General features: G+C 44.5%; 15 protein-coding genes across 53 annotated transcripts; 10 read left to right on the top strand and 5 right to left on the bottom strand.

Annotated features, from left to right (window-relative positions):
* The first annotated feature begins 1,703 nt into the window (after positions 1-1,703).
* LOC117963206 (14-3-3 protein eta) lies at positions 1,704-7,686 on the top strand. 2 transcript variants are annotated; one of them, XM_058994263.1, is made up of 2 exons: positions 1,704-2,262; positions 6,056-7,686. In XM_058994263.1, the coding sequence occupies exons 1-2, from the start codon at positions 2,176-2,178 to the stop codon at positions 6,713-6,715; spliced, it is 747 nt and encodes a 248-aa protein (XP_058850246.1). In that variant the 5' UTR covers positions 1,704-2,175; the 3' UTR covers positions 6,716-7,686. The 2 variants fall into 2 exon arrangements, with proteins under 2 accessions (XP_058850246.1, XP_058850247.1); XM_058994264.1 differs by having other exon boundaries at positions 1,708-2,262; positions 6,059-7,686.
* Positions 7,687-19,612: 11,926 nt separating this feature from the next.
* Positions 19,613-32,394, top strand: LOC117428224 (sodium/glucose cotransporter 1-like). Its single transcript, XM_058994251.1, has 15 exons — positions 19,613-19,814; positions 21,157-21,228; positions 22,836-22,940; positions 23,559-23,618; positions 23,729-23,833; positions 24,771-24,876; positions 26,327-26,407; positions 26,736-26,956; positions 27,526-27,661; positions 28,179-28,286; positions 28,565-28,715; positions 29,565-29,733; positions 29,916-30,131; positions 30,832-30,937; positions 31,443-32,394. Exons 1-15 carry the CDS (start codon positions 19,680-19,682, stop codon positions 31,655-31,657), a joined length of 1,986 nt encoding a protein of 661 aa, XP_058850234.1. The 5' UTR covers positions 19,613-19,679; the 3' UTR covers positions 31,658-32,394.
* A 1,493-nt stretch (positions 32,395-33,887) lies between these two features.
* Positions 33,888-43,755, top strand: LOC131699013 (uncharacterized). Of its 2 annotated transcripts, none has more exons than XM_058994243.1 (9): positions 33,888-34,117; positions 34,806-35,215; positions 35,510-35,582; positions 36,171-40,233; positions 40,782-40,862; positions 41,052-41,295; positions 42,409-42,539; positions 42,687-42,758; positions 43,358-43,755. In XM_058994243.1, exons 2-9 carry the CDS (start codon positions 34,823-34,825, stop codon positions 43,620-43,622), a joined length of 5,322 nt encoding a protein of 1,773 aa, XP_058850226.1. In that variant the 5' UTR covers positions 33,888-34,117; positions 34,806-34,822; the 3' UTR covers positions 43,623-43,755. The 2 variants fall into 2 exon arrangements, with proteins under 2 accessions (XP_058850226.1, XP_058850225.1); XM_058994242.1 differs by having other exon boundaries at positions 42,406-42,539.
* Positions 43,756-45,669: 1,914 nt separating this feature from the next.
* LOC117426743 (melanotransferrin-like) lies at positions 45,670-57,387 on the bottom strand. 5 transcript variants are annotated; one of them, XM_034925282.2, is made up of 18 exons: positions 56,832-57,387; positions 55,740-55,842; positions 54,845-55,008; positions 53,787-53,886; positions 53,380-53,556; positions 52,945-53,107; positions 52,547-52,611; positions 51,931-52,088; positions 51,641-51,827; positions 51,249-51,397; positions 51,007-51,097; positions 50,490-50,549; positions 50,050-50,232; positions 49,181-49,340; positions 48,800-48,882; positions 48,100-48,284; positions 47,602-47,788; positions 45,670-46,422 (listed from the first exon to the last, which is right to left on the bottom strand). In XM_034925282.2, exons 2-18 carry the CDS (start codon positions 55,792-55,794, stop codon positions 46,379-46,381), a joined length of 2,211 nt encoding a protein of 736 aa, XP_034781173.2. In that variant the 5' UTR covers positions 55,795-55,842; positions 56,832-57,387; the 3' UTR covers positions 45,670-46,378. The 5 variants fall into 5 exon arrangements, with proteins under 5 accessions (XP_034781173.2, XP_033900570.3, XP_034781174.2 ...); XM_034925283.2 differs by lacking the exon at positions 45,670-46,422 and having other exon boundaries at positions 47,616-47,788; positions 47,988-48,284; XM_034044679.3 differs by lacking the exons at positions 54,845-55,008; positions 56,832-57,387 and having other exon boundaries at positions 55,740-56,615.
* An 81-nt stretch (positions 57,388-57,468) lies between these two features.
* LOC117428179 (phosphatidylserine decarboxylase proenzyme, mitochondrial-like) lies at positions 57,469-77,780 on the top strand. Of its 10 annotated transcripts, none has more exons than XM_058994257.1 (8): positions 57,469-57,569; positions 58,462-58,508; positions 59,004-59,179; positions 72,982-73,218; positions 74,010-74,145; positions 74,534-74,683; positions 76,021-76,181; positions 76,469-77,780. In XM_058994257.1, the coding sequence occupies exons 1-8, from the start codon at positions 57,505-57,507 to the stop codon at positions 76,736-76,738; spliced, it is 1,242 nt and encodes a 413-aa protein (XP_058850240.1). In that variant the 5' UTR covers positions 57,469-57,504; the 3' UTR covers positions 76,739-77,780. The 10 variants fall into 10 exon arrangements, with proteins under 10 accessions (XP_058850240.1, XP_058850242.1, XP_058850238.1 ...); XM_058994259.1 differs by lacking the exon at positions 57,469-57,569 and adding an exon at positions 57,604-57,684; XM_058994255.1 differs by lacking the exon at positions 57,469-57,569 and adding an exon at positions 58,078-58,187.
* A 159-nt stretch (positions 77,781-77,939) lies between these two features.
* Positions 77,940-93,943, bottom strand: LOC117963115 (protein SFI1 homolog). 5 transcript variants are annotated; one of them, XM_058994247.1, is made up of 33 exons: positions 93,804-93,943; positions 93,413-93,535; positions 92,456-92,629; positions 92,157-92,228; positions 91,565-91,675; positions 91,308-91,402; positions 90,903-91,020; positions 90,521-90,623; positions 90,031-90,187; positions 89,715-89,876; positions 89,395-89,465; positions 88,980-89,072; positions 88,530-88,627; positions 88,139-88,205; positions 87,612-87,742; positions 87,299-87,380; positions 86,817-86,995; positions 86,168-86,243; positions 85,449-85,544; positions 84,942-85,018; positions 84,652-84,754; positions 84,261-84,357; positions 84,018-84,178; positions 83,667-83,741; positions 83,079-83,153; positions 82,661-82,837; positions 82,090-82,397; positions 81,904-81,999; positions 81,135-81,480; positions 80,443-80,608; positions 79,234-79,351; positions 78,679-78,781; positions 77,940-78,228 (listed from the first exon to the last, which is right to left on the bottom strand). In XM_058994247.1, the coding sequence occupies exons 2-33, from the start codon at positions 93,529-93,531 to the stop codon at positions 78,121-78,123; spliced, it is 4,014 nt and encodes a 1,337-aa protein (XP_058850230.1). In that variant the 5' UTR covers positions 93,532-93,535; positions 93,804-93,943; the 3' UTR covers positions 77,940-78,120. The 5 variants fall into 5 exon arrangements, with proteins under 5 accessions (XP_058850230.1, XP_058850227.1, XP_058850228.1 ...); XM_058994244.1 differs by having other exon boundaries at positions 93,809-93,943; XM_058994245.1 differs by having other exon boundaries at positions 79,234-79,348; positions 93,809-93,943.
* A 965-nt stretch (positions 93,944-94,908) lies between these two features.
* Positions 94,909-109,755, top strand: LOC117428522 (eukaryotic translation initiation factor 4E transporter-like). 3 transcript variants are annotated; one of them, XM_058994239.1, is made up of 19 exons: positions 94,910-95,399; positions 96,719-96,819; positions 97,380-97,453; positions 98,055-98,179; positions 98,786-99,111; positions 99,644-99,842; positions 100,115-100,287; positions 101,734-101,872; positions 102,603-102,782; positions 103,285-103,496; positions 104,236-104,310; positions 104,430-104,607; positions 105,105-105,187; positions 105,648-105,793; positions 105,898-105,979; positions 106,348-106,477; positions 106,931-107,287; positions 107,659-107,826; positions 108,085-109,755. In XM_058994239.1, exons 2-19 carry the CDS (start codon positions 96,721-96,723, stop codon positions 108,339-108,341), a joined length of 3,003 nt encoding a protein of 1,000 aa, XP_058850222.1. In that variant the 5' UTR covers positions 94,910-95,399; positions 96,719-96,720; the 3' UTR covers positions 108,342-109,755. The 3 variants fall into 3 exon arrangements, with proteins under 3 accessions (XP_058850224.1, XP_058850222.1, XP_058850221.1); XM_058994238.1 differs by having other exon boundaries at positions 96,691-96,819; XM_058994241.1 differs by lacking the exons at positions 101,734-101,872; positions 102,603-102,782; positions 103,285-103,496 and having other exon boundaries at positions 94,909-95,399; positions 96,691-96,819.
* A 1,677-nt stretch (positions 109,756-111,432) lies between these two features.
* On the bottom strand, positions 111,433-116,166 carry LOC117427902 (developmentally-regulated GTP-binding protein 1). The gene is made up of 9 exons (XM_034046282.3): positions 115,982-116,166; positions 115,222-115,345; positions 114,916-115,091; positions 114,411-114,480; positions 113,955-114,124; positions 113,493-113,623; positions 113,088-113,255; positions 112,815-112,937; positions 111,433-112,394 (listed from the first exon to the last, which is right to left on the bottom strand). The coding sequence occupies exons 1-9, from the start codon at positions 116,018-116,020 to the stop codon at positions 112,295-112,297; spliced, it is 1,101 nt and encodes a 366-aa protein (XP_033902173.1). The 5' UTR covers positions 116,021-116,166; the 3' UTR covers positions 111,433-112,294.
* A 1,934-nt stretch (positions 116,167-118,100) lies between these two features.
* LOC117427826 (POZ-, AT hook-, and zinc finger-containing protein 1-like) lies at positions 118,101-126,713 on the top strand. 6 transcript variants are annotated; one of them, XM_034046150.3, is made up of 6 exons: positions 118,101-119,450; positions 120,098-120,161; positions 120,881-121,115; positions 121,725-121,871; positions 124,800-124,997; positions 125,972-126,713. In XM_034046150.3, exons 1-6 carry the CDS (start codon positions 118,267-118,269, stop codon positions 126,409-126,411), a joined length of 2,268 nt encoding a protein of 755 aa, XP_033902041.2. In that variant the 5' UTR covers positions 118,101-118,266; the 3' UTR covers positions 126,412-126,713. The 6 variants fall into 6 exon arrangements, with proteins under 6 accessions (XP_033902041.2, XP_033902042.2, XP_058850220.1 ...); XM_034046151.3 differs by having other exon boundaries at positions 120,944-121,115; positions 125,972-126,712; XM_058994237.1 differs by lacking the exon at positions 121,725-121,871.
* Positions 126,714-134,221: 7,508 nt separating this feature from the next.
* On the bottom strand, positions 134,222-138,817 carry LOC117973280 (immunoglobulin superfamily member 6-like). 3 transcript variants are annotated; one of them, XM_058994232.1, is made up of 6 exons: positions 138,015-138,817; positions 137,489-137,851; positions 136,588-136,686; positions 136,298-136,353; positions 135,674-135,826; positions 134,222-134,376 (listed from the first exon to the last, which is right to left on the bottom strand). In XM_058994232.1, exons 1-6 carry the CDS (start codon positions 138,064-138,066, stop codon positions 134,266-134,268), a joined length of 834 nt encoding a protein of 277 aa, XP_058850215.1. In that variant the 5' UTR covers positions 138,067-138,817; the 3' UTR covers positions 134,222-134,265. The 3 variants fall into 3 exon arrangements, with proteins under 3 accessions (XP_058850215.1, XP_058850216.1, XP_058850217.1); XM_058994233.1 differs by having other exon boundaries at positions 135,674-135,823; XM_058994234.1 differs by lacking the exon at positions 135,674-135,826.
* LOC117428020 (transmembrane protein 233) lies at positions 138,818-145,481 on the top strand. Its single transcript, XM_058994235.1, has 3 exons — positions 138,818-139,242; positions 142,604-142,738; positions 143,938-145,481. Exons 1-3 carry the CDS (start codon positions 139,063-139,065, stop codon positions 143,947-143,949), a joined length of 327 nt encoding a protein of 108 aa, XP_058850218.1. The 5' UTR covers positions 138,818-139,062; the 3' UTR covers positions 143,950-145,481.
* Positions 145,482-147,579: 2,098 nt separating this feature from the next.
* LOC117427901 (5'-AMP-activated protein kinase subunit beta-1-like) lies at positions 147,580-154,455 on the top strand. Its single transcript, XM_058994231.1, has 8 exons — positions 147,580-147,721; positions 148,380-148,569; positions 150,373-150,542; positions 150,795-150,888; positions 151,489-151,603; positions 152,484-152,617; positions 153,001-153,069; positions 153,576-154,455. The coding sequence occupies exons 2-8, from the start codon at positions 148,423-148,425 to the stop codon at positions 153,651-153,653; spliced, it is 807 nt and encodes a 268-aa protein (XP_058850214.1). The 5' UTR covers positions 147,580-147,721; positions 148,380-148,422; the 3' UTR covers positions 153,654-154,455.
* Positions 154,456-155,068: 613 nt separating this feature from the next.
* On the bottom strand, positions 155,069-201,417 carry LOC131699012 (citron Rho-interacting kinase-like). 9 transcript variants are annotated; one of them, XM_058994223.1, is made up of 50 exons: positions 201,203-201,417; positions 200,600-200,703; positions 199,947-200,097; positions 199,386-199,561; positions 198,812-198,913; positions 195,544-195,686; positions 194,905-194,998; positions 194,232-194,435; positions 193,049-193,202; positions 191,470-191,653; positions 185,767-185,872; positions 184,757-184,900; positions 184,411-184,530; positions 181,004-181,174; positions 180,588-180,641; positions 180,373-180,426; positions 180,071-180,211; positions 179,103-179,228; positions 178,678-178,773; positions 178,410-178,526; positions 177,899-178,008; positions 177,458-177,632; positions 175,041-175,238; positions 174,880-174,933; positions 172,677-172,874; positions 171,269-171,462; positions 170,844-170,979; positions 169,960-170,064; positions 169,693-169,833; positions 168,524-168,631; positions 168,177-168,327; positions 166,869-167,033; positions 166,146-166,169; positions 165,419-165,556; positions 164,896-165,076; positions 164,487-164,578; positions 163,584-163,688; positions 163,324-163,493; positions 162,955-162,999; positions 161,989-162,069; positions 161,513-161,648; positions 160,957-161,096; positions 160,180-160,272; positions 159,490-159,598; positions 158,887-159,015; positions 158,375-158,455; positions 158,069-158,147; positions 157,453-157,632; positions 156,800-157,085; positions 155,069-156,485 (listed from the first exon to the last, which is right to left on the bottom strand). In XM_058994223.1, the coding sequence occupies exons 2-50, from the start codon at positions 200,687-200,689 to the stop codon at positions 156,462-156,464; spliced, it is 6,255 nt and encodes a 2,084-aa protein (XP_058850206.1). In that variant the 5' UTR covers positions 200,690-200,703; positions 201,203-201,417; the 3' UTR covers positions 155,069-156,461. The 9 variants fall into 9 exon arrangements, with proteins under 9 accessions (XP_058850206.1, XP_058850212.1, XP_058850205.1 ...); XM_058994229.1 differs by having other exon boundaries at positions 156,800-157,088; positions 168,524-168,556; XM_058994222.1 differs by having other exon boundaries at positions 156,800-157,088; positions 201,203-201,416.
* A 2,132-nt stretch (positions 201,418-203,549) lies between these two features.
* LOC117426657 (BICD family-like cargo adapter 1) lies at positions 203,550-234,947 on the top strand. 3 transcript variants are annotated; one of them, XR_009307992.1, is made up of 12 exons: positions 203,550-204,509; positions 208,042-208,257; positions 220,349-220,465; positions 220,960-220,971; positions 223,003-223,149; positions 224,207-224,386; positions 225,146-225,364; positions 225,503-225,646; positions 226,076-226,206; positions 231,110-231,230; positions 231,869-231,977; positions 232,741-232,879. XR_009307992.1 is itself a non-coding variant. In XM_058994220.1 (11 exons), exons 1-11 carry the CDS (start codon positions 204,093-204,095, stop codon positions 232,924-232,926), a joined length of 1,890 nt encoding a protein of 629 aa, XP_058850203.1. In that variant the 5' UTR covers positions 203,550-204,092; the 3' UTR covers positions 232,927-234,947. The 3 variants fall into 3 exon arrangements, 2 of the variants coding, with proteins under 2 accessions (XP_058850203.1, XP_058850204.1); XM_058994220.1 differs by lacking the exon at positions 231,869-231,977 and having other exon boundaries at positions 232,741-234,947; XM_058994221.1 differs by lacking the exons at positions 220,960-220,971; positions 231,869-231,977 and having other exon boundaries at positions 232,741-234,947.
* LOC117427641 (uncharacterized) lies at positions 212,774-218,580 on the top strand. Its single transcript, XM_034045810.3, has 2 exons — positions 212,774-216,970; positions 217,399-218,580. The coding sequence occupies exons 1-2, from the start codon at positions 216,502-216,504 to the stop codon at positions 218,193-218,195; spliced, it is 1,266 nt and encodes a 421-aa protein (XP_033901701.3). The 5' UTR covers positions 212,774-216,501; the 3' UTR covers positions 218,196-218,580.
* Positions 234,948-235,325: the final 378 nt, after the last annotated feature.

Raw genomic sequence — 235,325 nt, 5'->3', positions numbered from 1 at the left:
TCGCATTGATCCACAGACTGGACAGATGGGGCTGGTATGCAGAATATCTTTTGATCCTGGACAGATGGAAGTGTGTCAATAGGAAGGGGTGGGGGGTGTAAATGCAGAATGCTCATAATGAAGATGACTAACAGCACTGTGTCAAAAGCCATGTGGGGACTCAGCATGGCAGCACGTTAAAAGATGTTTTGAACACGGAAACTGCTGGTAAAGGAGCACTAGCCAAGCCTGGAGGTGCAGAGCAAATTGTTATCACAAGAGCACCTTTTAACACAGGTGTAGCTCTATATGCACGAATGCAGACGAGCCTGGCTCTTTCGCACAGCGGTTAAGATGCGTGCTTGGGATGTGCAGGGCAGACGGTTCGCCCCCAGCCTCTTGGGAGCAGGTCTGTGCGAATTTAAACAGTGCTCAGCAGCACAGTGAGCCCCCTTGCAGCCCCTCTGTGGTTTACTGAAGCAGAACTGATAACAGATTAAGTTGGCCAGATTGCCGAAGCGGCAAAATCTGTGGCTAGGAGAAATAGCATCTTACCAGCCGCTGGCTAATGACTTTACACACTTAACAGCATGTTGCATTTGAATGTAACACACAACCTCGCACGTTGCAAGCGAGTGCCTTAACCGCTATGCCAAAGAGCCAGGCTCATCTGCATTCATGGAGCTTTTATACTCATTGCATCAACACTGACAAGCATTTAAAAAAAACTGAAACCTTCCAGAAGTACTGCATTGCAGCCTGGGAGGCGCGTGATTGGATACTGGAACAGACTGGGAGTCGCGTGATTGGATACTGGAACAGACTGGGAGTCGCGCAGTTTTCCAGCCCAGGTTCACAGTGGAGATGGAAACACAGCATCACACTTTTACACCCATGCCAGCTGTGCCCCTCATTAGGTGACCAATCACCTTGATTTAACATTGAGGAGCAGGGAGGCTGGCTAATCTGTAATAGGAATCTGAACACCAGGGAGCTTTTGATAAACCATCATCTGGGAAGTACAGATGAACAGCTCAGCGTTAGCGTCACGGCCCTGATTAGCGCTGATTCCAGTAACTGCCTTCATGTTAATGCGGTCCAAGATTAGTGCTAATCGGGGTCTGTGAGATCAGACAGAAAGAGTTTGAAACTATTATCAAAGGGCTCCTACAGGCATAAAACCTGCAGTCCTGCAGAACCCGTCTGAATCTGTTCCCTGTGCTGATTCTTTCCAGTGTTGGGCTGGTCCTTGGCTCTTAGTAATATTAGTGCATATCGTACTTGCTGCCCAGTCAATGCCACAGAAGGCTTTGTTAAGAGTCTCTCGATTCAGTTTTGCACTGCCGGTCAATATCAGCGGGTGAAAGCATGACAGAGAGAGGTTTGGGAGGGGGTGGGGGGTATTGATCCTGCAATAGCAAGACACGACCGATCTACTACTAGCAGCGCCAACATGGACAAAGTAAAAAAAATTAAAAAGTGCATCCTCCACCAAGTGCCCATATTAATCTAGCAATAAATTGCACTGGATGCATTGTAAGCACCACGCCAGTTAACGTGTGCGTGACTCCAATGCACCACCTCTTCTGCAGCACCACAATGCAGCATTCCCATTGCGCAGGTGTCGGGCTGCCTGGTCTGCGATTCTATTTATAGCTGGTGACGTCAACCTCAAATACACCCCCCCCCCCCCCCCCCCCCCCCCCCCCCTCCTCCTACTGGGGACCTTCAGCGCGCCTGCGCGACTGCGGCAAAGTGCGCGAGTCACCGTGGGAAGCGGCAGCGCGAGAAGAGCAGAAGAGAGGAGAGAGAGAGCGCGAGCGAGCGAGGGAAGAGAGAGAGAGAGAGAGAGAGAGAGAGAGAGAGTGTGAGAGAGAAAGAGAAAGAGAGAAAGAGCGAATGTGGGAGTCTCATAGTACTAGCTGAGCAGCTCCAGCGAAATAAAGAGGGCAGTAGATAGATTCATAACAAATCTTACGTTATAAAGATTTGGAAACGTTTTTGAAAGAGATCTGAACCTCTTCTGTTTCTCCCCTGTTCTGGCCAGCTTAAGGGAAACAGCACAAGAAGGGTTCAGAACAGTTGGCTTTCGTTAAAAAATAATTTGACAGGTTAAACAAAAAAAAAAGGGAGAATTCATATTTACCCGTTTTTTGTGTGTGTGTTCGTGTACCCTTACAATATAATAATCTCATAATGGTTGACCGAGACCAGCTGGTACAGAGAGCCCGGCTCGCCGAGCAGGCTGAGAGATACGATGACATGGCTTCTGCGATGAAATCGGTAAGTACCGAGCCGTTCATTTTGAATACGAAAATAATAAATACAGAAATATGACGGAGTTCAAGAAATAGGTTTGAATTCCGCAAGATTCCAATCTGTCGAGTATCACCGAGAATACCGGCATGTCTTACATCCAGGACCGTTTATGATACTCTGTCTAGATGATTTATATATATTTATTATGGATAATAATAATAATAATAATAATAATAATAATAATAATAATAATAATAATAATAACAAACTATATGGATTGTATTTCAAGACACTTAACGGAATGGTGTGTGGGGTTTCTTTTTTTTTATGAATGGTGCAAATATTTCGGCACTCGTTTTAAAAATGGATTATTAATTTTAGTGGAGTTGCGTGCGTCGATGAATTTAGAATTGCCTGAAAACGGATATGTAGCAGCGAGCAGGGGAGGTGTCGGGCAGATTATAAATGGGACTGTAAAAATAGCGAGCTGGCGTCAGGGTGTGCGGATCTGGCGTCAGGGTGTGCGGATCTGGCGTCAGGGCGTGCGGGTCTGGCGTCAGGGCGTGCGGCTCTGGCGTCAGGGCGTGCGGCTCTGGCGTCAGGGCGTGCGGCTCTGGCGTCAGGGTGTGCGGATCTGGCGTCAGGGCGTGCGGCTCTGGCGTCAGGGAGTGCGGCTCTGGCGTCAGGGAGTGCGGGTCTGGCGTCAGGGCGTGCGGCTCTGGCGTCAGGTTGTACGGGTCTGGCGTCAGGGCGTGCGGCTCTGGCGTTAACCCGCACAGTGCAGAATCTAAAACTGTGTTTGAAGATGAAATACGCACGCGTGGACACGTAGAGACGGTGCATGAAAGGGTTTGCATGGTTCGGGTAGATGCTGTGCGATGGGTGCGGTAGCCACAGCAGGCTACGTGCAGTGCAAGGTTAGCTATCTGGGTTATCGTTGCTGAACAAAAGAAAAGAAAATCGATTGATTCGTGGAAAGGATGTTACGCCACTGTGCCATGCGTAGAGCGTGCGTGTATTTCTAATAACCTTACTAATAATAAATAATACGTTTCATCGAAGCATTCGCATTAAGGTTTAGGGATTAGTCTAATATAATATTTAAAACAATTGTCATCACATCATTCTCCGGATGCTTTTTTATTTTGTAAAATTACAAATGATAAAGATAATACAGTAAAAATCAATGCACAGCTCTTTAATATTATGAATGATGTTTGCTGTAAAAAAAAACAAAAAAAACAACATGGGCGTGACAGTGTAGTCGGGATATCTCAGAGACGGGTTCATTGTGTCGATGATGAGCGATTAACACCGTCACATATGAAAAGACAAAGAAGCGAGCGGACTGAACTCTAAATTCAGTTTCTGTGGGAGAGCAGCGCTGCATTCAGGAGCTGCATAATATTGTATTGATTTCAGAGACTGGGCGTTAACTGCAGCAAGTGGCGAGGGAAGGGAGCGTGCATCTTACTGTATTCTGCAACGGAAGCCGATTAAAAACACATGCGCTGTCTATTTAAAATGGCACGATTAAATAAAATACTCGACGCTGTTCTATTTTAATTTAATACCCCTGGACTGTGTGCACAGGAGAAGCAGATGATGATGTCGTGTTTGCAAAGGAACCATTTGTTCAAACTCGGCCGTGTAATAATCCGCCGCCGGTGCATTCAGTGTGCATCTGGTATGGCAATGGCGAATCAATGGTGTGTTGGAACAGGCCATGCAGGGGTATTGATGTTCACAATCAAGTTACCACTATTTTATTTTTCCCAATTCAATTTAGCACAGCATACATATATAATGACATGCTGTACCCATTGCAAACAGAACCGTGTTTTCTGTGGCCCACGGTCTCTGGGTCAGTGGTTCCTTCTGTTTGCTCCAGAACCCTTGTAGTGTTAAAGTTCTGAACAGGACCACCCCTATGCACCGAGCAGCACTGAATCATTTGAATACACTAGAACCCTACCCAGGGGCTCCAGATGTGAAGCACTGTGTAAACGCACTGTAATGTCCTATACAGTATGCTTTGCAAGGGCAGAGTTCTTTTTACTGTTGTAAATAATTAACCATGTATTGGGTTAAATGCACTGTCATTTGAAAAATATAAAATCGAGGGCATGATACACGCTGGTTCTCAATCAGTGTGTTTCACATGGACTTCAAAATAAATGGATGTTTATGAGGTTCTGATGAAATCAAATGGTCATGTACTGTTTGTAAAGCTGAATTTGTCTGCTAGGGCTACTTATGGTAACAGCATTACTGGGGTTTAAAGGGGCTCCTCAAGGTAAACGCAGAGCAAAGTGGAGCACAGTACTGGAAAGCATGGGGCAGACAGGGCTGCCTGCAGAATGACTGAAACTAGATATGTTGTACATTGTAGTGCTGTTGTAGCAGTTTGCTGTCTTATTCAGCAGCTGCATTTGCATGAGGATATGTATGTGCACATGCAGATACAAATACTGTCATAATATAATGCATATTTCAGTAGATTTTCTATTTCTGTGTTTTATTATACTCTAGTTTATTATTGTCTTGCAGGTTTAGGAAAATTACATACATATCCACCCACTGAGCATACAAATATAATTATATTGCAACAGATCAATTACATACAATTACATTGACTACAATAGCATTTATCTATGGCATATGTTTGTTTTTTTCTTTCTAAAAACTGAAATCTCCAGTATGCGGAACAGCATCCCATAAGAAACGGGCCTGGATTCAGAACAGAGCCTATAGCTTTCTACAGCTCAGCCAGTCAGGTGTCAGTCAGTCAAAGCAGGCAGTGATGTCGCTGCATTGTGATGTCATCTCATTCTACTCATTGCTCCCCTGCATCCCGTGGGTATGAGAGCAGGCCACTCTGCTGCAGTTGCTGTCTGCTGCCAGTGATTCTCAGCACTAAACTAGACTAGTTGGCTGAGCCCTTGGGTAGCAGTATTCTTTCAAGTCAGTCCATGGCAGTGCTTCAAAGCTGCAGCTGAAAGAAATGGATTTCTATAGATGCCACTGCAGAAGGGGATACAGATGCATAATGTTCAGCTAACTGCAATCACTTAATAAAAACAGTTGGATTAATAACACAATGTCTCCCCTGCTATGTGAGCTCATTGTGCTGAAGTTTCCTTTGTGCCCAAATGAGTACGTACAGCAAAGCAGGACAGATGTGACACATGCAGGGAATCCCCCCCCCCCTACTGCTTGATCTAGGAAAAAAGCCCACTCTGCATAATAAAGAACTTGCTAGCAGAGTGATTTTCTATAGCCGCTCATACCAACAAGTGCCCCTATCGTCATCCCTGCCCATCAGTCTGGCGATACCGCACGAGTCAGGTGGGGAACCAAGGTCCCAGAACCCTATTGAAGAGCAGTTGGATTGCAAGTCTCTAAAGGTGCTTCCCTTCACCTCTTCTACTCTACCAGCTCAGCCTACAAGAGCAAAAGAGAGGAGGTCTCCAATGCAATGTCATCTGGTCAGTTGCCATGGTGCTGTCTACCAGTCATGTTGCAGCCCCAGCTCAGACCGGTTATAAGGGTTAGAGCTCTGCTGGTAGAGGCAAAGGCTTACACCCGAGTTGGATAAAATCCATGATGATGTTACAACATTATCTTAAGTACATTATCACTTTGTTTTTTAAATAGTAGAAAGTCAAATCAAACCAGAGCTTGAAAAGCAGTGGCATTCCTCACATTTCTAAGTAGGTCAGCTGTTTTCCTTGAAATGATTTGTGATCCTCCTCACAGGGAACAGCACTGGTGTTCAATCTTGTTTCGTTTGCTTTTTTTCTCTTCTCCACCCGAGCAGGTGACGGAGCTGAACGAGGCTCTGTCCAACGAGGACCGGAACCTGCTGTCGGTGGCCTACAAGAACGTGGTCGGGGCGCGGCGCTCCTCCTGGAGGGTGATCAGCAGCATCGAGCAGAAGACCTCCGCCGACGGCAACGAGAAGAAGCTGGAGATGGTGCGAGCCTACCGGGAGAAGATCGAGAAGGAGCTGGAGACGGTGTGCAACGACGTGCTGTCCCTCCTGGACAAGTTCCTCATCAAGAACTGCAACGACTCGCAGTTCGAGAGCAAGGTCTTCTACCTGAAGATGAAGGGAGATTACTACCGCTACCTGGCGGAGGTGGCCACCGGCGAGAAGAAGACAGCCGTGGTGGAGTCTTCTGAGGCTTCGTACAAGGAGGCCTTCGAGATCAGCAAGGAGCACATGCAGCCCACCCACCCCATCAGGCTGGGGCTGGCGCTCAACTTCTCCGTCTTCTACTACGAGATCCAGAACGCACCCGAGCAGGCGTGCCACCTCGCCAAGCAAGCCTTTGACGACGCCATCGCGGAGCTGGACACTTTAAACGAGGACTCCTACAAGGACTCCACCCTCATCATGCAGTTACTACGAGACAACCTGACCCTCTGGACAAGCGACCAGCAGGACGACGAAGCTGGAGAGGCCAACAACTGAAGAGCTTCAACCCCCTTCCCCCTTCCCAGCCTCCCCTCCTCCCCCTCCCCACCACCTACACTACCCCCTACCCTCCGTGCTGCGTACCCTGGCGCTAACTGTATCTACTGTCGACACAGCTGGTTCCATCAGCTGTCCACCCCCTGTCACAGTATTACAAGAAACATTTATCTCAAAAATAATAACGTCTTCGTTGGCAATGTTGGGTTTGTGTTGGCAATTTAAAGAGACCTTTTTTTTTTTTTTCCTCGCTGTAGTCGCAAAATGAATTGTGCGCAAAAGAATTATAATAATATTAAAGTTTGCAAAGTCAGTTGGCATATCATCATGTCAGTCAATTAAAAAAAAAAAAAGAACAAAAAATAAATGGTGAGAATATTTAATATATTGATCATTTGTTAAGTATTAGTGACAGTAGAATTATTTAATGGGGCGAAAAATCAATACATAAATAAAGTTCCAAAATGATTTGGTGATTGAACTCTCCGAGAGATGTGATGGTTTATCTGGTATAATGCCTTGTGCATGCAAAGTGAAAATGCTCATGTTTAAGCGACCTGTTGGAACAGGAAGATGACTGTTGTAGGAATTACACTGCTGTGTCTCTTGAGTTAACAGACTTGAATCCATGCCGTTTCAGGACAGTTCTCTTCTTTGCCATGTTTGTAATTTATGTGAAGTTATGTGATGTACACTTATTTAGGTTCCTAATGCATTACGTGTGCTTAAAATGTTTTGATACGTGTATAAGATACACATTTTATCAAGTTTCTGTTGTTTAACTAAAACAGTGTTGAGCGTGTTTTATTTCATATTTTTTTTTGTGATTTGTGTTTTTATTTTAAACCGTTTGCCTCTCAGTCAGATTGTATTAAGACTACATTGAAATGGACATGGATGGAATGCCAAACTTAAAATGAAATGTTTTGGATTGAATGGATTCAAATAAATGCTGCTTCAGGTGTATTATCTCCACGTGGCCAGACGCGTCTTTCCTTGGGTCGGGGGTTTGGTCATGTCTTGCTTGTTGGTCTGTTCTGTATTTCTTGCAGGTTTTCAGTCCTCCCATTGTGAGAAAATACATTGGAATCCTGTTCAGATAAAGTGATTTCACCTCCACTGATCTCAGGCACACACTGATGAACAGATTCAGCCTGGCAATTTCTTTAAAAACATCACAGATGCATTTTCAAACACATTTTGCTAGAGTACACGTAGCCCATGAAATCTGACTGAAACAAACATGAAATATTCTTTTAGGGAGTGGGAGGGGGAGAGGCGTCATTTCTAAAGGTTTTGTTGTGCACACACAGCTGGACATCAGCTTGTCATTTTATTAAATTAGCATGGGCAGATGTTAGACTCCTTCCTTCAGGGGGATTCTCCAATGCTAAGTGAATGAACTCGGACAGCTGCTCCCTTGTGTGTCCAGCACAAGATTCCTGCGTTATTCTGAATTGAGTGATAATCCCGGGAAAGGGTTTTGCTGTAGGAGTCGACCAGCAGCTCTCGTGTGCTGCTCTGTTCTCGTGTGCTGCTCTGTTCCTGTGATTGTTGGAGATGTGTGAACCAGATCCTTGTATCCCGTTTAATCAATGAATATATTTGCAGTCATCTTATTCATTTGATAAGTAATTCAGTACCTGCATATGCCTGTACTGGTGTCGTCGTTAGCAGACTGATGCAGAATGCTATCATAGCCTCATAGAAATTTTTACCAAATAAGGCTAAGATAACAGCCTGGATAACATGCAGCTGTTTTTGTGTTAGGCATGCGAGACAGAGACACTTTTTATGTATGTAGTATATTGTAATACATCAGTAGTGTGTGAGTCTTGTTCAGCAGACAGCTCCCTGGTGAATGTGTGTGTGTGTGAGTGTTCTCTTGAGGAAATTGTCTTACATTAATCTGTGATCTAAAAAAAAACTAAAAAAAACAAACATGGTGTTCAATCAACAGCTCTGCATGGAGACCGTTCACCCATAAGTTCCAGCTTGATTATAACGAAAACTAGTGAATTCATTCATATTTACAACCAAGAGATGCAAGGATGAAATAAAGCATTCATTAAGCCTCTGCATCATTTTACAAGCAAAACGTAATGTGAGACCTGTAGACCAGCACTTTGGTGTGGTTGTACTAGCTGCTAGGCAATGCAATCGCCTCCTCCCTATCTGCACTCCTTTCTCTCTCACGCTGCCTCTTTCTCTTGCCCCCTCCCGGATGCAGACAGCAGGGTGGCGTCAGGTCTGCTTGCAGCGTGGCTCAGTTTGAAAGCCCTCCTCTGCTGACTGTGCAGACTGGCTGGTGTAGCTACTAAAAGACCAGCCTGCGGTAACTGCGGGCACATTTAATATTACTTGGTGATAAAAGAAAAAAGAAAGAAACAATTTTCCGTTGCTTGTTTCAGTACACGCTAGGCTTCCAAACCCGCCTGGAAGTTTTGACTTCTTTCAAACCGTAGGCTGACCAACACAAATTGGTTTACAATGAGGGTTATTATACCACATAGCTGGTGACTTGTTTACTAGTCTGGTACAAGACGTTCTGTATTAACTCCCACGCTCTCTGTGGTGTGTGCTGGGGTTACAGTACAGTAGAAGTTGAAGCGTTTGCTAGCTGAGGTGTATTGAACTTTGAGTGCAGTTTGGAGACATGAAAGTGCTAGTAAACCATTGCATGATTGTCTGTGCTCGCTCTTTCTAAACAAACACTGAGCAGCTCCCTCACGGTCCCTTCTGATCCAATACACAGAACACAAGCAGCTCCCTCACAGTCCCTTCTGATCCAATACACAGAACACAAGCAGCTCCCTCACAGTCTCTTCTGATCCAATACACAGAACACAAGCAGCTCCCTCACAGTCTCTTCTGATCCAATACACAGAACACAAGCAGCTCCCTCACAGTCTCTTCTGATCCAATACACAGAACACAAGCAGCTCCCTCACAGTCCCTTCTGATCCAATACACAGAACACAAGCAGCTCCCTCACAGTCCCATCTGATCCAATACACAGAACACAAGCAGCTCCCTCACAGTCCCTTCTGATCCAATACACAGAACACAAGCAGCTCCCTCACAGTCCCTTCTGATCCAATACACAGAACACAAGCAGCTCCCTCACAGTCCCTTCTGATCCAATACACAGAACACAAGCAGCTCCCTCACAGTCCCATCTGATCCAATACACAGAACACAAGCAGCTCCCTCACAGTCCCTTCTGATCCAATACACAGAACACAAGCAGCTCCCTCACAGTCCCTTCTGATCCAATACACAGAACACAAGCAGCTCCCTCACAGTCCCTTCTGATCCAATACACAGAACACAAGCAGCTCCCTCACAGTCCCTTCTGATCCAATACACAGAACACAAGCAGCTCCCTCACAGTCCCATCTGATCCAATACACAGAACACAAGCAGCTCCCTCACAGTCCCTTCTGATCCAATACACAGAACACAAGCAGCTCCCTCACAGTCCCATCTGATCCAATACACAGAACACTGAGCAGCTCCCTCACAGTCCCATCTGATCCAATACACAGAACACAAGCAGCTCCCTCACAGTCCCTTCTGATCCAATACACAGAACACAAGCAGCTCCCTCACAGTCCCTTCTGATCCAATACACAGAACACAAGCAGCTCCCTCACAGTCCCATCTGATCCAATACACAGAACACAAGCAGCTCCCTCACAGTCCCTTCTGATCCAATACACAGAACACAAGCAGCTCCCTCACAGTCCCTTCTGATCCAATACACAGAACACAAGCAGCTCCCTCAGTCCCATCTGATCCAATACACAGAACACAAGCAGCTCCCTCACAGTCCCTTCTGATCCAATACACAGAACACAAGCAGCTCCCTCACAGTCCCATCTGATCCAATACACAGAACACAAGCAGCTCCCTCACAGTCCCTTCTGATCCAATACACAGAACACAAGCAGCTCCCTCACAGTCCCTTCTGATCCAATACACAGAACACAAGCAGCTCCCTCACAGTCCCATCTGATCCAATGCACAGAACACAAGCAGGTCTGTTTTGCACTGAAGTTCAATACTGTGTGTACTCTTAACATTTTTTAATTATTATTATTATTATTTTTTAATGCGACTGTAATAACAGCTTTTATAATTTTGTAAGGAGTGCTTTTCTCCATTGAACTGCACCCAGCTTTACCCTCTGATGTCAGTACACAGGGGACTGTTGCCGAGGTAACTGGATGATGTCATTACAAAGAGAGCTGTTTCTATGGATATAGAATGACATGTCAGGAGGCAGTTGCTATAGACACAGGCCTTTGGCACACATTTAGGAATGTGAGAGAGAGACTGGGCATACTGAAACTTCACTGTGTTTTCATGCCACATTTACTACACACTTGCTTTATAGAGCCTGTGCTGTGTAACATACTGTAAGATACCTATTCTAACTGTATTCTGCATACAATGAAAATTCATTCAGTTACACCCTTTTTACAAGCCAACACGACCCTCCCAATATGTGTCCTATAACCTACTGGCCACTGCACCCTGGGGTCTGGTCTGGCAGGCAGGCGGGCTGGTTCATGCAACGTGTTTAGTGTGTCTGCAGGGATTAATTACAGTGTAACAGCTGAGTCCTGGGATTGGATACTCACATTACTGAGAGAGCCCCTCAGGGTGCAGGCACTCTCTGTCCCTTCACTTCTCATCAGCACAGACCCTCAGAGAGCCAGGATCCCTTTATATATAGACAGGCTTCCTTAGCAACTACAGGGAGACGAGGAGCTTTCCATCTCTTCACAGTTCACTGAAGACCTTCTCCCTTTCTGAGATCTGCTAATAGCAGTCTCTCCGTGTGTGTATATATACTGCAGGACCAAAATGCTTTGTATCTACAGGCTATCTGAAATGTGGTGTGGTACGTTTGTGTTCTCAGGACAGTGCCCTCTTCAGCGAGTCAATGAGCAGGGCAGTCCTTTTGGTAATCCCATACTGACCTCTACTGGCAGTTCTCAGTATTACAGATATCTTACCTGATGATGAAGCAAATTGCCAATATTGCTGTTGTCTATGATTATTGATGATATTTTCCACTCTGGGCAAATTGTGGAAAATCAACAACAGAGATGAATTACACTGTTAGTTATTTCTGTGGAAACCACTCCTGTATATTACTTCTAGGGAATCATACACCAATGGCTGACTACGCACGTCTCTCAGCAGGACAGCAGCGGTATATACAAGTGGAGTTAATAATTATGAGAGAGCCGTGAGTCCTGCTTGTGAAGGAGCTGTCTGAGACGTGCGAACGTCTTGGATACCTGTGTTTACTGTCTACGTCAGATCTGCTAATCACACACTCACTGTTCCCAGAACCTGGAGAGCAAAGTTTAATCTTTTTTTTTTTTTTTTTAACGCTAATGTAGTACACGCATGGTAAAGTGTAGTACACGCATGGTAAAGTGTAGATAAGGATGGAAAAGCAGGGTCAATAGTTTGTGCAGATTGTGGGAAAGAGCGAATCTCCCAGGATGGGTTTCAAGGACAAGGCCAGGGCAAACTGACTCGATCAATCGAGTATTTTACTGATGATAAAGTAGTACAGATAAGATGCACTTGACGACCTGATTGTAATGAGCAATCTGACACCAGACCAGCTCACTCTGTCCCATTCTGATGAGTAATCTGACACCAGACCAACTCACTCTGTCCCATTCTGATGAGTAATCTGACACCAGACCAGCTCACTCTGTCCCATTCTGATGAGTAATCTGACACCAGACCAGCTCACTCTGTCCCATTCTGATGAGTAATCTGACACCAGACCAGCTCACTCTGTCCCATTCTGATGAGTAATCTGACACCAGACCAGCTCACTCTGTCCCATTCTGATGAGTAATCTGACACCAGACCAGCTCACTCTGTCCCATTCTGATGAGTAATCTGACACCAGACCAGCCCACTCTGTCCCATTCTGATGAGTAATCTGACACCAGACCAGCTCACTCTGTCCCATTCTGATGAGTAATCTGACACCAGACCAGCTCACTCTGTCCCATTCTGATGAGTAATCTGACACCAGACCAGACCACTCTGTCCCATTCTGATGAGTAATCTGACACCAGACCAGCTCACTCTGTCCCATTCTGATGAGTAATCTGACACCAGACCAGCCCACTCTGTCCCATTCTGATGAGTAATCTGACACCAGACCTGCCCACTCTGTCGCATTCTGATGTAGCAGACCTCAATTACCAGCAATTAGCAGAACGATGTGTTTGCATTACACTGCCTGGCCAAGTATATCCTATATTATATCCAGAAAGCCTGGTCGAGTATACCCTATATCATATCCATAAAGCATGGTCGAGTATATCCTATATCATATCCAGAAAGCCTGGTCGAGTATATCCTATATCATATCCAGAAAGCCTGGCCGAGTATATCCTATATCATATCCAGAAAGCATGGCTGAGTATATCCTATATCATATCCAGAAAGCCTGGTCGAGTATATCCTATATCATATCCAGAAAGCCTGGCCGAGTATATCCTATATCATACCCAGAAAGCATGGCTGAGTATATCCTATATCATATCCAGAAAGCCTGGCCGAGTATATCCTATATCATACCCAGAAAGCATGGCTGAGTATATCCTATATCATATCCAGAAAGCCTGGTCGAGTATATCCTATATCATATCCAGAAAGCATGGCTGAGTATATCCTATATCATATCCAGAAAGCATGGCTGAGTATATCCTATATCATATCCAGAAAGCCTGGTCGAGTATATCCTATATCATATCCAGAAAGCCTGGCTGAGTATATCCTATATCATATCCAGAAAGCATGGCCGAGTATATCCTATATCATATCCAGAAAGCCTGGCTGAGTATATCCTATATCATATCCAGAAAGCATGGCTGAGTATATCCTATATCATACCCAGAAAGCATGGCTGAGTATATCCTATATCATATCCAGAAAGCCTGGCTGAGTATATCCTATATCATATCCAGAAAGCCTGGCTGAGTATATCCTATATCATATCCAGAAAGCCTGGCTGAGTATATCCTATATCATACCCAGAAAGCCTGGCTGAGTATATCCTATATCATATCCAGAAAGCATGGCTGAGTATATCCTATATCATATCCAGAAAGCCTGGTCGAGTATATCCTATATCATATCCAGAAAGCCTGGTCGAGTATATCCTATATCATATCCAGAAAGCCTGGTCGAGTATATCCTATATCATATCCAGAAAGCCTGGTCGAGTATATCCTATATCATATCCAGAAAGCATGGCTGAGTATATCCTATATCATATCCAGAAAGCCTGGTCGAGTATATCCTATATCATATCCAGAAAGCCTGGCTGAGTATATCCTATATCATATCCAGAAAGCCTGGCTGAGTATATCCTATATCATATCCAGAAAGCATGGCTGAGTATATCCTATATCATATCCAGAAAGCCTGGTCGAGTATATCCTATATCATATCCAGAAAGCCTGGCTGAGTATATCCTATATCATATCCAGAAAGCCTGGCCGAGTATATCCTATATCATACCCAGAAAGCATGGCTGAGTATATCCTATATCATATCCAGAAAGCCTGGCCGAGTATATCCTATATCATACCCAGAAAGCATGGCTGAGTATATCCTATATCATATCCAGAAAGCCTGGTCGAGTATATCCTATATCATATCCAGAAAGCATGGCTGAGTATATCCTATATCATATCCAGAAAGCATGGCTGAGTATATCCTATATCATATCCAGAAAGCCTGGTCGAGTATATCCTATATCATATCCAGAAAGCCTGGCTGAGTATATCCTATATCATATCCAGAAAGCATGGCCGAGTATATCCTATATCATATCCAGAAAGCCTGGCTGAGTATATCCTATATCATATCCAGAAAGCATGGCTGAGTATATCCTATATCATACCCAGAAAGCATGGCTGAGTATATCCTATATCATATCCAGAAAGCCTGGCTGAGTATATCCTATATCATATCCAGAAAGCCTGGCTGAGTATATCCTATATCATATCCAGAAAGCCTGGCTGAGTATATCCTATATCATACCCAGAAAGCCTGGCTGAGTATATCCTATATCATATCCAGAAAGCATGGCTGAGTATATCCTATATCATATCCAGAAAGCCTGGTCGAGTATATCCTATATCATATCCAGAAAGCCTGGTCGAGTATATCCTATATCATATCCAGAAAGCCTGGTCGAGTATATCCTATATCATATCCAGAAAGCCTGGTCGAGTATATCCTATATCATATCCAGAAAGCATGGCTGAGTATATCCTATATCATATCCAGAAAGCCTGGTCGAGTATATCCTATATCATATCCAGAAAGCCTGGCTGAGTATATCCTATATCATATCCAGAAAGCATGGCCGAGTATATCCTATATCATATCCAGAAAGCCTGGCTGAGTATATCCTATATCATATCCAGAAAGCATGGCTGAGTATATCCTATATCATACCCAGAAAGCATGGCTGAGTATATCCTATATCATATCCAGAAAGCCTGGCTGAGTATATCCTATATCATATCCAGAAAGCCTGGCTGAGTATATCCTATATCATATCCAGAAAGCCTGGCTGAGTATATCCTATATCATACCCAGAAAGCCTGGCTGAGTATATCCTATATCATATCCAGAAAGCATGGCTGAGTATATCCTATATCATATCCAGAAAGCCTGGTCGAGTATATCCTATATCATATCCAGAAAGCCTGGTCGAGTATATCCTATATCATATCCAGAAAGCCTGGTCGAGTATATCCTATATCATATCCAGAAAGCCTGGTCGAGTATATCCTATATCATATCCAGAAAGCATGGCTGAGTATATCCTATATCATATCCAGAAAGCCTGGTCGAGTATATCCTATATCATATCCAGAAAGCCTGGTCGAGTATATCCTATATCATATCCAGAAAGCCTGGTCGAGTATATCCTATATCATATCCAGAAAGCATGGCTGAGTATATCCTATATCATATCCAGAAAGCCTGGTCGAGTATATCCTATATCATACCCAGAAAGCCTGGCTGAGTATATCCTATATCATATCCAGAAAGCATGGCTGAGTATATCCTATATCATATCCAGAAAGCCTGGCTGAGTATATCCTATATCATATCCAGAAAGCCTGGTCGAGTATATCCTATATCATATCCAGAAAGCATGGTCGAGTATATCCTATATCATATCCAGAAAGCCTGGCTGAGTATATCCTATATCATATCCAGAAAGCATGGCTGAGTATATCCTATATCATATCCAGAAAGCATGGCTGAGTATATCCTATATCATATCCAGAAAGCATGGCTGAGTATATCCTATATCATACCCAGAAAGCATGGCTGAGTATATCCTATATCATTTCCAGAAAGCATGGCTGAGTATATCCTATATCATTTCCAGAAAGCCTGGTCGAGTATATCCTATATCATACCCAGAAAGCATGGCTGAGTATATCCTATATCATATCCAGAAAGCATGGCTGAGTATATCCTATATCATACCCAGAAAGCCTGGTCGAGTATATCCTATATCATACCCAGAAAGCCTGGCTGAGTATATCCTATATCATATCCAGAAAGCATGGCTGAGTATATCCTATATCATACCCAGAAAGCATGGCTGAGTATATCCTATATCATACCCAGAAAGCCTGGTCGAGTATATCCTATATCATACCCAGAAAGCATGGCTGAGTATATCCTATATCATATCCAGAAAGCCTGGCTGAGTATATCCTATATCATATCCAGAAAGCCTGGTCGAGTATATCCTATATCATATCCAGAAAGCATGGTCGAGTATATCCTATATCATATCCAGAAAGCCTGGCTGAGTATATCCTATATCATATCCAGAAAGCATGGCTGAGTATATCCTATATCATATCCAGAAAGCATGGCTGAGTATATCCTATATCATATCCAGAAAGCATGGCTGAGTATATCCTATATCATACCCAGAAAGCATGGCTGAGTATATCCTATATCATATCCAGAAAGCATGGCTGAGTATATCCTATATCATATCCAGAAAGCCTGGTCGAGTATATCCTATATCATACCCAGAAAGCATGGCTGAGTATATCCTATATCATATCCAGAAAGCCTGGCTGAGTATATCCTATATCATATCCAGAAAGCATGGTCGAGTATATCCTATATCATATCCAGAAAGCATGGCTGAGTATATCCTATATCATATCCAGAAAGCCTGGCTGAGTATATCCTATATCATATCCAGAAAGCATGGTCGAGTATATCCTATATCATATCCAGAAAGCATGGCTGAGTATATCCTATATCATACCCAGAAAGCCTGGTCGAGTATATCCTATATCATACCCAGAAAGCATGGCTGAGTATATCCTATATCATACCCAGAAAGCCTGGCTGAGTATATCCTATATCATATCCAGAAAGCATGGCTGAGTATATCCTATATCATATCCAGAAAGCATGGCTGAGTATATCCTATATCATACCCAGAAAGCCTGGCTGAGTATATCCTATATCATATCCAGAAAGCATGGCTGAGTATATCCTATATCATACCCAGAAAGCCTGGCTGAGTATATCCTATATCATATCCAGAAAGCCTGGCTGAGTATATCCTATATCATATCCAGAAAGCATGGCTGAGTATATCCTATATCATATCCAGAAAGCATGGCTGAGTATATCCTATATCATACCCAGAAAGCCTGGCTGAGTATATCCTATATCATATCCAGAAAGCATGGCTGAGTATATCCTATATCATACCCAGAAAGCCTGGCTGAGTATATCCTATATCATATCCAGAAAGCCTGGCTGAGTATATCCTATATCATACCCAGAAAGCATGGCTGAGTATATCCTATATCATATCCAGAAAGCATGGCCGAGTATATCCTATATCATATCCAGAAAGCATGGCTGAGTATACCCTATATCATACCCAGAAAGCCTGGCTGAGTATATCCTATATCATATCCAGAAAGCATGGCTGAGTATATCCTATATCATACCCAGAAAGCATGGCTGAGTATATCCTATATCATACCCAGAAAGCATGGCTGAGTATATCCTATATCATTTCCAGAAAGCCTGGCTGAGTATATCCTATATCATATCCAGAAAGCCTGGCTGAGTATATCCTATATCATATCCAGAAAGCATGGCTGAGTATATCCTATATCATATCCAGAAAGCCTGGCTGAGTATATCCTATATCATATCCAGAAAGCATGGCCGAGTATATCCTATATCATATCCAGAAAGCATGGCTGAGTATATCCTATATCATACCCAGAAAGCATGGCTGAGTATATCCTATATCATACCCAGAAAGCATGGCTGAGTATATCCTATATCATTTCCAGAAAGCCTGGCTGAGTATATCCTATATCATATCCAGAAAGCCTGGCTGAGTATATCCTATATCATACCCAGAAAGCATGGCTGAGTATATCCTATATCATATCCAGAAAGCATGGCTGAGTATATCCTATATCATATCCAGAAAGCCTGGCTGAGTATATCCTATATCATACCCAGAAAGCATGGCTGAGTATATCCTATATCATATCCAGAAAGCATGGCTGAGTATATCCTATATCATATCCAGAAAGCCTGGCCGAGTATATCCTATATCATATCCAGAAAGCCTGGCTGAGTATATCCTATATCATACCCAGAAAGCATGGCTGAGTATATCCTATATCATATCCAGAAAGCCTGGCTGAGTATATCCTATATCATATCCAGAAAGCATGGCCGAGTATATCCTATATCATTTCCAGCAGCAGCTCTAATCATTTACCTGTCCAGTTTTGAAAGCAGAGCTCATCCTGGACTTTGACACCAAACTATTCTTTAAGAGCCTTTATGAAATGCTAAAAGTGAGGAAAGAGCAGGGAGCAGTCATGGACCGACACCCCCTGAACGCAATGAGCCATAGCCTGGCCCCTGACTGAGCATGCTGGGAGAGGACTGTTGGTACATGATGACTGGGGCTTTGTATTACAAGAAAGATCAGACGCAGCCAGAGACAGGGTGGGGCGTGACATAAGGAAGTGTGCATGCTGCTGACTGGGCATTCCCCTAGCAGACACAATGTACCCCTCGCTATACCCTTAGCTACGAGTGCTGGCTACTGCTGCATAACCCCAGGTCAAATATGGGGCTAGCTCAGCTCAGTGCAGGTGACTGAGGGATGCCAGGGGGCTCTTAGTAAGTGTGCAGCAGCAGGGAGGATGAGAGGGCTGCTGCTCTGCCCTCCTGATGTGTTAGGAAGGGGTCTGAACTGTGCGGTCATGCGAGGCACATTTGACACATCACTGTCACGTATACATAAACCCGGGCTGGCGCTCCCTTCTGAACCGGAGGCTTTTGCATTGGTATTGTTTTGTGTTTGAGGGTTTTAAAGGCTTGGTACCTTTACCCCAGACTCAGTTTGCAGTTGAACACCCTGCAGCTCTTAAACAATCTTTCTTGGCTTTTTCTTTTTCTGAACAGGTTGTTCCTACAGTACAACTCCCCTTCTGTTTTTCAATCAGGCTGTGTTTTCCAGGCTGTAAAAAAGCCATCGAAAGCACTGCACAATAATGTGTTTCACTGGGCACGAGTGATTTCCAGTGATACGTTCATGAGAGAGAGAGAGAGAGAGAGAGAGAGAGAGAGAGAGAGAGAGAGAGAGAGAGAGAGAGAGAGAGTGAGTGAGTGAGTGAGTACAAAATAAAACAAATTGCTTTGCCACTTTCCTGATCAGTTTATGATTAACCTAAAATCCAAAGACTGAGTTGAACACACCCTGTGTCAGGTTGCTTGATAAAAGCGAGGCGAGAGTGAGGACGCCTCTTTATTTCAGGACAGAATTGGCAGGTTCTTGGACCCACACTTCAAGAAAGACTCCAGCGTCCCAATGAGCGTCACAGCCCGCTATGGAGTCGTCCGGACCGATAATGAAACTGGTTCGGACTACATGGCGGTCAACAATCCAGCCGATATTGCGGTCATCGTGATTTACTTCCTTGTGGTTTTGGCTGTCGGAATCGGGGTGAGTAGGGTTGCATCTGGAATCGCGGTTATTAGCTGTGAGATTGCTGCTTCTTTTTCACTTTATTGTTTCTGAACATTTTTAAAATGCTTGATCAAATGTTTTCATCAAAAGGGATGCTATTGGAAACATCTGGACTTTAGTTCAGGGTCTCTGAATTGGGCAAAGTAGTTGATTTTCTGTGACTGTGTATGAATGACAAGATCATGCTGATGAGAGTGATGCTGACCAATGGATGAACTTCCATTATCCCAACTAATTAGGATCAGGGGCTGTTCAGATAATCAAATTGTTCAGATAATCGAATTGTTCAGATAATCGAATTGTTCAGATAATTGAATTGTTCAGATAATCGAATTGTTCAGATAATCGAATTGTTCAGATAATCGAATTGTTCAGATAATCGAATTGTTCTGATAATCGAATTGTTCAGATAATCAAATTGTTCTGATAATTGAATTGTTCTGATAATTGAATTGTTCAGATAATCGGATTATGACAGTAATTAATCAAGAAGCCTCCTGAAAAGATGTAACTCACCCCTTTACCTGTAAGTATATAACCTACAGTATTGCACTGTTCTGTAGATGCCAGAAATGAAGTGCTGCTCAGCGCATTTTCTTTGCAAACAGGGCAGAGGAGCACAGCACAAGCAACAAGGTGCTGTTTGGATAACAGAGAGGTTCGGATAATCAAAGTTTTACTGTATTTATAAAATCAAAGGATCGTCTCGATCTGGAATATTGTTATTGGGATTTTGTTGATTTCTCGATTTCTCGATGCAAAATCTCCACAGAAACTGATGTCATCTTTGATGGAGCGCCTTGCAATGCATTTGTATCACTGTCTTTGCACAGTATTGGAAAGAGACTCTCAAACAGGGCTGAGCTCCAGTGTTAGGATCTGGTACTCCTCGGTTACATAACCTTTGATTCAGCTCTGCCCTTGGAATTGGTCGTGTGACAAATCAATGTGATTGAAAGATAAGATTAATATGATTTTATCCTGTGAACTTTTGTGTCCTTTCAAAAGAGCACTGCAGCCTGTAGGACACAGTAACTGCAGTTCCCTTATCACGGTTTACCAGAGTAAAATCACAGCAAAGTGTAATAAAGCACAGTGAAAGCATGGTAAAGCATAGGCAGGCACTGCATAGAATCGCAAGGTATGGTAAAGGCTGTGTATAAACATGGCAAACCAGGGTAAACTAAGGTAAGTGCATAGAATAACCATGTGAAAATGCATGGTAAGACTGCAAAAATAGCGTGCAGAAATAGCGGGGTAAACGTTTCTAAGGGTTGGCAATTTCCCATTCATGGAGCCCTGCTTGTTTCATCCACAGGCCATGCTGAAGACCAGCCGCGGGACGGTGGGGGGGTTCTTCCTGGCTGGACGAAGCATGGTGTGGTGGCCGGTGAGTGCGTGGAGAAATATCATTCACACAATTTGGTAACTGCGTTTGCGTGTGAAAGCTGCGATGATCTGGAGACGGGTTTTGATGTCAGTAGATAAGAAGGATTTGCCTTACCTGTCCTAATGCCCAGCAGTTTGTAATGTTATGTACCACGGTTCTGCCTGTGCTAATCACAAGCTCGCTGCCTCCCAGCTAAAAGCAGGCTTGAGTTAAAGTTTGATAAGTTAATCATTACATTGTGCTGCTCCTGTACAACATTTAGGCTTAATAATCTCTAGCAGGGTGTTAATTATCCTTAAAAAAAGGTTTTGAAATACACACGCTCTCCTGCAAATACCACAGCTCAGCATGACATGGTCTTTAAAATGAGAACTTCAGAGTAGCTTGCCCCCTAACCTGGCAATTAGAAACCCTCTCCACAATTAACCTGCATCATCGGGTCTGTGTAAATCTGCAGGGAACCAGAGAGAGTGCTGGGGCAGTGTGGGTGGTTTTGCAGATCACTGCAAATCTTTTGACAATACATTAGGAGGTGTTAGATAGCACAGCTTCACAGTAACCAGGCAGCGTCTAGCAGTAATCACCAGTGCTGTAAGACGTTGCCAAGTCATTTCATACCATTTCCTTCTATTACTGAAACTCTAGCCTCCACCAGAACCTAATCAGCCATTACTGGGTAACAGGTAGAATCACACAGGCCATTACCTCATTAATTACTCTGCAACCACGCTCACCATTCTATAAAAGGCAGCCTGTTAGTTGAACTTTATTTAATCCATCGAAACAAGACCTTCTTCAAACGTTCTTTACATACAGAAGACGGAATCAGCGTCTATTAATTGTCCCCTATATGGATGATCATGAAAGCAAACGGCTTCATTGCCACATGTGTGACAGGTGCAATTATACAAGGGCAAGGATTCTCTACCTATTCATTTCAATAGGCTACTGTGTGTGACTTCATAGTCGTGGAGCTAGCTCAGGGTGTTCTGCTCGTCTTGTGTGGGTTCTATAAAGAACCATTCACATACACAGAGGATTCTATACTGGGTTCCGGGTAGAACTATTAGATTTCATAGCTGGGGTTCTAATGCTTCTAGAATGAGCCATCCACTACACAGAGACATATTCCTAGCATAGCTCTTCCGTTGAAGAACACAATGTTCCCAGATATCTTTTTTTTTATCAACTAGCAAAAGATACAGAATTTCATTTCTGTATCTTTACAGCCCTTCAATAAAACTGGATCAAGAGGTCGAAGCCTTTTTATTCCCAAGTGTAATGTACATTTTAAGAATCCAGTCAAACCTGTGTTAAAATAATAAGATACAAGCAGAGTGTCGCATCCCCAGTGTGCAAAATAAATATTTCACAAAAGAAACGATAGACCCTGGAATAGTGGTGCTGCCCTCAGAGAAACTCTCTTAACTGAACTCTGAAGAAGGCACTGCATGTTTGTCAAACAAGATCGATTGGGTGAATGCTGGTGTAAGATTCAGCTAAAGTCATGTCTATTTGAGCAGACAGACAGGCGTCCGTGTTTGTAGACAGACTGTCGGGCTCACCTCTCCTGTGTTGAAAGCTGCTCTGTTTGTCACTGATTCCAGATCGGAGCCTCTCTGTTTGCCAGCAACATCGGCAGCGGACATTTTGTGGGACTGGCGGGGACGGGAGCAGCCGCTGGGATCGCGATCGGAGGGTTTGAGTGGAACGTGAGTGCTGTGACCTTCAGTGAGCCCAATCAGAGACCAGTATCTCACCAGAGAAAGGGGAATCATATTCAACAGCACACTGCTGACTCACAGCATTCTGGACTATCACACTATAGAAATATAAAACTATTGTGAAAGCGAGGTAAAGCACAGAGGAGCCTGGTGTAAACCATTGTAAAGACATGGAAATACTTCAAGAAAGGTAACAAGTAATGTGTTTAGTAGTCATGGATGACTTTAAAACATGGTTTCATGGTGCAGTGCTGCAAATGTATGCAAATGTCTGTGCCCCACAGCATTCCCCTCTGAATGAGCCTGTCTTTGTGTATCTGTGCCCCACAGCATTCCCCTCTGAATGAGCCTGTCTTTGTGTGTCTGTGTCCCACAGCATTCCCCTCTGAATGAGCCTGTCTTTGTGTATCTGTGTCCCACAGCATTCCCCTCTGAATGAGCCTGTCTTTGTGTGTCTGTGTCCCACAGCATTCCCCTCTGAATGAGCCTGTCTTTCTGTATCTGTGCCCCACCGCATTCCCCTCTGAATGAGCCTGTCTTTGTGTATCTGTGCCCCACAACATTCCCCTCTGAATGAGCCTGTCTTTGTGTATCTGTGTCCCACAGGCCCTGGTGGCTGTCGTTGTTCTGGGCTGGCTCTTTGTTCCGATCTACATCAAAGCCGGGGTAAATATTTCATTCAGCAGGTTAAAAAAAAGTTTTCAAAGTTTAGTAAAAGTTTTTAGGTCCAACAAATGTATGTGTGCGTGTGCGTGTGCGTGTGTGTTGCCCTGCAGGTGGTGACCATGCCAGAGTACCTGAAGAAGAGGTTTGGAGGCCAGAGGATCCGTATCTACCTCTCAGTCCTGTCCCTCATCCTGTACATCTTCACCAAGATCTCTGTGAGTCCTGGATTTCCCTTCAGCTTTCAGGGTTCTGAATCTCTCTAATCAGTGAGCTCAACCAATCGGTAATCCATTAATCAGATCACCCGCTTGGTCTTTATTCGATTATTATTCACGTCATGAATCGGATGACTGTTTAATCAGAGCGCATGGCGATGGATTAGTCTCGTAAATCCTGTGCGAAACTGAGCTCTAGCAACAATCAGCCTCCATTCCGTAAATTAACATCAAGCACCAAGGCAGACAGTTGCTTTTGAAAGTGACTTTGATTGTGAGGTGTGATCTAAGTGCAGGCACGTCCTGCCTGGCCGCCTCACGTTGACACTCGCTTGTTTGCAGACTCTGGTTAATCAGTAGAAGAGACCAAGGATTGCAGTCACGTTGACAGAAAATATTTGCAAGATATGCCTTTTAAATTGAGACTATGAAATACATCACTAGTCGTATTAATAAAGTGTTGCACTCGAGAGCAAGGGTCAATACGTGTGTGTGTGTGGTAACCTCTCACGCGAGGCTCTCCCGTTGAGTCCCACCTTGTGAATCGGGGTTTATCATTACCAAGGTGGACTCTGATGCGACATTCTAAAGGGACACCCTTTGCTCGCTCGCTTAGGATTTTCTGATAAGGATTAGCGGACATTCAATTAGACATTCTCCGAGGAACATTATCAGCACCGCTGGAAATGCCAACTAGGGGGATTTTGAATGAAAAACACAATTGTTTCATAGAGCTATTGAATCAAACACACCGCAAACACACTGCTGCATTAGCTTAATAAGCCTGGGAAGTCTGATTGAGTGGATAGCGTGCTGTGTGCTTTTTTTGAATCCCCTTTTAGTGACACAGTATTATCAGAGTATGTAGTCCACGAGTGCACTGTTTCTTTGTATGAACGGAAACACTGCACATGTTACAAAGGTTCCTCCCTTGCAGGCGGACATGTTCTCCGGAGCCATCTTCATCCAGCAGGCTCTTGGTTTGAATATATACCTTGCTGTGGTGATGCTGCTGGCGATCACAGCTCTCTACACTGTCACAGGTGAGTCTGGAGCAGGTAACAACGCGCAGTAATGCACAGAGCGGTGGAGCCCGGATTCAAGGGGCTGCTATATTATATTATATTATATTCCACATGGTAACTCACTTGGATATTAAATATCACCCTTCTATATCTTTATAACCCACTTTGGACACTCATCATGTGCTGGTCTGACAATGTGGGCGGATATATTGCTAGACAGCCGAGCTCAGCCACTCATGCACAATGAATTAATTGAGCAGAAAGACCTCGCTGCATTTGATAAGAAAATGTTTACAGAAAGCGCTTGAGCGCTTGGTTTTCATGCCATGGTACAGTGGAGGAGACCCACAGTTCAGTCACGAGACTCATGCTTATTTATTAAAGCTTAGATTACATTATACATATTTTCACACTGCATTCTTTGGCCTCGCCTTTCGAGGTACCCCTGCCCATAAATGAGCTTGCTGATAAGTGAAGAGGCTGACTGCAGGGGGGGCAGGATAGCTGCCCTCCCCAGTTAGATGAAGCCAAAAAGCAGGTGGAGGCTGGGGAGGAGGAGGCTGTGGAGGAGGAAGAGGTGAACAGCAGGGACAGAACGCATTGAGGAGAGATATAAATCCCTTCTTTGATGATCATTGGACCTATCGTTTATCGGAAGACCAGTAAGATACTAGCTCTTCCACTGAACAGTTGGAAGCTCCTAGAATATGCTTGATGTTTACGTGACTCGATCTAAGGTTAAGTGAGTTCCCTGCCTGAACCACCACTTTGCTTCATTCATTCCCCTGGGGTGATACTCAAAGGAGAAAGTCCACCCTTTCAGCCAGGAGCAATCACTGTTATCTAAACAAAATAAAAGAAGCTATTTCAATCTTTATCAGGTTACAACCTTCTTGTTGTTATCGTAATAAACTTGATATTGCTGCAAAACACACAATCAACTTTAGTCAGGCGAGAAACTAGAGCCTTGACCCACTGCCAAGTCAAACACACTGCCAAGTCAAACACAGAAACCGACTCCAGTCTTTTGATTCTTTCACAAATCATAAAAGAGGAGGGTTTTAAACGAGGGAAGTTGTTTACCAGGTGAAGTAGTAACATGTAAAACACTAGGAACTTTAAACCAGCAGTTTGATTCTGGAATGACATGATGCTGGAATGACATGATGCTGCAATGACATCACGCTGGAATGACATGATGCTGGAATGACATGATTCTGGAATGACATGATGCTGCAATGACATCACGCTGGAATGACATGAAGCTGGAATGACATGATGCTAGGATGACATCATGCTGGAATGGGCATGTCATCTCACCGACAGAGGGCAGTGTCAGGAAGGGCAGTGTCTCCCCCCACAGCGCCCGTCACCCCGGGGATGACGAGCTTCTTATTCCAGCATGTCTCGTTCCGTGGCTGGGTGAGAGGTGTGATGCTCCTGTGCTGTTCTTTCTCTCTCCTGTCAGGCGGCTTGGCGGCAGTGATTTACACAGACACCCTGCAGACCATCATCATGGTGGTGGGATCCTTCATCCTCATGGGGTTCTGTGAGTCCACACTTCTTCTGTTCTTTTGCTCTTTGCCTTTTGGCCTGAAGTAAGTTTCACGTGTATTTTAAAATGTAGGTTCACTATTTAACGTGAAGCCACATATTTATAATGTGTGCCCCAGTAAGGACTGGCCATCATAGTCAGGTCTCCATGCCACCACTTACTCACTGTATCGAATCCATAATAACTTTAAAGGGGGTTGTGGATCAGTTACCTTGTAAAATTCACTTTTCTTCTAACACTTTAGCGTTTCAGCTGACTTTCATGCAGTCTTGGTCGAGGAAGTTAAGAGTGCCAGGAACTGTTATTTTTTTATCTCTTCCAGGTTTTAATACGGTTGGAGGGTACGACTCCTTTGTGGAGAAGTACATGAACGCCAAGCCCTCCATCATCACAGAGGTGGGGCTGAACATCAGCGCGGCCTGCTACACCCCCCGCCCCGACTCCTTCCACATCTTCAGGGACCCCATCACAGGAGACCTGCCCTGGCCGGGCCTGATCTTCGGACTGTCCATCCTGGGGACCTGGTACTGGTGCACTGACCAGGTGAGGGGAGAGCAGGGAGGGGGAGAGAGTGGGGGCGTGGGGGGGAAGGAACAGGTGAGGGGAGAGCAGGGAGGGGAGAGAGTGGGGCGTGGGGGGAAGGAACAGGTGAGGGGAGAGCAGGGAGGGGGAGAGAGTGGGGCGTGGGGGGAAGGAACAGGTGAGGGGAGAGCAGGGAGGTAGAGAGAGTGGGGGCGCGGGGGGAAGGAACAGGTGAGGGCAGGGAGGGAGAGAGAGTGGGGGCGTGGGGGGGAAGGAACAGGTGAGGGGTAAGAGGATGATCAAGGGCTGGTGAAGGGGAGAACATGGAAGAAAAGGGAGCAAGGTAGCAGGGGAGGGGAAGAGGCTGGGGAGAGAGCAGGGGTGACGGAGCAGGAGGTGAGCCGTAGTCGGCAACTTTCTCGATATTTCCTGCTGTAAATTTGTGTTCCTTAAAGGGTCTTAAATAAACACGCTGGTGTTGGTGAGAGGATTGCCTTGTTTAAGAAGCTCCCAGTTAAGTTGCCCCCCCCCCCCCCCCCTCTCTCTCTCTCTCTCTCTCTCTCTCTCTCTCTCCTCCCCCGTTTCACCAGGTGATTGTGCAGCGGTGCCTCTCTGCTAAAAACATGTCCCATGTGAAGGCTGGCTGCATCCTGTGTGGCTACCTGAAGCTGCTGCCCATGTTCCTCATGGTCTTCCCAGGCATGATGAGCAGGATTCTGTACCCAGGTGAGAGCCTGCTTATGTGTCCGTCCACATGTGCAATACTGCAAACCAGCAGGACTGCAAATAAACCCAGAGCTCTGGTTGTAAAATGAGAGCCATGTCTTTGTTCTGCAGTTTGTTAATTGTTACCCCCCTGCTGACCCTGGCTCACCATTTTAAATGTGTAACCCCAGGGGTGCATCCCATACCTTCCCAAACCCTATTAGAGAATTAGATTTGAAAGAGGCTTCAATTGTACGACTGTAGGATGGGTTCAAGATAGCCTTATAGATGTTAACCATGGTCCACCTGCACAGTAATTTTGCAGTACACACTATGCATTTATCAGGGATTACCATAGTTTTACTGCATGTGTATGCGATTTACCATGCTTTGCCATGTATTCACTTTGCTTGCTTTTACCGTGGAATACCGCAGAATAATCACCACCCCAGATTCAGGTGCTTTTGATTTCCAGAAGGCTTGATTTAAAAGGCACAGTTTGACTGATTTTGGTTGCTTATTTTGCTGTTGTTTTCAGATGTGGTGGCATGTGTGACCCCCAGTGAATGTCAAAAATACTGCGGAGCGACGGTGGGCTGCTCCAACATCGCATATCCAAAGCTGGTGGTGGAGCTGATGCCGAATGGTGAGTAACAAGCTGCCCGCCATGCAGAGACCAGTCCAGAGAGCCATGCTGGTCAAGCGCCCTGGGGAAAAGATTCACATCTCAATGGAACCTCGTGATCAAACATAGGTCAGATCTGTTAATAATGAGTACCAGCGAAAGGAACCAAGCTGATTCAGATAAACCCTCAATTCATTATTCAAGCCTGTTAAACGACTTGTTCCTCCCTAGAACTGCATGAATACTTCTGAACCTCCAAACTCAGGGGAGCGTGTGCTCTCTGTGTCGTGTCTCGACAGGTCTGCGGGGGCTGATGCTGTCGGTCATGCTGGCTTCCCTCATGAGCTCCCTGACCTCCATCTTCAACAGCGCCAGCACGCTCTTCACCATGGACATCTACACCAAGATCCGCAAGCAGGCGTCCGAGCAGGAACTCATGCTGGCAGGAAGGTACGCTGTGATCTCACGCTGGCATGAAGGTGCGCTGTGATCTCACACTGGCAGGAAGGTGCGCTGTGATCTCATGCTGGCATGAAGGTACGCTGTGCTCTCACGCTGGCATGAAGGTACGCTGTGATCTCACGCTGGCATGAAGGTGCGCTGTGATCTCACGCTGGCATGAAGGTACGCTGTGATCTCACGCTGGCATGAAGGTGCGCTGTGATCTCACGCTGGCATGAAGGTGCGCTGTGATCTCACGCTGGCATGAAGGTGCGCTGTGATCTCACACTGGCATGAAGGTACGCTGTGATCTCACGCTGGCATGAAGGTGCGCTGTGATCTCACGCTGGCATGAAGGTACGCTGTGATCTCACACTGGCATGAAGGTGCGCTGTGATCTCACGCTGGCATGAAGGTGCGCTGTGATCTCACGTTGGCATGAAGGTGCGCTGTGCTCTCATGCTGGCATGAAGGTACGCTGTGATCTCACGCTGGCATGAAGGTGCGCTGTGATCTCACGCTGGCATGAAGGTGCAGTGTGGGGTCCTCCTCTTAAAGGATTTTCCTTTCACAGGGCTGAGAGTCTCCGGCACGGTTTGTGCGAGACCTGTACAGTACCAATCAAAGAGCATGTTAGGATCAAGCAAATGCAAGTTTAAAGTAAGAATTGTGCACGTCTGACACACGGATCAGGAAGGGTTCTGTGCATTTCACGCATGGTTCTTGTTTCATGGCCCTGCATGTTTTTCTCTTATCATAATCCTTGTGTTTTTTTGTTTGTTATGGGCTACTACCTGAAACCAGCAGGACCCAGCACTTCTGTACATTGGTCATCCAGTTTCCTCCTGTTTTTTGCAGAGTCTTCATCCTGGCTCTGATTGGTGTCAGCATCGCATGGATCCCCATCGTGCAGTCTGCACAGAGCGGACAGCTCTTTGACTACATCCAATCGATCACCAGCTACCTGGGCCCGCCCATCGCCGCTGTCTTCCTATTGGCTATCTTCTGCAAACGAGTCAACGAGCAGGTACGTGGCTGCTTCAGAGGGTTGAGTGAAAGAGACACATCAGTGTCACCAGTAGTTGTCGGATAAGACTACCATGCAAGATGTTTTAAAAGTGAACACGCTACATGAATAGCTAAGATCCAGTATTCCGTCCTCGCTGGTGTGAGTTCACCCCTGTGCCTGTCCTGCTGATCTGTTTGCAGGGTGCTTTCTATGGGCTGGTCGTGGGGCTGTTGCTAGGACTGGCGCGGATGATCACAGAGTTTGCCTATGGCACGGGCAGCTGTGTGACCCCCAGCCAGTGCCCCAAGATCATCTGCGGCGTCCACTACCTCTACTTTGCACTCATTCTCTTCGGCATCTCCTGCGTCATCATCCTGGGGGTGTCCCTGATGACCACGCCCATCGAGGACAAACATGTGAGCAACCGGGCTGCCTGCAGGGGTCCAACCCCACAGCTGCAGTCAAAGACATTGACATCTGACATCAAATTCACAAGCCGTTCAGAAAACAAACACATTGACATCTGATATCAAATTCACAAGCTGTTCAGAAAAAAAAACACATTCACATCTGACATCAAATTCACAAGCCGTTCAGAAAACAAACACATTGACATCTGACATCAAATTCACAAGCCGTTCAGAAAACAAACACATTGACATCTGATATCAAATTCACAAGCCGTTCAGAAAAAAAACACATTGACATCTGACATCAAATTCACAAGCCGTCCAGAAAAAAACACATTGACATCTGACATCAAATTCACAAGCCGTTCAGAAAACAAACACATTGACATCTGATATCAAATACACAAGCCGTTCAGAAAACAAACACATTGACATCTGATATCAAATTCACAAGCCGTTCAGAAAAAAAACACATTGACATCTGACATCAAATTCACAAGCCGTTCAGAAAATAAAGCAAACGCTAAACGATAATAATATTATCTGAAGCTCTGTGATGCAAATGCTCTAATAACTGTTATTCGTTGTCAGTGATGCTCAGACGCTCCTCTCTGTGTTCTCTAAATGGATCTGTAAACCCCACGTTGGGTTGTTCCTGTTGCATGCTTTTGAAAGCGTTCCTCCCTGTCCCCTCTGTCCCTTGCAGCTGTACCGGCTGTGCTGGAGTCTGCGCAACTCCACCGAGGAGAGGATTGATCTGGAATCTGACAACTGGACAAGCCCCAAGGAGGAGCCCCCCAGCGAGGACCCCGGTAACCAAGAGCGCCTTCCTTACTCTGCCCTCGTCTTTATTTTCATTTGTGTTGAACCTTTGGGGAAAGAAATGATCTGTTTAATTGTTGTAGTTGATGCAACTTGTATAATGTTCAATAGTTATTGCATTGCTGTCTGAAAAGTAAGCTTTTGCAGTCTCTTGCTCATGTGTTGAAATGAGCTGCTGTTTTTTCAGTACCATATACATTATTGTTGGAGAACATGGGCTGTCTTCACAAAGCTTTAACGCATCACTCGGGTTTGTTTAAAGTCTGTCTTGATATTCACGAGACTGAACAGTTTCCTGATTAACAAACTTGATTTCATACCACCTGATGATTTTACAAAACTACATTTCAAGTCCTCTTCAGCCCAGGTGCTGCGGTTCACCTTTTATAACGTTAATACGTAAGCTTTTGAAAATATGTCCCCGTCTGGAAAGCAGTCAGTCCAGGCAGCAGCCACACTCACAGTGCATTTCCTCGCTCCCTGTTTTAATTCCAGAACCCCCTCAGGAGGTGGGCTGCTTTCGCAAGGCCTATAACTGGTTCTGCGGGTTCGAGCAGAAGTCAGCTCTGCGGCTCAGCCCCGAGGAGCAGGCGGCGCTGGACAAGAAACTGACCGACACCTCGGAGCACCCGCTCTGGAAGAACGTGGTCAACGCCAACGCCATCATCCTGCTGGCCGTGGCAGTCTTCTTACACGGCTTCTTCGGATAAGCAGCAGCGCTGTGAAGAGACCTCGCCTCCGTTCTGACAGCCAGGTCTCGCTGTGCTGTTACTGCAACAGGGCTGTGAGCAACCTGCTGTAGACGAGCACGCTTGGACCTGTCCCTTTTTAATTCAAAATCGATTCTACAGAAGCAAAACAAATGTATATAGAATGGGGTCATTTTTATTTTTTCTATATTTTCCCCCTGTATTAAGTGTTTCCCCCCCTATGATTCCCCTGACTGAGTAAATGTCTTGCTTTTTTCATGCTACCTTTAAACACCTTACAGAATGATGCATGTAACCCAAAGTGGCAAATCACTGTACTGTACAGCAACCCTTTCATGCACATGCTACCTCAAATAACATTACAAGATGTACTTCAGAGTTCCTTCTGCACACAACATCCTGGAGCATTTCAGTGCGATTCCTATAGCAAAGCTGCATATCCTAGTGATCATAGTAGCACACTAGAATTCCCTAGTGTGATTGCTAACAATCTGCCTTTAATATAAAACCCAATCTGTTCTTAATAAATCCAATTCATTCATAGGAGGAGTCTGTGAGCCTCCCACCTCGCACCAGTGTAACAGAAACCCCACAAGTGTCGCACACAATGAAGTAAACGCATGTGTTTACACAGCCTGCTGTTTTACATGCAGATCCGGTGTAAGTGAATAATAAACTTCCTTGCTCCTGGTTTATTCAGTCTTTGTTTTTATGAGTCATGTTGTCATGGTTAATAAATATTTACACAGCCTTTAGACTTCATTTCCTCAGCCGCAACAGAGCATGACCAAACTCCAGGTGAGCAAAACACCTCAGCAATGTAGCGCCATCTAGAGTCAAACACTGCTTACTGCATTGATCAGAATACAGTGGAGGCACACGTCCAGTAACTGCATTCAATGCCATTTGGCACGAAGGTCAAAGTGGTGCAGGGGGTCAAATTCATGACATAATAAAGTCGATGTATTCAGGAAACAAGTGCGGAATAAAATTTGGCAACAAAAGAACAGAATTCTACAAACGGGCGTGGAGTGAAGCAGGGCTGCAGCGCTGTTCAACATCTATATCAACGACTTAGCAACGGCGTTGGAACACTCTGCAGTCCCTGGACTCACTTTACAGGACAAAAAAATGAAATTCCTGCTCTACGCAGATGACCTGGTCCTGCTGTCCTCCACAGAGCAGGGGCTGCAGCAGAGCCTGGCACTGTTAGAGCAGTACTGTCACACCTGCTATCCAGCCCATTGTACTGTATGGAAGTGAAGTATGGGGTCCAGTCAGTCAACAAGATTATATCAAATGGGATAAACATCCAGTAGAAACCCTGCATGCTGAATTCTGTAAAAGCATATTACAGGTACAGCAGAAAACACCAAACCATGCATGCAGGGCTGAATTAGGCAGCTACCCACTGCTCACCAGCATGCAAAAAAGAGCACTCAAATTCTGGATGCATCTAAACAGAAGTGAGCCAGACTCCCTCCAGTACAAGACCCTGCAAACCCAAGAGCTCAGCCCAGAAAAGAGTCTCCTCAGCCAGCTGGTCCTGAAGCTCACTACACTAACCCGCACTAACACTGACCAGCTTCAGGACAGCTCTGCTACAGCACTGCTAATCAGAGTCAACCAAGCTGTAACACGAATCAAAAACTCCTATCTGGAACATTAGGACAAAACCCAAAATAAACTGGATTGCTAAATATGTTTATAATGTGTATCTTTACTTTGTAAATGCTTTGGCAATACTGCTGATGTTAGTCATGCAAATAAAGCTGTCCTGTGGTTTATAGAAACGACTGTTTTCAGCCACTTCCTGTGGTGTGACACTCTCTGAAGATCTTTTTTTTTCAAAATAATGTAAAAACAAAATACCCGAATCCACCAGCTTAAACCACATCAACAACGTCAATAAATACCCATGAAATCGCCTCTATGTAAATGGTTGAATTAGTCTTATCGATTATTTAACAATGTGTCCCGGTTTTGAAAATCTGCTCACCCTAACTACTGCACATGCAAGTAACGACTTAATAATGAATGCATGCACGCGTTTAGTAAGTAACATGTTGATCTATGATGTCACTCACGTGACTTTACACCTTCACGGCTCGCCGTGCAAAGCAATCACCTGCGCTCAAAAACAAACTTTTTTTTCGCCAAAACGTGTCAGATGGTCTGTCACGTGTTGATGACCGAAATTACGTATCCATTGCTTCTGTCTAAGTATTGGGTGCTAAAGAGCCGCTGAGCCAATCGGCTCCCTGCCTGCGTCCGCGTGGCGGAGTAGTGAGGTTTGTGCCGGAAGCTGTGGATGTAACGATTCTCTGTGTGTTCCTGGGTTCAGCTACAGTGTAGTCAGGATGGGGCGGAAAATGTAGCGCGGATTGGAGCAGAGCGAACCGTGCCGTGCCGTGCTGAGCTGAGCGCGAGTAGCGTGGGTGAGAAGCAGTTTTGGAAGAGGTAAGTGGGGGGCTGCATCATTTTCTTACAGAAGTCACACAGACCCGTGGTATTGGATTTGAACTGTGCACGGCTAATCAGAATATAAGACGGTGCGGTCGGTGTTTTCCGCAATGGTTGGTATGAAAGATAAGCAGTTTTCTTCTCAGTCTGTTGCGCTAAGGGTGTGTGTTTTTTTGGTTTGCGCTTGTTCCCTTTATTTTCACTGCAATAGTACATAGTCTCTGTAGTGTTTGAATACAAAACGACAGACCTGTACTTCATTAATCTGCATTTCAACCTGTAGCCCTGGACCTAAACACAATGTTTGTTTAAATTATATACTAATTCTTAACAACGGGGGGAAAAAAATAGTTCATTTGAATTGTACTTCCGGAGCAAATTTATGGTCTGGTCGAGCGGTTTAAGTAATTTTATTTTCATTTGAAAGCTAGGCTGAAGCATGTCGTGCTGCGCGTTATTAAGAGAAGACGCGCAGGTGAGAACACTGCGTGATACCCGTCTCCTTCAAAGAGGCGCCGTGTCGACAGCGGACAGTAACCCAATTCAACGAAGTAGCTATTAAACAACAGCACCCTGTGCAGAGTGAGGAGATTGGCCCTACCCTGGGGCTACAGCCTGGTTAAATGGTTCTGTGGATCAGTAGGACACAGGTGGTCTGACGCTGTCTGGTCAATCTTTTTTGCAGGGCTGCACCGTCAGGTCATGATGCTGTCGACGGTCACTGCCGATCTGGAGAGCGCTCAGCGGTTATCTTTAGGATCCGATTCCCCTGCCCTCTCCGACCTGCCCCGGGATGTATATGCTGAGCTGCAGCACAGGGAAGCACCTCTAACCCCTGACAGACCTGCTGGGGCAGCTGGGGGTGTTGAATCCAGCCTGCCAGAGCCCCAGGGCTGCTTCGAGGGGGCGTCGGCCAGTTCCCCTGCTTTGAAGTGCGAGGTGTCCCAAGACGAAACTGGTGAAATGCACGCCGAGGTGAACTGCAAAGAACTGGGCTCTGTTGCAACTGGTGAAGGCGATGGGGAAGGAGGAGTGAGAACAGACCGCAGGACTGAGCCACCTTTGAGTCCCATGCAAGGGGACGGCATGAATCCGGTGAGGAACAGGGAGTGTGGATCTTTTGGAATCTTGCTTCACAATGAGAGAAAGTTAACAGCAATAATTTGAAAAAAAAAAAAAAAGTCTTTAAGTAGTCTGCATACCATTTTCGAACGTATTTTAGTAAGATCTCTTTCTATGAAGTTTCATTTAACAGATTCACGTGGGGAAGGTTCAGAACTGTCTGGTTTAATTAAGAACCGTTCTGCAGTTCAGTGGCACATTTTCAGGGAAACCTCATTATCCGGGTTAGTTTTTAATGAAGTTGTGTGGTTTTTTGTTTTATTTCAGGCACAGGCAAATGAAATCACAGTCGCAGAGTGCAGCGCTGTAGAAAAGGCACGGTCCATTGACCTTGAAGCAGGTAGGTTTTCCTCAGCATTGGCATGTGAAAGTCTTAATCCCCAGTGTGGGGACAACAAGGACGTGTGGGGACTGTTTAGAGAAGGAGTGTCTCCCGCTTAGTGGTCTGTGTTTTTTATCAGATAAAATGTAATCGCATCCGCATCCATACTGTTAATTCTCCATTGCAAACATATTCCTGATTTACTTTGTACCAAGAACAAGCTGTCAGGTGAAAGACATTGAGAAGTCAAATTGGTTTGCTGTCCTGCCTAAATTCTAGTGTGGAGGATTTAAAACCTGTGTACTGTGAAGCTGTGTATTAAAGAGTGATTTAATGAAAACATTTAATTGAATTGGAGGCTGCTAATAATGGGATGCACCAACAGATGCACACAGGAGCAGGGATGGATATATGACTCCTAATGCGTAGCAGTTTCACCCATTCCAGGTTTTACTACGTCTTGTCTTATTAAACTCCTAGTAAAACCAGGAATGGACCAAACTGCTATGCAGTGGGAGTCTTATTTCCATCCCTGAGGAGGCTGTTCAGGCCAAGAAGAGTTACCTTTCTCTCCACTCTTTCCTCCTTATTCCTTTTTCTTTTTAGACATTACAGACATGGATGTTGATGCTGGACGTGATGAAGGGTTGGAAGCGAGTGCAGCGGGGACCTGCGGGAGAGAACTGACCGAATCAGAGAGCTCATGTTCCCCAATAAAGAAATCTGAAGTGCCGGAAGCCAAAAACAAAACAGGCCTGGTCACGGCTGATTCAAACGATGCTGTATCTGCAGCAGCTTGGGCCCTTGAAGTAGTTTCCATGGAAACAAAGACTCAGAACTCCCCTTGCATTGGTGATGGAAATGAGGAACCTAACACAAACAATAATAGTGCTGATAATCATCCCTGTGGAGGGTCTGCACATGAAGCTGGTGAACCTCTGCCCTGCGGTAACCTCTTAGAGAACAAGCTTTCACAAGCAGAGCTTAAAGATGTGTCTGTTGCAAAGGTGGAGAGTCCAGGACAAAATGTTGAAGCTGCCCAGAGTACTGGGGTAGGACGGGATCTAATGGATAACCACTGGGTGCACTCCAGGTTCGACGAACTCGCACCTTACATCAGGCCGCACGATGAAGATGAGATCTTGGGCGTCTGCGCTGAGAACGAATTCGTGCTCGGAGTCGATTGCAGCCGTTCGGAACAGAAGGACGCTGAGGATTCTGTCCGTGGAGAAGGGGAAGAAAGGCTCCCAGCTGAACTCTCCTCCGAAAGTCAGTCGGAAGTGATTTCGGAAGCAGAACCAGTGGCGGGTCTCCCGGGTGAGGGATGCGATGTTCCTGTCCTGACCCGTTCAGAAGTGCACCAGGCAGAGCGTGCCGTGCCTTGTGAGTGTGTGACTCGGATCCAGGAGGGGGGCTCTGCAAAGGGCAGCACCCCGTGTTCCGCAGGGCTCGGCAGCCCGGCACATGTGCACTGTGGCTCTGACCGCAATTATTGTTCACAATGCAATAGGAATATCGAGGTGCCTGCTGACTGTAAAATCGCAAGCAGCGTCCCAGCGAAACACCTGAATAAAAGTGGCTGCTGTCCCCTGGGTTACAATGTGCCAGCTGGAGCTCCTTTGGTAACCACCAGGGGCCAGAGTGTGACGCCTCAGGCTTGTGATGCACTGGAAACCGAGAGCCAGGGTGCAGCTCAGACTCCGGAAAGCGATTTCTCTGTGCGGTTATCGGGGGAGGAAGATCCTGTGGAGCTGCTGCAAGGTGAAACGGACCTCTCCAGGCAGGCAGCTCATGGCGAACAGGCCCTAACTGTTCAGAAGTGTGAAGTGCGATTGGAAAACAATGAAGCGACTTCGGTAGCAAAGCAAAAGACTAAAGACGTGCTGCACCCAGAAGATAAGCTGGAGCAGAGGGCATCCTCTGAAGCTGCCGCAGATATTGGGACAATGGTTTCAGCAGACCGAACTGGAAGTACTGGCACGCTCGGGGAAAGAGACCCCGATAGGGGGACGGAGTCTGGGGGAGACGGAGTGAAGCTTGGGGTTTCAGAGTGTCGGACGGATCGCGGATCCCAGTTAAACTCTGAAGGTGAAAAAGACACTCTAGGTACCCCTGCATCTTCAATAGGAAATCCATCGGCACTCGAAAACAGGTCAGCCACTGATATAACTCTGCACGGTGCAGGAGCAGCGGCTGTTGCTGATGGTGCTGGAGTGAACGGCTTGTGTGGGACGTTGGAGCAGGAAAAGCCGAGCAGTCTGATTGATGTGGAAAGACCTTTAACAGAATCTGAAAGTGGACAAGTTTCGGGAAGCGTTGAGATCCCACTGCAACCCAGGGAAGGTTGCAAAACAGCTGCCGTTAGTGACGGCACTACAGAAAGCGTGTGTGGAGCTGCTGAGCTGGAGTCGGGAGGTCGGAGTACTTTGAATGATAAGGACAAATCTGTAAAAGAAACCGAAGGCATTGAGACAAGCTGGCAGCCCAGTGAGGATTGCAGGCTGCCCTGTGAAGGTGAACTGGACTGCATCGAAACATCACAAAGCCAAGGTAGCTGTAAAGCAATTCCGAACTGTCATGCAGAAGAATCCGAAATCCACGAGGATCCAGTGGACCCTGCCACTCCTTTACAAACCGGTTGTGATGTTTCCGGAGACTGGGAAAGATCTAGTGCAGAAAGTTCAGAACCACGTGAGAATCGATTGGACCCCCCTGGTCATTTCAGAACTGGTTGTGATGATGAGGCCACACCTGAAAAACGGCAGCCTTGCAAAGGAGCAGAAGAAGATGCTGAAAGACTGCGTGCCTCCGATGAAGAATTGGACTGCACCGAAGGGCGTTCAGACAGCCAAGGCAAAAACCTGACCTCAATAGACAAGGTGGAAGCTTCAGCTGAGGGTGGGGCTGCATTAAAAAACAGCCTGGTTATTAAACAGCAACCTGCTGACCCGGAAACAGTCAGCTCTGAACTTGGTGGCAGGAGCGAGGAGATTGCAGAGGTTCCATTGGAAAGAATGGAGCACCAGCCAGCTGTGTGCAACAAGAGCACCTCCCCCCTGCATGCAGCAAGCAGTGTGGCATGCAGCCAGAGCAACCAGGCTTTGCTTGTGGAGCTTGTGGAAGAAACGAGCCTCTCTGAAGGGGAGAGAACCACAGAGTGCACTTTGCAAGACCCCAGTGCTCCCCACACTTCTGAGTGCTGTAATCAAAAACATACATCTCCAACTGAAATTGACAACAGCTCAAAAACAAGCAGCTGTGACCCGCCTTGCACAAGCCACACACACAGTGTTCCCGTTGAGCCAGGAAAAGCACCCGTTGGGAAGTGCGCTGCGGTTGAAGGGGAGTTCGGAAAGCCGCCTAGAAAGAAGAGGGTAGTGGAGTTACGGAAACAGCCAGAAAGGAGTTGCAAGGCAGGGACCAAGGTGCCAGAGCTATTGCAGGATCTGAGAAGAATGAGGGATTCAAACGCTCAAGTGTTTATCAGGACCCAGGTAGTGAACATTGCAGAGCTAGGCCATGGGACTAGTGAAACCATGAACCACGCAGTTCATAGCGGCGCAGTTCTGAATGCAAACCTGCCCAAGGAGGAAAGGACTTTCCCTTCTCTAAGAAACGAGACGTCCAAGCCACACAAGCCTTGCCTTAATGTGCTGCGCAGTGTAAAGTGTCAGAAAAATATCCAGGAACCCCTGCTGTTGAAGTTATCGAACGTGGCCAGTAGCCTGGTGCCGGTTAGGAGTCCTCAAAAGTTCAGACCTTTTTATAGGTCGTCCAAAGCCTTGCCGTACAGATTAGAGAGGGGGCTGAAAGCCGGAGCAGCTGACGTCTCTGTGTGCATGAAGACAAAATTAAAACCTTACTGGTACAACAGTTTTTGTTGCAGGCTTCCCCATTTAAAGGGCCACTCTTTGAAGAATGTAACATTTCAGTCTCTTGCACTTTCCTGCAATGCAGACCTATCCAAGGTTTCCTTGTACCGAACGGATCGCTGGAAACCCTCGGTGACCTTTACTACCCCCGTCTTTCCAGTTTCTTTCCATGTTAGATTGGGGTCCATGTCGTCTTTACCGTCTGGTGATGATGATGATGATGATGATAAGAAGTCTTGTTCTTCAAAACTCATGTTGCATGAAGCATCTATCCAGCCTCCTTCATCTTCCTCCTCCTCTCTCTCTTCAGCATGGACTTGTTCCTCCTTCTCTCCAGATGTTTCCGCAGGTTACCGCAGCGTTGTCCAGAACACCACGCTCACAGGCTTCAGTGGTGAATTGCACCCCGTTGTGTTTACATGCTCTGGGAGCAGCGAGCCCCGCTGCCGAAGCTGCTGTTTCAGTGAATGCCAGGAGCTTGTGTGCCGGACGGCCTCCTCTTCCTCCTCTCCGTTCTCCAGGTTCGGGCTGCACACTGTTTTAGCCCTTTCCTCTCCGGCTTGTTATCGGGTCTGGACTCGCCGGCGCTGCCTGGGCGGAAGGGTCCCTGCGGTCCAGAAGAGGTTCCTGTCCCAGTTTGAGGAGGGGCTGAAGGTGTCTTCCTCGACCCTGAAGGAGAACCTCTTTCCCTCGTTGCACTACTCTCTGGGAAGGATCGTGGCAGCCTGGAGCAGTCGTGGGCCAGCGGCCTGCCTGCCTGACTTCACTACCTTCTCCTGCCTTGCCACGGATCACAGGTACAAAAACGAACAAACGTCAACTGGAAGTGCTCTGATACAAAAAGAAGTATGCATGTTTTGCAAACATACAATAGACTAAACTACTATAATCCTCTGCTAATATAAACTCTGGTTGTCTGAAATGAGCTGTAACCTGAAACATGCCATCATAATGAAACGCAGTCCTGTCGGATTGCAGAAACCACATTTCAATATCACAGTTCTGTGATGAGTGCGCAAAACATTTCTATCAGTCTCTGTCCCTTTTCATTCAAAGGGTTACTGCTGATTCTGGATTCAATTGAAGTATCAAAACACAGAACAGACAAGACCGATCCAAAATAAATGTGCAGTGTTAAACATTGTTAGTTTCAGTACCGTTTTAACTCATGTGATCTGTTTTAGCACTGCAGACTGGTAGAAATGTAGCTAAAAAAAAAAAAGCTTTGCAAAGTTAGCATTGGGGGGGGGGGGGGGAAAGAGCTGTGGTCAAGGTCACTCAGAATGACTCAGATTTATTTCAGTGTGTGTTTTTTTTTTTTTTTCATGTGTATTCTCAATTGCAGCTATGCAAGGCAGTTGCTGGGGTGCTTTGTAACCAGCTCGTTTGCTGAAGACCGTGCAGCCGCAGGTGTTGCTAATGAAAGGTAAGGGATTGCATGCTTCACTGCCTGGGGAATAGCTGAGGTTTGTCCCACGCTGAAAATATCCACGCATTCCGCCTCCTTCAAGGAGTGCCTATAGAAACTAGCGGGAATGCTGTTAAACACAGCTTGACCCCCGTGTGTAGAAGCACAGTTACCCACAGTACAGTCAGTCTCCTGTTTCCATTGCAGTGACCTCAATCAACCGGACTGCACTTTACAGAGAGAGCCATGCCTGATGCCGTTGTCGCCTGTGTCTGACCGACTGGTCTTTGCACTACTCGACCAGACTGCTGCACAGATCAGACCAAAGTCCCTCATGGCCTGGTCCAGCCTGCCGGCAGCCTCCTGTATGGAATGTCGTGCGAGTGACTCCGCCCAGCGCTCCGCAGCACTGCCTGAGATCCTGGGTGTGAGCTATCCAGAGATGAAAGAGGTAGGCACTCGTAACCACAGAGCTCTTCTTGAGAACGGGGGAAGACCTAATGCTGGATCACCCTGTATTAAACATTCAAACCCTCCGTGTGTGTGTGTGACCAGTCGCTTATCTAATCTAATATGCGTTTTCCGTTAAGAAGTGGACTTGACTTGGTCTCATCACATACATTTTAATGCACAGTGACTTGCAAGGTATCCATGTACTATAAACGATGACACTAATCCATGAAGAAAGTGTGTCGTCTTCATAACTAGTACGTTTTCTGTTAAATGTTAAGGGTCATTTCAGCTCAAGTGGACCCAGTTTTGCATAAGCAGGTAGGTGTGTGCATGCGAGCGAAGACTCTGTAACCCATACAGCCCTACTTGGGGGGTTGGGGGGGGGGGGGGGGGCTTTACCTTTGTCCCCCCCCCCCCCCCCCCCTCGTGGAATAAGCCGTTTCTTTTGTGGTGTGGACGGCCCCAGAGATCACTGGAACGCGTTGTAAATGTCATGCAGGGGGTCTCTTTGTTTGAACTGGTGCCACAGTTGTGATTCTTTTGTTCATCTGTAGTATAGAGTAGGTTTTTTTTTTATCTTTTTGTTTGTTACAGCAGATTGTCATTGACATGAGACGCATGCAGTACCTTCGTATAGAAGAAAACAAGTGTGTGGAGGTACTGTTGCAGCGCTCGCTGGTTTGCTGTGCGTCGCTGCCTGTGTTTCACGCACTCATGTGTCGTGTGTTTCCTCGCTGGTTTGCTGTGCGTCGCTGCCTGTTTTTCGCGCACTCGTGTCGTGTGTTTCCTCGCTGGTTTGCTGTGCGTCGCTGCCTGTTTTTCGCGCACTCGTGTCGTGTGTTTCCTCGCTGGTTTGCTGTGCGTCGCTGCCTGTGTTTCGCGCACTCGTGTCGTGTGTTTCCTCGCTGGTTTGCTGTGCGTCGCTGCCTGTGTTTCGCGCACTCGTGTCGTGTGTTTCCTCGCTGGTTTGCTGTGCGTCGCTGCCTGTGTTTCGCGCACTCGTGTCGTGTGTTTCCTCGCTGGTTTGCTGTGCGTCGCTGCCCGTGTTTCGCGCACTCATGTGTCGTGTGTTTCATCACCCCCCCCCCCCCCCCCCCCCCCCCGACAGCAGAGTGTTCTTGAGAAGAGTCTGGTGAGCGAGCCGGGGCAGAGGACGAAGAGGGTTTCCCAAATCCGCATTCGGAAAACCGTCCCCAAACCGGACAACAATCTAACCCCTATGGGGCTACCGAAACCAAAGAGGTGAGCTTACCAGGAGCATGATAGTGTGTGTGTGTGGGGCTAACTAAAAAACAGCTAACTGGTCTAGGTCTTATATAAGGCACATTCAAGTCTATTTCTGTCCTCGTAGCCACTCCGTGAATTCACCACCTTTTTGTTTTTCTTCAGATTAAAGAAGAAGGAATTCAGCTTGGAGGAGATCTACACCAACAAAAACTACAAGTCTCCGCCTTCCAACAGGTCTTGTTATCTCCCTGGAAACTTAGCCCTTCCTAATTCCCACATCCTGTTTGTCAGGACCTTCCTGCTTGTTTAATAATATTGTACAGCCAAGACCCATGCTACCCCGATCACATGTGTGCTGGTGGTATTGGCAGGAATACACTGTTCTGCTTTCTGGTCGTTTAGAAGATCCTGCTATCTACAGATCCTCTTTCTTTTTAGTTTTCTTTTTTTCTTTCTATCTTGTCATTAAATGAATTGTATTCCTCTTTGAATATTAGCCTGCAACCTTTTACAGTCAGTCTCAAGTAGTGCTGCGTGAACCGATTGTTCGAATCAAGATCTCCGCACGTGAGGGCCGTTTCCCATTGGGCTGATTTCCCATTCCTAGTGAAGAAACAGCTGCTTGGGTTTGAGCGTGTGGATCGCTGCTCTCCACGGAGTGTAAGAAAAGCAGCAATCGTCACAAACCCAGGCAGCCGCTTCTTCACTGGCTTCACTTGGATTGGTAAATCAGCCCGATCAATGCCCACGACCCTCACCTGATTGGCAGCAGCTGATTTCTGCTCAACCCCAGTAATCGACTCTAGTCTCAAGCTTCGTCTTCTTCTGTGCAGGAGCCTGGAAACCATCTTCGAGGAGCCGAAGGAGAAGAACGGCGCGCTGGTGTGCATCGGGCAGCAGAAGCGCAAGCGGGTCCTGGAGTTCCAGGACTTCACCGTGCCCCGCAAGCGACGCGCCAGGACCGGGGTGAAGCTGAAGAGCAGCCGCACGCGGGGCAGGAAGGCAGCGAAGCAGGGCTGTGCAGAGCTGGACGTGCTGCTCATCGAGAAGCTGAGCGCGCTGGAGCACTTCTTCAACACCGAGCACATCACCATCTGAGCCCTGTGCGGAGCTGCGACACAGAGATCTGAGCCCTGTGCGGAGCTGCGGCACAGAGATCCGAGCTGCTGTTTAAAATCACTGGCTTCACTAATCCCATCTTGATTCCTGCTTTTCTTCTTCTCTGCCTCCAGTGTCTCCACACTCCTGTATGAGTGGCTCCAATTCCTGGTGGGACTTCAGTATTTATTTCCAAACCTGCACTGCTTTCCAGTGCAAGTGGATAAACCGCGCTGTCCCCCTGCCTCTTGAGACAGCACGCTGTTTTGTTTTGGACCTGGGATGAAACGAAACCATGGTGGAGCAGCGGTAAGGGCAGCCACTGCTCTGTGTAACTCTGTGCTGAATCGGGTACTTCCGCAGTGTGAAGTTATAACTGCAGTATTATTTTTGACTCTCTTATTATTAAAACAGGGGAGGGAAAGACATGCGCCTGCGTGCACTGGATTTATTAAAACACCTGTCGTGAACCGAGCACTTTTCCAAACTAAAAAGCAACAGCAAGGATCGGGTTCTCATTCTCCCATCAAAATGTTTTTTCTTTCTATCGTACTTTGTTACTGTAACGTCTGTTCCATTTGCACCTTCCAAACAAAATAACGCGCTGCGATATTCAGTCTTGCCAAAGTAATGGGAAACAGTGATGTAAATCTGAGTGTAGCTCTTTCTCAAAGTACCGTACACGTTGTTAGATCGCTTTTAAAGAAACACGACTTTTCTTCACATTTCCTTTCACCTGTACGCTTATCTACAGTAGGGTGTCGTCAGAACTACAGTATTTTTAGAAGAGTCACTATCAAAAATAATTCTTGCTGTGTTTTATAATGAAAGAAAAATAATTGCATTTGTTAGCATCGAAATGTAAAATGCAAATGTAGCAACTAGCTTCCTTGGTATTATTTATTCATCCTTTTTTTTTTCTAATATTTCTTGGGGAGGAAAAGACTGATTTTGTAGCCTAACATTACCTCATGTAGTTAGTTTACAAATATTTAGATCTCATTAGCCAGTTCTATCAGCCAAACGATGGATTCCGTTCAGTTGTCGAATGTGAACAGTAAGGGGTTATTGCACAAACACAAGCTGATTTTTAAAAAAAATCTTTCTCTAAAACGCTAGCTCCTCTTCAGAAAAATCTAAATTGCCCCAAATTTGTGTTTTTTAAAAAAGTGAAATACGAACAAAAAAAAACCATAGCCTGATGGTAAAAAAATAAATGAAACCGCAGCAGCTCCATTCCATGCTGATCTCAGATAAAAACACTGCTGTGTGACGTGTCTGACTTGGGTAGCGTTCTGACGCGTGTGCCACTGGAAATGCAACAGAAATGGGCTCCTGCACAGGGACGGACACGGATCACCAGCACTTCTTATGAGCAGTTCAGTGGAGATTGTGGTCTCTCCGATTTTAAATTTAAGAGAGAACAACTTCTGAAGTTGAGATGTGCTTTTACACATTGATAATCTAGATTAACATGGAATGAAGAAGGACTGTTGATCATCTGCACTCTGCGTTTTTATATGCTTTTCCTGTTTCACATCCCCTATTGGTTCAGGTCATTTACTTTTATTAAATGAAACCAAAAAGAAAAAAGCCAATTCCATTCTCCCAATATTTTTTATTTTAACTTCCCCCCTCCATATCAAACAGAACTTTGTGTTTGCGGGAGTACTTGCCTCCAATCCCCTGCGGATTTCGTTTTTAGGTAGTGGATTCATTTGTTTGCTGTCCTGGTTTTTGAAGAAATACGTTGGCTTGGCAATTGATGTACGTATTAGCTGGTAAATTTTATAAAGCATTGTCTAAGTGTGAATGCAGCACACAGAAAATATCCATGTATGTTTTATCATACACTGTATTACACTGGGGTTTGGTGAATCGTCTCTCTCGCTCGCTCGCTCGGTGTGTGTGTGTGTGTGTGTGTATAATATATATATATATATATGAAGCTTCACATTTCATAATCTTTTTTCTTTGTATGATCAGGAACAGCATGCCTGTTACAAAAACACTACAGTTTACTATTAATCATTGTGACCTTTTTTTTTTGTTTTGTTTTTATTTATAAAATAAAGTGACATTTGTTTTAAACGGAGTTGCCTTGAATGCACTTATCTGATACATTTTTTTTTAAAATAACGTTTGGGCGCAGGGGTGGTGCTTTCAGAAGTTGGTTTACTACAGTAATGTCATTAATGATAAGATCTCCAAGACATTCCACGCAAGTATAACTGAAAACGTGTGGAAATGCAGGCTTGAGAAGTAAAACACAAGCGGCTTCACTCTCAACACCGAAAAAGGGTTTCATTATGTAGATGCGTGTTTTTAATGTGGTATACAGTTACAATGAAATAAATATGTACACAAAAAACAATTCTAACAAAATGGAATAAAGAGTCTAGAATCAACATCGTGATTTATAGTTTACTTTTACATTGAAATCTGTTTAGTCAAAGCGTCTTAACCTTTCTTCTGTTTAATACTGAAAACGTTCCCAAGATCCATTGAAACAAGCAGAAGCACCCAATACTGAGAGCCCTTTACAATCTCATTTATACAGAATGGTTCCTGCACAACGAACGTGACGATTTACCAGTCTTCCCAAACGCCTCTGCCACGTGTAGCTGCCTTGGACACCCTGGTCTGCTCTCTCCGGAGAATGCATTAGTAAAACCAGTTTGATTACAAAGTTTGTATTGCTGAGCGATAGGATTTGACTCTTTAGTGATGCAGAGCCTCTTCATGCTGCAAGGAGGTCAGTAGATGCTGCAGACATCCTGTTTGCAGAACTGCAGAATATCTAGACAAACAAAAAGAAGATGTTTATTAATAATACAAATGTATTGCATGCTGTTATTCCAAGCGTTTCACAAAACCAAGAGAAACGCTGCAGTAAAATAACCGGTTGTGTGATAAATATATATTAAAAAACAAACAAACAAATGTTGCTGTGGTGCTTATTATTATTATTATTATTATTATTATTATTATTATGATTGATCATTTTATTTTTTCTCCAACCTCACTTTTTTTTTTTTTTTTTTATTTGTATCGGGCTGTTTTTCAAGCAGTTTTAAGTTTATTCTTTTATTTTTTTTTTAGTTCATGGTATTTCAAATGGCATCTGAGCAGAATCTGTTATTTGTTCCATTACTCATAGTTACTCGTGTTTCCCTACGTCTAGTAAACAGATGAATGTGGAATTGTGAAATTGAAGTGAATGTCAGTCTCTGGAGCCTCCTCACACAGGCAGCAAGTTGCTTGCAATGGCTAAAGTAATTGACTAAAAATGGTCTGGAATGAATGGGTCACAGAAATGAACTTGTAAAAGTCACACGCCAGAAAGAAAGTAGAAACAGTAAATTAGAAAATAATGGGTAAATAAAAATGCATTGCTAAGAAAACAACTAGAAATAAAATATGGAAGCATTTCTGTGCCACAAAGTTATCTCATCCTTTTGAATCTTTTCCCAAAAATACATAGTCCCAGAGACGTGCTGATTGGGGTCTGCTTGTTTGGGACTGGGATGTAAGCCATGGCAGAACTCCATACAGGCGCCCCTTAAATCTCCTGGGAGTTTGGGGGTGACAGCGTAGCGGGCAGTGTTGTGGGATGTGGATTCTGTCCTGTGTCTGAGATGAGGTTCTATAATCATGAATGCAGCTGAGCCCAGCTCCTTTGCAGTGGTTAAGACACTCTGTTGCGGTGTGCAGGGTCGCAGGTTCGAGCCCAGCCTCTGAGGACGGATCATTAGTCCCCCCGCAGTGCTTTTGCAGTGCTGGCCCCAGCCGCCTCTTGGCTTCAGTTCTTTATTTTCCATTCTGCTCTTTTTCCTCCTTGTTTCCTGTGAACTCAATGTTTCAGTGTGGTCCACAAGGGAGCAAGTGTGTTTTTGAAAACAAACCGCGCAGGTCAGGTATGTGTGGGCTGTCTCCTCACCGGGTTTGTTTAACGGTCCTGTTTTACATTTTCAACTACCTGCTTGTGTGGAGTTGAAGGCTGCCTCAACTAACTGGTAGAACTCCTCTCCCAGTATAGCCCGATGGTCCAGGTGACTGGTGTGGACCAAGCACTCCGTCAGGTCTTTGAAAAGCAAGTCACTCTCTCCGTACTTCTGGGACTCAAACAACTGGAAGTCTGAGTCTGGGTTTGCTTCCAAGGTTTCCTGTGGAAAAACAGCATGGCTTCAGTTCATTATCAAAGAAGACAAACAGAAACACACAGGAATGTGATAGATTTGTGTGTGTTTTTAAAAAAACAAAAGCGCTTTGGTCCTGTGGGCTGTTAAATAGATTGAGGTAGTCCAGCGTTCGTCCTAACTAGACAAAAGTCAAACTGCTATTCTCTGGATGTTTACAAAATACCTAAACTTTCTACAGAAAACGTCCGCTCCACAGCGCAGGCGGACAGTCCTGTATAAGTGCGTCCGTGCAGTTCTGAAGTTGAGGTGTGCTCTGGCTCTGTCTGCTCCCTGACCTGGGACTTCATGAGGAAGTCGTAGATCTTGGTGGTGAGGACGGGGCGTGTCATCACCACGCTGGGGGGCACAGCGCCGAGGTGACACTCCCGCCACTGTGCCAGGGGGACGCGATGACCGCCGGGGCACAGCAGCTCCAAGTCCTGGGCCGTCCAGCCACTCGACCAGCCGCTCCGCTCCAGATCTGTGGAGATTCACACAGGTGAGATACAGCGCTGAGGGAACAGGCACTGCACACTGTGCCCTGACCGCATTAGCTAGCTCTCAGCCTTCACCACGAACACACTTCCATGTACAGAATGTTCTGCATATAGCTAGTGAAGCGAAACCTGCCAAGGGCGTTGTTGAATGCATTGTAACCTTAGGGTGGGTCTGTCTGTCTGTAGGGCATTTACATTCTTGCATACAGCTGCTGCTTGTCAAATTCTGATGAAACTGGCCAAGGGATTTTTTTAGCACAAGTTAGTACAGTGACCCATTCTTTAGCACAAGTTAGTACAGTGAACCGTTCTTTCACATGTTGTTGTTACAGTAGAAGACCTGTGCTCTGGATTTCATTTCTTGTAGGTTCTAACCCCTATTGAGATTGTTAGGACCGGTGTTTTTCGTTGTCTGTCCCCTATCCCCCGTTCCACCTTTGCAGACAGGCCGAGCCACACATGCACGTGCAGCCTGTCTCCCTCTCCTGCTGCCACTTACTCTCAATGTTCTCCAGCAGGCTGTGCTGTTCCAGGAAGGCCACGTCTCCAAAACTCTTCCCGCTTGGATCCCCAACTAAACACCTGCAAGTCAGAGGGGAGGGATGGGATACGTGACGCGGGGACAGGAAAGCAAGCCCAGTTCTTCTTGTCCCGCTGCCCAGCGCTTTACATCAGGAATGTCGCTTGACCTGAATTTCAAAATCTTAAATTGAAACCTAAAAAAATGATCTGCAGATGTTTTCTTCTGCAGCCCATGATTACTGGACTGCTTCATTCGGTTTTCATGTAGTTTTATTGAATTGTTTTCAACAATGTCAATACCAACAGGCATTAGGTAATGCACTTCCCTCCTCCGCGATGGTTAACACAAGGAGCTTACCTCAAGGACCCCATGTTGCCGTAGTAACGCTCATTATGGTTGGCTGCACATCTCTGATTGGACGGTTTGGCTCCCAGGTCCTCGTCTCCACCAATACAAACCTTGCAGAGACTCCCACGCGCTCCAGGCATGCACCCCTTCCAGAAATACTCCCTGTACGCTGGAGGGGAGGGGAGGGGAGGGGAGGGGAGGGGGTCAACGAACGAGAAGTGCCACGTGAAACTCTGCTGCTGACTCGACTGAGAAATAACAGCCAGCCAGCCAGCCGGTCCCCTGGAAATACACTGCCATTGCTTTTTAATACCAGAATGATATCCTGCATTAGTTGTGAAACCCTAATGTAGGGACCAGAGACAAAACAGAAAGAAACTAATTGAAGCAGGCAAGCTTACAGCCGAGAGTGCGACTAACGAGAATCCTAGTTTCATTATCAAACGTTTCTTCAATTTAAAACAAAACTGACAGCCACTACCAGGCTCCCCTTTTATACTGCTGGAGTCGGGAGCCACAGGTAAGAGACCCTGCTTTTCCCTTGGTTCTACTGTGCATGTACCAGAGTCTGCCGTGTCTATTAATATGCTTTACCTTACCTCGCTATTCTTTACAATGCTTACCTAATACTTTACCCTGCTTTCACTGTGCTTGATCACACGTTGCTGTGCTTTCACTGTGCTTGATCACACGTTGCTGTGCTTTCACTGTGGTGCACTTTTCTAAGGGCTGTGTGTCTCTTTCTAAGGAGAATACATGCGTTGGAGGAATGGTGTTCTAGAGTGAATGAAAGCCATAGCCATGCGGCCTCATAAAGGACCCCCTTCTAGCACAGGAGCCGTGTGTCTGGTCTCCGCGTTGCCCGGTGCTGCACTCACCTGTGTTGAAGTCGCGGTGGGAGCTCTGGTTGCCGTTGGCTCGGATGGTGTGGTTGGCGGGGAGCAGCCAGCCCGCGGGGCTGTAGATCTGGCTGTGGCAGGACCGGCGCCCGGAGAGATTGCCGAAGTACACGTTCCCGGACGACTTCTTCACCACAGCCACCGCGTAGACAGGGGGCAGCACTGAGCAGAAACGACATCAAAGAAACGCATTCACAGGAGGCTCTCGCTCACCCTGACCACGCTGTCATAACGAAACACGTGCTCCAGAAACCACACTTCAATAGCAGAATCCGTGACGAGCGAGCGCAGCACTTACAGCCCTGCCTGTGTATTGTTTTAAAGGGTTATAGATTAAATATGTATCAGAAACATACAACAAGTATTTTTCAGTACGGTTCAGATTACAGGACATAACTGAACCCTGAACCTCACTGTACCTTCGGTTTCGTAATGAGCAGATCCTTTCGTCCCACCAGCTGCTGGTACACACGTTTCCCCTGGAGTGGAAACACAAACAGATGCACCTTACAAACCAGCCAGCGCTGCACAGCACTGGGTGACAGCATTCGCACTACAAACACTAAACACTACAGACCCAGCTTCATTAGCTTTTTAGTTTGGAGGAAGCATAGCGACATATACTCCCTGTTGTATGTATTTTTGTGGCTTTCAGAATTGCAAATTAAAAAATTATATATTTACAGCACTGAAGTGACTTTTCTTCTAACTAGACCTCCCTATAATATTAATGTTTAACAGATTAAACAAAATGACATGATGCAAAAGTGGTTTTAGATGCAGTTGTTGTATCATCACTTTAAGGCACTGATGTGCTAATTATTTAGGCACATAATCCTTTCCTGAATGAAAACGTTCCCTAGATTCCATGGGTGCTCGATCAGTGACACTTGACCTATCCTCTCATTTCAACACTGTGCTGCTGAAGACTCTTACCGTAATACTCTGCTGCCACTGGGACCAGACCACACTTCCCAGCGATGTAGACATGACTGGCATCCAGAGAGACCGCGTCCACCTCATCTCTCTTAAAAGAAGACACACACAAAATGATAAACAGTGTCCCTTGGAAGAGGCACGCAGTACCATGGTAACAGCACAGCCAAACGCAGTGAAAGCATGTTAAACCACAAGCAGATCCTTCCCACACTAAAGGGCTGCCCTGCCAGCGTCCTCACCTTGATCTTCTCAATGCAGTCGCTCATGGAAACGGCTCTGACGCACACCAGGGGGTCGGATTTGATGTTCAGAGCCCACTCCTCGCACTTCTTCTGCTCGCCGACGCTGATGCAGCACCAGCGGACCACGCTGTTGTCCATGGAGCTCCCTGCAGACAGACGCAAAGGTGTTTAGAGTGCAGTACACAGCAGGGCTGGCAAGCGTGTGGCTCTCTCCATTTAGAGGTAAAGGACCCCAATCAAAGCAGGGTTCCTGGCTTTTAAAAGACTGCACGGACTGTCAGCATGGCTGGTTTAGATAAAAAGATGGAAGAGTTCTGGGACAGAATACAAGCTAACAAGGACGGCGTCAGTCACACTGCTGGCGGCTCATTCGTGTATTATGGCTCTACCTTCGTGTCCGAGTCCTTTCAGCAGGGCCACATAGTCCAGCCCCAGGATCTGGTTGATGTCCACCTCGTCGGAGAGGATCAGCAGCTTCTCCGTTACGTCCCGGAACATCAGGTTCCTCCCTCCCAGTGCCGACGACTCAAACAGCTGGAACCGCTGGCCCTTGCGCCCCCGGCGCCCGAACAGCCGCTGAAACAAACCGCACGGGTTACACGTTCCTAAAACCATTCTCATAGGCATGTTGTGTTTCAACGGCCCCCTGTCCCCAGCTCAGGGTTCGAGCGTGCTGCACCTGTGCGACGGTCAGGAACTTGCGTGCGATCTTCCTGTAGTTGTGTCTCGTCACCACGGCTCTTCCAGGACCCCGGCCCAGGTTGCACCTCCTGAAGTCTGCCAGCTCTGCTCTGGACCCGTCAGCACAGAGCAGCCTGTAGCTCTCCCTCTCCGACTCTGCAAGAAGAGACAGCTGCAGTGCTGCTGGGTGCTCAGCTCCGATACCCCTTTGGAAAGTTCATGTGCAACGGGGCAGCGCTGTGTGATGCACAGCTGTTATGAAACGAGGTTCAAAGCTTAAAACCATGAGTGCAGACGAGCCCGGCTCTTTTGCATTGTGATTAAGACGTTTGCTTGCAGTGGGTGAGGTCACCTATTTGATAAATGTGTATCCTCTGTCTGCCTATCTCTGACCTATCAACCACTGTCAGTCAGTTTGTAGTCTTACCTTCTTGAGCAATCAACTCCATCCATCAGTTATCAAGTGAGAAGTAAATGATGCATAATACAGCATTCTGTACTTTGGTATATTTATTTTGACTTCATAGACCTACCGTACGATTTGATAGTGTGAAATAAATAAAACAGATGTTTTGCAAGGTGTCTGCTCAGTAAATACATACTCAACTACTTACCATCAATATGGAGTATAGCTGTGTGGTCTAAAAAGGCAACGTCAGCCTTGCCCCTTTTCAAACATCTAGAAAAGAAATTGGATATTAACAGTCAGGTGCTGAATGGATGGCTCTGTCAATTCTAGTTAGTTATTGGACACGCTCAGGTGTGTAATGGTCTTCTGCAGTGGTGATGTATAGTACAGTGATGGCTGCAGTGTGCATTTGAGCTTGGTACTGTGTTACTGGTATCGTACAGCAAGTCAGTATGTCCAGGCTATCCTGTCGCTAGGACAGTGAAGGTCAATACTCTTTCCTCTCTCCCTGAGAAAGCTGCTCCATGCCCTCAGTCAGGGTCACCTGGTATATCCAGTCCTGCAGCTCTCATTACAGAGTGCCAGTGAAAGTAACCCAGCTACCTGAAGGCCCCCTCCGAGTCGTAGAAGGGCTCGTTCTCGCTGGCCTCGCAGAAGTAGTTCTTGTCCCGGGTGTAGGACTTCTGTCCCTGGCAGAGCGTGCACAGCTCGGGGGCCAGCGAGGCAGCTCCAGGGATACAGCTAGCACTGAAGAAGGAGCTGATCGCTGGGGAGGGGAGGAGAGGCGATGGGGACAGAGAGGGAGAGGGGTGGAAGGAGGAAAGGGGCTCATCAGTAGCATTCTCAAACATTTTCATCAACGTGGCAGGATGGAGAGACAGCAAGGTAAGAATGCTTTTCTTCTTGCCAGTGGCCAGCCTTGACTGCTGACTAACTGATCTGCGATGTGTGTGTGTGTGTGTGTGTAAATCACGCCTTCATCTTCCTACGCTAATTGAACTCGATGTCAAGCTGTTCCTCGTGGTGGTGTTTGCTCACCTTCGCTCAGGGGCTGCTCCTCGTACCACTGCAGGTAGTTTTTGGACAGCAGGAAGCCCATGGGCAGGTTCCAGCCGGCAGTGGAGCGGGCCCCGCTGTGGCAGCTCCTGGTCTTGTGCAGGCTGCGGATATCCAGGCTCTGATTGCGGACCACCGCCACGGCAAACACACAGCCCCCTGCGGACCCCACAGAGACAGAGACAGAGTCGGGGCACGCATGCTTTAATACAGAGCCCCCTGCGGACCCCACAGAGACAGAGACAGAGTCGGGGCACGCACGCTTTAATACAGAGCCCCCTGCGGACCCCACAGAGACAGAGACAGAGACGGGGCGCGCACGCTTTAACACACAGCCCCCTGCGGACACTGTAGATCTGTGTCTTGGTTCTTTGCAGCCACACACTCACCGTCTGGGTAGAGCTCCTTTGCCACCATGACCAGGTTGAACTGCTTGACTGCGGTGTACACGTCTCCAGCATCCAGGGTGATCGCGTCGGCTTGGTTAGCCTGAAGGACAAGACAACCAGGGCAACTGTGACACACTTCAAACAGCTGGAATATGAAACACAACGGCCAGGTGACATTACAGACTCAACAGGTGACCCAGGGGGTGCAAGACAGCCTGCAAGCTTAGCCTCCAAACAGAGATTTCTTCGCCCGATATCGGAGCACATTCACGAAGCTTTAGCATGCCAGCATTGTACTGAAGTCCTGTGCATTTCAAATGAAAATACATGTTTGCAGAAGTGCGGATTTGAGACCTACTATGTGCAATGAATGGAGGTGCAAGGCAGAGAATGTTTGTGGAACTATTTTGCTCGTTATAAATACTTTAAGGACTGTGTGTGTGTGTGTTTTTTTTAAAAGCCCGTTTGGAGTAATTAAAGTGTGCAGTTCAGGAAACCCTGTATGATTTTAGAAAGGGTTAGTGAGTTTTTTTTTCTCCAAGACCTCCGGTATGTGCTGCTAAGACTTCTTTATTGAAGTCATAAAATTCAACAGGTTTTTTTTCTCCCTTAACAAGAAACTGGTAGTGAGTATTCAGTGCAGCAACACTTTAATAGAGCTGGTATGAAGCACTGTCAATACTGCAGCAGAACAAACTGTAATCACTGCAGCAAACCAGTGAATCAGGACAGAGTAACTTAGTGTAGGAGTCTCAATGTGTTTGTGCCGTGGCCAGGACACTCATACACCTCCAAATCAAAAGCAAGTCATTTCATTTTTACACCTGAATCTTAATGATTGGATACTGATACTACTGATGACGGATTTACTTATGTGGGTTACCAAATGATCCATCCCTGTCCATTACTGCTCCATCCTGCAGTCAGTCTGCCTGCTGAAACTTTCCCCTTTCAGAAGAAAGTGCTGGTCTTTGGATTCCTGCATGCAGTAGCATGGCACAGCTCCCTCACCCTTATCTTGGACTCCTGCATGCAGTAGCGTGGCACAGCTCCCTCACCCTTATCTTGCCGATGCAGTCGGCCGTGCTGTGTGCCTTTATGCAGGAGAGCCTGGCGAACGCATTGATGGCTGCGGGAGGGAGCACTGCTACCAGGGCCTTGGACAGCTCAGCACACTTCCTCTGCTCTCTCTCGGACACGGTGCACCACCTGAACTTCTTCCCTGCAACCCAAAGGTAAGAGCACCTCTTTCAGTGGAGTTGAACTCACCGGGATTGCAAGTCTAGTGTGCAGGGAGGTCAACCCTCATAACGTGTCCCACAGTGAAAGCATAGCAAAGTGGAATAAGCCATTGTGAAAAAGCATGGCAAAGCATAGGTTTGCATTGTAAAGAATAGTGAGGCATGATGCAGCGTATTAACAAACATGGCCAACCAGGCTAAACTATGGTAAATGCATAGAGTATAGCCATGGGGAAAGCATAGGAAAACTGCAAAAATACCGTGGGAAGCGGCAGCGACTCAGAATATAAATGAATAATAACATGCATTGTAAATATGCGCTTTCATGTGTATCTGCGTGTTTTTATTAACTTGCATTAATAAACGTTGCTATGTTTTTTCACGGTGCATCAGAGCACCCTTTTTAAAAGCTAAAAAGGAATGTCTAGTTTGATCTACACAGTCTGTAACTGTGTGGTTTACAAAGGGGCAAGTGAGACCTGCAGGTAACTATGACTATAAATTGTTTACATAATATTAAAAAAAAAAAATCACTTGCTTAGTGTCTATTGTGAATGATCTGGGTCGCTTTGCTGTGTAGAGTGAGAGTCTGCTGTTCGCACACCTTTTCCATTGAAAACAACTAGAAACTGAAACGGAGAGAATAAACAAACCACAAGTTTTCAAACTTTTAAAAAAGTGCCACTCCAAGTAAAAGGCCGGTGGTTCTTACCCCATGAGGAATCTGAAAGGGAGACGAGAAGCAGCAGAAGAAAGAACCCTCTCATCCTGAATTTCCTTTCGCAGTCCTGACTGCCAGCTGTATGTTCTGTGGACTGGAGAGCACACGACGTGAACGGTTTAAAGCGTGTCCCGTTTAGACTACAGTACAGACACCCCCGCAGCTGTGCAGGGAGGCGCTGTTAACATGGCACTAAGGTGTATAGCTAGAGCATTTCTCCTCTCTTATTTTACAGATGGAAAACATTCGCAACACTCCTTCATTGCAACCAGATGCACATCTGTCATGAAGCTGAGGGCTCTTTTCTGACAGTTTAACGCTCTCTGTAATCGTTGCCAGGCACGGAAACCTTAACGTTGCATCATGATCCTTTCATGAGGCGGGAGCTGCAAACGGCTGCCAAAACCCTTCTCTCAAAAACATACTGTAAGCGTCTTGAGAGAGATCATCCATGAGCGAGCACCGATATCAGCCAATAAACGCATTAAATTGAAATTAGCTGGCAATCTCCAAGACAGAAGGTTACGCACAGATCTGTAATGTAAATATAGCAGACCCTGACATTGGCAATCATATCTGTAGAATGCAATGGCATAGAAAACAACCACTTGACAGAACAATAACAAGAATTTAAAGGAACTGTTTGTTTTTCTTGAACCAGTTTGACCAGCTCTTGAACTGGGATGAGCTGTACGACCAGTTGGAAACCGATACTCCCAGTCGTGCTGGTAATATTCGGTCTATTACTTGGTTCTTTCATACGTGCAAAGGCCTATTGTAAATATTCACATTCTTGAAAAGCAAAACTAATGAGTCATCCGGGAATAAGATGACATACTATTGGGAGAGAAAAACAACAGAAATCTGCAATAAGCAAACACGCAAGGAAATGACAAGCGTGTCTGATTCATGCCACATTGAATAGGGTTTAACATCACTTTTCATTTTAGAACTACAGAGGATGTTAAATCATTATTTTTACCCTGAGGATCAAACAACTAGTCACATATAAAAGCATGTGACATCCACACCACCAGTGGCCCCATGCAAAGCTCGATTCAGGGGCCCCTTCCCTGTTCTTACCAGTAATACTGCGCCACGATACCATAGCTTTCAAACAGTGCAACAACGACACTATTATGGTATTGCATTTTACCGCAGCAATCACAAAAAAAAAAGCCTGCAATTGAAGCTGAATAATCCCGTTTTTGGCCAATCTGGTGCCTGATCGGTATCTGTCCTAGTCTAGTCAAACGCTCCTGCAGCATTGTAGGAACGTAACTCTTTTCTGATTAATTTCATGTTCCAGCAAGACCAGCTTCTCTCGCCTGACGCTACTATGACAGGCACAGTCAAAAGCAAACGCAAGGCAGTACTGAGGTTAGGATACATGACAGGTCCAGCATGTTCCCTCTGTAGTCGAGCACCGGCTGGAAACGCATTTATTTCCATTTGTTTCCAGGTTCATTTACACTCGCAGCCCTACGCGTGTGAGACACTGTACGGGGTTGCCCCCCCCCCTTGCTTGTGGAGTGTCGAAATGAGTTCATTTTTAAATGTCTTAACGTTTTTAAACTCAAATCGTGGGCTACATCATGTGTCACACAATGACATGAACAGGTGGGCGGATCTGAGTGTTAAAGGTCCACCTCAAATAAATCACTTATTGGATAAGCGCCACTGTTCCATGTGTCGTCATGCTCAGAGTAGTCGTTGATTGGCTGTTTCCGCACTGCCGCTCTCTCTCACGAAGAAGATGGCTGCGTCCGTGTTGAAGGTGTGCGTGGTTCGGTTCGGGGTTGCAGCGGGCTGCCGTGGGAGGTAACTCGGTTTAATTCGAGCGTTTTATCGACAGGTACACGCTCTGGTACTGTCTACCAGCCCGGGTTCGAAAACGTGAACCCAGCACCGCTCGGGTCCGGCTTGCGCTGCATATGTACGTGCAAGTGTTACGCAACATTACTGCAACGTTTCCATAAGGGTACAAAGCACGGGTCTACGATTAGCACTCACTGATATTAATATTGAATTGTTTTCACAAGACGGCAGGTGCCAAACAACTACATTATCCTTTCAAGCGACACACACGAGATTCTGTAAAAATACAAAAATAAGTATTTTTGTCTTTGTGTGACTATAAATAGCTATATAACCTTGCCATTGCTTCCTGTTGTCAGGCGTTTGCAGTTCCGGTGCTTACAGCTGGTAATTACTGCAGAATAGACAAACAAACCGTGCTCTGAACTAGGAGTCAGAGGTTACCTTAGACCTGCCAATTAATCACGCAGGACTTCACAGTGTAAACTCCTGAGCTGTCCCCATATTCATTATAAAAACACCATGCATGTTTTTCAAAGTTGTGTGCTTATCAGTTGAATTGGCCTGCGTAACTGATGTATTGATTACTATAATTGCACAAAACCGTCCATATTATTTAAGGTTCACTTTGTTTTAAATATAAAAACATGTAATATGTGTGTGTATTAATATATAACACCAGCACGCAAAACTACAGTTGTTCTGCATTGCTGTTGTACGTTCTCTGTGAGCGTTTCTTCGAGGTTTGCAGATGTTCTGCCTTAACTTTTTTCTTTATGCACAGTTGTGTATAATAAAGGATGTCCTCCAAAAAATGACTGTATTTACTTGGCAGCGACTGTTTAACACGATCTAGTTTTGTTCCTCTTTCATCCGCTCTCTGTCTGTCTTGTAGGTTGTTTGGGGAGAATCTGGGACAACCCTGTCGAAGATTTTCTAGTGGTAAGTATCCCGTTCAACTTGTTTTCTTAGAAGGTGCTTTTAAAAGTGTTCTTCATACAAGTCTAAGAATGGTGTCATCACCCGTCACTTGGCCATTTTAAGAAAGCAGTGCAACATTTTCAATGTGAGCGAACTTGTTGAGAACATGCTGGGTATTATTATCAAATGAATGGGCACTACAGGGAAAAATGTGCTCTTTGCTCTTGGAGAAATGTAGTGACCCTGCATGGGCTGTAGGTGTCAGTATAGCTCTTCCAACAGAAAATACAACAACTTCCAGAAGGAAGGAAAAAAAATAGTGCCTGTAAAGCAAGATTAACATGGATCGTCCAGCACCGGATTATTTAATAGACTCAACTCTTTTGTACAGGAGCTGGAACGATAATAAATAACTCTGTTCTCCCTCGTGTCATTTTCAAGTTTTCTTTGTTCATGCTTTGTGTTCTGCTCATGAGAATGAAGCGCCTCACAGTTGGGTCTGTGTTCTTGTTTCAGGTCGGAGGGCTCTGCATGCTGCCTCTGTGGGAGTGGTGGCCCGCCTGCGGCCCCTACACGTGCTGTTAGCCACTGGCAGCGGCTACCTGGGCTACTCCCAGTATGGACGGTACAAGGACAGGGAGCTGGAGAGACAGGGGATCGAGGTTCCGCCACGTGTGGCTCATGAAGTGCAGGTTGGGGAAACGGTTTAGTGGTTTTTGCTGCCAAGTGCTGGGGGGTGCGGTCTCTTCCATGTAAAAACAAGCCCTCACACAGGCTTCACAGAAACAGGCGGTTACATACCTGCTGTAGAAAGTCACTGGCAGGTCAACACATGCCTTCTGCAGAGTGCGGGAGGGATACTGCGGCAGTGTGGAGCACAATGTGCAGCTCCACTGCAGCTTAGTCCTTGGACATGCAACATGCGCAACCGGCAAACAACATTACTGCCCCTGATGCAGAAACTGCTGCACTTGTGCAAGGATAAATTGCTTGCCAGTACCCCAACTTTACAATATTGCAATTCTCACATTTGATTTTGTACTAGCCTTAGTGTAATTGCCTGATGCAAACAGCGATTTTATTAGACTGTACCCAGGCAATATATCACTCCAAGCATAACATAACCACTATATCCTTTATACCATTCAAAACAAATATTCAAGAGCTTTAGGGAGCAGTTCCAAAAATGGTCCTTAACTGCAACACATGTAGCTTCCTTCTAAAGCACTTGTAATGTATTTTAAAAGCATTCCCAATGTGTTGGTGAAGCAGATCCGCTGGGGTGCCTGTGAAAGGAGGTTTGTTTGAATGGAGAGGCTGCAGCTCTGTAGACATTGAAAATGCTTTGTGTGATGCCTTTTGAAGGCGTGTTTTTTATTTTGTGGTGTTGTTCCCCTGGGCGGATATTGACTGGGCAAGCTGTTAAAGCATGTTTTGGATGCTGGGGTACAGTGTGCTGACACAGACAGCAGTGCTTTCATTGTATCTATACCCTGTTCATATCCCGTTCAGTAAATCCATACTGTGAATGTCCAGTATCTGAACTCAAGTGTGAGAGGATGAGTGATGTGCAGAGGGCTTTGATTGACATGCTTTCGGGGGGGTGTTTCAAAAGCTGCATTTCCACAATGCACAAAAAGTACCATCATGAATCACCCGGTCTGTGATGCCCCATCTTACTGTACTCTGGTCTGCTGCATATGCAAAGAGATCACAGCGAAACGACACAAGCATCTGAGAGAAATGAAGGTCTAGCTGGCAGAGCCTCTTAGAACTGGAGTTGTCTGCACGGTTCTGCTGTATTACAATGGACTTCCTGCTTCTGTTGTTGAATTGCTGTGCTTTTAAAACTTGGCAATGAAACAGAGGGAGTGCTTTGTTTAAGAGTGGAAAGACCTAGAACAGTGGCTCCACAATGCGTGGTTTGAAGTGGAAGATCACGCTATGCTGTTATTGCACAAGCCCAAGGCAAACTGGTTTGTATTCTTCAAGCAGCAGAGAGCCAGCAGCACATGCATGGTGATCCTGTGTGTCTCCTGGGTCACGAGAATGCAGCCCTCTGTTTAAAGTGCTGTTTGTTCTTGTCGCTGAAAAAGCAGCTTTACAAACACAGTGGCACTGCTGGCTCTTGCTGTGTTTGTTTAAGTTGTTTGTTTGTATCAGAAGGATGCACTTTGTGCTCCATGGTTTGTGCAACCTTTGTTTTTATCAAGCAAAACATTTTCTGAAGTGTCGGTGATATTTCAGGATTGGACAGTGAGTTCTGGAAGGTCACATTAACAGAGGCGGTGGTGTGTGCATGCTGCCCCGAGTGAGCAACACATCGGCATGTCTGATTGATACCAACACCAGGTCTAACAATGACACTTGACAGATCTGGCAGGCAGGCAGGCAGGCAGGGGGGCGAGGCGTGCGGTGGTGGTGTGTTCGGTCGATTTCCTGCAAATTCAAGCTGTTCTAGATCAATCCCAGCCTTTCCCAAAAAAAAAAAAAAAAGACATTATTCCCACTTTCTTCAGACAAACGCATCACTGCTCCTGAATTGAAGAAGTTGGGTTATTTTTTTTTCTTTGGGTTTTTTTGAAGGTGACGTGATGTTAGTGACGGTGAATCAGAAGTGGTTTTTAAGTTACCAAATCCTGCATCAGCGTGTCTGAGAGTGATTTTACTGGCTGTCTGCAAGTTACAGGAACTTAGCGACGTGAAGATTTCCTGCCGCGTCCCTGACGTAGTTTCTGTATAGCGGTAGCTCTGGACTCCGCTGTTGTGGGCTCCTTGGGGATTGAGTCAAATAGACCCAGTTCCTCTTTTCATATTTAATTGTGATACATTGCATCAGATCGATGGAGTCCCTGCTGGGACAGTATTGTGTAATAAAATACTAAAGTTTAATCTTACAGAATGTTAGGATTCAAAGGGTCATTTGTGCTTTCTACCTCCTGGAGCTGTAAATATCAAGGCTGTTTCTGTCGTTTGGCAAGAAGGCTTTCTTCTATCATTCTTGTGTAATTGTTTTATTACCTGGGTTTTTCTTTAAATACCTTTTTTAATAAGATATGTGTGTAACCGTGTATTAGCCAAATAAAAAGATTCAGATTTGCTATTAGGCTGAACACACACAGGCACATAGAAAAATTGTGCAGTGGTCTATTCCAGCAACTTGATTGCCAACCGAAAATGTGTTTGAACTCAAGTTGTCAATTTGAGATGCCAAGAAACAAAAAACTGCTTAGATTGCTTGTGTGTCTCTGGCCTTAGACCTGTGCTATGTGGAAGATCTATATATTAAAAAAAAAAAAAAAAGTGTGTTTTTTCCTTCCTCTAAACATTTCCCAACAGTACAGAAATGTGCCGTAGGGGAGGGCTGAACTTGTTATCCTCGAGTTCCAACTCATCCCCTCTCCACAGCACAGCTCGCCCCTGCAGCTCTGCTCTGCACCCTCTGACCCCTTCAAGGGGAAGTGGATTTGCTCGTCATGCAGTGGGAAGGGCAGGGCTTGTATAAATACCGCTTCCTCCAGTACACCACAGCTCGAGTCACTGAGTGAGAGAGTGAGTGTTTGGGAGTCCGTTAGTCAGCCACAACAGCTGCTAGAAGTTTCTGCTCTTTCTTAACCGGGCTGAAGTTTGGAAAGGAGTCGGGAGAACTTTCTCTGTGGAGCTTCCTAAGCACCCAGAACCCTTTGCCTTGTGTGTGTGTTGTGACTTTAATATTTCAAGCTTTAGAGATCTTTTGGATCAGTTTGCTAAACCATCAGAAAGGTTAGTGGTGTATTTTTTTTGTTGTTTGTTTTATACTCTACCCAGTTTTTTTTTTTTTTTTAAAGCTGAAATGTCTTTTTTAGTAATACAGACACGTGTGTGTAATGTATAGTATTTGACTTTGAAACACAGCATAATAACACTGAAACAACAGAGGCATGTGATCATTTTAGTCCAGTCTTTGATCCGTGATAATGAAGTTTTGAGATGGATCCTCTTAGCGGTTTAGAGATTCTGAAGTCTTGGGTATTGCTTGTTTTTCTACTAACAGCTTTCAGTTTCTCTTTTTATTATTTGTTTTAGTCTGTGCTAACCAGTCGTTTTGTTGAATTTGTGCCTTTATTTGGTGACGTACTTTTTCAGTTTAGTGAAGAAATGACTGTTGAATGTGAAGTGATGCACAAGGCTAGCTGTTCATGTGATCTTTTACAACTTCCTTCGGACGAGACCTCAAACCGAGGTCCTATTGTAAGTGACTCTGCAGCAGTGGTGGATGCATAGCTCACCCCCCCTAGTCTGTGTAAGTCGCTTTGGATAGAAGCGTCTGCTAAATGACTGATTAATAATAATAATAATAATAATAATAATAATAATAATAATAATAATAATAGTGCGAGTCGTTGGGTGGGTAATGATTCAGACGTAGAGGTGTGTGATCCGGTTGCTTTGAAATCGGATCCCCGGCTCCTGCTTTGGAACCGACGATCCAGATACAAATAGGGATCCGGTTCCACGGAGTACTGTTATGTTTTTAATAAAACTGATTATTAAAAACATTCATTTCATTTGATAACTAGAATTGACACGTTCGAGGAGGTCTGGGATTTATTTATTACAGCATTAACAGGTTGTTGTTTTTTTAAGTGTTTTTTTTTTGTATTCTATTTATTTCCCTGGAGAATAATTCAGTCTCATTTGTATATGAAGATTATAAAACTGGGACGGGTAATTCAAACTAGTGTCACTTTGACATGAAGGGATGATCGGATCTTCTTCAGATCGGCTTTGGGTAAAGTGAATGTTCTGCACCTCGATGGGATCATTCGCAAGACGACCCCAAGCAGAACACGACAAGATTTGGGTTGCATTTCCACTTGGGACCCTAACATACACTGACCTGTTTGCACATGTGGGGAAAGACTTTTTAAGTTGTAAGCTTTGTGAATTTGCAATTAACAAGGTTCATATAAAAGCACACAATGGCATTCACTGTTGTAATAAAACTGTTATTGTGCAAATTGAAGATTATTGATTATTTTGTAAACGTTAATTATACAGGGCGATTTCATAGATTGCACAGTACTGTCGGAGCATCGCAAAAGCTGCATCGTTTAAGTATCCTATCTTATATGTACAGTCTCTGGCAAATATGTTTCCTTTGCAGAACATGTTTTATGTATCCTCCAGTTAACGCAATCTGTATTTACCCCCCCACACATTGACATGTTTTTCAAAATAGTTTTGGAATCGGAATCGGAATGCCCGGTTCTGAACGGATTCCAGAAATCTCCTCAAATACACATCACTCTTTAAAAGTAGGCGCTCTGTGTGCCCTTCCAGTTGCTCGAGTTAGCTCAGACTGGTTTGTTCTCACACACTAAGGGGAGGTGTATAGGGGTCTTCATCCTTTGTATCATTTCTGAATAATATAGATCTTATTTCTGAATAATATCAAATAAAAAAAAACCTCATGTTTTAGTTCTATTAGTTCCAGTCTAAGCTACAGGCTTCAGAGGACTGAAATCTTACTCAAACACATGAGCTGTGTAGTTACCCCCCCTGTCCCCAATCATTCGTATAGCAGATTGAGAGACATTTAAAAGGGTAAGAGAAATGCTTAGCGTTTCCTGATTTTAATTAAAGATAGTGTGGTATGGGTTGTGTGTTGGTGCCTTTCTTGTTTTTAATTAATTGCATAGAATCGAACAATAATTAAAAACAGAGAGACGACACCGGTTTCGGTTTTGTAAGTCTCTAGAATGCCCTTTTGTCAGCCCTGTTGGGATGTCTTGGTGTACTTGATGCAAGAGAAGGAGGCAGGGTGCCAGGACAGTTTGTACAGATGTCTTGCAGCAAACAAAAGAAACAGAAAGCTATTGTTGGACTCGTGCCATTTGAAAAAGGAACCGTTGGTGACTCAGCTCCAAGAAGAGGCTCATCAAAGTCCCGTGCAAAAGTTCTGCTTTAGCCTTAAAAGGTAATTTAAGAGTTCTGTTAAAATCCCAACGATTCAATGAACTATGAAGCCTGCGTTAGATCAAGACAGCTCCAGTTACAGGGCGTGCACTGCAGCCTCAGCAGTGCATTGGGGCGTCCAGATTGCTTTCATGAACGGCACCAGTTGGAACTGCAGGGCTGTAATTAAACTTTGCATTTATTTCTTAGCATTGCATTGCAGCAATGGGATGAGAAGTATCTGTTATCAGTGCTGCTAGAAAGGAAGGATTACTTCCTCATAGTGCCACCTGTTTTCAGTGGCTCAGGGGAAGTGGAAAGTGGGGGAAAGGAGCAGAGAGTGAGAGGATCCGATCTGGTGATGTGCCAGCCCCCAGGGAAACCCTTTGCTGGGGAGTCCCTCAGAATAGAATGCAGAGAGGAAAGATTAAATATAGATCATTTTTTAATGGCTCACTTATAAAGCTATCCAGGATGCTTATCTTGTTACTTGTGGAATGGTTATATCAGTGTATTTAAAAAAATAATAAAATAAAATAAAATGCATTCATGTCTGATAAAATGAGAAATCTAGAAAGTTGGGAGGATTTTTGTAAATTTCATTTGTAGGTTTTAAAAAAAAAAAAAAAAAAAAAAAAAACACAAACCTTGCTGTCAGAGATTTGACTCCTCAGGGGGTTATAATCTCACTGAGCGAAGCAGATTGTAGTGTTAAATATGAAGCTGCTTTTACCGTGGCATTATCCCCTGTGTCGGCTTGCAGTGATCAATCAATCTCTCACTCATTCATTCATTCACTCATTCACAACTGCAGGGACTGTTAGGAGTTCAAACACAGGTAATGGTTTTCATTGCTAAGCAAAAAAACAAAAAGTAGTTTAAGAAGAAAATGTTGTAGTTGAGATTATCTATCTATCTATCTATCTATCTATCTATCTATCTATCTATCTATCTATCTATCTATCTATCAGGGCTGTGAGCGAGTGCAGGGTTGCCTTCTATCGAGGGAGGCTCTCGCTGCCACACAGAACCACAGAGAGGGAAGAGTTTACAGGAATGTCTGTGCTGTGTGAGTTCATTGTAGGTTCATTCTGAGACTCTAATGGACAGTTTTACACAGCCTCTTATTGCTGTGTAAATATTTCAATGTGTATATATTCGTGGTAGACCCTGATGTAGATATGACGCAGCCATCTGAAATGTTTTTGTATCAAATGGCTTGTATCAGATGGAAATGATATTGCGTTAAAATGAGCTAGTTGAAATGAGCTAGCTAGTTATACTTTTAACATTATAACAATATATCATAAGAAATGTAGTACAGGGCTCTGTAATTGCAACCTGTTCCAGTTCAGAGTGGCCAGCAAGCACACTCGTGGGCAGCCGCTGTGACCCCCCCGGGGAGTGGACCCCCCCGTGCAGTTTGCATCGTACAGCACCCTGTACGATATTCTAGGCAATGTGCATTGTGATTGAGTCAGCACCCACACTGGGCTGAGGGGGGTGAGACAGCCCCAACTCACACCACCGCTAAGCAGTCCTAGCCAATTAGGAGCAGGCCAATCCCTTTAGTGGACACATCAACCTTGTGCTGGGCACACGATTCAGACACGGACAGACAGAGAGGATTATTGTGAGCGGTTTGGATCAGGGAGGGGGAATGAGACTCCTATTGCAGAGCCGTTGCACCCGTTCCAGGTTTTAATACGAGCTTGATTAGCCACAGTGCCTAGGAAACAAGCACAGGTGTGTCTTCTTATTGTCTCGGCCGAGTTCCGTCACAGAATTCCAGACTATTGCAGGGGTCCCTCGAACCCATGGCCGGGGGGGGTCAGTGAGGGGAGTTAGTCGGATCAATTTTCAGTGTGTCGACAGCCCTTTAGATCACTTCATTGGGTTATTGACTGGTAATGTAGCAGGTTTCTCTTGCATCGGAATACTGTCTCAATGAACTGCTGGATAAGATTGGCATTTTAAACTTGAGTTCTCATTAGTTTAGCACACATTGGCAAGGTGTAAATAAATAAATAAATATAATGCTTAAAATGGGTTTTTCAAAACCCCTGTCCAAAGGTTGTTTTAAAATGAAAAAATGTGAAATAAGAAGTTTGTTTACTATTTTGTGTTGTCCAGTAGTGAATATAACAAGCTCTTCAATGCCAGCCTGGCTGCACCGAGCACTAGAGCAAGGAGACCGTATTGACGGCTTCTTACCAGCTCGTAGTGAACACGTGGAGAGACTGCAGGGTTAAATCTTGGTCATCCATCTGGAAGAATTGAAAAAGCAATGGTCACCCAGCTAATGATTCCCATGAGCTCATCTCTGGCACGGTGATTTGGGTAGATTGGTTTTCAGTTGTGGACAAACAGGATGAACAGGCTTAAAACACTGATGGCAGTGGGGATTAAATAAAAAAATAAGATGATACAGGCTCTTTCCAGTAAGACCCAGTCTGTGTTAGGAGGCCAGCGTCAGACAGTGTGGGCTCTTTCCAGTAAGTTCCCAGTCTGTGTTAGGAGGCCAGCGTCAGACAGTGTGGGCTCTTTCCAGTAAGACCCAGTCTGTGTTAGGAGGCCAGCGTCAGACAGTTCAGCTGCTGGGTACAGTGCAAGGCTCACATAGTAGAAAGCGAGCAGAGTAACAATCTGCATGACATCATTTACATGCATTCAGATACACGGAAATAGTAACTCCCTGCCGTCGAGGATCTATAAATGCTGTTTGTTTTCAAACACATGGTCCCTTGAGAGAAGCATGCAGGAGACGTTGGACAGCTGGCTGCTGTCGTAGAAAAGCTCATCTATATTTATATTGTTTTAAATTGCGCTGACGTTCATGGGAACGTCTTCCTAATGGAAACCGCCTGATATGTTGATAAGAAAGTGTCTTGAAATCCATCTGGCCCATCTGGAGTAATGGATTTGGAGTACTCTGGAGGATTCTGCTTTTACTAACCCCTGGACTGTGTAGTTCTCACTGTCAGTTTCATATAACAGCATATACCCAAGCACTATAGGCAGAACACATCTTTAAAATCTTTGAAATCTTAAGCAATCTACTGTAGGTGATTATTATTATTAATATTATTATTATGTCCTATTCTCTTGTTCTTTTGTAATGAGTACTTTTCTTATAGAGATCATTTCTTTTTTTTGCAAAGCCCGTCTGTCTGCTGTAGGAATTTGAAGTCTATTGAGGCTGCACTCTGTTCTGAGCCGGCCCAGGACAAAGCAGGGGAAGCAAATTACTGTAGTCAGCAGAAGCCTCCGGAGAAGCTGGGACCCAGGACTACGTCACACGCTTGTGCTTGCGTGTTGGAGACTGAGCGAGGCTGAGCTTGCGGGGGAGAGAGCGAGGGAGAGGGAGAGAGAGAGAGAGAGAGAGAGGGGATCGGCTTAAGTCTTTGATCATGTGTCAATCGAGCCTGCAGCGTCCACCGCTGAACCCAGGGAAATGGTGAGATGCCACAGATCTGTAAATAGTCCTCCTTCTTGCTGCTACAACCTCCGCAAAGTTAAAATTCATGTCCGACGGCCTCGGCCCGACAGCTCCAGCCAGGCAGGGGAGGAGCAGGACCTGCAGGACAGAGAGGGGGGAGGCCAGGCAGAGGGGCCTGCCTCGAGCCGGAGAGCCCGCTTCAGGTATCGTAGCTGTGCAGAGTCCGTCTCCATGCCTCCACAGGATTACTCAGCAGCAGCAGAAGCAGCAGGGAAAAGCTTGTGCTTGCCCTAATTACTGTAATGTGTGTGTTTGGATTTGAACAGGGCTGGGTGGAGGGGGGCAGGTTGGTAAGTAGAAAGATAAGTTAGTTAAGGGAACACCCGGGTGTATTATTTGAGAGATTGCATTTTCTGGTGCTACAGGACTTTTCCTGTTCGTGGGATTGTAAAAACCTTGTTTTTGTGTTTAGGATGCGTGTGTGTGTGTTTGAAAGAGGATGGATTGAGATACAGGGATGCTATAGTACACTGATTGGCCAGGCTGTGTCTGCAGAGAAAGGGAGGGGGAGGGCCGTGGAAAGAGGGCAGTAGGGAAAGAGGAGAACGATCCCCCCCCCCCCCTCTCTCACTCGCTCTACATTGTGCACAGCACCAGGGCTTTAAGAAAACATTCTGAGATGTATGTGGGAAATACAGCAGAAATGCACTGGGGTAGGATGCTGCTGTGGTGAGTAACGTGGGTTTGGGGGAGGCAGGAAAGTAAACATTTTGTGCAACGCTAGTGCCTGCTCACTGGATTGTAGTGTGTGTGTGTGTGTGTTCGTGTGTGTGTGTTTCCTGGCATTGTGATAGCAGCTGTTTTCAGGATTCCTGGTCGTTGTTTGACAGAAGGAAAGCTGTGATTTGGATGTAAACACAAGCTGACCAGAATGCTTTCTCTTCAAGAGGAGAATAGGAGCTCGGCTAGGCTGGCTCTTGTCTCCTCTAGTGCTAGTCTGTTGTTTTCCAATCTGTTTGTGCGCTCAGGAATCAGAGAGTCAAACTGTTTTAAAGGCTGGGTGAGCAGAATTAATACAGTCGCTTCTGCAGGATTTATCTTCGGGTGTTTTGTTTCTTTTGTATGCAACAGCTGTGCAAAGAGACACGCACAAAAAAAAACAAAAAAAAGATTTGAACCGCTTTACCTAGCAATTGTAAACAAGGCTCTTGCTGCTTCCATTTTAACTGTGCTGGGACACCGACATGCCTTCAAAGAAAGAATCAGATTGAGTCTCAGGCACAGCTGTGTCTTTGTTGTCCATCTGTTAGGGTTTCTGAAACGCAGAGCAGGCAGGCAGGCAGGCAGGCTTGTATTTTCAGGCCTGCTGTTAGGCAGCGTAATTAATTCCTCTTTGGAGGCAGAGTTGAGGCCCAGTTCGATTAAGAGGGGGGACGAGGGGAGGGGGGGGGGGGGTGTACAAAATGCCCCTCAGAGCCTGGATTAACCTGCTGAGGTGTAATCCAGCTCAGTGTGGGACATGCAGAGCTCATCACTTTCAACAGAACATGACCTCGTTCACCGACACATACTGTCAAATACAAGCCCGATCCAATGCCTGCCTTCTTTATTGGTTCATTCATTCAGTCACTTATTTATTTAGCCTGATTCCTTCATTTAAAGTTTGAAGATAGTAAACGTGCTTTTAGAACACAGCAACAGTTTCGGTTTTTATATATATATTTTTTTCAATGCCAAAACCAAGGTGGAGCGGCCTCTTCCTGTTTCTGTGTCGCACTTCCACAAATGTGGGACTCTGTCTTCAAACTCCGTGCAGAGAGAGAGAGAGAGAGAGAGAGAGAGAGGCAGAGGCAGAGGCAGAGGCAGAGGCAGAGGCAGGCAGAGAGACAGAGAGAGAGAAAAACACACAGATGGTTGCTATAGTCCCTTGCAGTTGCTATAGTCCCAAGCTGATTTTGGCTCTCAAACTCTACCCAGGCAGTACAATAAAATGTCTAATCTGATACCACTTCACCCAGAGTACAGTTACTATGGAGATGCATTGAGTTTCCTGTAAACTCCAGGAAACTGCTGCCTGCTCTTCTTACTTACTGGCCAGGATGGGGTGGGGGTGGATTTCTTAAAATGGGATGCTTTAAATGAAACCATGCGGTCTACTGCACAGATACTGCTGACATGCTAATAACCAGTCTACATGTTTTGCTATTGTGTGCACTGTGTTTATTAATCACTCTTACTGGCTTGTTTGCAGGAGCTCCTCCCTGCACACATCTGCACATGCTGCTTCAGTTCACAGGGATGTGCACACATCTGCACATGCTGCTTCAGTTCACAGGGATGTGCACACATCTGCACACGCTGCTTCAGTTCACAGGGATGTGCACACATCTGCACATGCTGCTTCAGTTCACAGGGATGTCCCCATGCAGGGAAACCTGGGTGGCGGTGTGTGCTTCATTTCTGTTGTATTTTGTGCAGCAGGTCAAGATTATCCCATCTGCGTGCTTGTTACTTGTCTCATTGCTACACAAAAATGAACCAAGGGAGACGACAGGTCAGCAACACAAAGCCTTTTTTTTTTTTTAATTATTTGAATAGTAAATAGTTTCAAGAAGTACCTGGACTGCTCTGCTGCTATTCAGGCTTTCACGCCCCAGGCCGTAAGAAGTGGGGCTGTAGGAATGCACCGTGCACAGCAGCAGGGCTCCTCATAGCTAGCAAATCTGAGTGTTCCAGAGCGCTGAAGCGTGCAGGGCATTTCAAACTACAATCACACACACAGACACCTGGGTTTACACTTGGGTCAATCACACTTGTAACCTGCACTTTTCCATGTCCTAAGAGCATGGGGTCGGATCTCTCCTCTGTCTATAAATCGCATCTGTAGCGCGCAAGCACCACAATTTCAAAAAGAAAAGAAATCATTTTGTTAATATTTCAAAACTGGGTAGTGAACTCCTCCCAATTTTATATGAAGAGCTGCTGCATGAACCAAAGTTGTTTTTTTAAATAGTTTTCTGTTGCATTAATATTCCTTTTTTTGGGTAGGAAATAAATGCATTGATAAATGATAAATGCGTTGATAAATTGAGTGGTGCAAAAGCTGTTTTTTAAATGGTGGCTACCTCTCAGTGCTCTACTCTAGCCTGTATTATTTCAACAAGGCTGCATCTGTCACTCATCCTAAGGCCTCTGTCTACAGTAAACCGCTCTTTCTGTTGTCATTAATCATCACCTTCGCAGTCTAGACTGCCGTCGGGTAGACAGCGCGCAGTACTGCGCTGTAAATACACGTCCGAATGTTCTGACCACGAAAGCGAATCAGATTCGTATTGAGCGTTCTGTACGGGAGCTCTGCTCTGTGATGCACAGAAACAATGCAGAATGTTCAGTGTGCCAGCGTCTGACACGCTCGCTCTGCCGAGATGAGACTGGGCTGGTTTATTTACTAGCGGAGAGGCGTGGTTCAGGTGGTTGATCACAGGGACTTGTCTGGCTGGCAGTTTAGCAGGGCTCCTCTTAAGACACCTGTCTCCATGCGCTGGTGTTGCTGAGCTTTTCGTCTGGCTTGTAGAGCTGGCTGTGGAAACTGGGCAGCCCCTGATTCAGTGAAATAGCAGATCACTGCAGTAGGTCTACTGACCCGAGTCACGGAGCTCCTATGAGGTTGTAGTCAGACAGTGAGTCGCGATGTTCAGCTGGGATAATCTTGAGCCTGCTCTTGCACTGATCGGCATGAAGACGTTGGGAGTAAGTTGGTGCGAGTGGGAACTGAGTCTCTCCCTTATAAAACGTTTTGCTGCAGTATACCGTTGCGAAAGCATCTAGCAAAATGTAGCGAAGCATGGTGCAGAACCATGCTATACCGAGGAGTAAATGCATAGCATACACATAGGAAAATACTGTGAAATAATCGGTGTGCAATCTCAAGCGATCTGATCTGATGTGTGTGTGTGTGTGTGCGTGTGTGTGATCCCACAGGTTACACTTCCCCCAGCTGGCTCTGAGACGCAGGCTGGGTCAGCTGAGCTGTATGTCCAAGCCTGCCCTGAAGCTGCGCTCCTGGCCTCTCTCCTTCCTCTATTACTTCCTGCCCTTCGGTGCTCTTAAACCCCTCTCCAAAGTGGGATGGAGACCGAGCAGCAGGGTAAGTGTTCTCCTCCGCGGGACGCCTCTGTGTTTACTGTACGCGCGAGTATCGATGCACTGCCTCTGTGTCTGCCTCTGTTACCCCAGCATCCAAAACTCTCACACAAACCTGAACAAATAATTCATCTGCTTTTTTACTTCCTTAGTGTGCCTTGTTTCCACTGGCCCTCCAAAAAATAAAAAAAGTGTTCTGAAGTTGTAAAGTTTAGGTTGCTGAACCTGCAGTTCCGGAGCAATGCTTTTTTTGTTTTTTTTTGTTTTTTTTCCTAGGTTCTAGACCTCTGTTTTGTACTGCTGTAAAACATGAGCAAGAAATGTTCCTACTAAGTAAGCCCCTACATTTAAGTGACTTGCTGCAGCTGAATTTCTCACCAGGTTTAAACCAGGTTAAGCTGTATATGGCTGATTCTTCAGCCCACCCCCATGAAATACAAATCACATCTATTAGAAAATGAAGCACTCAGACTGCCTAGCAGTGCATCCCTATTTCCTTGTTGCTGTGCAGCAGTAGTTCATTGTAGTTCTTAAATGCCATACAGTGCAAGATTCACAGGACCATTGTCTTAGCCCTAAGCACAGATGTTCTGCATGACAGACATTCTGAGTTGTGTAAACATGCTGTTACATTATCCCCAGAACGTTTGCACAGCAGGAAACCCTGGAACTGAGAACAGTGGGATGCATTCTCCACTTGCCCTTCTTCGTTTGTGTTGGAAGTGGTCCTTGGTTCATTTAAGTCTGCATATGCTCTGAACTCAGTTTCAAACACTCTGAAATGTAACCGGCTGCAAGTTCATAGTCGTAAGTTGTTTCCTTTAAACACTTGTGACAGAGACACTCTTTCTAGTTAATAAGTGTACACTTAGTCAAACAAACGAAGGCTATTTCTAGCATGGCTTGCTGTGTGTGTGTTGTGCTCTTGTCTCTTGTTTGGGTGCTTGTTGACCGCAGTGTCACGCTGTGTTCCAGGTTGCCCTTTACAAGTCCATCCCCACACGCTTGCTGTCCCGGGCGTGGGGCCGGCTCAATCAGGTGGAGCTGCCGACCTGGCTGCGGAAACCAGTCTACAGCCTGTACATCTGGACCTTCGGGGTGAACATGAAGGAGGCGGCTGTGGAGGAGCTGCACCACTACAGGAACCTCAGCGAGTTCTTCAGGAGGAAGCTGAAGCCACAGGCCCGCCCCGTCTGCGACTCGCACTGTGTGGTGAGACGCTTCATCTTTTTCTTGCTAAATGTACCAGTGGGAAGATCCTGCTGGCAATGCTGCAAATCTATTGTGGGATTTTACATTACGCGCTTTTTTTATATGCGGTTTTTTGGTTAATAATAATTTGATAAAATAAAATACTTCTATGTGCATGCAAAATATATTTGAGAATTCGGGTGACTTTTTTTCACAGGTCACAAATATCAATTGGTCTTTTTTTATTTATGCAATTTAAACTTCAGTCTGTCAACTCCCGAATGCATTTAGCTAGAACTCTGCGTGATCACAAACCTGCTGAGAGAATTCACTGCCTTACTGCGGTCGTTAGACCCGTCAGATTACAGACCTGTCGAGCTCGTTCACTTAACCTAATGCGAGAAACAGTACAAGTGTTCCACCTTCAAAGTAATCCTGCTAATCGCTCCTGGCTTTCCGAAGTTTGTCCCTGCAATGTGAGTCACTCAGACCCAACAAACTTCATTGCAGAGCCCCTACATCTGCACTGGTGAAGACCGTACTGGGGCCAACCTGTATTTCTCCTAACATTTCTCAGTATATTCTGGAGTATCTATCTTGACGTGTGTAGCACTCTGATGTAAACCTCCATGCGCTCCTTTAGAACCGGTGCAGTGTGGTCTGCATTAACCCTTCCCTCCAGGAAAGCATGCATGGTCAGATATAGTGGGTAGGCAGGCTGGCATGTGCTGTGCTAGAGTGTGTGGCTCTGACTGCAGGTTTGAAGTGACGGAGGCCGGATTTTATTTCTTTTATCGTCTTCTCTCTTCTAGATCAGCCCCTCGGACGGCAAGATCCTCCATTTCGGGCGGGTGAAGAACTGTGAGGTGGAGCAGGTGAAAGGAGTCACCTATTCACTGGAAACCTTCCTCGGCCCACACACCTGGACAGACCTGAACATTAAGAAGAGTAAGCATGTGTGCACAGCGGTGTGTGGAGCAACCACAGAGCTGCAGGAACGCTCGATGCATGGAAAAAGAGAACCTGAATTCAGGGATGGAAACAAGGCTCCTATTGCAGTGTGATCCATTCCTGGTTTTACTAGGAGTTTAATAACACACCCTGGGGCTAATCAAGCTCTTATTACAATCTGGAGTGGGGGGGAAACTGCTATGCAAGGGGAGTCTTATTTCCATCCCTGAAATGAAATGGTTGAATTAGTAGAAATATATATATACAATAATTTTCACAGGAATAAAAATGTTATAGATTAGTTTTATTTAAAAAGTAATGTGAATGCCTCTTTTAGGCTGCGTTCCTGGTTTTCAGTGTGTATTCTGGTGTATTGGCTCCGCAGGTGAAGACGACACAGGCTCGTTCCAGGATCTTCTGGTAACGAAGGAGGGTAACGAGCTGTTCCACTGTGTGATCTACCTGGCACCGGGGGACTATCACTGCTTCCACTCCCCCGCAGACTGGCGCGTGGCACACCGGCGCCACTTCCCTGGTGAGCAGAGTCCTGCACATTCCCTGCTCTCAACAACACCTCATCTCTTACTTTACACAATGACCTGGCTTTATAAAGTATCTTCCATTAATAATAATAATAGAAATAACATGAAATTAGAAATTTTAGCTACACATTTCACATGAATGCTGCATGGTACTGTTTAAATAAACTGCCGTGTTGGTTTGATAGACAGCTTCAGGCAATCGAACCCAAGCCCACCTTTACCAAACAAACCCAAGATCTTTAGTGTCTGAGCTGCAGAAGCAGTTTCACTTGCCCTGGCGAAGGCTCTGTCAGCGGCACTCCGTAACTGTGTTCTCTCTTAAAATCACTAATCCAGACAGCCACGCTGTACTGCCCTAAAACAATGGCACTCAAATGAAAGTGATGACAGGTGTGGTGATGCAGGCTTTTCCTTGGATTGATCCCGCAGTAACTGAACGGATCATTGCACTGAAAGTCAGGCATGTGCGGATCTCATGCCAGTGCAGTTAAAGCATATTCATGTACGATTTCACAGTGTCGGTACTTTTTTAAACAAGTTAAAGAAGTGGATGGATGTGAGATGTGAGAGCCAGCGCTGCTGCAGTAATGACAGGGAGATTAAAATTGCCTGTTGATGCAATGCAGGACCTTGGCAGCAAACCCCACCGGCTTGAGCCCAGAGCCCCGCGAGCAGAAAAGAAATGTCGTGCAACAGCTGATGGGACCCCAGCAGGGAATGCCATCGTCAGCAGAAAGATGCTGAATGATGTTGTGTTTAATTGCAGCTGAGAGAGCCAATTCATTAATTCCCGCAGGATTACACAGGAATGAATAACTGCTGTTTCAACAAAGGGCTTCGTTGTGTGTGTTTTTTAAATGTCATTTGCCTCTTGTCTGCTGAATCTTGGCTTTCCCTGGGCAACGGTTAAAATATTCTTTGTGCAACAGGATTTAACAAAAAAAGGAATGCAGATTATTTATAGAATTTAATGTCTATAAAATATATATTTATACATTGAAACCAGCAGTCACTGGACTGTTAGCACTGTTGAATACCCCTGCTGTTCATTTACATTGAAAATAATAATAATAATAATAATAATAATGATGATGATGAAATAAAATCTGTTATCTGGTCTGTTCCTGCAGGGTTTACTGTGCCTGTCTGTCTGCATGTGTAATAATAAGTCTAAGTATTATAAAATATACATTATTGAAAGTAGCTGCTGAAAGTTTGACACAATCAATATATTTTTCATTGAAAAAAAAAAATCATTGCTTCTTTTTTTTCTCTCTTTCCCTCTCTCTCTCTGCAATGATCTTCTCCTCTTGTGCTCCGCTCGCTGCAGGATCCCTCATGTCGGTGAACCCTGGCGTTGCACGCTGGATAAAGGAGCTGTTCTGTCACAACGAGCGCGTGGTCCTCAGCGGAGAGTGGACACACGGCTTCTTCTCGCTCACCGCGGTCGGGGCCACTAACGTAGGATCCATCCGCATCTACTTTGACAGGGTGAGTAGCAATATGACACCTAAAAACATCTAGAGTGCACTGAAGCTGTATTATGACCGCCATCCAGCACCTAATGCCACAGGTATATTTTCCAATAAGACCGTCACTCCACTGTCCTCTCCTCCCTCCACCTCTTCTGTTCTGTTGTCGTTTAGTCTGGAAGAGCGGAAGAGGTCTTCTATTACGTTTGATCTAGATTGTCGTTTTTCGACCTGCACAAACCTCTGCTTGAATGTGCGTGAGTTTATGTGTGAGTTAACCACTTGTAACCACTTGTGTTTTCCTAGGAGTTGCACACAAACAGCCCCCGCTACAGCAAAGGTTCCTTTAATGACTTTAGCTACATCTCCAACAACAACAAAGATGGGGTGACCATGCGGAAAGGGGAGCACCTGGGGGAGTTCAACCTGGGGTCCACCATCGTCCTCCTCTTCGAAGCCCCCAAAGACTTTACCTTTAACATCAGCGCTGGGCAGAAGATCCGCTTTGGAGAAGCCCTCGGGACCATGAGAGGGACTGTAACGGATGCGGAAAAGGACTCCGAAGGGAACGTGTGAACTGGAGCAAAGAGGAGCGAGACGCCAGACTACTGGAAGATTTGTTATCTTCTGCCCAGGACCGGCATGAATGTACTTGAGAGACAACATGCTTCTATTTACACTTCTCTCTCTCTCTCTCTCTCTCTCTCTCTCTCTCTCTCTCTCTCTCTCTCTCTCTCTCTCTCTCTCACACACTCCTCATCGCTTGCTATGATGAGAACAGTGCCAGTTGCTTCTATCAAAGGGAAGTTGTTGATTCTTAGTCACACTGAGATTATTCTTTTTTCCCCGTTTTTTAAAATCTCCACAAAGTTGCATATACTGTAAGCAGCACCTTTTACCGTTTTTAATACAAAAAACCACAGAAACACACACGCAGGGGAAAAAAAAACAAAAAAAACATTGTTATGTAAATCAAGTTTGAAGCCACAATCTTCTCGCAGCTTTCTTCACACAGCTTTTTACTAATGCGTCGAAGGGTCTTGGCTGGAGCCCCAGTGGCGGCCAACAATCCACTAGTTTAAACGCCTGGTGCTGAACTCTACTTGATCTGTTTCGTTTCGTTGTAGTGCCAAAAAGGTTGTACGTTTCTGTTCGTGGGGTGGGGTTTGGTTGTTATTTTTTATAAGGGGCTGTTAATCTAAAGATGCCTACAGTATAGGCTTTTGTTTTGCTGTTCCATCAAGGAAGCTATGTGATGACACGGCTTGGCAGTCTGTCCTGCTTGCTCTGTCACACTGAAGAACCTGGCTGGCCACCAGACGCACACACACACACACACACACACACACACACAGAACTCGAACCCTCACAGAACTCGAACCCTCACAGAACTCGACTCATGACCAGTGTCTCCTGGCTTAATCACGCAAAAAACTACAAAAACAAGGGGCAGGTTGATGCCAAGAACCTTCTAGGCTGAGTAGCTCCGATAAGAGAACCCACTGGGGGATTTCAAGTTAGTTATACAGTATTTTTTATATGTAATGTAAAATACTTGAATCATTTACTCATTTAACACTGCATACATTTTAAATAATAAAAAAGTCATTAATACAAATTTTAAAATGCCTATTCTTAACTGGGTTTTGTAAATTTTCATTTAGATTGTTTTCATTTGCATTTTTTTTGGGGGGTTCTCAGAAGAATTTGCCTTTACTTAAAAAAAATAATAGTAATACTAATCTTACCTTATAAAGACTCGGGGGGACAAAAATGCTATGTGACAATGTGCAACTATGTATTTTTTATTTAAACAGTTCTAAATTAGGTAACAAATAATTTAGCATATCAGATTTACAAAAGCAGAATTTCCGTTGTAACGTCCATTCACAGATTGCATCCCCAGCTCAGTCCTGGAAGTGCTTGCTTGTTGTTTGTGATGGAGCAAGGCCGTGGGGTCACGCTGCCAGCATGCTGCGAATCTCTTTAATCCGAGCAGCGTGCTGCTCAATCTGAGCTCTTTCCTGCTTCAGTCTCTCTCTGAGAATCTCTGTCTTCAGCTCCAGCTGCAGAAGGGAAAGTGGAGATAATGATCGCAGGGTCTGGAACTGAAGCAGCTGTCGAACTAACTAACTCTCCTTTTTATTTAGAGAGATGGGCACAGCAGAGCCATTAACAAAATTAAAAAGAAATGTTGATTAGCTGCAGGAGGAACATCCTAGAGTGTTGGGTTAGTGCTGTTATATTAACATGCATAGAAAAAATAAAATATATATACACACACACAGAATCAGGGATAGAATTAAGACTCCTATTGCATAACAGTTTCACCCATTATTATGAGAGTGATCAGCCAAGTCTATAGGTAACAAGCTCAGGTGTGTCTCTTAGTAAAAGCATGAATGGATCAAACTGCAATGGGAGTCATATTCTGCAGGGATGGAAATAAACTAGTCTTGATTGCCTTTGCACAGAACGCATTGTGCATCTCTCGGATTCCCCGGTCCTGCTCTTACCTCCTCCAGGTCCTGCTGTATTTGCTGGGCTTCCTCTCCCTCCTCCTCCTCCTCGTTTCCCTGCAGCCAGGCTCTCAGCACGCCAGCCTGCTTGTGCCAGGTCCTGCACAGCAGAAGAAAGTGTAGGAACACACATACCAGGTGATACACTGCTGAAGCATTGCCTGCTGAAGATTGTTTATTTGTAAACCCTGTGCTGCGGGGGAGGTGCAGGCAAGCATGCCCTCAGTGTTTGATTGATTGATTTTAATACATTGTAATATAAAGCTTGTATAAAAAGCTAGATTAAGTTTAAATGAAGTTGATACTGAAGGCACTCGAAGAAATAATGTCAGTGTGCTCTGTGATGCGTACCATTTGCTCAAACTGTTTAGACGCCCAATACGGGGTAAAGCTAGAAAATGAAAGGTAATCTGATCTAATGACTCGGGCAGCCCATTGTGGAATTTTACAAAGCAGTCCACTTCTCAGTGGCTCTGCTTTCGTTTTAATTACATTCATTCACGGATCACATAACATGTTAACAGCCTGCTGAGAGAGAGATGCTTTCCTTACTTCAGGTTTAGCTTGTCGTCATGGAAACGCTGCATGTCCTGTCGGATCTGTCGCAGTTCCGCTTCTAGCTGCAGCTGCCGGTCGCAGTGCTCGCTGTGATCCCCACCCCCTTCCTCTGCTTATTACAGAAACAAACACAACGTCAGCTCCAGGAACACTGGCCTAGTCTTTAACTACGCACTCAGATCAGACTGGATAAACAGAACGCCAAGCTGTCTGGACATGGCATTGTTACCTGTGCATTGTGAAGCTCCCAGCAACACCTGGAGTGGCTCAAATTGCTATGTAATGGGTCCCCTGCCTATGCCGCACTTCAGTGAATGGCATGTTGCGTACCTGAACCCCTCTGCTCCTGACAGTGTTACTGGAATAGGTAGGAATAAAAAAGGGCCCAAGTTCTTGACCTATAGTAGGTGGCGTAACCTCTGCTAGTGCCTGGAGGAGTCTGAGGCTTTGACACGGGGAAAGTTTAGTGCTGTTCCTACCGTTTAAGTAATTACTTGCAATGTAAGATCATTTCAGAGAACAGGTGCTTGCACTGACTGGTTATCAGCATGTGCTACAATCTTGTGTGTGTGTCTATTAGCTTCTTGGTTCATTGAATTGCCTAAGCTGGGTGCTGATAGCTTCCAGCTGAGAGATCTTTCTGTTTGCTGATAAACGCAAATCTTTCACAACATCACAGCTGCTGCTGCCTGTTTTTCTTGTAAACTCTTTAAAAATGTCCCTCCCAGGAAGGTTCTACTGGAATACAAGAATGAGTAGCCATCGCTGCAATGTGAGCACAATAAACGAAAGCTGGGCAGACACAATGTTGTACTTTTCAGAGTCTTGGTGTGCATCTGCTGTGTAAAACAGAGCAAGTGTGTTGCATGCCAGTGTCTGAGGGGGATGCGGAGGCGTGCTTGTGTATTGGCAGCATGCCATCCATAGGAAGAACGGAGGTCTGTGCTGCACAGTGTTCATCACCTCGAGTCACCTTTCCAGTGACCTTCGGTTCTAGCCTTGGGTCCCAATTCAATTACCCTTTCTGCTGGGGGAAGGGAAGGATGTAAACAAAACAGAATGTGGATCAATATTCATCATCACCTCTGATGATGCGTAAAACCCAATCAAAATAAACAAACACGACCCGAGCTGCTTTAAAAAAATACACATTATAAATAAACACAGCCAGATGGACCGGAATGTGTGCTAAGTGTTTCGTACCCGAGTCCTCCTCAAAGCTGACAGAGCGCCGGCCTCTTTTCACAGTGAAGACCTCCGGAGACAGCAGCTCTGGGGTCTGGTCCCACTGGCTGTGTAACTGGAGCCCCTCTGTCTCAGGCCTGTTCAGATCTTTACTGGCAGGCTGTCTGCCTGGGGAGCCAACTCTCTGGGAGGAAGGAGAAAAAGAAAATAAAACCAGGAATCCTTTTGTTGTGCAGTAGCACGCACATTTAAAGCGTGGTACACTTTAGCATACGTCTTTTTCAGAATTATTATTGGAATTATTTTTTTAAAATGTAACTAATTATTATTTCACAATGAATTCCAATGAAGTATTCTAGAATACATGAATTGGCTTATCCATGCTTGGACCTATCATTTTTCCATGGCCTTTACTCTCGTTCACAGGGTTGTAATTAGATTACTTGGGTCATCATCACTGCCCTGGTTTTACAAGGGTCAGTCGGTAGAGCTGAAATGTCACTGGGTCAAAGGACGGCCAGGTCACTAGGGGGGTCTTATCGTTGTGCTTAAGTAAAGCTGGCTTTGGTGTATATTTAGACTGCACACATATTAAGGGCAGATATGGATTTTGCCAAGTGTTCCTGCTGGTCCTTCAGGGTCTTCAGGAAGACTGAACCAAACCAAAAAAATCTACTGCAACAGAACCGTGACATACACGCTCTGCTTACTGTGTGCGCTCGCCCTCTCTTGGGCATCATGAAAGACGATGGTGGCAGGAGCTCCTCTTTATGGCCGGACAGGTCCGGATGGTACGCTGGCAGCTTCCTAGGAGCCGCTGCTGGTACACCGGGTCCTTGTGCCGGTACCAGCGGAGCTCTGAGCTGCCCTGTCCCTTCAGAACCGGGTTTACTGGAGAGTGGCTGCGGAGGTGGGCTGCCAGGGAGGTCAGTGCGGGCGGGTGATTGTCTTTGAACAGGCTGCGTGAAGACTGGACTGTCCTCCTGTGTGCAGCTCTCTATGCTGGACACAGACTGGGCAGACGGCTGTGCTCTCGGGAAGTCAGGATTACTGGGACTGAAACAGAAAAGGAAAGCGATACCAACGTCCAGCACAGCGCTGTGAGGTTTTGAATTGTACACTCGGGTTTTGCAATTACTTAGTTCAACGAGGAAGTGCCAATGTCAGCCTTAACCCTTTATCAAAACTGAAAGCTTTTAAATGCAAGGCGCTTTGTATTCCATACAATCAATGCTCCTGGCACTAGCACATAGGCAATATTTGTGTGTAGTGAGGGTAAACATTTACTGAAGGTCTCATTTTGAGCATTAAGGAAATCTCATTGTAGAGGTATAGATTTTTTTTTCTGTGTGCAGAGAAACCCTGTGATGAGTACCCACATGTGAGGCTCCAGTATTGCTGCTATGGGATAAAAATGAAAATAATCACTTCTATTTTTCTGAAAGAGGATTCTTGCATCTCTATGTTTAACAAGCCCACCTGCTTCTTCCAGGCTTGTGGAGCCCCTCCTTCTCCAGGGAGCGCAGCAGGAAGTCGGGTCTTCTGGGCTGCAGCCTCCTGTGACGTAGGACTGGACTGCAACACAGAACCGCGGGTATTATCATTTACTGTAATTCAGTACAGCATTCTAACAATATTAAGTGCAGCCAGAAACTCCTACGGTACCTCCTGGCCCCTGGAAATACTCCCAGGTCGTCCTCAAGGGGCTCTGCGGGCCCCCGCGACGGCGGTATCCCTGCAGGTTTCTGGCTCTCCCTGTTGTACTCGAGGAGCAGCCCCACTTCCACGTGCTCCGGTCTGCGCTCCGGTCTGCGCTCCGGCTCAGCCCTGGCCTCGGCTGGGAGATGGAACGTCACGGCTTTCTTCGGAGGGACAGCGGCTGGGTGGGCTCTCCTTCTCTCTTTGTGACAGAGAGCCCTGTGTTTCCACGTCATCGCACAGCGGTGAACGACCTGGTGAAGGCTGTAGGCAGACTGAGGAAACACACAGAAATACAACTGAAAGACTTTATTAATGGCATTATTAAAAGTAAGAAGACATCTGTTTTTTTTTGTTTTTTCCCCCAAACGGGGCACGAGGGACAAATACATCGATCAATAAATGTTTATTTGAGGCTTGCAAAAAAAAACAAAAAACCCTGGTGATCAACAGCTGATTAATGAATGAATTGCTGCATCTTTAATGTCTCTATGCAATGCAGCAGTGCGTGGAGAGGTTTCTTCCCAGCTCCCCTCACCTTGACCTGCTGCTGTGCCGCTAGCGTCCTGCGGAACTGGCCCATGTCAGCAGCGTAGCGCAGGATCTGCGAGGCCCCCTCCCGGAGAAGCTGAGACCGATAGAACTGCACCGCTTTCTGGATCCGAACCTTCTTCCTTCTCTCCTCCAGGACATAGCCCACCCAGGCATCAAACACCTGCAGCATGAACAAACAAACAAACAAGAACGAATGAGGTAATAATGTTAGCAAAAGCTAAGAACAGCATTGATTACAATTGCTTTGACATGCTTTGGTTCCCCAGAATTTGATGATCAGGTCTCTCCGAGCGCCTGCTGGATGTACAGGGGGACAGTCAGGCTTGCTTCCAGGTCGGCACACATCAGAAGGTCTTGTGTTTTGTTCAGTCAGCCCCGCAGGGAGACAGGCTTGTTCCTACCTTTCCCTGCAGGTTGAAGCACCAGTGCCAGAGAGCGCTGACCGTCTGCTGTTCCTCTCTCTGCCTGCCCAGCATCTGTGCAGAAAAACAATCTGTGAGAAACCTGTTTTTTTATATTATTAGGCACAATTAAACCTGTATTAAAGACCGGTTTTCACGCATGTTGTTTCGGTGTGGCTCGCATAGAGCCTCTTTGTCAATACAAGCTTTTGGTTGGTCCCTTTTTGTGCCTGTTTGTTAATCCATAAAACCCACACAATAAAAATAAAAAATCCTTCAACGCTGGACTCTAAATGATGGCCACGTTTTACAGACGAGACTAACTGCACAGCTCAGCCCGTGTCCTGCACTGTGTTTCAATTCCAGCAGTCTGGCAGTCTTAAAATGAAAAGGGATTACATTAGATACCGAGTCTTTAGACATAAACCATAAAACACAGAGCAGTACGCAGGAGGAGAGCTGCATAACTTCAATCATGACTTGGACAATCATGAGGAGGGCATTAACTGAAGTACATCCCTGATCGGGATTGATGAGCTCCAGCAATGAAACACTACACAACTCCTTCATTAATGTGAGACTTCTCACCTGCACTGTCCAACAGCTAAAATAGTGTTGAGAGAGTCTCTGTGCCTGAAACCACTCCCCCTGACGATACAATATCTGAAAAACACAAACAGCACGTTACCTTACCCAACACTGCAACGCAGTGTATAGCCACAGTATCGAATCCATATGATGTGTAGCGAATTAATCACTGTTGCATTATTTACTTACTGTGAAAAATATTACATAAACGGCTAACTAAACATCAATCAATTACCGTTTATAATTTTTTTTTTGTTTTGAAGAGATGTCTTTATTTGAGCTTAACCAGGGATTAAAAACGAAATCTGTTCTGCTGAAACAGAAATACCAAACAACGCTCCAGCTGCTCACCATTTTCCGTATGCAGCCGAGATGGTACAGTTTCCACGAGGACACACACTTCCTGAGAATACATCTCCCATGGTGCTGTGCAGCGACCTCCATCTTTGACCTGTGCTCCACCGACTTCCTACTGAACTCCCTCCAGCGCGAGAACATGTGCTGCAATCGCACTGGAAAGCACAACAGATATAGATATAGATATTATTTCCCTTGACAAAGGTATGAAAGCTGTACGTGTTTAAACGGTTTTACCCGTTGCAATGTGCTTCTGTGCCTCGTGCACAGCGTCCTGCTCCTGCTGTCTATGGTAAACCTGAAGAGAAATCTCATCTCTCCATTCCAACAGAGCCTGAAACAGACAGACAGAGACAGAGGGTAGCAGCCTCAAAAGAAGAGATGGGAACAAGACTCATTGAGCCATTCCAGGTCTTATAAAAAGCCAGATGAGCCGTAAGCACACAGGAAGCCCTGAAACAGTTGTAACTGCTACACAGTAGAGGTCTTGTTCTTTCCCAGTACAATCTTAGCAAAGCAAAGCGATGGTAACACATGTTAAGACATAAAGGGACAGAGAGAATCCAATCTGTGCAATGGCTTTCCGAGGCTCTTCCGCTTGACTTGCTCTTTACACAAGGCTGGCTACCTTTGAAAGCAGTGCCCTGCGGTAATGCTGCTCTGCTCTGCAAAGCTTTCGAGCTTTGTCTGCGAGGATCGCTGCCTTCTCTCGCCACACTTTGAAGGTCACCCTAGAAAAAAAAAAATAGAAAAAAGAATGAATCTAAAAAGAAAGAAAGATTTTTTTTTTTTTTTTAAATCGCACAAAACAAGGAACTTTGTGTGCTAATCCCAATAATAATTTAGACAAGCAGGTCAGCCCTTTAAAACTTTTAATGACTGATCCCATGTGATGAGCACTCCTCACTCCGGTGATACCTTAACAAGCCTCTCTTCCGACGCCTGTCCTGTTCCTCCACTCTGTGCAGAACTTGCTGCACGCTGCGCTGATAGAGCTGTGAAGTGAACGACATTTATAAATGAGTAAATCAGCTAAACACTGAGCAGCAGTCGAGACGGACGGAGAACACGCATCGGGGCGCATTCACCTGATCTGGAATTCGACAGGTCTCGACATCGACGCTGCATTGAAAAGAGGGACAAAGTGAAAAACAGCATCTATAACAGTGTGGGCGTGTCTCTTAAGAGTACTTTGAAAGCAAGTACAATGTCAGGTTTTGATCACATTTAAACATTTCAACTCTGTTTGAAGCTGCCTGTTTGCAACAATTGAATAGGCTCTATTACAGGGTATTAAACTGGTAAAAAATTCAATATTTTCCAGAAATGCAGCTGGTATAAAAGTATCCCTTTAAACAGGTCTGAAAGCACCCCTTTAAACGGGTCTGACTGTGAATCAATCCATTGCAGAGGACCTGGACATACCTTCCACCCGTCCAGGACTCTGTGCAGCAGTGCGTGCCTGCAGTGTGTCTCCGCTCGGAGGATCACCCTCCTCTTCTCTCCTCTCACTTTCACATACTACAGACAGAATGGCAGACAGAGGTCAGGCTTCACCTGCACAGTCTGCAGGATCTGCTCTGCACACTTCAGGCAGATCAACTGCCTGCATCTTTGTCAACTTGTAAGAAGCAATGGCTTTATAGAATAAAAAAACTGCCACAAGGTTTATGTTAAACTAGGCTGCCCCCTCCTGCCTAGAAACGGTAAGGCACGCTGACACAGCTGCCAACAGCAATTTATTCAAAACAGATAAAGCCGGGAATGTTTTCTCTGTGGCTCTGTCAGTAACCGGACAACTAGATCGGATTGCTTTATTAAAACCTAGTTTGATTGATTAAAACAAGGACCGGCACAGCACCCATGAAAGCTGTCTAAGCTTGCAATCTTACAGCTACTGTACCATCCATTTACAAACACTGGACCAGAACGACAAAGCTTTAACCCCACAGATTCAGAGCCGATTCAGAGACTCGGGATGCGAGTGACAGGGTTCAATCCTGCTTTGAAATACGTGCTTGTGTTTCAAAACCCTGACTTCTATCCAATCTTAGAGAACATTCACAAACACTCTTTAAGATAACAAACAGCTGATCCAGTGATCAGGGCACACTGTTGCAATGCCTGCAGAGTGAACTCTTCACCTGTCGCCATGTGCTCCAGGCCCATCTCAGACTGCGGTGGAACTGATGCCTTGTTGCTTGAATCTCATTGTTTCTTCTGATTTTAAAAATGAACAGAGAGCAGAATGAGACAAAGCAGCGCCTTAATATTGCTACCATTACATTTAAAAATCTTACAAGAAATTAACTAAAGTAAACTAATAGACTAATTTACATGACTTCTTTTCGTTTAAGTTTCACTGCACATTCATATACAGTATATTTTTGCAATCTGAGGCAGATCAGTATTTTTTTTTGTTATACAAAATAAATGTCATTTTTAATATAATCTTTAACCCTTTCATGTATGAAACATTGAAATAGCTGAAAAAAAAGTAGTTTTGGACACATGAAATATATTTTTCATTGAATTTTTTTTTTCCCCCATTCCTTTATATGGGGAAAAAATGGCATCTTATGAGGTCGTCATGCATTTGCATCTTCCATATATCCCCATATAAAGACTAGAAGAGAGTTTTTTTTAATCTCTCCCCATAAGAGGTCGCCATGCATGAAAGGGTTAAATCGGTATTTTGTAGGCTCCTGAAACATCTTTTCTATGCAAACATGTAATTCTCTTAAACAGTAGTGACTGCTTGCAGCGATTGCTGTAGAAACTTCTTTTCCTCACTCTGCTTTAATCTCGGAGACGTTCTGCCTCCAGCACCGGAAGGATTTCCGGAATAGCTGTCGGGAAAAATGCCCTTCCGCGGCGGCTTCCTTCTCCCGCTCTTCCAGACGGCAGGCTGCTCGGAGACGCCACCTACACCAAAACTGGAGCGTTGTGCACCGGTCCCAATGAATCACAGCCTCGAGAGAACAGGGAGGGGATCAACGCATTGCACTTCAAACTGATCACATGACAGGCAAGTTACCTTACCATTAACACATGCGGTACAATCACAGCAAAGCTTAACAAAGCAATGTGCAGTCAAGCCAGGTGAAAGCATGGAAACCCATGTCAAAATAACAGCTTAGCACAGCATAATGATGGAGAGTGCCCTGATCCTGCAAGACTACAGCTGTTAATAAAAGAACAGGGTCACAAACACGATGACCCAGACAGTCTGAAAAGCATGACGAACGAGACCAGAACCAAAGTGGAGCAATTACCATTCTCTCAGCCAGCTGATCTTCCTTCTGCTGATTCATTCTCTCCCACCAGGTGCAGAATATCCATCTCTGTCTCGTCTCTCTAAAGGCACACATTAGAAATGTTTTTTTGGTTTCCCCCCCCCATCAGTTTTCATAAATGCGTGGAGCTCTGCTAATCCAACAGAGCACAACCCAAACTGCCTCCCAGTTACAGAACTGCCTGCAGCAAGCAGGTCTAGTGCAGTGTAAGCTTTCTATACACACACAAGGACAGTGGCACAGAACGTTCGGAGGAATGTAACACAGCATATATACAGGTTCACAGCATTACTTGTAAAACTGAGAAGCCGTGTCTTTCATCTCCCTGTGGCGTCTCTCCTGGTGAATGAATTCTCTCCAGGTGTCGATGCAACGCGGGAATGTCTTCCTGCTATAGTGCTCGTCAGCCCTGACGATCTGCACCTGCCGTCAAAATGCACAGACAGAGCTCGTTCACTTCAGAGGGAAATGAATTGTGATTGTTCAAAAGATACATACAAAGCCAAGATACAAAAAACAAAATTATTATGTTATTATTAGTACTACATCAAGATCAAATAAAAAACATCAACCCAACAATCGAAGTCTCTGATAACTATGTATACAGTGGGTTGACTTTGGGTTTTAAAAGGTCTAATAGAATTCCTAGTTCGTTGTTGTCGCTGTAGTTTAGCTGCTGGAGTATTGTGTGTACAGTGTTACACTGCAGTCAAATGGTTTCTGAATGTGATATATAGTTGTGATGAACGCACACACTCCCTAGCGCATTTAACAAAGCAGTCAGTGATCTCTGTCTTCAGTCGCATTGCTTCCTCTCACCTTTCGCCATCTCCTCCATTTGATGTATTCCGTCCAGACGGTCAGAGACTTCCGCAGCAGCACTGTCCTGTAGAGACAGAGAGAAAGAGGTGTATTTTAATCAGCAATCTCCACGAAGGTATTCACATACGCAATGACTGACCAACACATACAAAAAGACTGGGTGCTCTTAGCAGAAAAGAAACCACGACTCTAGCTGCAAGTGCGGCATGCCGGATCGTGGGCAGACATGTGCGAAGAATTGTAACTAGCCTAAAATCACAGAAACCTTCGACACCAGACAAGATGCACCTGTCTGCAACTTTAACAGTGGGCTTCGGTAAAAGGTCCCTGTTCATTTTCTACCATCTTCAGTAAAAACAACCCCTTTTGAACCCTGCAGATGTGTTACCTGTACTGTCTGTGTGCTCTGAGAGTTAGCGGCTGCATTCCCTTCTCCTCACGTTCCTCGCCACGCAGCTTCCACAGAGTCCAAAACCTCCTCACCACCTGCAGGAATGAGTCAGGGGGGAGCAAGGGAAGGAAAAAAGGAACAAGGAACAAGGGAAGGAAGGAGAGAAGGGAATAAGAGAGTCCTCCAAGGTGGAGGGACTGCTTAGCAGAGTTCTAGAACATCTAAGTCAGAGTTTCTGCAACCAGGGGTTTAATAAGACACAAATTATATATATATATATATATATATATATATATATATATATATATATATATATATATGTATATGTATATATATATATGTTTTTTTTTAAAGAGATCGAAAGACACAGCAACTCCACCACACGTATATTACAATATTGTCAGAGCATATGTTTTAGTAATAATACTGGACTGTCTTCACACTCACTGTAGTGTGTCGCTGCTGGTGTGCCAGGTTGCTCTGGAGTTGACTCAGGCGGTTGAGTGTGATATTCGTGCTCAAGGCTTTCATTCCCTTACGCTGAAGAACAGGACACAAAGTTACACCGAGCATGAGAAGTCCACAGCACAGCACTAGTATACATTGATTACTGTATTATTATAGCATTGCTATTACAGGGATAGAAAGAAGACTCCTACTGCATAGCTGTTTCACCCATTCCAGGTTTTACTACAAGCTTAATTAGCCCCAGTGTATGGTAACAAGCTCAGGTGTGTCTTATTAAACTCATAGTAAAACCTGGAATGGCTCAAACTGCTATGCAATGGTAGTCTTATTTCCTGGTTCAGGATAACCAAGCTACAGGAAGTTACTGCCTGCATTCTGAAGATATTTTCCTTACCAGCAGATGGCGCCTGTAGTGCTCCTCAGCAGCGTCATTCTTCTCTGCATCTTCAGCACACAAAGTGACATCTTGAGAAGAAGTCAAGGAAAAAAACATTCAGAAAGAACTTAAAGAATTGAAGGTATCTGATGGAATCCAATATGACCACGTCTTCCTTGAGGTATACCGTGTCATCAGCCTCAAAACTGCAGTCAGTCTCTAGAGTCGCTTTATGGTCATTCCCCTTGAGCATAATAAAAGCAACGATTAAGAGCACATGACAAACATCCCATTACAGTAGGACTGCTGATCTGAACACAGCCGCTGAGGAAGGATACAGTGTCTCCAGCGGGTGAACGCCCTGCGCGTGGCGATGCGCTCTGCGAGTCCAGCGATCGCGTCCTGCCTGCCGCGGGCACACTGTCTGCTCTGCCAGGCGCTGCTCCACTCACAGAAGACATGCTGGACCAGGCAGCCCTGCCGCACCCGCACAGCCAGACCTAGCAGCACGTTAAACCTCTCATTAGGGGAACAAGACTTTCACGCAAGCCCCCTCCCTGCTCATTTTTACGTTGGTGCTTTAGCACCAGAATGCAATGTTTGAACAGCCTTCTTTGTTTGTTCTGCAGAATTATCCAAAGCCTGGCCACTCACTGTACTGCTGCTTCTTGGCTGTGCGGTGCCGTTGATAGAGGACCCAGACCTGGAGGGATTTCCTGAGGCACCGGTGCTGATAGTGAAGCACAGCCCTCCTCTCCTTCTCTCTGTCCAGCCACAGCCGCTGGAGAATCTCCTTCCACTGCTCCCAGGCCTGAGAGAAACGCACACAAACACACACGGGAACAACAAAATTCAAACACGCTCTGCAATACATTTGAATATTGCAACAAACACTATATATTGAAACATATATAATGACCAGGTCCTTACCCGTTTACATAATATGATTTAGAAATGACTGTATCAAAAATCATACCATGTAAAAGAAACCAATGCATAAATGATATATAACACACATGAAACTGGATGCAATTGTGGTTTCGGTTAAACGTACAGCCTAACTTGGCATCATACCAATACATCCCCCCCCCCCATTATATTAATGCACTCTATTACCAGTTCTGATAACCCCCCTGCTACTGACCCTGTACTGCAGGGCTTGAGCCCAGTGCTGAAGGGCTGCCGCGTCCATCTCGTACAGGCTCTGCCTCCTCTGCAGGCACCGGACCCAGATCCTCCACGCACTCCTGGTTAAAGAGGCAAGGCAGAGAGACGCTCAACCAATCAAGCATGCAGCATCTCAGCTCATCACAGGCTTGTAAGCAACTGACTTAAACGACAGGCAGACATGAAGAAGGCCAGACCGCTCAGGACAGCAGTGTTTACTAACCGACACTGCTGTACCATTTAAACGGGGGGGGGGGGCACGTCAGCTTTAAATTGCTCATTCACCATCACCACTGCAAGCGCTGCCGCACATGGTCTGAAGAGTTTTTTTAATGAACTAATGGGAATGTTCCACTCACTGCATCGAGTTTGCTTCGTGGAATTCCCTTGCTTTGGACTGCATGTCTTGTTTGATTTTCCGCATGCTGACGTATATCTGCCAGTGTTCCCATGCCGCAGACAAGCACCGGGAATTACCTAAAAAAAGAATACAAGTCCTGTATTGGCTTATTAGCTTTTGGCAATTGAAACCCTTGGTAAAAACTCAAATAGAATGAACATACACTCGTGCAACACTGTTAGCGATTTGTAATAAATAACACGCTGGTTCTGTGTGGTATTTCTTACTTTCACTGGGAGCAGAGTGCTGCAGGAGGTCACCGTGGCGTGCCACCTGTACTTAGAGGGTAGACATGATTCTGAGAGCTCTATAGTGGCCACAGAGGGGCTTTAAACTGGAAACTGATTGAAAATGATATACAAACCATACGAGGCAGCTTCTTTATACTGCTGCTTCCTCTGGCGCTGATGCAGGATGTACGTCTGCCAGCCCTTAAAGACCAGATTGTACAGGTAATACCTGGAAGGGGAAACACATTGCCATCAGAGATCATCACTGTTACTCGCTTCACACAAGGGGACAAAAACAAGGCAGGCTATGACAGACTGTGATATAAAAAACAAAGACTTCAATAACTCACAAAGTGGTACAGTTCTGTGAATAGAGCCCACTGATTCCTACCTGTAGTGGCAGTCTGCTCGGACACTGAGCTTCCATTCCTTCCTAATCAGCCACCACTCCTCCCTCCACTTCTCAAAGGCCTTCTGGAGAACGCTGTGGCTGTGATGGGACCTGGGGACCAAGGGCAAAGGAACAGGAAAGCATGTTCTTAAGAGCAGAAGGAAAGGGGAATTTTAATCACCAAAAAAAAATTGATATATTTTTTCATAATTTCAATAAGATGCTCCTATCTGTATTCTTCAAAGCCTTCACTTGGGGCTTATGCAAAACAGCACACTTAACATTTTCTTTGAGTTAGGGAACCAAGGAAGAAGAGACAGCAGGCTGCACTTCCCTAAGTATTCATTTACACAGCCTTCATGCTCTGCAGAATATTAATTCAGCAAGCATTAAGAAAAACATGCAAATACACAAAGCAAGCAATTGTGTACAAAATGTTGATACTTCAAAAGAAACTGCAATTAACATAGATTTCAGAACTCGCTGCAGAAATTAGAATTGTGATTCGCTCTGAATCCCAATGCAAATGAACAAAACCAAACCAATACCACAGACAGCATGAACGAGTGCACCCTGCCAGGGAGAAGGCTACCTTGCTTTGGAGGGCAGGACTCGACCGAAGGTCTTGGCAATCCACAGGTAGAGAAACTTTCTCCCAAGGTGTCTGCAGAACAAAATAAATAATGTTGCCGTTGATTATTTATTTATTTCTGCAGCATTTTTGCAGCAGAATTCTGCCTCCAAGACAAATTGAACACAGTGAAAAGCAGCAACATAAACCGTATGGAAGATGGAATTGAAAAGGAGGGATTTAAAATAGTTGTTCTTTTATTTTTGTAAATAAGACCTGGAATGGATCAAACTGCTATTCAACGGGAGTCTTACAGATACCTGATGCGCAGTTCCTTGAGCCTCCCCCCCCTGTTCCAGGTGTAAGCCACCCTGTACTGAATCCGACGCCCTTTCAGCAGACGGACTGCCCCCGCATCACTCCTCTCACTCTGGGGTACGTCAGCAGGAACCTGCAGGGCTGGAGCTCGCTGGGGGTCTTTTATAACGCGAGTGCTTCAGAAAAAAAAAAAGAGTGTGAAATAATCTCCAGTACGCTTGCTTTAAAACGTTGATAAGATATTCTGATTCAGAGCAGTTTGAACCATCCTGTGTCTTGCAAGGAGTTTAATTAACCATCTGTGATCTTGTATGAATAACAAGCTCTGGTGGGTCTAATTAAGCTCACAGCAAACCCAGGAATGGCCCTGCTTGCTATGCATTGGGAGTCTTATTTCCATCCCTGCATTCATGTCTATAAGGCAGCTGGTGACAGCTGGTTCACAGTGAAATCAGCCCCAAGCTAGGTTGTCCGAAGTGTGTGAAATCGGACGCAACTCCACTCAGGCCAGAGGGAAGTCTGGTGACCCGTTAATGAATAACAATCACAATCCGAATCATAAATTCAATAACCTTTAGAATGTTGTGGGTCCCCACAAAGACAGAGAGAAATCAAAAGTGAAACGACCGTATGTATGATAATGAGGATATCTGTTACGCTAAGCAACGAGAGGTTTGCAAATTTAATACACCTGACATAAGGAAGCTGCTGGGGACCAATAAGGGAATGGCTGCAGAGGATGGTGACATCTGAAAGCCACAACTGCCCCAATAACCCAAATACTGAATGCAGGTAGGGAGCATGGATTTGCCCTTAAGACAGCATACGACAGAGCGACTTCTCGTGAAGATCAGTGCTGAGGCGCTGGCCAGTTTATTAGGAACACTCTTCATATGCAGTAGTTATTGTAACTTAGCTTGACACAATGAACTGGCACTCTTTCAGAAAGCCTCGCTTACCTTCCGTGGCCTTTACTGAGTGCGAGCTCAGACCCATCGCGTCTTGCCAGCAGTGGATCGTTTCTTCTGCTAGTACGACTAGGTGCACGATGTCTCACATTCCCACGGGTTACCTCCATGTTCCTAGAAATGACGAGGATGCAACTAAAAGTATTATTATTTATTATCTAGAAAGGCGTTCTGGGTGTGCTCCATTTGGAGGTCTTCTGCATTTTAGAAGATAATAAACTTGTAATAGTTCTTAAAAATTAAAAAGCGCACAGATTATTTATTTTCGTAGCCTCGAAAGCGAATCTACCCTACTGCATTAGTACAAAACCGTTTGCTTTCTTTGCGGACATATCGAGTGTACGGTTTGCAGTTTGCAATTATTTTTTTTTTTTTAACACACTTTACTGTTGATTTTGCATTCGTGTTGAGTCTCCTCCTGTGGCAGTTGCGCTTCTTGCGTTACCGTCACTACATCTTTACTGCGCCCTTCCTCCCGCCTGCTGTTCCTCCCACCATGCATTGGACACGGCGGTTACTATGGTACCCGGACGCCTCAAGGAACCAAAGCGATGCTTTTGCGTTGGCTCTGAAATTTAGTGCCAACTATTGGAGTGGCGGTGCAAGTGCGTGTCTTGCAATACATATTGTATTGATGTTGCATTTGAATTAAGGTAGAGTCTACAATATACTAGACTATATATATATATATATATATATATATATATATATATATATATATATATATATATATATATATATAGTTTGCATTGTTCATTGCAATAGCTGATTGTTAGTATTACTTGTCTTTAAGGTGCTTCAGTTCAAGTTGCGTGCAATAGATCAGCCAGTGTTTAAATTAGACTAAGTGCCTGCCGGCACACTCTAGCGAAGGCACCTTTCGGGGCAAATAAACGGTGCGTCCTTTGCGACAGTGTGTGTTTGGTGGAGTCTGAGTAGATGTGTTCAAACAGAACGAGTGTTATGGTTGACTTAGGGGACCAATCTGATGAGACTTCACAAACCCACTACTAAAAATGCTGACAGCCTTGCGCATTTGCTGAGTGGCCAAAGACTACAGGGACACAGAGTCTGTCAGACCTACATTCTAAGCCCGCAGAGACCAAAATGAAAACTTGAAAATAAAACAAAATAACGATAGCACATCATCTGCAGATTCTGCCACTAGGCTCCAACAGGGACGTGAATATATATATATATATATATATATATATATATATATATATATATATATATATATATATATATATATATAAATATAAATTAACCATTTCTACACGTCATTATAGCCAACCAACACGCACTCCCCCACGTCACAGCTCGAACTGCTCCTTTGTTTTGATTGGGCTCCTCTTGAGCGATACAATTGAGGCGTCTGTTCAATTCGCCGGCAGGGGTCCTTACATCAACAACAGCGGCTTCCACTTAAAAAGTATCTAACCAGGCGCAACAAAATCCAAACGGCGAGTAGTTAATTTTTATTTCCGATGCTTTTGAGTAAAGCGAAGGCAACCGTGTCCGTCGGCGCGATACCTTTGCATTTCGAGTCAGGCGGCTCCCAGCCTCTATATAATCCGGGTTAGACCCCTGTGTCCGTGGGTAATTACCAGAGAAGAGATATCTGTGCTGTTTGAGTCGCGGAGGGAGAAGGGAAGGAGGAGAAGAGAGAAAGCCTCGACATAGATTGAGAGTTTCATTTCACGATTGAGTGTTTACACGTCGGCGCGGGGAGATCAAACCTCAGTGTTGGTTTCTTTCTGTAAGGGAGAGACACAGTTCACTCGGCGTGAGGGAGCCGGTTGCGGAGTGGGAGAGAAAAGGGGACCCGTTTCTCTGAGCTCTTTCCTTGGCTGAGTCACCGGCACTCAAAACAATTTAAAAAATAAATGCGAAAGAGCTGCGGTCTCTTCTCGCACCGGGTTGTTTGTTTGTTTTTTTGTGGGAGGGGGAGGACACGGTTGCATTCCCATATCGACAGGTATGTTGTGAAAGCATTCGTTTTTTATTAGTTGGTTGCACGTCTTGGTTTTGTGTTCATGGAAATGTAATCAGTCTAGCACTACCTCGCTTACACTTGTGTGTGCAGTTGTATCTTTAGTGGAAACTGCATAGGGTGCACGTATGCTTCCGCATTAGGCAGTACGATTGATTTGACACGGCTTAATTTATTTACTCATTTTATTTAAGTGTGAATACCTTGCTATATACAAATAACTTTTGAGTCCGTTTCGCAGTCGGGTGTATAATTCGCACAAGGCCACAGTGCAAACCCCCTCTCCATTTCAAAGGTCTGGATGTTTTCGGGTTTGGTCTTTTTGTGAATAACTGTTTTTTTTGTTGTGCTCAGAATAAATTGTTTAGCTTTTACTTTGATTTTATAAAAACAAAATATAAATACATAAAGGACAAACATACGAAGCAAGAAGTGTGCTGGCGAAACTCTGAAGAGTTCAGCTGTATGCACTATAGAATCGCATTTTAAATGTGTTTGAAACTCAATTCATTTAAATGGAAACAAATGAGATGTGCAATAATTGAGTCAGAGTTTGTGTTCATGGGGGGCTTGTGACATCACAACGGATGTTGACGTGTTTACTTTCTAGTCATGGAACTTTTCGTTTTCTGTTGCTGAGTAAACCGAATGAATGAGAAATCAATATTAGTCTATACTGGGGTGGGTGTAGTATTAGCTAGACACTGATTTTTACAACCCGAAAGTGTAGCTATCAATTCACTGTTGTATATTTCTTTATCCTAAAACATCTTGCCTAGCATCAAACGTGATGTCTACCAGTGTTGCCAGCTTTCAATAACAAGTCGGTACAGATGAGGTTTTCACCTGTACTATTAAACTGCTCATGCCAAAAACGAGTCCCTGTAGTATAGTTCTAGAGTTGAGTCCTAAAGCTGTGGAACTGTTTCTTCTCTTCAAATTCCGAGAAGAGTTTCTCTAGCCTGAATCCCACCTCGGTGAGAAATGGGCTGTTCCAATGTTTTCCCCCCTCCAAGAAACAGGTTAAGTTTGGTGTGTGTAACAGGTATATGGGTAAGGACAGCTTTCTCAGTACAGGGCTTGATAAGATCTCTCCACACCTGTACAGATCTGAAAGATAACTGCTCAAAACTACACACCGGCATACCGATGTGTTTTTTTATACACCATTTTCATTGTTGTTCTTTTTGACACAAACTATTTCATTTGTCATCCTAGGGTTAAACTAAAGCAGCATGCTTATTTGATCTTGTTTTTTGCCTTGTTTTGTTTACAGATTTTTTTTTTTTTTTGACTGAAAACAGCCATGGAAAAAGTTGAATACATTGAAGAAAATGAAAACGGAGCAGCTGTAATAGACGTTATGAAGACTTCTGAAAGAAGTTGCCCTTACAGATACACCAAGGTAGGCTGCGCTGCCATTTCGGTGGTGAAGCCCAGGATGGAAACTCGCCCCCTGGATTCTGAATGCCTAGTATGATAAGAGCCACAGCATTTCCAGGGGGTGGGAATAAGGCTCCAAATGCATAGCAGTTTGATCCAGTCCTGCTTTTACTGTGAGTTTAGTAAGGCACAAGTGAGCTTGTTGCCTCTACACTGTGGCCAGCGAAGCTCGTAGTAAAACCTGCAATGGGTGGATTTGCTATGCACATTTCCATCCCTGTGTTTTTGTAAGGATCCTTGGACTTGAACCCCACTGTGTTAATGTATCGGTTACATTGAGACTCGGTGACTGTGCTCTGACTCTACTGGGGTTACACCAGTGCAGTGGTACACATGTATTGTTCAAAGCTGTTGGTGAAATCTAAACGCATCCCTTGCAAATTAATTTGTAGCTTTCGATCTGGTACATCCATTAAAATACAGCTAACTGCCTTTCAAGCTTAGTGTCCAGGTGCTTTCTTTCCCTCTCTCGCTCCGTTCTCTTCTGGATGGATTGTTCAAATGTGTTGATGTGTTTCGCAGGAGGAACTGCTGGAAATAAAGGAATCCCCCTGGTCCAATCAAAGACATGAATGCCTTTCAGAGAAGTATGACAGGTACTGCGTCAGAATATTAATTTGCCTGACACGCTAACGTTGATCCTGTTTGCATGCACACGTCTGCTGGACGGATGTGAACTGTTTACCTAGGTTACAGACCTCTTCACAGCTGCTCATGTAGTCGACCCATGAGCATTTACCCCCGGCATTGCTCCATGTGTTAGGTTGCAATTGGAGACCGACCAGTGCATTTAAGGTGCTTAAGAATAAATCGCACTTTGCTTTATGGATGTTACTTGTATATGCGTTTACAAAATGAATAGACGAATGTTACTGTTAACTTCAGACTTGTGTTGCCAATGCTATGATCAGGGCAAGACACTTCAGTTGAATCTTGTCATTTTTATGTATAGGCTGTAAATCCTTTGTTGCAATGACAACAGTGAAACTTCACTCCTGCAGACGCAGGGTTTCATTAAGAGTCTGTGTCCAATGGACTTGGAGTGGATTTTAAATTGCATCCTGTCTATTCATCTGTTCTTGTGGCGGTTTTTTTTATATTTATAATCATGCACAATGTGTCGCAGTGGCTATTCATGATAGATGCCTCTAGTTATGTACAGCTGTGTACATGCATAACTGTTTCTCTTTTGCTCAGTGATGGCATCTGGGACCCCGAGAAGTGGCACGCATCCCTTTACCCTGCTTCTGAAAGAAGCTCTCCAGTGGACGGGTTTAAAAATTATACGGATGACAGAGCACCCCTGAAACGCAGGATTGCAGGTGAATTAATCTGTTCTCTCAGGAGGCAATGCCTGTGATGCTGCTCTTTCTGAATCAAATGCACATGGACTGTCTAGAAAACCACGCTCTGTACTGGAAAGCCAAAGTGCTTCAGTCTTATTGTGTATCTAATCTGGGTACAGACTGTACTTGTAGATTCAGAGCACTTGATGCAAAGCTGATGTTTTGTTCTTGTTAAATCTCTGCGTCCCTTAGTGTAGTAGTACTTTTAAAATATGTGTTTGCTCACTTTTTCTTAAATGTACAAGATGGAGCAGCCCTCTCGATCTTCTAGGTAGTTTTGCTTAGACTATGGCACCGGTGGAAGGCAGAGTTGTTTCCACTCTGTTGGGGGAGGAGGGTTATAGTGCCTACAGACCATCATGGAAGAGGCCGGCTCTTGATTAAAACCACAGCGGGAGTGAAGAGGGAAAGATTTCCGTAAAACAAGGACTGTCTCATGTGCTGGTGTTGACATTCCTCCAGGTTCACTACAGCATGTATTCTGTAATATGAATGGATACGAACGTGGTAATAAATGATATATTTTTTTTATGCTGCCCTGGAATGCATTTCTAGCAGTGTTTGTTGAAATGTCCTTCGCAGACCCCCGGGAGCGTGTGAAGGAGGACGACCTGGACGTGGTCCTCAGCCCGCAGAGACGCAGTTTCGGGGGAGGCTGCCAGGTGAACGTGGTGCCAAGCGCGACGGCGCGCAGAGAGGTCAGCCCGCTGGAGAACAAGGAGAATGAGAACCTGCGACTGGGCGGCGGCCGGAGGATCGGCAGCGGCAGGATCATCGCGTCTCGGGTGTTCGAGAGAGACCCGCGGGGCGAGAAGGAACTGCGGGAGAGAGAGCCACACCCGAGGGAGAGAGAGCCACACCCGAGGGAGAGGGAGCGAGAGAGGGATTACAAGGACAAGCGATTCAGAGTCTGTACCCTTTGGAATATTAAACTAGCACAGTGCTCCCTAGTACACTCTTTGAATTGCAATTTAACGTTAACACTATCGGAGTGCTAAATAATGTACCCCCCTTTTGCATAGGAGTTACTCCAGGTAGTCATAACCAAGCTAAGGTGGCCTTTCACTAATTTGCTGTTCAGTGTTATGCTTTTTTTTTTTAAATGCCGATTTCAAATGCAATTGCTTGTGAGCCTAAATCTTCTGTTCATACCTAGAACAGACTTATTAATATGAACTTATACTTAAGTGGATGGATAGATAAATATTTCCAGTTCCCTCAAGTCTATAGTGTCTGCTTTTATAGCAGTGTGTGGATTGGCTCTGGCAATGTGATCTATTCAGTATGAGGCCGTCCTTTTCTCTAAACTACATTTCTAGGTCTCCTAAAGGTGGGTGTGGTGTGGTGTGTGTTTTTTTTTTTTTTTTTTTTTAAAAGCAGGTTTGACTGGCTGTGTGATTTCGCTGATTTTCAAACCTCTGTCTTCTCCTATTCCTGCAGAGGGATTTTGGTGACAAGCGTGTTTTTGGCGAGAGGAGACGAAATGACTCGTACACAGAGGAGGAGCCAGAATGGTTCTCTGGGGGTCCCACCAGTCAGTCCGAAACCATTGAGCTGACCGGCTTCGATGACAAAGTACTAGAGGAGGACAAGAGGCGATACAAGCGCTCGAGAAAGCGCTCGGAGTCAGTGCGAGAAGGCAAGTCGGGACTCAAGGTTCCTTTCTTCAATGGGTATACAAGTTTTAAACAGAACCGTAACTTGATGTGGATGAATAAGGTAAAACGGTCAAGCAGCCAGATGTTTTTTCACTACCACCTTGTTCAGTTGCCGCAGCCAAAATGTTTTGTCTACTTGGTTTCTTGTTGTGTTACAATTCCTTTTTTTTTTTTAGTAGAGAAGCTGTGTATTAATGCCTTGGCAAGTTCTGACCGCATGTCCCTCTCCTCTCCTTTGTCCTTCTCCCTGCAGCTGTTGAGTGTAACGGAGGCTTGGCGGAGGAGCCGGAGGTGGAGGTCTCCCCTGACACTGCAGCCGATCAGGAGGTCCCCCAGGGTGTGGTGTTGCCAGAGCCTTCAGCGCCAGGGGAGTTCGACTTTAATGAGTTCTTCAACCTGGACAAGACTGTGCCGGGGCTCGCTTCAGTAAGTGACTGGGGAGCACTGCATAGGTTTGGGCTGGAGTCTCTTGGGGAAAGAAAGGTGGAGGTGGATAGTTTCCCCGCCACTTTTTTTTTTTTTTTTTTTTTCAAACCATAACAAAACATTGGATGAAAATACATACAAAAAATGTATCGAGCTACCTTTTTCTTGTGGGTGCCGTGGCATCCATGTCTGATGGCCACTTTTGAAAAATGTTATTGGTTTGCGCTTTTTACAAATTATTTTAGTTTACTGTAGGTTGACAGACTTTTTTTTTTTTTCTCTCCTATGATCACTATTTCTCTGCTTTTTGAGCCAAGCAAAAGTGTGTTTGCTAAAGATCCCATATGCTCGTAAATGCATGCGGATGTTGAACACCTAGTCCCACTATAACCGGGTCAGCACTGGCATGTGGTGGAGGGTTTGTAAAGCCACCAGTTGAAGTGTAAGAAGGGCTCCACACACTTGGTGCCGTCTGTAAATGAATTGGCACCGCACTGGGAACGTGGGGTGGGTGGGGACGGGGAGTTTACTCTTACACTGTACGTTTTCTTCCATATTGGCTAAACAAAGTTTATAAATGTTGCTATTGCTGTGATCTTGTTTATCAAGGTAACTTTCTTTTGGAACCCCAAAAAACGAGAAGTAATGTCTTGTGTGCAGATGTTTAAGGTTCAATCCAGCAAATATTTTGTACAGTGCAGGGAAGGAAATTCGGCTCCTATTGCATAGCAGTTGGAGCCGCTCCAGGTTTTATAATTTGATCAAACCCAGGTAACTTGGACAAGCAGTAAAGGTGACAGTAGCAAGTCACGTAAAAGCCTGGAATGGCTCGGATTGCAAACTGTCTTATTTTCATCACTCTTGGTATCTCCTCAAGACTTTCATGATTCAGCCATACCTAATGTCTTGCATTTCTGAGCCTTATGAGTCTATGGGTAATCCAGCTGTAGGAATGATTTATTCCTGCAATATGGACGTCTGATCACACGCTAGGCTTCGGACCTACATGTTTTTTGGGTGCTGTTGGTTCCGAAATTACCAATGCAAAGGTTTTCAGTACAAAAGTTATGCCCATCACTGTTTATGAACAGCAGAGTACACTGATGTGCTGTCCCTTTTCATTTCTATCTGAAAGCTTTCCTGGGACCATTTATTTTTACCCCCCCCCCCCCATGTATTGGGTGTAGCGATGTGGGGTGGGTGTCATTTTAAGGAAGATTTTAAGAGAAGGGGCACTAATGTTAAATATAACCCTACAACTTGCATCAAATAAAGTATGGGAGTCGGTCTGGTTACTTATGTCTGTGTGTAGAGGGTTAACTTCAGATCGCATCCCAACTGAAGACTTGTTGCTGCTCATGTAAGTGTGATATCATTCTGAACTATTGGTCTTCTTTACTGGCTGGCTGCCCTTGGTAACTCTCTCCTCCTCCTCCTTGTCTGAAGATGATTGAAGATGTCCTGGGAGAGGGCACCGCCTCGGCCAGCCGGTTTAGCCAGTGGTTCTCCAGTAACGTCAGCCCGTCAGCCAGTCGGTCCAGCAGTCTCCGGTCCACCCCTCACGAGGAGCTGGAGCGTTTAGCAGGTAAGAAAACGGCAAGTCCTCGTACCCGGCTCAGCCCTAATAGGAAGGGTGTCTAGGTCAGACTTGTTCTGCTTTTTCTATAGTGTAAAGTTAGCAATGTTTCTATTTTAATAAAAAAAAAAAAAAACACTAAGTATGCCTTAATTTTAAATGGTATTGAAATGACTCCTGTTGCAGAGCAGATTCATCCGCTCCTGGTTTTACTGTGGGTTTAATGGGAGACACCTGAGATTGTTACTGATTCGCTCAAGCTCTTAAACCTGGAATGGGTTAAACTGCTATGCAATAGAAGTCTTATTTCTGTTCATGTACACTTGTTTCAATGCATACCTACTTGAAGATACTTGCTACATCACTTGCAATAGTCTTGTCAATATTGGATTCCATTAACTAGTGTGGGAAACTACCTGCTTCTGTTCATAGCCTAGACTGGTTTAAAAAAAAAAAAAAGCCAATGTAGTTATTTTTATAATGGTATAAATGAATCTTGGAATATTAAATTTACATTTTGTGCATTGCTGTAGTGTTAGCTCACCCTTTTATATATCTCTAACTTGTTTACTTACTCATCCAAAGAGTGCAGTGTTGCCAATGTAAATGTCACTGCAGCCGCCAGGAGAGATCCAGGGCTAAGAAGCTCCTAGGAGACTGAAGCTGTTCAGATACTTTTCATTGCTCTATTGTCACAAATTGGACTGCTTCAAAGGTTTGTAATGTTCCTGCTTCCCAGGTCTAGAGCACAAGTTTCTGTCCCCCACGCATGGCCTGGCAAACTACTTTGCTCCCATCCAGTCTTTGGAAGACAAGAAGGACAAGGTGGATATCCTGGAGATGCTGCAGAAGGCCAAGGTTGACCTGAAGCCGCTGTTGTCGAGCCTCACTGTCAACAAAGAGAAACTCAAGGAGAGCTGTAAGTGGAGCGCGTTGGAATAGGGGCAGGGATCGGTAGCTTTTAAAATGACACATTCTGGAGCTGCACTGATTTGTCATTCAGCGCGATCGCTGCCTCTTGAGGCACTTGGGTTTCTTTTCAGAATCTCTGCCCTAAGGTAACTTTATTGAATACTCTTGTACTAGAAAAATAAATCAAATAATGGGCATCAATGCACATGCGTGCCATTTGATTAGCATACTAGTCTGTACGCTTTTTTAGTTGTCGGTTCTAAAACGTGTGCAGAGTTGAAAACCTAAAGGAAGACTTGCAGAGTGACGACAACGTCCCATTAGGGCGTGAAACAGTTAGTTTGGTCCAGCACTAGCGAGTGATGCGACTCCTTATATTTCAGTGCAAACGGACATGTCCGTAGCAGTTTCCAATATTTCACTTCTTTATTTAGAAGTAAGAGGGAGAACTGCATTTGTAAGTAGCTTCAGCGTTGATTTGAATTGCTTTTGTATTTTTTCTCTGGTAGCACATTCAGGAGTGGTGCTCTCGTTGGAGGAGGTGGAGACCGGGCTGAAGGGTTTGAAAGTGGAGGCGGAGAGGAAGCGGGGCACGCCGTTCATGGCAGAGCAGCTGGAGGAGGCGCTGACTGTGAAGAGAGACGGGGACATGTCTGCCTTCAACAAACTGGTTAGCAGCATGAAGGCAGGTGGCACGCTGCCGGCTGTGCCTAAAGGAAACGTGAGTCTTCTTGGTTAAAGGGTTCTCTTTCTTTAATATACCATGCAAGCGGGAAGTGTGAAGCAGTCAAGGATATCCTAATTGAGTCCTTGGTTCCTTAATAATAATGCACTGGTAAGACCGCTTCCGAAATGTTTTCTGAAGTGCTCCATGGCTGGATTCACAGATCCCTCTCTGATTCGCTCTAATCTTGGTAAGGTAGTTCAAGGTTAGTGCTAATCTAGATACATGAAACCAGCCTTGGTGTGGGGGGGGGGTGTTTTCTCTCTCTCTCTCTCCTGAGCATAATTTAAGTGATGGGCATAACTTGAACGTTTTGTGTTTTGAATTCTGCCCTTTGGTTATTCCACCAGTAAAGTGGGCAGGTTTGTTCAACTCCTTGCTTTTGTTTATGTTTGGCATGTACTGGACAGTTCTCCAAAGGTAGGTTCTATCGCTTATTGAGATCTTGGACTTCTTGACGAACCTAAAAAATCCTTCTGTGAAGGACTTACCCATACACTCATAAGGACTTACCCATACACTCATAAGGACTTACCCATACACTCATAACGTAACCGTGGCTTGTAGCTGGTTTGAAAGGCGATCTGGATTACTTTAAGAACATCTGGCATGCTGCTGGCGAACCTTTCTGTGCATTTTATTAGGATCCTTTTTTCCCAGTAGAAGTGGACAGGGAGTTCTCTTGGACTTTCGGGTCACAAAGTTACATGCAGTGCTTTCCCCCCCCTCGTTCTAGCGAAACCTGGATAGCCAGCTGATTCACCCTTCAGAGGTACCTGTGCAATCTGCACCGCAGAAGAACATTCTGCAGGTAAGTTATCTTAAAACACTTTACTGTATATAATATATATATAATTTGGTACACTGGAGAAGGCACTAGCAAACATTTGGCTACTTCTTGGTTTTTAATTTACTCCGTTTTCTCTCCAGGAGATTCTGGGTCCCCAGGCTCCTCACAGGTCTGCTTCCCCTAACATCCTGAGCAGTTTGCTGGGCAGTACAGACCCGCTTGCAGTTCTGCAAGGGCGTCGCGGTCCCTCCCCCCCACTGTTTCCACAGAGGGCTCCGTCTCCAGATTACTTCCCTGGCCGATTGCAACAAACAGCTGGTAAGTCTGTGCTGTGCTTTTTCTTCAAGTCGAATACATCTCCTAAAGTTCTGATTAAAATCGATTTTAATACTTCGACTACTAAAATATGTAGGGTGGAGAAAAGTTCAATTACAAAGCTGGTGTGGGAGACTTGCACACAGCTTTCAATGACTGAATGCCTGTGGTGTTTACAAGGAGGGTCTGTGATATTGGAGGGGGGGCGGGGTGTACTGTTACTGTTGCTCTGTAGGGGAATGTAAAACTGATCAATCTGTGCCTTGCTCCTTGTTGGCCTGTCTCTCAATGGATGTTTTGAAAGTTTTTGATTTTCAAACTGTGTTGCTGCTCCTGCCTTGAACTCTCCTGCCACCCTGCCTGAAGCATGCATTTCATTCCAGTGGTCCATCCACAGAGACGGACTGACTGCTCCCCAGTCACGTGTTCTTGTGGTTGCTGGCTGCGCTTGTCCCTGAGAGTAGCGGGGATGTTTTGAAGTGTCCCGCTCCTTGTTTCAGGTTTTGTCCCAGATTCTCATCAGCAGATTCTAGGAGAGCACTTCCCTGGGCTCCACAGATCAGTAAGCCCTGGTCCTCACCAGGTCAGTGACACTTCAGACAAACATGTGCTTCAGACAGATTTGAAAGCAGGGGGGTTTATAAGTAGACTCGTTGGGTTGTGTTTTTTTTTTTTTTTTAACATATAAAGATGTTCAGGGGTTTCTGAAATACAGTAGTAAATCACTTGTACTTTTTCTGACTGATCGCATTAAGTAGTAAAGCCCCTCAACCCATCGCACAATTACCAGGTTTCATGATGTTTCAATAAAGAATGCGAGTCTGCTCAAATGTTGCTCTAAAAGGTGAAAGAGCAAGCCTATTTAGAAGTGTGGGGTTTACAGTAAAATTGCTTGTGTCTCTCCAGTAATCTAAACATTTGAAAGCAAAGTAGTCCTTTGCCTTATTTTTATCCTCTTCATGTCGATTGTATTTCTTCTGTACTGCACTGAGTCTGTCCTCCTGAAGCACTGACAATGTGCTCTCTCTGTTTCTTCTTGGCAGATGAACCCCATGGCTCTAGGACTGGACCAAGCCACACTGGAGGCACTGGCCTTCCAGCAAGATCTAGCCCTGCATGCACGCCAGCTGTACCAGCCAGGGTTTGGCAGTATGCAAATGGAGAAGGGCAGAGACACATACAGGAATAGGTATTGATAAGCTGCTGTCTTTGTAGAAAGTGTTCTTCAGATTCCGTTATCTAATGTAGAATGATCACTATGTATAATTTCATATCTATTTGTTCTCTTTTTAGGCAGCCGTGGGTTACCAGATCCCCTGGTCCAGGAGGACACAGAGCCCATGCTGGTTCTCCAGCGAACGCAGTCACTAGCATGGTACGTGTTCTGGATACAAGCCTGCTTAACATCACGTGCACAGCTGTGTGACGTTCGTTTTTTAATTGGAAGAATTGAATGTGGTTGCAACTACCATGCATGTGTGTAATATGACATTTGTATTCATCACAATTGCCCCCTAACAACAATATGCGATTACTCCATGTGTGTAGGGCACTCACTGGTTATAACGGGCAGATACTTTCTATATACAGTAAACATTTGTTGCTGTAAATGTGTCTGTAGTGAAACACACGCAAAATTAAGTTTGTGTGGATATTTAGTGTGTTACAGTAGTTGATAGACCGTGGTGGACCCTGTCTCTCTGGTCCTGCGTGGCTCATTCCAGTGTCTTTGTGTTCCCCTAGTTATCCCCTTCTTTTACACCTACCTCTGTGATCCGGAAGATGTATGAAACCAAGGAGAAGAGCAAAGATGAGCCAGGGACTGTGAAACCTGGCGATGGCAAAGAGGAAGGGACAACTAGATCACAAGAAGGTATCTCTCTCGTACTACAACGCTGCCTAGCGATTTCCTTTAGTGAAGGTGAAGTACTGTAATGCAAACCGTCTCATCAACGGTATATCTGCTTCGGTCACATTAAACCATTTAATTTCTAAAAATGTTATTGTGTGAATTCGTAATGGAGTTCAAAAAGTCGCCCTGCCAAAAATAAACGTTTATGCATTTTTAAAATAGATCGCGAACTTAACAAGGGAGAATTGTGCACAGTGACGAAAGGGATTTAAAACAAGTGTGACTAGATGGATTTGATTTTGGATTCAGATGGGTATATTTAAAGTTCAATTATCATATCCACTTGTGCAGTTAAATGCAAGAATATGTAATGTGTGTTTTATTAGCCCAGTATTAATCTCCTCCAGATGTTATGTAACTTTTTTTTTTTTTTTTTTTTTTGTTTAATGTAATTGTCTTGCTTCCCTCCCCCAGACAACGGGGTCTCTCCGACCTCCTCCTCCTTGGACCATGCAGAGCAAAATGCTTCCTCTCCAACAGGAGCCAAACCCTCTGGCTTCCAGCGCTCCGCCTGCTCCACCCCGCTCTCCAACCAGAGCCGCTTCACTGAGGACCAGGACTACCGGCCCCGCTCTGCAGGCAGGAAGACCCCCACCATGGTGTCTCCTGTGCCCAGCGCCCCCTTCCCGCGCCCTGTGTGTCAGCTACCCCTGGTCTCGCACGTGCCCCTGGTGCGCCCTGCGCCCCCACAGCTGCACCCCGGGGTCGTCCAGAGGCTGCTCGCTCAGGGCTTCTCTCCCCAGCAGCTCCCTCCCGCGTTGCTCCAAGCAGGTGAGTGGAGAGGGGCTGGAGCGAGAGAGCTCACACTGCGCTTCTGTACAATCTGATGCCTTGGAGGAAATTGTGTTAAATATACATTCTGGGTATAATTTAAAGGCTCCCATTACATAGCAATTTGAGCCTTTCCAGTTTTTAGTTTTTTTTTTTTGTGTGTGAGCAGTTTGTGTACATGTAACTTGCAGTAAAGACAATTGCTGTGCAGTTTGTGCACATAACGTCATGTGATAAGTTGGGTAAGGAGTTTTATCTAAATACAGTTTTAAAGGTAAGAAAATATTCCTGTGCATAGTACAGTTAACCAGTGGCTGGCTGTGTTCTAGCTGCCAATTAAAGTTGCTAAAAAGCAGATTTATGTATTTCAGGAATGTTTCCCCAAGGTGTGGACCTGTCCCAGTTACAGGGGCTCCCCCCTCCCCTGCTGGGACAGCCCTTCTACCCCTTGGCTGCAGGCGGACACCCCCTGCTCGGCTCCCGCCCTGGGGCTCCCCTGCACCTGGCAGTGATGCAGCAGCAGCTTCAGCAGAGACCAGGTAGGGTTAACAGACAGACCATTCAAAGAGACCTAACAGAATGGTTCTGGATGTCTACAATTTTATTTTTTGCAATTGGTAGGGTGGGGCTGTAAAGGTAATGGATAGTAACTGATGTAGTATACATATAAAATTAACATAATTGGTAGGGTGTGGTGGTATCATTTTTGGAGAGCAATGTGTCTGGGGGTGGGAAAAATAAACATGTCGTTTTTTTATTTTTTGTTTCCCCCTCTTCCTTGCCTGCCACAATTGCAGTGGTGGTCCAGTCTGGTCCTGTCTCTCCAGTTACCAGTTTAGCACAGTCTCTCCAGCACAGCGCTGCAGCCAGGCACGCTCCCCCCCAGCATGTGCAGTACCAGGGCCACGCCCCCCAGCACGTGCAGTACCAGGGCCAGCGCAACGGCTCCCCCGTCGGCCTGGCCAAGTGGTTTGGAACAGATGTGCTGCAGCAGCCCCTGCCTTCCATGCCAGCCAAGGTCATCAGCGTAGACGAACTAGAATACCGACAATAAGAATATGTCCGGAAACGAAGCACCTAACCATTGGACTCTTGGTGAGAGAACATTTCATTCTTCAAGGATGGAAGGATGTGTATTTATTGACACTTGTTCTGTGATGCTTTTTTTTTTATTATTATGTTATGAACAAGCTTTATAGAATGATAGCCTTTTGTGTGGGGAGCACTCAAGTCTGCTCAGGCTTTGTCTTAAACCAAGAGATGCTGTCAGCAAAATGATGAGAAAGACCTAGAGATGGTCTGTAGAGATGCAAGGGACTTTTTATTTTTTATTTAGTTATGAAACTATATAATGTCCTAGTTGTGTGTGGTTTTTTTTTTTTTTTTTTGCAGTTTACAATGAAGAAACTGTATAGGCCCAAAGTGTACAGACATGTATAAACGGATCTTTTTTCATAGTGTACATAAAACATCTATCACAGTGTGGGGTTGTTGTTTTTGAGAAGGTCATTCTGCTGTATATAAGAGTAGTTGGTGCAGCTTTGAGAGAGCTGAAACCGGGTACAGTCCAGTGAGATTGGAGACTAATGTGTCTGTCCAGTCCGTTGGAGGGTTTATGGTATTGTAATGCAGCCAGGAAGTGTACTGGTTAAACTCGACAGTGGATTTTGTATATAATTAACTGCCATTTTTGTTTTTTGGATAACTTTTTTTTTTTTTATTATTATTTTGGGGGGGGGGGGGGGGTAGTATATAGCAACAAAGGCATTTATATATAATTTTCTTCCTTTAACATTGAGTTCTCAAGGAATAAAATAAGAAATAACTGAATAATTTGACAGACCTGTGTCGGTTCGATCAGGTGTTTTTCTAGTTTTCACAGGACAAATTTTACCCAGCATACACCCATCGGAAGTCTTCCCGAATAATGAGCAGATGTTGAAGGCTGTAAACATATGGGGGGAGAAATTAAAATACAATACATTTAGAAAATGCTAAAAAGCTTTGATCCATTTGGAATTGAACCCTTAAACTCATCAATGGGGGTGTGCTTGTTCCAGAAGTGCGTGTGTTTGAATTTGATGTGTTTTTTTTTTTTTTTGGTTTGCTTGATAGTGAATGGTAGTTTTGTTGTTATCTTTTGTGGTAGTGCCTTCTCTGTGGCTGAGGCATTTTGATCTCTCCAGATTTCATTTTTGTTTGTTTTATTTTTTTGCCCCTTCCATTATGGTGAGAAAACACTGCTTTATTGTAAGAAAAAAAAAACTAAAAAAAAAACCTAGCAACATTTTTGGGGGAATTGTTGAAAAATATGTGCTATTGAATGAAAAGCACAATTATTAAACAAATGGAAACAATAAATAAAATGCACTCAAACTTGTGTTTCAGTTTTATTTCCTTCTTGCAAGTGTTCTGCATCGCTTATGTCTTGATCGGCAAAAAAAATAAACTTCATTCTGAAATCCCTTCTCTACGACTGGTAGGCTTGTTTTGTTTTCAAATCCCTGTTCCTGTCTTTGTGGGTAATGCAGCTACCATGTAGGTGCTGGGCTCTTGGCTCTAGCTGTGCTGACACCATTGCCCCATGGTGCTCTCAACCCTTCCATTAAAGATGTCCAGTGGAATTCAGTGTTTGGAAATGCTAACCTCACGCTCTTCTAAACCTCAATCGACGTGTCTGTTGTGACTTGTATTTGATTAGGTTTCCTGCTAGTGTTTTAGGGTGTCCATCACTGCCCTGTCACACATATGCTTTCTCAGTTTTTGACTTGTGGACAGGCTGTACTTGTTCAGACACAGGCAACTTGTCAGGAATGGACTTGGATCAGTCTGGGTCATTTCCTCATTACAAGGCTGCAAGTGTGACTGAATTTATGTCCAAGGTAACATGCAAACAATTAATTATTAAAGAATATGTTTTCAGAATTCAACAGTCCTAGTTATGGATGTGTTGCCCCATAAGCCAAGAATTGCAGTCTTGGAGAACTGAAATACAGTAATCTGTGACGCATTTGACTGTGGTGGGACCAGAGTCAGGGCGGAGATGTAAAGTCTGATAAATGAATCCTGTTTTAAATACCATTATACCCAGCTGTAACATTTACTATATTCATTCAATTATTGTTTAGAGATTCAGCTTTTATTGGGGAGCTCCTTGTTGAGAAAGATCCAGGGTATCAATGCTTGTGATAGGGTAGCTGTCTGCCACGTGGATGCGTGCATTCACTGCTTAATGACAGGCAGGAGATCCAGGGTATCAATGCTTGTGATAGGGTAGCTGTCTGCCACGTGGATGTGTGCATTTGCTGCTGAGTGACAGGCAGGAGATCGAGACGGAGGGTGAAGTTGATACACCCCCCGCAGGCGAACAGGATTTATTTACATATCAACACACTGCACAGCTCACGTGACACTACCAGCAATGGTAGCACACGGAGCACATACAACACACTGTACGATAAACTTTGGTAGGACCTACAATCTCTGTACTAATCTTATCTGTTCAATACTAAACTAACGTTGCTGAGAGGTTGTGATGGATTACTGTATGTTTTTTTGGCATCAAAGCGTTCTGTTGATATGCACACACAGGGTGCACTTCAGTGTAATGTCCTGGATCAGTGCTCTCCATAGTGGACACAACTGAACTTCACTCTAAACACTTCAGTAAGCTCAGATGGAGAAGTCCAAAGCTCTGTAGCATTCCTGAATGCAATTCTGAAGTGAATCATCGTTTAAGAGACAGAGAGATGATGTTTTAGGTCTGGTTCAGTTATCAAACCTCATCAGTCTAATTGCCCTGCTCACACTACCTACGAATTTTATTTATGTCTTTATTAACATTTAAATAGACAAACATTTCAACGTGTGTGTCTGATGTCTCCGATACAGATAGACAGAAGCACTATAAAGAAAATAGTTCTATTTTTTTTTCCATATATTGTGATGGAATGGCCACAGATATGCAGATCTGGAGAAATGTTTTAGATGTTGCTTATTATTTAAGGAACTGGTGTCCACATTTCATTGTATAATTTTGGTTAAAAGGCAATAACTTGTAGGGGCTTTTTTTATTAACCAAAATTAACAGTTAACTTATGAGTAATATGTCATAGCAGGATGAAATCAGTCCACAATCACTAATATTAATTGTTCAATTTTTAATAGTTTTACATTAATGAAATGAATGAATTGCAGTCAGTATGCATCATATATATTGACAGCTACTTGACAACATTGCTCCGGTACATTTCCATTCTCGTGGTGCCCTAAATACACAGTATTTATATATATATATATATGTAATGTGTATATCGCTCAATTTAAAATGGGATGGGGGTGCTTTAATCTCAATCATTGACCACGCGTGAGTGGGATTTGGCACTCTTATGAAACACGTACACAGAAATCCTAAAGTCAGCGAATCTAATATTTGAATATTTACATTTTTTAGAAGGGTGGGGAGGAGTGTTTCTTCCTCGCTTTGCAATGTTAAAAGGAAAGGAAGGAAACCCTGATTTCTACACCAAATGTAACGTACAGCACCACAAGAGCACTAAGTATTTTTCTGCAATTAAAATGGTTTTGTTTGTTTATTCAATTTCAAAATTCTGTTTCCTTCGAAACCACAACCCCCCCCCCCCCCAGCATACAGATGAACACGGGCACTTCAGCAAGGGTTTCATAGTCAGAGTTTCTATTACAGCTGTCTTTGAGGTTGTGAATTTCCAAAGGGGGAGGAGGAGGGAGGTGTAGCTTTGAGGAGGGTGCGCCTCACATTATTCCAGGGCCCTTTCACACAAGGTTGATCTCAAGTTCAGTTCACGTACAGGTTTGTGTGAAACATTTAATACAAGTTGGGTTCAGAAGCGGTCTCTCAGCTGAGCTGGAGAGGCTCTCCCGGGTTGTTCTTTGATATGGGAACGCTAAAGAGACAAGGCATGGATTTCACACCCTGGCTCACTAATGAACCCTAATGTGAAAGGGCCGGCCCTTAGCCTCTGCTTTTTATTTCTTGACAATCTGGATTACATCCTCGTCATCCATGACGTGATCCTTTCCAACTTTCTGGGGGTTGTACTTCACAGAGGAACCCCAAACCAGGGCACTGGGGGAGAGAGAGATATATTTAGGCATGGTTTTACAACCCTCCCAGGCAACACTAGATTCAGACATTAACACTTGTCATTGTGCCAGGAAATACATTTTCGTTATCTGAAAACCAGGGATGGAAAGAAGACTCCTATTGCATAGCAGTGTCACCCAGTCCATTTACTACGAGCTTGATTAGCCCCAGCGTGTACAGGTAACACCTCAGGTGTGTCTTATTAAACTCCTAGTGAAACCAGGACTGGATCACACTGCTATGCAATCCCAGAAGACTATCCTCTCGATGTGGTTGACAGAAACCACCCAATTTAAAAAAGGAACATTCAAATTACCAAATGCACTGCAGCAAGACTCAAAGACTCACTTCAGTAAACAGTAATTTTCTTTTTATATACATTTTATTTATATAAATACTTACTATTTGAACTCCTTGATCAGTGTCTTGTGGATTTTTAGACAGAAATCCTCCACAGATGTCCTTTCCACTGGCAGCACTACTGGGGAGGTGTAGTCTGGCAGCTGGCCCTTGGGCTTGGTGTAGCTAAAACAAGGTAACAAACACACACAGGGTCAATTCCACGCACAATTGTTTGCTGAAATTGCAATTGCAATGCTATTTTATGTTAGCTGCACCTGTACAAACATCAGGTGAAACATGCTCAGTCCTCCCTCCCCCCGCAACAGTACTTACATTCTGACAAGTTTAAGGTAATCCCAGAGTTTTTCTAAGAGATCGTCGAAGTTCCAGCGATGGTGAGCAGAGATCGGGACGCAGTGTGGGACTTTGTAGATGATATCGAGCTCCTCTATTGAAATCTGATCGATTTTATTGAGTACGTAAATACAGGGGATGTATACTCTGCAAAACAAAATTCATTGTTATCTGTACTACATCCATCCATGTAAATAAGACTCCAAATGCATAGCAGTTTGACCTATTCCTGTTTTACTATGAGTTTAATAGGACACATGAGCTTGCTACCTGTACACTGTGGCTAATCAAGCTCGTAGTAAAACCTGGAAGGGGTGACAGTGCTGTGCAGCAGGAGTCTCATTTCCATGCCTGTGTGCTGAATGGGTCCCAGTATCAGCGCACCTGTTTCCCTCCACGACGTCGATGAGGTCGTCCGCTGTGGCGTCGCTGCGCAGCGTGATGTCAGCGTTGTGGATCTTGTACTCCGCGAGGATGCTCTTCACAGTCTCCAAGTCCAGCTCACTCTGGACGCACTGAGGGAAGGAGCAGCAGAACACAACAGCTCGTCAAACACAACTTTGAGCAAGTCCAGTACCTCTGTAGCGGGGTCACTGGTACTCAAGCAAGTTTCTTGTATGAAAAAAGAGCAAATCCTTCAAGAACTTCAGCTAATGCAGTCCTCAAGTACCTCTAACTCAATCAGAGCATTTCATGCAGGAATTATAAACCACGATTGTTTTCCAGGGCACGCATATGGATAAGATGCATATGCCATGCCAGCTGCTTAGGCTTTATAAAGGGTGTAGCTCCAGTGATGATCTATATGGATCTCTCTATGTAGCCAGCAGGGCTAGTCCCTCTCACCGTGGCAGTCAGGTTGATCCCTCCTTTGTCCTTCCTCTTATAGCCAATGTTGGGCGGCTGTTTGTTGAGGCGGATCCCAAAGCCCTCCAGCTCATGCTCAATCAGAGTCTTGTGCCCCAGTGGCTTCAGCACATCCAGCACAATGAGGATCAGGTTGCAGGTTCGAGCCACTGTGGGTGGAAACAGAAACAAACAAGAGACATTCGAGAGAACAGCCCGGGAGTTGAAGACATCGTGTTCTGAAGGCGTCGGCTACAGTTAAGAAAGCAGACCGCAAGACAGCCTGGTGGTGGTTAACTTACAATACTGGTGTGGGCAGCAAAACACAAGATTTGACTTGCTGTAGTGTTAGTTGAGAAAGCTGCAGTTCATGATTTCACTTGCTACAGTGTTAGTTGAAGCCCATGCTAAGTTTAGCAGGCTGTGTCCCGAAGTGTTTTAGAAGCAGATGCGTACCAGCAATGACCTGTCGGCCTCTTCCTTTGCCATCTTTGGCTCCCTCAATAATACCGGGCAGATCGAGCAGCTGCAAAAAACAGGAAAGACACACAGTGGCACTGTTTAATTAACGCTAGGCAAGGACGGATTACAAAACACACTGATAGACTCCTGTTACACAGCAGCTTGAATCATTCCATGCTTCACTCTGAGCTTAAGCGACTGAGCAAGCCCTACTGGAAAGCTCAGGAGGGTCTGAAGGCTCACAGTAAACCCTGGAATGGCTCAAACAGCTACAGAATGGGTCTTGTTTTCCATCCCTGTGATAAGAGTCATTTGCACACACACAATACTACTGGACCCAGAATTCAGTTAGACTAACAACAAAAGAAAATGGTCATTGCTCTTTTGTTTAGACTGCTGGCCTGTGCATTCCTGTACCAGTAGTTCAACCCTACACAAACGTGACCCACAGCAACGTTAGTCTTGGACCTCGCTGGCTAAGGGTTGAGGAGTCCCGTACCTGGATCTTGGCTCCTTTGTACCGGATCACCCCTGGCACGGTTGTCAGGGTGGTGAACTCGTAGGCAGCCACTTCTGAATACACCCCAGCCAGGTTACTCAGCAGCGTGGACTTACCCACAGAAGGGAAGCCCACAAACCCAATCCTGGCATCGCCAGTCTTCGCTACATCGAAACCTTCAGGACACAACAGAAAGAAATCAGCGATGCCTACTCCATACAGGAGATATTCAAATCTCACAGTAAAACCTGGATGGGATGTCGCTGCTTTGCAACGAGACGCTTCGTTCCAGCCCTGCGTTCTCACCTTCCCCTGGGCCCCCTCCACCGCCCCCCTTGGGAGTGATGAGCTCCCTGCGCAGCTTTGCCAGGCGAGCCTTCAGCAGCCCCAGGTGGTGAGCGGTGGCCTTGTTCTTCTGGGTCCGAGCCATCTGCAAGAGGGGAGCAAGACACTGCAGTTAAAACTGGAACCATTGTGAAACGTGTGCATGGAATCAAACACTCATGTATTACTAATGCTCTCCAGTTCAGGGATGGGGAAAAAAATACTCCCATTGCATAGCAGTTTGATCCATTCCCGGTTTTACTGTGAGTTTAACAAGACACACCTGAGTGCATAACATTGTGGTTAATGAAGTAAAACCTGGAATGGGTGATAATGCTACGCAATGGGAGTCTTATTGCCAACCCTGCTCCCTGGTTCTTAATAGCCAGGTTGATTTTTTAACGTTTGCATTTACTGATGTTTGAAACTGGTAATAACAAAATAGTTACAGTCTGTACTACCTGTATGGCGCGATGCAGCTATCAGACAATACTACAGTGCAGCCTGCATAGCTGTTATATACCGTACCGTGTTATATCAATGTAAGACAGTTACGAGCTCATTAATACCAGGATCACCACAGCTCAGACAGCTGCTAACGGTATTGTGAATGAACGGCGTGTGCTCTGTCCGCATCTTACAAACGGCTTTGTTTTTTTTCACGACATCGTCAGACCTGCTTCAGCGGGCCTGTGTCGTGCGGTACAGTATAGCGTGACCACACTGTGTTTATTTTCCTTACCTCGGACTCGATTTCAGCTATTTTAGCGAGCAAACTCATGGCGGCGGGTTTCGGGTCCTCTCCGTACGGTGTCGAATCGTTTAAATTGTTTTTGAATTACAACTGTCTTAATTCAGAGGCGTGACAGACCACTAAACCCCAACGCGATCCCTCACGCTGGGTAAAAACCCGGCACGCTGCGAGTCCTCGCGAGAAGAGGCGAGGGGGTGACGAGGCGGCGGTTTTAAAAACCCGCCCCTTGTGGTGTGGCGGGATTACTGCAGTGAGACCGCCGAACCGTCTGTCTGAAGCGGAGATAGCGGGGTGCTATTGAATATACCGCACGGCGCAAGAGTTTGATAATAAAATGCTCTACAGAATATAATAAATGACGCTACTGCGTGTTCTTATGACATCACAATGTATAACGCACGCGTGAATTTAAAACAGGTCTATGTTTTTTTTTTATATATATCTTTTAACGATACTTGTTACATATAATACCATGCATTTTATATAATGCAGCTCTTATACATACATTTCATATATTTATAAGTAAAATATAAAAATTGCGATAACAATCCATAGAAGTAATACACGATCAGCTGAATTTAACCCACAGCTTGTGTTATTAGTAGTATTATTAGTTTGAAATGTGTTTAGTCTTTACTCTTGAATTTCCAGTGCACTGTACCGTGGTTTTGACCGGTGTGGTATCAAACTCAGTCCCCCATGAAATACGGTTTGGAAAGAGAACCCTTGTTTTCTTCATATAAGAGTCACATTATGGGCAACGCAGTGTTTGTAGGTGCTGTTTATTTAGAAAACGTATAAATATTACATTTCAACGGAAAAACACATTATTTTTTATGTTACGTTGTTTATTTTTGTGGTCATTGAAAGTGTCCGGAGTTCGCGGACTCTTAACATGAATGACAAGCTCTGCGCGTGTCCGCGGAAGATTCAAAATCGCCGGGAACGCGCTTTGTGACAAGACTGTTGAGCGCATGCGCACAACAAGCAGGGGGCCACTGGATTTCATGAGGAACTGAATTTAATACTGCCCCGGTATAGTTTGAGAATTCACTGCACTTTGCTGTGTTTTTACATGCTGTGACACACTGTAACTCGGGGGCAGTGTACTGTTCCATCTTCCCACAGACAAACGGCATGGATACACCAATACGGTACCAAGTTAGCAATGCATTTGATGCTGTTCATTATAGAAATGTGCGTAGAGCGTATTGTTTCAGCAGCAATGTGCAGGACCACGTGAAGCACACCGTTTGCACTGCATGGCACTTTCAAATGAGAACTTCATCCAGGCTTAGAGAAAGTGTACCAAGCGTAGCATACAGAGATACATAACCCGAAGCACTCTGACAAGAGAAAGACAGAACTACAAGCTGTATTAATAATAATAATAATAATAATAATAATAATAATAATAATAATAATAATAATAATAATAATAAAACAGTATGCTTTTAAACCGAAAGCGGAGAGGTATCTTACAGGGCTCTGTGCGTGTGTGTTCAATTGTACTGCAACCACTGAGACGTGATGCAGGTACACATGGTGATCATTGCATTTCGTTTATTTTTATCACTGGAAAAATGTTACTTTGTAGTCTGAGTGAGTAACTACTCGTGTGTGTATAGTAATAATAATAATAATAGGGGGTAATGGCAGAATATCGGGCAGACTGTATGTCTGGTACAAACTGTTTCTTTCCCACCATTTTGATTTGTGTAAATAAATAAGCACTGATGATGATCAATCACTAATCCCTGTGTAATGAATACATCATGACACATCTCCCGTGCTAGTGGTGCAAGCTTAGTGTTCTAACAGTGTTGTACCGAGGGGGGGCTGTCAGAGGAGGAGCGCGAGGAGGGGGGGCTATGAAAAGACTGGAATGTGCTTTTGTGTAGAAGCGAGGGGGGGTTATAGTACAGACAAAAATAAAAAAAATATTCACCTTTTTTTTAAAAAAACGCATTTGCTTGGAAGGCAGGCGCCCTCGTCTACTGTGACTCCAAGTGAAGTTATATTTCTAGCAAATGCGGCGCACGACACGCGCTGCTAAATAATGAAAAATAAACAACAGCCCCCCCCCCCCCCCCCCCCCCCCACGCTAATCCAACCCCCCCTTGAAATGGAAGGTGAAAGTTCACAGGAAGCTGGGGGGCTGCCATTTTTCTCCAATTTTTTTTTTGAGTGCAAAGAAGCGGGGGTTGGTGTCAGACTGTAATTGAATTTGTATTTTTTATTATTTTTTTTTGCGAGGACTCTGCACGAATGCCATGGAGCGCATTTCGGAGCAGCCGTGGAATTCCTCGTACACCTACCAGGTGAGTAAACACAGCGACGAGATGCTTCACAACCTCAACGACCAGAGGAAAAATGGAGGAAGGTTTTGTGATGTGATCCTGCGGGTCGGGGAAGACAGCTTCCCGGCTCACAAAGCCGTGCTGGCGGCCTGCAGCCAGTACTTCGAGTCGGTGTTCAGCTGTCAGGCGGAAGGGGGCGGCGAGACCAAAGAGCTGGAGATGCACACGATCAGCGCCAAAGTTTTTAAGGACATTTTAGACTTCGCGTACACTTCGAAGATTGTCGTCAGACTCGAGTGCTTCCCGGAGCTAATGACAGCCGCCAAGTTTCTTCTGATGAGGTCCGTGATTCGGATATGCCAGGAGGTCATCAAGCAATCCAATGTGCAGATTCTGGTCCCGCCGGCTAGGGGTGATCCCGATCTGGGGTTTCCATTGGACATGTCAAATGGGTCCGTGTTCGGGACCAATGGACAGGCGCACGACGGCGACGTCAACACCCAAGCGAGCGGCGGGCTTTCCTTGACAGACAGTAGCCCATCTGCGATACCCCCGGGTCTGCAGGGGGCTGAACGGATTCCCGTGACGTCCCCGCAGCTGCTTGTGGCGAATCCGTTTCAAAACGCGGCGAGCGGCGCCGCTCCGGTTGGAGCGGGAGGGAAGCGGGGCAGAGGGCGACCCAAGAAGATCCCGGCGGTGGATCCCATGCTGTTCGGCGGCCCAACCGTTTCAAAAGAGCAGGGGGTCTTCCCCTGCGGGCTCTGCGGAAAGCTGTTCACCGACGGCGTTCGGCTCAGGAACCACGAAGCCCAGCACGGCGCTCCCAGCATCAGTCTCCACAGCATGGGCATCTCCGCCACGCAGCAACCGCGGCCGGGAGAAAACGGGGTTCCGATCCACATCGGGGTCGCAGACGGCACTCGGAAGCGGGAGAGGACCCGGAGGCACGTCGGGTGCGACATTTGCGGGAAGGTGTTTCGGGACGTCTATCACCTGAACCGGCACAAGCTCTCCCACTCCGGGGAGAAGCCCTACGCCTGTCCGGTTTGCGGGCTGCGTTTTAAGAGGAAGGACCGGATGTCTTACCACGTTCGGTCTCACGACGGCTCGGTCGGGAAACCCTACGTGTGTCAGACCTGCGGCAAGGGATTCTCCAGGTAAGACACTGATGGGCTTGTATTCAAGGAAAAAACAAACTCACTCACTCACTCACTCATATTCCTGACATGCTGAGTGTCTGTGTCAAAGCGAATAGATTCAGGTCCATTTCATCCCAGCTGTGCAGATGGTTCATTTGCAGGTTCAAATAAATCACCCTGAAAATCCATCCCATAGTTTATACATCTCCAAATTCACAGGATTTAGGCAGTTTGGCTGACTCTGCGCGCTCCCTGCCTGCTCCCTGCTCTATGGAAGTGATGCACTAATAGTTTAGGCTAATAGTTTTGAAAATGCTGAAAGCAGTACAAATGAGACAAAGGCTCCGTTATAATAGCACGCCAGCTTGTATTTGCAGTGTTATAAATTCAATGTGTACTCCATGTGTTTCTCAGCCATGCCTGTTTATACTTCTTGCGTGTTCTGCAGACCTTGTGCAGCTCTGTTCAGAAGGGCAGGTCTTGTGAAATGGACTGCAGCTCGCAGTAAATGTGGCTCAGTGTTCCAGGGCTCTGTGATGATCTTGTCCTGTCACGCGTTTGCGATCGGGGTCACTGCATACCAGCAAGGTGTACACACAGATTCCGTTTAGCCTGTCTCTCCACCTATCCATGTGCTTTTATTGATTGATTTCCTCGTTTCGTAGGCCGGACCACCTAAACGGACACATCAAGCAGGTGCACACCTCGGAGAGACCCCACAAGTGTCAGGTGAGACCCCCCTTATCCTGAGAACTCCTCAAGAGAGGGGGTTACTGCTGCAGCTTCAGACATTAAGTGAAACAAAATGGTTCCCTAGGGCAGAAGAAGCCATTTCAATTACACCCCCAATGACTGGCTCTTCGTGGGAGCAGGTCATGTTTTCACAGCGATTCAGAAACGCTGAGCTATAACCCCCCCCCCCCCCCCCACCCCCCCCCCCCGACACTGAGAGATCAGGTTACAGAGCAGCTTCACACTGTGCCTCTGTTACACTGGGGTTTGGAGTCTGGGGGAGTGAGGGGAGAGGCGCTGGTATGCTAACGCTGCAGCAGAGAATTCCTGTGAAAGAACAGGAGAGAACATGAGATATGCTCAGCCTCCATCACTCCCGTTGAGGTTGCCCCATCACTGCCCAGAGTGGCCGAGCGAGCTGGCATTGAGAGAGATTCTCCCTCTTCTGTCTTGTGTAGCGAAGCCCCGCGGTGCAGACAAACCGCATCCTGATCAGCATCTTCAAAGACATTTTAAATTGGAATAAAACGTACAGTTTTCATCTGCTAGTTTTCTATTTGAATTTTTGTTCTGTTAAAACAAACCAAAAAAAATTGGTTTGTTGATTACATTTTTTTTTTGTTAAAGACTATGATGTCATAACCAAGTTGTCTGTGTTTTGTTTACGACTGTGATGTCATAACCAAGCTGTCTTTGTCTTTTGGGCTGAACGACAGGTTGAAGAGGTGAAAGGCCATGGCAGTAATGACTATAACGCTTTTTGTGTTAATCTCTTGAAGACCTGCAATGCCTCCTTCGCCACGAGGGACAGGCTGCGCTCCCACCTGGCGTGCCACGAGGATAAAATCCCGTGCCAGGTGTGTGGCAAGTTCCTGCGGGCCGCCTACATGACGGACCACCTAAAGAAGCACAGCGAGGGTCCGCACAACTACTGCAACATCTGCAACAAAGGTAACGCAAGCAGCTCCCGGCAAGCCCTCTGTGTGACCAGCGTGCTGCTTTAAGGAAGAGCGCTTAGGGCTTTGCAGGTCCCTTGCTGTATTTCCTTTCTCCTTTTCGGATCAAGACTCACGCTTGTTCCAGGCGTGCTGCTGTGAAGGAGCGTACGGGCCTGCCGCCACCACCGCCACCTAGTGGCCAGCTGGTGGAAATGCAGCTGCATGATGTTCTCTTCTTTTTAACTGCTCAGTCTTGGTGCCACTGCTTCAGTCTTGGAATTGGGCCCGCTGGTACCCGTGCTTTGTGGATAAAACCTCTTGAGGGAGAATCCTGATCTTGCATGCAGTTATTTTTCAAGTAATACAGCTGGCTAGAGAGAGGGTCGCTGTTTGTTTGTTCTGTTCTGGTCCCTTGTCCACGTCGCACCCTACACTGCATTGGTTAGTATAACAGCTGTGCCGAGAGAGGTTCTCTTTACTTCAGCTGCAGAAGGACCAGGCTTATGTTTTTTTCAGTTCCTGACCTCCCCTCTCTCTCTCTGTGTGTGTGTGTCTCTCTCTCGATCTCTGACTCTGCTCCAGCTCTAAGGTCTCTGTGTTTATCTCCTGGTTTCTCGCCTAGGTTTCTCCACTGCTTCCTACCTAAAGGTCCATGTTAAAAGCCACCACGGTGCCGCCCTCCCCGGCAGCCCCCACTTTACTGAGCAGAGGGATGAGCCCCAGAACGGGGGCGCGGCCTTCCACATGGGCAGGACTTGTGCTGTCGAAGGCAAGAGAGATATCCGCGCTGTGATATCCCAGCTGTGCTTGTGCTCCATGTGAATTGATCACTGCTGCTTCTGTAAAGCATTGCAACAGCCCACTTCTGATTTCAAACCAAAAAAAACAACCCTTCACGTCACGTAGAGGCCGTCATTGAGAATACCCGCTGGCGAAATCGGACGCAAGAAAATGCTGCGTTGATAAGCATGATTTACTGCTTAAAAACAATTCAATATGTATAAAATCAGACAGTACCGGTGATCTGTCCTGGGGAAAAAAATAATAATTTGGTTCGCTTTTTAATTTATTTAATTAAAAAAAAAAAAATTCTGACACTTGTGCACAAGCATGTGTTGTGTATTGAGGGGTGGGGAGGGAGGCTGTTTCCCTCTGGCTCACAGAGGTGTCCCGCAACACTGTGAGGTTCCGTGTGGGAGCCCCCATAAATGTCATTTAGGGTACAGATGAAGATTGGAGAAACGGAAGTCTGATTGGAATTACTGTAAGTTACCATCTCTGTAGTGGTTCCAAATTCTACCAGACCTAAAAACAGTCTAATGCGTTTCAGTGAAAACAGGGTTACCTGGGGTTTTGAAAGCAGGGATCGCCCCTGCTCCTAAACCCGATCGCCGGTCCGTGCAGCTAACGAGTCCTTATCGAGTTACCTTTAATTGGGAATACTCTGAGCATTCGAACTGCGCCTTTTTAAGCTTCTAAAAGGCAGAAGGTTTCCTGATGAAATGACCAGGGATAGATTGCAAACCAGAGCCTGAAACTGTCTTCTTAAAACGCCGCCGCATAGAAACGCCAGTGTGTGTTTTAGTGACACGTGCGTTCTTTTTGCTGTCGATTCCATCTGAATGGGGGTTGGAATGTAGGAACAGCAGTGGGTGCTTGCAGAAGAGTTTGCAAACATGTGCTTTTCACCCCCAGGTAAACGGTTCTGTACGGTACGCTGTGTGTGCATGGCAGCAGCAGCAGCAGCAGCAGCAGCTCTGTGTCATGTGACTGGAGCAGACAGTCCAAGTGACCTGCATGGCTTTGTTTCAGTGTATTGCTTTCATCTCCATCGCACTCAGACTCTGTGCATGAGCTTTAGCAGTGCATGCAGAGCTATATTGTCATTGTAGTACTGTTGTAGTTTTTTTCTCCTAATGGATCTTTTTCGAATATTATTGCCATTCAGAGCAGCAGCTTTTGGGTTCCAGGGTTTGGGTGTTGGTGGGTTATTTTTTGGAGACGATTATAATGAAGGAGGTCATAACCTCATTGCCTAAAAACTTTAGAAGAAATTAAAAAAAAAAAAAAAAAAAAATTACTATGGTCTGGCCACTAGGTGTCACTGTGTCTCTCCTTTCAGGAATTCAGATCTTAACCACTTCATCTGGCACACTTCTTTATACCTATCCCTGTGTATAGTGTTAATATATAATACAATCAGAGAAGGTCCTGGCATGCCTAGAACTACTGAACAGATTGCTCAACCTGCCCCCTAGAGTTTGCACCCGGCTCTGCGTGTTACCAGCCTGGGCAGCTACATTCATTCAGCTGGTGCCTGCCTTCTGTGTGCAGACCCCAGGGTAGGTGTACCATTCCAAAGAACTAGGATGCAGCGGGTTTTCAGAAACTCGGTTTGTGAGTTTCTCTGACTGGGCAGATTTCTGTTTGATTTACTACCTTTCAGATTTAGAGAACTACATTGTTTTTCTTTTGTTTGTTAGTTTTTTAAACTACAAGGTTTTATTTGTGAGTGTTGGGGAGAGGGGAGTGAAGTGTGTGTGTGAGAGTGCGAGCGAGTGTGTGTGTGAGTGATTGAGTGCGTGTCTGAAAGTGCGAGTGTGAGTGAGTGTGTGTCTTGGGGTGTGTGTGTGTGTGTGTCTCGGAGGGGGGGGGGGATGTGTGTGTCTTGGGGTGTGTGTGTGTGTGTGTGTGTGTGTGTGTGTGTGTGTCTCGGAGGGGGGGGAGGTGGATGTGTGTGTCTTGGGGGGTGTGTGTGTGTGTGTGTGTGTGTGTGTCTCGGAGGGGGGGGGGATGTGTGTGTCTTGGGGTGTGTGTGTGTGTGTGTCTCGGGGGGGGGGGGGGATTGTTGGGGGAGTGTGTGTCTTGGGGTGTGTGTGTGTGTGTGTCTCGGGGGGGGGGGGGGGGATTGTTGGGGGAGTGTGTGTCTCGGGGTGTGTGTGTGTGTGTGAGAGGGTGAGCCGTCTTGTTTTGATTCAGGCTTTCCTGAAGTGTGTTCGTTTGTGTACCAATGGGTGACTTGCAGAACAACACCAGGTGCTAGAAATGCTGATGTGACTTGGGATCTGGTCTGTGTAAAACTAACTCAACCCTTTGGTGGCTGGAATTGCTGCCGTTGGGTCAGGAAGCCCTGAGTTAAAAATGACCAGCCAAGCTAACAAGGGTATTGTTAGAAACGGGGGTCTGTGAGAGGGCGTTGAGGCTCTGATTGTCTGAATTGTGGCAGGTGGGCGACACTGGGGGGCATGCCAGCGAGGGAGGGTAGGGGGTCTGCTACCCCCGTAGAGGGGGAGACACAGGGGCACAATCCCAGCTGTCTTTGACTTCCTCGTTCCTAAAAACCCCGTCAAGCCTTCCAAGCTGATTCCTCTGCCAGTCAGTCACTCCAGTGGGGCAAAAGTCTGAGAAAGGAGAAGTGACCTGAACACCATTTCAAACATGAACTTTACATCAGTGAAGAAGAGTGAATGAAAAAACAAACAATTAAATAAATCGGGCCAGGCAGTGAACATCCAAACAGTCAGTGTGCTGACGTGGCAACTAATATAGTCGGAAAAAGTTTCATCCTTTTTTATTTATTTATTTATTTATTTATTTATTTATTTATTTTAAGACTGGTGTAAAGGTTATTTTTGAAATTTTTTTTTTTTTTTTTTTTTTTTTTTTGGCACTTCTTTTTTCTCCTGCTCTTTTATAGACTTTTGTGCCAGTCGGAGGCTGCTGGTCAGTTTCCCTGAAGCAGAGGTGCGTTTCCGAGGGCTGCCTGCCCCGGACCCGCCCACGCTGCCCTTCTGCCCTCCTCCCATTGGCTTCCAGCCCGAGGTGTTGCTGGGGAAACCTGGCGCTCAGTATTTTTGGGAGTGCCGGGCGGCCGGCCTGCCTGGGCGTCACGCAGGTCAGTACCTGGGATGGGCCTCTCGAGCCCTGGGGTGACACGGCCCAAACCTGGGCACTGGTTCACGCAGTTCTGCTGCAGAGACTCCGTCGTCATTGCACTGGAAGTTAGGGTCATGCTCCCTGTGGTTTGACTGGATCCTGAGCTTGTTTTGATGCAGTCCTGATTCGAAAGCAGCTGACTCCTGCACTGTGGGTTTGCAAATCAGACATGAAGTCCTGCTGCTTGCAAGCGGGGAGAGTGGGAGAGGGGATACCCAGCCTTGATCATCGGGGTGCAAACTCCCTCTTCACCTCGCTCTGTTGTTTATGAGTGTGTGTTCACTCCCACACACCATTCCTGTACAGTGGCAGTCTGTGGTGGGTATGTGGCCAGTGCATGCTTAAGGGTTTGCTTGCTAGCTATATATTTATTCAGTTTATTACTACTGGTAGCAGTAGTAATAATCAATTTTCTTTTCCTTTGCATTTTCATATACAGAGATCTTAAAATAGATACTTCAGCGTCTGCCAGGCCAGGGTCAGGGTCATGGCAATCGGACTGTCAGTTAGTTACTGTGCAGCGATTCTGTTCCACCCCTTTGCTATAATGGAAAGCCTGATGGAAAGGGCTCTGCTCCACAGAAGATGGTTGAAGCTGCTTGCTCTCTCAATGGCTGTGTGGTTCAGCAGCATCTCTCGGGGTGTCGCTGTGTAGGGAGGGCTGTGTGTGCAACTCCCCCCCAGAGCACAGAACCGCCCTGAGTTTATGATAGATCTCTTTTAATCCATTTGCAGATGCAATCTGTCCTCGATGTTCACATCTCTGTCTGGATGAATATGTGGTCTGCTGTCACAGGTGTCTCTACCATAGACAGGTCCATATTCATCTGGTTGGCTGAATCTGTTTTCAGGGTGACCTTTTAAAGGTGTTCTGGGACGCACATTTTTCTTGTTTTTTTTACCTTTTCTATTTATTTATTTTTTTTCCTGCAGACGGACAAGAGGACCTCCAGAAATGCCCCCACCAAGACCCGCAGGACAGCTCGGACAACTCCTTCGGGGAGCTGTCTGACGGGAGCGATCTCAAGTCTCACCACAAGGTGGAGGAAGAGAGCCTCTCGTTCCAGTGCGAGGCGGGAGGAGGGGGCGAGTCCGAGGGCGACGGCAAATTGAAAAACGAGACGGAAAAAAAGCACACCTGCCCGGACTGCGGCAGCAGCTTCCGCTCCAGGTCCCACTTGAACAAGCACGTGCAGAAGGCTCACTGCCCCCAGAAGGGCATGCAAGCGCTGGGGGAACTGGCCCCCTTCTCCCCGCAACAGAACATGTCCCTCCTTGAGTCTTTCGGCTTCCAGATCGTCCAGTCCGCTTTCGCCTCCTCGCTGACTGATCCTGAGGCCGGGCACAGCGGGATGAACATGGGGGGCAAGTGACTCCCCGAGATTGACCCCCCCCCGTTTCAGTGAGCTGAACTGAGAGGGGGGCCTCGGTACCACCGGCACCATTTAACTGTGCTGATCCTGCAGGTGTTTCCAGCGAGAGGAGAGGTCCGTGCAGAACTGGCTAGAAGAGTTCAAGGGAGGCTGTGTTTAGATCATTTAAAACAGCCCCCTTTGAGATGCAGAGAGAGAAGAGAGAGATGTGTGGGATGGCAATGAGCTCCCAAGAGTTTCCCAGTAACCCGTCACGGGGCAACTTGGTTTTATGTTATATATATATATATATATATAATATATATATATATATATATATATATATATATATATCTATATATCTATATATATCTGTTAAAACCAAATATATCAAATATTTTCTCCTATCATATATAAGGTTACATGTACTGTGCTGTAATGAGAAATGTAATAATCTGGATGATTTATTTGTTTTTATTTTGCCGGTGTCAGCTGATGTATATTTTCTTTTTCTCCTCATCCTCAGTACTGACCCTGGCAGTGCCCCCCCCTCGGGTGTGTGTGTGTGCGTGCGTGTGTGTGTGCGTGCGTGTGTGTGTCCGCACTCTTACACCGACACCAGATCAGGAGGGATTGAAGGCTTCGTTTATTTAATTGTATTTATTCTCTGAGTTCAGCTTTCTTCTCTAGTTGCTGTTGTGTTCCTTGGCACTGCCCCTCTCCACAGTCCTGCACCCTTGGCAGAAGTTGCCCCAGTGCTGTGCCGAGGGGCTCCCCTTTATCAGTCACGCTGCAGAGCAGGAATAATCAGATGGGGGTGCTTCCTGGACGGTTTCTAAAATGAGCGGAGCCAGGTTTGCACTGGAGCAGTAGTTTGGTAGACAGTGCATGGCTCGTCACGCTGACCTCAGACGCTGGCATTGCCGGGAAATGCCAAGAGATCTCGCCAGACTGAGTATTCTTTACCTCCCCATGGCATGTCTATAGCGTTTGTATTCCAGTATAACGAGCGGAAGCTTGCAGATTGCTTCGGAAGACTCTCCTAATCATTTTATAGGAATCCTTTCAAGTACAGTAATGTGTAAAGTACAATCATCTGTATTGTAGGAACAGTACACATGTGTGTGATTATTTTTTTTTGTTTGTTTGTTGTTTAATACAAGGGTATTCAGAAGTATGTTTCTGCCAGCACTGTCTGGTGAATAGAGTCTTCTGAACCACACCCGCTCAGCAACAGTTTAGTGGAAGTTTTAGCAGAATTTCAAACGACACGGTTGTCAAGAATATATATATATATATACTTTTTTTTTAATGTATTGGGGAAAGTAAAAAAAATAATACAAATGTGTTTTTAAATATGGTACATTACATGTACTTGAGTTTTTGGTACTGGCTATTGAAGACTGTGTGACCAGAATGCGTCTGTAGTTTTAAATTCGGTTTTCTGGGCAGTGATTCGCTTTCAGGAGGTAGGAATCATTTTCTGCTCTCTTCTTTGGACAGGGATTTGACACGAATGCAAGCAGAATGCAGATGCGTATATAAGTGTACTATTGTGCTGGCTAGCACTGAGAGCACGATGCTGGTGTGTGCTGGATGCGGAGGCGACGTCTCTCCTGTTCATGAGGTTCGGAAGGTCTTTGTGAAGATTGCCTTGTCGCAGAGAGGAAATCCTGCTGGAAGTGTTCAAGTGTTGCGTAACAAAGAGGCGGTCTAATACATGTGACCGCCGTTGATTCAGCATGTGCAGAAATCCCTAATGGATTACTCCTGGGGACTGCACTGGCAGACAAGGTCTATTTCAACAAGTAAATGTAGTTTAGCTCTGACTTGTAATCTTACTTGGTAATTTCAAGTACAGGCAGGATCCCACGTGACCCTCGTCATGAACTTCGTAGGGTTTATACAGCGGGGCAGAAAACAGTGGATCTGTATGAATAGAAGGGTCTGACCAATACAATTCCAGTGATCAGTTTGATTGAACACAGTTTGCATGTCTTTGAAAATCTGTAAGTAGTAAATATCAGATTGCTTTTGCAGTGGCAGGAAGTCTGATTGGTCCGTTGGTGCAGACCCTGAAAACAGCAATCCCATTTAGTAATTCAGCGACTCGGGTAGCCTTCAGTACAGCACATTGACCCAATCGTAACCTTCTGAAGCCAGACTCCCATTGCAGAGCAGTTTGATCCATTCCTGGTTTTGCTAAGAGTTTAATAATAAGACCTACCTCTAATCGAGCTCATAGTAAAACCTGGAATTGGTGAAACTGCTCTGCAATAGAAGTCTTATTTCCATGCATAGTCTCAGAAACTCTTGTCAGAAGGTTCAGATTCCTACTACAGTGCATGCAAATAGAGAAGCCTGGGGTCCACTTGTATGCGTTGCACAGGGTCGACTCATACCTTGTTGCTTAGATGCGCTTGTGTTTTTAACTGCTGTGATGGCGATAAGGCAGTCTTCTTTCATGTTATTATTGATTACACCTCTTTTTGTGTTTTCCTGTTTCTCTTAAATGACGTTTAGCTTCAGGTTGGAACACATGTCTTTAAAATTGGGCAAATTAACTCAAATAAAAGGCCGTTTTCAACACGCTGCATAATCTGGGAACGTGGAATATCTGCGCCCCCTGTAATTATACACCCCAGTTAACCCTTTCAGTATCTCAGCACCGTTGAGAGTTCTTCTTTAAAAGTCCAGTGTCCTGTTCTCATGTACGCTCAGTAAAGGAGTGTGAATGCTGTGACTTCATTTTGACAAAAATAATTCAGGACTGAAAGGGTTCATGTGTTTTTTGAAGTGTCTCAGAAGATCGATGTATTTAAGTGACCTGGAGAAAGGGTCTCTTGCAGGGTACGGGGGTCTCGCTGGGTTTGAGATCTGAACCAGCCAATGGGCAAGGCTGCAGTAGAGCTAGAGGGAGCTGAAAGGAGCTGTGGCACATATGCAAGAAGCCTCGAGTCAAGCGTTTTGTACAGCTAACACAATGTACATTTTGGAAAAAAAAAAAAAAGATCTGAACATGAACTTGATTGACTGTTGATTTACTGGGTGTTTCTGTTAAGCCAGGTTTTGATTCTCTCCTCTTTGTTTTTGTATTAATCTATACATACCTTTTCTAGAGGTGAGTGTTGGTTTTGTACACTGTTTTAACTCGGTCGACTCTGTATGTTTTGATGTACAGAGATTGTTTGAATTAATAAACAAAGTGTTAATCTGAGGAGTTTGTGCTTTTATTTTTTAATTTTTATTGGTCATTAATAAAACTTCTAAATCAAGTCTGAATCTCTCACAAAGCTACAGAATTCCTGTTGGATAGCTGGTGCGGAGAATCCCTCTCTGGTTTTTTCCTTGACTGTGAAAGAGCTAAAGCGAAACGTTGGAAGCACAGCATTAGTAAGCATGGCAGGCTGTAAGGAATCCCCTCAGCATGCTGGCTTCTTGCAGATCCACCTGAAGCTCTCCTTGCACTGAGCCGTGCTCCACTGGGAGTCGTTGGACTCTGCAGCCGTGTGGGCAGGACGACTGTATGGGATAATCCTGTTTTCTGAGTTGCAGAAACTTGTAAAAAACATTTTAAAAAGGGAGGTCTGGAGGACACAACTAATCTCTTGTCTACTGGACTGTTTTTTTTTAATAGAAATATATAATGTACTATTTCTGAAACACAGGACAACCTAGAGCATTGTGATTGTTGGTTGTCTGTGCATGAATAGCCAGACCTAGTGAGAAATGGTTTGAGATGTGTTGAATTCCTCACAACCTTTGGGTACATGACAATTGGGGTGGGGGGGGGTCCTGAGTTGTTCACCATTCATCACATCCAGAATACCTATCCAGGGCAAATCCCACATATAGTATACATGTAGTATATTAATTGAAACAGTAATGGTGTAGAGGGGGGTCCTGGAAAGACTTGAGAATCTATACTTGCTTCATTTTAACTGACATTTTACAAAAATACAAAATACATTGATGTTAATAGTAAGCAAAATCACTTGAATCTGAAATTGAGGGATAACAAGTTTTTCCAGGACAAATTGCTAAAAACAAGTTTTCCAAACTCTTCTTTCCAGCTCTGCCTGTCTCTTTGTGTCCCACGGGATCCTTCTGCTCTCCCTGTTGCTCACCTTCCACACGCAGGTTTCCGAAGTTCTCGTACACGCCGCTGGAACGGGACATGTCCTTCACTCCTCACTCCCAGCACACAAACCCCCCCTGAGAACTACAGGGCAGCAAGAACACAAGCCATGGGCGTGACTTGCAGTTCTACACCACTTCCTAACGTGGCAAGATAACATTCCCCGAAATCCGCGTCTCTCCCAAGGGCAATGCAGTAGGACCAGGCTGCTCTATAGAATTCCTACCAGCTAGACGGAGGGAGATCCTTATTTAACCCCTTCAGGCACACAAGGAATCGAGCGGCTGTTCAGACGGTTTCTTCTTAAAATACATTTGAGAGCGACTCAAGCATCACGAGGAGGAAACTGACCATCTGGAGGAGCAGATCCAAGCAGTCAGTAAGGATAGAAAATTATGATGTTATTCAAAGCGCATGCCTTAAAGTTTGGAGAGCCCTATCTTGTAAAACCTCCATTCTCAACTCTCCCGCTTTCTGTAGAGGCTTCTGCTGCATCAGCCAGCTCCATACCGACGTAAGCAAACTCAAGGTTCAGTACTTGATGAGCACTCGAGTGGAGAGCATTCTACACATCTATCATTGTACTCAAGCATCCCGTAGTTCATGCTGGTGTCAGCAGGTGAGTGCTTTGTTTCGAGGGTTATCTTGAAGTAACTACAGGGATCAATTCAGTAATAGAGGACCATTCTGGTGCCTTTCTTGGAACTATGCAACAACGCCTCCACTGAAAATAAAGCACATGAATGAAATCATTTTAAAAATCTCTAACATTGCTTTTATCTGAGGCTCTTTGCATGCTGTCTTTTCTTTCACCACGTGAATTTGGTTTCACTACTAATGTCTCTGCCCCACGTTAACAGTAATCCCTCACGCGCTTCGTGAGGGTTCTCGGCCCTGCTCAGACATGCAAATCACAAATCAAAGCCTCGACAGTGACCTTTAGGTTTGGGTTGGGGGTGTCCGTGGGAGTGTGGAATCATGGCACTGCACGAAGCTGTTGCTTTTGGTCTGAGTTGGCTGACTTTCCTGCGCTGGCTGAAGTCAGATAAGGCTTAGCTTCTTTTTCACTTTCTGTACACGTGGGTATTTAGGGACGTGTCAAGTATGCAGCGGTAAAGAAATGTGCGTCCCGTGGGCTACGTGCATAAAGAACTCACCGCCCTGATGAGTTTGCACCAATTTATTGTGAAATGAAAATCAAACTGCTGATGTTACAGAGCTGGCAAAAAACAAGATTTACATTAAGCATCTCAAATTGCTGTGTATTTACTCAGTAAACACATGTGTACTTACACATAATTACAATGCTATTACAATATATTTAACGTGTCAATCTTTCTGTACACTATAACCCTAACCACCCTTTTGTGATACGCGTGTGTGCTTACATACAGGGTGCAAAACAATTTCCTCATGAAGTGCATTGGAACTATGCATAATAACATTGTAGTTATGTGTAGGTACACAGTAATACACAGTAATTAGACACACTTCATTTTAGTTGAAGGTTTTTAACTGCAACATTTTGGTTTTTTTTAGTGAAAAACAGCCCTTACAAAAGTCTCCTATAGTAAAAGTATAGTAAAGTGTAATAAAGCATGGTAAAGCATAGATAAGCATTGTAAATCCCAGAGAGGTATGGGAAAGCAAATTAAGAAAACTGTGGTAAATGCATTGTGTGCCCTTACGAAAAGCACAGAAACTGCAAAACCAAACAGCGTGGCACATTTTTATAAAGGAGGGGTTCATTAATTCAGCACGGTGCTACAGGCTTTATGAATTGTTTTATACAATATGATGTCAGTTCACAATGCTGCAATCTGAACTACTCTGCTAGTTGTTGTAAACCACATTTGACAGCCACTGTATTTGAACAAACCAGTGTGAATGTGCAAGGTGTGAATTTCTCAGCCATTGTTATCTAAACCCAAAATAGCTTTTGTACCTGCTATTGAAAATGATAGTCATTTTAATGTTATGCTAGGCTAGCACGCTCGGTACCTCAGCTGCAGCTTGCAAAGATGTTTCTTGCATGTTTTTTTGTTTTTTTTTTTTAAGGGGGCAAGACCTGTTTCAAATCCAAACCTGACGTGTTTCTTGAAAATGGTTATCTGCAACCCTGTCTCTGCCCCATGCTTATTCAAACAGGGTCATGTGTGATTTAGAAAGTAGTTGAAAATTCAGGTACAGCAGGTGCAAGCTGAGGCAGTGTTGCACGTCTCCTGTGGATTCTGACCACGGCAGCTGAGACCAGGTCACAGCGCTAGAACTGCTCCAGGAAACCAGCCTGGCTTCTTTGTACAGCGGTTAAGATGCTTGGTTGGGGGGAGACAAATCGGCTGTTAGGGGTAATCTAAGGATGCAATTTTACTGCTCTCAGGCTCCCTGCCTAGGTTAGTTATTGAGCGTGCAGACTTTATAATAATGTGAGTTCACAAGTCTGGAAGCAGTCAGGCAGTATAGCCCCCCACCCCCCCACCCCCACCACCACCACCTAGCCCCTCTTATTATTAACACAGCATGTTATTGATCTGCTGCAGGATATGCTCCTGCTAGCTGTGTGGGTTTAAAGCCTCATCACATCTCCACATGTCTGCAGAAACCACACTCACTTGCACACTAGTCTGAGCCCCCCAGTCTAGACGCACAGCAGCATCTACCTATCTGGCCCTCTGAATGCTGTGGATCCACACTAACCACAATACACTGGCCCACATCTTTTCAGTCTATTTTGAAATAGAGATTTAATCACGCCACTGTGCAGATATACAAATGATCTTCTTGTGGAGCGTGGGCTGCACAGTGTGGGAAACACCAAATTCTGTTGTTGTAATTAAAACAAATGTTACAAAACCACTACACATATATATGTATGTATGTATGTGTGTGTGTATATATATATATATATATATATATATATATATATATATATATATATATATATATATATATATATACACAAACTGAGACGCAAACACATTTGAGTAACATTTGTAAGAGAGTCTCTCTTATTTTTATTAGGCACAAATAGGCAGAAATAATTACAAGCTGCCAAAGAATTCACATTTCTTTAAGCAAACATCAGCCTTACAAATGGTGATTTGCAGATATGTATTTTATTGCTGAAATGTGCAAAAATAGCGCACATCTTAAGAATTTATCTTACAGCATCTGCTCATTTAAACATGATCCAAGAAATCAAGCAATCTCAATTCAACAATCTTGTTTTAAAATGTAAGAGAACACTTTATATTAGGGCTCTCCTGTGACTCGCTGAGATCATGATGCGATTAACAAGTTGTTATGTCGACAACAGGAAATAAATTATCTCAGGATCTGAACATTTCAAACCGTTGATCTCACGATCGACATAAACACTAAAGATCAGTGGTTTATAAATTCTATAAACGTGTTATTAACAATACTATTAATAACATATGATTAGAAACAATACCACTCTATTAAAATACACGTTTTTTGTTTTTTTTAATGACAAAGTAGCCTGTGCTCCAATGAAGACAATGGCGCTTTCTGGGTTAAGTTAGTGTGATGGAAACTAAACACAATTATATAGCAGGCGTCCAACTACGCGTTTAAAATCGCGTACAAACAACAGCTCAACCGTTATTTAAAGGATATATATATATATATATATATATATATATATATATATATATATATATATATATATATGTGGCGCTCATTGCCATGCTTGTATTAAGAGCACAGTACAGAAATCATCCTCTAACGTGCGCGTACAGAACCTCCGGCTCTTCTTCGGCTCCCCTCTGTTCAATAGCGTCTTGTGTTTTCGGGTGTTTTATCCGAGCGCTTCCTTCTGAAGGGGTCTGTTGGCACATTTAAAGAGATCTGCGTCAGGCATTGTAGAGAGACTATCGCCAATCACTGTGCTTCTGATATTTAAATTTGCAGTTACTTTTCACCAAAAATATCAGTCCCTGACCCTTGTAGTTTTCTGACCATTGCTATACAAATCTGGAACTTGAATGACAGGAAAATAAATACCAAAAATACTACCCTAAATCGACAAATTAATTACATTTCATAAGGTAATGTTTGCTTCAACATCGGCTTGATAATGTAGCGTTGTATCACATCCGGTTTTTATTTTATTTTATTTATCATCTTATAGGTCATTTTTTTAAATTAGGATTCTGGAGTTTTAGTGAGAACAAACCCAGCATCTGGTGAGTGAGTAGAAACAGAAATAAATCTGGGATTCAATCTTGGATTTGATTGAATCTGCATCTCGATGTGCGCAATCCACTCTGAATGCATCATATCTTATATATAGCATGTTATTTATCATTTTCAACGGTGAGTTTATTAACTTCATTTATAAACCAAATGCCCATTTTGAATTATTAGGATATCAAACTACTCCCGAATTAAACGGTGATAAATGTAATATGTGAATGTTTAATTGATGTATTCCAAATGATATTTTAGCCATTCTTAATTTGTATGATTTGATTTAAGATACCAGTACTTGATACTGCCACACATGCGCAATTATTAAACTAGCTTTCATTTGAATTATTACACAGTGAATAACGCATATATGAATTATTTTTAAAATTATAACGCTTGTGAAATTAATTGCATAACGGGTTAAGAATTAAATAATAAAAACACACCTTCATAAATAGCTTTACATGTAGTTGGATTCCTTTCGAGTTAAGAATGGGTTATTACGGATTGAGTTACCTGGAAAGATGAAACATTCCGATCGCAAGACTAAGAAGAAGGTTTATGAAAACAGACGCCCTGGACTTACAATTGTTACAAAATATCACATTATTTTTACATACAATTACATTATTTTTTACATACAATTACCCATTTATACAGTTGGGTTTTTACTGGAACAATCTAGATAAAGTACCTTGCTCAAGGGTACAGCAGCAGTGTCCCCCATCTGGGATTGAACCCACGACCCTCCGGTCAAGAGTCCAGAGCCCTAACCACTACTCCACACTTCAATTAAACGTGTTCATTAATTTACCTCATTCCGTTTTCCAATAATGCTATTATTTTATTTGTTTAAAAAAATAAAGAAACATAATTTAAAAAAGACATTCAGTCTAAAAAAAGTACAATCTGTATTAAAATAATGAGACATGCCTTTGCTTTCGCCTGCAGCGTGCTTTCTGTTGCTTCGTATTGTGAATGCATTAATCCCGTCGTACTCGGGTCTGTAGTCCTGCGTGTCTTGTTGAAATTCAGACTTGCATAGCACACCTCGTGTGTGTCCGGCCGAGAGCACACGGTGTCCTGCTGAAGAATACAACGATTAGCATCCACTGGTTTAGAATACTGTGAAACGTCACAATATTTGATAACCAGATTTGATTTCCACCCCTAACGTTCGAAAGGAAATATCTTGTAAAACAAAAAAAAGATAAAAACACAGATAACATTTTCGGGAAGTATAGATGCTTTTAACCCGGAATCCGGAACGGGCCATCTGATGTCATAAAATAATGATCTGGGTATTTGTATTTGTTTTTCACGTTTGAATCTTGTGATAATATCGGGGTTGATAATTCGGTTTCTAAGCAGTGAGAGAGATTGAATGTCAAACTGAAAACGTGTGGGATTCTTTCATAGTGCACAGAGTTACCAAGCCGTCCCTTCACAGTAACAGAAGGCACGTCTTAGTTCGTTAATCCAGCCTCTCACACACACACACCGCGCTATTCTTCAGGTGCATGTTTATATAGGTAAGAATGTGTGTTAATTACCTACCTCAGGTGTGCTGTGTGCTTGAATACCAGGCACACGCGAAACAGATGACTTATTAACTGTAAATAAAAAAAAAAACCATCAAACACAAACATCAACATGTTGTAAAAATGTCGAGCCTCTAATAACTTTTAAAATATTCAACTGCGATTCACGAACACATGTATCCAGATAGCGTTAATGGGATGAATATAATAAATATACACACATGCATTAGAATACGTATGTTTGACAGACTAAACTGAAGCATCCGGATTGTTTCAATAAACTGCTTTTGTAACAAAATCACTTACCTCTGAGCTTGAAATAGACGAGAGCAACGATTCCCAGGCCCAGCGCGATTATTATCAGCACGCCAGCAATGTAATAGATGATGTCAGCGGGACGCGTGTCTGTTGAAATCAAAGTTTTATGAATAATAATAATAATAATAATAAAATAAATAAATAAAATACAAAGTTTTAGTGCTTCAATTTGTTTTTAAAATACACCCCACTTCTTATATTGTATTTATTTATTTGATTAAGAATGATAAGTCTTTTATAGAAATTGATGAATAATAGTCATATTTTAAAATGTATAACCCAGTTTTACAAGGCGACTTATGTACGTTTCACCTGCACTCTAGTTACACGCGTGAGAAATCATTAGGGTTCAAAAAAGAAATACAATCAAAAATAGATATGCCTCATAATAATAATAACTCCAAATAGATATGCCTCATAATAATAATAACTCCAAATAGATATGCCTCATAATAATAACTCCAAATAGATATGCCTCATAATAATAATAACTCCAAATAGATATGCCTTATAATAATAATAACTTCAAATAGATATGCCTCATAATAATAATAACTCCAAATAGATATGCCTCATAATAATAATAACTCCAAATAGATATGCCTCATAATAATAATAACTCCAAATAGATATGCCTTATAATAATAATAACTCCAAATAGATATGCCTTATAATAATAATAACTCCAAATAGATATGCCTTATAATAATAATAACTCCAAATAGATATGCCTCATAATAATAATAACTCCAAATAGATATGCCTTATAATAATAACTCCAATTTACATAAACAGGTATGATACGATGATGTATTTATTCTGATAACAGAAACACAAAGTTGAGAGGTCACGATGTAAAGCGCGTGTGAGATATAGTTATAACACATACCAGGATCCTCACGTGTAACATTAACCAGGGTGCCGTTCCCCTGTTCCCAAGCATACGGTCCCGGGACCCACCTTTGTACCTCACAGACATAAACTCCACTGTCATTCGGGAGGAGGGCATTAAAGGACAATATGCTTATAGACTGGTTTTCCTTGACAGCTGCGCGGTTAATAAATTCTGAACAGACGTTGTGCTGAAGAGATATGTCGATTTGAAGCGAGGTATTATCAGCTGAATATCTGAACCATCTAACTTTGACCATCTCCAGACCGGTTCCATTGAAAGAGCATGTCAAAGTGACACTTCCGCCGGCCTGAACGGTGACTGATCGCGGGGTCTGGTGAACTGGGGTGAGAGCGTGGCCTGCAAGACATTCATACAAAAATAAGAATTATTATTATTATTATTATTATTATTATTATTATTATTATTATTATTATTATTATTATTATTATTATTATTATTATTATTATTTTAAACATCATGCTTTTATTAGGAATATAAAATGTCAATAAGTATCGCTTACCTGAAGGTGAAATTAAACAAGCACACAGCACGATTCTCAGGAAAGAATGCATTCTCAAATGTCGTGGAAATCACACAGCAGCAGATCTGACGCTTGCTGTGGTCGGGGTTTCACTGACACTGAAGTTCACAAGAAATGCTCTTGCAAAGATATACTCATCTATCTCAGTGAGTTGTATATACCGATCTCATGTTGAGGCCGCAGCAGGTAAACCTAGAGAAACTACCAGATACCTGATTGCAAAGTAAATTCAGTTATTCTGAAACATTGTTCCAGCACACCTGCACAGAAAGCAGACGTGTTGCATGCATCCTCTACATTCAGAATGATGTCGCATATTTCTATAGCAAGATATCAAACATAGGAAAGGGCGGAGGGGGAGGAGATGTGGAGATAGGTGAGGCTGTGGTTAGCGCCTTTCTCTCAACATGAAGATACCCTGTCACACTCATGCTGTTGTTTTGAAGTTCAACCGGGTGTATTTCTCTCTGATCAGAGTTAACACAGAACTAATTTCAGAATGGAGGTGTCCTAATCTGATTTTGAACGAGAGCCCGGGTCTGTGAGATTGTACCCTTTGATCCGATGAGACCAAATCAACTGTACTTCTAAATGAGAGATAAGCCGCAGAAGAAGAAGCGTTATATTAACTTCATAACTTCTATTGTATTAGCCTAGCTGATTAAATGTTTCATCTTTAAAGATGTGTTTAACGGTGCGTACAGTATATAAGCGGGCTGTAATAAACACGCTTGAAAGGAAGCTTATTCCTCTTTATTACTGCGCCTGACTTGGACGCGTTGTGTCTGGACCTATCCGTATCACTGCGGCCCTTCAGACGCGCCTAAGATCCCTCAACACTAACTAGACAGCTGTCATCTTTCTGAGCTGCGCTCCAGTCTTCACTGCGCTTCGCACCGACAGCAGCTGAGAGCCGAGCTCTGGGTCTGAGTCTGGGTCTGGGTCTGTTGTTCTTTCTTTATTTTGTTCCTTCTTCTTCTCCCTGGAGCAGCTTTCCTGCGTAGCTCGCTGTCTGTTGTATTTACCGATGTCTCACCCCGTCGTGAATTCAGACGTGAAGAGCGCCTTGGATAACAGTCCGGAGACTGATATCAGGGATGAAGCGCAACAAGCGCCTCCGCCAAAGAACTACCTCCTTCTCACCATCTTTACGTGCTTCTGTCCGGCCTACCCGGTCAACATCGTCGCCTTGGTTTTCTCTGTAATGGTAAGCACGGTTATCTTAAGACCCGAGGACTTACATGGGCCATGTCTATTTGATTGCAACATGGGACAGGAAACTAAGTCAACCTTCGTCATACAGGCTAGTTAGTGTGAGAACAGTTTTTCTATAGGAATGTTAATAATAATAATAATAATAATAATAATAATAATAATAATAATAATAATAATAATAATATTGTATTACATTAGCTCAACACATGTCAGCTGAAGTAAACGATCAGGCAGTGCATGTGTCTTAATAAATCGCTCCAGGGCGTTCTCTGTAAAGCCCATGCGGTTCCTTATGCGTTTCTCTGAAGCTCTTGTGTTCGGGTTCTATAAAGAACAATTCTAGTAATATATATTGAACAACAGAGGGCTTTATAATGATCAAAGAGATCAAAGAGTTTGCAACCCCTCATCTAAATTCGAACCCCTAATTAGGGTTCTATTGGAACACGTGGTTCGATTTAGAACCCATTTCACAGAACCATCTGTTGCGCACAAAACCAAAAACATATGACACTTTCATGCACGTTTATAGCCTATAGGTTTCGTGGTTATGCGCGTCCGCAGCTATGGATCCTGCAAAGTAATTGTATCCTTCCTGTGCGTGATACCGGGTGCATTGCGATGCGATTAACATACAGCATGACACAACTCCTCAACAAACAGATATAGAGAACATCAGCGTCATTAGCGTAAAAACTGACTACATACGCAAAGAAATAAAGAAATAAAGAAATCATGTATTAAATACGGCTATTATATAATAATAATAATAATAATAATAATAATAATAATAATAATAATAATAATGTTATACATATTTTTATATTAATATAATAATATTCTTGTTGTTATTATTCTTATAAATCAGTTACAGAGATGTTTAAGCAGACCATTATGCCGAGCAGCGTTCTCCTTTGGGGAGCTCTGTTTATACCCGTTCAACTCAGAAGTGTTTTGCTTGACCTTTTTATGAGTTGAGCAGCTGTTTAACTGACTGGGTTACACGCAGAATCTATAACAGCTCTCTCAGCCGAGACGGATACTGTGTGTGCCCCGAGCCGCAAACACACCGTCTCTAAATACATTCAATACAGATCAGGGAGTCGACCATACCGAGAGTGAGTGTTCTGTGTTAAACAAGTTCCATTTCAATGTAAACTCGCACTGCAACCATCCCATCAGTAGCAGTGTAACCGAGTGCCACACGCCCCCTCTCTGTGCAATGCACCTGGATGTTTTCTTACTAATTCAACCGGACGCTGAAATGCCTGCCCTTCTTTCTTTCTCAAAGCTCTTCACGTCTCCGCTCTTCCTGTTAATTCCAGCTCTGCTCCTCAGATGGAAAGTATACACGTGCAATGCAGTAATAGATTCTGCTGCTGCTGTTGCTGAGGGCTCCGTGAAGGTGTCTCTTACTTACTGTGCTTCACTTCTGCATTGGAACAGCAAGAGCAATGCGTTTGAAATGCACGGAGCATGGGGATTAAGCGATCGCTGATATCGACTGCAGAAGCAGTGGCTGGTTCCATGTTATTTGGAATGCAGTACAGCAGCTGGATTGACAAATACATAAGCACCTGCTATATGCAGCACACACTTTGCCACGAGGAGCCTCTAAAGTGATCACAAGCCAATAGCCTCCCTGGCTGCCGGATGCCCGCCGTGGCCCTAGCCCCCGGTTGACAGTGCTATGGCAGGAGGTCGCGTCTCTTGCACCCAGTCCAAACCGGACGCAGCGTTTTCCATGAGCAGCACAGGAATGATAGTGACTTACAGCCTCTGCGTGGTGCAAACTCAATGCAAAGCATTACAGGAAATCCTGACCTGTAGTAATAATCATACGCGCCATCAGCTCGGGAAATCCCTCCTAGAGTTTCTCAAATTCATTTTCATCTCAAATCCTCTCGGATCAATGACATCATTAACCCAATAGGCCTATGCACTGTAGTGTGTACCAGTGGCAAAGCCAAAACAATACGCTTCGTATAACCGGTGAATGATCGTATAGCACTTCTCTAAAAGATCACTTTATTATTGCTTTCCATTTAAAAAGTGCGATGTGAGAGGCTGTCGTGTTTGAGTGTCCGGGTTAGGGCTGGATTTAGAGTAATAGAACTAGATTCTTCTGCGCTTATTTGGTCACCACGTATACCAGTCTGTTCCGGTCAGGATAATCTGTATAAACAGATCTTTAAAAACGCTGGAGATCGGGCTGTAACTCGCAGGACAAACGTGTGCAAGTCATATAAATTCGTTCCGTATGTGTGACGATCCGGTTACAGGATTTACCTTTCAGGCTGTGCAGTAACCGGAGACGCGCTCCTCCACTCAACTAAATGGCAGCGATGATGATGACCAGAGCCTGGCTCCACAGCAAACTCTCCTGCCCTGACCTCCAAAGCATCACGGGCTGTGTCCTTTACAAATATGGGAAACTGTATGATTAAAACTCAGACCTCCGTACATTTTTAACATGTTTTTACTCCATGAATAGGAGGAGGCTTCAATCAAAACGATGGCGGTGCCATAGAGCCATCACGAAGTAGCTACAGCAGCACCATTAAACTCGGATTATAGAAAGGTGTACTCAGGCATGGGTTATAAACTCAGACTGGATTATAGAAAGGTGTACTCAGGCATGGGTTATAAACTCAGACTGGATTATAGAAATGTGTACTCAGGCATGGGTTATAAACTCAGACTGGATTATAGAAAGGTGTACTCGGGCATGGGTTATAAACTCAGACTGGATTATAGAAAGGTGTACTCAGGCATGGGTTATAAACTCAGACCGGATTATAGAAAGGTGTACTCAGGCATGGGTTATAAACTCAGACTGGATTATAGAAAGGTGTACTCAGGCATGGGTTATAAACTCAGACTGGATTATAGAAAGGTGTACTCGGGCATGGGTTATAAACTCAGACTGGATTATAGAAAGGTGTACTCAGGCATGGGTTATAAACTCAGACCGGATTATAGAAAGGTGTACTCAGGCATGGGTTATAAACTCAGACTGGATTATAGAAAGGTGTACTCAGGCATGGGTTATAAACTCAGACTGGATTATAGAAAGGTGTACTCGGGCATGGGTTATAAACTCAGACTGGATTATAGAAAGGTGTACTCGGGCATGGGTTATAAACTCAGACCGGATTATAGAAACGTGTACTCAGGCATGGGTTATGATTCAATGTTTATTTTTATTTTGTTTTAATATTCATGCTACATTTTCTAACATTTCTGTTTTTAAAATATGTGTGTTGCTTCTCTGTTAATATCACAGAAGGAGGGAGCGCTGGCGGGAGTGAAATGCATTGTGTTTGACCCATACTGTCTTGTCTTTCCTCCAGTCCATAAGCAGTTTTAACCAAGGAGACCGGGAGGGTGCTGAACGGCTGGGTCGGAATGCCAAGTGGGTTGCCGTGGCGTCGGTGATTATCGGACTCCTAGTCATTGCCATCTACTGCACGGTTCACTTCACAACGGTGAGGAGCCCCTTTCTCCAAGCTCTGTCTCATTGTTCCTCGCGGTCTTCGTGCTTGTGAAGGGAACTCATAGCGCTGGAGTCTCAAGGCTGTTCACTCCAAATCAGCATAACCGAAACACCAATTAAACGACTATAACACATACGTAATCAATAAGACCCGACAGGGCGGGCGGTATTGGGCAATACCGGACCACCCAAGTGCGTGAAGAGGCCCGACGCCGCAGGTGGCTGAAGGATATCTATCCAGGTGAAAAGACACATATTTTTATTTCCTGGTCATCTAGTGAAAGTTATTGTACCCCCCTGCCAAGGGTACTAACCAATGAGATGCCAGGAAATAAAAAGCCCGTTTTCTAAGAAAACGCAATACTTAATTCAAGCCACTGAATTAAAAGTCTTAGCTCTTTATTTCTGGGTTGGTATTTTGTGTTGGGTGAGTTTTCTCCTCTCTGAAAATAAATGTGTTAATAACAAACTGGAGTAAATTAGCTTTGAGAATTTAGCCCAAGTAATACAGTAATTGCAATTATTTGCCTATCATACCTCTTTGACTGAAACCCAATATCCTGAAAGTATTGAGGGCACCACCACGCTTTGCATCACACCACTGTCGTGTATACTGTGTACAGGCAGCTGCATGCTAAGCACACGTATGCACAGAAATGTATGCCTGTAATTTAACCCTAAACTAAGATGACATTTTAATCACACACCACTATGCTTATAACAGCTTTTGAAAAATACAAAATAACCAAAACTATGGTCCCTTCTTCCTGGTAAAACGTGTACATGTCAAACCCAGCAGTTCCATTAATCAGGGCTGCTGTTTGCTTTGCTGTTTGGGATTCTTTTAAAAGGTGCTGCAATGATAGAGATTCCATAATAATAAAGACCTCTCGGTTTGATAGAGCAAACTCTCATGACAATCTAAAACTATATTAGGGTTTCTAATTCTATTGGAATTTGTTTCAGAATTCACACAGATTTCTAAATGGTCTGTGCAACCTTTACTACAGGTCTCTGTTGTGGTACAGTATATTTATTTTGTGTTGACATTGACCAAGTACTATAAAGTAATCAAATTCTGCTGAATAAATACCAAAAGCTTGTTGCTAATCAGCTGTGTCCTGATTTGAATTCATGTCCAGTGCCTGACATCTCTGATCTTTGGTTATTTTTTTGCATGTCTGTTTTTAGCTGCTCATTTAGGAAGCTGCCAGGCTGTCCTCAGGCAGACACACAGCTCGTTCAGTAGCCAGCCCTGGGGCCCATGTGAACGCATCGCTCTGTCTTGTTTTCTACCTGTCGAGCGGCTGTGTCGCCTCCTAGAGGGGGTCTGAGGAAGTCTGGAGAGACCCGAGTCATTCTTGTGCCCAGACACAGCCAGCAACATGAACAATCGCCCCTCCGAGATCTGAGCGCCAGAGGATCCCCCTACTGAAGGACATCTTTCTTACAAGGATATTTTATTTCTGTATTTGTTTTGTTTTTTTAAAAGGATTTACCTGAAGACAGAGTGACTATGAACAAGGTGGCAATGGCAGTGATTCTGTCTTTTCTTTTCTTTATTTTTAATACAAACCAGACTTTTATCATACACACATGAGAAATCAGATATACAACACATTCAGAATGGAATGAGTACCATGATCATTGTGATGTGGGTCAGTATTGTAGTAATATGTTTACCAAGGAAGTGCTGAGCTGGAAGTGCCTGAGGGCTTTTAAAATGAAAAAGGGCTCGATTTGATCAAGCTATCCACAGCTGGAGCTTATTAGAGTATATTACAGAACTGGGGAGTTAGAGCATATTACAGAACTGGGGAGTTAGAGTATATTACAGCACTGGGGAGTTAGAGTATATTACAGCACTGGGGAGTTAGAGTATATTACAGAACTGAGGAGCTAGAGTATATTACAGAACTGAAGAGCTAGCCTGGATTGCATCAACGACCTATTCTAAGTGGCAAACCCAGGGTTAACCACGGATTGGTGGTTGATCCAATCTCATGGGATACCCCAGAGAACGCTGTAATATCATCCAGCTGTGGGCTGTCCCGGAGGAGCACAGGTTAATCAAATCAACCCCTTAGTCTTACGCAATGCTCTTGTAAGTGGGTCCCTGTCGGTCTTCCATTAAAGTACATTTGATAGCAAAGAGGATCGTAATGCTGTAATAATCCCTCTGCTGCTTTGTAAGATACATGCATAGTATATAAATATAAAACTACTTATAAATGGCATGATTGGATTTCTGCATTTCATTTGTACAATGTGTGAAATTGTATTGTGACACTGTGGGCCATATTTTCAGAGCGTTTACTTCAGTCTTGACTGAAGTCCTATTTTTTTTTAAAGCAGTTGTAAAACGCCTCTTCATTTTACACAACTAGAACCACACAACTAAGTGAAACCCTGCAACCCGAGCCCTCTTAAGCGCTCTCAGGGTGTTTTGGGTCTCATGTTGTAACATTAACATGATATTTTCACCTTTAAAAAAATAGGAGTTAATGAAAGAATGAAGGAAAGGCTTTTAAAACAGGGCCCTGTAGCCCTGTACATACATTCTGGATACATGTATGTAAAGTATTCCGTGCTGATATATATATTGTGTGTGTGTGTGTGTGTGTGTATATATATATATATATATATATATATATATATATATATATATATATATATATATACAGTATTTATTTGTTAATTTAGTTAATTTGGGCTATCTGATATAAAAAGGTGCTTTAACAATGCTTAAATGTATTTCACAGATTATTATAAAGAACAATAAAAAAAATGTGTTGAAAACTATACCAGTCTGCAGTCGGACTGATGGCAACACATGTAAGTGTGGAAAACAAAACCCTAATCTGCATTGGCTTTCCACATACTGTAACCTGTCTGCACCTGTACAGGACAATACGAAGTGATCCCATTGCAAACTGCAACAGAGACAAGGGAGCCATCCCATTGCAAACTGCAACAGAGACAAGGGAGCCATCCCATTGCAAACTGCAACAGAGACAAGGGAGCCACCCCATTGCAAACTGCAACAGAGACAAGGGAGCCATCCCATTACAAACTGCAACAGAGACAAGGGAGCCGTCCCATTACAAACTGCAACAGAGACAAGGGAGCCGTCCCATTACAAACTGCAACAGAGACAAGGGAGCCATCCCATTGCAAACTGCAACAGAGACAAGGGAGCCATCCCATTGCAAACTGCAACAGAGACAAGGGAGCCACCCCATTGCAAACTGCAACAGAGACAAGGGAGCCACCCCATTGCAAACTGCAACAGAGACAAGGGAGCCATCCCATTGCAAACTGCAACAGAGACAAGGGAGCCATCCCATTGCAAACTGCAACAGAGACAAGGGAAGGTTTTTTATTCCTCAGTGGAAACCGGTAAATGAAGACAGGCCTTGTAAAGGAGGGTCCGTCTCAATAGGTACTCCTCTCCTGCTTAAATCAATCTCTAATGAATGAGTTGTTGTGAGAGTGGATGTGTGAGGGGCTGCCTCTCCCCTCTCTCGTGCTGTTATAAGCAGGGACAGATGCATGGCTGGGAAGCGCTGTGCTCAGCTCCTGGATCGGGATCGGATCAGCGCCCCCCCCCCCCCCCTCCTCCCCCTCCTCCTCCCCCCCGGTCTGGACAGCTGCATTCTGTCGACTCGGAGGGTTCCTGTATTCTGATATGTAATCTTATCACTGCACCTGCTAAAAATAGGGATCATATAGTCCCTGAGCTGGTTTGTGCTGGGTTTGGTCAGGTGATCAAAAACATTCTGCATCATTCAGCTGGGCTTCCTGAGCTGAGCTGAGCTGGGCTCCACTGGCCAGGTTCATGACTGGAGGCGTTCTCTCGCTGAGCGCTGTGAGACTAGGGATCCCTTCCACAGACAGTGAGGCTCACATGGCACGCAGAATTCCAAGGATTAGTAACTATTAGTGGTATTATTAGTTTACTTACACATATAAAGAATCAGTAGCATACATAACATACAGTAATAATGCATATTTGAGTCGTCTCTGTTATCCGGGGTGGGGGGGACACGGATTTGAGTCTTTGAACCGGGCCTGGAGAGATCCGAGGTGTATTTATATGCTGTATAAATAAGTCTGGTAAGTAATGCTGGACATTAAAAGCAGCGCAATGTAAAATAAAGCCAGGGGTTTGGAATGTCCAAGCTCAATAACGCGACTGATGCATCCACACCTCGCTGTCATTGGCTCTCACAGTGTGGTGCCAGCGGGCCGCGCAGAAGCAGCCTCGGTCACGTCACGCCACGTGCATGGAACCTAATCAGTGAGGCATGTCAACACTGCACTGTTAAAGTGTGCTGCGAGCCTGCATGACTCTCCTTAAGACATTCCTCACATGGGGGGCTGAGACTGAATTAACCACAAACCCAAAGCCTTGGGGCTTGAGTCACAAGCCCTGTGTCAGCAGCACAGCTTCAACATGTGATGTGTGCTGTACACAGGTACAGTACTGTGGGCACAAGCCTGACGCATTCTGCACACTGCTGTTACAATGCAGAGACCCCAAGGGTCCTTATACAGGGGGGTTAGAAAGCACGTCAGTGATATGGTGCGCTGATGTGGTAGAACTTACTTCCTAATCACCCTGTGTGTGTGTCTGTGTGTGTATATATACTATACGATTTTTTAAATTAATTAATCACATTACCTTTTTGTTATAGTATGCCCCCCCCCCCAAAAAAACATTCTTACTATATCTTAATATACAAACATAGAAAAGGGTTAGTTCTAATAACGTACAGTAGATGGCACCAACACACCCTTGCAATTTTACACCGTGAAGAAATCCGGAGGCGTTAACTGGCTCTGATGCATTGTCCCACTGAGGCTTCCTTACAGGAAATACTAACTGCGAGAAGGAGGGGCTGAAGCGCCGCTGAAGGTTATTTACAAACCGGAGACTCGCTGAGAAGTGGAGTTTAACTCGACAAAATAAAAGGTAACGTTTTACACGAATAACAATGAAAAACAAACAAACAAACCGAAACAAATTGACTCAGGGTGTTGAAACACAGCGAAATAAAACTGTAAGGGCGCGCATTGGTATTTCATGTGCCTAGCAACGTTTGATTGAAAGCGGGATAAAAACATTATTGAAATCTTACTCAAAACATTGCAACAAACGAGAGATTACAAATACAAACACATCAATTTGAGCAAAGCAGCGTTTATGTGTATGGAGGTAAAGTCTGTGTGTAGACACGGATTGGATTAGCGATTTATACAGCTATGGATAAAAGTTTTGCATCACCTAGAATTTTACAAGATTGAGACCTAATTAAAAAAAAGAAAAACTGTGTGAACATCATTTAGATCTTTTATTTAACATCATGTAATCAAAGAAACTACAAAATGATATCGCAAGTGTCTACTGGAAGCCGTCATAGCAGTACAGTATTCCATGTTAGATTTCAAAATATCACATTTTTACATTGTTGTCAGTTTTACGGGAAGTAAATATATGAAAAACTACAAAGCGGTATGTCAATTCAACGTAACGTTATTCAGCAGGTATTATCTGGCTTTATGAAGCTAAATGAGTTAATTCTGTAGGGTGATGCACAACTTTTGGCACTAGTTTTCTCTCTCCCGTGAAGGGGGTTTGTTTTGTCAGGGTTAGCGCATCCTAAGGAGAGGAAGATGGGGAACACCAGCAGCGAGCGGCAGGGGGACCCCAAGTCCCAACGGAGGGACAGCAGGGGCGGGTACTCCAAAGACGGGGACCAGCCGAAGATACTGATGGACAGCCCAGAGGATGCAGACATCTTCCATGCGGAGGGGCTGAAGGTCAGCCCAGAACCTCAACTCCTCTCTTCTGAGGCAGAGCAGCAGGGCTGCACACACCGCTTACTGGATCATTCAGACCAAGCGCTCCGCTTGGTGAGGGTCGCGGGTGTTGACTGGGCTAAGTTACCTTTCCCAGTGAAACAACTGAAGAAGCAGCTGCTTGGGTTTGTGTGGATCGCTGTTCTTCAGTTTTAAGAAAAGCAGCAATAATCACAAATCCAAGCAGCTGTTTCGTCGCTCGTTTCACTCTGAATGGTAAGTTAGCCCGGGCGACGCCAAAGACCCTCGGCTGATTTCTGTAGAGAGTTTCATCTGAATAATCGAATGGGGGGTGCGTACAGCGGTACACAGTAATCCATCCCAGTGCATACAACGCAGTGACTGTGTTTCAATGCTGGGGGGTGCGTGCAGCGGTACACAGTAATCCACCCCAGTGCATACAGCGCAGTGACTGTGTTTCAATGCTGGGGGGTGCGTGCAGCGGTACACAGTAATCCACCCCAGTGCATACAGCGCAGTGACTGTGTTTCAATGCTGGGGGGTGCGTGCAGCGGTACACAGTAATCCACCCCAGTGCATACAGCGCAGTGACTGTGTTTCAATGCTGGGGGGTGCATGCAGCGGTACACAGTAATCCATCCCAGTGCATACAGCGCAGTGACTGTGTTTCAATGCTGGGGGGTGCGTACAGCGGTACACAGTAATCCACCCCAGTGCATACAGCGCAGTGACTGTGTTTCAATGCTGGGGGGTGCGTGCAGCGGTACACAGTAATCCGCCCCAGTGCATACAGCACAGTGACTGTGTTTCAATGCTGGGGGGTGCGTGCAGCGGTACACAGTAATCCGCCCCAGTGCATACAGCGCAGTGACTGTGTTTCAATGCTGGGGGGTGCGTGCAGCGGTACACAGTAATCCACCCCAGTGCATACAGCGCAGTGACTGTGTTTCAATGCTGGGGGGTGCATGCAGCGGTACACAGTAATCCACCCCAGTGCATACAGCGCAGTGACTGTGTTTCAATGCTGGGGGGTGCGTGCAGCGGTACACAGTAATCCACCCCAGTGCATACAGCGCAGTGACTGTGTTTCAATGCTGGGGTGTGCGTGCAGCGGTACACAGTAATCCACCCCAGTGCATACAGCGCAGTGACCGTGTTTCAATGCTGGGGGGTGCGTGCAGCGGTACACAGTAATCCACCCCAGTGCATACAGCGCAGTGACTGTGTTTCAATGCTGGGGGGCGCATGCAGCGGTACACAGTAATCCACCCCAGTGCATACAGCGCAGTGACTGTGTTTCAATGCTGGGGGGCGCATGCAGCGGTACACAGTAATCCACCCCAGTGCATACAGCGCAGTGACTGTGTTTCAATGCTGGGGGGCGCGTGCAGCGGTACACAGTAATCCACCCCAGTGCATACAGCGCAGTGACTGTGTTTCAATGCTGGGGGGTGCGTGCAGCGGTACACAGTAATCCACCCCAGTGCATACAGCGCAGTGACTGTGTTTCAATGCTGGGGGGTGCGTGCAGCGGTACACAGTAATCCACCCCAGTGCATACAGCGCAGTGACTGTGTTTCAATGCTGGGGGGCGCATGCAGCGGTACACAGTAATCCACCCCAGTGCATACAGCGCAGTGACTGTGTTTCAATGCTGGGGGGTGCGTGCAGCGGTACACAGTAATCCACCCCAGTGCATACAGCGCAGTGACTGTGTTTCAATGCTGGGGGGCGCGTGCAGCGGTACACAGTAATCCACCCCAGTGCATACAGCGCAGTGACTGCTTTGTGTTTCAATGGCAGGCTCCGTCAGAGAAGGAGGAGTATCTCGCCTGGAAGCATGATCTGGAGGTGAGTGACAAAGCCCCGACTCACGACAGGCCCACGGTGTTTCGCTGGACTGGAGGCGGGAAGGATGTATTCCTAGCAGGGTCCTTCAATAACTGGAACAACAAAATCCCTCTCACCAAGAGGTAATTCTACCAAATGAGACTGCAGTTAATCTTGGTTTTACAGCGAGCTGAAAAAGCTTGGCGAGTCTGCAGCATTGTTATGTTAGTCGTTGAATTGAATTTGATTATTTTTGCATTACAACACACCACTGTTGAGCAGTTAGTAGTTATTGATGATATTATTATTTAATTTTTTTGCATAGTTACCGAATTGAAATTTATTTTATTGATCAGCCATATATAATTTTTTTTTTTTTTTTTTTCCTTTGCCAGTCATAATAACTTCGTAGCTATCCTGGACCTGCCAGAAGGAGAGCACCAGTACAAGTTCTATGTAGATGGGCAGTGGACACATGATCCCTCCGAGGTGAGAATGGACCACATTGATGTGCTGCAGTTTAAATAGAATGGAATTAACAGCATGTCAGCTGACAAAGGGTTTCAATTCCAGTTTAAAAGAGGAGTTTGCACCAAAAATATCTTTCAATTAAAAAACAAAGTGCAGTTTTACTGCAGTGTCTCACAGTCATGCTTGGTTTGACACTACAATGTAATTCCTGGATGTCTGTTTACTGCACAGTTCAGTCGCCTCTGCACTGTGACAGCAAGCCTTCTCCACATGTCTTATCTAAGGACACAAGCTTCCTTCTCTCTTACAGCCTGCTATAATGTCACTCTATTAGCCAAATAACTACGGCATCCTCCTGCTGCTTGCGGAGGTTTTATAAGTATGTTTTCAAGTGTTTTCTAGCTCAGGGAGGAATCATTTTAAAAGCAGAATCACTTATTTTGCAGTGGGTGTTTGGGTATGTATTATTATTCTAATGGTGTATTTGACAGGAAAGCCCAGCAGAGGTACTGTTTTGAAATGTAAGAAGGCGTTTCAGAGCTGTCTCTAAAAGGCACTGTGCTTTGTGGGAGTGGACTCATGATTGCGTTTTGTTCTGTGTGTTTTTACATTGTGCAGCCAGTGGTGACCAACCAACTGGGAACAGTGAACAACGTGATCCAGGTGAAGAAGACGGATTTCGAAGTGTTTGACGCCCTGATGGTCGACTCCCAGAAGTGTTCTGATATGTCGGGTGAGTGCAGGCACTGCAGTAATTGGACAGCTAGGCAGTTCTACTGCTTGGCCACACGGGGGCAGTGTTTTGAATATACAGTATAATTTAAAATGTGCTTTTTTTAAACCAAAATATACAGTGCCATTATAGCTGTCAGCCTCAGTGTCTACATGGTAGTCAGTGTACAGTGCAGGCCAGTTTATTTCTTCAGTCTATTCCATATAGCATGGAATGCTGTGCATATACACACACACACACACACAGTCTGAAATACAGATGCATGTTGCTGGAACTGATGGCCTATGATGGCGTTTCTGATTCCCAGCATGTTAAAGATTAAACGCTTCGGAAATGAAACGGAATGAACAACCCTACGTTGTTTTAAAAGCTCTCTTTTTTTTTTTTTTTGGTGTTATTTTAACGAGCTGGGTAGTAATTCAACAATGCAGATCCCTTTTTTTCTTTCTGAAAAACCCTGGTAAACAAGATGCTTCAAGAGGCTTACCCCTTTTATTTTCTAATAAATAAAATCCTGAAAATGATGATGATTAACACCACTTTTGTTACCCTGTTTCCAATGCATGTGAATAACTAAGAGGTGCAGACAGCTAGTGAGCAGGGAAGTTTCAGCACAAATCTGCCAAACGAAGCCGTCAGTTTTGCAAGTAAGTGCTAAACGTTAGACGTAGTCCTGCAGTTTGAGTGTCAGGGGACCTCTGAGTGGCGGTGTTGGTGGGGCTGTACCAGTCAGAACCTGCTTACTGCAGACGCAGCCTGTCAGAGACTTCAAACACAGCTTTACAAAGGGAGGCTTGTTAGTGGTGCTCAGCACTGATGGACTGATTGCTTGGATTGGCTCCTGTGCTAAATCTCAGTTGCCATTTGCTGCTTTGCGCAGACTTGTCGAGCTCTCCTCCCGGCCCGTACCTCCAGGACGCCTACATCAGCAAACCAGACGAGCGCTTCAAGGCTCCTCCCATCCTCCCTCCTCACCTGCTGCAGGTCATCCTCAACAAGGACACGGGCATCTCTGTGAGTACAGACCTGTGAATGAATGAATGACCGAGTGCAAGGGGCAGCTGCACTGGGAAGAGCTTTACTAATGTTCTGCAGAAGTCTCTGCCTGCTGTTCTAGGAGGAGCGGCGAACGCGGGACCTGGACTCAGCTGTTGGGTATTGTGCTAAGAGTTAACTGGGCCTCATTTTGAGTCAAAGGCAGATTTTCAGAGAATAATAAAAGCTGAATTGGAGACTAGCAATACTACAGAAAAAAAAAAAATCTTATCCCTGATTTCTTTCTTTTAGTGTACAGTAACATGCGAGTGCTGTGCAGTTTGTGTAAAGTAAGTCCAGGCAATGGTATTCCAGGTAACTTTGATTCAGTGCATAATCTTTTCTTTTCCCCTTTGTAACAGTGTGATCCTGCATTGCTGCCTGAACCTAACCACGTGATGCTAAATCACCTGTATGCCCTTTCCATCAAGGTAATCCACAAAAAACTAGAACTTCAGTCTGTTTGAAAACAGAGTAGGATCTGCTGGTAGAAAAAAAATGGTATAATTACCCTGATCCCTTAAGCTATGAAACATTTTTACATTTCTTTTATGCATACTTTTGTCTGAATATCCAAGCAAGGCAGAGTGTAGTGTAGTGCATAGCAAGGATGGAAATCAGACTCCAATTGCATAGCAGTTTCACCCATTCTAGGTTTTAATACGAGCTTGCTGAGCCTCGGTGTGCATGTAACTAGCTCAGATGTCTTATTAAACTCATCATAAAACCAGGAATGGATCAAACTGCCATGCAGTGGGAGTCTTATTTCCACCCCTGCATAGTAATACATTAAATGAGCTAGAAACACAAGTCCATCCTCGTCTTCAGAGCTGTTCCACCTACGTGTCTCTCTATGTAGGGTTTAGCACTCGAGCTGTGAATTGAATACTAAGGAAGCGCATGCATGACTTCAGTCCCTCTCTCTCTCTTTATTTAGGACGGTGTGATGGTTCTCAGTGCCACTCATCGATATAAGAAGAAGTATGTAACGACTCTGCTGTACAAACCTATATGAATCCTGAAGTCCTGCCCCCCTTGACTGATTTGATCCAGATGGAAACACACAGAGGGATCAAGCTCTGCTTTTCAGCATTTAGCCAACATTCTTGCATTCCAGTTTGGCGGCTGCTTTAATTTTCATCTTCCAAACCCCGCAGTCTGACTGAAGCAGGCAGCTGATGCTACTCTGAAACTTACCACCAGATCTCTGAAGTACCGACGAGGTCAAGACGCCATGCCTGGATCCTTTTCAAACTCTTTCCATTCAAGTATTCTCTTTCGTTCCAGGGAGGAAAAGACTGATGCCAGTTTAAAACCCTTTTCTACATATCCTGTGGTGCTCAACAGCTTGATCGAGTGCATTAGACATGCACATGTGATTATTATTGTAGTTTTGGCCAGTGTTCCGGTTGTATTTTCTCTTGAATTTTCTTAAGGAGGTATAATAAACACTCTCCAGTAGGACCAGCTTTAAATGGACTTGGCTATATTATATCTGTATAGACTGATTTAATCATTGTTTTCCTTTAAGGGAGAGAAGAAAAATTAAAATTCCTTTGTTTAGACGACTGACTAACTTTTCACCTAAATGTAATTTGTTGTTATGGTGAAGGATAGTTTTACAGATGTTTTATTAAAATGCACTATATAAACCAAATATGTTATTATACATGTACAACTAGTTTAGTAAAAAAAATCTATGTAACAGCCAGTTAATTATGTGTTCCTGTTCTAATGAAGTCGTTTTTCAACACTGCGTGCACAATGCAAGTTTAAAATGTATAACTAAAAGGTGAGTAAACTGCACTTTAAATTGATTGTTTTTTTTTACTGTTTTTTGGGCATTTTATTTTTTTTTTACCTTCTAAAATCAGATTGACCTTTTGAGGCGTTTGAATAGGTAATGGTACCGTCCGAGAACTGCAGCTACTTTGAAAAATAATTCAAAGCCGCGTGTAGATAATATTAGGCGTTAGTATTTGCAACCTGCCTGTTCAGCCTCCGACAACGATGTGCTTAGATGTGGACTTGTCCATTCCTATTATTATTTTTGAGAAGTGACTGTTTGAATGGGTAGTTAATTTGCTGAGAGTTAACAACAATGAACATGCATTTTGTTTTGACTGTATCATTGCATACAAAGCCAGCAGAGAGCAATAATGTATTTTGGGTAATTCTGGTTAAAGAAGAATTTATTTTTAAAATGTAAAACGAATACTTACTCTGGCATGCATACAGTAAATCAGGGCCCTGTGTTGACGTCACTGTTCCCCCATTGCATTTAAAATGAAGTTGATACTCCCATGTGTACGTTCGGTATCATTTGATTTGCAAGTCACCCCTACCCCACCTCCAGAGCTACTGCATTCATCTGTACTGTGTGATACGAGGGTGCAAAGTCTATACACAGGAAAAACAGACACGTGTTGCTTCATTTTAGTTGTTTTATGTTGTTACATTAAAAAAAATCTATACAGAAAGATAATGCTCCTGTTCAATGCCATTCTTTTATACATAAAAATGTACCAATTCAAAATACACATCTACAAGTGAATACAACAGAAGCAGAAATAGTGAAAGTATGAACACAAAAATAGAAATGGAATATTGAACAAAAAGGTGTATAATTCCGTGTGCACTTAATATAGGTAATGCATGCTCAATAGTGCTTTTTAGACTTGACTTGTGTTCTGACAGCCCGAAGTATCTGAAATGTATTTTTCAGAAAGCATTTACAGCAGCTGCAGCAGCAACAGTTTACATACAAATGACCGAGAGAGACATCTGAATAGAAGCAATGCACCAAGCAAAAATGATCATTTACTTCAACCCATTAGTCTGCCAAGCCACCAAAAGGGCATTTAGGAAACTCAGAAGTAGGTCACACTTAGAATTTAAAACGATTTCCTAAACTTGTTTAAACACATTGCCAATTAAAACAAAAAAGATAGTCACCTGCAGTATAGATTATAAAACCAAAATTGCTATACACAGTTCATCTTCTCTATGCTCTCAAAAGCTTTATTATTATTATTAATATTATTATTATAATATAAAAAAAAAGCTTTCTTCATTTCATGACACAGAACCTGGTAGCTTTTTTAATTCAAGGGCCTGATGATGTAGAATTCACCAGTACAAGATCAGTCTCTTAACATACAAAAAAACCTACAGGTGTGCAGATCAATAGAAAATCCACCACAACAGGGTGAGAAAGCTATAAATAATAGTTTAGTAGATTTCTTTAAACAGGAAACCATTACAAGACAAGTACATTAGAAACAATCTATAATAAAAAATAGACTTGGCTGTACCAGCGCAGTATTCCCTTTGTGACTATAAAAGTGTAACAACTATTTACAGTATCGTAGATCAAGTACTAATATAAAAGGGTGCATCAAATACTTCCCCCTTCATTGGCTGGAAACACATGTAAACTAATGAATTCTTAGGACACAGCACTTTGTGTTGCTTGAACTTGCTTAGTGTGATTCCTGGGTCGCCATGTGCTGACAAGTGAAGTCGTTTAGAACGGATTGCAACAAAATACAGTTTTCTGTGTTGTGTATGTTACGTGGAACTGTATGGTGAGCTGAAAATAAAAAAAAAAAAAAAAAAAAAAAAAAAAAGAGTCCTGTGCTCCGAATAGCCAGTTTCCCCAAGCGATACACATGGAATATATTTGCTGCACCCTCAAGCGTATGAAGTGCAGTAATTAGCGTGGTCTTGCAGCTCTGAGATGGGCCGGGGAGAATCAGAGCTTCCTCCTTTTAGTGAGGGGGTGTTTGGGACAAACAGAAGCGGTCTGCGGTGGGCAGTGCGCTCACACTGAAGACTGATCCCACACCTGTATCGGGAGACACGGAAACACCGGCCATATCATTAAGGGAAAATAAAACAAACAAAAACCAGAGAGACACTGTGCATGAAGCACCTTCTACACGGGTAGACCTCCGACACAAACCATTTCATTGAAAGCCTGTGCAAAGAACTTCCTGACCCGACCTGACCCTTTCATTTCATTCAGCTAGGAACCTTGCTGTATTACATTACAGAACTGGCACGTTGCATCAAGGTCCCAGACTGGGAAGATCTAAAGCAGTGCAAATCATTGTAGCCACCCCGTGTACCTGCCATGGCGGTGTGAAAGCCTGCCCCTACCTTGTTGACTGGAGTCAGAGGGGTCCTTACAGAGCCGGTCTGGAGTCTCCCCCTGTCGTCGAACATCCTGCCAGGAGACCTCTCCCTGCGACTGTCCAGTATCCTGCCGGGGGACTTCTCCCTGTCCAAGGGCCGTGCCGGGGATTTGTCCCTGCGGAATTCCGTGCGTCCCTCCCGGTACCTGTGCGGGGTGCTGGGCTCCCGGGGGCGGCATTCCTGTGCTGGATCGGACGCCAGCCTCTTGGATATGTGCTCGTTGTACGACGGAGGTCCTCTTTTGTTTGGACTGCTGCAGTTATTTACAGAATATGACAGGATTATATTATCGAATGCTCTCCTAGATGAATATGTAGCGGAGATCAAAAGTTAGACACATTTGGAAATGGAGAGTGGAGGGGTTTCTTAAGTCAGAAATGTCTGTAACACTTTCTATTTTTTTAATAATTTTAGTGTGCTGTATTAATAAAAAAGGTCAACACCTTTAACCAGTGGAATTATAAAAAGAGGAAAACTAAAAAACAAACCGAATCTTTCTCCAGGAAGCTGGTTTCCCTGGGCTGCAGCGCTCGGCTCAGGTGACCAGTCACTCTGTACAGCACAGTAGAACCTCACTCTCAGTCTGATCAGATTGACTTAGATGTGTTGCCTCTCACCTGCGGCTGGACGCCCCGCCTCTCTGCTGCTCGGCCGAGCTCTCCTTCACCAGGTTCCCCTTGCAGCAGATGACCCTCAGCTTGTTCTGATAGGACGAGGCCAGGTAGATGGCTCCTCCCGAGATGGCGGGTCCCAGGTACCGCGGGTTAGGGATCTCCAAGTGAGCGTGGGCAGGGGTACTGTGGAGCACAGTTTAAAATATATACCGGTATATTGAAATAAAACACACACATTTAAACTGGATTAAAAAAAAAAAACACAACAGATAAATCGAGATGAATCATCTAGTTTACAAGAGCACCCTGGAGAGATCTGCTGCCGTCCATCACAGCCATTCTGATAGTATATCACTCATTAGGAAATTGGACACTTCATTAAAAGGGCCTGATTTTAAAAACTTGGGGTGTTCATTTTGCTTATGTTTTACTGTTTAATGCTCCGTTTAGCTCGGAGAAGTTGTAGACGTAAGTATGCAGAACTTTGATCTGGTGTTTTATTTTCCATCAGTGGAAATGTACTTAACCAGGCTGTGCTCATCCAGCTACACTGAGACTCCACACTGAACCGTCTTCACTGCTCCACCTGCAGAGCTCCTTACAAGGAAGCAGCACTTACCCTAAAGCAGTGCGGCCCTGAATCTCAATCACTTCCAGAGAATTGAAATGAGTCACAAACAGATACGGGTCCCTGTAGGCTGAGAGAGAGAAAAAAAAAAAGAGAATGCTCGTGTCTTTCATTATTATTGTACAGAAAAAAAATAAATTAATAAATAAAGACAGTCAAGGCTCTCTATAGTGTGTATTATAATATTTAAAGTCCAGGCTAAAGTGAGGAAATACACACTTGCCAATGCTATTACATGCATTCTTTTGTGGTTTATAAAATCTTTTTCATTAAATAAGTGAAAATTCTAAAACGAACCAAATGCTAAAGGCAGGCGACTCCACTTGATGTCATCAGTGCGGCTTCTTCTGCCGTACGAATCCACAAACACTCCGAACTCTGCAGGAGGATGAAACACTCAGCTTTCCATTGAAACTGGCCTTTCTATTGCTGATTACAGAAAAAGGCTTCCCTGCTACACTTCTAACATATTAAACATACATTTATTTATTAACGTATTTGAACATTTTGATATATAGTATATTGTTTCATACATACTACACTGTGTATATATACTGTGTATATTATATATATATACTGTGTGTGTGTATATATATATATATATATATATATATATATATATATATATATATATATATATATATATATATATATATATATATATACACACACACACACATACACACACACATACTACACTGTAGTTAGAGAGAGAGAGAGATTTCCTAAGGGATGCTAGAGGCTTGTGTCATCTCTGAAGCGATATCTAGAATATAACCCCCCCTTGCATGGTAAAAGGAGTCTGTTACCATGGAAACAGAGCAGAAATTCCTCCTTCTGGCCAATGCAGTTCACTTGCATGATGGCGATGGGGAAGCTGTGAGAGGAGGCTGCAAAGATGGCTGAAGCCAGACTCGGGTCATTCTTATCCAGGAATTCTACAAGACAATCATATCATATCATATACATCACATCATATATCATACAAGCAAACTGGGATTAAAAGGGCATTTAAATGTACATAAAGACACAATCATCTTCCAGGAACGACTTACTATTTCCTAAGACCACAACAGTGATGTTTACACCACTTGAATCATTTTAACAAAACAAGCATTGCTTTACGCTAAACTAAAAAATTATCAGCACTTAAATTACAAAAGAGGGATTGAAAAATATCAATGAGCAAATAAAATAAATACGAGGTGCCCATCTCCATGCTAATTCATTGATGTGAGAAATCACATATCCTTTCTGTATTTAAAAAAAAGAATAATTTAAAATCCATTTTTAGTTTCATCTCTTCAGAAAACCTTACCGGACACATTGAACAAAAATATTGCATGCTCCCGATAGCCCTACGACAGCTCTGCAGCTCAGTGCGTAGGTCCTTGTGAGTGCGATCCGCTCACCTTCCAGCAGGTACTGTTTCATCTCCATCTCATAGAACTTGTTGGTTCCCAGGATGATGCTGTAACCAGTGAAAAGGATACAGCTGCACGGCTCGGACGTTTCTATCTCCTGAGGGGGGACAACAGGTTTCCGTTGACTGCAAGCTTGCTTGGCTTCGGCATTATCCTTTTTAACCCTGAATGTAGCCCACGCCCATGGAACCCTGGGTCTCTTAAGAACTTCAGAAAATGTACAAACGGGAGGAGGCCATGCAGCCCCTCCGGGTCCTAGCAGCTGACTGATCTCAACCCTTAGAAGGATCCGATGATTCACCCTCATCAGTGTAAAGCAAAGGCATGCAGTGTGTTGCATAACCAGGATTATCCTGGGGGAATGGGTTAGCGTGTTAGTGCTTATGATGTAATAACATCTACTTCCATTATGTTATGCATGAAGGTATATTGAGATCTCATACACAAGCGCAACCTGCCAGAAGTATATACCAAAAAAAAACAAATATAAAAACCAATTGTTCATAAAAAACTACAATAAAAGACTGCAGGTGTGCCAATCCAGGATCCCACCCCATTCAGGAACAAACGATCTTCATAAACCCTGAGCAAACCCAGCCTGTAAGAAGGAAGGCAACACACATGAGTGGATGGAAGGGAAAACAAAGAGGCTGGGTCCCCCGCACAGAGGACACTAACCTTCCTGATGCAGAACTTGCCGAGCCCCTCATTGTAGCGCAGGATGGTCACTTTATTTGGCATTGCGGCACAGATACAGGGTCCGTTCTCAACCTAGAGCAGCAGCAGCAGTAAATACATCAATACATGAAAGAACGAACCTGAAACAAACTCACTCCAAAAGGGTTGAACTTGTTCTACTGTAACTCAACACCGCAGCCCTGCATACAGGGTCTAGGAAAGAATACTCCACTCATCACAGCACACTGCTCTAGTGTACAGGAAAGAATACTCCACTCATCACAGCACACTGCTCCAGTGTACAGGAAAGAATACTCCACTCATCACAGCACACTGCTCTAGTGTACAGGAAAGAATACTCCACTCATCACAGCACACTGCTCCAGTGTACAGGAAAGAATACTCCACTCATCACAGCACACTGCTCCAGTGTACAGGAAAGATAGGATAAGGCCACTTTGTGAATACAATGTTTCGATGAAGTCTTTCTGAATATCTTCAACTGAGAAAAACTTGTTACTGAATTGACTGTTTCTTTTTGTATTTACACAATGTTCCACTATGGAGTGTTTTATAGTTATTGATGGTGTTATTATTCTTAGACTGGTAATATAAAGTTATTAAATGATGATTGATATAGATATTATTATTATTATTATTATACAGTAGCTAAACTAAAAAAGAAAGGACTACCCCCTCCCAAAAAACAATGTGGTGGGGGTTTGTCCTGAGCCTCTGAACACCCAAGAATGTCCACTCCCAGTGGAGACGTCCTACCTTGCCAGCAGCAAAGAGGTGACAGCCTTTGACTGTTTCAAAGGCAGAGGGGGAGAGTTGGGGCTGAGCAGGGAAGTGTGACTGCGACAGGGACTGCTTCACTTTCTTAATGTCGATCAGACAGAGCGTCCGCTCGTCTCCTGTGGGAGCAAGACAGGCAATGACACTCGAACAGAAACGCTTCCAAACACATGCAGTCATGCGCTGCACAGCGATCCAGTGTGGCAGCTCACTGAATCAGATTATGGACGCGAACCCCCCGAACCCCAAGCGTTCTGAAGTACAAACAACTTAGATCATCAATAAATAAATGTAACTGAATGCAGATTTACTGTAAAATTAAAAACAGATTTTCGGAAAGTAAGAGAATATTAATGGCATATTGATTTATTCACAGGAAGGAAGGGTGTTTAAATGAACAACAGCAGCTGCACACACACCCACACACACACACGCACGCACATATATACAGACGCACAGACAGACACAGATTCACACACGCACAGACAGACACAGACAGATGCACACACACAGAGTTTAGTCCTGGTTTACTGACCCACGATCATGATGAGCTTCTCCAGCTCTTTCAGGATGTGGATCTGGAACACGGAGCCCAGGCCTGGGATGTGAGTCAGGGAGTTCTTTATAACATTCAGGGCGTACAGCCCTTCCTCCGAGCCCACCAGCACGAGCTGCACACAGAGACAGACGCACAGACAGACGTTAACGGTGCAATCTGCAACCAGTTTCCTCATCGAATACCCGACAGGTAATTATCAATAATAAACAGATGCATTGAGAACACTTTAGAATTCAAAAGTAAGAAGCCTTCAAATACATGTCCTACTAATATACTGTATATAGGTGACACTCAAAATATGTCCCCAAAGTGACTCATTGATAATGAACCGTCTAACTGAGGCTTGCAAAACAAAAGCCACTGCAATGAAGAAACAATGAATTGATTAAGTGTTGCTTCTCTAATGAACAGGCCAGTACTGTATTCACTGCCTTGTTCAGTTTCAGGTGTACCTGGTCGGTCAGAGGAACGGTGCAGTTAATATCCAGACGGTCATCCCCCTCCAGTTTCAGCAGAGAGTTTCCAAGCAGCTTCTGAAAGGAGAAACACACAGGCAAGTTCAGAGCAGCCTCTTCACTCCACACCACCAAGGTCGCCTAAAGCAACATTTAGATGGTTATTGATTGCCCTGTCACTCTGGAAAGTGGAGAGCTGATTTATAACGCTATGAATCCACTGTGATTCTTCCTAAAATAACATTTCTGCCATCTCATGATATTATTTATGCTGAGCTGCAGTTTTCTATCTAGCTTAGCGACAATTACTTTCCAACTGAACAAGCTAGCCTTGCAGTAGATATATACATTTCAATTTAAATTTAAAAGCCCAGCCTCATCCCTTTTCTTACTGTTTAGCTGAATACTGAAGACAATAGTTTTATTCCACCCTGGGAGACACAGTCTTTTGTGACTTGGTGTCACACAGATAGAAGAGAAATGGGTGCAGGATGTTCAGGAGACTGATACCAGACAAGCAGCAGTGAAGCAACCATGAAGGATCTTAGTATCCAATCCACAGCCCGGCAGAGGTGCAAAAAAACAGGCCAGCTGAGAGAATTGCAAAACTGAGCTGAAGATTGAAATAACCTGACCCTAACCCAAACATGAATCTTAATTAGGGTTAGGGTTAGGGCAAAGATAATGTTTCATGTGTTCAGGGAATGTAGTACAGTTTTACATTGGCCCGTCTTTCTGCACCTATGCCCACGGCCCCCTGGATCTTCTCTTGCACGTGCGTCAGCAATGGGTGCAACATTTAAGCAATTACACACAAACATGTTTTAAACACAAAGCCATTCGGAGAGCAGGCAGGGAGTAAGCTGCAGCGCCCCTGCTGCACACAGGCACAGCTCTGGTAACCCGGCAGAGCCTCCGGACAGCTCTGGGGAAAGCAGCAGGCAGCACAGAGCAGCTCTTTACCTGGACCAATGGGGAAAGAGGCATCTCTCTTTGGAAAACATCAGCCTATCATACAGTGACACAGGGGAGGGTGGGCCAATTAATATCAAGAAATCATGCACAGTAATTGTAAGTAATGGGGAGACACAATAAAGCAACAAAAATCAGGACGGAAGAAGATACACTGAAAAAAAACTAAGTAGACAAGTATAGTATGCTATTTTGATAAGCACGTATTTTGTATACATTTAAAGCATTTGTTTATTTAAAGCATTTGTTTACTTTTAAAATGAGTATTACATTTTTCTCTACCTCCCAATTCCTTGACACAAAAAGCAATGGCAACCCTAGAGAGATGGCCACACCTTCTTCGTATTTCCCTGTACTTACAGCATCAGCTTCAGCCTTCTCCCGCTTGGTGCGACCTCCGGACACCATGGACTCCAACACAGCTACCCAGCGCTGTTTGTCCGGGAAGCTGGGAGCCAGGAAATACAGGGAGCGCCCGGGCCAGCACGTGGTGTGGGGATGGGACTCCAGCTTCAGGATGTAGGGAATATCTGAGAAAAGAGGAGGGACAAGCAGGATGGGCTACAGCACACACTAACACACACGCATGCAGACACACACACGCACAGAGGAATTCGTACCTGTCTTGGCAGTGTTTGGCAGCTCAGATGCTCCCACAGCTCCATGCACAGTCACATCCCCATCCGGAAGGCACAGCTCAAACTCTTCCACTGGCCTCAGCCCCTCTGCCAAGACATTTCATTAAATAGCATCAAAAGAAGGGCTCCCAACCTGCCTACCAGCTCAGACAGGCCTGGGCAAAAAGGGTCAGCTTTACCGTTCGTTATTCAGGGTCAGGAACCTTGCTGATTGCACAAGGGAACTCGCTGCCTTTGCTAAATCATGTGATCAGTCTACTCAGACACGAGAACGCCACTCCAGTCTAAGTTTGGAAATGATCACATTACAGAGCGAATGCACCGTATCCCCTCGTGCATTTACCTGGTTTCTTAACTTGCTAATCAAGACTCCCAGCTGGCCCAACCGCACCACGAAGGGAATGCAGAACAAGAGCCCTTTGCCCAACCCTAGGTCAAGTCTTAGAGATGAGGAGGCCAGTTTTAAACAGCAAAGCAGTTTTGTTATGTTCTTTAAATGAACCAGGAGACTCTGCCGCTCGTGCACAGGGTTTGAAATGAACAGGTCTGATTTCACCAACATCTGGAATACGAACCCCATACAGTACCTTTCTAGTGGAACAGCCCAATTGACTTCTCCTGGTTTTGCTAAGCAAGCAGAAGAAGAACACTGGCATCCACAGAGGGCTGGATCAAAAACAATACAGAAACGGGAGTTTTGACAACATAGACTCAGGACCTCGAGCTGATACTGTGGCTTTCTTATAAAAAGTACCTTCACTGATGTGGGACCAGCTCTTGGAAAGATGAAGCACAGTTAGTGTTGAAATCATGTTAGTTTCTTAGAAGCAGAGCGGGAAGGTTAATTACTGGAAAAAAATAAATCTAAAATCTAAAATCACTCACCCTCCCTGGGCTCACTGTCGTAGATCATCACTTTGGTTCCCTCCAGTATGACATACTTCCTGTCCCAGTCCAGCTGTCCACGCTTCCCATTCCTGAATACACAAGAGGAAATGAAGCCATGAGAGCAGAAACGAGCCAGTGCCTGGATCTGCCACATTTCAATTAGTCAATCTGGGGATACAAAAGGCGGCAGCAGGAGTTCATTGATCCAGCTGACATAACAAAGGCAGCATGAATAAAACCAGAGGACTTCAGCAATTCCCAGAATTGTTTGTATTCTAGCATGAACTCCATCATACAAAATGAGCTGTGGCAGGCCGACAGGGACCCTGCACACAGGCGCTGGAGGCGGTCGTGTTCAGCGCTGGCGAGGCGATCAGCAGTGCTACAGTATTTCAAGCAGACTTACCGCGGCAGCTTCATCCAGCCCTCCAGCCTCACATGACTGGCTGGGTCCTTCAGCTGCAGCCCCGGGGAGTTCATTTTGTCCCGGCAGAAAGCTTCAGTGAAGTGGGAGGCGTATTCAGCAGGCAGACCGCAGGTGGCTGGCAGGCAGGGTGCACATTTGGGATGGCACATGGCATTGCACTCTACACAGAGAGAGAGGACACTCATGAAATGAAACACACAGCTCATAGCAAGTGCTGGGACGAATACTCGAACAAACGCCCATTGAAAACTGACCTGTTTGTATAAAGGAATTTAGCAAGAACTATCAAAAATGCAAGTCTTATATTTTCCCCCCGATGTATGAGAACACATTCCAACTGGTGACCATTGCATTAAACCAGCTTTCCACATCCTTAAGAGTCAGTTCAGCTGCTTTGGAGTTTTGTATTAAATGCAGTAAGAGATACTGCACGGTTCAGTAATGATGTGTATGGATGGCCTGTTCCACGCAGTATCTGCTGGTATACAGCACAGCGACCCACCTACACATGTAGCAGCCTGGCGTCCGAAGTGGACAGTATCGAGGCAGACAGCGCACTTTGTCGCCCGCATGTTCAGCCCCAGATTGAAGCGATGAGGGATGTTATGGTGCATTCTCTCCTTCAGCCGCCGTCCGAACTCTACACAAAGCCAGTAATAATAATAATAATAATAATAATAATAATAATAATAATAGCAAGAGGGTAGGTCAGTAACAGACATATCCGCAGCAAAAGATACGCATGGCCCGCAGAACACAACCTCATCACATAACCAGTGCTAAGGGCTTGTTTAATCACAAGCAGTTTACATGATAAAGTCTTCAAGAGCCCAAGCAAGCAGGTCTCAGTATTGTGGAAGTGTACGGTAGGTCCCTGTGACCTACATGCACAGCATGAGGAATACATTATTAACTGTGCAACACATCTATGTATGCTTCCATCGGTAAAAAGAACAATACTGATACTACTACTACTAATAACAAATCATTATCATCAAATTACCTTGAAATTAAAAAAGTACGTACATAAACAATGAACTGGTATCAATGTTAGTGTTTTTGTTTTGTTGCACTGTGGAGGACATTTTTCAATGAAATACAGGACAAAAGCTAACTGTACAGGACACAGACAGCATGGACACACAACATTATTAAAAGCCATTTGTTCTCACCCGACCCCACTAACTGATAAATACAGAGTCGCCTCCCATCAGGGTCTATAGACTTACTTTCAAACGTGACCCTCCTTCTCTCTGTAGAGTTTGAAAGAAAGCAGATAAAAACAGTTCTGAGGCATATTTCCCAAAGACAACAGGCATCGCTGCTCGGTTAGGGACGGGTGCATCAGTGTTGGGAATCGAGCAGCATGCGCATTGTACTTGAAACACATTCTTAAAGCACACCACAGACATTCATATACAGGAATAAAGGGTGGTTCATGCATGCCATAGACAGGACTGTGGACAATTACAAGGTGCAGCCACTTGATCAGCTTCAGCAGCATTTCCACTGCTCCTTGTAACTTGCAGTAAAACGCACTGCTTGTGACATTTTATTCATTTTCAGAAGTCTCGGAAGGGCAGCTGTCCTTTTTACCATGTTGGTCCGCTCTTAAGAGACAGACAAGAGTCCCTTTGCAGGGAGAACTCCAATTAAGACATGCAGACTACACCATCCTGCTTCACTGAAACTGGGACTTTTGAGACACAGAAAGGGACACAGCGTCCAGCACATGAGCGATAATCGGAGGACTCCTATACCAGCAGAAACAACACGTGGGGCAAGACTGCTACCTTCAGAGACATTAAGAAAGGTTAAATAAAATGAAAGGAACACAAGTAGCTTCTGTTCTTGAAGTTACAGAAGTCCAATCAAGTGGGCTAGTAGGAAAGGGTTCTGAAGCTAAGGAAGGCTGGCGCTGGGTTCTGTTTTCAGGAGAGATCCTCACTCACCCTCCGGTGTGGAGGACTCCTTCCGGTGACTGGAAGGCGGGGCCAGCAGGCTGACGGGATTGGGCTGGTGCTCCGGGGACTTGACGATGGCAGACATGATGATCTGCTGCCTGGCTGTGGCTGGGGTTGAGGGGGCCACGTGGTCCACGGCTTTGGCATGGGCTGCTAACAGGATGAAGAACAGCTCTGAAAGTATCTGTGCTTTTGCTTAAACCTCCCCCCAGCTATTAGAATACATTATGTTTTTTTTTAAACAACCTGCAATAGCATGGATAAGCAATCATATTTTGGTTTCATTCTGATTGGGGTTTGGAAGTTTTATTTTACAGACAGTTTTTCCCCTTTCTGGCATACAATGTGCCAACCTGGGTCTGGATGAGGCGTTCTAATAGTACAAAATAAAATAACCAGGTTGTGTCAAATTCAAGGAAGGGAGTCTGTTCCTTGAGAAAGGCTAAGAGAGTTCAACCAGCTCGCAGGACCTTTACCTTCCTCTCTCAGAGCACAGTTCAGTGCGTGTCTCTTTACCTTCCTCTCTCTCAGAGCGCAGTTCAGTGTGTGTCTCTTTACCTTCCTCTCTCAGAGCAGTTCAGTGCGTGTCTCTTTACCTTCCTCTCTCAGAGTGCAGTTCAGTGCGTGTCTCTTTACCTTCCTCCCTCACGGAGCACAGTTCAGTGCGTGTCTCTTTACCTTCCTCCCTCACAGAGCACAGTTCAGTGCGTGTCTCTTTACCTTCCTCTCACAGAGCACAGTTCAGTGCGTGTCTCTTTACCTTCCTCTCACAGAGCACAGTTCAGTGCGTGTCTCTTTACCTTCCTCTCTCAGAGCACAGTTCAGTGCGTGTCTCTTTACCTTCCTCTCTCACAGAGCACAGTTCAGTGCGTGTCTCTTTACCTTCCTCTCTCACAGAGCACAGTTCAGTGCGTGTCTCTTTACCTTCCTCTCTCAGAGCACAGTTCAGTGCGTGTCTCTTTACCTTCCTCTCTCACAGAGCACAGTTCAGTGCGTGTCTCTTTACCTTCCTCTCTCACAGAGCACAGTTCAGTGCGTGTCTCTTTACCTTCCTCTCTCTCAGAGCACAGTTCAGTGCGTGTCTCTTTACCTTCCTCTCTCTCAGAGCGCAGTTCAGTGCGTGTCTCTTTACCTTCCTCTCTCAGAGCACAGTTCAGTGCGTGTCTCTTTACCTTCCTCTCTCACAGAGCACAGTTCAGTGCGTGTCTCTTTACCTTCCTCTCTCTCAGAGCACAGTTCAGTGCGTGTCTCTTTACCTTCCTCTCTCAGAGCACAGTTCAGTGAGTGTCTCTTTACCTTCCTCTCTCACAGAGCGCAGCTCAATGCGTGTTTTCTGCAGTGCCTCCTCCAGCTCCGAGCAGCGAGCTCTCTCCTTCTCCAGGGCCAGCTTCAGCTCGTTGTTCTGTGAGGGCATCCCCAGCTCCTCCCGGCGACGGCCAAAGATTCCCTGATAACAGAAGGGAATGGCCTGGGTAATGCTGCGCACGAGTCGCACCCTCTTGAGGGTTGTCATTTAAAAAATAGATTATTTATACATCAATATTTTGTATTAAAATGTGCATCAGTTTACATTGATATTTATTATTGTTATTAGATTAAAATCTAGTCGCTGTTTAAACTAAGCAAATAGTGAGGGGTCTCACCTTTTTCTTCTTGCTTGGCTGGTCCATCTTTGCCTGCAGGAAATCAATTAGTTTTGTCTGCTGAGATATAGTCCCTTCCAGTTTGACTTTGTCGTGGGTGTACACCGCCTACAAACAGTAATGCATGCACATTGTGACACAAACATGTAATAGCACACAACGCAGGGTTCAGTCAACATCCAACGTACAGTACGTTCTACAGCACGCTACAAAATGCTGCTTCAGACATGGACAAAGACATAGACAAAGACTTGAAATGTTTGTCTGAAACTCCGCTTTTCTCTTTAGTAATTCAAACCCTACATACATGCTGAAGTGGGACTGTTACCCTGCCCTCTCACCCCGCTAACAGTATTCTCATTCTTAAGAATACATTATACTGCAAAATAAAATGAATGCTTTTCTTTTGTAATACAAAATGAATTCAGGTGGTACAAAAAAAATGACAAGGTCTCTCTTACATTTAAAACTTATAAAACAGGTAAAAAACTAATGATGAGATTACAAAGGGATTTGACACCTGCATTATAAACACTGGCAATAGCTGAACTCATGCCAAGGAATCGGTACGATTCATTTTCTAAAGCAAAGATTATTAAAACGACAGTATTCCTATTTCATATTATTTAAATGTGTGTGTTTTATCCTAATAGCCTATTCATATTTATAAGGACTGGAGAGCTAATTTGCTGCGTCTGTGTGTAGGTGTTGTTAATATTCAAGCGAGTTTCTCAAACAATAAACACACATACAAATACCAAAATGACAGGCGCTCAATTATGCCTCTAATTGGCCATATTGCTGGCGTTCTTTGCTGCTTAAGTTCTTGCAAACCAGATATTTAAAGCAGCGAAGAGCCCTTACTTACACAGTAAAGCACAGCACACAATGTACATCTCACTGTCAACATAGACCAACCATGAATTAACAAAATTCATGAACGAGGAAAAAAAAATGAACTAAAAACTGCATGGGAAATGGGCAGGAGTTAAAATGTCTTACCTGGTTTAAGAATGTCTTATTTCATTTACACATCTCACCACCTATCATTTCTTTCCCTCCTAAAGCTTGAGAATGAAGAATAAACATTTGAAACGGTCTGGGGGGCTTGCAGGCTCTCGTGCTCTGCTATCCAGTCGGACCCCTCCCCCCCATGCTAAGCTGGTTACCTGAATGTTCTCCAGCTGGTACTCCAGGTCACTGCGCTCGTTCTTCAGGAGGTCAGTCTGGTCAAGAGCATCCTGGAGCCCCTGGGTCAGCCGGAAAATGTGCGTCTTCTGTATGTCCATCTGCTGCTGAAGCTTCGATTGCTGGCCGAGGGAGGAGCAGGGAGCAAATCAAATACAATAGAATGATGATATAAACAGCTAGCAGTAGCAGTGTAAAGCAAGAGACACCCAATACAACAATGCCCTGTACATAAACGTGCCCCCTACCTCATCCATGAGCCTCTGTTTCAGTTCCCTCTCCGTCTCCAGCTTCTGCTGCAGGCTGCGAGCGTTCATCTCCAGCATGGCGTGCTTTTTCTCCAGATCGTTCAGCTGGGGCAGGAAAAAATGGGATGAATACAACCGGATGCAGGTCTGTTCAAATCAACATTCACAGCATTGAAAAACTGCACCAAGGAACGAACGGTTCACATTTATGCAATGGTGAAAACAGCCAGTGTTTATCATGCTTCACAGTAATGAGATCATAAGCTACAGAGTGCGCACCCTGCTTGCCCTAAGGGTTTGTTCATTGTTAGGAATATGCATGTCAAACGTAGAGGTTAGCTTCAGTGTTCATATAGAAGTGAGTGTGCAGTGCAAGGCTGATTTATTCCATATTCATTATTTTACACACAGTGCACCGGTGCAATCATAGACACAGCAGTGCTGTACAAATCCAGACAAATACACGGAAATGATGCTCCAATTAAAATCAAGGGCTTCTCATGCGGGTACAAACACTCCAAATAAAGTTACGAACGTGAACATTTTATGATGTTTATTCTTAAAGCTTAAAAAATAAAAAAAATACAGGATCACAAACAATTGGGAAATGGGCTAAACCCCCAAGGTATGTGCAGTGAAACCAGCTACAGGGCAAGGCTCCATTACAGGGCAGTGTAGTTGTTAGACCTGGGGTCAGTTATCAATTACAGCAGAATTGCAATTACAATGCTATAGTGTTCCATTACAATTACGCAGCAGTAAATTACAATTACAGGTTTCACCTACAACTACAGTTGCACTGTAATTGCGATGAATTCTGAACTGCACAGTGACCACTGTCCTTGAGCCCAGGTCAGGTAGTTGCAGTGTGCTGCGTCCCTCACCGTGTCAGAGAGGCTTTCTGCCTTGAGCTTCTGCTCTTTGAGAGCCTGCTGCAGGGCCATGGTCTCAGCCTTGTGTTCTTTGACAGCCAGCTCCACCGCCTGGCGGGACTCGGTACTGCGCTGGTCAGCACGGAGCCTGAAAGCAGATTGGTCAGATCTTTAAGAAGGAGCTCCTTCACCGACCCCACTGTCGGATACCCTGAGGTACAGGCAGTGCCAGGGCAACACAACGAAGGTTAAGAGACTAGAAGATTTAAAAAAAAACTAAATAACATGTTTTGTTTTTGCTGTTTCATTGTCTTGAGAATAAAGAAACGGTGCAAACCGTACTCAAATAAAAATGTCAAAACTAAAATCAAAGAACCTGCGTTCTAATCTGGGTCTCTCATCAGGATGCAGTGGACTCCGGATCCCTCTCTCTGTACCTGATCTGCTTCTCGTTATCCAGCAGCCGCTGCATCTCCCTGGTCCTCCTCTCGGCCTGGGACTTCTCGTCCTCCAGCGTGCCTCTCCACGCCTCCCACTGCCGCTCCTTCTCCAGCAGCTCGTCGTTCAGAGACTCCAGGTCCATCACCTGCTCCTCCAGCATGGTGCAGGTCGTCTTCAGGGTCTCGATGTTCTGGAAACAAAGCAGCACGCGATCCAAAACACTGCCCTCCAAACAGGTTTTAAATGATGATCAGCTATTAGGAAATGGGCTAATTTCACAAGGTATGTGCAGTCAAACCATGTATGTACTGCTCCCCATGCAGTACAGGCCAAAATCGTCCTTTGTGAATGATCATTTGATCTTATTACATATCATACAAAAAGTAGCCTATCATGCACAACAAATAGCGATCTGCATATTAAAATACGTTGGATAAGACCAAACCCTTGCAATGATTCTGGCGTCACATACTACTTCATACAGAAGGGACACTTGGAGTGTGCGATGCTGGCGCATCTTCGGTTTCGCAGTCATGCACAGAGCTTTTTAATACGGTCCAAATGTTTGTCAAGGTGAAAATCGAATTCTTTCTAGACGTTCAGTGGAAGCTGTCTCAGTATCTTCACGTAGCATCTTACCACATAGCAATGCGCCAGCTACACTGTACGGTGATACATGGTAGGGTTTTGTGCCTCACTAAGTACTGTGTATAAATGTGAACGTGTGACTCACAGGTACTCTTAGATCTCGTGCTCCGAGCAGCCTGACACAAAGATTCTTTATTCCATTTTTATTCTCTCCTCCTGGCCAACGCATTCATTTTATGATAACAGAAACTACGTCACACAGGGTGATCATGACAGTGAAACCAAGTATCTGGTGATGTACTGTACCAGCCACAGACTCTAAATTCTAAACTAGGCAATGTCTTATTAATAGAGGTTCTCTATTACTAGTGCAGCCTCACATTATTTACACTCGGGTCCCCAGACCCCTGTGGCAGCATTAGTGCTTACGAAAAAAATGTACTAAACTTAATAAAATAAAAAAACCCTGAAATTGATTGGGTTCTCTCCTCCTACACCACCCACACACAATCATCTAAAAACACAAATTCCACCACATCCAATTTTTGTAAAGTTCAATAACATTAATTTCATTTTTTTGGCAGTACTCCTGGAGAGGAATGAATATCAAATAGAAACAGTACTGGGTGGATAAAAAGAGAAAGCCTCTTGCTCTGGGAGCAGGTCACCCCCCTCCCCCCCCAGGAAAAGGGAACAGCCAGGATCTGAAGTATCAAGAAAAGGCTCCACTGATGAAGCTGCTGTGCAGGTTTTGTGTTCAGATGCAATGTGCTACTCTGTCATGCTGCTCCCTCTGGCCAGGGCGAGCTTGCTCACCTGTTTCTGGTTGTTGAGGTGCATCTCCCTGTCCGCCACCTCCCTGCGGAGACGGTCCACATCCTGACTGAGCGCCAGCCTCTCCTCGCTCTCGTCCGTTGCCTCGTCCAGCTGCTTGGACAGGTAGAAATTCTGCCTGTTCAGATCTGCGTTCTCCTGGCTCAGCTGGTTCAACTGCTCCTCCAGATCAGTGATGACCTGAGAAAGAGAGGGAGAGCAAACAAGACAACTTGAGGGAAGTGAGATCAGGCATTGGAAATCGCACAAATCACTGGAAACTTTGCTGGCTCACTTGTGTGAGCTTACTGTGTGGATAAACCCAGAATGCTTCTTTAAAACAAGCCTTTTTATACCTACCCTGTGGTGACATCATTCTTCAACAATTCTTTCTTTTATAACCATTTTCCTGAATAGCTTGGAACCCTATCGGTCCTTCTAATATACTCACAATGCATGCATTTGACACACACCCTGCTAATAAATATTACTAAAGAGATGACAAGACACAGGTAGAGTACAAAACATGAACAACCTCCATATACCCGACCCCACATTTACAACAGAAAAACATTATAAAAACCCAACACCTTTTAGTGTGCCGATAGACAGCTGTCTAAGGGTGCCGGTGCTGAAAGGTTAACTCATTGATTCCTCCTCCTCCTCCTCATCTCCCACACATCTGCGCTGCAGCGAGAGTGTTTGAACAATCCACAAGTTCAACAGCACAATAGCCTTGGGGCTTAATCTGCTTCTTTCATTTTTTTTTTTTTCCTCAGCTAGCAGAAAATTACAATTACCAGCCTAGATTGCAAGCCAAGTATTAAAGTAGCCAGTGAATTGTCTCTCAAACCTAAAACCTTCCCTAATTAAATTTATTTAAAGTCTTCCCTCGTTATAATTCTGTAGTCCAGAGCCGTGGTTTAAAGAGAGAGCCTGTGCTGTGTAGTGGGAATGTAAGATCAAATGAAATGCATTACAGGGGAACGAATGGCAGCCACAGTCCCACCGTCTCGTATGGGTTTCACAGTTTAGAGGGCTGCATTTGAACTGCAAAGTACGTTCAAAATAGATCAGTTGCACACTGCAGAAACGTGATAAACCGGCTGACATAACATGCGCGACACACAATGTGATGCTTCATTATACGTTACTTCATCAACTCCTCTTGAGTCATGCTTTTTTGGTTTGGATAACCAGCGCGCCACCATTTTCAATCCATGTCGTTGATGCAATTCCCTTTTATCAAGATGAAACACAGTGCTCCACATTTATAAAGGTGTAGTCAGGAGCCACAGTTACTAGACCATGTACGCTGTGGACTAGTAACTATGAAAGTGCTAGTGGAATGGCATTATGGAGTAAATGGGAGCCACTAAGCTGCTTTAATTGGATCACTGACATAAAAGGCATTCTTATAAAAGGGGGAGCAATGTAGCAACAGTCCAATTCTAAATAAGATGACATTTAGGGAGAAGACAAATAGAAGCCATAACTTGACTGTCACAGTATCATCTGCCCCCTCCGTTGAGATATCCCTCAGGCTGGAATCATCCAATATGTGTCTTGTAGTGCAGACGGCACCCCACCGAGTTCTACCAGCTAATGAGGAATGCAGAAGGCAAGAGCGATGCAGGCGTCACATCTCAAACCTGCGCTCCATACTCCAGTGGTGAGCAGGAAGGGGAAGCCATGCTGGCCTAACACAAGGCCACCTGCTACCTGGCTACGGAGCCAGTTCAACACGTTGCTGGATCCTGGTTCACAGCCATGTGTAGAAAGAGGAAAACACCACTCATTTAATGTTGTTGGTTTCTTTACCTACTTCACAAAAAAGATCACCATCTCAAATGTATTTGTATGTTTCCCCACCAGTATTATGATGTAAGGCACCAAGCTTTAACGTATGTATAGAAGTCATTCAAATGAAAATGGAAAGTGACATGTTTTTTTTTTTTTTTTTTACTTCTTATTGTGCAGACCAGGCTTTAGGATTGTGACACTCATTTCTGTTAGATCCCCTGAAGAGAACTCAGATGGAAAGGTGTTTCACTCTGCAGTGAATTTAAACCCAGAGCTCCACACCGAGAAGGTGTTCTCTTATCAGAGGCAGGACTGCAAGCTGCACACTGCACACCCATCACAAGTTCCCTGATCCTCAACACCACCCCCTCCACACTATGCATGACTATCAGCAGATACTTACTGAGCAGCTTTCTCTGAGAGCGTCAAACTTGCGCTGGATCTCATTCCGATGTGCCTATAGGATTAAAAAGAAAGAATGCTTTTCATGTTGGGAATATTTAAAAGCAAGCACAGTATGTCCATTTGCAAAATATGTAAGCGGGTGGACAGTGCCCTGGGTACCCTGAGTGCTGTGATCTCCTCCTCTGCCTCTGCTGTCGTCTCCTCCAGCTCAGTCTTGGCCTGCTGCAGCTGGCTCTCCAGGGCGTTGCGGGCTGCCTGCAGGCTGCTGATCTGAGCCTCCCTCTCCTGCAGGGACAGCTGCAGCTCAGTAACCTGCCTCTTAATCTCCAGCTTCTGCTCCTCGTGTTCCAAGCCAATCTAGAAATAAAACACGCAAACAATAAAACACACAAACAAAACAAAAAAATGTCAGGTTTTTATAGAGGCACTTCTACAGATCTGACACAGGTGTTATAAAACACCATGCACGACTGATACCTCTGACTCTGACAGGTTCACACGTTGCATTAATATTATCATTTTTCTTGATGCCTTCTTTTTCTTACACTAACATATTCAAATCATAACTCTGCAACTACAGTCCACTTAGCCCATCAAACCCATGTAACATGCTATCTACACTACTGTTCAAAAGTTTGGGGTCACTTAGAAATTTCCTTATTTTCGAAAGAAAAGCAAATGTTTGGTCCATTAAAATAACATCAAATTGATCAGAAATACAGTGTAGACATTGTTAATGTTGTAAATGACTATTGTAGCTGGAAACGGCTGATTTGTAATGGAATATCTACATAGGCGTACAGAGGCCCATTATCAGCAACCATCAGTCCTGTGTTGCAATGACACTTTGTGTTTGCTAATCCAAGTTTATCATTTTAAAAGGCTAATTGATCATTAGAAAACCCTTTTGCAATTATGTTAGCACAGCTGAAAACTGTTGTGCTGATTAAAGAAGCAATAAAACTGGCCTTCTTTACACTAGTTGAGTATCTGGAGCATCAGCAATTGTGGGTTCGATTACAGGCTCAAAATGGCCAGAAACAAAGAACTTTCTTCTGAAACTCGTCAGTCTATTCTTGTTCTGAGAAATGAAGGCTATTCCATGCGAGAAATTGCCAAGAAACTGAAGATCTCGTACAACGCTGTGTACTACTCCCTTCACAGACAGCGCAAACTGGCTGTAATCAGAATAGAAAGAGGAGTGGGAGGCCCCGGTGCACAACTGAGCAAGAGGACAAATACATTAGAGTGTCTAGTTTGAGAAACAGACGCCTCACAGGTCCTCAACTGGCAGCTTCATTAAATAGTACCTGCAAAACACCAGTCACAACAGTGAAGAGGCGACTCCGGGATGCTGGCCTTCTAGGCAGAGTTGCAAAGAAAAAGCCATATCTCAGACTGGCCAATAAAAAGAAAAGATTAAGATGGGCAAAAGAACACAGACACTGGACAGAGGAAGATTGGAAAAAAGTGTTATGGACAGACGAATCTAAGTTTGAGGTGTTCGGATCACAAAGAAGAACATTCGTGAGACGCAGACCAAATGAAAAGATGCTGGAGGAGTGCTTGACACCATCTGTCAAGCATGGTGGAGGCAATGTGATGGTCTGGGGGTGCTTTGGTGGTGGTAAAGTGGGAGATTTGTACAGGGTAAAAGGGATCTTGAAGAAGGAAGGCTATCACTCCATTTTGCAACGCCATGCCATACCCTGTGGACGGCGCTTGATTGGGGCCAATTTCCTCCTACAACAGGACAATGACCCAAAGCACAGCTCCAAACTATGCAAGAACTATTTAGGAAAGAAGCAGTCAGCTGGTATTCTGTCTATAATGGAGTGGCCAGCACAGTCACCGGATCTCAACCCTATTGAGCTGTTGTGGGAGCAGCTTGACCGTATGGTACGTAAGAAGTGCCCATCAAGCCAATCCAACTTGTGGGAGGTGCTTCAGGAAGCATGGGGTGAAATCTTTTCAGATTACCTCAACAAATTGACAACTAGAATGCCAAAGGTCTGCAAGGCTGTAATTGCTGCAAATGGAGGATTCTTTGACAAAAGCAAAGTTTGAAGGACACAATTATTATTTCAATTAAAAATCATTATTTCTAACCTTGTCAATGACTATATTTCCTATTCATTTTGCTATATTTCCTATTCAAACTCATTTCATGTATGTTTTCATGGAAAACAAGGAAATTTCTAAGTGACCCCAAACTTTTGAACGGTAGTGTACATGAAAAAACAAGCTTTGAGAAGTAAAACAACAAATGTATGAAGTGAACCACTGCACCTCTTAGGGCTTCTTTTAAATTCAACCTTTACCCACCAAGATAAGCACAGCTGGATGTTTTTAGAGCATTTTACAGCACTGGGGATTCACCACTTATCCATGGTTATCAGCCCTCTTGTTAAAATGACTGGAGGTGCATCAGATGAGCCCTCTTGTTAAAATGACTGGAGGTGCATCAGATAAGCCCTCTTGTTAAAATGACTGGAGGTGCATCAGATGAGCCCTCTTGTTAAAATGACTGGAGGTGCATCAGATAAACCCTCTTGTTAAAATGACTGGAGGTGTACCTCTCGGAGTCTGGTCTCAAGCTCCTGGAGATGGTTTTTGTTCATCTGTTCATGCTGGCTCATTTTCTCAAGGTGTTCTTCCAGTTTATCGTTCTGCGCCTCCAGTTTACCAGCCTGAGTCTCCAAGTAAAACTTCTGTTGCCTCAGCTCAGAGATCATCTCCTCCTGTGCTTTCCTGAAACCAGACCGAGAGGGACGAAACAAATGATGTTTCATAACTGCCTTTGCAAATACCAGACTAATGGAAGGTGTAACCAGTTGTTAACAGCCACTGCAAACAAACAAACAAACAAACAAACAAACAAACAAACACACACAAATCCATGTTTTAATGGAACCAGGCAGTGGTCTGGTTAGTTGACAGTCTGGTTAATAAACCTCTGTACTGTAATGAATGATTCTGAAGATAGACCCTAGTCTGTAGCCCTCATCCCCACTTACATGTTCCTCTGTGTATAGATGCTGCTATTAGCTGCTAGTTTATTGGCTTCAGAGAGTTCTGCAATCCTCTGCTCCAGCGACTTGATCTTTGAATCCATTGCATTTATAATCTGGGGATAGAAAAACCATGCAAGACTTCATGAAGTATAGCACTGCAAAGCGCCATGTCTCTTTTAATAACGTAACAGAAATTAAATAAACCATGCTGAATGATCATGTACAAATAAGCTCACCTTTTTTACTGAAAAACCTTTATTAATAAAGTTTGCTAATAAATGCAATATTTTGTTGTACTAAAAGAGTTTTAGGTTTTAATCTTCATACATAACTTCGAAAATGCATCAAAACTTACAAGGTAAAACACAAAGGTCAGCTACGTTTCAGCTCCTGCTTTCAGCAGTGCTATTATGATGTCACACAGGGGCGGGTAATGGGCACTCTGCTCTACGCATGCCCACAAGGTTGATCACAGGAGGCTGGCTCCACGTGGGGAGGTTACAGTGTATCGTACCGCTTTCTGCTCACTGATGAGTTTGCACTTCTCCCTGGCCTCCTCCTCATGCCTGGCTCGCTTGCTCTCCAGCGTCTCTTTATCAGCCAGGTCCACTTTCATCTGAGCCTCCAGCACCTGGGCAAGCCAACCCACAGAGACATTGCATGACTGGCAATATGTACTGGGCATACATTGATAGCTTAGTTTGCACAATGCTCCACAGTTAATGGTATGCAGTACCCTGCTGCTAAAGTCACTTTTGAATGATTCCAGGCAGGACTCTCACCTTGATCTTGTCCTCATACAGCCTCTCCTTCTGCACCAAGTGAGCCTCCATGCGCTGAGCTGTTGCCTGGGTTTCCCGGAGATTGTCCTCCAGTTCCTGGGGAAAAACAAAAACAAATAACACGCGATAAAGACGCTTCTACGAAATCCAGCGTTGACAGCAGGTGAACAAATTACAGGACACGGGGGGGGAAAAAAAACAAGAATATTCAACATCAGTTTGCATCAAATCAAATACAAATCTTATATTGTTGGCGATACTTTCTTTAAACAGAGGGTCCATGTGAACAGGTAAGGTGTTGCACAGAGCATGCAGATGTGCAGATTCTAGACAGCGATGACAATAGACAGAGTACAGTGCAGTACAGTACAGAATCACAGCAGAGTTCTGTAATCCCGGTCGTCTTAGACAGCGTTAGCTCCTACCAGGATCTTATCCGCCATCTGTTGGATCTGCTGGGATTTGGTCTGGATGTCTTCTTTCAGTTTATTCTCCCTGCGTTCCACCATCTCCAGCCTCTTCACCTGGTTCTCCAGGGATTTACGACCCTCCTTGTGTGTAAAAGAAAAGTAACAAAAAAATCAAATAAAAAAGGGATAAAGCCAGCTGGATATTTAGAAACACGTTATTACAAACTGCAGGGCATGAAAAAGCACGAAACTATCTTAGCAAGGCAGGTTACAAGTCGTCAGTGGCTGCAAGAAATGAATAATTACACAAGGAATAAATAAAGGATTCAAAAAGAACAAGCAGTGCGTCTTCAATGCCAAGCAGAGAAGTGGCTCCTGCCAAGTGAAGTGGGCAGCATTGAGCTGATAATCTCAGAGTTGGCTGAGCTCCAATGTTTCTCAGCCCTGTATAATACCAGTATGGTTAAATCGCCATTCTCCAAACCAATTGGGACCAGCGGGTATTTGTAAAATCCATTTCTTTGCATAATCAGATTATTTCTGCATGTATTGTAAATAGGCATTCTCTATCAAGAAACACCCAGAAAAAATTACAATACAGTGTTTCACTATACAATGTACAGAACTGTACAGACAATACCAGAAATATCATTTCATTTGAACTGCACTGACAATACCAGAAATATCATTTCATTTGAAATGCACTGACAATACCAGAAATATAATTTCATTTGAACAGTACTGAATACCGGAAATATAATTTCATTTATTGAATTATTTATTTATTAAAAAAAAGGGTATTTGTCTTCAAATAAAAAGTTAACAAAAAATACAGAAAACATGTTTAAGCTACTTCATTTCCAGCTGGGCTCTGCGTTTTCTTTTTTTTTCAATCCATCGAATTTAAAATTTATAAAGTGCGCCCCATACAATCTTCTTGCGATGCAATTAAAATGCTGGTTCATGACGTAGCCACACTGCACCTCAGTGTCACGCAGCTTCTTCTTCAGGCTGTTGCTGGAGTCCTCTCGGCTCTGCAGCCTCCCAAGCTCCTGCTCCACACGCTCCTTCGCCTGTCGGATATTCTGCAGGAGCTCCGTAGCCTCAGTGCTGGCCTTCACAGCCTGCGGGACAGAGAGGGGAGTCACACCTGCACCAGCACCCTTCCGTTCATGCACCTGGATACTCTCCAAAGCAGGACATGTTTGCAGGACAAGTGAGATTTTATTATTTATTTATTTTTCCATTCAGCATCTTCAGCTTTTGTTTGAATCAAACTTCCTACCTTGGCAAGTTTCTCCTGTAGCTCCTGGATTTTGAGTTGCTGTTCTGCATTGGTCTTAAAAAGCAAAAAAATAAAATAATAATTGTTAGATCTACATCCCTATTAGTGGTTCTGGAAAACATCCATCTCACACTTTGCAGGGTAGACAGCAACAAAACAACTCTTATAAAAAAATAAAATAAAATAAAACAAAACAATACCAAAACATGCAATACCTTTTCTAGTTTTGAGTAGAGCTCTTCCACCTCAGCCTTGCCCTGCTCCTTAGCCTGAAAAATACATTTATAAGAATTACTGCACATGTACAGCCGTTTCTTCACTCGTGCTGCAACACACACGAATAGCATCCAAAACTAGAGACGTTTTTTCCAAGTAGATGCGGAGAGGAGAAGCTTAGTTTCAATAGGCAGAGTCCACCTACACTGTTCCATGAGAAGTCTGAGTGAGGAGATCGCTTGCCAACATTATGCAACACGGAAAGCCTTTTATATACTGTATAGCGAAATATGAGCAAGAAAGAGGTTTCATTAACAGTGCAATATGCAACATTCAAGGTACAAGCCTCTCACGGTTCTTTCTTATGTACAGTGCATTCCCTCGTATCTCGCGATTCCAGCTGCACACTGCCTACCTTCTGCATCTTGTGTTGGTACTCGGAGGCTTTGCGTTTGAGCTCCTCTGCTGTCAGGCGTGACTCTTTGAGCTCCGCTTCGTAGAGGTCGCTGCGTCTCCGAGCCGCAGACAGGTCCTCCTCCAACTGCCTGATCACAACCTGCATCTCCTCCAGCTGGGCCTGGTACTCCTGATCACAGGGTCACACAAGCACAAGCCAGCAGGGATTTGTCAACTGTCGTCCTTATGATGTGTAAAAGCCATTCGCAGTGGCTCATATTTCAAGGACTCAAATACTTATAAAATATAGTAGCTGCTCCTCCGTTCTAGTTGCCTGCCATAGACATGTGTTACGTAGGCTAGATAACCCAAAGCGGCCTTATATTAGAAAAGCACCAGCGCCATCTAGTGCACAGCAGTGTATTGCCAGCAAAACAAATGGAAACTTGATCCAAAGTGACAGATCACTAGCGCTAGCTCTTCTATAAAAATGCACTTTAGACGATCTAGCCTGTGTTACATACATCTATGGCAATTGAAGAACAACTCCTGAATTCAGATGAAAAGGACCTTAACAGAAAAATATACGTATAAAAACTTGTGGACTTGCAATAAGGACCACACACTATGAAGCTACTTAATCTTACAACAGAACTTGGACCTTGAGATGCATGCTCAGAACCTTTGGTCAGTCCACTGAAACTTTATAAAATAGGCAAGCAACTTGAGTTACGAGGTTTGTTAGAAAATAGAAACATCTCACCAGTACCAAATCTACAAGCATTTAAACAAAAACAAAACAACAACACATTCTGCTCCTTCTCATGCTGGCGTAGTAAGAGCAGAGGCATACTCCCAGCTGAACTGTTTTAATTAAGTTTAAATAGCAGAGAGACTATAAATCTTCTGTAACTAGAAATCCGCAGCCCAGAAAACCTCATGGCCTCTCTGTTGAGTCTAAAAGGCATTTGAAGCATTGTGCTGACGCTGTTTTCCCTTGTTTCAGGAACAACGCAGGGTGAAAGCTTCCGTCAGCTGCTCTAACGGCTCTATCGGTGAACCGGGATAGAAAAAAAAAAATAATAATAATTGGGCATTCCAAATTGGGGAGAAAACCGGGGTTAAAAAAAACCACATGGTCTCAAAGTGATCTCAAAGTAGACAGAGGTCCCCATTACATACATACATACATACATACATACATACAGGTGCTTTGTTAACAATGTTTATATCAAACAATGAAATCCCACATGTTAAAAATCGACAGAAATGTTGGTAAAAGGGGTACACTGCACATGTAACCCATCTCTGCCAGTTCTCCTGCACTTTCTAGGAGGTATTCACCCATTAATCCTACAGGGACAGAAGTGATTGATCCTGTAATAAATCAGATGTTTATTTTTATTTTTTTAATCCTTTGGCATCCGATTGAAACAGTAGGTGGATTTTTTTTTTTTTTTTTTTTTTTAAAGACGCAAACAGCAATTTTCCCTTTTCCTTCCAAAGCTGTATTTAAGTCCCAGTCTCCTCATCATGCAAACGCTGCCCATTCTAACGTTGATGGCTCATTGCTGCATTGGGATCAGTTCACTGAGCGCTTCTGTAGAATATACTCTAGTTTTACAAAAGCGGTTTCTCCAGGTTCAGTTTGGAATTAACACCCTGGTATGTCTGAGCTAACGCTGGTCTCTTTAATCCACGGTCAATTACAACCAGAGAAAAGGAAGGGAACTGAACCACATTAAAACCACATTGTTCACAGGAGGTGCTCATCAGCCACCCTGCCTTTGCAGTAATTGCTTCAGCTCAGCCACCATTATTGCAACGCTATCCAATTGATGCAGAACTGATCATCAGCCAGATGATTCGAATTTGCTTTGTTCGGATAACAAAAGGATTGTAACCCTGTCGAATACCCTGGGAATGCACTGGGTTTGTCTGATTATAGTCGAGGAGTGGGGAGGGATACATTATGTTCGGTAAACATTTGTTTCAGGTGTTACTCTAAAACAACAGAAGAAATGTACACTGAGGAATAGACTTGAAATACAGTAGAGAATTCAAATAGTTATACTGAGGGGTAAAGTCATGAAAAGACTGACGGTTTACCGCTATGCAATACAATATTGATGATTGTGTGTTCATACAGAATGCAGGTAGCATCCATGGCATTCGATGATATTCAATACAGAAAGAAACTAATCATTATGAATCATATATACTCTGCCCTCCCAGTATTGGAAGGCTGTAGTAAACTCTCAAGCAGTCTATATTGTACAAACACATGTATTTAATAGATTTGCTATATATTTGTATTTGATTTTTCAATACATCAACTCAGGACATGCGATTTTGCCCTTGGTTGTCATGGTAACTGCCACACACAGTGGTTGCTATGGAAATACTGTCAAAGTGTTGCGTGGTGCAACGATGCTAAACTCCCATGGAGCACTTCAGTTCCAGCAGCAGCACAACATCAACCAATTAATGCCTAGCAACGGGATCTCAAGAGACAAAAGTAGAAATCCACTCCATTTAATCCAATGATAATTCTAATGGCACTTCAAAACAGTAGCACAGCATTTACAACTTAACACTATAAATATCAACTTTCGGACAGTCAGCAGTAAGTATCCTGTATGTCGCGAATAATATTTCAAATAAAAAAATATTTAAAGCATCCAGTGTTTATCTGTCCATTAACTGCAGCTTTCAGACTGTCTGTAATGGGTCCCTGAAAAAAGTTTAAATTCCGCTGTCACTATAAAAGCAGACTTAGGGAGCTAAGCCTCTTAAACATTTTTAATGAAAGCTGCACACTGAACCCAGACCTCAGGATTGCTAGTTTGTGCACGTACTGTTCAAAACAGCAAACTGTGCTTCATGCCACTCATCAACCCCCCCACCCCAACCCAACCCAATTTCATTCTGCGTCAAAACCCTATTAGTTTGGGGTCTTTAACTTCCTTCTGCAGCTATGCTCCCTCACGGTTAATTTGCGCAAGTGGCAATATTTAATCCTGTTCTTTGATGTTCTGCAGCCACCAGATCCAACACAAAGGGAAGACAAAATGTGAATATTAAACATGGATTTAAACAAACACACACACATATATATTCAGTTGATAAACTGAAAACTCCCTATTAAAATTCTCCTTGGATATAGAGCTTGTTGCTGTTTTTGAATGTGTACTCTCTCTCTCACTATAACAACGGCTATTAACTATTTGAACATGCGTGACAAAACTTATCTTCCGTGCTGGGGATTGCTTGCAACGTGGCCCTGCGCTCCACTAGGAAAGCACACGTGGCTTGCCGAGCTCAGACAGTACCACGTCTGAGTCACACTTATTAAAAACAGAGAACACTCGAGTTCCCCAGTTGCTCCTAAAGCACGAGAGAGCGATCGATCAGTGCGGCTCCTACCTGCTCTTTAATTTCCTGTAATTTGTTACTCTGCTCCCGGATATCATGCAGCAGCTGCAGGGCTTTATCATCCTCCTGAGACACCTCTGTCCGCGCCTGCTCCAGGCTTCGCTTGAGACTCTGAAACAACAAGGAACACTTCCTGAAAACATGCTCTTTATGCAAGAGAATTATCAGGCAATCCACGACATAGATGATCCAAAGTCACTCCCCACCTCCCCCCATGTTGCTGATACAGGGAATAATAGAGAAACAGTTACTCAAGAATATAAGAGAACCCTCAAAAGCAGGTATGGGCCGAGTTATTTGTAACTGTGTTTCAGTGGGGTAGTTGCTGCACACTCACGCTGCACTCCGTGATGTACGTCGCCAGGTCCTGCTCCAGGATGGTGCGCTGCGTCTCGGAAGTCTGGAGCTCCACATCTTTGTCTTTCAGCACGGACTCCAGCTCGGACATCTTGCGCTGGAATCGGGAGATTTCTTGTTCCATCTGCAAACAGACAGACAGACAAAGCCAGACACTTTAACCCTCGTGCTGCCTTATTAAATTATTATAATTATTTTTCTTTAAATTTAGAGTGCCCAATTATTTTACCCTTCGATTTTCTCCCCAGCATCATTATGTATTAGATTTGAAACGCAGAATGCTTCTTATATAGAGACACAGCGATGGGAATTTCAGTATACCGTAAAAGGTAACAACACTCATTCAAATAGAGACACAGCGATTGGAATTTCAGTATAGCGTACAAGGCAACACAACACTCATTCAAATAGAGACACAGCGATTGGAATTTCAGTATAGCGTACAAGGCAACACAACACTCATTCAAATAGAGACACAGCGATTGGAATTTCAGTATAGCGTACAAGGTAACACAACACACATTCAAATAGAGACACAGCGATTGGAATTTCAGCATAGCGTACAAGGTAACACAACACACATTCAAATAGAGACACAGGGATTGTAATTTCAGTACAGCGTACAAGGTAACACAACACTCATTCAAATAGAGACACAGTGATTGGAATTTCAGTATAGCGTACAAGGTAACACAACACTCATTCAAATAGAGACACAGCGATTGGAATTTCAGTATAGCGTACAAGGCAACACAACACTCATTCAAATAGAGACACAGCGATTGGAATTTCAGTATAGCGTACAAGGTAACACAACACTCATTCAAATAGAGACACAGCGATTGGAATTTCAGTATAGCGTACAAGGTAACACAACACTCATTCAAGGCAAGATCATTCCTCAATTCAACTGTTTTAAGTAGGTACCGTGAGGGAGATTGAAGAAAATATTTTAAATGTACTTTAAAAAAAAAAGATAGGTCAGTATACCTTATGACATTTGTCCTGTGTGTCCTGCAATTCTTTGCTTTTAAGATGAAACTTCTTTTCCATGGAGTTTGTCTTGGCTGGAGAGTCGAGTCCTGTTGCCACGGATCTTGAAATCCAAGGAAAAGATCATTGAAACAGTGCAGTGATGCAGTTAGAAATGGCATAGGACTGGACTCTAAGCATATTCAAAATAGGTTTCAGAAAGCAAAAATATTTAGCAGCAGCATCCTAATTGGAGTGAAAATTCATTGAAAAAAGACACTCCTCAGAAATGTATTGCTGTAAGATTCTTCTTCTCAATGTACAGTTCTGTGTTTTAGATATGCCAGGAACTGCTTGTCAACATGTATCCAGTTGAAGAAATTCCCTAAACCGACTGACCTTACATAATGACCAAGCTCCTGCACACAAGCACATGCCTCCAGCCATTACACAGGGCCTGTTCCATGCAATCCCAAGAAGCCGGTCATATTTGGTTTAGGATTGAAAATCAGCCCTGTTTTAGCAAAACAAATCCCAACAGAGGAACCAGAGAGGCAGCAACATGGAAGGAATGTCACAATGCATCAACTTAAGAAGCCAGGATTTTCAAACATATTTTAGCATTAACAAAAACAGCCATCGAGGCTGCGGAACTAAAACTTAAGGAAACATACCAGCAAACTGAACCTGTTGTTTTTTTAAAAATCAATTGAATAGATCCCTACAGCTACCGGTCCGAGTTATCCTTTGAACTGCCACTAAGGCGCAGGTTTGACTGCACCCTGCATCTTTAAGTGCAAGTGAATTGATTTCAGCAGCCTTCAAGTTGGAGAAGCAGCTGTGAATTAGACAATAACAGGGCTGCTGCTAATAAAAGAACAAGCAGAGCCAGGCTGCATTCAGTCTGTGCGCACACCTCCACAGTACAGTGAATACAAACCCTTCAGAACATGTTCGCTGCCTCTCGCCAGCACCAAGGAATAATGCAACACGACCGCCTCCACTCCACCTCTCTCTATACTGTCATCACAACAAAAAAAAAACAGCCTGTTCCTATTATTAGAGTGTTTAAACCAAAATGAATCTACTGTCCAGACTAATGGATGTTAAAAACACTGACATAAAAAAGCACTGTCCTGCAAGAAGAGAAAGACATGTTCCGAGATTGACTGGAATTTAACAATGCAGATACCATACAATACTGTTACCTGCTTCTCGTGCAACGCCAATCCAATTAAAATAGAATGTTTCATATCCCTTATTTTAAAAAGGTTCTCTGGATCTCTGATTCAAGGCTAAATATACCGTGGCTTCTGGGGATTTTTAAACCGTATTAAAATCACTTTCATCGTGACATACAGCGTGTCTCATTAGAGCATGCAGAACTATCGGCACGCAGAGGAATTTCATTGAAAAAACAATAAAACACAAGATGTGCTTCAGTTACAGCACTGCAGATGACTCAAGGATGAGTCACATCACCTGCTTGGAGATGGTAAGGTATAGCATTGCAGTGCTGTACAGGACAGACAGGCCGTGCTATACGTGTTGTTAACTAAGAGTTTCACCTCTTGATCCGTCACTAAACGCCACATAAACCTACTGATTTCTGTCAAGACGCTGGTTGAAGGAAAGACAAAGAAAGAAATGAAACTGTCGCTTGCAGCTCCCTGCTGAGAGCGCTCTGCAGGGTCTCCCAGCAGCCTTTGTAACATTCTTCCAATTGCTGTGTCTCCCGAGTCATGTGACCATCCTCCCAAGTAACAAGGAAATGAGAAGTCATCACAGGGTAAGCTCATTTACACTTCCTGTCACTGGCTATATAAACCTGTGGATGCCCAGTCTTCTGTAGAATAGGATTTCTTTTTTGTCATTTGATTTGCCAATAAACCTGCTAGTTACATACAAGGGTCTATAAAACATGTGTTTCTTTGCTCTGATGTGAGGCTTGGTGCATTATTTAGGCCTTGAGCTAGGAGCATGCTTTGAATAGATACTCTTCAGTGATTTGAGATGGCTGAATCATTATGTTAATAACCCTGTTAATACAGCCCAGCTCAAAGGTTTCTCTGTACTTCATGTGAAATATCCAAATGCTGTACTCCGCACCCAGGTATTATTTTTGCAGAACTGTATTGTAGTTTGTAGAATATCAAATTTGACAGACCTGTATATCTTGGTTTTTATTATTATTATTATTATTATTATTTATTTATTAGCAGACGCCCTTATCCAGGGCGACTTACAATTGTTACAAGACATCACATTATTTTTTACATACAATTACCCATTTAAACAGTTGGGTTTTTACAGCAGCAGTGTCCCCCACTGGGGACTGAACCCATGACCCTCCGGTCAAGAGTCCAGAGCCCTAACCACTACTCCGCACTGCTGCCCGTTAAACTGATTATTGTTCAAAACGAATAATCAGTTTAACTTCTAGATTCTTCTAGTAATAAATGTGTGCGTGTGTGTGCGTGTGCGTGTGTGTGTGTGTGTGTGCGTGTGCGTATGCATGCATGATTTTGTTTTGAATAAATTGCATTATGTGTCGCATTATATGCGAGGAAGGTGGCCTATCTTGATTCCTTGAATGCTTTCAAATTAAACTCCAGTGGGTGCTACAGAGAAAAATCTGCAAGGCTTATTAACAGAATTATACTGCAGTAAAACTACATTGAAAAGCAATCCATCAGGAAAAGTCTGAACCCTTTGCATGTCTGAAATTTAAATTGACCCAACCGGGATATTCTGAGACAAATCTTTCTGCTAAAGCAGTGAAATCAGAAGCAGATCAAACTGACAATGCAAGTCAGATCCCCCAAAATAAACCCATGGCTTTAGCAAAGCCGACTAGCTGCTTTTGCCATAATATACAGTAGGCTTCTCAAGTGACGTTTAGATGCACTCTGCTAATCCGATACATGTTTCATGCCCGTGCAACACTGTGTTAGGGAGCCTGGACTGAAATGTTACAGCTAACACACTAAACACTGTTGCTGGATCCAGTGTCAAAGGTTCTTTTTCAATGCAAATCACAATTATTTTGATATTTTGATGCCCTGGGTCGTTAGTCAAATGGCATGGCAAGATAAGGGGATTGTTCCCAGAGCACTTTCTGTCGTTGCATTGCCGGGTGCTTCTGTGCAAGTAAAACCCCCTCTGCACCACACTGCTGGGGGGTGTTCTGTGACAGTACGAGTGGAAGACAGTGGAACAACCGGCCCCAGGACATGTGGAGCAAAACAATCGCAGCTGCACTGAAGATACAAAAAAACTGCAACAAGATTCAGGAGGTTACCAGCAGAGCCCCGCGATGCAAACAGTAACCTACTAACTCACTGCAGCCCAGCTACAGCTATGGACAAAGGGTTTGCATCACCCTATAGAATTAACACATTTTGCTTCATAAAGTCGAATGAAACCAGGTGAATAATGTTACGTTAACATATTGAATTGCATACCGCTTTGTAGTTTTCCCCACATACTTAACAAAAATCTGACAAACTGAACAATTTGAAATCTAACATGGAATACTGTACTACTATGATGGCTTCCAGCAGACACTTGTGATATATATATATATATTTTTTTTTAATTAATGTCTCAACCCTGTATTATGCTTGTAAATAATCTCAATAAGATTGACCTGCTACTCAAATGGGAGTTCAGTTGCCTTGCACATGCTGCGCTGCCTAATTAAAACCTCTTTGTCAGACTAAAAGCCTAATTAAGACAACACCTGGACAGTTTAGCTAAGAAGTGCTAGCAGGGTAATCACTGGGGAACTACCAATGGTGCCTGCTCTTACATGGTAACTACTGCTGCAATAAGGGTGTCATTACCTGTGCCATGGGATTACCATGATGTTTACAAGACCATTTCTAATGTTATTACATAGTAGTTACAGCGTTAGAGAAGGGACAATGGGTAATTACACACTTACTACAATCAGTGCCTTATTTTTTTTTTACATATAAATGAAAGTTAGATTTAGTGACAGACACCAGATAGTCATTAGATTTCTAGTACTGTACCAAGGAGAGAAGGGACAGCATATCACTTTTTTTTTAAATCAAAATCCTATTTTTCTTCTGCTATGCCACCTCTCGTGCTTATTGAAAAGAACGGTTGGACTAGAAAGTGTTTTTCAGTGTCTTCAACGGCTCTTCATGTCCTGTAACCTAAAACTACCCACAGTACTTCTGCAAGTCTGGGGTGAAGAAGAAATACTACCAAAAAAAACACGTTGAGCAATGAGGATGAGAACGTCCGAGGCATCCGAATGGTGGCTGTCTTGGAAAGCTGCATTTAGCACAAGCTAATGACACACAACAGCAACAGCTTTCATTCATATGCTGTCCCACCTTTCATGCCAATAGACAAAAACACAGATACAAAATGAGGGACAGGGTTTCCCTGGATACAGGGGTCTTTGTTTATTAGGATCTGAACAGCGCAGGATCAGAACACTTTAACCTGTGGTGGGATTGATTGACCACCAGCACCTTTAAGGAACAGGTCCAAGTTTAAGGGTGGACTGTGCTTTCGGATTCTGTTTAGTTCCTTAAACTAGAACCCCATGTCTTCCCTTCACATAAATACCTCGATGCTGACAGCAGGCAGCAGATTTCCTGAGTGTTGCCAGTGCTGCAAACGCCCACGGATATTCAGAACCATCGGGGGCATTAAATGATCTAACCTGCACCCCCCCTCATTTTTCTTCCAATTAACCTAGGAAGCCCCTGACCCCACCCCACCCCCAACACACACACACACACACACACCAGATGCTCATTCGATCTCTAGCACTGTACCACAGAGGAAGGACAGCTCATTACTGAGCTGTCTGTTAAACATTTTGTTTTTCTTATGGTATGCCATCTCTCGTACTTATTGGAAAATATCTAAATCTACTGCATATATGTATAAATCAGACAGAACTACTTAAAATCAGGCGCTAGCTTTTCCTAGGAACTGTACAGGGATTTGTGTTTCCATAGAAATATCACTCTCACCCACCATCAAGAATCAGCAATCCTCACGTCTTTATCACAGCATATTGTATTTATTTATTTATTTACCTCAAGCTAGTAGAGCCAGGCACACCCCCCCCCCCTCCCTCCCTCCACCATTACATCCCCTGCTTACAAATTATTCACCAAAAACAAATTGATAGCTCTTAATCATGTCTGTGATGTCATAACAAGCACCAGTTGAACCAATTCATGAAAATAAATAAATAAAAAAAATAAACTAATGAATATTACAGCTCCTGGTTTAAATCTATTTCTTTCAAAGGCATTTCTCCCTATGGTACCTGTTCAAACAGACAGCAAAGACACAACTAAGGCTTGCAAATAGAGCTTGTATTTAGCTTAATGGGTAAACAGCTAGAGACTCCTGAAATAGGGGCAATCCCAACATGCTAGCTATAAATAACGATCAGAAATAAATCCAATCTCACCCAGCGATCAATACTATTGTACAGGCATTGACAAATCAACCTAGCACACCAGCAGCAGTAATACAGACAGTAGATTTTTACAGCATTGTCTCGTTTGCGACACCTGTATTGCAGACAGCAGGTACCAAGCCTCTTACACACACGGCTACAGCAGTCACTTCAATTAGAGTTTCTGAAATATCAGCTTTAACCTTCAGCTAAGATACCAAGTTAAGGTCCCCCTCACTTACTTCCACTCAGCAGCAGCTACTTACTCTGATCGGGTGAGAGTCGTCAACGCCTTGCTGAACGAGAACCCTACAAAGGGCAGATCCTCGCCCTGGAAGCCTGACCGATTACACTGGCGCAAGGGAGCTGCCGGTTGGGAGCTGCTCTCGGGCTCATCGAAATTGGAGGTGTCATCTTCTGCTCGGAGTGTCGGAACAAAGGGAGGAAGAGCTGGAAAGACAGGAGAGTGAGAGAGAGGGAGATGTAAAGGTGCAACAGAATTGAATTGGAGAGTAGTGTAATACTGTAGAGAAGGCAAGCGTGCGCACACACTCTCTCTCTCTCTCTCTCTCTCTCAGGGACACAGCCTCCAACACTGCAGTTTCTCCCACTAATCACGGGTAATACAGGCTGCCTGAGTCACTGCTGGAGCTTGGCACTCTATAGGCTGTCAACGCACATTACAGCACATAATGATTAACCCCTTCTGGGCTTCAGCATTGTGAGATAAAGGACCTCATTATAATGCAATGCAGTGTTGTATGGGGTTAGATTTAGAATTGCATTAAAAAAAAAAAAAAAAAAAATGCATTTGATGAAAAGCTGCAGCAGGTCATGACAGAAACAGCAAGGACAGAGTGTAATTGCTTCTCTGCTTGCTCGTGATGCTGAGATTATTACCACACTGCTATTGAGAGTGCAGGTATGTTTGCAAGCCAATTTCTCACTGAGTGGCCACCTGAAGGAGTTACCAACTGTTGTCAAATGGTTTTCGAGAATGAACAAAGGAAGCAAACAGGAATTGCAATACTAATTACAGAACACAGTTGCACAGATAAGCATTTTTCCTTCATATTTTATTTACTGTATGAAGGAAAAGGCTGTTTTTTTTATGCATCTATTCTACATATTTATGTCGTTCGTCATAAATAACATTATTTTTTTGTAAAGAATCTAAAAATCTTGAATAAATATACACGTTCCTACAATAAAATGAAACAACCATACCGGAGGTTTATCTGTGGTCTTGAACATTAAAAAAAGCACTGAACCAAAATAATTAGCTAAAAAGCTACAGGCTATTCTTCATGTTAATAGAATGCTGTTCAAATTAGCAAGAAATTCAAGAATAACGAGACTGGAAACCCACTTGGGCCGAGCCAGAATAAGAGGGGAATAAACATGTTGAAATACTTGAAACACAATGCATTAGGGGATGAAACAAGCCTGATGTAACGGGAGGATTTGCATTCAAAATGCTACAATTTTTTTATAACGTTAGCCAAGCCAATTGTTTGAAGAGCAGCCGTGCCTGATCAGCAGAGTACCGCATTCCATGCCAACCTCCCTACTGACTGCTGTGAATGTTTCTTTAAAAACAAGAAATAACTGCATGCAACAAAAGCCATCCGAACCACATTTCCATATAAAAAAAGTTACAAAAAAATGAATCCAGAACAACTCAATTATTACAAACACACAACAAAAGAAACGCTAGGGTGAAAAAGGCATTTGAAGTTACCTGCTGCTGAGGTCCAAGTTCCCTGTCTCACCCACAGCAGATGTAAACATGTCGATAAGCACTGCATTTGACATGCGCATTACTAAGCGAAATGATTCTCTTACAATGGTGGATGTTACTCCAGTCGACACTGGCGAAGAAGGGGTGGCAGCAGATTCCCTGGTAAGTCAATCGGTCTCCCGAGCCACACAGCAGACTCTGCACCAGGTCGAGGAAGTGCTTGCTGACCTTCGGCTCCCCTGGAAACTTGAGGAATCTCTGCAAGATAACAGTACAGAAACACGCATAGCTTTCGGGTCAATGCCTCTGTTAAAACTTGTATTGCACTGGATATAATGGAGACGGGATGATAATGCATGCTTGTCTTACAGTTCACCTGAAACAAAATCCTCCTCATTATAGCTTCACCGTGTTGGCTGGAATTCAAATGGTCATGAAGGGAAGATGGTCTGAATGGGAACAGGGGGAAGGAGGCTCTCTGTATCACCGGAATGATAGTCTTGTATCTCATACCAATGCATATTGCTCCACATTCATTGTTAAGTGGCCTCAGGAAGGTTAATGTGACTGTACTTGAATGTACTTCATTTATATCCCATAAAACAGACCCTTTTCACCTGTAAAAATCAATCTTGGCTGCAATTATTGGTCCCTAGGATAGGGAAAATGCAACAATGCCAATAGACTACTTGGCTCATTGGTAGATACTTTAAATATCTGTTATAATCAAGCACTACATCTATGAATGTGTTATAAAGGATGTTAAACACTATTAGTTAGACATGCTTTAGCAACACAGTGAGTGACAATGAGTGACCTCTCCCACCAGGTGGCTCTCCCCTGGCACTCGCACACACCTGAGTGACCTCTCCCACCAGGTGGCTCTCCCCTGGCACTCGCACACACCTGAGTGACCTCTCCCATCAGGTGGCTCTCCCCTGGCACTCGCACACACCTGAGTGACCTCTCCCATCAGGTGGCTCTCCCCTGGCACTCGCACACACCTGAGTGACCTCTCCCACCAGGTGGCTCTCCCCTGGCACTCGCACACACCTGAGTGACCTCTCCCATCAGGTGGCTCTCCCCTGGCACTCGCACACACCTGAGTGACCTCTCCCACCAGGTGGCTCTCCCCTGGCACTCGCACACACCTGAGTGACCTCTCCCATCAGGTGGCTCTCCCCTGGCACTCGCACACACCTGAGTGACCTCTCCCACCAGGTGGCTCTCCCCTGGCACTCGCACACACCTGAGTGACCTCTCCCACCAGGTGGCACTGGCACACACCTGGAAGTTCATGATGTTGTTGAAAGTTTTGGTCGCTGTTCCCTCTGCAAAGGGAGACTTCCCGTAGATCATTTCATAGGCAAGGACTCCCAGAGACCACCAGTCGCACTCAGCCCCGTAGGAAGATTTCCCATCACCGCTCATCGAGGTAAGAACTTCCGGGGCCATGAAATCAGGAGTGCCAATAGGCAGTTTGGAGCTCACCTGCGTTGAACAAAATGTGATGTTCGTGATCTTTGAAACGCAAATCTAATGCTCCATACCACCAAAGTTCAGATAATTAAATAAAGGGGCCCTTTGTGTACAAGGTTTTGGAAACTAATAACTAACAGTGCAAGTTTAGTTTTCAGTTGATTCACTTTGTTCCCGACAAGACCAGCACAGATCTATCTATCTAGTGCAAGCACTAACTCAAAGAGAAGCCTTGATACTCCATACTCAATAAACTGCAACAACACCAGAGCAATGAAATCAATTCAGGATTCAAAATCACTGGAATACAGCCCGTTCACAGAGTAAATTAAATCTGTGTGAAAAGAATTCGATTGTTCTCCTAACACACGGGGAGTTTACACTACAGTATGCCGAGAACGAAAATATGAACGAGCAGATCTCTTCCTTTCTGCTCCATCGTTTACTATCAAAGCATAAATCACAATATTATTCTTCTTACCATTTTATTGGCCCCGAGTCTCGCTACAGAGCCGTAATCAGCAAGCTTTATATGTCCTGTTCGGTCAATCAGCACATTCTCTGGTTTTATATCTCTGTGAGAAGAGAAGCAGTTATGGAAACAACTGCAGCATGTATGTGAAAAAGATTAACAACGACATGCTGCAAGATTTAACTCTACAACTATGCACGTGACACCCAAGCGGGTCTACATTACGCACAATAAGATGAATTCTCTTAACAGACGATGACAAGATAGTAAGGTTTTCACCAGATGAGGATCACAAAACGTATCTCCTTAAACTAATAATTTGACTACTACGTCTGGGCTTTACGTTGAACACTGAAAGACATATACAGCAGCTGCACTGGAAAGAAAGTAAGGGGATGATTTGATCAACTTATTCAGGTGTGGTACAAGTCACTCATGGACTTTATTAGACCCTGTTATAGCACTGTGGAACCCCATATAAAATGCTCCAAAAACAGCTGCAGCTTATCTTGGGTATAGACAGCAAATGATTTGGACAAACGTTTTGAATAGAAATGTTGTCACAAATGTATCACTAAGCACTACCGGTATATGAATGTGATGCGTATGATTTTTTTAGCAAGAGAAATATGCAGAGACGCTCCTGACCTGTGTGCATAACCCATCTGGTGGACACTGTGAATGGCCAGCACCAGCTCAGCCAGGTAGAACTGGGCCATGCTCTCATCAAACTGCTCCTCATACCGGTTCAGCAATGCCAGAAGATCTCCTCCAGGCAGGTACTCCATGACCTACAGGAGAAAGACACCAAGGCTCTCTTACAGCGCTTTTAAAACCCCAGGAGGAGGCAATGCTTTCATTAGAAACAAATACTTTTAGAACAAAACATAGCTGCAGCCCTGCTAATTTTCATCTGTGCTGTATAACAGATATGGATTGGGCATCCCACCAGCGTTAAAAGCGAGCCAGGGTTCGATAAAGTTTCCGGCAGCGTTCATCACAAAGATGACCTCCCACATTCTCCAATACAGAACGCATTGCTTCTGCTATCTAACCGTTCCTTTCATTGCACAGTAACTGCTTCACTGTGGGATGTACAATGTCAATAACCAGGCTGATGATGGGGGTGGGCTTATTGATTCTCAATAAAACTGACCCACATGCTGAAAAATTAAAAAGGTGGCTTTGCAAAAACAAATACAACTGCAAGTTACCAGCTTAGTCTGCTTTAAAAGCACAACAGGGCCTCTTATGAACCTTTACAGCCTGCAGAACTCAAATTGAAAGACTCTATTATATACATAAAGGTAGTGATCCTTTTCATTGAGGTTCTACTTGGACTACCAGATAATCAAAGTAAAATGCATGGGCTCGTTGCAAATGCCATTCAGTTCGAATGAAATGAACTTTGTGCGTTATTCAAGATACCAAGAGCAGCCGAAATGGGAATCAGAACTAAAAGAATCAATAAAAAATGTGAGGTCAGAATAACCTCAGAGACACTGAAAAACCCAGAACAGAACATCCAAACCTCTGCACATTATAGTCTCATTTATAGCTTCAAATTATTATTATTTTCCTTTGTGAAATATTAGCAAGAACATTCTTAACGTACAGTACCTCAGGTCTTTTTAAAATACATATATCGCATCAATAAATCCATATATGTCAATCAATAACAGGATTCATAATTGCGGTCTTTATTTCCAGTGATCCAGCACCAAGCACAGAGCACCTCTTGAATAATGAATGAATGCAGGTAGTACAGCTGCTTTTAATGTATTTATTCCAGCAGGACTCATAAAAGGGCTTTGCCTTGTCCTATTTAGAAAGCGAGAAAGGTGCTTGCCTGGTTGTAGAATATACATGCAATGCAGATGTTCACTAGGCATTGCCAGGTTGTAGAATATACATGCAATGCAGATGTTCACTAGGCATTGCCTGGTTGTAGAATATACATGCAATGCAGATGTTCACTAGGCATTGCCAGGTTGTAGAATATACATGCAATGCAGATGTTCACTAGGCATTAGCTAACAGGCCTAGATCTTTAACTTACAAAACTGATCACAATGCTGAAGTGTCTGAGGTTACCTAGCAACAGTGCATTTATTTGAAGCCAGGAAAGACAAAAAAAGAGAGAGAACACTGTCTGATGCTTGAAATGCTGGGGGAAAGAAATAAAAAGAGATGTATTGGTATTGTTTATTGCATGATTCACAAGCAAAGATATATTTGTATGGTGCTGTTTTATTTTGCTGCTGCAGTTTAATTGAAAAGAAAAACACACCGATAGTAAATTATGTGAAACCATTTTCTATTAATTCTGTTTTTTTTCTACTACAGAAAACAGCTTTTGGAGATATTATCCAGTTATTTCTCTCAATTAATTATATTATACACTGCTGTGCAAAAGTCTTAGACATGTTGCATTTTTCTACTCTGATGCATTATGAGCATCAACAGTTTCCTCAAAGCCTCCTCTAGTGTTTTCTACTATTATAACAACCTTGCCTTGCATACAGAAGGAAACACACTGAGTGAAATCGCTCCCATCACTCGATTTTTCTTTAAATGGGTTGGTTTCCTGTAATGAGACTCAGGTTGGTGGGGATGTAAATGTGCTGGAGTTTTTTCTTATATTTGTTCTGCTCAAAACAAATACAAAACCGTTTTCTATATGAGATCATAAATGCATGCTCTCTAGAGCGTGTGAAAAAAGATTGGGGTTTAGATAGTCAGGGCAGCCTTGAGACACTGACAATACAAGTGCAGCCAGCATAAGCAATACCCTGCGCCAGTCTCCAGAGGGTTAACAAGCACATCATAGATGACAGCAACAAGGTTACTCCCTGACCACCATCACAAACCGATTATGTATGGAGCAGTCACGATGAATAAACATGAAAAATTCATTAAAGCCTTAAAATAGCAAGCCACAACCGCCCCATCCCTGTAAGAATATAAGCACCCGGGAAGGTCAATGTATTTACTGCAGTAGAAATATAGTGACGTTTAAAATCCGCGCAGCACCCAGGCTGATCTGACACCGGTGTGTTAAACCCAGCTGCGTTCAAGGCAGCTGCATTAATTAGACTCTGCGTGGAACGGAGCGGTAATGTTGAAGAAGCCGATGAAAGCTAATGGAGACTGACAGGGCAGGCGCTGTCCCTGTAGCCTCAAGGGAAGGGGAACGGGCGCGTTCCAGAACGGTTGTTTAAGGCTACATTTGACAGACGTGATTTATTATATATTTTTATTTTTTCATTTTATTTCCTTAGAACTTCAATTCGGCATTCTGGCTTGGTAAAAGCACAAGCATACCCGCGCCCCCAGCCTTTGGAATCCTCTGGCAATGAAAGCCCAAAGCATTTTGGTATTTCACTGGCGTTGCTGCTGCAGGCAACTGACACAATTTGCTTCAATATTAGGAACAGATTAAGCTTTTAAAAACAGATTTATCATCCCCGCTACACACCCTTCATTTTCTTATAGCAGCTTGTGACAGGAAACAGCGCCCTCTTCAGGAAAAACAAGGCAAATAGATTTGTAATAAAGCTGCAGAAATGTGTACAAGACCAGTTTATTAAAATGCTGGTATCTCCACACACTAACCCTAGTAGAAAAAAACATACATTTTAACAGCTTATGGACAGGTTTGCTATACATGATGCAATATCCACGTTTATTGTGAAGTCTGTGTTAAAATGTATACCCCTTTGTAAAGCTACACCTTCAAAAAAACTATCCAAGCTTGTAATAAAACCAGGAACGGATCAAACTGCTGTACAACGAGAGTCTCACTTCCATCCCTGCATTAACACAATCTTCACAATCCAATCTTAGGATGCCTGACGATTCTGATGAAGAGACTTCCAATGACAGGGTTTGAATAAGCTAGCTGTGTTGTGCTCACCAGATAGAGGTTGTCTTTATCCTGAAATGCGTGCTGTAAACGTGGGATCCAGGGGCTGAGGCTTCGAGCCATGATGCAGCGTTCCTCTTCATAAAACGCCACCTAGAAGACAGAGCTCTGTGTTACTCTTTAATTCAAACACTTTCAACGATGCACACTCACCATTGTGAGCTGATTTGAGTATGTATGTGGGACAGTTACAATTTAATAGCAGGGATGGAAAGAAGACTCCCATTGCAAAGCAGTTCCTGGTTTTACTATAAGTTTAGATAGACACAACTGAGCTTGTTACCTATGCACTACGGCTAATCAAGCTTGTTGTAAAACCTGGAATGGGTGAAACCTCTACGCAACAGGAGTCTTACTTCATCCCTGTAAAGAAATCTTAAGTTACATCTCTGGTTACAATCTAAGGGCAGTTGTATAAAGCAATCAGAATTATATTTCCAATTAAAGAGATTAGACAAGAATAAAAGACCTACAGTACCATTCAGCTACAGCTCAGGCTTGTAAAAGGTGTACAACCCCCCATACCAAATGCTCCAGCATCAGAACGGCATGGCGAGACTCTTACATTGTCCTTGGACAGCAGGGAATGCTTCTTCATGACTTTCATTGCATAAATGTCACCGGTAGCTCTTTCTCTGACCACTTGGACCTCCGCAAAGCTGCCCCGCCCCACAACACTTCTCACTTCAAAGTCACTGGGGTTGGGCTGCAACGCTTGCAGCTCACTAATGGTTTCCGAGTCTATGAAGAGAGAGAGAGGGAGAGGGAGAGAGAGAGACGGAGAGAATGCAAGACGTACAAAGAAGGGTGAACCAAGAGATCAGAACTTATTGCACTAAGAAAACTTTTTTACTGAGTGTGTAATCTCTTTTCGCTTTGATTAACGAAAGCATTGAAAATGGGTTTTTATTGGAAATGTATTACTTTCCATATACACATAAATTCTGCACTCATGCAGTCTCATCAACGTTAATGTTGCACTGCATCATATAAAAGTCACAGCACACTGAAGGAGGTCTTCTCATGAGAGAACCTTACTGAAACTAGGGAATCTTACATGTGGGCTTTAACACTGAACCATGCCGCCCAGTGCTGGGACGAAGCCAGCACAGTAAATGAAACCTACATTTCTTGACAAAGCTGGCAACGTGTTTGATCTTCATTAATTCTGGAGTGTTGCACTCGTGGAAGAGCACGAAGAGAGAGTCCAGCAGCCCCTCCCGAGTGATGCTGCAGCCATTCTGCTGCTGGGACTGAGGGGTCAAAGAACTCTTTCCCTGGAGAAGAGGGAAAATGAGCTTTAGAGGAGTGTTAACCATGCGTTAACATGAGCTTTAGAGGAGTGTTAACCACGCGTTAACATGAGCTTTAGAGGAGTGTTAACCACGCGTTAACATACATTTTCTAACCCCTGTTTAGCGTTAGGAAGCTTTAGAACTGGCCAGCCTTCACACTTGGTTCGTTTGGGATGATTTTTTCACACTCAGTGCGGTTCAATTGGTTTTGGAACCGTATGTGAATGCCCCAAAATAACTCAGTCCCTTTCAGAGTTCGTTTTAATGGAACCGAACGGAGTCCTTCTCAAGAGGTGGTCTCAGTCCGTTTGGGCAAAAGGGCTGGGTTTGTTTCAGGGAACTGTGAAAGCACAGCCACTTCAGAAAAGTGAAGTAAGACAGCAAAAACAAGGTCTGGCGTTGCTTTTCAAATCTCATGTCTAAAGACAGTATAGTATTTCTGCTCCGTGTATGTGTTTGACTTTCTCATGATTACACAGCTTACCTGGAAGATGAGGTTAAGACGGGAGCTCCTGCTTGTGATGGACTCGGGGGAATCCGCACTGCCCCGCACACCATACTTAAATTTCATCATTTCTTACACATTAACTGCAGAAAAAAAGAAATGCGACAGTAATAATTAATGCAAAACTCATGTGACGGATTCTGCACGGTCTACCCCAGCATGCATTTGTAACGGTATCAGGCAAGTCAGAAATATGCAAACTGTATCACGCAACACCAAAATATTCTCACCATAACAAAGGGTTAGATTCGGATTAGGTAGCCTGTGTCACATCTCTATATTAATACAATCTTTCTGTGTGACAAAAGGTGCATCCTGAACAGGGCATATTTGGAAAACTGATGAAGACTGTAAGCCACTCCCAACAGGTAACTCTCCAACACAGTAAACAGCGCATAGATATTATGAAAGCCAAGTAAGGCTAGCAACGTAAACCTAAAAGTTATGTATTTCTACGATGTTATGAAAATGATAGCTCTGTTTTGTCAACTTCTTAACTATTTACAGAAAAAAAGAGGTTCCCGTAAAAATCCTAGACCACATTTAGTGTTTGCGATATATTATATTTTAAATAGTCCTTACCTTTAAATATCCTTAATGAGTCGGAATCAATTTATTCATTTATTTTTTAACAATCAAATAAAATATAAACAAGCGAGGCTCCGCGACACAGTACGAACTGCTTTCTGTCTTTCTCTGATCACTTCCTGACCATTTTCAAATTTTTGCGCGTAATGTCAACGGCACTGACGTTTCGTCCTCTAAGACCGTGTCGTCATTACGTCGTTATGCGCTCGTAGAGAGAGTTCACATTTTACTGGGAGAGGGAGAGAAGAAGGTTTTTGTAAATAAATTAGCAGTTTCGTTTTGCAACTGAGATCTCTGTTTGCCTATTTCTTCCTCTTTGCTGTCTGGGGAATAGGCAATGTATTCATTTCCCTCCGACAGTACAGCACAATATTCAGTTAATGCTAATTTAACATCAGTGCTAATTCACTGCAGCAACAACCCGCCCACATTCATTACAAGAAAGCCACAGGGCTGTGTAATCGATCCACTGTTAGTTTCAGTGTTATATAAGCATAATGCAGGGTTTTAGACTTTTAGATGCAAATGCAATCATTATTATTCATATTTAATTTTAAAGTGCAACCGCTTCCGAATTACTTAAGGTTTTTAAGGGCTACAGTACGACAACGTTATACACGTCAGCATGACTGAACTGAAAACGCTGGAGACCAGGACCTGACAATACCACGATCTGCGCGTTTTCATTTACTAGGAAACAAATGCACTGTACCAGACAGCAATCAAACAACTAAGACTTCAATATCGTAATAATTAATATTATATATATAATTATTAGTTTATTTAGCAGACGCCTTTATCCAAGGCGATTTACAGAGACTAGGGTGTGTGAACTATGCATCAGCTGCAGAGTCACTTACAACTACGTCACACCCAAAAGACTGAGCACAAGGAGGTTAAGTGACTTGCTCAGGGTCACACAATGAGTCAGTGGCTGAGGTGGGATTTGAAGCGGGGACCTCCTGTAGTATGTACTTATTGCAAATGCAATCTAAATGGGGAGAGGTGTTTTTTTTTGTTTTTTTTTAGGAAAAAAAAAAAATAGCCTGTATTTGTCATGACCTTGTGTAATAGAATTGTTTTTTTTTGTTGTTTTTTGGTTTTTTTTAGAAAAGTGGTCCAATAAAAGTATTTAGACTATTTAAGTTAGCAAGTGGTAATTAATGATTTAACTTCTACATGCTAGTCTCTCTCCAAATAAAACTCTCTTTCTGCTCCAGCATTCAGAAAAAGTGTTAGTGACCCACTCGACAGGCCACGTACTGCACAGTCTATATCCAATCCACCAAGTATATTATTAATATTATACTTTCAAAGGACATCCAAACCAATGAAACATCGTACACTGTCAGGGTGGTGACCTACACACACCAGGATCGGCAGTGTTGTGTGATACACGAATGCAGACGGGCCTGGTTCTCTTGCATGGTGGTTGAGACGCTCGCTTGCGGTGTGCAGGCTCATAAGACGCAGCTGTTTTTAGAGCATTTTGCAGCACTGTGGAATGACCCTCATCAGCTGATGGCGGTGGGTTGTGTGGTTCCAGATAATACGCTTGTCTGCTATTTTTGCCTCTTGCTCTAATTGCCAGATGTCTGATTATAGCATCAGTGTAAAAGGCTGTCTCTGTGCAGATCACGCCCTGCTGGTTTGTGTTCTTCTTATCCCTGCACGGCTGCTGCCGCTGCTGTTTTTTTTTCTTTTCTTTTTTTAACAGACCTTGTCAACCTCAAACGAGAAGAACCCAATCCGAGCCCCAGCTAGCAGGCCTCTTAAAGGCAGCTGTATCAGCACTGATAACTAGGGCGATGCTTCAGTTACCCTGGAAGACCAGTTCCGTATAAAATAAAAGATCTTCAGCTTGCAGTATTCACAGCAGACAACAAGACATGCTCGCTTTTTATTTGTGTGCATTTCAGTGGCTTCCAGTGCTAAAGGGATTTATGGGATAATAAAATATTATATCCGATCAATCCTTTTACAAATGAAAGACTCTGTAAAGCAGTCTTAAAATAACCAACCCTTACTACAGCTCTGCTGTTCCCTTGCGTTTCTGACACAATATAAAACACACACACACACACACACACGCACACACACACACACACATATATATATAATACACAGATTTGTTTTTTCAAAATACATATGATAAAGTTGGTTGCATTTACGTATGCATTGGTTAACTAAAATTAAATGTAGCTTTAGCAGGTCATTATGGTAATGTATCTCATTAATGGATTAATTGGATGATTGTCAACGTCACATAACACATCACTGTGAAATGAGGATATCACCCCGAGCCAATCAGAGGCTTTAAAAAAGCAGGTATGTGTGCTGATGTCAGAAGCGCTGGAACGCGCCCTGACAGGGAGGTGGGGCCGTCGGGATCGCGCTTTGGCTGGTAATGTTTGTGATCACAGTTCCCAGCTAGCTGCTGCATGATGTGTCCAAAGTGATAGCTAACAATGGGGTTCGGGGACCCCGGCGCATCGGGGCGGACAGACATTAGAAATCACCGCAGGGACAGAGCCCGCCAGGGCGGGTAAAGAGAAGACCAAACACCGCTACCGAATTACAATAAACTCTGAATCTTGGGATAGCGACTGTCACATTTTAAACAAGGTAACTAGAACAGACACACCGGCCGGGGTGAGCTGCTGGAATCTGTGCAAGGCTGTGCAAAGATTTACGCTCATTCTGGATCAGAGGGCTGTAAAACCGCCTGGATAGGGGTGGGTGCTCCGGGATATTCCATGGCAATTGTATCGATTCATGAAGCAGCGGAAAACGGATAATATCAGCTTGAAGCTGTAATATACAGAGACGCCTATAGAAGCAGTAAGTACAGCAGTTGTTGTTTTTTACCTTCCGCGGGGCGGCGATGTCAACGTTCTGCCTGGACTTCACATCGTCCCCGACAGCAACTTCAGCACCATCGGAGCTGGACAGCGACTGCATGGAGCACAAGTCAGCCCACAACATGAAACCCCCTCCGGGCACCGGGGGCTTTCTACAGGATCTTACCGGGCGATCGCTCCTCTACCCCGGCCCGGGAGGCCTGGGGCTAGCGCTGGAAGAAGAGCTGGCCATGCTTGCCGGGGAGCAGGAGGACTGTGGAGATATGGCTGGGCTGGAAGCTCCTATCAACGGGCAGGACCCCGACTTGCTGTCGCTAATTAGGCATAAGGAAAAGGACTTGGTGTTGGCCGCTAGACTGGGGAAGGCTCTGCTTGAACGGAATCAGGATCTGACTCGGCAATATGAGAACATGCACAAAGATCTGACGGAGCAGTTAGAGGTAAGGCTTAATCACGGCTTTATTTTCTACATGCACGATTGTGTTGATTGCTCCCATGCATTTCGGGCAGGGCTATGTAGAGCACACGAGGCCACATCGAACGTGCTATGCTGAAAAACAATCTGGCGAGCTGTGTTTCATTAATTATACCACGGGAGGCTAATGTATGCAAATTGTGTGTAACACTTTTAATTTTGTTTTTAATTAGCATGTATGGTAAATTGATTTATATGAGTGCAGCTGGGATGGACTGGTGATAGTAAGGTAATGGTAAGCATTCAAATTATCACCAGGGATCAACACACGCTAATCATCCCAGCGGTTAATATAGTGCACTGACACACTTTACCGAGGCACCCTTATCGTGTGTTGAAGCGCATTGCATATGATTATTATACCTTCTGTTATGTAAACCAAATCAACAGTACACTGCAGTGAAAGGCGCATCCACAGTAGCTCCTAGGTGTAGGTGAAACGGTATAATTGAAACTGCCAGATGTTATTTTAATTGGAAAGGCTTTCATTATTACAGTGATGGAGTGGTCTGACGGTAACGAGTTCTCTTGCATTGAAAACGCCCTGCTAGGCTGATAACTAAAGCGAGTTATTCGGCTGCTGTCGGGTGTTTGGAGGTGGTGTGTTTGGCTTTAGACCTACTAGACAGGATAATCAGGGGTTAGAGAGAAATCGAAACACAAGACCTGGATTTCCAGAGATACTGTATCGAGGTGGAGAGCTCCACTGTATCCAGCACAAATATTTCCTATGGGGTGGGTACCTACAGTTATAGTCAAAAGTTTACATACCCCAATGGAAATGTAAAATTTCTAGAAATTTCTTGAAAACAAATAATTACCAGAAATCTTTTGTAGCAAAAGTTTTGCTTTCGTGGATGAGGGAAAAAAAAGTTACATAGATGTCTACAATTATTTATTTCAGCATTTTTTTTTTTTTTTTGCAAAACTCCAAAAGTGCCAATTCAATTAACATGAACTATTCGAATTTTAATGTTAACACTTCTAGAATATTAACACATCATCTGTTAAGGCAGCGGGTATCTTTCTGTGTGTGTGTGTGTGTGTGTGTGTGTGTGTGTGTGTGTGTGTGTGTGTGTAATATAGCTGGCTCTTTGAGCTAATATACTGTATATGTTGAATAATACCCCTTTGGCAGAGTTAAAAAGGTCAATCCAAAAGGACTAGGAACCTTTAAACTCACGATTCAGCCCACTTGAGCTAACCTTGGGCAGTACTATGATTAGGTTACTGGCAGTTGTCCTTAGTCAGTAATTGGTTTGATTGATCACGGGGGGATTCTACAAAGACTGACATTTCTGATGTATGAAGCCTATTCTGAAAGATCCTTCATGTTATCCAAAGACAGACAGACCGCCTCTCCTTGATCTCCTTCACACACACACAGCACTGCTTCACTTTCAAATCCCAAAGTAGAATATTATGGTTTAGTTTTTTTATACAGATCATGCGTGTGATCACCACAAGGTGAACAGCAGCAGCAACTTGTGTTTATATACAGCGCCTTTCCACACTAACAAGTAAACCACAGAACACTTTCAAGACTTCAAAAATGGAAAGTAGCTTCTGTTTAAAATATAATGCTTCAAACAGCTTTACAACGGCTACATGATAGAACAAACAATTCATATAGAGTGAGATAAAGACGCAGACCTAATTGTTCAGTTGTGAATGATGGAATGTTTCCCCTGATAATGCAGGATCACAAATAAACCACAGAAGCACAACACTGCAAAACCGAACCCTAACGGTTTGAAGCGCTCACCACTTGCACCCACACAGGTTCCTGTGCAATGCGTGGAGGGTGTTGCTGGCAGCAGAAATCTTGATTTATTTTACAGAAACCATACAGCAGAAGAAGTGTGGCAGGTTATTTCATCCCAGTCATAATGGTACCATTACTCAGGGAAACCTGTCAGCAAGCTGTCTGCCTTTCATGTTGCACAGCTCGGAATGACAGCACGCTCAAGACGTGCATCACTTTATCTGCCATTGCATTTCATGCTCCCCACAAAGCCAGGAGACAGAAAGAAGCAGAGTGCCAGCTTGCACATCAGCCTGCTCAATTCAGTGGCTGTCTTCTTCTGCCATGCCTTGATTTCCACATGCTGCTGCACGCAGGCCAGGATGCAGATCCTGCTGCTAACTGGGTGCTTTTCAAACTCCCAAGAGACATATCCTCAGCAGACAATTGCGTGACATTTAGCCTGGCGTGGTACAGTTTGAGTAAGCATGTTGTCTTTACTTCTGAAAGAAAAGGGTCAGATCAGTTTAATGTCCCTGTACACCGAGAAGAGGCTGATGAATTTTTTTAAGCCCAGCGTTGAGACAATGCTTCTCCAGCCCACAAACAGCACTCAGAGACATGCTTTTCAGCCCTGGTTTATTATTATTATTATTATTTGTTTATTTAGCAGACGCATTTATCCAAGGCGACTTACAGAGACTAGGGTGTGTGAACTATGCATCAGCTGCAGAGTCACAACTACATCTCACCCGAAAGACGGAGCACAAGGAGGTTAAGTGACTTGCTCAGGGTCACACAATGAGTCAGTGGCTGAGATGGGATTTGAACCGGGGACCTTCTGGTTGCAAGCCCTTTTCTTTAACCACTGGACCACACAGTTTAGATTGTCCTCAGTTGCTCTGAGTTCAAGTTTTACACCTACCCTTGCTCGCCAAACTGCAGCAAGCCTTTTTTTAAGTGGCTTATTTTCTGTAATCATTTTCTTTATCGAGTCTTAAATAATTGAGTTTAGTTAAAACCTTTACAAATCAAAACACAAAATACAAAGATCATGATTAGGTATGAGCCAAAGAACTAAACCACAAAAAACAGTCCAGTGGAATAAATGAGCCATCGTTTACAACTGTGACCCTTGCATTGCAGGGTTCAATCCAGCATGGTACATGTGCAGTACACTACACATTATTATTGATCTAGGAAAAAAAGCACTCCCTGGAATATCAGAGAAGGACTGGCAGCATTAACACAGACGTGACTCCGGGCAGATAGAACCCTGGAATTCTAAAGTTGCATCCTGTTGTTTTAACAGCACTGTATGAATCGACATCGTATCGTATCGTATGCTTTGTAATCAAAAGAATTGCGGTCCATGCACTCCAGAGGATTGCAGATATTGACTCTCACTGCAGACCCCAGAGCACAAACCAGCATGTAAGTCAATGCTGGCTATTGGCTGCCTCTAGGTCCTTTCCTTGCTGATTGTCCTCCAGATGGTAACCTTTGACCCAGAACGCTGATTATGGCATAAAAACAAACTTAATGTCCTGAATGTGCCCTTAATATTGTCTCCCTCTCTCCTACTCCCCCCACCCCCTCCCTTCTCTCTTCTTCCCCTCCCCTTCTTTCTCCACTGCTCCCCTCTCTCCTCTCCTCCCCTCCCCTCTCTTTCTCTCTCCCCTGCTCCCCTCTCCCCTCCTCCTCCCCTCCCCTCCTCTCTCCCCTGCTCCCCTCTCTCCTCTCCCCTGACCAGCTCTTGGAGCAGGAGAAGCATGAGCTGCGGCGGCGCTGTGAGAGCCGGGAGGGGGAGTGGGAGAGCCGCGTGGCCGAGCTGGAGGGGGACGTGCAGCAGCTGCAGGAGGAGCTGGAGCAGCACCAGACCCAGCTGAGAGAGGTGGAGAGAGAGAAGAGCCGCGCTGTCAAGGAGCTCTCCGAACAGAACCAGCGGCTCCTGGAGCAGCTCAGCCGGGTGAGTCCCAGCGACATGGCCCCCACAGATACACCCCTCACTGTCAGCAGCACTGTCACCCCCATCCCAGACACCCCCTTCCAGGAGCCTGGGCTCCAGGGACTGCTTGGGACCCGGGAGCAAATTCTAGATGGAATACTGAAGCCTTCTACCCCGGGGGGGGGGGTGGGGGGGTGGGGGGGCAATGCATGATAGAATGTTGGAATACATAAACAAACAGGGCAATCAACAAAGCCCGCTCTCTGACGTGGAAGGACAGAACACACGATTCCAAAAAGAACCAAATCAAATAAATAAGAACAATTAGATTTGTAAGGCTTTAATCTGGACTTAAAAAGCTGAATTTGTAATAGTAAACAGCACTGAGTTGCATCTCTCATACCCCACCCTCTGCTCCTCTGGTGAAGTCTGCGGTATATCGCAGTGAGTGGGAGGGCAGCATTGCTAAAAATGTTATTCAAACGCAGATAAAGGTTCTGTTTGTGAGGATATACAGAGCAAAGCAGAAACGCTGGAATGTGAAACCTGAAAACATTGCCATTTCTTGGAGGGGCCTGTGCTCGGATCATGCAAATCTATCTGGAGTGCAGAGAGAATCACACACTGCTAAAAAGAATTGAACTGCTGCGTCACTGCTGCTGACACTTACTGTGCCAAGCATATTGTTCAGAGTTATTTCTGTTGTCCTGTGGTCCAAATCAGTGTGCAACTGAACCCTAAAAACACTATACCCTTTGCTAAAACGCAAACCAAAATGTGCCGTATACTCTAAAAAATACTTTAATGGTAAAATGCTACTCCGTGAAATTTCCAATTTACTGATGCTCAAACATTGTGCAATTTTATTATCTGCAGGACTGCAGGCGTCCAGTAAAATAATCTGTTGCACAGAAGCCGTCCTGGATTGTTAGATGTCTTCTTCCTGCTCTGACCTCTGTTTTAACAATTGCATGGGGCTGCTTTTATGAAGTGTGTTTGTGTTACCGGTGTGGCTGCGGCTGCATCTAATCTCAGTGCCTGTAGTTGTTCTGAAGAGGGGCGGATGCAGGACCTCCTCCTTGCTTCTTATCGATTGCTCTCTGATCTATATCAGGTCCGACTCGCGTCACCCAGCTGTTTTAGGACACCTGGGTTTCAGCTGAGATAAGAATGAAGAAAACAGTGATACTGCCACAGCCTTGCATTGGAAGTTTTGAAAGTGACCCTGGACTTTGCAATGACACAGACGTGTGAAAATGGTTCCAATGGCCTCATACATGGGAAAGGCCGATTGCAAACCACCTCCAAGCTGTGAAGAACCTTGTTGAAAATCCCTTCACTCTGTCCCTGTTGAATCCCTGTCACCGGTACCTGCACGCTTGCCAGTAACAGAGCTTGCAGCATGTTTGAATTGCTTAGGGAATTCCAGTTTCACCCGTGACCCAAGCTGGATTCCAAACCAAGCCTCCAGGGGTGAAATGCACAGACGAGACGCAAGCGAGCCCACTGTGCCACCTAGTTCCTTATCACAGGTCACACACCTGCCTCTAGCGTTCATTCCAGCTAACGGGATCCCTACAGCACTGACTCAATGAGTGCCCATTAATAGGTGGTCTTCATAATCATGCCATTTTACACGAGCCAAAGCTTTTATGACTGTCGTTTGCTGCACGGCGCTGCTCTTCGTAATGACGTGTACCTGGCGGTGTGTGTCAACTCGCCTCGTTTTGCTTAATATTACCATCAAAAACAGGTGAAAAAACTCAATAAGCCACAAACGTTTCCATTTCAGAAAGCACCATTAGCTTTTATTAAGAAGCAAGAATAGCTTACCTAAAGAAAATGAAATTGTGGGTTATTGTCGGTTTTTTCCATGTATGTAGAGACATGATTGTTCAGCTGCTTTCTTTTGAAGCCAGTTTGATTGACTAACAGTGACTTCAGTTTCAGTGATGTGTTGCCACTGTGAGAAGCTCATTTAAACAGAACGCTGCTAATTGCAATTTTGATCAATGCTGTGGGAATTGGAATTGGCAATTGATTTAAAAAATGGATTGGAATTGAGTTTCTTTGTGGTGAACAGGTTTCTAGAAGCAGGGATTGGCCAGAAACACAAATGATGCTGATTATCCCATCAGTGCCCCCCTTCCCTCCCTCCCATTTCAATCCATTCAGAAGACGTGTTGTTATCGATGCCCGTGGGGTCTCGGCCAGGCTAGCTCAGTTGTGCTTTATCACATTTAAAGCACTATCAGTTGCAGGGAGAGTGATGGCAAGCAGGTTTATCTGCCATGGCTGGCACTGCATCTTTCAGAAGGGTGTGTGAGAACGGGCCGCCGGTATAATGGTTTCAATAACTCACAGCGCTGCAGATCATGAAAGGGAAATGTGTAATTTGATTATTTGCGAGAGCAAAGTTCTAGTTTCATTGTAGATCCCCTTACAGCTAAATCACCGAGGATCTGGTCAAGCATATTATTTCTCATCAAATTGCAGTGGTGTGGGGATATGTAGTTCACCCATAGAGTTTTACATGTAGCTAAAGAATTGCTTCCCCAGTTGGGATGAAATTGCCTATTATATCATAACCCAGGGGGCTGTCTGTCTCTCTTTAAGTCTCACATTTTTCTACATGCATAAGATGGTTGCGGATGGTGGTGAGCGGGTTTTTCATGTTAATGATAGCCTTGGCAGGTGTGTGCGTGTGTGTGTGTGTGTGTGTCACAGACTGCTTCAGGTTAAATAGCACCTTGTGTGTGTGTGTCAGTGTGTGTGTGTGTGTGCGTGCGTGCGCGTGTCACAGACTGCTTCAGGTTAAATAGCACTTTGTCTGTGTTTACTACCAGCGCGCGATGCTATCAGTTCTTACAGAATTTCCAAGCCTACTACAATTAGCAAGACCAAAGCGGAGCTTTGAACAGATCAGCACCTGCGCCTGAGTGCTTAGTCCCTGCTGCCCCTGCTATTGAGTCTCGAGAGCCTTGCCTTTCCGCTGGGAGCTGCATGGCAGGTGTGGGGGAATCCTAAACACATGGCCTCATTTACAGCACAGATTTATGACTCAGCTGAGGGCGTCTCAAGGGACTGTAGCTTAAGTTTCAGCCTCAACCATTATCTAATGACACAGTATCACAATCCTTTTGTAAATACTGTACAGTGAACTCACAGCGTCTCAGATAGAATACAGGGCTGTGCAGCCACCGCTGCTGGGTCAGCTATACCAGGAGATGGGTTCTTTTTACCAGATTGGAAGATTCATCACGAGTTAGTAATATTAAATTGAAAATGAGTGAATATGATCTGCTTGCATTATATATTCAAACACCTCAGCTGGTTCTATTTCACTGTGCTGGTATGAAGTGCATAACCCCGGGGACGGGACATAGGGCACACTTTCACATATATCTACAGTAAGCTCTTATTCAAATGATGAAACTCTGATTCTTCAGCACAAGAGCCTGAAGCACCCGTCCATCTGTATGTCAAAAGAGCCAACTTGCCAACACTTTGATACTTTTAACAGACCTTTGTCAAGGGAACGTGTGTTTGGAAACAAACAGTGGAGTATATATACATATTACATTATATGATATGATATATGTTTTCTTTAATGTTATTACTCGTGTCTCCAGTGAAAGTCTCCAAAGCATGACCTTGAAATCAGAGAAGCCGTGCGTGCGGGCAGTGGAGCCTCCTGAAATGCATTTTGAAAAAAGATTAGCAGTAATCCCTTGTAAGACGCTTTGGGGACACAAAGGCTAAAGGCAGGCGGCATATTCTCATCCTGGACATGTCGGGGCATGAAAACAGGCAATTAATGTGACAGGCTTTTTATTAAAGAGGCTGGAACAGTAGGGGGTTGAAAAGTGCAGGACCAGAGCACAGGGCAGCACTGCGAGCAGGCATGCCCATCCACAACGCCGGAAAATCACTCCTGTCATTCAACACAGTTTGGGAGACAATAAGATTCTATGAAGTTGTGCACTAATCTGTAGCAGCAGGTTCCTGGGAATGAAGTATAAGCGATCCCTCCAGTGCACTGTGTGTAATCTCCTCAAGGCCAAGTGAGCAAACAACAGCGGCAGAGCACAGGTTGGTAATTCTATTAAGGAACACCTGACCCAGGCCCAGGCTGTGTTGCACAGGTTTTAAACTACTGTACTGCGTAGAGCTGCTCGAATCCGACACTGCAAAAACGCACGTGGAAATTGATTTAACAAGCACAGCAACGCCACATGGTGTGCCCTTTAAAGAATGCTAACCAACATTTAAAAAATAGCACTTTTTATTATCATTGGTCTCCCTGTTTTCTCCAGCTGGACAAAATCCTTTAGAATAAAGCACCTGAGAGAATATGTTGTTGGAACGGACTGGTGTCAACAAGCTTGCTGAGGACATGAAATCAGACAGAAAGAGGACTAGCGGAGATCTCTGTCTGTCTCTCTGCGTGATCTCTAACGCAGAATGAGAGCTCCCTGGAGTCTCGGTCAGATAGTTTGTGTCCTGAGGCAGGAGCTGACATCTTTTCCAGGTAATTTAATCCAGCGCTGTGAGTCACTCGCAGGCGTGGGGGATGTTGAGACAGTCCTGGCTGACCTTTAGATAAGTTACCATTACTGGCACAGCTTAGCCTGGGAAAAAAACAAAAAAGTGTACATCTCGATGCGGGGGTGTAGTGTAATCTGCTGAATGGCATGCTTTAACCGTGCTTTAGATGAGCCTCTCCTGGTGTTTCTATATGCCTTTTCATATCGCATAGGGTATATTAAGCTAAGCACAGCGAGCAGCAATTAATCAGGCAGTGAATCCTCTTTACATGCATTTACAGCAGCATCATTTATTTAACTGGCTCTAGGCTGGTGTCACTGGTTGCTAGGAGACAAGCTATATTATGCAGGGTCTGTCCAGTAATGTTGCCATGGATACAAGTTTGTCGTTCTATGTGGCATTTAATCCCATCTGGTGCTGGTCTGTGCTGGGCAAAGGCCCTGTAAACCACTGGAAACTGTTCGAGACACATACTGTCTGCCACTCGGGAAGTCGTGTCTTCAGATAACTCTGAGTTTTTTGAAAAGATAAAATTCCAAGTTGAGGTAAAAGAACTCAGAAACAAACGAGAGAGAGATATTAAGGGACTTGCAGTTGTGCTTAAGAGGCTGGAACTACAGTATATGTATTTTTTTCTTCTTTTAATAAAATAGGAGTCAGTTAAAGACTGGCGTTTACACTTTGAATAAAAGCCTCTTAGCTGGATTAAGTGCATGTATTCATTTACTAATTGAACTCCTGTATTTAAAATGTAAACACTCACTCGCTCGCGCACAATATTCTTAGCGGTACATTGAATCAACGTGGTGTTTTGTTTTTGAAGATCTTGCATGCTAAGTTGCTGAAATCACGCAGGTTAGAGTGAATGAAATAGGCCGTGTTTATTTTTGTCTTGTACACACAGATCACACTAATTTTCTCCAAAAGCATATTGAAGGAAGATTTTGTCAAAATAGGGTGTTTTGAATCTTAAAAGGAGGAAATAATATCATTTTGATCATGCAGGTTCTAGTCCTATAATTATTATTTTTCTTTCAACCACCACAAACATTTAAAAGCATTCAAGTGCCATTCTACTCATTTGCTCAAAGTAGCTTTTTAGACGTAGGCGTCCAAACCAATCCAATTCTCTCTCTCATCACCATAGCAACAGGCATGTGACCCTCAATCTGATTAGTCCTGAAGCACTGTGATTGGTGCTTGTGTGCCAGGAGAGTTCCACAGCGTGCTGTCACTCAGAACCCACCTCTCTTACACATGCACCAGGCTGCTGCAGGGTGTTTATTAAAGTACTAAAGGATGATGCCTTCACGTAACGCACACCTGTCTGATGCTCTCCGATACACCCCTCACAGTGACACTGCTCCCCCTGCTGCGTACAGGGTTACTCCCTTACAAAGGGGTTACAGCCAGCAGATTCTCAGAGCTGTTTTACTCCAAGTTCTCATCCGCACCCAGTAACCAAATAAACATTCCAAAGCAACATTTCATTTTAGGGGCTTTCACAATTTTGAGTAAATAGCTTGAATAGCATCAGTCACTGCCGGGCAGGTTCCAGTGACACCAATTACTTCCAGTTACAGTAAACAGTCACTGCGCTTTGCTTCTTACCCTTGACTGCGCCTGGCCTGCCTGAATGTAGTGTGTGCTGAAGCTCTATATTTAACATCAGTGTGGAGCAGAAAGGAAATGCCCACATCACTGGTGCTGGAGCATGCAGTGTGCCTGCTGGGCTCCTGGGACGTCAGACCGTGTGTATTCAGGTCATTCCTGAATGTTTCCTGCTGTTAACACAGTCTCTGCTGGACTCGTTTCTCCACGGGACCCAAGCTGTGCACAAGCTGGACTCTGGGTTCAGCGCACTTGTAATCAAAGCCAGCCAGTGTGCATTACTCAGCAACAAGCAGCACCCCTCGGCACCCGCCAGCGATCCACACACATCTGAACATCTTGCATTGTCGTGGTACGCTGGTCCTGATAAACCCACAGCAACCGAATGCATCACGTCGATATTATTCTGTACAACTCATGGAGCAGATGCAGGGCCTGTTGAAGATTGATGCCGCATTGTAACAGTGGAAAGAGACGGGGGTTTATGGCAGTGGTGGGATCAGACTGTAAACGATCAGCTTGTTCACTCTTATCTCCCTGCCTGCCTCTGTTTGATGCCCTGATACAAACCCTAGCACCCTAATGGCGCTGCCCAGCATGATTTCTGCTGCTTTTTCTCTGAAGGGGTCTGACCAGCAAGTGCACCCAGGACCAGAACTCGCTTTGAAATTCTCTGTCATATTTTCAAACCTGCAGGATTGTATTGGGTGCAACCACAGCGTGACTGTAGAGATCTACAGCACTTCAGAGCAGGAGCTGATGGACTTTATTAATAAAGTGGATGTTTGAATATTATTTTACTTTAATGTGTCAGCGTTGTCATTCCTCACCACTGACCGAGGAGTTGCATCAATCTTACATGGGCTTCAGTGATCCCGGAGGACTTTCCAGTGATCAATTTCCCAGGAGAGGCGGCATTTCTTTGAACACAGGCACTCCTCGTTCATTTTCCAGTCCAGGATTGAGGGACCAGGTCATTTATGAAATGAACACCATCTACCCGACCTCACGACCGGCAGACAGCACAGAAAGAGACGCCTCTCTGGGAGCAGCGATCCCGAAGGCTCGTCCTGCATGATAACCGACACCTGTTTGTTTGATATTTTCAGAGGCTTCGCAGCATATGGCCTTTGTTGCCTCTCTGCTTTCCTGCCAGGGCGTAATGGCTCTGAAATCTGGTCCGTCAGAGATTGATAGACACAGTCTGCTGCAGACAGCTGGCCTGTCGCAGACAGTATCAGTCAGTGTCAGAGCTTATCAACCTTGTTAATTGTACCTTGTGGTGGAAAACTTTTTTCCTGAAATGACTAGGAATGAGTCCAATTTTGGACATTAGGACTGAAAGAAAACTCACCTAGCATAGCCGTTCTTGCCGTTCCACACATTACTCAGCCCCTCCAGGGCAAGCAGGAGGCTCCTAGACAGATCACCGTTTTTATTAAGACCGTTACAGAAAGCAGGCAAAGAACACTTAGCTTAGAATTTGTAGTGTTCATTTAGAGTACAGCAAAGGGTAGCTCTGTTGTAAATTACAAGCTATATATACACTAACCCGTCTCCTGGTTGTTTTTGAAAAATGCTCTGAATATAAATAAAGTGACACTGCAAATTCTCTAAATATGCCAAAAAAAAAAAAAAAAAACAGTGATCACATTCAGGAGTTATTGTCAAGTCATTTGCTAACAACGAAACACTTTGGCACTTCCCGTAATGAAATATATATTTTTTCTGCATGTTCATAATCAAACACTTTGAAATATGATCTTTTGCTTCTTATCTATATAAAAAAAAACACCCCTGGTGTTGCCTTGGCAGCCACTTGTAATCTGTACCACCTGGCCTACAGCCAGTAATCATTTCAGTGTCTTAGCATGCCCTTAAGACCGCTGTACAGCTTCCACAATGAGGTCTTATTTATGTTAATGGCGTTCTGCTTGCTCACACTGGAACTATGCAGCAGGCTTTCAGGGACATGGCGCCACACAGCTCCAACCAATCAGGCGGGGGATGCAAATGAGGCTGGCTCCTTCCTCCCTGCTGCAGCACCAAGCTGCTCTTGCTGGATTTTAAGACTGTCTTAAAACAAAAGGCAGGCAGGCAGGAAGCATGGCAGACAGCATGGCAGACGAGGAGGGCTCTCCCGTGAAAGAGAGGCAGCGCAAACCCAAATTCACCCCGGATCAGATCCAGCTGCTCAGACAGGACGTGCTGGCCCACGCCTCCAAGCTGTACGGGAAACACATCAGCCCGGTCCCAGAGAGGAAGAGGGTCTGGCAGGAGATCACCAGGCACATCAACGAACACAGCAAGACCAAGAGGAGCGTGATCGAGGTGCAGAAGAGGTGGCAGGACGAGAGGAGAGGGATCAAGAAGAGGGCGCAGGACCTCTGGAGGGTTCTCCTGGAGACAGGCCAGTCCCTGGGGGGGCTGACACCGCAGGAAGAGGCCATCCTGGGCACGCTGGATGAGGGGGCTCTGGGGGACTTGGGAGGACCCGGCCTATCCCACTCTGCACTGAAGGAGCAGGCTGCTCCAGAGGACTATGTGTGTGTGCGACTGGGCGAAATGAAACAAGGTATTTCTGCTGTTGTTTTTTAATTCGTTTTATTTATTTATGTATGCATTCGTTCTGTTCTCTTATTTATCTGTATGTCTATTAAACATCTTTAATTATATTCTGTATATATAGTACAGACAGTAAAATACAATTAGAGAGCACAGTACATGTCCAGATACACTGGCAAAGCCTTCTCATTGAAACATTTCTAAAATTGATATTAAGTTTTAATTCAGGTGCTATGGTTTAATTAGGTGTAAAACCCGTTGAGCTCCAGTTCTGATTTGCAGCGGTGACCTCGCCAGAAAGGGACACAAGTTAATCATTAAGTATCCCACAGACCTAAAAACATAAGAAAAGAATATAGAAAAACACATCAGTTAAACAAGCAGCCCGTTCTGTCCAGTGCCGGCGTCATTCTCAAAACGCACGCTTTCTACCTGCAGAGCCCAGTGAATCAGGGGCATCCACTCCCAACAGGAGTGCGGGGGACTGGAAATGTGAATGGAGCAGCGAGGAGAACCACCCAGAGCTGCCCTCCAGCCACCCGGAGCTCAACAGAGACCCCGCAGAGCTGCCCTCCAGACACCCGGAGCTCTACAGAGACCCTGCAGAGCTGCCCTCCAGACACCCGGAGCTCTATAGAGACCCTGCAGAGCTGCCCTCCAGACACCCGGAGCTCTACAGAGACCCCGCAGAGCTGCCCTCCAGACACCCGGAGCTCAACAGAGACCCCGCAGAGCTCCCCTCCAGACACCCGGGCACGTCTGGGAAGACAGCACTGAAGCCCGAGGCGCCATACAGGATCCATCCAGAGGCAGAAGAAGAAGCTACAGCCAGCTGGGGGAACAGTCCACTCCGGAGAGCCCCCCCACTGGCACACAGCACTGGCAGCGTGCAGAGGAGGAGGAGGAGGAGGAGGGTGAGGAGGCACGGGACTGTCGCACAGCGCAGCATGGCCACATCCCTCAGGAGAATGGCAACCAACTCAGAGTCCATAAGAAGGGAACTGCGCTCCCTTTCTGCCAGTGTGGGGGCCATTAGCAGAGAGATTGCATCCCTGGCCGGTGCTGTAACCTCCATTGGCTCTACCATTGCCTCCGCCCTACAGAACATACAGGTCGTCCATGCAGGTTCCTCCTCCCAGGGGCGGGGTTTATCCCCTGGCCAATCGGGCAGCTCAGATCCCGGCCACGCCTCCCAGAACAGTCCTCACAGTCATGATGCAGCCAACACACCATGACATCACAACTAGGGTTATCATTCGATTCCTTAAGGACCAGGGGTCTTGTTTTATAAAGCGTGGAAGCTGTCCTTGAAAGTAAATGACTGGCTGCAGTAGTAAAGTGGTAGAATGTTTTGTATGATTCTGGTCAGTTATTACCTCCGAGACTAGGTTCAGAAGTTCAGGTGGTCTATCTAAAGCAACTCAATGGCTATTGCGAGAGTGAAACAGAAACTCATTTCGGACAGATTTACTTTTTTCAGTGGAAAAGGCATGCTTTTGAAAAGTTTATCACTGGTGCTTTTGTTTTTTGTTCTAAAGATGCATTTTTTATTTTTGTACTTTCTGTGATTGAAACTTTTCTTAAATGTTAGGATTTATTAAACAATATATATATATAAAACTTTTTTTTTTTTTAATCATTTTTGTTTTAGAAACTATTTTGTTCTCCTAACACCTACAATAACACACAAACAGCGTGGTGATAAAGATGAGTGCAGAGTAAAGCGAAGGCTGCCTTTTCAAACCCAGTGATCTGCATGCTCTTCCTGTCCTTGCCCTTTCTGATGAGCTGGAGGTCCAGCTGTCACCCGTCCTCTGCTGGAGGGCAGCTGATCAGGGCACAATGAAAAGGTTGCCTTTAGCTGCGATGTGATGGTCCCATTCCTGGAAGTAACTGCATTGGAGAGGAGTGACGCCTCTCTGACTCACGGTGCTGTGCTGGTTTGCAGGGGGATCATATCAGACACCTGCAGCTCCAGTCCAGGGCTCCTGAGACGTACGAAAGCTTAATCATCTTTAAATGTGGTGCAGCTTCTATTAACCCCACCGTCTTCCAAAGGAATGACTGCTTAGGAAAGCTGAAGCATCCCATAATTATGCAATTAAATACTCATTTATGCCTTACATTCATCTATAATTAATGCCACTGCGCACAGGAAAGCACACAGTTCATGTAACAGCTCGGTTTGTCTGCATCGTATTTTTGTCTTGTTACTGAAGCTATAAAAATAGTTTCTCTTGAGCCGGAAATATTTTGTTCTCCTAAACCTACAATACACAAACACAATGGGGAGAAAAATGACTGAACCCAGGATGGAGTGTATGATGATTTCACTGTGTGTCGTGCATGTGATTTCACTGTGTATGTGATTTCACTGTGTAGCGTATGAGATTTCATTGTGTAGTGTATTGTCAGTTTGAATTACGTCCCTAATGGTGCCCCAGTCTTACCCGTGATTTCAAAAGCTGTAGCTGCACATGCCCCCCCTCCCATCCTGACAAATGAAGTGTGGTTGCATTGAAAATGAAAGCTGTTCTGGTAAGAGCAGGGCGTGCTTGTTCAGGTGATGATAGATCGAGGTTTCACTGTCTCTTCTGGGTCTGCTCTCTGTCACTCACAATGAGCGGATATCCTGTCGTGTTACAATGAATCAAGCCTGCTCTACCAATTAACAGCTGTGTTACAATAGCCGACTTATTGTTTAGTTCTTCCTGCTTCCAAAAGAGCTGCCAAACTTCCCTGATTTAATTAGGAGTTGCGACAGCTTAGCCCAGATCCCTGATCTGGCTGCCTCTCCATTAGTATTACTGGAGCAGTCTGCTTCCTTCTCTGGGTGGAGGGAGAGCACTGCTGTGTGCGGAGGCTTCATTTACTTTAAAAAGCCTGCCTGCTTCGAAAAGCAGATGTCCTTCCTCTATGGGTAGTGCACTGTGTCTCCTCTCTAACTGTCCCCTCCTCGATGGGTAGTGCACTGTCTCCTCTCTAACTGTCCCCTCCTCTATGGGTAGTGCACTGTGTCTCCTCTCTAACTGTCCCCTCCTCGATGGGTAGTGCACTGTCTCCTCTCTAACTGTCCCCTCCTCTATGGGTAGTCCCCTCCTCTCCTCTATGGGAAATGCACTGTGTCCCCTCTCTAACTGTCCCTTCCTCTATGGGTAGTGCACTGTGTCTCCTCTCTAACTGTCCCCTCCTCTGTGGGTAGTGCACTGTCTCCTCTTTTAACTGTCCTCTCCTCTATGGGTAATGCACTGTGTCTCCTCTCCTCTATGGGTAATGCACTGTGTCCCCTCTCTAACTGTCCCTTGCTCTATGGGTAATGCACTGTGTCTCCTCTCCTCTATGGGTAATGCACTGTGTCTCCTCTCTAACTGTCCTTTCCTGTTCCCAGGCGGCGGTGGTGGAGCGGGAGCTGTCTGTCCAGGTCCACGCGCTGCGAGACGAGTTCCGGGAGAAGAGCGTCTCCACCAACCAGCACATGTCACGTCTGGAGAGTTTGCAGGCTGAGGTGAGCCCCCTGGGGTCCCTTCTCCTTCTCAGAGGACAAACAGATCCAGCCAGTCCCTCCCATTGCCAGGTTTAAAAATTCCTCCGAAATGCAACATTAGATCAAATGTTTTTTTGGTGGGCAAATGATATTGTTGTGTTTTATTCTTCAAGTCTGAACATGAAGGGTCTACTTGCTGTCAGTCCACACTTCTATACCAATCTCCTTCCATCTGACCAAATAATGTTTTGTACACGCGTGAGAGCGAGCTACAACTTCTCTTAAGATCTGCCCTGAGCCCTCAGCTGACCCCGGTCTTGCCATTCATTTTTACACCAGCCTGTCCTCAAAGCCCAGATCCTGCTGTAGAAGACAGTTGCATGAGACCCCTTTCGTCCAGACTAGGATAGGGTTACCAGTATACCGTATATATGGATCTCTTTCTCTACTACAATCCAGTTGACTTCTTTTCACTTTGCCTCTGCTTTCTCTCTTCCTTCCCTGGTCTGGAGCAGCAGATCCTAGAGGTAAGTAGATCTCTCTTCTTCTTCTTCTTCTTCTTCTTCTTCATGTTTCACCTGCATGCCAGTAACTGACACCCAACCTTCATCTTCTTCATTCATCTGCTCTTGCTTCAACTGTCTGGTCTTTTCTTTGTTTTTTTGGTGAAGCACATTTTTAACATGGGCCCATCAGTGTTTCGATTGGTTTGCATGAAGCAGTTCCACACAGGTGAAAGAACGTATTAATCCCGGCTGTTAGGTACGCTGCGACACAAGTGCCTGATGCGAGGAGCTGAGCTTTGCTGGAAGGACACATGAACACGCACGGGTCTCTGGTTTTGAGGGAAAGGTCCTGGAGTTTCTAGAAAGGAAAGAAACAACGGAGATAACAGCCCTGAGTCAAAGACAGCCAGCGCTGCAAAACATGAGCAGTCATCAGCAGCCCTTCCCGGAGAAACTTGTCATTTTGTTTCTCAAAACTGGAATGTTTGCTGGCTTGACGCTGCAGTTTGTCAGAGTAACACCAATAGTTCTGCAAAGTCTTGGCATGGTTCCCCAAGAAAAAAAAAAAGATTTAGACTCAAAATCATTCTAGCAGAAATCCTTTTTTTGTTACAGTTGGTCCACAGCAGGATGTAAAGGCCTAAACTGAGAAACCTGGTAATCTCCAGAATTATTCCATCTTGTAGGAACAGTCATTTTGCAACAGCTGTTTTGCAATAGTTTGCATGCACCCACACAGCTCTGTGTACAGTGCACAGAGCTACCAGTGAAACCCAGAAACCTCCACTCTATCTGCAGCAAGCCAGCTCCCTCTTCCTCTACCCAGATTATCTTTTTAGGAAAGTTAAACAGCCTACAGATGCCAACAGGCAAAGTCCACCATGCATTGTGTAGGGGTGTAGTAGACTCATCATTGAGTATTTAGGGTAGATAAAACACAACTGCATGACGTTTTTGCATCCCCCCAGCACTACGAATTATTACAATGAAAATCACTGAGCAAGAGCCTATTATGCAAAGTCTCCTGTTTGCACACATACCTCCCGACTGCATATTAACTGTAGGGAGGAATGCTTCTTCTTGCAGTGCGACGCGTCCCGTTTCATTCTGACGTTACCTTTCATGTGATTGTGACAGTTTGCACTTCTGTGATTGTGTCTGGTAGCTTTGTTCTTTTTCTGTTGTCTAACTACATTCCTTCATACGGTCTAAATAAATGTGTCTTCCTAATGCAGTACTGAAGCTCTCAACAAACAATGCAAAGATTGTTTAAAAAAAAAAAAAACATTTTAAGAACAACCCAACCCCGAGGTCATGACTCTTCCTGGGAGAAAAAAAAAACTTCTTATCTGGGAAACAGTGAAGTCTGAAGGTCAGAGGCAGGAGTCAGAAATGCTTTGAATTCACTTTACAAGAATAAGGGTCTGAAGGGTCTGCGCCAGAGAGATCTTACAGCTCCAGTGAGCCACAAACAAGTTCAGCTTCACAGGAAGCCCATATCCCTGGGGGGAAGCTTCATCTCTGGGTTATTTAAATTATTTAAGTTGGTTTGTTTCAGGTCTGGTTTTATAAATACAATAAATAAATGAAACGTGTTATTTTAGGCTCCTGTTGGTTTCTGCCACAGCATTCAAGAAGAGTCATGAATATCCAACTGTGTTTTATCATACATTCCCTGCTGAAACTAATAATAATACTTTGCTTATTTGTGCATCGTATTGGTTTCTAAAAGTTAAAACATAGTACAGTACTGTATAGTCATCAAAAGCTAGCAAAAACAAAACAGGCATGTCCACATTTCTGAAGCAAACATGTTGTGAGTTTTCACTGTTCACATTTCTGTAGCAACGCTCTGCTTTGCATCTGGGAATTTCAACACCCGCAGCAGCAGCAGCCAGATCCTCTTTGCATTTCACGTGTACTCCCTCGGCTTTGCTAGGCAACACACATTCTTGTTTGGGGCTGCGCTGCGCCCCTCCTCTCGACACCACTGAATCACGAGCAGTGTGAGGCCGCGGTAACTCGACTCGCCCCCTCTCTCTCCCGGCTCAGATAAAGATGCTGTCCGAACGCAAGCGGGAGCTGGAGCGGCACGTAGGAGCCACGCTGCAGGAGAACGAGATGCTGCAGAACACGATAGAGGACCTGCAAGAGAGGACGCTGATGCTGGAGCGACAGAGTCACGACAAGGACCTACAGGTGACTCTAAACAGCCACGTTTCTACATCGGTGGCGTCTGTCTTGCACGGCTGTTGTACCTTGACACTGTTGCTGTTATTTTCTATGTGTTTGCATGAAAACATATAATGTATTATTGCAGCAATACATTTAAGTATTCGGTATTTTAGAAAATAAACGCAGTACCACAGCATCTTTCTTTCAATACTCGATTGTATTCATATACTGTACAGTACCCTTTAGCCCTGTATTGAATGCATTTTGTTTTTGGTTCTTATAAAATGTTGTTTTACTGTAACGGCCCCCATACATTGGTAAGATAAGGCTCTGTGGGAGTTAGGAACCAGTGTAGGCAGAACTCCAGTTTTGGGGCACGTTGCCGTGAATAAGTAACGCAAACAGAATGTAGACAGCAAGCAGCGTCGGGGTCGGTGCAGCGAGGACACCCTGCTCGCTGTTGTATTGCTATTTCTTCGGTACATTTTCTAAACGCTTTGCTCTTTCCTTTACTTTCTTGCACTCTTTTTCTCTCCCCATCACTAGCTCAACACAAGCTAGGATGACTTGAATTACAATAACTGTTGAATTGAGATTCATATTATTTATTTAATGTTTGTATTTGATTTTTTTGTATAATTATTTTAAGCAAGTGGAACCATTTGCAGGATACATTTTAAACCATTAACAGCATTCTAGAAAAGCACAGAGAGATGTGAATTGCGCCAGTGTGTGAGGTCCCGTTACAAGTGCAGGAGGGAGTGAGAGGGGAGGGGAGGGGAGGGGAGGGGAGGGGAGGGAGGGGGAGGGGAGGGGAGGGAGTGAGAGGGGAGGGGAGGGGAGGGAGGGGAGGGGAGGGTGTGAGAGGGGAGGGGAGGGAGATTGTTTCCTTGTGTGGTTTGCAACCTTCACTGGGAACACTCTGTCCTGCACTGAGAACAGCAGCTGTGCTGTCGCGAGACTCATGTAATGATGAGGCATGACTTCCAGTTTAGTGCTAAGCAGTGTGCTTGGTAACTCTTGCCACCCCTGTCCAGTGCAGTGCTAAGCTGCATGCTTGTCGTGTGCTCGTGTCTTGCAGCTGCGTCAGAACCAGCTGGAGCTGCAGGAGGTGCGCCTGTCTCACCGGCAGCTGGCCGCGCGCATGGAGGAGCTGAGCGAGGAGAGGAGCCTGCAGAGCCTGGGCCCCACCTCCACCTCCCTGCTGTCTGAGATCGAGCAGAGTATGGAGGCAGAGGAGCTGGAGCAGGAGAGGGAGCAGGTAAACAGGAGAGATAGAGAGATAGAGAGCCTACACACACACACACACAGGAGAGAGAGAGAGAGAGAGAGAGCAGAGTATGGAGGCAGAGGAGCTGGAGCAGGAGAGGGAGCAGGTAAACACACACAGGAGAGAGAGAGAGAGAGAGAGAGAGAGAGAAGAGTATGGAGGCAGAGGAGCTGGAGCAGGAGAGGGAGCAGGTAAACAGGAGAGATAGAGAGAGAGAGCCTACACACACACACACAGGAGAGAGAGAGAGAGAGAGAGCAGAGTATGGAGGCAGAGGAGCTGGAGCAGGAGAGGGAGCAGGTAAACACACACAGGAGAGAGAGAGAGAGAGAGAGAGAGAGAGAGAGAAGAGTATGGAGGCAGAGGAGCTGGAGCAGGAGAGGGAGCAGGTAAACACACAGGAGAGAGAGAGAGAGAGAGAAGAGTATGGAGGCAGAGGTGCTGGAGCAGGAGAGGGAGCAGGTAAACACACGGGAGAGAGAGAGAGAGAGAGAGAGAGAGAGAGAGAGAGAGAGAAGAGTATGGAGGCAGAGGAGCTGGAGCAGGAGAGGGAGCAGGTAAACACACACAGGAGAGAGAGAGAGAGAGAGAGAGTATGGAGGCAGAGGTGCTGGAGCAGGAGAGGGAGCAGGTAAACACACACACGCAGGTAAACACACACACACAGGAGAGAGAGAGCGAGGCGCCCAATAAGAGCTCATAATAAAGCATGGATATTACAATTCCTCTCTCTCTCTCTGTCTCGTGCAGCTGAAGCTGCAGCTCTGGGAAGCTTTTTGCCAGGTGCGCTCATTATGCTCACATCTCAGAGGAAATGATGTCACAGACTCCGCCCTGTCCACGGACTCCTCGATGGACGAGTCGTCAGAGACGTCTTCGGCGAAGGACGTCCCGACAGGTAGTCTGGACACGGCGCTGCACGAGCTGAAGAGACTCACACAGAACCTGCTGGACGGCAACGAGTCTACGGTGAGAGACGAGGGCGTTTACTGAGACAGCTGCATGTACCCCTAGCTTAGATCGTATTCAGAGGTTTTTATCGGTGCTTTCTTCATGAGATTCGTGAGTGTTTGTATACTGAGTCTCCCTCTCTGTCTCCCCCTGCAGGGCTCCCGGCGCAGTGACGAGGAGGCTCTGGAGGAGCAGGTGAGGAAGCTGGGGGAGGAGTCGCGCACGCTGCGGGAGCTGTACGAGAGCGAGCAGAGCAAGGCCAGGGACAGCCAGGAGGAGGCGCTGCAGCTTCACAACCAGGTACAACTAACTCGGGTCCGAAACACAGGAGGGTTGAGGAGGGCTGCCCATATCATTTACATTAAAGGATACAGAATACGATCATTTTCAGGTTAAATTAGCAGCTTTAGGATATCACATTCTTATGGTCCATACACTAGGAGTATCTCAGTTTACTTAAAAGGTACAATTGAGTTAAAAGACATTCACCTTGATTTTTACCACACAGCCAAATAAAGTGAATCCCCAGCCAGCATATACTACAGGCTGATTACCTGAAAAATGTTTTGAGAAGAATGCAGTCTCTAAAAAACTGCTAAAGCCTAGTTGTTTAAAAGCCGTGGTGAGTGTGAATAAGGTGGTTGGTCGCAGTCTGGCGAGTGTGCTGAGCTGTGTGCAGTGTGTGGTGCCTTCACTGTCCTCACCCCCGCGCTGTCCTGTCCTCTGCAGGCCACGCTGCTCTCCCTGGAGATGAGCTCGCTGAAGGAGGAGAGGGAGCGTCTCAGAGCCATGACAGAGGAGCAGGAGCAGAGCGAGCAGGTCCAGAGAGCCATCCACGACCGCGACGAAGCCATTGCAAAGTACGCCACCCCAGCTGCACAGCGACAGCTACACACACAAACAACACTGGAGTGGCACTGCCTACTGAAGTGTGCCCAGGTCTTGGTTTTAGTGTGAGCCAGTCCAGTCTTTACATGAATTCTGCAAGCCTGATAGAACTGCCGTTCCAGGATTTCCGTTCTGCCAGTCCTGTAAGCCTGTAATATCTAAGGTTACAATCCCACACAGGAGCAAAGTGGAAGAGCGCATTATATGTAAGCGACTGCTAAAATGTGTTTCAAAACTAGTAATTGCTTTACTGATCCATTACTAATCATTTCACTGCTCCAGGGTACTGGCTGCTGTTCATTACTATTCACAAGTGGATGTTGGAAAATCATAACGAGCACTGCAACACATCAACCTGAACATAACAGAGCAGAACCAGACAGAGCACACTGCAACACATCAACCTGAACATGATGACAGAGCAGAACCAGACAGAGCACACTGCAACACATCAACCTGAACATGATAACAGAGCAGGACCAGACAGAGCACACTGCAACACATCAACCTGAACATGATAACAGAGCAGAACCAGACAGAGCACACTGCAACACATCAACCTGAACATGATAACAGAGCAGAACCAGACAGAGCACACTGCAACACATCAACCTGAACATGACAACAGAGCAGGACCAGACAGAACCAGACAGAGCACACTGCAACACATCAACCTGAACATGATAACAGAGCAGGACCAGACAGAACCAGACAGAGCACACTGCAACACATCAACCTGAACATGATAACAGAGCAGGACCAGACAGAGCACACTACAACACATCAACCTGAACATGATAACAGAGCAGGACCAGACAGAGCACATTGCAACACATCAACCTGAATGTGATAACAGAGCAGGACCAGACAGAACCAGACAGAGCACACTGCAACACATCAACCTGAACATGATAACAGAGCAGGACCAGACAGAACCAGACAGAGCACACTGCAACACATCAACCTGAACATGATAACAGAGCAGGACCAGACAGAGCACACTGCAACACATCAACCTGAACATGATAACAGAGCAGGACCAGACAGAGCACACTGCAACACATCAACCTGAACATGATAACAGAGCAGAACCAGACAGAGCACACTGCAACACATCAACCTGAACATGATAACAGAGCAGAACCAGACAGAGCACACTGCAACACATCAACCTGAACATGATAACAGAGCAGGACCAGACAGAGCACACTGCAACACATCAACCTGAACATGATAACAGAGCAGGACCAGACAGAGCACACTGCAACACATCAACCTGAACATGATAACAGAGCAGGACCAGACAGAGCACACTGCAACACATCAACCTGAACATGATAACAGAGCAGGACCAGACAGAGCACATTGCAACACATCAACCTGAACATGATAACAGAGCAGGACCAGACAGAGCACACTGCAACACATCAACCTGAACATGATAACAGAGCAGGACCAGACAGAGCACATTGCAACACATCAACCTGAATGTGATAACAGAGCAGGACCAGACAGAACCAGACAGAGCACACTGCAACACATCAACCTGAACATGATGACAGAGCAGAACCAGACAGAGCACACTGCAACACATCAACCTGAACATGATAACAGAACAGGACCAGACAGAACCAGACAGAGCACACTGCAACACATCAACCTGAACATGATGACAGAGCAGAACCAGACAGAACCAAACAGAGCACACTGCAACACATCAACCTGAATGTGATAACAGAGCAGGACCAGACAGAACCAGACAGAGCACACTGCAACACATCAACCTGAACATGATAACAGAGCAGGACCAGACAGAGCACACTGCAACACATCAACCTGAACATGATAACAGAGCAGAACCAGACAGAGCACACTGCAACACATCAACCTGAACATGATAACAGAGCAGAACCAGACAGAACCAGACAGAGCACACTGCAACACATCAACCTGAACATGATAACAGAGCAGGACCAGACAGAGCACACTGCAACACATCAACCTGAACATGATAACAGAGCAGGACCAGACAGAGCACACTGCAACACATCAACCTGAACATGATAACAGAGCAGAACCAGACAGAGCACACTGCAACACATCAACCTGAACATGATAACAGAGCAGGACCAGACAGAGCACACTGCAACACATCAACCTGAATGTGATAACAGAGCAGGACCAGACAGAACCAGACAGAGCACACTGCAACACATCAACCTGAACATGATGACAGAGCAGAACCAGACAGAGCACACTGCAACACATCAACCTGAACATGATAACAGAGCAGAACCAGACAGAGCACACTGCAACACATCAACCTGAACATGATAACAGAGCAGGACCAGACAGAGCACACTGCAACACATCAACCTGAATGTGATAACAGAGCAGGACCAGACAGAACCAGACAGAGCACACTGCAACACATCAACCTGAACATGATGACAGAGCAGGACCAGACAGAGCACACTGCAACACATCAACCTGAATGTGATAACAGAGCAGAACCAGACAGAGCACACTGCAACACATCAACCTGAACATGATAACAGAGCAGAACCAGACAGAGCACACTGCAACACATCAACCTGAACATGACAACAGAGCAGGACCAGACAGAACCAGACAGAGCACACTGCAACACATCAACCTGAACATGATAACAGAACAGGACCAGACAGAACCAGACAGAGCACACTGCAACACATCAACCTGAACATGATAACAGAGCAGGACCAGACAGAACCAGACAGAGCACACTGCAACACATCAACCTGAACATGATAACAGAGCAGGACCAGACAGAGCACACTGCAACACATCAACCTGAACATGATAACAGAGCAGGACCAGACAGAGCACACTGCAACACATCAACCTGAACATGATAACAGAGCAGAACCAGACAGAGCACACTGCAACACATCAACCTGAACATGATAACAGAGCAGAACCAGACAGAGCACACTGCAACACATCAACCTGAACATGATAACAGAGCAGAACCAGACAGAGCACACTGCAACACATCAACCTGAACAGGATAACAGAGCAGAACCAGACAGAGCACATTGCAACACATCAACCTGAACATAACAGAGCAGGACCAGACAGAGCACACTGCAACACATCAACCTGAACATGATAACAGAGCAGGACCAGACAGAGCACACTGCAACACATCAACCTGAACATAACAGAGCAGGACCAGACAGAGCACACTGCAACACATCAACCTGAACATGATAACAGAGCAGAACCAGACAGAGCACACTGCAACACATCAACCTGAACATGATAACAGAGCAGAACCAGACAGAACCAGACAGAGCACACTGCAACACATCAACCTGAACATGATAACAGAGCAGGACCAGACAGAGCACACTGCAACACATCAACCTGAACATGATAACAGAGCAGGACCAGACAGAGCACACTGCAACACATCAACCTGAACGTGATAACAGAGCAGGACCAGACAGAGGACAGCAAACAGCTCTCTATATCCAAGGAGAATCAGAATCCAACAATTTATTTTTTAAAATATATTTTATACATCCAGGATGTTTAAGCAGAAACAGAGTAATGCATGGAAACCGACAGCCAGCCGTCTAAAGGGTTAAATCTCTGCCTCTGATTCATTTGGAGTGCAGCTGGTGGAGCCGGACCATGAAACAGAAGCTGCAATGGCTCCACCTTGTGGCTATAACCTGTTCCTGCAGTTACTGCAAAGGCTTATCCTGGACCATGTTTCAGGACCCGAAGCCGAATAGGAGGACTGCCTTTCTAAAAGCTGGATATAAAGAGCCCATCTGCTTTTGATTAATTAGGAATTACTGCAAAACCTCTTCTGTGTCTCGGTTTCATCTGACGAGTGCAGTACCACGTACTCTTGTGAAAGTGTGATAGACTACAGCACCATTCACCAAGAGATCAGACCCCTCAAAGCAGCGGTTATTGTACCTGGTCAGGGCAAGAACCAGATAACTATACTATTAAACATGTAAAGCGCTATAATTAATTTCAAATACAATGTTCCTCAGTTTAAAAAAAAACAAAACAGTACTTATCAAGTACATGTAAAAACAAACGGCTTCCCTTTCTGAAATGTGCGCTCTGCAGATTCAAAAGGAGAGGGTTTGGTAGCTGGGGACTCGGAGGCATTCGTGAGTTAGCTCCGACGCGGATCGGCACAAACTGAAAACAGTGAAACGCATTACCCCAGAAGAGGAACATTTTACCCAATCAATTGCACTTGATATTCCAACTGCCCACAGGACTGGTAAAACACGCATCTCCTATGTAGGTCAGGCACCAGAACAGGAGCTCCTGTCCTTGCTTTGTGTGTGACAAGGATTGGGGGCTGGCTTTAAACCTCTGGGACAGTCTGCTCAATGCAAACCACTGTTTCTCCAGAGGCTTATTGCTGGGACTTTTCCCATCAATATCCTGTTATTGTAACGCTGTACTCTGATCATGCAATTACTGTGTCATTGCTACCGGTGAAACACGGTACTAGTGGAACCCCTTCCTTTCTCAGGCATTTTTCCAGTGCAAGGGATCATTTCAAAATAAGATCTTTAAATAAGTACCATCCTGTTACATTACAGCTGCTCACCGGGCTTCTTTGGATAGCGTTGTTTAACTGTATGGGAATGACAAGAGGAGTAGTGATACCAGCGCGGCAGCTGGAAATAAAAACACATGGCAGCTTTTAAAGCGACTAGTTATGGGTGATATTCTCAAACACAGAATAGAAAAAAAACTAAATGCAGTCTTGATTTCAGTAATTGTGTTTCATTGGCTGGCGGCAGTGCGACCCCGTCGCAGGTCCCGCCCCCCTGACCTTTGCCCTCTGTGTTCCAGGAAGGCCGCGGTGGAGATGGAGCTGGCTAAGTGCAAGATCGACATCATGGCTCTGAACAGCCAGCTCCTCGACGCCATCCAGCAGAAAGTGAACCTGTCCCAGCAGCTGGAGGCGTGGCAGGTGAGGCTGGGGACGCACCCCTTAGAGTAGACCCCGCAGTGAAAGCACAGCAACGTGGAATAATGCACAGCAAAGTGAAGCACAGGTCAGCATTGTCAACCACAGAGGTGTGGAAAAGCATAATAAAAAACAAACCGAGGTAAACTAACCTGTATAAAAATGTCCCATAGTAAAAAGCTTAGCAAAGTGTAGTAATACACAGTGAAAGCATGGTGAAGCACAGGTAAGCATTGTACAAGCACAGAGAGGTGTGGTAAAGCATATTAACAAGCATGGCAAACTATGGTAAATGCACAGTAAAACCATGGGAAACCTTTATAAGGGGCATGTTATCTATAACTACTAACCAGTCAATAAATCAATCGCACTGATCTGGACAGTCAGGCAGCAAACAATCTCATATAATGCCCAAGTGATTTGAGACGACACCTTGGCTGTGCTGTTGTGTTCTGTTAGGCAGGACTGTATCTTGATAAAGGCAGCAGACAGACAGCAGAACGTCTTTGTGCAATCAAGCTGCTTCTGAATCGCCTGCCCTTGAAGCATCGAGATTCTCTCTGTCTCTGCTCTGTGTGTATGTGTCTGGCTCTGTCTGTTTCTCCGCTGTGTTATCTTACCTCTGTTTCTCCTGGCTGCAGTTTTGTTCCTCAGGGCTTTTTACTATCTGGCTCCTCTGGTTTCTGATCTAGTGGCCTTTCTCCGCTACCGTTCCCACCGCCTCGTGGTACCCCCCCTCCTGCCTTCGAGGTGAGCCTCACTGCATCATCCCACCCCCTCACTGACTCCTGCCTCCGGTCACCCCTTCCACCACAAAACCATCTCTGTGCTCCAGCCATTGCCTTGACTTACTCATTTATTTCCTGCAGATTCATTCCACTCGGTGTGCATGGCATCAGATTGCTAAACGATGGTATTTAATCACGTCGCTGCTTTTCTAACCAGGGGGGGGCATGTCACATCTGCCATTGTCCTTTTCATTTCAAAAGGTGCTGTAAAGGTGAAAATCATAAGTGATGTAACTGTAATGCAAAGTGCAAGAGGACCCGCTTGCAGATGTGAGGTCAGACACAATCCAAGAGCAGATCAGATCGGGGTTCTGCCCTGGAGAAGAGACCCGAGAGATCCGCTTCAAAATCACAGAGTAGACTACGAGTGTCCTGACCCTCTCTGTGTCTCTGCCTTTCTCTCTCTAGTCTGCTTTACTGGCATGACCATTTAAACCTTTAAGGTGCAAGAGATATGTGTGCCGCACACAAAAAAAACCAAAAAACTAAATGATGCTAACTTTCTTATTTTTACAATGAGGCGTGCGAAACAGGGTTTAAAGTTTACTGGCAGGATGGATCTGCTCATCCAGATTGTCAGTTTCCTCCTCGTGATACCCAAGTGACTCGAATGTATTTTCAGAAGAAAACATTTGAACAACAACTGCTCGATTCCTTGTGTACCTGAAGGGGTTAAAGGTTACAAACAAACTCACTGAAAGAATTTCAATCTCTCTCTCCGTCAGGATGACATGCAGAGGGTCATCGATCAGCAGCTGATAGACAAGCACCAGGAGGAGTGGAGCGAAACGCCCTATTCCTTCTCTAGGGGGGCGGGCCGACGCAGCCGAGCGCCTCCCCACGCCAGGCTGGAGCGAGCTGGGGAGGACAGCGAGGGGAAGAGCCTCTTCTCCTTCTTCAAGAAGAACTGAGCCTGTCAGATACTATCACATGACATTTTATATTTATATTCATTAAAAAAAGAGACTATCGTCAGCAAGGGAGAACCCAAAGAATGAAAAGTATTTTTTGATAAAGGTTTAAGATATAAATGTTTACATGAGTTAGAGTTCTGGGATTCAATTTAGACAAGGGATGCTCAGTAGAAAGGGTCACAGTCAGCACAGTCAGATTTTAGATTTTTTGATGTCGAGCGCAGGAAGTTTAGTTCCTACAGAAAGAAAAAACACAAAGCTGAGAATCGAGTCTGGTGCAAAAGATGGCAACGGAACACCGATGCTCTTTTGAGTTGAGTTCGATACACACTAGTCATCATCACAGAAGCGAACTCCAATGATCTGGAATGGAATGCTGTCACTAGAATTGTGAACAGCACTGTTTCCTGCAGGTTGTGATTCTGAGGCTGTGCTTAAGTGCTTGACAGTCAGGCTCCAGTTTCTGTCAAAGGCAGGAAGTCCGGAGAAACTGTTTCCCTTTGTCCTTAATTTAGAACGAATAGCTTTCCGATCCGATGCTCTGGAGTTATGTGAAATGCATCCGATCCCTCTCCCTGTATGAAAGTGTGTGCTCTGGAGTTATGTGAAATGCATCCGATCCCTCTCCCTGTATGAAAGTGTGTGCTCTGGAGTTATGTGAAATGTATCCGATCCCTCTCCCTGTATGAAAGTGTGTGCTCTGGAGTTATGTGAAATGTATCCGATCCCTCTCCCTGTATGAAAGTGCGTGCTCTGGAGTTATGTTTAATGTATCTGATCCCTCTCCCTGTATGAAAGTGTGTGCTCTGGAGTTATGTGAAATGCATTTCTAAAACCCTGAAGCAATAGTGAACGTCTGGCATGTTATCTGCACCACGGAGGAGGATTAGTCCCATTGAAATCCTGTTCACTTTTAAAGGAAATACAGCAGGATTGTATTTTGCAGAATAGGGAAGGGGTGGCAGTTTCTGAAAACATGGAGCACTTTGACAGAAGAATGTTATGCTAAACTGTCAATCAATGGTGGGACCTTAATATGACAACAGAAAAGGGCGATTGTATGTACATATATGTAAAGTAACACACTACATGTAACTCGTTACTGTAAATCTGATGAAATCTTTCAGTAATATCATACAGTTTGCATCCTTTTAGGGACAGGTAGTGAAAACATTACCGTTGGTCCCATTTTGTTTTTTCAAACCATGGCTAATGCACAGCATGGGATGTGAAGGCCCTTCAGCAATGCAATTCAGATCTTACATACCGTTAAATATCATCTCATTACAAACTGGCTTCAGAGGAGGGAACGAGGGGATCCAGAGCTGGATCTTCAGAGAAGATTTCGAGCTGCAGCCTGACCAAACTGGAAGCAGCAGCTCTGGAAAACGGAAACTGGAACCACTTACATTTCTTTCAAAATAAGAAGTTACTGTAACTGGTTACAGTTGATAAAGTAACTCAACTATAACAACTCGTGACTATAACAAATTACTTTTAAAAAGTAACACCCCCAGCACTGTTTATGTACGTGTATGTGAGTATATACACACACACGCGCACACACAGACGAAGAATCCAGCATCAGTTTCAGTTTGGGTTCAGAAACCACTTCTGCCCTTGTAGGTTTTACTTTCTGTTACTTGGACTGTAGAATGTGGAATGCACGGATTGATGATGTATGAAACACTGTGGGCATCTTGCAATGTGAAAACGATCAGTTTGTACATACAGAACATACATAGTAATGTACATAAGACAGTTTACAGCTGTTCGTTTTTCTAGATGGAATTGAATTTCTAATGCAGTATGTACTATTTGTATATATATTTAAAAAGAAAAAAGTGTACTGTTTTATATGTACCTGTACATGGAAAAATGCATATTTTTAGTATGAAAAACACTGCTTTTTATAGTCCGGACTCGTAGGGAGTAATAATAAAATAAATAATATTTTAAAAAAATCTATTAAGTGTTTGTGCAAAAGCCACTGTGACACAATAAAGAGAAATGTTTTACAGTAACTTGTGTTTGTTAGAATTTACAAAAAAGGTACCACATGAATTCTGTCACCCACGCTATCTGCTGCAGCAACACAAAATATTTATTTTTCTTTAATGTAAAAACCAGAAGCCTCTTTGACCCCCCCTGCTGCACGAAGGTTAACTGGCATTGGTTTAAGTCCCATTGTTTTATTTAGAGTTTATAAAAAGGGCTAGGACTGTAGCAGGATGACAAGCTACCATCAAATCTAATCCTCAAGAGGGGTTCAACACCTGGAAGCAGCTGTGAGTGTTTAGTTTTGTGGTAATCAAACCAAGCCCCCTTCCAAGTGAACAGAGAGCCCTGTTCCTGGTGCACTTGGTTTTGAAGTGCATTCTGTTTCAGATCCAGGT

Source organism: Acipenser ruthenus, chromosome 21 (assembly GCF_902713425.1).
Source record: "Acipenser ruthenus chromosome 21, fAciRut3.2 maternal haplotype, whole genome shotgun sequence".
In the NCBI taxonomy this organism is placed as follows: Eukaryota; Metazoa; Chordata; class Actinopteri; order Acipenseriformes; family Acipenseridae; genus Acipenser; species Acipenser ruthenus.
This window is presented reverse-complemented; position numbering and strand designations above follow the sequence as displayed.

Bases quoted from the DNA above. Each gene is read 5' to 3' on its own strand.
- LOC117427901 (XM_058994231.1), top strand. From the start codon at position 148,423: ATGGGGAACACCAGCAGCGAGCGGCAGGGGGACCCCAAGTCCCAACGG. The intron at 150,543-150,794 runs GTAATTCTACCA...TTCCTTTGCCAG, and splicing joins AAAATCCCTCTCACCAAGAG to TCATAATAACTTCGTAGCTA. The intron at 151,604-152,483 runs GTGAGTGCAGGC...TGCTTTGCGCAG, and splicing joins GAAGTGTTCTGATATGTCGG to ACTTGTCGAGCTCTCCTCCC.
- LOC117973280 (XM_058994232.1), bottom strand. From the start codon at position 138,066: ATGCATTCTTTCCTGAGAATCGTGCTGTGTGCTTGTTTAATTTCACCT. The intron at 136,687-137,488 runs GTATGTGTTATA...TGATTTCAACAG, and splicing joins TGTTACACGTGAGGATCCTG to ACACGCGTCCCGCTGACATC. The intron at 136,354-136,587 runs GTAAGTGATTTT...TTTTATTTACAG, and splicing joins CGTCTATTTCAAGCTCAGAG to TTAATAAGTCATCTGTTTCG.
- LOC117428179 (XM_058994254.1), top strand. From the start codon at position 67,879: ATGGTGAGATGCCACAGATCTGTAAATAGTCCTCCTTCTTGCTGCTAC. The intron at 68,067-71,844 runs GTATCGTAGCTG...GTGATCCCACAG, and splicing joins AGCCGGAGAGCCCGCTTCAG to GTTACACTTCCCCCAGCTGG. The intron at 74,684-76,020 runs GTGAGCAGAGTC...CGCTCGCTGCAG, and splicing joins ACACCGGCGCCACTTCCCTG to GATCCCTCATGTCGGTGAAC.
- LOC117963115 (XM_058994244.1), bottom strand. The intron at 90,624-90,902 runs GTGAGTGGAACA...CTCTTTAACCAG, and splicing joins CACGAAGCAAACTCGATGCA to GAGTGCGTGGAGGATCTGGG. The intron at 84,358-84,651 runs GTAGCCAGCCTT...TGTCTGTTTCAG, and splicing joins GCAGGGCACTGCTTTCAAAG to GCTCTGTTGGAATGGAGAGA.
- LOC117427902 (XM_034046282.3), bottom strand. From the start codon at position 116,020: ATGAGTTTGCTCGCTAAAATAGCTGAAATCGAGTCCGAG. The intron at 115,092-115,221 runs GTGAGAACGCAG...TGTGTCCTGAAG, and splicing joins TGGAGGGGGCCCAGGGGAAG to GTTTCGATGTAGCGAAGACT. The intron at 112,395-112,814 runs GTAAGTATTTAT...TCTCTCCCCCAG, and splicing joins CTGATCAAGGAGTTCAAATA to TGCCCTGGTTTGGGGTTCCT.
- LOC117428522 (XM_058994239.1), top strand. From the start codon at position 96,721: ATGGAAAAAGTTGAATACATTGAAGAAAATGAAAACGGAGCAGCTGTA. The intron at 99,112-99,643 runs GTCTGTACCCTT...CTATTCCTGCAG, and splicing joins ACAAGGACAAGCGATTCAGA to AGGGATTTTGGTGACAAGCG. The intron at 103,497-104,235 runs GTGAGTCTTCTT...CCCTCGTTCTAG, and splicing joins CGGCTGTGCCTAAAGGAAAC to CGAAACCTGGATAGCCAGCT.
- LOC117428224 (XM_058994251.1), top strand. From the start codon at position 19,680: ATGAGCGTCACAGCCCGCTATGGAGTCGTCCGGACCGATAATGAAACT. The intron at 23,834-24,770 runs GTGAGTCCTGGA...CCTCCCTTGCAG, and splicing joins ACATCTTCACCAAGATCTCT to GCGGACATGTTCTCCGGAGC. The intron at 24,877-26,326 runs GTGAGTCTGGAG...CTCTCCTGTCAG, and splicing joins AGCTCTCTACACTGTCACAG to GCGGCTTGGCGGCAGTGATT.
- LOC117963206 (XM_058994263.1), top strand. From the start codon at position 2,176: ATGGTTGACCGAGACCAGCTGGTACAGAGAGCCCGGCTCGCCGAGCAG. The intron at 2,263-6,055 runs GTAAGTACCGAG...TCTCCACCCGAG, and splicing joins TGGCTTCTGCGATGAAATCG to CAGGTGACGGAGCTGAACGA.
- LOC117427826 (XM_034046150.3), top strand. From the start codon at position 118,267: ATGGAGCGCATTTCGGAGCAGCCGTGGAATTCCTCGTACACCTACCAG. The intron at 119,451-120,097 runs GTAAGACACTGA...CTCGTTTCGTAG, and splicing joins TGCGGCAAGGGATTCTCCAG to GCCGGACCACCTAAACGGAC. The intron at 121,872-124,799 runs GCAAGAGAGATA...GCTCTTTTATAG, and splicing joins CAGGACTTGTGCTGTCGAAG to ACTTTTGTGCCAGTCGGAGG.
- LOC117426657 (XM_058994220.1), top strand. From the start codon at position 204,093: ATGTCAACGTTCTGCCTGGACTTCACATCGTCCCCGACAGCAACTTCA. The intron at 223,150-224,206 runs GTGACTCTAAAC...CGTGTCTTGCAG, and splicing joins GTCACGACAAGGACCTACAG to CTGCGTCAGAACCAGCTGGA. The intron at 225,365-225,502 runs GTGAGAGACGAG...CTCCCCCTGCAG, and splicing joins TGGACGGCAACGAGTCTACG to GGCTCCCGGCGCAGTGACGA.
- LOC131699012 (XM_058994222.1), bottom strand. From the start codon at position 200,689: ATGATGAAATTTAAGTATGGTGTGCGGGGCAGTGCGGATTCCCCCGAG. The intron at 178,009-178,409 runs GTACGATACACT...TTCTATCCCCAG, and splicing joins TCATCAGTGAGCAGAAAGCG to ATTATAAATGCAATGGATTC. The intron at 156,486-156,799 runs GTAGGGGCAGGC...CTCCCGATACAG, and splicing joins CTCTGACTCCAGTCAACAAG to GTGTGGGATCAGTCTTCAGT.
- LOC131699013 (XM_058994242.1), top strand. From the start codon at position 34,823: ATGATGCTGTCGACGGTCACTGCCGATCTGGAGAGCGCTCAGCGGTTA. The intron at 35,216-35,509 runs GTGAGGAACAGG...GTTTTATTTCAG, and splicing joins AAGGGGACGGCATGAATCCG to GCACAGGCAAATGAAATCAC. The intron at 35,583-36,170 runs GTAGGTTTTCCT...TTTTCTTTTTAG, and splicing joins GTCCATTGACCTTGAAGCAG to ACATTACAGACATGGATGTT.
- LOC117426743 (XM_034925282.2), bottom strand. From the start codon at position 55,794: ATGAGAGGGTTCTTTCTTCTGCTGCTTCTCGTCTCCCTTTCAGATTCC. The intron at 48,883-49,180 runs GTAAGCTCCTTG...TCTGACTTGCAG, and splicing joins GGCAACATGGGGTCCTTGAG to GTGTTTAGTTGGGGATCCAA. The intron at 46,423-47,601 runs GTAGTTGAAAAT...TTGTTTGTCTAG, and splicing joins CTTCAACTCCACACAAGCAG to ATATTCTGCAGTTCTGCAAA.
- LOC117428020 (XM_058994235.1), top strand. From the start codon at position 139,063: ATGTCTCACCCCGTCGTGAATTCAGACGTGAAGAGCGCCTTGGATAAC. The intron at 139,243-142,603 runs GTAAGCACGGTT...TCTTTCCTCCAG, and splicing joins CCTTGGTTTTCTCTGTAATG to TCCATAAGCAGTTTTAACCA.
- LOC117427641 (XM_034045810.3), top strand. From the start codon at position 216,502: ATGGCAGACAGCATGGCAGACGAGGAGGGCTCTCCCGTGAAAGAGAGG. The intron at 216,971-217,398 runs GTATTTCTGCTG...TTCTACCTGCAG, and splicing joins ACTGGGCGAAATGAAACAAG to AGCCCAGTGAATCAGGGGCA.